Here is a 284,167-nt window from a genome sequence, read left to right on the forward strand (position 1 = left end):
ACCCCACCTTACCCTGCCTGCCCCACACAGCCTCTCCCAAACCCTCTGCACAGACATCCCATGGTCTCCTCCCTGCTCTCCATACCAGGTAAGGGAGCTCTCCTGCCTGCCCACAGGAGCAGTGTAGGAAGCTCTTGGTCACCTTCCCGGTGCCACCCAAGGTTCAGTGAGATGAGCTTTACTGCAAGTGTGGGTTCGTGCTGTGAAGAGGAAGAGGCTGCACTTTGCTGTTAATAGGAATGACCAAGAGCACCCAAAGGTATCAGTGTACAGGTGTGAGGGTGACTCACTAGGAAAGGACAGACCTGTTAGTGTCTGCATTACTGATGGAAAAGTAAAACATCTCAACCGCTTCATCAGACAGATGGAGACAGTCCGGTGTGGGGCTTCATCCTGACCACTGAGTGACATTGGATATAAATCCTAATTTTTCTTGGAAGCCTTTAAAGGTAGCTGATGGCTAAACAAACACTCCTTTTGTTCCAAAACAGGAAAACCAGCCCCAAACTGGCACTTTGCCCTCACTCAAAAAGACCAGGGTTAGAGCACTCAAATATCTTGCAATCAGATATCACCTCCAGTGAGCTGAAAGTCCAGAAATGTGTCAGGCATGTTATGTCATTGTGTAGGCACCTCTGCAGGAAATCAGCCCCAGGGCAACGTATCTGCCTGCACACGTACCTCTGGGCATGAGCACACACATGACAGCAGCAAGAATTCACATCGAGTTTATTGCTGTTGCTATAGCCCAGATTAAATACTTGAACATACGAGGTGGTACAAGGTGTGAAATGCAATAACCTACAAAGTCCAGAGGAAATGAGTATAGCAGCATCCATGACTGCCTGTAAGGCAAGGGCTACGTTATTTCTTATGTTTCTCAGGGAACTGAAATTGTTTGAACAAAGGCAGGGAACAGAGTCTGCAGATCATCATTTTCTCCGCCTTCAGCGATGGCCCCTCTACACAACACTGAAGCTGAAGAACCGCACAAAGACTGAGAACCGTGAGAGACAACAAGAGACAAGGGACGCAGGAAGATTTATTTTCTCATCCTCTCTGAGACATGTCCACTTCCATGACTTGGTGTGGGCAAGCAGCAGCAGGACATCACTCTGCAAGAGGATCCAACCTCATACCAGTCATGGTAGGGGAGAACATGACCTTTGGCTGTGCTGGTGTGTTTACCCTTTCCTACATCCCCCAGGATTTACATGCTGTGCAGCCACTGCCATACTCTGCAGCTAGGGTATTCATTGTAACCTAAGAGTTATCTTGCCCTGGCGCTGCATGCTTTTATTTCGGGCTCCGGTTAGGGCTGCGATGACGACACTCTCCTCAACTTGAAGGGGCATTGCAGGAGCCAAGACTCCTCCATCAGCGGTACTTGCCCTGTCTTGTGCTCATGCCTGCCACTGTTCCCGTCGCAGTGACATGGTGTTGGTGTTACTGGCCTGTCCTGCCTTGGCATGGAGTGGGCACAAGAAAGAAGTAGAAAATGCACCTGTGGCTTTGCAGATCGCTTGCAGGCACACCTCTCCTGAATGCAGTGCTCCTGGAGCTAATGCACTTTCCCTTAGCATCCTCCCTCACACACGCCTAAACACAACGGGTACATACGCATACAGACACCCTGCCTCAAACACACGTAAAGATTCCCATACTAAATACACATAAAGTTTCCCACTACTTAAACGCCACACTCACGCACTTGCCTGGAGACTGAGATAGTCACAGACCTGAGTCCAGCTGGGATACACCAGCCTATGGCTTTATACGGCCCCGCTCACAGGAGTAAGATTCATACTTCTATACTTAAGTGCTACAATATCCTTTCTGCTTTTGCAGAAATCTACGGAGCAAATACATAACCACGTTGCTCTCTGCTGTTTTCACACCTCCCCTCTTGTGACCCAGGGAAGACATGGACCCTTCCTTCCCAGACACCACAGGCAAGGCTTGGCATCAGGCTGGTGCCATTCTCTAGCCCATAATCTTTTGGCAAACCGGAATAAGGAATCTCGTTCATGGTAGGTGGGCTCCTGAAGAGCCCTGGAAACCCCCTTGGACTGAAGAAGAGATATTTTCTGAGAGAGATGGGAAATCCTCAGCCCTTTGAAGGTGCCAGTCAATTACCACAACAGTCATCAAACAGTGTAAGTGTTGGAGACTTAAGTGCTTGGCTTTTTTTTTTATGGGATGCAGTCACCATCCAGCCAGCACATTCCCACCTCTTTTTTCTGCAGGCATCCCCAGTTGCTAGCTGGGCTGTGCACTGCCAGGGATCACGTGCCGTTAACATCATTTTAGAAGTGGGATATGACATATTTGTTGGGCAAAAGAGCCGTCTGCCACCGTCTTTCCCTTTTAAATGGCATCCATAAAGCCACACAGACAGGAGAGTCTGGTGAGACACAGATTTGGAGCCACCTCCCAGAAGTGGTCGGATAAGTAGAGGGGACATTTAGCTATAGAATACGGGTTTACGGAGCACACGCACCACGTTGTATGTGTTCAGCCCTGGTGCATCAAACCCAGGAGACAAACCCTGGCGATCGAACGGGTAAAAGTTAAAGAGCTGCCCATTCTGGGTCTCCAGTGAGATGGAGGCAGAGCCTAGGTGCAGGACACAAGGGAACTCCTTATCAAAAACAACTTGGAAAACACGATCTTCCAGGTGGTGGAGCTTGATTGTCCGGTACTTTTCAGGAATCAGCTCTTCCACATGAGGCCCAAACTGCTGCATGACCAGCACCCCACCAGGTCCAACTTTGATCTCATAGAAAGTCAGGTTGGAGTAGGTATAGTAGCCAACATAAGGGCCTGGACTTGGAGGAGGAATCAAGCTTTTCTCTGCCTCTCTGAACGCTGTCTCCATGGCAGGAATCAGATAGTCATATGCCTGAGTCACGATATCTCCACCCTGTGGCCTCGGCCCCGCCATCAGTACAATGAAGCTCAGGCAGAGCTTGGGGATGAGTGAGAAGGTGGCTGAGTAACCGTCAAGGTCTCCATCCTTCCTAATGACATCATATCCCAGTTGCTCATTAATTTCCCAGGGTGTGCCGGTCTTGTTTGCGAAGTATTCAGTGGAGCACTTAAACAGAGGGGTCAGCATTGTCTTCACTGTGTCAGGCTCTAGGAGACGACGGTGGTAGGTGCCTAAGAAGACCATTGCCAGCTTGGCGAGGTCGGCAGCTGTGGAGTACATCTGGCCAGAAGGCCTGTACCAGCCCAGGTCATAGAGAGGGGCTGGCTGCCGGCTGCTGTAGAAGCCCACAGCCATCTGGGAGCGGATCGGGGGTGTAATATCGAAGCCAGTGTCCTCCATGCCCAAGCGGTCCAGGATGTTCTCTGAGACCCAGCGCTGGTATTGCCCCTCAGCCGCATGGTCGGCTAGCACGTGTGCCATCAGCGAGAAGGCCAGATTGCTGTAGTGGCATCTGGAAAGGAAGAGGAATATATCTGGATCAGCCTTACCTCTGTGGTACGGTGTGGGTATGGCTGGGCAAAAACACCAGCCGTGTGTCTCTACTCCAGGGACAAATTCTTGGTTTGTATCATCATTCTCAGATGACACGCTAAAGAGAGAGGAGAGCTGAAGGAGGCATGGAGAACAACCAGATGTTGTGGCCCTGAGTTGTTGTTAAGTCAAGAAAGAAAAGTTCTGACTTATTATGATTCATCACCGAGCCATATATCCATTCCTTTTAAGAGCAGTTGAGAGTTACAGTTGCTTACCTTGAAGGTCTCAAAATCCCAGGTAAGCCTTTTTGGAGATTTAAAACGGTATAACCACTTAAGCACCTCGGCTACTTTAAGATGGTAGAAGCACTTGAAAAGCACTTAAAAGTCTATAAAGCTGCATCCAGCAATGTTGAGTTATTAAAGACACCTGACTGTTTTAGTCTTCAATACCCATAAAGTGATTTTAATATTTATACTGGAATGAAGTTTAATGGCATGAAGACATGAATGGGCAACTTTTTTTTCAAACATATTTTCAAAATTCATCATGTTTTCAGCCTCGGGTTTTGTTGGTTTATTTTTACTTTTTTAATTGCGTGAAGCCACACATCTCACTATCTTCCTGAGGCCTATTTGGATTTATAATTATAATTATGATACCATCATAAATTTGGTACCACTTCAACCATTTCCAGTCCATCTAGCTGAATAAAAGCTTAACGAGCATTTATATTTCCACCTCGAGAATAAATATATTCTAGATCTAAAATTTTATATCTGAATGGAGCTGAATTTCAGCATACCAGGAAAACCATAAAAAGTTAAAATTGCCGTATCAATGAATGGGAATCTCCTTTAGGAAGAAGATCTATTAGCTGTGAAGTACATCCAGGAGCAGGGAGACAGAGTTAAAACGATCAACGTATCAAGTAATAAAGGGTTGAAAGACTCTGAGTGGCTGTCCTTATGCATCTTAATGGTGAGCATAATGTAAATACCAAAGAAGATGATGGTATTAAAGTCTTAAAATCGTTTAAGGAGTATCTATTGTAACGTACATGACATGGGACTACTGCAAGGTTGCTATGACTGAGCCGTTGAATTTTCTAAGCTTGCAGGCTTCAAGCCACGGCGAAGCCTCAGCAATCTTAGCCAAATTATTTCAGAATGCAATCCTATTCCCTAAAAACTGTGCAGATTTGGAAAGTTTTTCCCAGTTACTTTGAATGCTTTCCCCTGCCTGCTGTCTGCTGGATACTGTTCATATTTTTTGAGTGTTTGCAGCTTAGGTAATAGACTATATAAATTGTTACAAACATTAATAGAATTTATAGATAATCTAGAGACATGCAAGTGACTACAGCCATAGCATGATTTTAAGTGAAGTCTATGATGATTTAAACTGATTAAATTAAGATGCCTTTCCAGTTTTGAAAATCTGCATCTTTCACAGCTTAAGGGTTATTGGACCTAACTATAGCAGTTTAATGTGCCTCATCTAGTCTTCTCACTCAGGCTCTATACACATTAAAATAAAATAAAATAAAATAAAATAAAATAAAAATGCTGGCACCTCCAACAGTCAGTCACTCTTCCCAGGCTATGATGGGTGTATGGGCTGATGGTGAAACTCCCCGTCGGAATGGCTGTATCCTGTATCCATTGTGATGGATACAGGAATGTGTAGGAATGGCTGTATCCATTGTGAGCCAGGTGTATCCTTATTAGCCAGGTGAGGCTAATATGAGTGAAGAACGCAAACCCAGACCAAAAGCTCGTGAGCGAGTATACCTGACCTGGTTCCTGGATCAGCAACCAAGACATCGTCTTTCAGGAGAGCTAGAGCATCTTGTGTGTTGCCCTTCCACAGCAAGCTGGTAGATCGCAGCCTCCTGGGCAGACCTGCAGAAAAGAGGAACAAACAATTTGAGACAAATCACAGTCCAAGAAGCTTTGAGGCTGGTGAAGAATAAGCAAAAGGTAAGGTTCTATGGCAAGGTGGAAACAACGATGATGCATGCATGCACTTTTGCATAGCAAATGTGCTGCCAGGATCTCACACCAGACTGCTGGACATGGTATTTAAGTTGCGGACCACTAAATCTGGGTAATGTAAGTCCTACCCCAGCACCATCTCTGGGTTTCTACATTTCAGTAAAAAAACCCCAAACAAACCCTTGATGAATGATTACAAAAGCCCTGCATCCCCAAGAGTATTTTGGAAGAGAAGGGCATATCGAGTGCTGGGGGAAATCCCCATCCGTATTTCCGTGTGACTGTTCCCTTGACTGCAAAGGTGTGTTAACAACAGCCCCTTTAAACAGGGTTTTTTGTTCTTTACACCTCGCTACAAGGGCTTGAACTTCTCTGAATCATTCCAGGCTTGGCCTAAAGCATTTTTAACTTTTTTTGTTTGTTTGTTTGGTTGGTTGGTTTGTTAGCTTTAGCAAAATTTATTCAGGGTTTCAGAACTGAATTGGAAGTTTAAAGAACTGAAGTTCTTTTCACTTTTAATTCCTCAACACTGAGCATGGACCCCCTGGAAACATCTGGCCAGGACTTTTTAAAATGCCACAGTTCTTTGCAGGGGATATATGACTCACTAAGTCCAGCACGTGGATTACATCAGGAATGAAGTCCTCGTTGCAGTTTACAGCTGACTTTGATGTCAAGTTTAGGAGGAAATTGGGAAGGGCACATGGCAGAAAAACGACTTGCAGTTGTCTGCTCGGTGAGCACGTGCTTAATCATGGCAAAGCTGGATGAAGCCCTATTCTTTTGTAGCAGCAGCACCTGTTTGTCTCAGCTGGCCTGTCCTTGGGCTTTGGAGTGGAACAGAAGCATTTTTTTCTGCTTCTGGTCTGTGGGTGGTTATTTGTGCAGCTGAACGCCCAGATAACAGATGCGCTGAACATCTTCCAGTAGATAGTGAGCCATGATGACAGCAAAGAAAACGTGGCACCACTGGCAGAGTTCAACCGGCACCATGACAGCAGTGCTGTGCCTCTCTTGAGGTTCATTAGAAATTATAAACCGGGGAATGAGTGAGCATAGCAGAAAATCCACAGTCATTGATTTATACCTCATGGGCTGCTAATTGATGTGACAAGCGTGTTGTTAATAATTTACAATAGCATCTCAGACTGTCATTTATATTTGAAAATCATAGCGTTAACAAGCCAGAGCTTCCCTCTAGCAACGTGCCTGTGAACTGTTGAGGAGAAAAATCTTTGGAGTTACTTCTGTAATATGCAATGTAGAAAAAACCCGTTTATAACGAGGATATATTATAGATAAGTTTCCACTGGAAGAATTTAGATGAAAAAGACTTTACCGCATGTCATGCAGTGGCTTTGATCTTGACGCTAAGCAGAACGTATTCCTTTTGGGTTTTTGACAGGCAGGAAATGTAACGTGTGACCTCAACATTCATTTGACTTTCAGTTGGGATTTTGAAACTGTTTCTCCTTCTACTGAATTGTCAGGGTCCAAGATGGTTGGTGTGCACTTCTGGTGGGGTCTGGGAAATTTGGGCCACATTATTCAAATAATAATAATAAAAAGACATAGGAATGTAAAAGGAGCTAAGCAGGGGGACAAATCCAGCACAGGGCTGGAAGCAATGGGGTGGCTGCATGTTACAAGGCAGCATGCTATGACCGGGTATCCTTTTGACATATGCTTTCTACAAGTGTTTCTAGGGCATACCTCACACCTCAAGAGGTGGCAGGGAACAGCAGCAGGGCTGGGAGCTGAGCTGAGCCCAAGTAGCTGCAAGGAGCAGCCAGAGCATCTTCAGGTGCTTCTGAGAGTCAGAGGGGACCAGGCAGAGCTGGTGCCCCTACGGCCATCACCAGGCTGGCTAGAGCAACCCCTTACCTGCAGGGGGAGGGGCTGGGCAGGGTTGTACACACATCTTTCTGCCTCCTGCTGCCACTTGAGGTTGTTTGTCTGTTTTTTTCCAGATTTCAGTGAGCTCATTCCTTTTTGGGGAGTTCTTATGTTGATACTGGCTTGCTTCAGGTGATGCTGTAGCCTGAACCGAGGTACTGCAGCTTGCCTCCATGCTCTTTGGATCTGAGGTCCTAATTTTAAGGTATTTATTCTAGTCTGGAATAATGTAGGTGCTACAGAGTTTAATCAAAATGCCACATGAGATTTCATCACAGGCTCTTTGGCTGTTAAATTCTGGAATCTCTGAGTCAAGTATTAGCAGCTTTATTTACAAGAAAGGTTAAAGTTCTCCTGAGTCCTGTGAGCTCCTTGTACCTTAACGTAAGAGTTAACCAATTATCAAGGTAGCAGCAGATTAATAGTCTTCTGCCAGAAAGTACAAAGCTATTAATAGCTCAGGAATCCCAGATCAGGAACTACACTGACAGCTAAATTTAGCTTAGCAATCAAGGTCTATCTGTTCAAAGCAAAGAGGTTTGGTGCCACTTTGACCCTCAACTCTACATCTCAGAAAAATGAGAGCGCCCTGGGCTGGAGTGCAAAAAACTCTTATGCAATTGGAGCCTGATTTCAGGTCATGCTACCGTGTTGAAAGAAATACGTATTGACCTTGCATGGGAAAACCAGTTCCCCAGCCCACAGCACAGCTGGACCCCTTTCCTAGCAAGTGGCCTGGAGAAGAGTTTCCTTTTCTCACTTCACAAAGCTGCTGACAGCTTGCTTCCAAGGGTCCTGCCTGACCTCTCGGAAGTGCGAAGGCGCAGGGTCCATACTGGGAAATAACCTCAACAGCATCCTTGTTATCCCTGGAAGATGCCCTCTTCTCTCTGTGGTCCCTTTCTAGTGGCACAGTGGTGGGTAGGGGTAAGCAAATAGCGGTGCTGTCTCACCTGAGAGCTGGCTGGCCATCCTGCGCAAGGTAACCGGTGATGGCTTCAGTGGCATTGAGCCTTTTTCCAAAAATATCAGCCCATCTGCTGTGTATCTCTGTTCCGATTCTTTGAGCCTCCCCAGAGGGTTCTTAATAACAAAGTTCTGGGCATAACGTTCCAATGGGTCATCAAGAGACAAGACTTTTCCTTCCTCCCACATCTTGTACAACATAATCGTGGGGAAGATCTTGGAGACACTGGCAATTCTATCAAGGAACAAACATTTATAGAAATGAAGAATCAAGAAACCCATGAATCAAGAGGAACGACAGCCAGTACATGAGATTGCCCAACTGACCCACTGCCTGTAGCTTCACTTGCAACATCTTTGCTAATTCAGAGGGGAATGGCTAAAATGCAGGTCAGAAGCTTGAATTAATATCCTTAACTCTGGCCCCTACGACACAACCTTCACTAGTATCTCCCCAATAGTGCACTGGGCCACAGAACTTCTTCTGTGAGCTTAATAATCACATAAAGACATATTTCGTAAATCATTGCTTAGCAGATAGCATAACAAGTTGCAAGCAATTTGTTTTTTCCAAATTTACTGGAATTTTAAGGTTGAAGTGCCATAAAGTTTTACATTTCATAGTCAGAGCTGATATCTGGGTGGCTTCAGAACAGAATTCACAAAAGGGCTCCTGGAATGGGATTCCAGGTCTTTTTTGTTGCTTTTCAGAAATGGAGTCACGCTTCAGAGGGACAGCTGGGGGCATTTGCACTGTGCCACCAGAGGTGACATTCTTGGACTGGCACAAGACAGCCTAGAGAAAAGTAATTTACCAAGGATGTTTTCATTAATCAAGAATGAAAGTCAGAAGTTCAAAGATGATCAGATACTGTTGTAGCTCCGATCATAAATGATGCTGACTGGGGATAGATTTTGGGCTGGGGGGTGGGAGTGTCTGTGGTGCCGTTGATTAGTGCATTTGGCTGCTGACCAAAAGGTTGGTGGTTAAAACCCACCCAGGGGCATGTTCCCCTCTCTCTGCCAGTGGCAGGGGGGTTGGAACTAGATGACCTTCACAGGTCCCTTCCAACCCAAATAATTCTGTGGTTCTATGATTCTGGAAGAAATAGCATGAAGTCACCGATGCAGGCATTTTACCATGAGACAGAGGGGAAAAAAACATAATTGCAGCTGCTGAAAATTTCCAAAATTAATTGTATGTTCTGAGGACAACATTTGGTAGTCAGAGTGCAGCCCATAGGTTTCAGATGTAGCACAGTTATAAATCACTGAAAATAGATCTTTAAAGGAAGCAAACACTTCCTTTTATTTGTTTTTTAAACACACACTAAGATCTTGATGCTATCTAAAAAATAATGACCAATACAGCTTTGACTTCACTGGGAGAATGAAAAAGCATACAGGTCTACTTTATGTTTTCAGAGGATACTCTTCCCAAACCCCATTTTTTGCTAGACTGATTTTTTTTTTTTTCTTATGACACTGTCCCTTGGCTGTTCACAAAATCTGTGCTAGCTCTCCATCTTCAGATTTGTGCCCTAGGCATCCTCAAAGCATGGAGACAGCCCTAGTAAGGAATAGTATGTTTTTCAGGTTCTTCAGGGTGGTCACTGTTATTCCATTTTAAAATGTTGACAATATTTAAAAGTGATATATAATAATATATATGTTATATAATATAATATATATAATTAAATATATAAAATGTATTTTAAAAAAATCCAAAGTAAACAACTCGGTAAGCCACGAGCATATGATAATTCAGGGACTGGCTGAAGCATCATCTCGTGAAGTTTCAGGGTAACCCAGAAGGCGTTTCTGCAGTGGACCTGAGACCATAGAAGATGCAGCGGGTGCCAGCGGCTCTATATCCAGATATCACACCGCTACATGTGCATCTGCTCTTTTTCTAGCTCTCCCATGTGCCATCCATCTGTCTCACCTGTAAATAGTGTACTCGTTGGGCACCACGGAGGAGGGGTCTGAACCATTCTTCTTCCCAAAGTTGCCGGTCCAGAGCACAGTGTCGTTGTAGATAACGATGGCAGACATGGCAGGGATACCAGAGCTGTGAATCTTCTCGCGCAGCATCATATCTACCTGGAGAATGATGGGAAAACATGAATTTCCAAATAGTAACCTCCCCCTGTCCTTACCTTGACTCACAACCTCTTGTTGTATTTTCTCTCCCCTGTCCTGTTGAGGAGGGCAGTGACAGAGCAGGTTTGGTGGGCAGCTGCCCTCCAGTCAGGGTCGAACAGCCACATCTGCATATCCAGTGAAGGACCTTTACCCATTTCTAGGTTTACATGTTCTCTACCTCCTTGTTTCCCCATCTCCTTCCCCAGAGATGCTGAGGGGCAAAATACATATTCTCCCCTTTGCACCTTCAGAAAAGCAGCCATGAGCTCCCTCTCCCTCTGTTCCCATCTCCTCACGGACCTTCTCCAATGAGTCCTTCAGAATGGGGATGGGGTGGTCCAGCGGTACAGGTTCAGGGTAGCGGGGGCACATCTGCACAGCTTCTGATCTCACTTCCAACACAGATGGGACTGGAAAACATTTCAAAGATAGCATACGTGACCTTCAATAGATTAACAAGCTTTACCCTCACACCAGCAGTCAGCTCTCTTGCTTGCCCAACACTGAAGGACACTTCTGCATAGGAAAAGAGTCAATCTTGACTTGTTTCTGTCCCACATAAAACAGGGCTTGAAGAGGGCACTGTGCTCCGTCATGGGATGGACACGGGATGGGCAGGAGCTGCCATAGGCTTTATCTGGCTTTGCAGCCTGGAAGAGTAAGGAATTGGGAGTACAGAAGACTCTGTAGGGTACCTGACAGTGGGTTTAGACACCATGAAAGTGCCCTGCCTGTGTCTGGGGGAAAGCCTGAGCTCAGGTTCAGGAGGATGGAGTTGTCCCATGCATCTTATAGCCTTGGAAAATGGATATGGAAGTAAACTGTGAGTGCCACCTGAAATCTAATGCTGTGACAACAGCTGATGAGCTGTACACCTAGTATATTATCTGTCTTCTGAATTAGCTGTACCCTGCACATGCCAGAGACATATCTTAATTTTTTGTGGCAAGCAAAGATCATTAAACTCAGTGAGAGATAGGAACTCTCCTACTTGGAGGCACTATTTTCCCAGTTGATCCTAAGGTGTTCATAAACACAGCTCCTCTGCTCTGTAAGCTGTAAACAAAACATGTATTTATCTTTTCACTTACCAACTGAGCATGAAGCATTAGAAATACAGATGAGAAGAGACATGGCACTGTGAAAAACCTGAGATGAATGGGGATGGGTACACAAGAAGCCTACAGGCAGCCTCTGATACGCTGTGATAAAAATGTAGGGTCTAAAATCTTTTCAAGATACTGGTCTGTGGAGTACCTCTGGCACCTTCACCGTGGATTTTATGCCACCTTTGGGCTACGTAAAACTCTTATCCTGTTCTACTGTATATATTTCATCCTTGCACATACTGTGCCTTGAGCCTAACCATTGAGTTTGCCATAATCAACACAAGGGAATTCTAGTGTGAACCGAGGCTTGAGCCAATTCAAAGATCTAAGATTAGGGGAGTAGGAAAGGAGGCAAACCCGTAAGCTGGAGAATGTGGTAAGGTGTAAAAAAAACCAACCCCATTCTAAACTGGAGTGACTTTTACAACAGGATGCTAATGGAAAAGATAGAGAAGGTTAAAAAATAAATCTGTCTTTCTGGTGTATCAGTTAACCTAGATTAGTGCCAGAAGTAACGGAGCTCCTCTGAACATCAGCCAAGTTACATGGTACTCCATCAGCCCAGTGCTCATCTCCTCTACATGAGGAACGTGGCCAACAGGTCGAGGGAGGGGATCCTCCCCCTCTGCTCTGCCCTGGTGAGGCCACATTGGGAGTGTTGTGTCCGGTTCTGGGCTCCCAGTTCCAGAGGGACAGGGAACAACTGGAGAGGGTCCAGCGGAGGCTGCAAAGGTGATGAGGGGGCTGGAGCATCTCCCTTGTGAGGAAAGGCTGAGAGACCTGGGGCTGTTCAGCCTGAAGGAGACTGAGAAGGGATCTTACCAACGCCTACAAATATTCTAAGGGCCAGGGTCAAGAGGACCTTCCAACCCCTTTTTTCCAGAGTCCAGGCTCTTCTCAGTGGTGCCCAGCACCAGGACAAGGGGCAACAGGCACAAACTGCAACACAAGAAGTTCCTTCTGAATATGAGGAAGAACTTCTTTACCTTGAGGGTGATGGAGCAGGGGGGCAGGCTGCCCAGGGAGGCTGTGGGGTCTCCTTCTCTGGAGACATCCAAACCCGCCTGGATGGATCCTGTGCAGCCTGCTCGGGGGGAACCTGCTCCAGCAGGGGTTGGACACGGTGATCCCATGATCCCAGAGGTGCCTTCCAGCCCCACCGTGCTGAGATTCTGTGATTCCTAATTGTCCTTACACCAGCTAAGAGGAGGCAAATTTGTATGCTGTCTGGGGAAATGCTCTTTGGGAAAAAATGTCCACATGGGGAGAAAGTCATCCACGGTCTTAAAAATTTCTGAGCCAAACCATCACCAAGCTTAAAGATGACTACTCACCGGGCTCCACCTTGGGAAGGCTGTACTGCCACAGAAAGCAGCCCGTCATTGCAACAGACAACAGGAAGAAGAAGATGACCAACACATGAATCCACTTCATCTCCGTGAGGGTGAGCTTGAGGAGGCTCCGGCTGCTGGATGTCTGCTGTAAGCAGGAAAGTTATGGTATCAGACAGAGAAACCTCGCCTCTCGTGCATACCAGCTAGGTGAAAGAGGCACACGGCAGCACGGAATCAAGCTACGGCAGGAGCATGGACTAATTCCAGTACTATCGCAGCACCAGATCTGGGCATACCAGCCCATATGGAAATGACTGGAAAAAAACAGAGATGACTTCTTGTCTTTCAATGAGTTTTTCAAGACGTTACTCTCCTTACCTTGTTGGTTCTTGCAGAAGGACACCGTGCAGGACATCATCCACTCCTTTAGGCTCTTCCCCTCCCTGCAGGTGAACCTCATCAGCCAGGCTGACAGGATTCTCTGTTACAGCTCTTATTCCCTCCCTTCTCAACCATCACGACTTATTCCTGGATGTATTTCCAACCCCTTTTTTCCAGAGTCCAGCATCTGTTCATGGCAGCCACCAGCCAGATCATCTGAGCAGGTCCAGCTTTTAGAGATGAATGATGAATTTTTTCACCGTGTACGGTCCCTAGCCTTCTATTTTGTGCCTGTAATTCCTGTTATATCATGTACCATCTGCAAACTTGGCATTTACATGTTTTGGAAAACGGGCTAATATTTTGGGTTTGTGCAGCTCTCACAACACTGGAGACAATCCAGGTTGGTGATACTACCACAGAAATGTTGAAGAAAAACAAGGAACAGATGACAAATGATTAGGTGCCTAAGCATGAGCTGTGTGCTCATTCCCTGACGGTAGAAGGTCAATAGGGTGCTTTTGAAAGTTTGGCAATTAATGTTGTAAAACATATGGCCTGCCATTTGCATCCAATATGATCCACATTCCAAAGCTGTTTCAGGTTGTCTGGACTCACTTGTAGGCTAGACAGAATAAAACACTCCCTTTAGATTTCCACATGGCCCTTTTTTTTTTTTCGTTTTTGGAGATACAGGGTAGTTCCTACCAAAGTTTCTGCAGGTCGGTTGAGCCTTGTCGCTCACAACCAGGGCATCTGCAAAGCCCCTTCCAGACTGGCATGTGGCTCTGTAAGGATCTAACTGGGTAATCTAGGCTGCAGCTGCTGCAACTCTAGGTTGCAATTTCACTTTCTGTACAGTAACAGAAATACATCACAATTATTTCTGAAGCCTTTTAGCCTGTTCAGGCATTCCCGCATACATTTCTGAAGGCAGCTTACTTCAGGTTCTTCCATAACACAATTACAACTTCAAGGATGGCTGAAGACCATACAGGTGCCTGCAGATCCACCCAGATCTGACCCCCAGAGCACACAGACAGCCCATATTGCAGCCTAAGTGATGTGCTCCTAAGTAGGGGAATGCCATTTTGACACCAGAACCAGCTTGGTTTGGATATGCCAACCTCTTACAGGGCCTTAGTGGGCAGGAGATCATGCCCACCCAAGGAGAAGCCAGTGTATTGAGACGTCTTAAGCAGTCCTGTGCTGGCAGGCTCCAATTTGTGCTGAAGGCTGTTGCCTAGAGCTGCAATGAAATGCTGTTTTCCTGCAGCAAGGAGTGGGACAGGGCCCTCTTTGCCATGGAGCAGTCATGGGGTGACTTTCTTGGATTTAGTCCCATCATAATAAGGTGACCCCCCCACCAGCCGGCAGTTCCTTTGACCATTTTTCTGCCTTGCTTCACTGAGAAACCCTGATGGTCCCTAAAAGCATGGTGAAAGGAAAAGATTTTCTAGTATATACATCATCTCACGAACTCCAGAGTCCCTAGACCGCTAACTGAGGACCCAAAGATACCAACACCGAACTCCCATCCTTTAGTCCAGTCTCCCCTTTACATCTTGTGGGTGATGAGTGCCCCGAATGTCTCTTTTGTTCTCTGACCCATTATCTAGTGGCAATGCAATAAAACCGTGGCAATGCCATGAAACTAGAAACATGGATCTCTCTTTTATTGACAACGTACCAAAGATGCAAAAGAAGAATATTCATCACCCTGAGTAGCTGCTCTATCCTCTAAGCTACCTTTCAGAAAAAATACTACTCTTTCCCTGTACCTGGGAGGCTGTCAAAACAGATGGGTAGATACCTATAAAATAGGTATCAACAGCTGTATAAACAGCCTCCTCACGCTTCCCACTCCAGGACCTGGCTGGTGTCACCTCCCTTTCAGCTGGTTTCTCCATCGCACGTACGCTGCTCAGTGACCAGCATAAAGACAGCAAGGCAGGGGGAGAGAGGCTACCAAGGTCTCAGGCACGTGCAAATGAATGCAAACACGTGCAGGAGCAGCTTCTGGTGGGTAGGATAGCTGTATGCTGCCTTTATTCCCCTGATTTTTGAAAAATTACTGGAGGGGGGAAAGGAGAAACGGGGGTTTCACATCAACCATCCAGATACACTCTTGCCCCACCATACTCATCTGGGCAGACTGCCATGGACCTCATGAGCCGCTCAGGCACAGGCACAGCTCAGCACTGGTTAGGGAGAACCGAAAAAAACCCACCCCAGTTCCCTGCATGTACCATCACCAGAAACCATCTGGTCCCAGAGGCTGTTGTCAGGCACCCCAGTGTGTGCATACCATAACAAACTGACACCGTCCCAGCTCAGCCCCAGCAAGGGGGGAGCAGAGCACCTTGCCACGCTCCTAAATGCAGCAGGTGCTGCTCAGTCACCCTGGCTGAAGTGGCTGTTTTGAGCTCCCTGACAGCCCTGCTCCGGGTTTCCCTGTCCATTTGACCCATTCAGACCCTCCAGAAAGTGCTGATGGCTTCCCCCAGGCAAGGAGATTGACAGGGGTAGAATGGCATTTGCACTTAGTAAAGTGCCCGAGAGATTGAATGTTAATTCTTCCTAATGCTTCTCTGCTGTGCTGGTGAATCACAGCTGAAACCAAGAGGGCTGCATGATCTATTTATAGCAGCCTTCATCTCCTCCTGACATCTGAGCAGGAGGTGATTAACTCATGAGGTGGACAGTCCCTGTGTACCTCCAGCTGTCCCTCAGCAGGCTTGGGGGAGGGGGCGCAGGCTGGGCTGTTTGTGGGAAGGGGAGGTGAGGGATGTGGGGGACCTTAAGCCAGGAGCTCAGGCACTGTCTGGGCTTAATCCTGAACAGCCTCCTGGAGTTTCCCCACAGTGATAGACAAGGGAGTCGTTCCCAGCTAACGAGCTCCCTAGATGCAGATGGAGCTGGTGTTTTCTTTCCCCTTAGCTGCTGGGCACTCTGAAGGATGGTGGGAGGTCGTGATTTGCAGGAGATGAGCCTTACCTGGAGCTGTAACCCATCCATGGCTGCTCAGAAGTCTCTTCTCATGCCCTGTGCTGCCTGCCTCCACAAACAAAAGGCTCATAAAACCCTGTGATGAAGAGAAAGAAGTTACTGCAGGGAAAAAAAGGAGTCAAAGCAATGAAAGAAGCCCAGAGTAACAAAGCCCAGCTCGGGTAAGCAGACCAACAGGGGAGGACTAGTTTTGGACAGGGAGGTAGACCACAGCAACCACATGAGGAAAGTCCTCAGTAACACCTTCCCTCTGGTTTGGCAGCACCTTCTTGGTTGCAAGGGGCTGGACCTGAGCTCTGGGACTGCCATCCTCACCCCCCCTCCCAAACTGGAGCTTTGAGACCTTCAGGGCTGACACATTTCCATTGTGCCTGCTCTGCAGGGTCCTTCAAGTCCTCTCCTCAGTCTTGGCAATCACAGGCAGCCAAAAAATGGTGTGACAGTTTTGGAAGTGCCAAGATAATGGCACAGCTGCCATTCTTTGCATAAAATTTCCCTCTTGTCTTGCTACCTGGCAGCAGCAATTCAATAGGCAAACCCCACCGTAAGAGCTCTTACCAGCCTTGCTGCTACCCTCCGGCTTCCAGCGCTGACGAATGTGGGACTGCCCTGGTGCTGCAGATGTTAAGAGCATCTGAAGCACTAATCCCAACAGTCAGCTTCTCTGAGCACAGATTAATCGGCCATGCCTCACCCCTCCTAAGCAATGCAGCATCTGCCCAGGGATGTGGCCAAAAGGCAGTATTGCTGGGGATTTCATGGCTCGACCAACACAGCAGAGTGGAAAATGGGCAGGGGGGTTATCCTTAACACACTGTGAGCTGGAAATGGTAATAACGAACGGCCATTGTAATGTAAAGTACATCATAAATGCTCTTCAAAAGGGATCATATGGTCATGGCCCTGGTTATGCACCATACCCAGGGGGATTATACACCTCAGGGGTCCTGTCATCCTATTGCCTTCTTCAGATGCCCACAGGTAAGGGTGTTTTCTTCATTTCAGTATCTCTAGTAGTGGCCCAGGCTCTGACAAGCGCTTGGAATACTCCTAGTGGAGCCTATGCAGTCACGTCCCTGTGTCCCAGAGTCGTGACCAAATCTTGCTGAATGGGGCTGCAGATGACCTCCTTGCTAATTAGAGTAGATCAAGCTCCTCACAGTTTTGTTGCACCTTGTTGCTGGGAACTCCTATTTCTTTCTGTCCCTGCTACCAACGTCCCCAGGCTTTCCTTCACAGTCTGTGCAGTGATCTTCTCAAAGCCAAAGAGAAGAAATGCCCATGTAGGTAACTTATGCTTTTTATATATTGCACACTTTCATCCCATTTCTCCTTCATTTTCACTCCATTTTTGCAGAGTTCATTAAAAAAATCAGTTTTCCTGGCCTCAACTCGGTGTGATTTGCAGTAATTCATTTGTTATTCCCATATTTTTTGACCAAAGCCCCTCCTGATCTGCTCTCTCGGAGAATCCCTCTGACCCAGAGAGCCACCACCAGGGAAGGAGGAGCAGTTTTACTCCCTGCTGCCAGGTTGAACATATACTGCACGTAAGTAAGTGCGTGGAGACGTGCCACACGGTGCAGCCCATGGAGGATTCGCACCAGAGCAGATGTTCCCTGCAGCCTGTGGAAGGGACCATGCTGGAGTAGAAGTCCACACAGCGGATGGGGGAGCTGCTCCAGGGCAAATGGATATTTCTGAAGAAAATGCAGCCCCCCAAGGACCCCCACTGGAGGGGGCGTTTCCCAAAGGACGCAGCCTGTGGGGATCCCATGCTGGAGCACTGGGAAGGTGAGGAGGAAGGGGCAGCTAAGGGAAACCACTTTGTACTGCCCTTGGCCCCCTGTACCACTCTTGGGCAGGGGTGGGGGCGTGGGTCTGGAGTGAAAGAGTGAAATTGAGTCTGGGAAAGGTGTTGGCTTAATATCTATCTTTTTGTTTCCCACTACCCACATTTGTTTAAATTGGCAATAAGTGAAGTTAGTTTTCCCCAAATAGTGTCTGTTTTTCCCACAAAAGTAATTTGTATGGGACTTTATTGTCTTTATCTCAGCCCAAGAGCTTTCTCACTCCTGTTTTTTTCCTATTTTCTTCCCCTTCCCTGCTGAGCGAGGAGAATGAGTGTGCAGCTGGCTGGGATCTTTGCCGTTAGCCGAGGCTAACTCCCCACAAGTGCATCAGGAAAAGCTATCCAGTGTAATTTTTTCCTGGTACTGTTCTGCAAGATCTCTGCCTTTGAAAGGTCTTCCTGCCTGTGGCAGGAAAAAAAAAAAAAAGATGCATCTCAAGGTCTCCAGGAAGGTCCCAGCTGTTCCCAGGCCACTGGTTCAGAGCAGATCCCAATGCAGAGAGCTTGTCAGGGGTTTTTTTGCTAGCTAGAAGGAACTGATGGGAAATCTTGTTCTTGAAGGTGTGCTGCTCCTAGATGGGGAGAAAAAACACCTCTGAGCTCTTCCTTCAACCTGCAATGTTTAAGTGGTGAATAATCGTGTCTTCTGTGAAGTCTGGCAGTGAAGCACGCGCAGAAGCTCAGCCTTAAACAGGCTCTATCCCACTGTGGGAATGCCTCTATTCCTGCTCTAGGTATCTGATGATTCAAAACCAACAGAAGTTGTCCAGGTAAAATTTTACCCGCAATACTTGCGCTATCTCAAATGAAACAGCCTGACTGGATGAATCAGGTGTAGGGATGGCTTAAAAGAAGGAATTAGGCAATGAACAGAGGCAGGTTCTGGAATGAATGGTTGAGGCACTTTGCATCTGCTGGGGAGAGCAGTGAGCATGTTTCAGGGACACAGCCCACTATCATCTGGTTACTGGCTGTCAGCCTTCTAGCAGTGACAAAGGGGAAGCTGCAGCAGGAAAAGTAATTGGCGGCTCTAATTGCCCTCCGCTCCCTGCCAGCCTCTGAAGCAGCGTGTGGGTGAAGGGGTTTTGTTTTTTTTTTTCCCCCCTTCCAGCCCCACATTGCAGGGCTCAGCCAGGGACTCTGTTGTCCCACTGGGTGTCTTTTGTGTCCTCCTGGGCACCATTGTCAGCCTTTGTGTCCCGTTACCAGCTGGTTCATTTTCTTGGTGGTTTTGTATGGCTGAAGTGAGCTTTGAAAGTCAAAAGATAGAGCAGAGTGCCAAATGGGCTCCAGCTGCACATTCCTGTATCCAGGCATGCTAGCAATGGTGCGGACTCAGGTGGCGATGGAGGAGGTGGCCAGCATTGCCCATCTCAGGCATTCAGAAAGCAAGAGTCAGAAGCCTCAGAAGAAATATTCAATATTGGAGACAGCTGGCACATGTTTTTGAAGGTTTTGCCAAAATCAGTCATAGAGATTTTTATTCTTCCCCCCCACACCCCTTTTGTTTAACATGTCATCATCCCCTGACCTCAGGATTTGGGATTTTATTGAAAAACTGTTGATCAGCAGATCTGTGATATAAGTCAAACAAAAGTCTATAGAAAGGGAGAATGCTGCTCCATGCTACAGCATGGGATGTACTACATAATGTTCCATGAGGATTTGTCAGGGCCCGGAGAGAATTAATGGCCCAGACCAGCCTCACCCGAAGCCTCCTGGCAACCTACCTGCCCTGCCTGCTGGCCCAAAGGGCTGCAGTTAAGCTCAAGACCTGAGCCTTTCGTCCTTGCTGGAGTGGTAACACTGCTGGTCCCTAATGCAGCCATATTCCCATGGATTCCACTGATCCTGACCCTGACACGTGGACTTGCCTCATCCACACCAGCTTCCCTGGTGATGGAGACTCTTGATGGAACCTGGCCACAATGCCTGGTGCTGTGCTGCTCACTGCACGTGGCTACTGAGGGCTGGGTCCTGGCTGGTGAGGTCCCTGCCCCATTGCCCGTGCTACTGCCCTCAGCTCCCAGCTCACCATCCCTCAGGAACTGGAAAGCCCTTTTGCTCCCTGACAAAATTTGATCCGTTGGATTTATTTACTGCATTTACCAGAAAACCTTCTTCAACATGCCAATGTGTTGATGCAAAAATATCCTGCTCCTGGAGTTATGCAGACAGCAAACATACATGTGTGAATGCCACAGCCTTACTGGGTAACTGCAGGTCGTTAAACTAGGTGAGGCTGTCCAGTCTTCCTGCCCCTGAAAAACTACAGGCTGCCTGCTCTGCATCACGAGATCTTTTGACAGTTACCTCCATCTGCAGGTCCTGGAGTCCTGTGATTAGTGGCCACCATGTCAATAAAAATCTGTATTTCTAACCCTCTTGGTTACAACATGGAAATGCCAGGCTAGAGGTTGGTTCTAGAGAAAAAAAAAATAAAATGAAAAGCCAGAAATTTACTCCTGGCCCTGACGAACCATCCGTTTATGTTTTAGATCTGCTGATGCTGAAATTAGGTTTTTTAAACGCTGGAAAATTCCCTCCACTTTCTGGAGCATAACTATGGCAATGTGGCACATCCCATTGCCTTCTCTAAAGCTGCACCGAGATACTCTGCACTTAGATTTTGCAATTCCAGCAACATATATTAAAACATTCAGGGTATATATTAAAGAGTGTAGTATCCCAAGCAGGGATATGTAACATGTCTGCTTCAGGGAGAATTTCATGCAACCAGAAGGGCTACTGTCAGCATGTGATCAGTGATGTCTGCACTGTTAACAAGACCCTGCATGAGAGTGAGATGCTTGGGGACATCAGTCACGGTGGCAGTGCCTGTCCCAACCCGGGCATCCCTCCAGCCTCTGCCAGGCAGCAGCAGAGCCCTCGTGTTTCAGGTTCCTTCTGTTTTTTCCTCGGCTGCAAAGCAAGATAAAGACTTTCTCATCTCGGAAAGGGAAAGGTGAATGTTAATTCCCATCAGTGCTCTCCTAACACAAACAAACAGGGAGAAAAACAGTAAAAGTGAAAGTGTGAGCTGCCTTATTTCATCAAACTGCCTTGGGCCGCAGGGAAGCTACCTTTCCCTAAGGATTTGGGATGACCATGTGCCTCTCTGCAAGGATCTTTGCTATATCTACTGCAGATTTAGCTCAGCGGAGAGGAACTGGAGGATGATGGCATGTCCCTGGCTTCCCTTTGGCAGGCTGGTGAGATGCTTTTGTGCCGCTGAGAGATGCTGGGTCGGTGCGGGGGTGTGCAGCTTCTGCATCCAGCTGGATTTGCGGCTCTCCCAGCTCCTCTCTGCTGCTGGGAAGACACAGTCAAGAGACAAAAACCCAGCACAAGCAGAAGAAAGACTCTGATGTAAGAACCCCTTCGCACCCCGTGCCCCGGCTCTCATGCGTACTTATGGCTTAAAGACACCTTTGTGTGTTCTCGGCTGAGCGGGATGCTGATGTTGGCTCGGGCCACGGGGGGGGGTCTGGACGCAGGGCAGAAAGCCCTGCCTCGCCACAGACCAGCAGAGCCCCTAAAGCCTTGCCAAAACCCTCTTGTGCTGGGTCTGAAAAGGGCTTTCCTCAGTCCATGGAGCAATAGCGAAGCCGCCACCACCCCACATCTGTGCAGATCGCAGCTGGATCCAGCTTTTTCTCCCTTTCCCCTTTCACACACGTCTCAGAAGTCTGCAGGGAAGCTGGATTTTTACTGAGCCGTTTCAAAGCTCTCTCATTAACTGCTTGCCAGCAGCCAGTTCTCTGATAATGGGTATCGCCTCTGGAAATTGCAGCCCCATAGCAACAAGGAGTTTAATGGCTATTATTCCTAAATGAAGGACACAGTTCCAGTAATCCACCTCTTGCCTCTAGCAAAGTCCTTTAGTTATTATGATTTCCCTCCACAGGTAAGGCAGAAAAATACACACAATCACAAGTATGTTAAAAAGACACCACCTGGCCTGGCAGGGTAATTTGTAACATTTTGAAATACTGCTTCTTTTTTTTTTTTTTCACAGAGCCAAGTGAAGATACGGGAATCCTTACGAGAAACAACAGGGAATCTGATTTCAAGGGTAGGACTCGTTTCCCCTGATTTCTGACAGAGACTTTTGGGACCCGGTTCCCGTGCTTGTCCACTTTCAAGTCGAAGAAATTTTCCTGCATGTCCCATCATATGGCAACACGTGCTCATTGCTGCTGTACTTTCTCTGTGCACCTCAGCCAGGCTCTGCCCTTTCTCCAGCCCCTTCAGGCAGTGGAAGATGCTATCAGAGCCACCTCAGCCTCCTCTCCTTCTTCAGACCAACCCCAGCTCTCAGCTCCCCTGGTGTCCTGTGCTCCAGCTCCAGCTCCAACCATCCAACCCTTCTCTGGACCCGTTACAGTTCATCAGCATCTCTCCCACACCAGGGTGTCCCAAAAGTAGGCATGGTACTCCAGGTGTGCCCTTATCTGTGCGGAGTAAATGGGAAGAATCACTTTGACTCACCAGCTATGTTTGCGTTAATACAGCCCGGTGCAAAGCCAGCATTCAAGACGAGGACAGAAAAAGCTGGAAAGATCACGTACAGCTCTTTTGCACCATCCTCATCCAGGCAGGCAGCACGCATGGCAGCGACAAAGATGCTTCAAGGCATCCTGAGGGGCTCTGGGCCCCGGAAGGCACTCAGGCTGTTTTTCTGTCCCCAGTAAGTCCAAGCCAACAACTTCCCTCTCCACAAGACAGACACACTGACCACCCTCCCCTACTGCAGGGATCCGTGGTGCAAGTCTGCTCATCCCTGTCCCCATGAGCTCCATGCCACTGGCTCTCCCAGGTAAATTCCCTTCCCCATGGATTTCTACCCACGTGGTAGCTCCATCACCCCTGACATGGCCAGCGGGGTTTTTTTTATCTTCCTTGGACACGGTAAGATGAATATCCTGACCTGCTTCAGCCAGAATGAGTTAAAACTATAGGTGGTCCCAGCTGTCCCTATGGCAGGTAGTGGCCTCATCCTGCACATGCCCAGGACCAGCCCATTATTCTCCTTTCCTGCCTCCCCTGTGCCACCTTCCCCCACCCTGTCACCAAGGGGGAGACAAATCAGAATCGTTTGGAGCTGTGGAGAGGGCTGGTAAAATTGGAATGGCAGCTGGCTGGGGTGGAGAGACAGGGTTTAGAGAGGCTACAGGGTGGGGTAGAGCTGGCAGCCTGAACTGGAGGTGTGCATGGATAAGCAGCAACCCCAGAGAGGGCTGAGAGCAACCAGCAGAGAAGATACTGGCTGGATGCAGCATCCAGTGCACATTCTCCAGCCAGCCTTCTTCATCGCCAGGGAAATCACAACACCCCAGGGTCATCCTTTGTCCCAAGTGCAACTCCCCCCAGCAAAAGCACCATCATCCTGCAGGCTGGGCAGGGCAGAGGGGAACTTGCACGTGGGAGTGGTTGTGTGTCTGTGACGTTCGGTGCACAGTGTGGACAGGGGAGCTTCTGGAAGCAGCTTGGTGAAACACTTGTCCTGGGGTGCACCAGCTCTGGTGGAGAGGACAGGGCACACAGCCACAGCACCCGACCCCTGTGGCCACCTGTGTTCACCAGGCTCGATGGCACTGCACGTCCTAAGAAATACACAGCTTGGAGGAACGTGAGTGGCTTAGAAATATGAAGTTTCTAAGAGTGTTTGTCTCTGCAGATGGCTTTTGGAACTCTCGAGGTTGCATCACCTGCCTTTCTTCTGTGCCAATGGGGCTACAAAAGCTTTCAACATCTTTTAATGGAAGCAGCGTTTCTCCCACAGTCATCATGGGACTCCAAGAGCTGGGAAACACTGACTATTATAAGTCATAATAACCTTTTTATTGTATATCCTCTGTAGAGTGGACTGAAGGCTTGAGCTCTGTATCTCCCTGAAGAGCCACCTAACCCAGCCAGGCAATGCTGGCTGGGTACCAGTGTGACCACAAGGAAGGGTTTTGTAGCAGCTGTGCACCTCTTCTCAGCAGAGCAGTATCCCATCATGTTACAGGACGCTGGAGCTGGTGCCTGAATGCCTCCCAGACTGACTTTCAAGCCAGCTAGATACCAGTGCACAGTTAACCCCTACAGCCCATTTCCATGGTTGTGCAAACCCAGTCACCGCAATTTTTTTAAGTCTTAAAAACACAGGTGGAAAAGCTGCAGACCCAGTGGTGGCTAATGCAGGGAGGCTTCCCCTTCTACAGCCCACATGACCCGGGTGGGGGGGAGGGATTTGGGCAGATGCTGAAGAAGGATGCGCAGGGCTCCCCAAAGAATGGGTGCAGAGGCTGGGCTCTCTGTGGTGGGGAATGACCTTCCTGAGTCCTGGTACAGCTGGTGGTGGCAAGGCTCATGCAGCCCCATCACTCGCCAGGCACCCCAGCCTCTGCCAAGCCACACACCCACAGCACAGAGCCTGCTGGGGGCAGAGGCAGAGCGATGCTGCCAGCAGCACCTGCCTGCTCTGACCAGGCTAAGAAGGTGTGGGCACCCCATTCCCCAAGGAGGTGACACCAGGATGCCTCCCCTGCAGCCTGACCCTAGCTGCTGGGGGCTGAAGCAGCGGCGCCCTGCTCTGCCCTGCCTCCGGGTACTTTAAATAGGTCAGCAGCAGGTGACTGGATGAAATTACCCTTCATTTTATTGTAAGGGAGCTGCAGACGAGGTCCTTCCCTGTGGCTAACAGCAGGGGTTTTCAGTGGCAATGTAATGATTTTAATCCAGCAGTTTTTATTAACTCCTCACGCGCCGTGTGCCTGCACTCGTTCAGCCTTGCCCGCCAGCTGGGTCAGAAGGATGCTGTCACTGCTCGTAAACGTGCACAGGGACATGTCCCAGACATCACTGTGGGCCACAGTGGTACAAACCCATCACTGGGGAGCCTTCTGTAAAGCTCTGTTACAGCCATCACTGTAAACCCTTCTCCTGTGCTCCCCTGACTCACAGAGACCAGTAGTCAGTGGGGAGGTCTATAGGTGAAGTGCCAGCTTAGCCTGGAGATCAAAATCTCTCCATTTTTGGAGGTAAACAGAGAACAATGCTGGTCTTCATATGTCACTGGGTGCCAGCAGACTTGTGCGGTGGCAGAGAGCAAGTGGGGTTACACTAAAGGTCATAGCTTGAACATCAGGATACGGACATTGTGGGTGCAGCAGGACACCATGGGAAGCAGGGGTTGGGGTGGAATGGTGGACAAAATCAGGTCTGTGGTGGGTGAACATGAGGGCGGGGATGCTTCTGGGGAAAAAGAGCAGGATGAGGGCTGAGAATTAGCCCAGAGCTGGAGCAGGCTTGTGGTGTCAGGTGCTCAGTGAGCTGCATGGGGCCGAAGGACAGTAAATCATGATAGTGTGAATCAAAGAGGACTGATTTGTCTTGTCAGAGGTGAGAGAGCCCTGAACAACGCTGGGGAGAACCATCTCCGTTGGGCTGTGGTCTTGGCTGTGGTCCCTTCTGCTCCTACAGGAGCCAACACTCCCATGGTTATCCCTTCTCTGCCTTCCCAACAGATAAGGTGATGGTGATGGCTGAGAAGAATGGGGTCAATGAACATCAGTATCTTGGTCTTTGAGTGTGTGCATGGACCTTTCTGCAAGGGAGTTCTAACTCACAAACCTACTCTAGGAGAGCACAGCACCACCGAGGTGTCCGCTGGTCACCTCTGGAAGAGTGGAAGGTAAAGCAAGACCTCCCCCTTGTGCTGAGCTGTCACATCACTGCTTCTTTTAAAACAAATGCTGCAGATGTGGAATTATTAAAGGAATAGCCTTGTGGAATCCGGAGAAGAAAATTCCTTTTGCTTCCACAGGTAGGACAAACTTACTCAGGTCCTGCAACAGCACAGTGGAGACACTGTGCCTCTTCTGAGCTGGGTTTGGGTTTTCCCTGGCTTTTCTCATGATGCCCTTCAAGCTGGAAGGGACCTTCAGAAGTGATTTAGTCCAACCTCCAGCTCAAACCAGGGTCAGCTCTGATGTCACGCCAAGTTACTCATGGCTGTCTCCTGTAAGATCTTGGAAACCCCCAAAGTATTCTGGTCTTCTGACAAGTGCTTTTGTATCAATATGGCTCTTTTGAATTCTCCTTAAGGAAGAATTAATTGCTGAAAGAGATAGCCAATGACTATCTTGGCTTGGGTTTTAGGGATATGACTCAAAATCTTACTAGTTTGCCCAGGTGAGAGCCTGAATGTGCTACTTGGACACTGTAGAGTGGCATCTCCTGGCTCTCAGCTTGGGATGAGAGTGAAACTGAGAGTGCAGTGGTGGCACAGAGGACAGGAGGCCACCCTGCTTCCACTGTGGCATGGATGCACTGAGACACCGTGCTCTTTTTTACCGATGCAGGAGGATTTCCTCCTTCTATTGCCATGGGAGGAGTGCAGGCATGAGCAGGCTGCATGCCCAGGAATCCCTGCGAGGTGTGATGTGGGTGATCCATGCACTTAGGGAAAATGGGGAAAGCCACCGTGCAGCTGCTCTACTCCAGGATGGCCAAGCAGCATGAGTGCAACCCTAAGATATCTCCTACAGCTTCCACAAAAACTCAGGCAAGGAATAACTGCCACTTCTGAGCCAGTCTTGGCTACATTTGAGCCAGCCCCTAAGCTTCAGAGTAACCTCTGTTAATGAGATTATCCTAATTTATGTAAGTATGGTCCTTTCCATTTTGTTTATCATTTCCCCTGCCTTTAGGCATTTGCTCGGCCGGTGGGATGTGGCAAGGGAACAAGCCATGAACTCAGGAGAGCTGGAGATGAGAAGGTTTTTAGGGAAGGAGAGCTTGGAATACCTTTGGAGTTTAAGCAGTAAAAACCTGCCATTCCCGTTAGAGGGGCTAGGCTTGTTTGCAGTATGCCTACGGACTAGGTTCACAACCACAAAGTCCCTTCCTGATCTATGCTCCTTTTCCACAGCTACAGGGTTTGTTCCCAGGAGCAACTAGCTCCACGTGATGCCTTTTGTGCTGCTGTAGCGGCAATCCCACCTCATGGCAGCATCTCCTGTGGTTCTGACATACGCAGGCTGGCTGCAGCTGTGGGCTTGGTCTGGGTGGATGGTTCTGCTCCATTGCACGTGCCACCCTGGAGGCCCAGGTGACCTCTCTCTGTTCCACCCTGCAAGCTGCCACATCTGCCTTGGGGGAAGAGAAGACCTTCAGGCTGTTGCCCAGGGGAGATGGGTGGCACATTCTGCAAGAGCAGACACACCGTGGCCATGCGATCTAGCTGCGCTCTGTGTTTATTTGGTCTTCACTGCCCTATTTGCTTCAAGTTCATGAGTTCCCATTGCCACCCTACAGTCTGTCTTCAGATACCTACGTAGGAGAAGAAAGACACCTTCAGATACCTACTCAGGAGAAGAGGTAGCCAGCAGCAGTCTCTGATGTGCTGTTGCAGGATCTAGGTGAGTTTGTCCTACATGTTGAAGCCAAAGAGCATTTTCTTCCTTGGGTAATGCAAGACTATTTCTCTAGTACTTAACACAGCCTCTGCCAGAGGCTTTACGTCGGGAGGTGGAAGTGTGAGACATTTGTTAAAATTTTCTAGGGTCACAGAGCAGTGCTGCGCTCTCTGCAGCCTGTCAGAAGATGCCACCAACTAGGCTGGGCTGTCCTTGCACCCACTACCTTAGCAGGGCTCTCTTCCCTCTACAAAGGCAGTCGGGGTGTTGAGCCCACAGCCAATCCTACAGGAACAGCCTACGGAGCATTAGGTTTAGCCTTCGTGAGACTCCTGTTAATTTCTTGTGCTTCACCTGTCCAACAGGGAAAGTGTGTTAGCTTAAAGCTGACAACACTAAGCTGTTTATCATTTGCACGTGATAAAAATACTAAGCACCAAGCAAACTGGGTAGAGGGGAAAGAGGAGCCCAGTGGTGGGCTTGATGTGTGTTGCAAAATGGCTTTAGCTCTTCTTCAGCCACGGTGGGCAGGTCTTGACAAGTTTTCTGGCAGCCCTCTACAGAGCTCAGAGCTTATTACAGGGTCTGGCTTGGTCCATTGAATCATGGAATGGGTTGGGAGGTACCTTTAAAGCTCACCTAGTCCAACACCCCTGCTGTGGACAGGGACATCTTTTGCTAGATCAGGTTGCTCAAAGACCCATCCAGCCTGATGGGGCTTCTCAGGGCATTTTCCAGTCAGGTCTCAAAAACCTCCGAGAACAGAGACTGCACAACTTCTCTGGACAACCTCCTCCAACACTTGATTGTACTCATAAAAACAGATGCACATTATTTCTTTTTCTGTGGAAATTTTAGATGCATGCCAACCTATTTCATAGCAGAATAGCCCTAAAAATGTACTTGCTATTTTGTAGGCAACTATAAATACTCGTTTCTGCCCTCTGCTACTTCCAGTCACCTCTTCTAACAGGCTAAAATCTACAGGTGAGCATCACAACAGGTAAGGGGTAGGATGGTGAAAGGTATCAGGGAGATGTTCACAGGGTTGCTCAGTCTTCAGAGCTGGGTGTTGGTACTTACACTTCCCAAGCAGATGTGTCCTGGTGGAGTTACTGGCGTGCTCAGGTGAGTAGCTTTTTTATTTCAATACTTTGGTTTCCCAGAAAAATTCATACAAAGCTGTTGCAACAAATCACAAGGAAGGAAAAAAGAACCCCAAACCCACCCAAACCCCCAAACCCCACAATAAACTGCTAAACTCCATGACAAGAAAGGGAGAAAATTGAGTCCTATTGTTTGGATGTCACATGCAGGGACCACTGGTCTCAGGAGATAAGGATGAAGCCCATAGTGATGAACAGTCATAAATGCTTCATTCTGAGAGAATATTTAAAGATAGGTGATCTGGAAAGAAAAACAAAGAATAAGCAACTATTATTGGGTTTTTTGTGGGGGTGGAAGGAATTATATTGACAAACAGAAGAGTTGAACCCTTAAATACAGAGAGTCGAAGATACAGGATAAATGTGCATGTGAGGGTAAAAACACAGATATTTCTGAACTGGTCTTGGAGAAACCGAAATATAGAATATGTCTGTTTACACAGTGGTAAAATTATTGGAGGCAGAAGTTGTGATGACCAGCAAATTCAACTGTACATGTTAGTCCCCTGACTAACTGTGCCCTCTGTAGCTGTCTTTCCCATGCTGTCAGTGGGGAATGTGAGGCTATGCTGTTAATTTTGGAGTGAGAAAAGGGCAGCAGAAATATAACCCCGGCCTTTTCTGGGTAAATGCAGTCTATCAGCTCCTGTCCCAGGGCTGGGGCTACTTGCTGTAATGTACTGCAAGATTTACATTGTCGCTCGCTTTCAACCTCCCACTCAGTCATATGCAGTCACCAAGGCAGAGACACTGGGTAACTTGCCAAGTGACTGATGGTATGTGCTGATTTTCATATAAATTTATACGAATTTGCATACATCTCCCTCTCAGTTTGCATTCATTCCCTGTGATGCCTTTAAGAACAAGTAAAATATTGTCTGGTCTGAATGAGTCAAAATTTTCTGCTTCTCTTATGTTTTCTCTTTTGCTGATACTCATTTTTCAGCTACTAGTTGATTTTCTTCCTTTTCTATTGCATTTTTCACCTCCCTTCCACCCTTAGCTTAGAGCCCTTTTCTTTTTTTACACTGTATGAGTATTTATATCAAAACTTATTCTATCAGTTGGTCACAAAGTAGGGAATAGTATCCCAGACTGTGTCCCTGACCATCCAATTTACACAGCACTGCTCGGTCACAGGCTGATTTTAATACGCTGCTACATTTTTCATTTCCTTCCCTGTATAAACAGGTCCCAAGTACGTGTCCAAAATTCGCTTGGCGCAAAGTTTTGGGTAAGTATAACTCTACACAAACAAATATTGAAGACAAATGAACCTAACAGGTATTTGCTGTGTGGCTGAGGGAGCTGGATGCAAGGTTGTAGGCTGGGACTGCCTGTTCTGCACAGAGCAGCGTGGGTCTGGGTAAAAGCAGATGCTTCGGGAAATGTCTTAGAGGTCATAGTGGGACCCAACTGAGCAAGAGCTAATGCTGTATTGACGTTTTTTCCTAATATCCTACCTGAAGCTTTGTTGTCTCTGTGGCCCTTGTGTTGTTTGGTATCACCGAGAAGTGGTTGCTTTGCTGTAGCTGCCCTTCAAGTATGTGTGGGCTGTGATTTACCAGCCCCCCCAGCAACCTCTTTGTCTGACAACACAAAACAGCTCCTGTCCTCAGGCCATGTGTCCGAGACCCCTGACACCTCAGCCACCCCCTGACAGACCTCCCCTGTTCTTTTTTTCATATCCTTCTTGTGCCGGGTGGAGGGAGGGGACTCGGCGGATGGGCAGACACAGATGATTCAAGACGCAACATCAGGAGCCCTGAGCAGATAGAGGGATGTGATAACTCCTCCCTTCTGGTCCCAGTTCTAATGTAGTCCAGTTTGTGGTTTCCTTTATTTGCCATGAGAGTGCACTGTTGACTCATGTTCAATTTGTCCTCCTCCTGCTCCCGAGCAGGGCTCATGGATTGCTTCCCGGGCTGCACTGATGCCTGGGATTATCCTGCCCTGGATGCAGAGCTCTGCTGTCCTGGCAGCTGAACTTTGTGAGGTTCCTGTTGGCCCAAGCCTGAGTTAGTCGAGGTCCCTCTGGCCTGAAGCTCTGCCATTCATGCACCACCTGCTTCCCCATATTTACAGTTGTCTACCAATTTGGTGAGGGTGCATCTGTATTATTGCCCAGAAAGCATATGAAGATATCAAACTGTATCGGTCCGCTGCTTGATCCTGGGATACTGACTGTTACTTGACATCAGGCATACTTCAGCCTGATTGCACCCACTGATGGGTGGTCCATTCACTACTGCAGCCTTTAACTCAAGATTTGTCATTGTATTAGCTCAATGGCGTCCTCTCTTGAAACTAGTCTTCTCTTCCACCACCTTTGTGCTGCCTCCGGTGCCTCCCGTCCCACTTTCTCCGCTTACTACCTCAGCTAACACCTCGCTTGTGGGATGCTCTTCTTGGTTTGAGCCTGATCTCCCCATCCTGAGATCACTGCCACGTTATCTGCGGCTCCTGGATCACTGTCTCTTCCCATGATTTGTGATTGTTTGTCCTGGCAGGAGATGGGCTTAATAAGCATCCCCCATAGCCTTCCCTCCTGGAACCCCCAGGTACAGTCAGGCTTGGTGAGATGTGCACTGTCCCGCCAGGTTCAGGGATCCATAGCTGAGGTTAGGGAAGCCTGGATGCATTCCCACATGGCTCTGTTACCTCTGGCCAGGTGTTATCCCAGTTACCTGCCACCGAATTGCAGAGTAGCACGTGCCCTACGCGGTGCCTGCACGCTGCTCCACATGCTGCAGGGGAAAGGCAGGAGCCTTTACAAAGGCTGTACATGGCTTGCTTAGCTAATCATGAAAACCAATTAGAGGGAAAATCTACTTCAGTGACCAGGAGGGGACTATTTCCAGTCAGTGGGAGAGAGGGAAAGCGATGGTGATATTCTCAGACTTTCCCTTTTCAATAAGATTGTTGCCATGCTGAGGCAGTCTTTCCCTGGTTTTAAGTCCCAGGTGAAATACAGACTTATTTGTACTGATGCTCACTCTTAACCATAAAGCACAAACCTAATTAAGTACCTAAACTGTATCATCAAAGCCCTGGGAAAAAACTAAATATTATTGCAAGCTTGGGATGTAGACAGACACCAACAGGAACAGGTGAGGTCCTCCAAGGCAGGGCTTCCTTCTGAGCAGGGCACTTTGCACAGCGAGCTCTGCAAAAGGCGTCGTTTGAAGAGCTCACACCCAAACAGAAGTCAAGGTATTCCATTGCCAGAGAAGGAAGATGGTTTGGGGATGAGCCTGAAGGATATAAATTTGGAAGAGGACCTCTTAAGTCTAATCCCAAGGGAACGAGCAAGTGCATTTCATCTGTGATTAAGGAATGAGGAGGCTACTCCTCAAGTTAACATTAGTTACTCCCACCCGCTCTCTTCCAGGGTAAGATCCAAACAAGGGGAACAGTGAGCTTTTACTGACAGTATTAGCAAATACAAAAATACAGCCCGGACATGATGCTCAGGAAACCCAGCATCAGCCACCTATATGATGAAAAAATACCTTTGACTTTAAATCGACTGAATTGAGGAAGAAAAACAGAGAAATATTTCTGTTGGCAGGTAAATGCAGCTACACTTACCTATGCAAGCTTTAGCTACAAACAACATTTAACAGATGCTTAGAGTTAGTCTTCTGAGCTATGTACCTTTTAATTAGCAATTTCCTTTGCTGTTTTTAAAACTCTAGGAGGGCTAACTGTAGATGTGATCTCTATCTAAGAAAAAAAACATTATTTATAGCCCTACTCACCCCTCAAAATCCATTCCTCCTCCTTGTTTGGAACCAGACTTTTTTGTTTCAGGTCACATCAGTGCCCCTTTGCCTGTTTTGCCCACCGAATTGCTCAGGTTATTAACAATTTGGTGTCTTCCCTTGTGCATCCCACAGCGGACAGCGGATCAAGAAGGGTTAAACCATCCTTGAAGTGTGCAGGGAACGTGCTTGACTTTCATTACTGGTTATGGCATGTAAGACAGAGAACCCAGCATGTCTTCTTTAAAGGAAAATTGTGTTCCTCTGCCTGCTTTAAGTGTGTCAGCAAACCAGCTGTGAAGGATGCAATTTACTTAGTCTTTCAAAAGCCTTTGTCAAAGTTCCTTGCTAAAGTCACAGGGAACCAAAAGCATCTCATGGACTCAGCCACAGGACAAACTCCAGCCAGCCAGGGGCTACAATCAGCGACTCCCCCAATGTGGTGCTGCAGACCCCCGTAGGAACCCAGAAAATGAGACCCTGCTCTTCACATGAAATGCTTTCTTCCAAATACCACAATCCATGGTATCCATCCTGCCTTTCCTCATGGCAGAACTGCACAAGTTGTCTTCAGGAAGGCACAAGCTGATTAAAAAGACATGACTGACAGCAGTAAAAACTGTTGCTTGCACAAAGACCAGTGGCTCAGGTGGCCTGACAGCAGAAAGCCTGGCAGCTCTGGCAGCCACACACCACCATGTATGTGCCATTCCTCCTCCTGTTGCCCCAACAAAGAGACCAGACCCACAAAATGGCCCAAAATGAGAAAACAGGCAGCAGAAAGTATCCTCACCTAGGTACAGAGGGTGAAGCAAGTGAATTTCTAAAGCAAAAGGTCACACTGCAATAAATATGGACTCCTGGGTCAAAGCTACTGTCCAAAAAACCCTTCTCCTGCCAGCCAAGAGCATCCAGGAGGGCACTATGAGGACACAGTGGCTGATGCTCCTTGTCCTCCACACTGCACACAAGTGATCTTGTGGAGACCACCGGGGCACGTGCATCCTGGTGTTTGTAAGTGTGCGTGGGTGAATGCAGGTGGGCAGAATCAGTTTCCTTAGACACTTAAATTAAAATCAAATCCTTTTCTGCTTCCTTACCATCTCTGGAGTTCTGGTGAGCTCACGACATACAGTCAGTGCCAAGCTCCTTCCCAGGCTCTGCATTAGCTTGCAGGACAGAGCCTTTCTTTTGCATTCCTGCAAAGGTATGACTCTCCTTGGGGCTAGTTTGCATGGCTGAATGGAGATATTTTCTCCACAAAGGGCTCTGTCCTTCTTCCCTGAACCACAGGGTGCTTGTTCCAGCTTGCATGCAAATCTCAAGGAAGATGTATTTCTGCAGATGTTTTCTGCAAAAAGCCAAGAGGTGAGCAGGCCCAGTGCCTCCCAAGGGGTTAGACAAAGGCCAGGCTGTCTCGTCTGAGGATACCTGACAGCACAGGGTGAAGTAATAGGTCTCTAGGGAAAAAATAAAGCCTCCCGCTTCCAAACTCCTATTTGCCTTTCCCTGCCTCCAGACAGCAAGCATCTGATGGGAAAGATGAGAGGCAAGGACCTGGAGAGCAGGGAGTGAGACTGAGGGCTTGGGCAGGGTTGGAGGTGCTGCCAAAAATCTGTTTCTCCAGGCAGCGAGAAGGGAGCAGTTTAGGGCTGAGCAGGACACACATTTTTCCATGATAAGATGGAAGATCATGGGAGGCCAAACACCGTAAGTCACAGACCGAGCAGTATTTGAATGCATTGCCCAAAGCCCGTGCAGTGCTCACCTCCTCGGAGAGCTGGAGCTGCTCACCCCAAGTCACATGGCACGAGGGGCTGACGTGTGTCCTTTACACACAGTGTCCATCGCTGGAGAAAAACTGCACTTGGCGTTCTGTGACAATTAACTGGGGCTGCGGGGACCCACAGCACCACTCTGTCTGCACCCTCTGTGTCTTTGGACATTTGGAGTCTCCTTCCTGCAAGATCCTGCTTGTTCTGCCTTTGTTTTACTGATACAGAAAGGGGGTAGGACCTACTGCACAGTAGGAAAAGTCAGCAGCAGTGACGTGGCCAATGACTGGTCAGATCCAGGTTGGATTCCTGCTCTTCTCTACATTTCTTCAGACCATCCCATGCTTCAGGGCCAGAGGGAACCAATGGGTCCATGTAGTTCAGCTTTGTACTAGTACAGGCTATTGCATTTCACTCCAATGTCACACCCAGAGGCTCCAACTACGCCTTGTCTTCTCCAGGGAGCAAACCTCTGTGCACCACAGATGGTGAGGGGCAAAGACCGATGTGCAACCAAAAGCAGAGCAAAAGAGAGACATTCTGGTTGAGCCCAGTGGCTGCGTGGCAAGAGGTAACCCATGAGGACCGGGCAGGGAAAATACCTTTATCAGATCAGCACTGATACAAGGAAACCCTTCCCTCCCTCCCGCTGTGGTAGTACTGGCTTATGGAGTCAGCCCAGAAGGCAGAGCAAGGTACACCGTGCTCTGTGAAGGAGAAAAAGCTGCTGTCCAAAGCCCCAGACACACCCCTCGTAGGGGATGATGGTAATTAAAACAGCTGAGCCTCAGTTATCCCTTCAGACCTTCTGCCGCTGAATTGTCCCACCGCTGTGCAAAGGATGCAGAGCACGGAGGAGGCTGGAGGACATAATCGGAGGCTGCCACTCATTTTAGTCCTGTCTGCACCCCTGTGCGGTGAATGTCACCTTGAATGTCCCTCGTCACTCTTCAGCACAAAAATGTGTATTTTCTCCTTGCTGGGTAATGTCTTTGGCGTACCGTGCTGGTTGACCATAGCTGGTCACCGGTTGGTACCCCAGTTTACTGGGGAGCTATTTCTTCCAACATTTTTCTTCATGCCGAGCTTCACCCTGATACAGGAGAGCACCAGTGTTACCCTGTCACGTGGAGATCGGTGCTTTCATCCTGGCCTGAGGGATGCGTTTTCAGGACAGGTCAGAATACCCTGATAAAGGCCACCTCAGCCTTTCCCACTGACACAGATGCTCTTTACTGTGAAACACTGAACTCTTGTCCAGCATTGTAGACCTAGCCAAGATGACCCTGCAAGAGTCAGGGAAAGACAAAGAAAAAAGAAAAAAAAAAAAAAAAAAAAGTGATTTAGAAAAAGTATCTTTTCTAAACAAGTTCCCAACACAAAATCCTGATCCTCCAATTCAGCACCACTGGAAAATGCAAAGATACAATTCTCTCCAGAGTAAAAACTGGGGGAACAAAAATCCCTTTTGGGTGGAAGGAGAATGATCAACAGATTAAAATCCAGCAGTTACCAAAGGCAAGGGGACTGGGAACGCTGACCTGCCGTTCCGAGCAGAGGTGTACCTTACCACCCTGCCACCACTACTGCCGTAGAGAGCTCGGAAGCAGAGAACAGAAGAGAAAACGGATTCCTGCGTAGAGCAATAAAGAGCTCTGTGCCGAGTAGGAGCCGCATTCATCCACACTCAGGCTTACCCCCGGTGCTCCGCTCGGGCCAGCTGATTGCTCAGGTCCAGGCTATTTGCTTCCCAGCCAGCTCGGGGAAGCAGCTTGGAAACATTTTGCCGTGTTCTCAATTACTTTTCAAGTAAGTCATTGAAGACCCTAGGTCAGCTCGAAACCTGGGCGAATTTTAACAGCGCCGCTAATGACAGCAGTGGGGCTGCACTGATGTGCACCTGCAGACACTCCACCGTTTGCTAGTGCTTCTGCTCCTCCTGACCCCTTTCTGCTTCATTGTAAGGCTGTATTGTCTTTGCACGGGAAGAGACATCCTTCCTCCTGTACAGGCCATTTTTAACCTTCATTTAATCCTAAATACTCTTCCAGGCCTGACTGCTTCTTAGAGTCCATCTCACCCCGGTTGTATACCTGTCCTGCATGAATACTAATATTCATTACAGAGCTTAGAAGCACCTTATGGCTTAATAAATATCTTTCTCAGTCAAGGGAAAAGATTTAGACAGGAGTCAGCTCACACAGCAGAGGAAGCTGTTCTTCTAAAGCGCCTAACAAACTCATCAAGCCAGTTCCCATAGGAAACCAGTTCCACATGCATGTTGGCAAGCAGTAGGCTAAGGTAAAACATCGGTTTGTTGGATAAATTGCACACTGCGGACAGTAGGATGACATAATTTTGGGGTTTCTTCTTGTGAAAGGCTGAGGTTAGCTTAGGTCATATATATAAAATTATTTGTTAAGGAAATAAAGTTTTATCCTTGCTTACTGATTCCTAAACAGCACGGAAAAGGGGAGGGATCCAGTGTCATGTCTCAGAGCTGTAAGGAGTTAATATATTTATAAGCACACTCTCTAAAAGGTACTCGGTAAGGATGTGTAAGGTACCTCACAAATAATTCAACGTGTATACAAAGCCTGAAGCTGCCCAGCACATCCATGTCCCCTGGGAAGCATGAAGACAGTGAGGATGGAGGAGGTGGGGGAAGCAACGGGCTTGCGGGCAGCGCAGCGGGGCTGTGATAGCAGAGAAGCAAGAGGTTTTGCCAGCACTGGACTTCAGCCCGTATCCTTTTGTAGTTTGTAAACTGGTAATCCAAATCAATGCTTACTGAAGCACCACTGCTTTCTGTGAAAGGAGAGGCTGCTGAGCCATCAGACCACCCTGTGGTCCTTCTCGTGGCGCAGCACAAAGGTCTTGACTCTGCTCAGTTGGTGCAGAGACCAGAACTTCTTGTAAGCGATTTACTTTACTTTGGTGGAGATCAGGCCACCGCCGCATTTGGCACAGTTTATTTCTTTGGCTTTACTTTTACAAAGAGTAAAAGGAATAGATTCACCTTGCTCCCTCACAAAGAAACGCTGATGAGTGAGGCTGGCGCCTGAAATAAACAGTTAACAGCACAAAATGGACAAAAACGCAATAAATCTGTGGAAGGCAAGTTTCATAAAAAGGATTCCTTTTAATTGGGTCATGCAACTAAGGCTTGATGTGATGAACCCACTGTTAACTCCTCAGTGTGACTGGGGCTGGTTGTGTTAACTCCTTGAGGGGGGGGGACAATTCACCTTGTGGGTGCAATAGGTCTCAGGTCTGGCTCCCAAGTCACGTGCAAGAAATAAAGTCACACTTCATAATACCTTGATTCCAGCCTTGCTGGCCCTTGACATAATCAAACTGTAAGTTAAAGTCACTGCTAGAGGCATCATGGAACGTCTGCAGAAGGACCTGCAAATCCAGCACTTATCTCCACAAATTTCCCCTGTGGATTTCTGCTCTGCCAGCAAACTCTCCCACGTCTGCGTTTCTCTGAGGTGCTTGCATGCACAGCCCTTGCTACACGCTCTTTCTCTAGAGATGTACCTGCAGGCTTGGGGAATTTTCAGCCTAAAATGATGGCACAGGGTTCTTTTTTCCTGGAGGGATGTACCGTACAGCCTCAGCTGCCAGCGCTCCCGCTTGCTGCCCTGCCACCACGCCGGCTCTCTCCGTCACCACCACCAGCCTCTGCTCAACGCGGCATTTTAGCAACCGAGTCACTAACAATGGTGGGGTCAGAAATGGTCACTGTAATTAAGGTCTTTATTTTCCGACACGTTTCACTGTCAGGCATGCTCCTGAACTTTTGAACTTCCCTGTCACTGGGCTGGGACTCCTGGGGATGCCTTTCTGCTACGTTTTTTATCCTGCTGTTATTTCCACTTATCCCCATCACCTTGGTGCTAATGGATATTCCAAACCCACAGCTTGCAGCTTGGGGTGGTGAAATGGAAGCTCCGACCCTGATGCCACACGCAGATTCCTGGAGCTGATGGTGACCCTATTGCTGTGCCCGTGACTTTGTATCACGGGGGCTACCCTCAGCCCTACGAACCTGGACGATGCACGTTCAGTCCAAAACTTCATTGGTTTAAATGCCACCATCACAGAGATCGTAGAGCTATCCCTGTGTACGCCTGACATTTCTAAACACAATTTTTCCACTGGCAGTGACAAAGACTTTGCACTTTTGACAGAACACTGGCATGGGTTGCCTAGAAAGTTTGTGGAGCCTCCATCCTTGGTGATACCCAAAAGTCACCTGGACGTGGTCCTGGGCAACCAGCTCTAGGTGGCCCTGCTTTAGCAAGGGGGGTTGGACCAAATGACCTCCAGAAATCCCTGCCAGGTTCAACCAGTCTGTGATTCTGTGAATTTCTTTTAGGTTCACTGAAGATTTGTCAGCCCAGCCCAGTGCACAGATGTACCGGTTGAGACTCACATCATTAAGCATGAATGGCCAAGTGCAACATGTAATTAAGCCGCAGAGCTCATCACCATAGGGTGCCTTTGTTGCTGAAAGTCGTCATGGGTTCAAAAAGCCATTAAGTGGATTAATAAAAGAGAAAATACCACCTGTTTTTAAAAAATCCATAAGCTACAGATGCTGAGATAACACACTGAGGAGGGCTGAAGAATAGTTTTGTTCTGTTCTTGCATCCACCCTAGGGTATCCACTGCTTGTCTGGGTGGGAGTTGTGGGGCCAGCTGGAGTGTTCCTGTAGGACAGCACGGTTGGAAGTCAAGCTCAAGGTCACTGTCCTCCAACCACTCCTGCCCTAGGGAGGCTTCCCCTACCTCCACTCCTGGAAAGCCCACGCTGCCACCCAAACTAGTCCTAAGGCTCTCCTATCCCTCACCTGCTGGAATAAGCTGCCTCTTAAGATTGCCATGAGATTAATCTGTGACTGCCACGAGGCTTTCAACTGTTTTTTTTATGGGGCTTGTGGAGACTGTCTTTTCTAACTGGTACCTTCTCTCCGAGCGCTGATTTCCTGCACCATTAGCCACTAGCAGAGTATGTGGTTGGTTTGGTCTTCAAAGATTCATGAGTGAGGACTCAAGCCAAGAAAAATGCTTTCCCAAATGGTCTTTGAGACATTTTGTCATGAAGCCCTTGCTGCAAGGATTACATTTACTTTCTGGAAATGTTCCCACCACTCATGTCAAAACCTCCTGCTGTGATGTGTTAGAGCAAAGACTTCAGAGACTGTGCATCTTCTCTGACTCTGTGCCCAGAGCTTATTAGAATAGTATGACCTAAAGGTGATATATCATAATCACAAAATCACAGAATCACAGACAAGTTGAGCCTGGCAGGGATCTCTGGAGATCATCGCATCCAACGCCTCTGCACAAGCAGGGCCAGTTAGGACTGGTGGCCCAAGACCATGTCCAGGTGACTTGGATAGCACCAAGGATGGAGGCTCCACAACTTCTCTGGGCAACCTGTTGCACTGCTTGGTAGCCCTGACAGTTAAAAAGTGTTTCCTGATGTTCAGGATATTCAGGTGAAGCCTCTTTGTGTCAGTTTTTGCCCATTGCCTCTTGTTCTGGTACTGGGCAGCACTGGGAAGAGCCTGGCTGCGTCCTCTTTGCACCCCCACTTCAGGGATCGATACACGCTGATAAGGTCCACCCTGAGCCTTCTTGTCTTCAAGCTGAACAGTCCCAGCTCTCTCAGCCCTGCTTCACATGAGAGATGCTCTGGTCCCTTCATCCTCTTCATGGCCCTTTATTGGATTCTCTCCAGCATGTCCATGTCTTTTTGGGGTTTGCCAGAGAGCAGGGGGGCTGGGCTGATGTGAAGAAGGGACAGTGCTCACCAGGGGATACAACAGTGACCTCTGTCATTCCTCCCTCCCACCACAGACCCCAGCCATGGGTTTTATACCACAGCCAGCACTGGTTTCAAGGGACCTGGCCACCACCTTTCAGGGCCCTGGTGTTCACCCACAGTGGGTTTCTGCCCTCTTGCTGTGTGCAATGCATCCTATGAGCAATGCATCTCGCTGCATTCAATGCATTCTATGAGCAATGCATCTCGCTGCGTGCGATGCATCCTGCAAGCCTGCAGGGCTCTTCAGATGAAAGAGGAGCATTCTCAGCTGCTCCGTTGTTAGTGGAGGCTGCCTTGCAAAGTTGAGCAGCTCTTCTCTGCCTCTCCTGCACACCAGTAATCCCATCCTGGGCAGAGATGTGCAGTATGAAGAGGGGAGGTGACTCCTGCAGCTCTCTGATCCTCACACAGCTGGGCGTGCAGAGCAGCGGCTGCCATGCAGCAGCCTCTCCTCCAGCCCATCCTTCCCGCTTGCTCCAGGCCGCTGGCTGGCTGGAGGCAGCTGGATCGCATGCGTCCAGGCTGACGCTGAGTGTCAGCAAAACCGTGTGTGGACTGGCACCTTCATGTGATTTCAAGAGAAAGAGACCTGGCTTCGGCGTGACAAGTCCTGCTCTTCCCTTTCATCAGGGCGCGCTGGGTCAGGGCTGTTTCTCACTGCTCAGGTTTTTCAAAGGCTCTACATCAAAGCCAGCCCTTGGTTTCCTCTGTTTCTTTAAAATTATGACAATGGCCTTGTTAAATCACAGAAACCTTTTCAGCTTTTGTTTCTTTCTTTTCTTTCTCTCTCTGTGTTGGGATTTTTTAAAAATAATCTTTTCATTTGATAAGGGAAAGTGGTTGTTGGGGAAAAGGAATTTCTTCTATAATATTTCTTTAGTGTTTTGCTTATCAAAGCAATGGAAAAGAAGCACGAAGGAAAATGCAAGCAGATGGATGAATTGCTTTCCTATTTTATTTTTTTTATTATTATTTTTAATGTAGCTTTGGAGATGTGCCTTTGATTTTCTCACTCTCCTGCTATTTGCCCCCACCTTCAATCTTCAGTGCTGTAGCTGGGGAACTGGCCAGAATTACCCCAGTTGCCCATGGAGTATCCCTTTCATTTTTCTTGCCTCAAACTCCCAGCTTACAGGCTCCGAGAAAATTGCTAAAATCAAGAATTTCCAATATTTGCTCCAGGTTCCCTTGAACCCACAGGGACCTGCTGCACCTCTAAGGTGGCCAGACTCTCCTTGGGCTCACATTTCTGGTGTGAAATGTATGAGTAATTTGACCCAGACTGGGCATGTTGGGTGATGTTAAGTCATCTGGGTGCCTATTGATGAATCCTGTCAGCTCCCAGCCACCCACGGCATCCCAGCCCAGGGTACCACCTGCTTCCAGGCAGCTCTCTTCGGAATTTGCCATCTTTTTTCCTTTGGCTTACCTCCTTTGAAGTTTCCTCCCTCCTGACATGAAACTGGGAGTTTTCTCCTGACTGCTACCACCACCGCACCTTACACCACCTTAAGTTTCCAGCCAAAAGCTGGATGCTCTGTGAATTCACCCCTACCTTTCCTTGAGCCACCGTTATCCAACTGCTTAAAACATCTCCCGCCCAGGTAGTCTGAATCCCCCAACATAGCTACAGACAGTGGCCCTATCTCCTCCAGACCATCATTTTGTTTCTGGGTGAAGCATATCTTCTGGCCTGCTCTCCTAACCGTCAGCCCTTCTCCTGGAGCCCCCTGAGGGGTGTACCTGGGGTGGGAGATGTGCTGATGCACCACACTGGTCTCCTCACCACGCACCAACGTAGATCGAAAGAACCAAAGCTGACCCTGCCCCCGTTCCCCAAACGGCAGCATGTCCACAGAGCTTTTGGGGGATTATTAGCAGCATTTGGGGAATTATTAGCAAGTATCAGCCAGAGAACAAGCTGGAGGGATGGGGAATGTGGGCTAGTCCCATCTACTCAGCACTGCTGGGGCTGCATGTGGGGAACTGCGGATGGTTTGGGGGCATTCTGCTACAAAGGGGGTGCCAAGAAAGCCTGCAGAGTCCAGTGGAGGGTCACTAAAATACCCCAGGGTATCAAATGGATGGGGTGTGAGGGAACTGGGTCTGTTTGGGCTGGCTGGGCATCCAGTTCGCTCATACAGGGTATCCTTCTTGGAGCACAGCGTGGGGCTTGAAGGGTTTGAGATAACAACAGGTTTGATTGGAATGTTCTAGATCGAATTTATAGCTGTTATTCCTGTTTAGCTATTAATTGGCAGGTTCCTGTGCTTGCCATGGGGCTTGCTTGCCTTACTGTATATTAATAGAGTCTAGTGCTCGTTAGTGGCTGATTTTTGCTTTTGCTGCTTGCTGTACCGCTGCACTGCTTGTCATTGTACAGTGCTGTGCCTGGGCACATTCTGATAACAGCCGTGGCGCTGTGCCTGGGCTGGCAGCTGGCCAGGGCATCGCTGCTGTTCCTGTACTGCAAAGGATCTATCGCAAAGGTGTAGTCAAAAATCTCCAGAGATTTTTCAAAACTTGACCGGACAAGGCCATGAGCAATCTGATTTGACTTTGAAGTTAGCCTTGGGGAGGGAGAAGGATAGCTTATAGGCTCCCAGAGGGCTTTTCTACCTTTCTTTGACTCCACAAAAGTAAAAGCCGAGGTGCAGGGCAGGCTGCACTCATTAGCCCATGTAGATGACACCTTCACAGCTCTTCTTCAGAGCTGTTTCAGCTTCATTCGTCACCCAGAGCTGGATGACATCACACCACACCAAACGGGAGGTGCTTCCTATTACACGTAAGGATTACACCAGTCTTCCATGGTCATTTCTCATACGAGTTCAGCCAAACAAAAGCGCCAGGTAATCAGCCTCTAGGAGTGTGATTCCCATATCTCCTGCAAGATGTGCTGTTTGTATTCCTCTCCTGAATGGTTCCTGCCCAGGATGCCAATGCTGTGCCAGCAGAAACTGCCATATTGTGCAGACACCATCCCCAGCTCCTACACACCTTGTCTCTGCCAGGGGCTCTGCCTGACCCTGCTTTCCCACCTGACAGAGGGGGCTGTACTGGGAAGAGCATCCATTTCTCCCTCTGGTTCCTACAGCCATGCCTTTATAGAAACATAGTCCTAGAGAAGGAGCAGATGGAGTGATGAGCAAAAGCTGGAAGGTGAGTTGACAGGCACCTCAGCATTAGAGAACTTGTCCTTTGATGGCACCTCAGCATTAGAGAACTATCTGTCCGATCAGTTTTGGGGTCTGTGTGAACAAAGACAGCTGCTGGGAGTGTATGGCCGTGGAGTTATCAGGGGGGGTGGGATGAAAAGGATCCTCAGCAGAGCTTGTGTGAAGGGTCTGTGTTTAAAACCAGGAGTATCTCAAAGCAGTGAGACATTGCTGGGTGCAGCAGGGATGAGAGCAGAATAGTGTCCAGAAGCTTGCAGAGGGTGGGGAGGGTGTTAGTGCCTTTTCTGATCATTCTACCATCACAAACTGCCTCCAGCGTACTGGTGTTCTCATCGGCAGGTACACAGCCTCGCCAGCTCTCCGAGGCCAGCCCCAGAGACTGGCCCAAATCCAGAATGGCTCTGTTTGCTCAAACATGCCCTTGAGCAATTGCTCAAAACTTGTCTTGGACTGGGATCAAGCAGTGTGACAGTACATCCTAACCTCACATCTTATCACACGTTTAAACCGGTCTAGGCAGGAAAGATCTGAGCGTTAACAATCTGCTTCCCTTCCCCGTTCAACCCCTACCGTAAAAGCTGACAGCTTCTCTTGATAATGCTTTGGTATGAGAGAAGATCAAATCTTCTCAGGTGCACACGAAGTATTTCAGAAGTAACAAGCCATGTGGCAAGAATTCCCCAGCCCGCCCAGACCTTCCCTTCTCCGGGAGGAAGCGGAGCCCTGGTTCCCTACTCCTGCCTTGGGCTGTCATGGTCCCACGGTTGTTGACTGACACTTCAAGGTGCTTTTACCCGATGGGTGCAGCTCACCGTGTCGGTGCAATTGTCAGCAAAGTGTTTCCTTTGCCTTGGCCTGAGCCCTGCAGGTGCTGAGTGCTGAGGACCAGCTCCAGGCTGCAATTCCCAGCGTGGAGCAAGGACGGACACTTTCCCGTCCGACACCTCCAAGAAAGTGAGTCATGTGGGGTGGGATTCATAGTAGTGACCATGAGTAGAGGTGGCCCAGGCAGCCAGTAGTAAGCACAAACACGTCTTTAAATCCTTGCTTATGAGTTTTGGTTATGATATTATGGATTTATGACACCTCTCTGAAGGCAGAGCTCACGAGTGCCAGGCTTTTCTGGGTCCGGCTCTGTGGCTCATTGAAGGTGGGGACAGCATCAGTGTCTTGTAGAAAAGCCTAATGAGCAGAAACATGCTCCTGTGAAAAGCCACCAAAAAGGCTGCTTGTGATCCCCAAATCCAGAGCTACCCTTCTGCAGGAGGCTGCCCCAGCTCCTGGGAGGGTGCTCTCATGGGTGAGTGGGATGCAGCCACCCGCTCTGCTCTGAAGGTGGCCACAGCATTCCCAGGAATATCAACGACATAAGCACAAAAGAAGAGGCAAGATGGGTCCAGACCGTGTAACCTTGACTTCAGGGATTTCAGCGAGGAACTGGGGGAAACTGAGGTTCCTTTGCTGCCCACTGGTTGGCAGGTGTCAATACTGAGCTGAGTTGGAGACAGCAGGGCCAGGAGGCAGAACTCATCACGGGTCTGGCCAGCAGCGGTCCCTTGTAACTGCTTTGCTGGCAGGCTGAGGAATTTGCAGCCCCACTGTGCAGGATGAGCCATCACTGATACGGGAACACGCTCCTGGGATCGCTGAAATACAGGTAAAAGCCAGCGTGGCTTGAAACCTTTCAGAAGCAGAAAGAAGAGGAAATAGCAGTGGGCTGGCAGCAGGATGGGAGGGTGGAGGGGGATGCCTGTGAGTGGAGCTCATGCATAATTCCCTTCTCCAATGCTGGAAAACAGGCTTCAGCCTAGTGTCTCCCCTGCTGGTTAAGCAGACATGACTGCAGAGCAGAGGAGGCTCTCCTGCCCTGAGACATCTTCCTGGGGAGAGCGCTACCAAAAGCAGGAGATTTTTGTAGGGTTCAAATAGCCTTTCCTGTCAAAAAGATCCCCTTGATTATTTCCCAGCTAACTGAAAAACCTTTGCACTAGCCCAGACATCACAGGAGGAGACAGAGGGAATGGCTGTGAGGACAGCACAGGGCAGCACCATCTCCTAGATGCTCAGCTCAAATTGTTCCTCTCCCAGCAGCAGTCCTCTTGCTAGCTGAAGCTACCGCTGCGGCTGAGCGTGGACGGGAGCACGTGTGCTCTGCAGCAGCCGTATCAAGCACTTGCAAATTACCAAACATCCTCTGCGCTCTGCCCATGGTCCCCCATCAGACCCAGCTCCACCTGCTGCCACAGGCAGTGTAGGCAACACATGCAGCATGGGCAACACATGCAGCGTGGGCAACACATGCAGCGTGGGCAACACATGCAGCATGGGCAACATATGCAGTGTGGGCGACACATGCAGCATGGGTGACACATGCAGCGTGGGTAACACATGCAGCGTGGGTGACACATGCAGCGTGGGCAACACGTGCAGCGTGGGCAACACAGTGATACTTTATGCTATTGTTATGGTGGCGGTACCTCAGTTTCCCATGTTCTTGAATCCTGAAAAACACGTGGAGTAACATCCTTATGCTCCAGAAGTGGTTGCTTGGCGCACATGACTCAAGGTCTCCAAACAAGGCATAATCAAAAAGTGGTACTCTGCTCCGAATCAGGGAACATCAGTTCTCGCCTGCTGTTCTGTCACCTGCCATAGATTCTGTGCAGCTACACCCTTTCTATGGAAGCCTCCCACCTAACCAAGTATCGCATGAAGAGAAAACAGGAGATCAGATGAGATCTTTCCAGGCATGTTGGAGAAAAGAAGACATTTCTAACAGCACAGACGCTTCCTCCTTCCAGAATGTTGCTGCCTTCCAGTGTGACTGGGTAAATCCCTGCCACTCACTCACTCTGTGCCTGGCTTTTGAAACAGACCTCTGGAAATCTCCAGTGGGGACAGATCATTAGGGAAACCAAGATTACCCATGGGTAGGAGTGCTGGAGAGACATCTGACATGCCGAGATAGAGCAGAAGAACCCATGGTGCTGTCATTAATAGCTATTGTGAAAGGCTGAGGAATGGCTGGAAATGAATTCATTCCCTGTTCTCACTGTACCTCCTGAAAATTTACCTGATTAGGCATCTTGCCTGCTATTAAACCTCATTCTTTTCCCTTGTGATGCTTCTCTAGCGGGTGTAAGGAGCCAGGAACAGAGCCTGGTAGCTGTGTAGGTAAATGTCAGTCCCATAACCTGGCAGGAATTAGGGAAGCGGGACAGTGCGGGCAATGGATCAACCCGTAGTGAAACAGGCACATAGGAGCAGAGCGAACGAATGCATAAGGCAAAGTCCCTAGGAAGAAATCCCTGGGAAGGCAGGCGAATCAGGAAAACTTAATGCCTGGCCCACAAAATGAGTTAAAACAAGGAATAATTGGACGTGAAGGAAGGAAGGCTCAAAGGAAGGAAAGCTAGCTGTGTGCAGGGGATCAGCAATACAGAGAAATTATGTTAGCTGGTGTCGGTATTTCACATCCTCTCCCAGTGACATCTGCCAGGCTCTTTCAGCAGGAGCCTGCACCAGGGCACTGAGAATCCAGCGTTTCTGAGTGGGGGGGACATGGGACAAAGCCCAGGTTTGGCTTCACAGCTCCTCAGCCACGCGGTGGGAGAGGGAAGTGGTGATGGTGGGGAGTCGGGGGGCGAGAGCCTCTCTCTGGGAGATGAGGTGATGTGCGTGTCCATGTGGGGAGGAATTACCTTGGCCCAGCAAGTGAAAGGTGTTTTCACACCTCATGCATTTCCTCAGGGTCTCCGGCAAAGGTGTCAAGGTGAATATCAAGCACACTCGAGGAGCCCCAGGAACCGGGCTAAGGAGGCAGTTGCCATGGTAACAGAATGGCTTATGGTAGACGATATTGAATGATATGTCGCATTCCTAAAGTCACAGCACTGAGGCAGTGTCTCGGGGGAGCTGTTAAAGAAAACTCCAGACAGAGCAGAGAGCAAGCTGCCCTGCAGTGCCAGGGTGGGCACAGATGCACGTCGGACCATCAAGGCACTCCAGGCATCATGCACGGATTCCCTACGGGTGGGCATCCAGGAGGGACACGCAGGGCTGGGCTGCTCCTGTTTCTGGGTCCCTCTGGAAGCACGTGCGCTGTTTTTTTGTGCTTTGGCAGGGGAGCGTGATTCTCACGCATAAACACAAGTGATGCCCTGAGCTGCAACCAGAGCTGTGCCACCAAATCTCACCGTGCCTGGGGCAGCAGCAGCTAGCCTTGCCCGTTTGATGCGTTCAAAACAGTGCAAAAACTGATGAAATCACCAAAGCATAGTGATCTGATTTTAAGGGGCAGCGATTTCCTTCGTATTGGGGCAGACGCAGACCCCTTATGCTCATTTTGTGAATGGTGCCCAAATCTCAAGGATCAGAGTGATGGAGGACGTGGGCTTCTAATGATTCCGGCAGACTTCGCTCTTCCACTGTGGGGGAGATAGTCTTTGTATGAGGCAAGGTCCCACCAAAGGACCCTGCAGATGGCAAGGACCTAGTCCATTTGACCTGGCCCCAGATATCGTGGATAGGCGACATTCCAGCCAGAGCCTGGACACAGCTGGAGCAGAGCAGCATGCATGGATGCACCAGGTTGGGTAAGGGTGCTGGTTTCAAGACGATAGAAGTATTGCACAAGGGGAGCTCGTATAGGAATGACAAGGTCCTCTGTGCTTCTGGCTCTCTGATCCTTCTGCAAGTACAGAGAGGGCTCAGGGCTGGCCTTCGTTTCCAAAGGGAAACACCTCCAGCCACAAAGGACCAGATCTGCTTGCAGGATCCAAGCATCTCGGCTCAGCCTCAGTTATCTCCCTCCCAGGCACTCGGTGGAAGCAAGTTTGAGCAAAACACGTCTTTTAAAAAAATCTATTTATTAATGACAAATGGAAGACATGGTAATTTGCCCCTAACCCTCTGTATATCCAAGGCAAAAATTGTGGAATTATTTTGCCTCAGCACTATTTTCTGACCAGATGTTTTAAGCAAGCTAGCAGAGGGGTTTACTCTTGTTCATTCATTAGTTCTGTAGAGCACCAGCTTGCAGTGGTGATGGAGCAAATCCCTCATCTGTCTGAAGGGACTTGATTTGCAAAGCTTTAACCCTGTGGGCTCCTCCTGATTTTGTGGTGAGGGATCTCTCCAGCTGAAGTGTTCCCCTTAGGGCATGGTGCCAATGTGAGAAGAACCCTGTGTCTCACCGATATCTCAGTGATAGCGATAGCTATACAGCACCGTATGCCAACAGTAAATGGAAAGAGCAAGGTAAACATTCTCCCTCCTCCTGGTAGCAGGCATCCTGTGACGGGATATAGGTTCAGAAGCTCAGGCAGAAGAGGGATATGAACCCAAGCTTACCACAGTCCTCACCGCTGCTGCCTGACCAGGGCTTTGGATGGCTTCTTTTTCCTGGTTTTGTAGACAGTGTCTAAGTCTGATGGGAAAGAACCAACTGAGGGAGCAGGGGGTGGTGCTGCTGGCTGTGATGGTGTTTATTTCTGGGCAGAGGTGGCAACAGAGCTTCTGCAGAGAAGAGAAAATAGCCTCCTTACACCTGAAAGTTGGCATTCTCCCTTGCTATGCCATGTGGTACAGGGAGAGGTAGGGAAGTTCAAAAGCCAACAGATGGATCAAACCCACAAAGTTACATTTTAAATTCATGTCATGACCTACCTCAAGATTAACCTTTAGGATAAGCCTTAGCAATGCTAGCCGAGCAGTGGCATTTCTTCCTGTTAGCAGAAGGTGATATATTAATGTACTTACAAGGTTTATGTTTCTCCTCTCTTGGAGGGATCAGATGTTGAGCTCCCTGAAACCCACACCCTGGTAGTGCTCCCACCATTTGCTGGACACAGTAATCCAGGGTCACTCTGGACTTCAGCAGCATCCCAGCACTGACCAAGTGAGCAGCCACACGCTGCAGACATCGAGATCATATGGCATATGCTCCAATCCCAGCTTCCCTGGACCTGTGCTGGGAAGTTGGTACTGTTGGACACAAGTCTGGACTGTGGCAGAATGTGTCTTGCCATCACTCTACAGCACAAAACTGAGCCAAGAACATCCCAGAGATTTGCTGTCTAGTCCCTGCTCTTAGGACATTTTTTTTTTTTTTTTTCTCATCCAATAAATGTCAAATGTAAAATGCCTAAGCAGTCAGAGCAGAACTTCAAGGCACAGTTTTTCTGGCTGGTGCCACACAGGAGACATTCTACCTGCTTTTTTCTGTGGGTTTTATGTTCCTTCTCCAGTTTCAAAATAGTGTGGTGGGGGCAGGCACTTTTGTTCTACCCTCCCCAGAAAATTGCAGTTATACCCACAGATTTCAGCTGGGATGTAGGATGTAGCCCTTTGGTTCCCGGGCAGGTGCTCTGGTTGCAGGATAAGACACAGCTGTAAGAGCTTTATAAGAAGGCAGAGGTCTAAGTGTCCAAACATAGGAATAAGTTTCATGCTCCAAATCCCAATTCACAGGTTGCCTAAGTGCTGCTCTTGGATAGACGCATGAACTCATGTGGAAGAAACCCCACACAACCTGTGTCGCTGCCATCTCCAGCGCAGGGCTATGGACATCCCTGTGCTCAGCGTCAGCATTGTCACAATTCCTAGTCTCTGCTCCTATTTTTTCAATATTCACTCTAGTGCATGAAGATCCCCCAAATTCAGCATTACAAATTCCATTCCTGGAAGTGGGTGGGTTTTTTTGGTCTTTTTCCCAAATATGCAACAAAACTTACGCACATACACACTTCCTTCTTATCATATCATTATTTCTCAGTGAAGTGACACCCATCTCATATACTGGAACTGTCATTACTAGAATTTTGGTTTCTAATGTGCTTGAAAAACTTCTCTCTACTGATGGCAACGGTGGATTTTTCTCTGCTGATCTTAACTCCCTTTATCAATTTTCTGTTATCTTAAATGTTTGCTTTTCAGGGATTGTTAGGTATCCCCCGTCTCCTACCATTGTTTACAGCTTTTTGTTTTTCACCAGTTCAGCCCCAGTGAACTGGGAGGTGGGGAGTTGAGCTGCAGGAGCCACTGTTGCTGGAAAGAAAAGACGGACCCTGAGGAAAATGTGGGACAAACAGATGGGGCAGGATGAAGCGGGTTCGTTTGAGTAGGATACCTTGAGGGTCCAAGAAGAGGAGAAATGAATGGGCACCCAAGAGGTGAGATTCCTCTTGGCAGCATCACAGTCTACAGGCTGAAGGACTGTGACAGTTTAGAGATGTGAATGACTGTGTCCTCCCGTTGGTCTGCAGCTGTGCTCCGTAGCTCTTCTGGCCAAAAATCTCAGTGGTTTACAGTGTAAGTGACATGTTGCCACTTCACTGATCAAGGCAACACTGTTCGGCCGCAGGGAGAAGAGGCAAGATGCAGGGGAGAAGCAGAGGGAATGGAGAAAGATGCTCAATCCTGGATATGCACAAGGAGTGATAAAATTAGTGCTGGACACAGAGAGAGAAGATAGGGGGAAAACACTCATAAAACCAAGAAATATCTAAAGGCTACATAATATGAAACAGGACGAGTGTTGTGATGTAGTATGACAGGGTCTAGGAGAAAGCAGAGCCCCAGCAATGGCCACCTTCTCACTCCCCAAAACTAATTCAAATCGAGAATAATGAATGCTTCCAGCCGATGAAAGAATGACGCTGGGGACTGTTGTACAAACCCCTTGTCCCTGCTGAGTTTCTGGGGACATCTCCTTTCTCTGCCTGACACAGCAATCTTCTTTGGAACCCACTGCAGAACGTGCAAAGCCACGGCTCAAAGCCAGAGGAGCCACCTGCATAACTTTATACAAAATGCAGAAGATATCCCTGTAGTTCCTAGACCTCCAACGCACCACGTTCCTCTAGTGAAAGGTGGTTTTATGCTCCTAGGCCACCGGCTCTCTTGTCCCCTCATGTCCTGCATTCTCCTCCTTGTCCTGCTCCTCTCCTGCATAATTCCCCTTCCTCGGTGGACCTGGCTGAGCTCCTGGGTGATGCTGCACCCACAATCTGCTCTATAAAGGCAACATGCCCCTTACCCTGTTCCACCACCTAGTGCTATTACATATCCCTCTGTGATTTTCCTTACAAGAGGGGATGAGAAGAAGACCACCACCCCTGCCTGGCAGCAGGAGCCACTGACCTAGCCAAACAGCCTGGGGTGGACAGACACCTCTGGCCAGGAACTCCTGCTTGGAAAGTGGCATAGGTGAACTTGCAATCAAAACTGGCAAAATCAAAACTGAACTTGCAGAAATGGGAACCTGCAATCAAAAGCTGCGCGTTAGAAGCTGCTTCAGTTGACCATACTGCCCATTGCGCTAGGTCCTGCCCAGCTCAACACAGAGCAGGTTATGCAAGTAATACCTTAAGCTACTTTTTTTTTTTCATGGTTGCAGATGGTTGGTTCAGAGCTGTAAGTATCTGAATGCAAAGGGAAAAGTAAAATTTGGTTCACATTGAGGTCACCTATTACTCCAGTCTCATTTCTTAAGTAGAAGAGGCACCATAAATTGCAGAAGCCAGCAAAGGCACAGGGTAGCAAGCCTTCTGGGTGGGCAAACTGCACCAGAAAGGCCCATCCCACCCTCCAGCTAGTCGGCTGTGCACTGGGTTTGCTCTACTTTTGGTTTTGATTTAATTTAGACCCACGAGCCTTGTGCATTCTGGAAAGCGTGGCTAGGGAGAGACATCTGCTAACAGAAGCGGCAGCTGGAGATGGGAAGGGGAGGGAGAACATATAAAAGACTGTTACCCATTCTATGGGAAGAATAATACAAAAAGAAATTGTACTTTGCAGGCAGAAGTCTGAGGTTTTTAGGTGGTGTGTGGGGTGGCAGCTCTGTGTTGCTTGGTTTTGGTTCTGGTTTTTTTGTTGGTTTTTTTTTTTTTTTTTCCCAAGGAAATAAGTTTATGGCCTTGAAAGAAATTACAAACATTAAAACCAGAGCTACGGTGTTGTTCCAGGAGTTAGCTAACCAGGGCCAAAAGACATTTCTGCACAGGTTTTAAAGGTGTTCCTAAGGCTGTTTTTCCAACGTCTTCAGTGGACTTTGCATCGCTCCATATATCCATACTAACAGCAATTACCAAGAAGATTAGAAAGTTGCCCATTGGTATCAGGAACGCTAGTCCCAGAGAAACAGTCTAATTAAGAATCAAGTAATACAGCATTTAGATAAACGTAGGGTAGCTTGATTGGGTCAAACCATCACAGCTTCTGAAGGGAAAAGTATGCCTTGTTAACCTGAAAAAGTTAATAAAATCAGAGAGCAAGGTGACCTAAGTGCATGTAATTTACTTGGGTTTTTGAAACACTTCTTATAAGGTTCCTCAGAAAAGACTGTTAAGGAAAATAAATAGGTATAGGATAAAAGAAAATGATTCATTGGTTTAATAACTAATTTCATTAAACGATGCAAAGCAATGTAGTGGAAGTTTTTTCCTTAGAGTAGCAGAGGTAAGAAAAGGGTTTTCTCAGGGAGCCAGTGTTGGTTTTTGTAGTCTTTAATTATTAAAAGCTATGTTAATTATATTGTCAATGCAGAATATACATTTAAAATATAGGAAATACCAGATGCTTGGCTGTCTCTTGTGACAGAACTCTGAACTGTCCATAACTTTCAGATGGATTTTCTTGGTCCCAAAACACCCAAAGAAACTGCTCTTAAAACCAAAAAAACCACCAGATTTTATCTGAAAAATGTATAAGAATAAGGAAGACTCTTCCAGACTGCTTTCCAGATCCAACAACCTGCTGATAATTCTGGGCTGGGATATCTCTGTTCAGGAGAAGTCACAGCACATCATCATTTCTGATGTCCCCTTCTGTCTTCAGGAGCACACGCCTGCCACAGTGACCATGCTCTCCTGTGGTTCAAGCCAGTACCAATGCTGCCATGTCCCTCCTCCTCAAAGCTCCTGGAGGACTTCACCAATATACCAGCCTCTGACATGTCCAGAACCCCTCTGGGAGGCAAGATAACTTGGAGGAGAAACACTCCTTGGAGTCTGACATCTCAGTTCCCCATCATATTACTTGGGGACTCGTTCAGTGAAGCTTGGAACAGTCCCAGGGATGGAGATCCCACCACCTCACTGAGCTGCTGTCCTGGTGCCTGGTCAGGGTTTGTTTCCCAGCTGTTCCTGGCAGGCTGAAATAACACAGCTTTTGAGAAATCAGAAGCTTACACGGCTGCATGAAGTACCTCTTGTTCCTGCCCCTTTGCAATCCTTTTTTTATTTCAAGACTTTTGCCTGAAATCAATCAGCAGCCTGGCACGCAACGTAACTGATACCAGCTACATCACGATATTAGATGATAAAAAGGACAGACCAGCAACTGGCTTAGGTGCCCTCAGGAGAAGTAATACAGTTGTAGAACCAAAGACATTCCAAACTAGGCTTAAACTGAGAGGAAACCCAAAGAGCAGAGCAATCTGGAAACTGATGATCAGTGAATGCAGCCTCCTGCAGGTGGTAGATTTTGATCTTCCCTTCATTTCAGGCAGGTTGTGGTCTGACCTTACTGTTGATCCAGCCACGGCTTTGGCACTGGGTGTCTTGCTTTGCAACTGCATTAGCCACTGCTTTTCTCATGTATAGGGATGTTCTGCTGTCGTGGGATGGACATGGGAGACACACGCGCTGTGTCTTGTGATGCTCGGCCAGCAGCTAGCTATGCAGCGTGATGGGGCTATGTCCTGTGAAAAGATGAAATGTCTCAGTACTTTCTGTGCAGGGCCATGGGTGCCTGCCATCATCCTTCTAATCAAGAAACATGAAGGATGGATTTTTCTAGATTGACAGTGACAGTGAAGGAAGGCACAGTTGACAGATCAGACTGATTAAAAGGTTATTTTTCTCAGGGCATGGCTAATGATGCAGAGCTGGAGTAGTTTGACTATTGTAATTACACTCACTATCATTGTTATTTGTAGGATGGTGGTACCTTGGGGGTCCTGCTGGAGCCTGGAACCACGTTGTGCTGGATGCTGCAAGGACACGTATCAGAAGCAATTTGAGAGAGAGAAATGTGAGCAGACGAGACAGGGAGTGGGAGGAGGAACAGAGGCACAGAGATAGGAAGAGCTTCCTTAGATCATTCAGAGCATCAGCCATGAGTTGAAGTCATCCAGGTCTCCAGTGCTCTGCCCACCCAGCTGGGTGAATGGAGAACATCTCAGCTTTGAAAAAAATGACATTTCTCCTAATTCTTTGGCCATCATTCTGACATTTTAGGGCTTAGATCTTTTCTCCTAGTTGTGGCTGGAAAAGGTGAACATTCTTTATATCCGTTCTACATCAAAATATCATTTTCACTGTCATGTTTCTGGGGTTTTTACACTATTCATAATGACTACACTGGAAGCAAAAATGTAGCATACCATGAAACTGCAAAGCCTTCAGAAGCTTTTGTAGAAAGCTGGGGAAAATCCTTTCCTGTTGCAAGCAAGAAGAATCAGAAAAGACAAAAACTCCTCTATATTGTATTATGTTATAAAGCCAGACAATTGCCGTTTAGGATATGCAAGCTGTCTTGCAGAGAGGATGGATGATTTCTAGCAAGGGCAGGACACGGTCTCATCACTTCAGATGATGCCCAGCTGCATGGACTAGAAGGTACTGGACTACCAGCACAAAAGACAATGCCAAGAAACAAACCCAATACCCAACATCTGGTAAAGGTGACAGGGACCTGACACTCCGTGAGAGTGTGAGAGAGACCGAACTGTCAGGCAAACTTTGAGATGCTCATATATAGGACCCGAAATGGTTCTGGTGCATGGAAGGGCAAAACAGAGGCATGGAAGTCACACGGGTACTGAGAAACCTCCGGGATGCTGGAACCGGTGGGGATGGAAGGAATGAGGTGGTAGCAAGAAGCAGAGGGTGGAGGATGGAAATGTTATGGCAGGGTCAAAAGAGTGTTTTGATGCAAACCACTGCCAGGAGGGATGGCTGGAGAGGGAGAAAAATCTCACTGCCCTCCTCTGTGTCCCCAGCCTCAGCCTAATCATGATTAGTCTCTATATAGTTATCAAATGCAAAAGTATTAATGGCAATTATAGGAGACTTTTAACATCTTGAAAATTAATTGAAAGATAACTGATGCTTGTTGCTCAGGTGTTTTAGGTGATGCGATTCTTCACAAAAGTAAGTTTAGCAGTGGTTTTGACCTAGCTCCTGTATGATTTTAAATGCAGTAAAATTTGAATAAAGTGTGACTGTGAGCTGCCTTTTCTCACTTTAAATTTCAAAATGGGCAAAAGTAGGTCTAGAATGAAGGTCTGGACACTTAGGAAGGCAAACTTTGAAATCTAAGGAAATGAATTATTGAGTCTAGCTAAGCAGCTCTGGGATCTGTGTGCAGAAAAGGCATAGGTACTTAAAATTCAAAATTCAAAAGGGAGAGAGAGCCGTGAGAAGAGGTATGTTTGAGAGGTTACAAACTGCAGAAAGAAAGTAAGGATGACCGAAAATCTACCTCACATAGGAAATTAAAAATAATAATAGTACGTGGTACTTAAGCCGCAGAAACCAAGGGGAACAAAGAGAAAATTAGGACAGTTACCTATCGCTAAGACTGAAAACCTTACTTACTGCAGTTAACAGCAGCAAGGGCATCAACGGACTCCCAGTGTGGACAAGGGTAGGGCACGACAGCGTCTGCGGCGAAGCCCATAACTAGCCTGATTCAAGTGAAAAATGAAAAGCTGATGTCTGCCTCGACCATTACCAGCATTGGCAGGCAGAGCAACAGCTGAAGGAGGGACGATGTGTAACAGTTACACAAAGCAGGGATAGTCCCCGTAATGGGAGGGTAACAAATACAACACCTCCATAAAGAAGAGGGTGGAGAATGATTCAGACAAGTGTAGGCCTGTTAGTTTGATGTCAGAGTTTTGGAAGAAGTATAGATAAAGCCCAGGAAGTAGGGAGAAATGTAAATATTACAAGATAATTTACCCAAGCGAAATTGTTTCAGGATAATTTAGCAGTGTTTCTTGGTAGGACCAGTGCTCCCTTACACAAGAGACGTACATGAACTAAATCCATCTTACTTTCTGGGAGCTTCTGATAAATTATCCATGGATTTGGGCTCCGGAGCTGAAAGTGAATGAAGGGAGCCTGCAACTGTTCACACTGAAGTGGTAAGTACCAGAAAAGGACAGATTACCTGTGGTGATGCTCAGAGGCGGTTCTGAAACCCTGCTGCAACAGAAGCACGGACTCACGGAGAAATGTGGGCTGGAAGGGACCTCTGGAGGTTCAACCTCCTGCTTAGAGCAGAGCTGGCTTCCAAGCGGGATCTGTTTGGTACGGGTGTGGTGGCCAAAGGCTGGAAATCAGGTATGAGCTTCATGGTTTGAGGGTGACACAAAACTGGGAAGTACTATGAAGCCTGCCAGAGCAATTGGGTAACGCTGTTGATTGCGATGGTTCAGATGAGGAGACATTTGATAAAACAAAGCAGAGTCGTGTCCTTAGATGTTCCCAACAAAAGCTGCTTGCTATTAAACAGGGCTTCAGGAGTTAAGAAATAAAAATGCATGAAAAATAAAAATGCATGAAGACTGCTAGCATAAGGACGGTGAAAAAACTTTAAAGTGTTTATAGGATGCGTATGGCTATTCATTTTTTCCGCTACAAATACATTGGATGGGCCAGCCCTGACACTCATTTGAGGCATGTTGCACAGGGTAAGCTGGGAGGTTAAGTCTGTAATAACAGCTGAAGGTGGATTATGACCAGGTTTGGACTGGAAATCACTAGAAACCTTCCATTTTGAGTGTAAAGTGCACCACGGGTATCAAGCCAGCATTTATCTAAAAACCATTGGCCAACTCAACGTATCCCACACAGGCAAGCAGAGGACAAGGCACAACAGTGGCAAACATGTTGGGGTGACTCAGTTTCCCAGCACCTGCAGGTGGTCTGGCAGAAAAAACAGAATAATAACATCCCATCAGTTGAGTACATGGATATTCTTGCACCATTGGCTTCATTACCATGGCTAAACCATCTTTGTAAGTTCCTCTTTTAGGGAACTTGGCAGTAAACTTGAAATCACCGTGTCTTGTGGAGTATGGGTGGTTTGGTTCCCCCACCCACCTGCATCCTTCTGCCCCATTTGCATTGTGTGGAACAATTAGTGGCTTTTTTATGTAGAAGAGTCTTGTGGCTAAGTAGTCATCTACGGTACACATGATGCAGGGTTTCTGCCAGGGAAAGAGCTATTAGTGAAGCTGCTGACAGAGATGGTATAAAACCCATCTGTATTGACACTGGAGCATTTTCTGAAGCTTTGAAAATCCACCGCCCAAATAAAACTGCTATTGGACCTTTTATGGTCAACCTATAGATCTGGAGAAAATGTGTTCCCATTTCCAGTTACATTTGGTGTCACGGAGCAGGAGCAGATGTTTGACTGAAAAAGCTCACAATAATAAGAGAAGCATTTTAGAGGGACAATAATAGGGAGGGACAATGTCGTTAAGTCATTAGCAAATCTTTAATGCAAAAAATGCTTAGATAAACTGGTAAAAATGGGAAAACTATTTTTTTTTTGAGTAGCAAGATTATGAAATGCTTTCCGTTAACTGGATCCAACATATGTCCCTTGTTCTACACAATACATGAGATTCTAAGGAAGATTTCTTCTAAAGCTAATAAAACCATTTTTGAAATATTCACTGTTTGCTCATTTGCATTTGCTTACAGCAAATTGTGTCTACTGTAAAGACAGCAAAGCAGTAATTATTTAAATTAGTTTGATAGATGTTTAGTAATGCTTTGATTAAAATATCAATTTTAGATACCAGTAAGTTTGTGAAAAGCAGAGCGTTTAAATTATAATGTATTTTTTTGGCAAGAAAAAGTTTCATTTTGCACAAATGATTTTGAATGAAAAGCCCTTTTGATATAAAAATTTCAGATCCTCACTCAAACAATGGAGCTGGTGCAGAGCTGAGGTCAATACAATGACCCAAACGCATCATCATGAGATAGACAAGGGGCACGTCTCTGTCGGATGAAATATGGATGAACCCACCTCCACAAGAGAATAGTTTTATTATGTGGGTGATGCCCAAGTAGCTCCAACTCACCTGGAAAATTGTCCTGTAGGACTGACAAAACTTTGGTGGGGAACAAAGCTGAAGGTGATCGGCAAAAGGCAATGCCAACCTAACAAATCCGTATGAGCAGCCAAGCTTAAAGCCAGCCCCAAGGTTCCTCAGTTCAGCCTGCAAGGCAGCAATCAGTCCCAGAATCATCGGAAAGGAATTTGTGGGGTTCCCTAGTCCGCTGCTCCACCTTCACACGGGAGGAATTGCATATTTATCACTCCTGATAAAGATTTGTCTAATCTGCACTTTAAAATATTCCACAATGCCCCTGGTGATTCTGACCTAAATCTTGTCATGCAAATTAAACCCAGTAGTTTCTAGGCTGGTCGGAACGGGTATGGAAGTAAGGCTGTTCCTTCACTCTTTGCATATGTCCCCTAAATCGGCTTTTCCTTCAGACAAACGTCTCCAATCCATTTTTTCCTTTAGATGTCTTTATCCATTTGCATAATGGGTTTGCATGCCAAGGTTGTGGTGGCTTCTGAGAATATGCCAGAAGCATCCCCCATGCCCAATGGAGCCAATGCCAGCTGGCTCCGGGATGGACCTGCCTCTGGCCCAGGCTGAGCTGATCAGCAATGGTGGTAGTGCCTCTGGGACAGCATATTAAGAAGGAAAAAAAAAATGCTGGATGATCTATCTGTCCTTATCTCGACCCGTAAGTCTTTTGTTATATTTTCTCTCCCCTGTCTGGTCGAGGAGGGCAGTGACAGAGCGGCTTTGGTGGACACATTGCCTTCAGCCAAGGTCATCCCACCACAAGTTGGTCCTCCAAATGTAGTTCTCCAAACTGGCAATGGGTCTCCCACTGTGAGCCTGCCCATTCCGAATACAACAAAATGAGGACTGCACTTGCTTAAAGAATGGCAAATATATATATAAATATGCAAAAAAAAAAAATTTTTTTTCTCTTTCAACAGCGATGTGTTATGCCTGACTCATGCTCACCTTGTGATTCATTGTGGCTTCCCAGGTCCTGTTCTATGGTGCTCTTGCCAAGCTAGACTCTTCCTGCCCAATACTTGCTGGAATATTTACTCTTACATGCAAGGAGCAGCGTGTTGTGTTGGTGTCTATCAAAGTGTGCTGGATTTCTTCAGTGCATTTCTCCACATTGTCAGCATTCTGCTGAATTTTAAGCTTGTATCCTTACGACTGTCCATCCTCAGACAGAGTGGACAGAGGAAGATACGGTGAAATGGGTTAGATGAAAATAGATGAGGAGTTTTGAACTGCAATCATTAAAATGGGCACCCAGAGGTCGATTTGGTCATCAGGTCAAAATGTTAAGTTTTGTAGTTCAGAAACATGAATGACTAACCATGACTAACAACATAACTAATGCCATGAGATGCATTACTTATTTCAACATGAGCAGTCAGCTTGGAAGAAATATATTAGATGTGGAGCTGGCCAGAAAAACAGGATTTCTATCTTTTCTCAATAAAACTGCACTTCTGAGAATAAACTTCTGATAGAACAGCAACAGTAAAGGTGACGTAGGTGTCTGCTTCAGTAATGAGCAACATGCCAGGCTCTGTGCCACCACTGTGAACCCAAGCAGGAGTGCACATCTTCACTGTAGCTTTAGCGTATGCATCAAGCCTCAGATCCTTAGAGAAAAAAAAACAAAAAAAACCAAAAACAAAAACCCCAAATGAGAATATTTTTAGCTCAGTAAAAGTGTTTTTGCTAACAAGATTTCATCTAATTAGCAAATCTGTGAGCAGGGCTGATCTGTTCTAAGAAAATCCTGTTCGGCTCTTGCTGTGCTGGTACTTGCTGGTGGGTAGGAGCACAGGGGATGTGAATCAAACCCACAGCCAAGGCGCAAACATTACTGGGAACTGCCTGAAAAATATCCTCTGCCAAATGTCATTTCCTCATCATTTTCTCAGGCAATCACCCACACCAATTTTTGAGTGAGGGCTGAGTAACGTTCTGCTGTTTGATCCTCAACAACCAGCATGTTCAGTATTTCTTTCATTGCACAACTAAAAGCAAACTTGTTGCGTGCAGTTTGCACCAAATAATAATAATAATAATATAACTGAAGGAACCGAGGGGAACAGATGGATGCCAACATGAAAATAAATCATCAAATGCAGCAACAACAGAGGCACGTCTTCTCAGTGAAGCCATTCGTGTTGTCACCAGCTCATCTCTTAGCTACTAGAAATTTCTCAGCCAAAGGGACCTGTCCCAGCAGCTCTTACCTCCACAGCAGCGTTAAGCACCAGTGCTGTACTGTCATTGCAAATGGCATCATGGCGAGCAGTGAGAGAATAATCACTAGTGGGTGTCTTAGATAAAAACCGCCTCTGAGGTGTTTTTAGTGAGCACTGCACACCCCAAAATGATCCGTGTGGATGCTTGTCTGACAAAACCCAGTCCTTCTTATTGCAGTTGTTTGAAAGCAGCAAACAGGTTTTAATGGGCTCGTTATCACACCTAAGGAAAGGACAGAAGGCACAGCTGCTAACATTGGAACAGACAACATATCTCATCTTGACCTTCATCCCCCTTCATCCCTCCACCCTCTGTCCCTGGAAAAATCCCCACCCCATCATGCCATGGTGTGAATCAGCACCTTTTTTCTGCAGCTCTCCAATTAAGATTCAGCAGTGCTTGGAAAGCAGCAGTCAGCCCACACTGGACTAATTAATTTTTCCTGCCTGAGTAATTACAGTCCAGAGGTGACCATGAAAGCCAAGCAAATCAATTTGTGTTTTACTGAGATCCTCATCAGTCACAGAGCACTAGCCAAGAAGAAAAAAAATATGACCAGAGACAGAACTGCCCCCTGAACAACAAGCAACAAAGGTTGCTCTAAAACTGCTGAACTTCTCTGCTGCAGATAGCAAAGTTCACCAAATATTTGGGTTTTTTGCCCAATCAGTTGGTTGCCACAGTCACCCTCCTGAAAAATCTACACTTTATCTCCTTCACTGGCACTCACATCCCTTGCAACTGATTCATATCCTAGCCAAAACCATGTCAACGCTCAGTTTATGAAGATGAGCACTATCGTTTTGCAAATGTCTCAGCAAGTGTTGGATGTGGCTTTCCCACTTTCCAAACAGAAGCAATCTGCTGCTTTGCTGAACCAGTGCACTGCCATCAGCAGCTCAACCGATTTTCCAGGGAGAACTTTTCCAAATGTGCCAGAGATCCAAGCAGAAAACTATCTCCATGTACCACTTGTTGATACACCCATGAGATGCCTCTCTAGCCTTAACAGAGAGTGTCCCAGAGAAGTAGTGTCTCCTGACATCCATCGTTTTCTTCCTTGTCCACCTAATATTTCCAAGAAGTCCATGCAATCTTAGATGAAGAAGCAAATGTTTTAGGCAGGTCATATGATGGAGAAGATCCAGTTATTCCTACGTGGCAAAGAAATGGGGCACATGGTTCTCCCAGAAGTGGGGGTGAGGATTTGCGGACAGCAGCTGTCTCCCTTGGAAGGGTGCAGGTGGGATGGACCTCACTGGAGAAGCGCCGTGGCATTGTGCCCAGCTAGAAGTGATTCTTCTGCCCAAGTCAAACCCCGTGGAGCAGCCCAAAGGGGTATGTGCATCCCGGAGCCACCAAGAAGCATGCATTCTATCTGAGTTTTGGTGGCTAAATGTGGTGAGGACAATCCTGCTAGCATCATCTGCTTGAGCTTTCCCAAAGCCTGCCTCAGCATGACTCATCTCTTAAGGGGGGCAAGGAGGGAATGCCACCAACAGGTAGGGAGAGTCATGGTAGAAGTTGGATGTTCCAGCTCTTCTCCAAGAGGTGCTGCACCAGAAAACACAGAAGCAACATCCTGCATACCACATTTTTTATCCTGAAACACCTGGATACCAGCAGCTACAGACTGTCCACTGGACATTCTTGCAAAAAGATTAATATTAGGGGGAGCCAGAAAACCCGCTGAGGAGCACAGAAGCTGATTGGGTACACATGTGCTTGTCCTTCAGCCTACAGCCTGTGCCAGAGCCAAGTCCACCCTAGAGCACAGAGAAGGTTGTGAGGGCAGCTTGAGGAACGTCACCAAGAGTACAAACACAGAGAAAGGTGCAGGGAGCCACTCCACACTGGAGAAGATGTGAGTCCACCTGCCTGAAGAGATGTTCTTTGTCTTTCCAGGCAGGACTGTGAGCTAAGAGGAACAGAGATGGAGCCCACACAACATTCATGTTGCTGAGATGTTGGTTGAATGACTGTTACCATCACCGAATGAGGGTTTGTTTGCACATATTGTGACCTGGAAGTTCTTGTGGATATTTAGAAATGTGCTGTCCCTGAGCTGTGCAGACAAGGATACTCCTAGTAGGGAGAATGAGTTGGACTACTACAGGGAAGCTGTTGACTTTCCAAGTGAAACACCTGTGCCAGAAAGATGTGGATGACATTGCAGGCAGCTGAACAGAAATCACTATTTGGAGTGCGGGGACTAAGGTGTATTTACCTGGGTCTGGATGGATTCATGGGGGAAATGCCCTTCTCTGTTGGAATCTGCTGAGGTCTGGTTGACTTATCTGAACCTGAGGTCCTCTAACAGTGCTGTGGAAGGCTGTGTGACGGTCAAGGTGGCCATCAATGGTTCTCTGCCCAGTATTTCAGGGACATGGTGCTCCGTTTAAGTCCATGGGATCCCATCATCCAAAGAAACCATTTACTATAAAAAGCTGTTCTTATTATGTACAGTGAGGCTGGTGTTTGGGGATTTTTGGTTTGTTGGTTGTTTTTTTCCCCCCCATACACGGAAGTCGCTTAGATTTTTCTTGACTGCCCAAGATGATGGCCTTTCCCAGAATGGAATTTTCTTGCCAATGGATTTATTTTAAGACTTTATTGTCTTTCAGTTCCTCCAGATGAGCATGCTTTGAGGAAACATTGCATTTGGAAAGGCCCGACCCCTGAGTTCAGAGAGGATTTGTGGAAAGGGATGAAATTATTGGGATTTTTTGCTTTGCTCTTGCTCCATGTTTTCTCCCCATCATTCCCCCAGCTGTCAAGTGAAAGACCTTGGTTTCTTGACTCTACCAACCTCAGCGAAGCGGAGACTGAAGGGACCCTGAGGCGCTATTACCGCAATGAATGGCGCGCCAAGAGCTTTTTGTCCTTCAACATAAACAGCTCGCAGCATGGCAAACCCACTTCATTGGGTCATCGAGGTTAATAAAAACACAACAAATAATTTATCAACATGGTGGTTTGAAAGCCAATGTTGGTGACAATTACCAAATTTGCATCCCAGAGTAATTATCCTTTGCTATAAGATAAAAACATCCCCAAAATCCTCCCACCTCTTGCGCAATGGCGCCAAGAAGATGATTCCTCTTGACGCGCTGAACTTTTGAACCCGATGAAAAAATCTTTTTTTTTAGTTATACAAGAGAGTCATCGAAAGTTCATTGCCCTTTCTCACATTTGCACCACCAAAGGGACATAAGGAAAAACATCAAGTGTAATATCCGTCAATGTTAGTGAGGCATTCAGAATACATCACCGATGCATAAATAACCCAAATGAAACTCCAGTGGCAGGAGGAGGTTCTGGAAGAACTGAGATACACAACAATATTTAATTATAAATTGCATCAAAATTATTGTCTTTACTCATCAAAGGACTTCTCACAATCATTCCTTTGGTTCAGATGTGAGCCTGAAATCCTGGGTGCCCCCATCCAAAAGCTCTGGATTTTTCTTGGTTCACTGGCTACTTTTTCCTGCCAAAGCTCATAAAAATCCAGACACCAATTTACTTAACACGAGGGGTGTGAAATCCCCACTTAGGGAAGGTGAAGTTAATTGGAAAAGAAAAAAAATCATAAATCCAGGCCACTGAGCAGTTTGAATTGGCGAGCTTTTCTGTGACCTTGATTTGTTGTGTTTTTATTTTCCTGGAATGTTTTTCTCCCCCAACACAAGTTGGATGGAGGAATCTCTCCACTGGAAACCCCAAACACAGGCTTTTCCTACCCTTGAAGGAGAGCAGCGGGTGCGTACACCTTGTGTAAGGCAAATGCTGATAAAAAAACCCCTTCTGCTAGGGCTAGCAGAAGCAAGGGGGCATCCAGCTTCCACAGGTGGTCTGTCTGATGGGACCCCAAGGCTGCTGAGCAGTTGCTGCTACCAATGCGTACGCAAATAACACTCTCTGGAGCATCTTCATGTCTTTAAGCAGAAATTCAGCCAGGGATGACTCACAACATGCTCCATGAGGAAGGCCAGGCTACAGGGTCAAAAAGTTGTCTGCTGCTGGGTGACTCTCTGAAGACTCCCAGATGGAAATGCTGCAGCGATATGGCCCGCAGGGACATAGACCCCAGCCTGGCAGAGATCCCAGTTACCAGATGCAACACCAGTAGTGAGGCTGAAGAAAGCATGGGAGGATAGTGGTCAGTAGACCACTGACTAGTCTTGCACTGAGGAAGAGATGATCTTGACAGCCTCAAGTCAGAAATAGCCTGCGGAAGATGGTAAATTGAAGAAAACAGAAGCTTTCCTAGTCTGTAATACCTAGAGAGGCTTTTATATTCCCTTCTAATGTATGTCCCTTAATTAACAAGAGTAAGGCACTGCCACATGAAACTCAAAGAAAGCTAAAATTACTGCATTACCCCCTTTTTGCACCACTACTTTGACGATTCCCTACTTCTATTTAGTCACTGCATGATATTCAGACCAGTAGCTTCTACTCTTCCTGGGCAAGATACACGTTTCCTCTTTGTGCATCCACCTTCCTCACTCTAACCTGTGTGGAAACACAAGTGGAGAGGATAAAGACTGTCAGAGCCTGTGAAAGCACCCATGGGTGCCAACATTCGCCTTGTTGTCAGACCCAACTCTAACTGGACAGTAGTGGAATAGAAAATACAACGTGACTGTGGAAATCTTACCTAGCAGGTATGAGTATTCCCCTCTCGGTGAGCCAACAAGCATTGCTACAGCATCTCTAAGAGGAGGCAGGGAATAGCTACCAGCAGTATTGTCTTCAGGAGCATCAATGTGTTGGTTTGGGCATGTAATCAGAAGTAATGGTGAGTCATTAAGACACTCCCTTTAGCCGGAGCATCGTGTCAGTAGCGCTGGACCAGGCAGCTATTACAATAATCTGCCATGGAAGAAGGTAAATAGCGTGTTCGTGAAATCAGCCTGTGGTACACAGCTGAAATTCAGAGAACCATTATAATGATAGATAATGAAAAAGATGGAATTATAAGAAAGAAAGAAAAGAAAGAAGAAAAAAGAAAAGAAAGAAGAAAGAAAACTGAGGGTCAGTATGGAAAACTGTAAATTATTTGAGAATTATTTTGCAGATATTCAACAAGCAAGGTAACTAAAAAGAGATGCTGTATTTGAAGAGTCCGAGCCAGGGATATGTAGCATGTGACACAGGAGAGGGCAGGGACAGAGATCACTGAAGAAGTTTAATAATCGTGTACAGTATAAAAAGCAAGGGTGACAAAGATACCTTAAAGCATTACGCCTGACTGAAAGTGGCAAAGCAATCGAGCAGGACATTTGCAAGAGAGGGAAACCAGTTCTCTTCTGAGTGATACAGAACAAGACACCTTTTTCTTTTGGTGTTGCAAAGTTAAAGTCGGGGAGGAAATCAAGTCAGAGCAGCACCTCCTCCAGCCACAGAGTCAGCAGGGAAGAACAGGAGAATAGGTATACAAATAATTATTTTCTATGTTCAGGTATTTTAGACATCTTTCTTATTGAAAACCAAGTGCAAATGCAAACTTTCTTTCCATGTACCGGTGTAATGAATGAAGTTTACATCTTTCCAGTGAAATAAATTAATTATTGATTAACCTTCCTTCTCTTTTCCCCTCTGATAAATATTGAAAAAAGAGATTTCAACCTGTACAAAAGGCTTTTACAGTCTCAGTTCATCCTCCCATTTTGACTCCACTAGGCTGTGCTGTCCATATGTGCTCGGTCACGGTTCAGCTCACCAGGACTCGCTGGTTGTTAAGGGGGTTCTGAGCGTGTTTTTTCTGTAACGATCCATTGCAATTTCCTAACACATACCTGGATTTATGCTGTTATTTATTCTGTCCAAATTCACATGGCTTTTTTTTTTCTACTCGCGATTTTCTCCTTTGGCTTCCTACAGCAGCCGCTCACGGTTGCTGTTGGGTGTACGTTCACCCAGGGCTAATTGCCAGCGGAACGGAACAATTACATACACACACACACAGAGCAGCGTATGCGTGGACGTGTGTATTTCTTGCTCATAACAAATTTGCAAAGAAGGAAGAGCTCAGGGAGGATGGAAATGAATCAAAAATCATCATGTGCTTGGCAAATGGGATTTTTTTGGAAGACCAAACATTTCTCCTCAGACCCTTGCATAGAGAATCATCTGCCTGAGCAGTCAGGCTGTTAGCTGGCGACACTTGCAAAACGAAACACTCCTACCTTCGGTTCAGTATAACATCTGTAAACATTTACATTTGTAAAACAAAGAGAAGAAATTACGTTTGGAGAGTTTGTGGAACCAAAGAGGAAGCAAAAAAGTGTCATTTCCAGTCTCATATTCCTCAGGGACTTCGAGGGGATGTTTGTGTGCTTCGTTTTATTTAATGAAAACAACCAAACACCACAAAAATGATTTCATTGTGATTTGAGCGTACTGCCCTCTTCCCTTGGTTTGGTAAATTAACAATTGATTATTCAGCTTCTGCTGTAAGACTACTGACACTGCATTTATTTACCTCTCTGCAAATCTTCCCATTCGGAGCATCCACAGCTCCATAACTTCTCATGAATAATGTACTGATGAGCATAAATGTGACACTTTCATATATGTGGCCTGATCTGATTAATTAAGACCCACAACATCCTATGATCTATGTTCTCTCATCCTGGCAGTTTATATATATTTGATTGACCTGAAATACACTTTTAATTGATTTTTATCAGCAACTCCCAAGGACTGCAGTTTGATTTTTTTTTTTTACTGTGCTTGTAGCCAGCCTGCGTCTTCACTTAAGTTGCACTGCATTTCGTACTTTGACGAATTTCTCCATGGAGATCACAACAAAGTACCTTATTTCTATATTAAAATGTTAAGCAAAATATGACATAAAAAATAAGACTGCGAAATGCAAACCCACACTGCTTAAAGTCTTATTAAAATAGATATGCATTATTAATGAGAGAAGGAAGTTTGAAACATCAGAAAAGAATTAATAATCCAGTACTCAGAACTGCAAAACAGCTTGGCTATGAATTAAAAAAAAAGAAAAAGTCCAAATTCAGTGCTAATTATCAGTGAAAGTTCAGAAGGAAGAGGGTTAATATTACACTGTAATTCTTCACTTGAGCCCCTCTGAAGAAAGGTATGTATCTTCTTGTGGAGGTCTGTGGCAAAGGATGGTGGAGCCTCAGAGGCTCCAGCTGGACATTAGGAGAAGCTCCTTCCTCAGGAGGGTGGCACAGGCCACCAGGGAGGTGGGGGACATCTGCCATTTGAGGTTTCCAAGACTCATCCAGACAAAGCCATGGGTGCCCTGATCCAGCGTTGGGGACCGTTCTGGGGACCAGTGGGAGGCTGGACCAGAGACACCAGAGGTTCCTTCCACCACCCCCACTGAGATCCCTAAATAACAGGGTGACTTGGAAGATGAGGGCAGCAAAGCTCCACCTCATTTTCTGGGTGCCTTTCCACTGAAGGTTTCTTCTGCTTATCTGTCACCCCAGGCAGCCCAAGAACTGGTGCATGGCAAGACGTGTTTTCTGGCGCAGTCTCATCATTGCCATATGCGCAGCAAGCACCGCTTCCAGGCTCCTTTTTGTATTCCCCCAGAAACACACTCAGGCAACCTTGGGCTGCCTAATAGCATCCCTGAGGCATCCTTAAAGCTATCGCAGGGCATAAAATAGGGAATTCAAGTGGGCACTAGAGCCTGCCCCTGAGCAGATGAATGCAAAAACATCGTGAAAAAGGGTGAGCTCTCAGCAGAACTGGCTCAACAACGAGCTGGGATGCTCGTTGTGTTTGGTTTGGCTGCTAAACACCCTGACAACAATTATGTACAAGACAAAGGATTTAAAAAGCCTTTAGGATAACAACCAAGGTCCTGACTTATCTCTTTTGGTGGCAGAGGTATGAAGAAAGCCGGTAAGCACAAGATAAACAAAGTGGAGCAGACCCAGAAGTAAACGGAGAAAACATGAAACTATGAGGCAAAATTGTGTCCAAACTGTGAAAAGCAAATAAAGAAATATAGATGAGGGGAGATAAATATGTAAAGGAGGAACAGTGCAGACAATGGATAAAATGCCCTAAGAAAAATGCCTCATAATGGGCTTGTACCTAATAATTGTAGGAAGATCAAACATTATGCAAGAGTCTGCAGAGCAGAAAAAGCTCAGGAAAGAAAACATGATACCTAGGATACAAACAGTGTCTGAAAATCTCAGCTTTTATACATTTATGACACTAGCACATTCCAAAATGGCAGGGGGAAAAAAAATAAATTTAAAGCTCTGACTAGGAACAGATAAGGGGAAAACCTGGCAGAGGCACACAAACAAGCAGGAGATTGAATGGGAAGTAGACATCAATGCTCCTGCGAATGAGCGAACCTACAAAGACTTCCCTGCATTGTGCCAAGGGAGAAAGCAAACCCAGAGCCGAGCAAAGAGAAATTAAAATTTCATGCAGGCTCAAGGCAGTGTAAGATACAAACATACCAGAAAGGATATTCATCGGCCAAACAACACAGGAATCATTGCTTTCAGCAGTAAATTAAAGGACTCCTGACATGAAATCAGAGAGAAATAATCCTCACAAAACCACAGAAGTGAAACGGGTAAGCAAACAGCACACGTTCAGAGCTGACAGTATGCTGCATCTGCTAGCAAGAGAGAAATCCCTCCCGAGAACCCAGCGCTGCAGATCCCGGTGCAGCCTCAGAGCTGGCAGCTCACCGTGTGCCAAGCTTCAGACACCACCAGCCTCCTACGCGCTTTCCTTTGCACGGAGAAGTGACCCCAAATAGGGCTGTGAAGACCTTGACCTGGCAGGAATTGCTGTTGCAGAAAGCATCAACCACGCCAGCTGCGGCATGGCTGGAGGGAGCTCCTGGGAAGCCCACCAAGGACCACGCTGTGGTCTTTTCAGGGAACCGTGTCTCAGACTATCACAAATATCACAAATAATGCTGAGGGTTCGTTGCTGGCGTTGCAGATGAAAGCAGACTCTACAGATGGGTCCCTGGCCATCGTGCTTTGTACCTGGTGGAGAAGCTGAAGTCAATCCTTCCTTCCAGGCGAGATGGGAGGGAATTCAGTGCCGTGCATCCTGTGACTCTGGCTTGAAGTCATTTAGATATGAGTAGGTGGTGCTGTCATACAGCCCCCAGAAAGGTCACTCCCAAGGGGGTGGGAGGTAAGTAGAGGGTTTTGAGCTGTGCTGCAGGTCCTGTGCATCTCTTAGGGCAAAAACGTAGGTGCTTAAACCATGACATACAGTTTTAGAGCCCACGATTTAGCCCTTTGGGGTCTGATCTCTCTCACGTGTGGATCTCAAACAGATGGCACATGCAGGGAGAGCCGAGACACAGAGACAGATCTCCCTCTAACGTCACTCTTTAGACCTCCACAGCAGTTTCCCATCGGTGTTTTTCCACTGATGGCCACTGATTTATGCCTGACTTGCATCAGTGTGAGAGGAATCTAAACCACCAGTGTGTCTCCATGGAGTGTAGCAGAGAAGCTTCCAGGGAGACTTCTGGGCTGCTGTTTGCTTACTGACTGGCTTTCAAAGCAGCAAGCAGAGCAGTGACTTGGGGAATGGATGAGAGAGGACAGAAATGGCATTATGCTGAAGGCTACCCTTCCCGGGTCAGGAAAAGCTTATAGCCTGGGAAGATCAAGCTTTTACGTGAGACCTATCCAGCCAGGAGTCCTTTTCAATGCTCTGAAAGCAAGAAAGCAGGTTGGAAGCAGCACAGGTAGGACCAGTTTCATATCTGTAGGGCAGCATCATTCCTCTCCCCACTGTTCCCCTACGGCACCAGATATTTCGCCTGTTGCTCTATGAAAGATACATTGCTCATTTATTACCAGTTTGGACTACCAGTGCTCCACCCCCCAGTACATTCTGCAAAATGGTGCCTCTATCAAGTTTGTCAAGTGGTTATGGGCTCAGGAGCTTCCCTTAAGTGTTTACAGATGCTGAGCAGAAGGAAGGACCCAAGTGACCGCGGCCTTGCAGCATTGGTCGTTACAAAGGTACTTTGGGAGAGTGGGTGATGCAGAAAGTAGGGCTGGGAGGAGAAATGGGGTGCTAAGAGGGCTCATGGTACAATCCTTGATCATGGGAGAGCCACTAGGAGACTGTCTGACCCAGACGAACGTACCAGCCTGGCAGCAATATTGCTGGCCACGTGGCTTACTGGGGAAGAATTTCAGGTGTGCCCAGAGAAGTTCTTGGGAGATGATGCTGGCCCCATCACTTGTTCAATATTGATTAGGTCTTGCCCCAGGTGGAGACAAACACTCTTCCCTAGTAAACTGAAGTGGCCACAGAGGGTGGGAGGTGAGCCTTCCAGGCTGCTCATGCCTTTGCTGCCTTGCCAAGACTCTCCTCTGTGCTTGTTCTGCACGTGGGCTCGGGGTCGGTGTCTGGGTGGGCGAGCATCGGCTGCACCCCCTTCCATATGGCTCGGGAGTACTCGGTCTCTCTCAGGGATCCCATTCTTTACAGTCTTCCTTCCCCTGCGGCTTGTGCCCCTGGCTGCTCCCCAGTGCTGGGTTCTCACTGCATTTTGCTCTACACAAGCAGCTTTTAGGGGCCTTCCAGCACCCCACGAAAAAGGGTCAAACTTACACCCTGTTTGGCTACTGCCAGATTTGTAGTGCCAGAAGGAAGGATGCTGATTAACAGCCAAAGAAAAGATTTTTTATTAAAAGAAATGCACTTTCTAGGTGCATTGGTTTCACTTTGATGCTTGCCATCAGTATTTCTCTTTGACATTTCAGAACTGGGGTGCGTAGGTCACGTGCAAAGATTGGAGTTGGCAGGTTCAGGTCTCCACCCAAAGATTCAGGTGCACCTCCAGCTCCTGCTTCGTAAATGGAGCTGTACAGAAGCATCTGACAACTACAGAAACATTTATCTTAGCTACAAACACACAAACCTCAGCTTCTCCTGACAAATGCATTTGGGAAGGAAGCAGGAGGGTGACAGAACCAGACAACCTAGATCTCTGATTATGAACTAAATTATTGATGCTCTTATTAGGAGTCAAAGTCTTTATTGTGGCTGAATGCTAGATTATCACAGCTAATGGTCTGTACAGTCTATTTGCTATATTACTTATATCAATCACCTAAACTACACCTAGTTCTCTCAATGTGCATTACTTTCAGGGTTGAAAGATTACTGCACAGAAGAATTGGTGGACAGCAAGTAAAATAAAAGCATTGAGTTCATTTCCATAGAACTTGATCCTTTCAGTGATTTACAATGATCATTTACATATGTGATTTTCTCTTTTTTTTTTTTTTTTTTTTTGTATGCAGAGCTGTCAAGGGAGCAAGATGCTCATGAAAACTGCTGGTTTACTTTCCACATGGGGTTCAAGCTGGGAGGTAGTTGCTCAGACACTGAATTGCCTTGAGTTTCCTCCTCCTGTTTACAATTGTCTGTCAATGCATTGGGCAGCTGAAATGTCACAGGACCAAGATTTCCCCTCTTGCTCTGTGAATAAGGAAGGCCAAGCAAAATCATCGCTGAAGTCAAAAGTTCAAATACTCAAACCCGTGCACATATGAATCTGTAGCATCTTTTTAACTAAAGAACAAGTTAATGACAAACAAAATGTTCTTCTGGATAATTTACAAGTGGAGCAAATGGCTACATTTGTCAATTAATTATTCAGGCTAAATGGTTTAAGCAGGGTAACAGTGGTATCTGTTTATCTTGAAGTCATTTCCCAGGCACTAAACAAGTTCTGGGCCTGTTTTCCTCTCTCTAAGAGATCGATATCCCTCATGTTTGTCTACCATAACATTTACACCCCAGCAGAATTATGGGGAAGGGCAAAGTCGAACAGAACACCCAGAAAAGAAAGCCACAAGCAAATGCTTCAAACTTTACAATTCACATTTATTTTGAAAAAATGTTTTGTTAAAAATACTCCTACAAAGGCATTGGAGCAGCGGGTTTCTGTTTCCTTTATAAATACATCTGATTTATTTCTTTCTTTATTTTTCTCAGTAACATCGAAAGATATCTGACAAAGCCAGGGGAAGCCCTGGTCTGAATGGAAGACACATCCCTGTGTAACAAGGACCTGCACACTTATCTCCCCATTCACAATTAAAAAAATACAAATACTGTCATGAAAAGTGTTACATTGTCCACAGGGCCACGGCCAACATACAGGACGACGAAGAGTAGGAAACCAGAGTTAGGGACACCCCTGGAGCCCAGCTGATGTCTCCTTGGACCGATGTGAGGGGGATGACGGGATGGTGCATTGACTACAGACACTTGTCTTTGGGCAGTCGAAGGATACACGTCATTCCCCTCCCCCCTCCACCGCCAGCTCCTTCCAACGCCGTGACAAGGAGGTCAGAGCCCAGCAAAATCTGCTCTCTGCAAACCTTGCCTACAACACAGGCAGCTCCTCCAGGACCTTCCAGCCAAGGCTGATGGCTTCGCACCTTGGAGGAGCCACATCAGCAAACCACAGTAACCCAGCACCATGACAGGCAAGAGGATTTGTGGCCACGGTGCCCAACCACACTCTTCCATGCCACCTTTCTGCCACCTCACCTTTCAGACCTCAGCATAAGGTTTCCCTCCCTTCAGGACCTTCTTGCTTTCTCCCTTGTGCTGCTGACCTGGCTTTAGCCTCTGAGCTAGGAAAAGATCTTCGCTGCAGGGACTCTTAAAAAATGGAGACGTGGACGGCTATGTTGGCTCTGCAGTTTCTCAGAAGCTCACCGAGACATGGCACCTGGGGCTGCAGAGGGAAGTGTATCTCTGCTCCAGCTGACCGGAGGTCTTTGAGCTCCTAGTTGTAACTCACTTGCGTGCTGCACCCCACCACCTCTCAGCCCAGAGCTCGGCTAAGCGAGGGGGGATCACAGCTCTTCGAAACACCTGGCTCATTTCTCCAGCAGGAACTGCTGCTGCTTGGCTCTGGCTTCAACCACTTGAACGCTCCCACAAAACTTAAAATTTGGCCTCACAGCCCATCCAAAACCGAGGGCATGGCAGGGAGCGACACCAGGCTGGTAAAGCCTTTCCGAAGCAGACCTGGGAACAGAATTTACATCCTCAGGTGGACAGGCACGCTCATTTAGCTGCGGGTAAGAGGCAGGGTTGGACCCTTTTCCCTGAACTATTCCATGAGAAAATTGCCCAAGGATCCTGACACACCTGCCCTGCTTTTGTACAACCTTCTACTTCTTTATCCAGGAAGATCTGGGATGGGAAGTGGCTGATGCTTCCAGGGAGGAAAAAAGGAGGAAGACAGGTAGGCAGAGGGGGGATATTTTTTTCATGGGAAGAAAAGTAGCTAACAGCTTCCCTGCAGAGATGTGCTGAGCCAGCTCCAATGATGGGAATCCCTGGCAATGGCTCAAACCTGAACAAACCATCCAGCCCTTCAATACTGGCAAAGGGACAGAGGGCAAAGGAACAATGCAGAGAACAAACAGCTGATGACAGAGGGCAAGCAATAAAAAATAAAAAGGTGCAAGGATGACAGGCTGAAAAGCGGATGGAGAAGTCACTGGAGGAGGGCATCCGACAGAATGCCCACTGATGCAGGGGTCTACGCTTGGATCCACGAGTGAAGGAACAGATGCAACCCCCCAGTCCCTGATTTCTCCCCCTCCAGCTCCAGCAGGATGGCAAGGGGTAAGCTACAGTGTGTGGTCTTGCTTCAGGAGGGCCATTACGAAGAGGGAGGAAGTGAAGCCAGCACCTCAGCAGGAGAATCTGGATGATCTAGGACAAGGACCACAGCCTGGCACATTGGAGATGTGTGTGGCAGGGCTTGCTCTCCTTGCAGAAGGTGTGCATGTCACGGCACCCACAAACTGCAGCTGTCTGAGAGCCCAAGATCACGCCTGGTCTTTCCAACTCCACTCTCCAGGGAGTCTTTCCTTCCACCCCTGCTCAAGCCAGCTTTTTCACTGTGCAGATCTTCTGTTTGATGGGACAGGGGTGACCAGACTTGTCTGTCCACTCTGCACACAGCTGACCCTGGGCAGGGTGAACTGGGGGGGGGTCTCACTTCTTTCCACTGTTCAACAGCTTGAAGGAAAACTCTGGAGCTTAAAGGCAAGATGGGCAGTGCTTCTACTGGCCTGAGGGACCCAACCACAACCTGACTGCATGACCCTGAGGAAGTTCTTACTCCAGAAGCACCGCAGCACCTTGGGAACTCCTCCAATTTGAACTCAGCTGTTTAAACAGGAATTGTACCCTGACTTCTTTGTGGCTCCCAGTCTTTATTTCTCTGTACCTCAGTCCTGTGGAAAGCCTTGGCTTGTCTCCAGGACATGTGCTTTGCAGACTGCTAGGGGCTCGGGTATGGTGGGAACAGGTACAATGGTCACTAGAGGCTGGGCTGGCCAGCATGAAACCCATAGCCCTGCCACTTCAGTTCCCTCACATGAGGGTTGGGCTGTCCTACAGGAAAACTGGGTTCTCCTATGACCCCTGTGCTCCTGGGACCATAACCACAGGAGCTGGGATTTTCTGGGGGAAAAAAGAACCATCTGAGAGCTTATAAAATCATCAGCTAGGAATACACCGGTCCTCTCCCTTCCAGCCCCTACTGGAGATCAGAGCCCAGAGGGGGCCAAGCAAGAAGCACGAGCACACCAAAGGTTGTGCTCTTCATGGATCTCCTGTGGCTTACAAGGGTCTGCAGGGGGCCAGGACTGCTCCAGACAGGCCCTTCCCCCATGTTCCTGGGCTGCTCTGCAGAGGGAAGTGAATCACTGCCCGTCTCAAACAGCTTTTCACTTCTGCCAGCTGGGTAGCCTCAGCGAAAGAGGGCTTTCTTTGTCTGGATCTAAGCTGTCCTCAGGAGGTAAAAAACAAAGCCAGCTTCAGAGCTGGGCCAGCACTCACAGCTGGACCTTGCACTCAGTACCTGTCTGTACCTTGTCCTGGAGCCCCCATCACTCAATGCTCGCCCTGGGGTGCCTCTGGGATGTCACTGCATGCACCCAGCCCAGCCCTGAGTCACTCCATCGCACTGAGACCTCTTGGCCCATCTTGGAAGCCTGTCCCAAGCTCCTTTCTTGCATTTTCACCCTTGAGGCAGCTCTCATGGGTCCATTTGGACTAACGATCAGATATCCAAGCAAAACCAGCAGCGACTGCTCACACAGGCTGAGCCAACCCCCAACGCAGAGGGGCCACGGTCTCGCTGTCCGAGACCAAAGCATGGCAGAGCAAGGGAAGAAGGAAAGGGACCTCTCCTCACCCCAGCAGCCCCTTCTGTGCACAGGGTTCCTCTGGCACCACACAGAAATCCTTCACCAGGAAGAGTGAAGAATGGAAAATCAATGATGCTCAATAAAGACTGCTTGGGCTTGTAAGAGATTTAAAATGTGTCAGTCCCAAGAATACATCGGTGTGAAAGAAGCGCTGTAGGAATGCTGTTATACACCCCATACCCTCAGGCATCCCTGACCCAGAAAAACTGGAAGAGGTATTTTTCTGTTGAGGAGATTATTCTTTCTCAAATTTGTCCAGTCATCTTTTGAATCCATCTAATGCTTGGCATTAACATGCACCAGCATGATATCACCCTTCAAGCGCTGTGTTTCGTGCCAAAGGATATTCTGCTTCACCTGCCTTAGGACTTTTATTGTGAGAAATAGCAGCGGCTGCTTTTTCACCTTACTCACATCTTCCCTGATCTAACAGCGTGAAATCTTTTACCATCATAGCTTACCTCTGCCAGACCAAGAATCAAAAGCTGTTTATCTTATCTACTTCCCAAAGACTTCTGTCTGTTCCTGAGGCCTGTTTCTGTATTTTCCTTAGTTTCCGTGCATCCCTTTTGAGCCAAGGAGAACAAAAGCATCGCCAGCATTTGAGAAGCCAGCACATCAGAGATTTACTGGCTCAGCACAACATTCCCGTGTGAAGGCTACTGAATACTAATATTTGTTAGCAATCAGGCTCTGCACCTTTATTCTCCACTAGCAAAGGCCAGGGAAGGGTGTGGATTTGCTACACCATCCATCTCAGGCTCGTGCCCACCATGCCTGCCAGGCACTGGTTCCATCTCTTGGGCTCAGGAACCAGCTCGCTCCTCACAAACTGGAGCCAGGGAGCTGGAAGTGCAGGAGAAAGGCAATGTGAGGAGAAGGGCGATAGGACTGTCAGCTCCAACCTCAGGTTAGAGCCACACGCTTCCCCCTAGCCCTCCTCGAATCCCTTCCATCAGTTCTTGCTAACACAGCTGTTAAGGATGCAGCACGACATCTGCACAGAAACCAAAGGCTGACCTTAGAGGTAGAAGTAGAAAGTACAATTGGAGCAACTGAAACATTCCTGAAATTTACTGGAACGAAAGAAAACTGGAAAAGGACCAACCGAATATTTGTTGTTCTTTTTCTTCATGAAGGCAAAACGGAGTTCCTGCAAGAAAATGAGGCACAAATGAGGTCAAGTCTGGTGGCGTGTTTGCAGGAACAGCCATCGGGCACTATGAATATCGCACAGCCTGTGCCTGGAGCGAAGCAAGGCAGCGGTCAGGCAGTGCTACAGAAGCGGCACGCCGACAAAGCACATGGCTGCAGAGAAATTTCTTGCAGAATTGAAACTGCTGACTCAACTGCAAGACAGCAGAGAATGCAGATTAAGACAAACAAAGATTTGTGGGGAGAGAGGACTTCTTGCTTCCAGTCCCAAATTTCTGCAAATTTGTCAGTGGAGCTGGCAGGAATTAAAGAGAGAGAGCAATAAGGTAAATTGCAGGAAATATTTGCGGAGCGCAGGGATGGGAGATTGCAACACATATTGAAGCAAGCACAGACCAAAGTTGTGTCCTGCATCTGGGACGCGCTTAAGAGTTACAAGAAGCAAAGGCATGGTGGAGAAATCTAAAGATACGTCCAAAATGTGACTGAAGATAAAAAAATCATGTACATTCTGCATAGTAGGAGGATTCTAGCAGCTCTCAGCAATGACAAGATGAAATCAGTAATACAGAAGAGATTTTTTTTTTGGTAGGAATTGCTTGTGAGACAGTCAGTGGCAGAACCAACAAGATGAGCAGCTGGGACCAGTGCTCCAGCCTCGAACGAGTTCCAGGACAGAGCAGGGTTGTGCCGACCGCAAGCAGGTACAGCTTAGGTCATGCAACCCCGAGGACACGTCATTTGGCTTCACTGATCGATGAAAAGGACTATCGGTCCCAGAGTTGAAACCAGTTCACTAAGAGGTTGCAGTGTAAAAGGAGGGGAACGCAGCAAAGAAGATAATTTTTAGGCTGCCTTTAATGGCATCAGATAACTGCCAGCAGAATATCAAAATGCATTTGGTGCTACTTTACTTGTTCATCTAACTTTGAAGGAGGAAATGCTGAACGCTGTAAGTGAACAACTTGTAAATATGTAAAATTTTCCAAGATGGAGAAAGACCTACATTAAATCAGCCTCAAGTTAGACACACAGGAAGGAAGATGAAATACATTAAAAAAATAGACTCCACTAAAACAAACCAGACAACAGGGATACTTCCAGAGACTCTGGATTCATACATCCAAGGCAGCCACAGATTTATTACATCATCAGAGGATACAACTGTTAACGATGCAGCAGAGTTCAAGCCCTGACTCCAGATTTCGTATAAATCAGCCTGGAAAATATAACGAGTTTTCTCAACTGCTCAAACCCACGAAGAGGTTTTTCTCTACAAGCCTCTGCTAATCTACAGCCTGTGTGATGGTTACTGGAAAAGAACCTTTCCTTTAACACCAACTCCAAGAACAACTTCAAGGCCTGCAGGAGAAGCGTTATTAGGATGCCAGCACCTCACACGGGTAGCGCATCCTCTCTCCTTAGCTCACGACATGCCAGCCCAGGGGGCAACTCTGCACCGGGGGGTGCTTAAGCACCCCATGTAGGAAGCAGGATCTTGCTGTCGCTGCTGGCCAGCAGTCCCTTCATGGCAAACTTTCCAAAGCAGAGCTACACGCAGACGTAGCATTACTTGCTCCCCAGCCTTGCACGGGGTACTATCTTACACACTTCCCTGCACATGGCTCTCTTCTTGCTAACACCGGTACCTACCGGTCCAGCGATGCTAACAGATGACTCCGCTATAAAATGACTGGCATGCAGTTGTGGGATGAAACTCTACATTTGAATTAGAATACTACATTAACACTGCATAACTGGTAAACCCTGTGACAGCCACATTGACCCGGATCGATGGAAGCCCTGTGCATGGATTACTGCCATTGAAAGCTTGCTTGATGGTGAGGATGCTATGGAGAGAAGCCAGACTGCAGCCAGCAGCTCCTCAGCTGCTGAAAACCACAAATCTCCATTAAGTTAATGGAAGGGAGTTCTGAGATTTGGCTGGGGAGGGCACAAGATAACTTGGGGAAGGGACGCACAGCTCATAGTGCCATGTTTCTGTTTTCTGTTTCCCCACAGCCAGCAAGGGCAAGCGGTTGCTCGTGGCAGTGCTGTGTATTACAAATTTGCTTTCCCTTTCGCCTGGCACATCCCTGTGCTGTTAATTCCAGGTAAAGGGCTGGTGGCAAAGGTAGAAAATGACCCACTAAATATATTTTACCTTTCTACTATCCACATATGTTTTGCTTTCTCCACTCTGTCTCCATGATTTGAAGTTAGCACTGGCCCACCAACTTAGTATTTTCAACCTCGGATCCTGCTCAGCTCTCCTACCAGCTGCCACAGGTGACCCTCAGCAGCAGATGGCAGTGGGAAACAGAGGAGAAGGGTAGGTCTGGGAGGTAGCTCGAAAGGTGGAGGGGAAATGTGAAAATTGCAACAAGCTGCCTGAAAAAACTCATTGTGGTAATTTTTGTTAAGTATTCACACATGCACACATGCACATGCACAACAGTATTTCACAGTGTCAGTGTTAGCAAGTGCCTTTTACCCTTGTTACATGTTCTCCCTGTGAAGCTGAATTTTGCCATTAGACTCGTATTTCATAGCAGTACACTTGATACCCATGAAATAAATATGTTAAAGTCACTTCAGTGACTGCCCTCCACTGGAGCATGCTCCAGAGGCATTTACAACCCAAGTACTTTGCAGGAACTCGGTTCCTCGTGCTCCCAGGAGAGCCTGAGGGATGCAGAACATCGCAGTATTTTATGGATCACTTCTATTTTAGGTCCAGTTCTCCATTAGTCTTACACAGACAAATACAGACAGATGTCCCAGCCATGCCTGGTATAAACAGACGGGAACGTGTTATTTTTAGAGCCAACACCTTGTGATTTTTGGTCAGGAGACAAGGATATGCCTTCTCTATCCTGCAAGCAGCTGCCTCGGCTTTGGCGAGTCGTGGCACCGAGCTTGGTATGGTCCCATCCTTCACAGTGGGTTGGGTCTGGTACGTAGATTAATGGTACCAGTGAGGCCATTCAGTGCATTAAGACAAAATGCTGCCAAATGAAGACCTGAAGTGCCCTTCCAAGCCCTGTCTAATAACGACTGGTGCTAAAGGGGATGCTGCCTGGCCACTGCTCCTCCCTAGTGTCTGCAGGAACGTGAGGGATGGCAGACAACACTCAAGAATTGTCTGGGCAGGACAACTGAAGGGCATCATGTGCTCCTTCCACATGGCTGCCCCATAGGAATTTGCTGGTGAGTTTTCTGGACAGACAGCTCTCCTTGCAAAGCTCTCTTGTACATAAAGGAGCCGCTTGGCTGTGGCTACACAAGTTGGCACAGCACCACACTTCCCTCACCCTGGACGGCCACCAAACAGCTTCAGACACGCCTTTGGGAAAGACTGTCAACTGTTCCTTGCTCAAATGCAGCAGCTCCGATGTGAGACAGCGGCGCACCGCATGAGCAGTCCTCACCGCTGCTCCATGCTTCTTGCAGGTCAGGGACCACGGAGAAGCTTCTTGTTTCTCTGTGTGCCCTCTGCAAGCACTTCGTGTGGTTTAGTTGCTGCCATCGATTTTTGCATGCTGTTCTTTCAAAGCTGAGCCCATTTCCTGATCAGGAGCAGTGCTTTTAAAGTGCAAAGGCATGAAAAGCATCCCTTCACTAGAAACAGAGGCTAAAGCAGGCTGGATATAGGACAGATGGACGATGATGTCCAGGCACCACCTGCATACAATATGCCTCGGTCTCCTCACCTACGTCTCTACACCCTTCCTCACTTGACATCATATTCTGCCATTTGAAAGAGATGCAGGGCAACGGCACTGCTGTCGGAGGGGATGCGCTGTGGACGCCGAGCACAGAACACGTCCCCGTGGTCCCAGCACACACCTGCTACGTGACTACGGATGCACTTTCAGATGCAAGGACAAGGCAATGCTGTAAACAAACGAAAATACAATACCACACTAGAGATTTCAGATGAATAGGGGCGGGAGGGAAAATTCCTCTGGGTAAGGCCCCTGCTGCTTAAGCTGTGCACCGAACACTGGGACGATGCGAGAGCAAAGTAACTCTCGCTTGGAGGGAACGGTCTGCTGCTTTCATTGTCGGGTCTGGAAGTGGCAAATGCTAAGTATTTTATAAATGGCCTCATATTTTACAAGCAGTCTAGGGAGATGGTGTCTGGCCACAGAGGTCTAGACAGCTTGGGAGCTTCATCCACAGCAGACACGCCTCCTCTTGGATTCAGCTTCTGGAAAATACAGCAAACCAGCTCCCCATGAACATGCCTTCCACACCTCGTGCTGCTGCAAATTAGTGGAGAACCCTATGAACGACATGGCAATGGCAGCCAAGGGCTGGTAAATGCCGGTTCTGCTGGCCAGAGCCACGCACGTGGAAATATGCCACGGGTGGCCCGAGGACGGTGGGCAGTGGTAGGCATGTTTCAAAGGATGCCAGATGGTGCTGAACAGGGAGAACAAGCCCGATCCTCATTCATACCCCGCTGTGCTTGCTTGGTGGTATTTACATGTACCAAAGACCTGGTCAGTAACTAAGGTATTTATTTCAGTTATTTATAAATCCATCGATTGACCATTCAGCTCCAACCACAGCATTTTGCCTCTGGAGACCTGAGCGATCAGCGGTTTTGCCTTTGCCATCTCAGGCTCTCCTTGAGGCGACCGGCTGAGGCTGAAGCTGCCTCAGAGCCCCCAGTGCATCGTCTAACGAAGGCACCGGGTCCCCGAAGGGCACAGAGCACATCCACAGAGTTGAGTTACTACAGTGAACCACCCACAACCTGGCAGCGAGCACAAGTCAGACTCAAGCAACCACATGCCGCAAGCTCCTCTTAAGGGGACCAGGCTTACCCTGCCTTCCTATGGTCCATGCACCAACCATGCACCTTTCTCAGCAGTCAGACACATCCAAAGGACTCTGACAGCCAGCTGCAGGGCCACCATCCCCTCCCACCATCCAGCTGCCCTCCCCATCTCTCCCTTCCCCCCCTGCAAACCGCCACCCCCCACTTCCAAACCCTCGGTGGTGCTGCTCACCCCTGCACCAGCCACCCTGAATCGAGAAGGTGGTCATTTCATCTTGGTCATTTCACATTTTGAAACACATCTGTCGGGTGATGACCAATTGCAAAATAAGAAACAAGCAAATGGGAGGAAATGTGCACATAAAAAAATTTTTTCTCCCAGCATATTGTCAATAAGCTGCAATTTTATCCTTCCACAGGGAAGGGATTTAAGTTCTTGAATGATATGATGCTTGGCGATGTCATTTCTTTTTTTCATTAAAAAAAACCAAACCAACCCAACCAAAAATTTCCAACCCCAAACTCACAAACTGGTGTTAACAAAACAAGGTAAAAGGACAAATCTCCCCAACAATGACAACTGAAAAATAAAGGTACATGTCAGCATTTGTAATAAAAACTACTACATACTGTACTTGGGAAGTCTTCTGGGAAAAGATCATTGGCATCTAGTGAGGACATCACTAAAAGTCTTGTGCATGTGATATGTATGAGACAATGATGCCACTGGAGGGTGGATGGACAGACCCTTAGGAAACTGTCACTCACAAAACTGTTCCATGACAAGAGAAAATAAGAGATGTAAAAAGGATTGGTTTTCCCCATCCCCACCCACCCCCCCAAGCGTTACAGATTCCTTCTCATTTGTCGGAAACAGCCTCTTCTAGTCTCAGTTTATTTGTGGTTTTTTTTTTTAAAAAAAAAAGTCTTCAGCTTTTGAAGAAGTCCATCAATTTCTGAGATGCACTTGGTTCCACAGCACCAAAGAGCTTCAGCTCTCTCTCCCCTTTCATTTCCTAACAGTGGCTGTTGGGAAGGACTGCTGGCTGCAGGCCATTCCCAGAGCTGCCATCCCACGTGAGAAAGAGAAGTGCTTCTCGTGACCTTTCGTTGCATTCATCTTCTTGAAAAAGTCTCATTGCTCCAGAGGTGCCTGCGCCCAGCTGCAGCAGCCTTGTGCAAGAGGAAACAGATGAAGCTGCTCTTCTCTTCCTTTGGAGACTCCCATTGGTCTTGGAGCCCTTTTCAAGAATGCAATTGCTTTATTATTATTTAAAAATATTTCATAGGTTTTTTGTTTTTGTGTTTGTTTTTGTTTTTTTTTTCAAAATAGTTGTCTTTTTTTTGTTCCCTTTTTCCATTGCTTAAATTCTAGAAGCTCTTGGTGACTTCTTGTTGCTGATGACAGGGCGTTTCTTCCTGTTGCCATGATCCTCAGAGCAGCTGTCTGTCTCTGGTCCACGCAGAACACTCAAGAACTGGAGCTTGAACATACAGGGGCAAAGGGGAGCAGGGCCTCGAGGAAGAGGAGGACACGTAGCTATCAAACCTCCACAGACTGAATTTGGTTCATCTGTGCTCTCATCACCTGGATACTGTTCAGAATTTTCTTCTGGTGTCCTGCTAAAGTGACCCCAACTCGCAGAATGTCCCTTTGGGAGGAAAAGAAACAACACATAAGCATCAAAAGACATTTTTCTCACAGCAGAACAAGATCACAGGTAAGCGTGTGGTGTACCAGGAGCTGAAGTTTCTGCAGATTTATTCTGCAGCAAATGCCTGCAAACCTGGTGAAACCTCTACTCCTCCTCTTTGACTCTTCCCAGCTCATCCTCCTCATCTTTGCACTTGCTGCCTACCACAGCACCCCCAGAGCACCTGAACCCCAACAGAGAGCGTGAAACCAACCACCACAGGCTCTGCTCACTGCTTGTGGGTGAGTTAGCCTTAGGTATTCTACCCTTGTACCATTTTCATTCTCTCTTGGCACGTTTGGATCCTCTCTCTTATTTCGTGACACAGTAACCCATTTTTTCCGTCCCTGGAGACGTACGAACGGGATGTGCTATACCCTCACCAGTGTGCACCTCGCTCCCCCTATGCAGATGTTGGCTGTCCTTGCTACTTTTCCTTTGATCTGATGAGGCCACGAAGTGATTAACTTTTGCTCTTTATCCTCTTTGCAAGGATATGTATGAGGGCGATGTAATTTTTGCACTGCTTCTATTTTTTTATAGCTAGTAGGCATCTGGGAAAAACAAAGGTCATGCCAAGAGCATGAGGGTGACCCTGCGCTGGTCCTATCTGTGATCACTCCAGCTGAGTTTGCTACTCATCTCGCTCTTGGATAAATCTCAGTCATGAATTCTCCTGGTCAGGGAACGGATGGCATTCATGGGACACGACCCATACCTCCCTCTAAGGATTTTCAGTTGCCTTTTCTCCTTCCTAGAGGGTTAGGAACAGACTTACGAGGAAGTGTGGCAAAAACCTTTTCTTTTTAGAGTGGAAGTCACTGGGCAAAGAAGGGCAAATAGGAGCTCCATGGAAAGGTGGAAAAAGTCATCTAGCACGAGTGGCACATGAGCCTGTATGTTTGCTTCAGAGTTTGCTTTAGACCTTGCTTCTTTGGTCAAACAACAGGAGTATGAAGAAGGAAAGCTGGGCACGGGGCTATGCCACAGATGTACGCATTCTGCTTGGTGGTAGCCAACTGGAGACCACCACTGGGGTCTCCCATGCCCTGGGAGACTGGTGTGAGGGTGAACGTCCCAGACACACCTCTGCTGCTGCTCAGCCAAACTGGAACCCTGCTAGCACAGCACGCGGCTGGCAACCAGGACAGCATCCTTCACAGGGACAGCTCTTCTTCCAAAGGGTTTCCATTCCCTCCTCCGCCGCAGCCAAACGTGCTGAGCTAGGGAATTTTCCTCCTTGGATGAGTTTGGCACTTTGACTTTGGCTTTTGTTCTGATTGGAAATAAAGCCCGAAGTCTTCACCGATGTCTGTAACCCAGAGTAAGGCAGTGGCCGTGCACAGCCCAGTGCTTCCCAAGCTTTCTGCCCTGCACACAGACCATTTGGTGGGCCAGGTGGTCCAGCCTGCAGACACACCAGTGAGAGACCTTTCCAGAAGGTCAGTGTTGAAACCATGTGGATTTGATGAACTGAATCAGTTTTCAGCAAACATTTACATTTTGCTGGCTAGCCAAATTTGAAGAAAACAGCAACTCCACTTACATGACCATCTACTTCTACAGAGACTACTGACCATTAGAACGTGGTTTCAAGATGTTCATGTTTTCATGTTGCAGCATGACTTCCCAAGGAAAAGGACTTGAGTGTCCTTTTCTCCATTATTATGGCCAGCCAAGCATGGAGGAATGTGGGAGGGAGGTTGGCCAAAACTGGTGGAGACATGAGCTGAGGATACCCTTGTGTCTGATGAAGGCACCTGGCAAGGACTTGGAAGACATTGTGAGGGCTGGGCTAAGGAACTGGGAGAGGTGGCACTTAAGGGACACTGAGCATGTCCATGAAAAAACAGATTTCACTAGCTGGACCACCTGCAGGGGTTGGGTTGTGGTGCGGGTGTGATGTCCCAATTTGGTCCAAGTTCTTCCTTGCTAACCTTCAGAATTTATGAACCCTCTTCTGTTGTATGAACACAGCCTTTAGTGTGCCAAAATCATCCCCAGGGCCCTGGGGTTCTAAAACAGATGTACTGAAATAACCAGAATTGCCAGCTGAATTTCAGCAAAATGGAAGCAAATAAGAACAAAAAAAGCCAAAAAAAAATTAAAAAATGTAGTTGGGCTGTTGCGTGAACGGGTTCTGTTTCATCGGTACACTGAAACTCTGGAATTAGGCACCAAATAGAAAAAAACCTTCCTGGTTACCAGGCAGAGAGCACCACAGCACTTACAGATGGCTTTAATGCTTGCCACTTTCTTAGGCAGGGTTTCTAAAACTAACTGCAACCAACCACAAATCTTTCACCAGAGGCATCAAAGCTCCAGCTAGCCCCAAGGGATTTCAAAAACCACCACAAATGGATTTCAGCTGCCTGCTTTCTCTGCAGAGCTTGCTAAAACTCTGCCACCGAGGGATGTTTTTAGTGGATGCAAGGCAATTCAGAACAAACTTGAAACCATCTGGACTTTCAGAGGCCTTTCTTAGGCAGAAATTTGTTTGCAGTGTGCTTGTCTCCATCACCAATACACCATACGTCCAAGAGGAACGTGGAGCCTGAAAGTGCTCTTGAGTGGCTGGAGAACTGTCTGATGCCAGCCTGAAATCTCCATTTGTTCCATGTTGGGGTTTCAGAGACCCTGGTGGGGGTCTTGGTTCTCACAGCATGTTCTCACACACATGCAGTGTGATGGTGTGGAAATGAATTCTGCAGATCCAGAGCGACAGACAGTCTGGAGACAAGACAGAGCCTGCAGAACAGAGCAGTTCTGCAGAAACAGCACAGACTACAAGTGGGTCCACAAAGCAACAAACTCTATAAAAAGCAACATCATCTGAAAATAAGATCTAGTTCAATAGCAACTAATTGTTGTTGAACTACTGAGACTTTTCCTTGTGCTTTGGGACTAGAAGCCTGGGCACTTACTCTACAGTCATCTGAGATACTACGTCAAAGGTGGTGAAGCCAGCACTGGCAAAGCTCTCCTTGTACTGGCTCATCTTGATGGCATCCAGCCATTCATCCACAGTGTTGAAGCTGGTATAATCTGGGATTGTGCGGTCGAGGAGGGGGAGGTTCATCCTGAAACACAGAAAGGGGAAATGAGCAGAGCAAACAGCAGCAAGCACGTGTATTTCTGCACCCTCCATCAGCCAGAGGGACCTGGACCAGCATCATTCACAGTGCCCGCACCGCACCGCGTTAAGAAGTGCCCCCCAGAAAGCACTCTGTTCGACTGAGGAAGGATTATGTATAGAGCATCACAGAAGTCTTTCTGGATCGGTTTGTAGGAGCCATCAAAGGCGATGGGACACAGCTCTCAAATCCTGGCTGCATAAGGGGAGAAAATGCATTCTCATCATGGGACCAGTGCTTCCCCCAAGCTGGTGTGTTCCCACCCCGTCCAGGAAACATCGTACTGCCTGATAAGGCTTCATCTGCCTCCACTGCCTGCCAGATTGGGCTACCAAAGCAACACGCCCACCCAGCAATCATGTGCACGTGAAACCACGATGCTCCTCTAACTGCACAGAGTACACTGTCCAGCTCAGTGAGCCGTCTGGATTCACCAGATCTAACCTGCCCAAGGACAGGGACAGGGTGACCTTGACATCCCGTAATGCCTTTCCTATAAAGGACCAAACAACACAGGCCAAACTGCCTCTCTAGCTAGCCTAGAGAGATGCCAGGATGGTGCCCAGCAGGACACGAAGGACAGCCGATCTGCAAACAGAAGCGAAAGGACAAGAGGAAGACAGAGATACATACCCAGAGGAGAGAGGTGCCATGGCTTTCAGGCTGTTAGGATTTCGGATCATTTTATCTAAGGTGTTGACAATTTGCCCAAATTTGGGTCTATGGTTTCGGTCCTTCTGCCAACAGTCAAGCATGAGCTGGTGCAGGGCATTTGGACAATCCATAGGGGGTGGCAGCCGATAGTCCTGTTCAATAGCATTTATCACCTGCAAGAGGAGTCAAAGAGATCAATACAGTTGCAATAAAACCTATTGAATCCATAACGTTCCTTTCCTTGGATCCTGAGGGTGGGCGGGCCAGCCATTCTGCACTGGGGCTGCTCTGCCTACCCTTAGTGCTGCCCACCACCTCGGCCACCACCACACGCTCCTCTTGAACTCCCAACCCTCTGCCTGTCACCTTGTCCTGTGATGAGCCATGCCCATCCGTCTCCTGACCTAGGGAAAGAGAGCACGTGTGAGCCTGCAGCTCCAGGCACCAGAAAGGTGACTCAGAGATAAGGGTTCATGTTTTCAGACAGGGACACAGCACAACAACACAGCTTACTGGGAGGAGAACATCCTCATCTGGTGAAGGATCTGCTTGTGATTTCCAGCCCGGGGAAGTTGCCCTCGTGTTTTCCTTCCTCCAGTTCTACTCCTGCCAACCACCCAGCCCTTCCAGGAGCCAGAGCTGTGCCACAGGACAGGGCTGGGTGTGCTGAGCCAGCAGTAAGGGCTGCATCTCCCCATGATCTTCTACATATGCAGACCAAAGGACACAGCAGTGGGGACCAAGACCTTGGTCAGCAGAGCCCGGCACAGGAGAGCTTTGCTACGGCATGTGGAGCAGGGTTGAAGCTCACCTTGCCTAAGCCATGCTGCAGCTCTGTGGGCCCACACAAGATGGCTTTGGCTGCTGCCCATTTGGACTTAGGGCACGACACAACCTGGGACAACGTCTGGTCTTGCAACATTCAGTGGAAACAGCACGTGCACCAGGGCTAGAGGGTCTTCTTCAAGGGGAACCCCATTTCCCTGTCACTCTGCACATGGAGCCCTCCATCCCCATCTGGGTGATCAAGGAGGACGAAGCTGCACAGCTTCGTCCAGGGGCATATGTTTCTCTGACAGAGGTATGGGACAGGCAGTCTTCTCCTACCTTCTTGGCCTTGTACGTCCTACGGTCATACACATAGCAAGGGCACTGAAAGGCGAGCAGAAGGAGCCTTGGATACTACAAACAGGCTTGTGCATGGCCACAAAACCCAGAAGCGAGTATAAAAACCAGAACTGAGGGATACTGCAGGAACTGAAAACCAGGGTGGCATTTGGAAATGACCAACTCTCCAGAGAGATGATGAAGAAGGGGAGGAAGATTGACAGAACCTCCCTCAGGGATCCAGAGGAAGGACCTCGATGTCCCTGGCTCTTCTCCATGTGATCCATGTGATAATCCACGTGATCAAGTCTACCATAGCTTTGGCCAGCCACGTCTTGCGTACTTCCAATGACAGAAACGTGTCTGCTGGGCTACCCCAGGGCTGCGCCACTCTCCTGGGGAAGGAGTAGCGATCCCCACACAGCGGCGTGATGTTGAGCAGGAAGGCTACATGGTGAAAATTGAGGACACTGCAGCTGGGACTGGGAAAGCAGCAGGGAAGGGTTGGTAGAGAGAAGGCACTGGAGGTGCTGTGGCAGCAGAAGGCTGCTGCTGCAAGGAAGGGTAGGGACAGATCCCTGCCAAGCAATCCAGGGCATGAGGTGGGGCATCTGGCAGGGCTGAAGACAGACTGTGGCTTCAGGCGGAGAATGGATTTGGAGGGTGCTCCAGACACCGATGTGCATGGCCAAGGTGCTGGAGATGCTGACCTGAGACAGATGGGGGCTCGCACCGCTGATGTCAAAACGTGCCAGAGGGAAGTTCTCCCTCCCTTCTGCCCCCCCTGGCTGGATATGACGGTGCCCCACTGGGCTTGTGAAGGTCCGACCTGAAGCATTGTCGGTGTGCTTTGTGCAGCTCTTGGCTCCTGTTCAGGGATTCCCCCAAGAGGTGCAAGCTGTCCCCTCTCCCAGCGCTCTGGATGGCAGATGTATCCGAGGCAGAGGGGAGGGGAAGCATGGCGGGGAGCAGGGCTGGGGAGGGTCATCACTCAAGCATCAAACACTCGCCTCCGGCATGGACCAAACGGTTTCCCAACAAGCCACCCGCCTCGCTGCCATCAGACACATCCCTTGAGGGGGCACATGCTGCGCCCCCCGCCTCCTCTCCCGCCCCAGCCTCCCCAGGCGCTCACACCCCGGGGTCAGGAGGCTAATCTGCAGGGAATATCAGCCACGCGCTCACCCGCAGGGAGGACCAGCTGCAGTTAAGTGGCGACAGCTTCAGGGGCACCATGGCCTGCAGCAGCAGAAGGGGAAGAAGAGGCTGGGGACAGGCGCCACGCAGCAGGCTGTGCCAAGGAGACGGGCATGGGCTCTGCCATCCCCACCGGCTGAAGCAGTGCTGCTGCAGAGCAGGGGTCGCAGCAAGAGGAACCATTGAGAGAAGGAAGCCAGGGGGAGGAGGAGAAGGGAGAGGGATGGCAGAGCGCTACGCGTGCAGAGGGATGCTGAGGCAGGGAGAAGGGCGGTGACACCTGGCTGCAGGAAATCCTTGAAACTGTGGGCGATAAAAGCCTTAACAGGAGGGGAATTGTCCTTTCTGAGAACGGCATACCCCTAACTCCTTCCCCTTTGGCTCAAAGATTTGATGCAAAGATTTTTCTGGTATGCCAGGGCCTGAGGCAAGGCTGTGAACAGCCGAAGGTGCAAAGATATCATCTATCCATTCCAGGTGTGAGGAACTACCTTGAGTAACTCTCCCACCAAGCACGAGTGAGGAAATTGTCCCACTCTGAAGAAACCTGACGTGGTTTCTTCAGATGGGGTTATACTGACTTGAAAACAGTTGTCTGACTTGCCATCGGGGTGGGCGGAGTGGTACAAGTCAGGTGGGAGCTGGCGCTCACTCTCTCCCTGTGAGGCAGGGTTTTTTCAGGAGACCACAGGATGATGGAGATGGAGGTGACAGTCTGAAGGCTTCCAGCGGACTGCCCAGAGGCAGCTCTGAAACAAGCTGGAAGCCAGGCAGATGCTGTAGCATGCAGGTTTGCAAGAGTCAGGCTTGCAGCAGGGGGGAAGACAAGCCTTCTGCAAACCAAGGGACCTCCCGGGAAATCCTGAGGGTTCACAAGGTGGAGACCGCATGAAGAAGGGCAGCTCTTCAGAGAGACAACGTCACAAGAGACCTACGACCCTCACAGCAAAGGGGTCTTCTGGACACCCGTAGCATGCTGCACAGCACTCATTGCTGCTGGATGGGTGGGCTTTGACCACCCAGGTATCAGGAGGTAGAGGGAGCATGGCATTGCTGTGGTGGAGTGGACTGCAGCCACGGGTCCCCCTTGCACGGGGGCAAGGGCTCACGGAAACTTGCCTGGGTCCCAGGGAGCAAGGAGTGCACATAACAGTTCCACCTGAATTAGAGAAGAGTCATCAAGTATTTAAAATTAAGCATGTCCTGAAATACTTTGTGGGTTTGGATTCTAGCTGCGTACAAGATGCTTGACTTCTTACACATCACAGGGCAAGCTTGCCAGGGCAGGTTTAACGACTATCTAGTGGCGGATGTCCTTGACCATGACAGGGGGGTTGGACTCGGTGATCTTTAAAGGTTCCCTCAAACTCAAACCATTTTACGACTCGATGTGTCTAGAACAGACTTCCACCAAATGCCTGTGGTCTCCTGCAGATGAAGATCTGCTTGCTGCTCCAGGAGCTCTCAGGTCCGTGGCAGCATTTTATTTTCCACGTGCCTGCTCCCTTTGCTCCTGGACATGCCTACCACCCTCAAGATGCTCACGTTAACCCTGTCCTACCCGCAGTGGGTGCTGTACAGTCCCAAACTTCTGCCACAACTGCACAATGGGACCAAAAGCCAAAGTTATCCCCATTACTTCTTCCAAAGGTGTTGACCTTGGACACATCTCCCATGACAGGGAAGCTCTGGACATGCCACAGGCTGGGTCTAGCTGTAGCCATGCTTTGGCTTTGCAATGCTCCCAGTTTCAGTGTTTCTTCTCCTTGTTTCTTAACAACTCACATCTTGATTGGTCATGTCCCAGTAAGGCCGCTCGCCATACGACATCACCTCCCACATGACTATTCCGTAGCTCCACACATCGCTGGCCGATGTGAATTTTCGGTACTGAATTGCCTCAGGTGCTGTCCACCGTATCGGGATCTTCCCACCCTGCAGGAAAAAACAGAGAGGCCAGTAAGAGGAAAAGAAAGAATGACTGAAACCAGTGACGGAGCAGGGGGGGCAGGCTGCCCAGGGAGGCTGTGGGGTCTCCTTCTCTGGAGACATCCAAACGCGCCTGGATGGATCCTGTGCAGCCTGCTCGGGGGGAACCTGCTCCAGCAGGGGCTGGACACGGTGATCCCATGATCCCAGAGGTGCCTTCCAGCCCCACCGTGCCGAGATTCTGTGATCTTCTTTAGTATGGCATGCATGGACACTGGTGAGAAATGGGATGGACTGGGTGGGCGCTGGGGTCTCCATCATCCTGCTGGGCAAGAGCAGCTCTGGAGAAATCAGAATGACTTTCTACCCCCGTAGAGGAGTTCTGCACCGAAGGGGACAGGAATGGTGCACCCAGCACGGGGCCACCGGGACTGCCACACTCTGCTTAAGCCCTTGCAGCCTCCTGATTTTCCACCAGGCTCTTTGGACTCGAAGCATTCACAACTCAGGGGACCTTCTGAAGGGAAAATCTTCCCCTGTGCTGAAAAATAAGCAAAAGTGCCTGCATTTTGTGGCTGTGAGAAGATTACGGAACATTATACTTTGTCAATGAATAATTACCGTGTCTTATTAAGGGTCTCCTAGGACTTATTAGGACTCAGGCCCTACACATGCTAGAATAATGAAAACAAGATAATGTTCCTTAATCTTCTCACAGCCACAAACCTCAGACAAAATATTTTGTTTTCCACAGGAGGGGGAGACCAAGTACTCCACACCAAACATGACAGCCTCTCCATCAGGCATACTCTTAACAGAGCTCCTGACAAGCAATGGATTGAAAAAGTGGATAAAAAAGAAGTCCTGAAGTAGAAATTACAGACTGGGTATGTTTGGAGGACCCTTGTGGGAACTCACTTCTGCCAGACCTTCCACCTCTCTGGTGATCTGAGCCAGAGCTTCATCACCCTGTTGGAGAAGGAGATCTTCCTTCGGTCCAGCATGAACCTCCCAAGCCATATCTTGTGGCTGTTCCCATCCATGAACACAAGGTTTCTGGGGTAATTAGAATAAAAAACACTCCTGCATCTTGGGACATTTGAGGATGGTGCATTTTGAAGAGGAAGACATCATTACTCCAGGTACTTTGTTATAGTGGGTGCACATATTCTATCATTATAGATTATATGTGTCCTGCTACAGTGCCCACAGTTTAAGAAGAATAAATGAGAGATGAAAGAGAGAAAAGCTACAGGCACAGTAACAGGAATAGAAAACAGCAGCAAACACTAGAAGCTCCCATGTATTTAGCTTAACAAAGGGAGAGTTAATTGCATGTAAGTATCATGTCATGAAAAATGAATGTTGCTAGTGTTTCTAAAAGCTATAGGATGACTATATAAGACTGAAAGGTTGATGTTTGAAGCTACACAAGTTCAGATGAGAATGAAAGTGCACATTTTTAGGTGTTTGTTAGGTAATTCACTAAGAGCTATGCCAGACATCTCTTCACTGGCAGCTTGGAAAGATCTGGGAGAGATGGTTTCCTACAGCTCATGCCCCAGCTCTATCAACACTTATTTCCAAGATGTCCTGTCACAGCCATTGTATGCAGGCATCGATCCTCTAGCATCACTGCAGAGGGTTTCTGTATGCCTTTGCGAACAGTGGTATTTACGAGAAGTCCTGGCTGCAATCTCACTGAACAAGAACAACAACAAAATCTTCAAATTATCCTTTGGTCCTGGCGCACGTTCTGTAGCCTGAGCCAGGCCCCGAGTCCTCGGTGGGACTTGTGTCACTGGCACCATGGGGATCCTGTCAAGCTGTTCTGTGATCAGGAAAACATTTCTGGGAATGTTTCTCTAATTCCGACAGACTATCTAGATCAGTATCTGGAACTGCAGGGTTTCACCCAGCACGCATCCACTCTTCACTCCATCGTCGCTGGGGCTGAGCCTGTGACGTGACATGAAAAAGGATCACAGCCTCCCAGACAGCAGGGCAGATTGGACAGGGATGGTGAAAAAATGAAACCCCAGACCTGCTGCCCTGGCAACGAATCTGCAAGGGCAGCATCTCAGAGGACCCCCAGCTGGTCCATGCTGGGGGGGTATAATGCAGCATTCCAACTAAAGGCTTTATCAGGGACATGTATGTGTTTGCAGACGTGGTTGGAAGAAGGTTCGGTTATCCACAGGGATGTCCATAGGGTCCATCAACAGCCACTGGCCCACTGGACAGGACCTTGCAAAAAAAATCTCCCTTGGTTCATTTAATTGGTCTTTCCCATCCAGCAGCACCTCATTTCCATCGTTAGCACCCTGAAAAAGTGTTCCCCATTTCCAGGGGGGATCTCTGATCCTTCACCACCCATCCCTCCCCCTCTGGATGAGCAGCTTTACCAGTGCACTGGTGTAGGTGGGATCAGAGGTGTCGTCCTCCAGAAAACGGGAGAGGCCGAAGTCAGACACTTTGCAGACCAGGTTGCTGTTCACCAGGATGTTGCGGGCAGCCAGGTCCCGGTGCACGTAGTTCATATCGGCCAGATACTTCATGCCTGCCGCGATGCCCCGCAACATGCCCACCAGCTGGATCACCGTGAACTGCCCGTCATTTTGCTGAGGGGAAGAGAAGGGAAAGAGTCCACATGAGAGGAGCAAATTCACGGCCCGCCATGGTCAGGCAAAGGGCTAGTAGACTCCTTTGACATCGTGTGCCAAGACACAGCCACGCCACAAGTTCCCTCTCAGAGCAAGAGGGTGGGCAGTGGGGAGCTCGCAGGGGCTGGCAGTCACCGTCACACAGCCTGTGGACCTCACCACGATGGCTGCTGTCATCCCAACAATCCCCAACCTGGCACAGGAGGGGTCGGAAGGGGCAATCTATTCCTATTTAAGCAGGTTCTCTCCCTTCAACACAGTGAAGGACCCATTTCAACCTCCGACCTGTAAATATTTAGACAAGAGCAGCTGGAGGTGAAGTCCTGCTGTGGGAAAGCTATGCCAGACTGTCCCTCCACATCCAGAGAGGCAGAGCGGGGACAGGCACACGTGGGGATGCCTACAGGTAGGCACAGCCCAACACACATCACAGCTGACAGCCTTGGTGCCACCTCTGTTCCCAAGACACAGACCTCCAGGACGTGCAGCAGCTGCCCCAGTGGCAGGCGATGCCGGGCAGTGAAGGGCACTGTTACACTGGCATGAGAAGGCAACCTTCCCCTCCAGTCCTTCCCTGGCCCAACACAATCTCCAGAGCTGCATGATCCTGGGATCTCATACCCGCAAGAAGGAGTCCAGTGAGCCATTCTCCATGAACTCCGTAATGATCATGACTGGGGAACTCTTGGTCACCACCCCCTCCAGGTGGATGACGTTGGGGTGGTCGAACTGCCCCATGATGCTGGCTTCGCTCAGGAAGTCCCGTCTCTGCTTCTCCGTGTAACCAGACTTCAGGGTCTTGATGGCCACAAAGATCTCTCTTTTGCCAGGAAGCTTGAGATGCCCACTGCACACCTCACCGAACTCCCCTGTGAACAAAGGGAAACAGGGATAGGGCTCGTCAGTTCTCCCCGTGAGACTCTGCTCCCAGGGGCTCCAGCCATGCCCACCCTGCGCGCCCCCGAGCTGACCACCCCCCATCTGATCTGTGCTCCCTCCCTCTGCACCAAAGACCTCCCTTCAGGTGCACTCATCATCGGTAGGAAGCACTGGACATGGGACTATAAGCAGAGGGGAACTTCAGGTCTCCAGCACTGGATGCACTTGCTCCTCCAGCACTGGACCATCTTGCTCCTCCTAGCCCAATCTGGAGCTGGTGACACTGGTCTTCCCAGTACACGTAAGGCTAGATCTTCACCAGAGCCTGAGACCACAAAGAAGCACAAAGCACTGCCGAGGGCCAGCCAGACATTCACAGTTCACCTACCTGCCCCGATCACCTGCTCGATTTTGACACAAGAGATATCGATTTCTTTCGCAAATTCCCGGACAGCTTCATTGGGATCTTCGTAGGTGAAGGGATCAATATAGATCTTCATCCCTGGAGTCACTGCATAAATGTGAAGGAGAGAGTCAGACAGAGAGATGCAAATGGAATGACCGATGGCTGGCATCAAGGAAAAGAGAAACTTATTTGTGTGAGGGTCTTCTTTACCTCAGCAGGTCGCGTAATCAAGGGCACGAAGCAGACATAGCAAAGCAGTCTGAGAAAGAACATGCAGAGCCATGTTTGCACAGGACTGTTATAGCTGGGTTATAACGAATATTGGCCCACAAGCCATTGCTGGGGCAGTGGAGGGCTACATCGTTAGCCAGGATTGCGAACTGTGACCACAGAGACCCACCCACCCTCTGCCGCGGGATTCAGCTTCAGCAGATCCAGAGGAAAAGCAAGCGAAGCGTTTGCTCTTGGGAGACGGCGCGATGCCACCCCACGCTCACCATGCTGTGACACCGTGAAGGACCGTTTGTTGAGCCCCGCACACCATCCCACCAGAGGCATGGGGAAGTGGAGGAGGGAACCTGGGCTCAGCTCTCAGGAGATGGTCAGGGGATGCCTTGGGATGTAAACTGAGGCACACGCTACGTTGGTTCTCCACACGGAGCTCTGTCAGGGAGGCAGCTCCAGGCACTTGGTATTACTGACACAGCCACCCAGGCAGACTGACTCCTTCACAGGGGCATCTGTGACCTTCCCTGGGACAGTGCAAGCAGGAGAGACTGTTCAGTCTGCCCCCTGTTCTCCTGACAGGTAACCCTGCCTGAGGCTGGGTTCCCTCTTGGCAGCCTCAACACAGGCCAAGAAAACTGTAGGGGACACCGGGGAAATCACAGGAGCCAAGCTGTTCCTGCGAGGAAGACCAGAAGGCACAGCGATACGCTCACGTGAAAGGCAACGGCCATGGGACCTGGTGAGGTTGGACTGCTGCGACAGGCAGTGGGACCTGGTGAGGCTGGACTGCTATGACAGGCCATGGCCATGGGACCTGGTGGGGTTGGACTGCTGCGACAGGCAGTGGGACCTGGTGAGGTTGGACTGCTGTGACAGGCAATGGGACCTGGTGAGGTTGGACTGCTGTGACAGGCCATGGCCATGGGACCTGGTGAGGTTGGACTGCTGCGACAGGCAATGGGACCTGGTGAGGCTGGACTGCTGTGACAGGCCATGGCCATGGGACCTGGTGAGGTTGGACTGCTGCGACAGGCAATGGGACCTGGTGAGGTTGGACTGCTGTGACAGGCCATGGCCATGGGACCTGGTGAGGTTGGACTGCTGTGACAGGTCATGGGACCTGGTGAGGTTGGATAGCTGTGACAGGCCATGGCCATGGGACCTGGTGAGGCTGGACTGCTGTGACAGGTCATGGCCATGGGACCTGGTGAGGTTGGACTGCTGTGACAGGCAATGGGACCTGGTGAGGTTGGACTGCTGCGACAGGCAATGGGACCTGGTGAGGCTGGACTGCTGTGGAAGGCCATGGGACCTGGTGAGGTTGGACTGCTATGACAGGTCATGGCCATGGGACCTGGTGAGTTTGGACTGCTGCGACAGGCAATGGGACCTGGTGAGGTTGGACAGCCGCAAAAGGCCATGGCCATGGGACCTGGTGAGGTTGGACGGCTGTGAAAGACCATGGCCATGGGACCTGGTGAGGCTGGATAGCTGTGACAGGCCATGGCCATGGGACCTGGTGAGGCTGGACTGATGATGCCACGTCACGTGCTACCTACACCATGGGTCAGCTCTTACCTGCTGCCCATGCAGTTCTCCCCTTTTTATACTCGTTTTTCTGGCCTCTGGCTTGCTCCAGCTTTGGGGGTATTTGGAGAGCAGATCTCACAGCTCACTAAATAAGGAGCCTGACAGACCCAGAGACACAACTCCCATCTCTACATCTAGGATGCTGGTAGGAGTCGGGGGAGTTGCTGCGATGCTCACCAGCTCCCTACACCTCGGCAAGTTGCTAACCATGAGCTGTAGCCTCTCCACAGCAATCACTGCTGGGGAACCACGCAGGGGCTGTGCCTTGGACTGGCACAGTGACAACGTGGCTACAAAGCACCCGGGGCCCGTGATCACTTCATCTGCATCTGGCGGCATCAAGCCTGTGAAGACACAGCTATTAATGCCAGCCCAGCCTGAAGTTGTCATGTTACGCACCACACCCCAGGAGAAAGCGTGAACGTATGTTTACACACGCGGCACAGACTGACAAACAACTGAGAGCTGCATTTACATAATCTTTCTTGAAGAGTGTCGTTTTTCTGGGTAATTTCTAGCTATGCAGCCAGCACGCTGCTGCTCTGGCACAGAGCTGCTGTTCAGGGCTCTGCCTGTTGGGAAATGCTTCCCAGGGAAATACAGAAGCAACAGTGAGTCCCTGTGCTGAAACACTACGAGGTTTTTCCAGGTCTGTACGGGAACAAGGTTATAAAAAGGATAGAAATCCTGAAGCTGCAAGTATAACAGGGGGTAAGTAACAACGGAGGTTTGAACAAAGCAGGATTACAGCGACAGGTCTCCAGTGAAGGAGGAGAAGGGCATTTCAGAGGGCATGCAGCCCGGGGTTAATGAGGGGAAGGAGGATGCACCAGGGTGAGGCAGGGTGAGCAGCGAGGGTGCGAGCAGGAATGCTGGGTGTGAGGGAGCACCCTGCAGTACACAGGGATGTTGGAACGAGGGTGACTGCAAGACAGGGCATGTCACGTATTGTATTATATACCTAGATAGATAGATAGATAATATCTACCAGGATTGTGGGAGCACTGGGATGGGCTCTAGCAAAGGCATCATGAGGTATGTGAACTCCTGCCGAAGGACAGTGCTCTGCAGGAGGTTGGGAAAGGGATCTCACTGCTGCCCAAAGCTGGGCAAAGCTTACGAGTCAGAGTAGCAAGACAAATGTGGTGGCAGGGGGTGCACTGCAGGAGGTGGTGAGGCTTCGGGGGCCGGGGGGGTGGGTGTTGGACATCACAGGGGTTTGTAGAGCATGCACAGGTGTTCACTGCATCCCACAGTTGGCACCCGACAGCACGCAGGTCTGGAGAGCATGGACTCTACAAGGCAGGGCAGGGATCTAGATGATGGGGGACTGGTGGGGGACCTAGACAGCACGGAGGTTTTCTTGTCTACCCATGCACATGCCTGCCCAGCTAGGTGGCCTGAGCCCTCCCCACACGCCGCAAGGAATGAGTGAACAGGAACACAAACCGAAGAGAGAGCGGACCCCCAGGCCTGGCGGGGGGCCGCGGTACGTACTGTGGCCACTGGTATAGTGCTGCAGCTTGTCAGTGTACTCAGAGTCAGCACGCTCAAAGCCCCGTCTTCTGGAAAGAAAGGGAGTCCTGAGCACTGTCACGGGTCCACTGGGGCCAAGAGATGCACTGCACAGGCATCTGTTTCCCCCTTCACCGCCCTGTGTCCTCCCCTCCTGTATCCCTGCCACCCTCTGCCTCCAGTCACCACCCCCAGCCCCGGGGTGAGCTACACACAGACCTACCTGTTGCACACAATAATGATGACAACTACAGCAATGAGGAACACCAGTCCTGCTGCGGAGGAGCCGATGATGAGTGGCAGTTTCTCCTGGACACTGGTCTGGTACTCGGCTGGCATGCAAGGAAGAGGGCACGAGTTAGTGTGGCACAGGACAGGTCTACATGACCAAGTTCACCAAGGTCAGAGCATGGTCATGAGCGGTGCCCATGTTGGCAGGGCTATGCCAATGAGCTTCCTGGTGTGGTTTTGGTCTGGGGCAGCCAGTGCATGGCTCAGGCTGGCTGTGACATGGGATGTGCCCAGTAGGACGGCTGGATGGAGTTACTGCTTTTGGGTGGGAAGTTTAGTCCCAGGGATGCATGCTGTGCCTTGCTTCTTGGCCTCAGGGCCAAAAAACTTGCTTGGCCTGTTTTATTTAGCAGCACAAATTTAGAAAATAAAGACCCAGGTCTGCATTTGTCATCGACAGCTGTGCACATGAACATCATAAACTTCCTTTCCTCAAAATCCAACCGAGTGGACATGTTCCCATGCCAGAAAAGCTTGGTAGAAACTGACCAAGATTATGTGATTCCCTGCATGGACCACCAAGTGCCCACACCTCTCTCCAGGTCTTCCCAGGTCCAATAAATGCCTGTGCCTTGTCAACATGCCCTTGAAGGGTCTATCAGCAAGGCGACCAGCACTGCTGCCAGTGCATCTCCATCTTGTTCAAGTCTTTCTAGTCCCTGTGTCACCTTTATGCAGAGTCAGCTGAAGACTCACCTTCAGTCATGGTCTGGAAATACATCTTGCCACTATACCGGCCATACCCGGCCACAGTACGTGCCCGCACCTGGAAGACGTAGATGGTGCCAGCTTTGAGGTTTTGCACTGCCACGGTGTTGGTGGGGCTCTTCACTGTCGTTGAATTTAACTCACTGAGATCCTGCCAAGAAAATACAAATCTGTCATCAGAAAAATACATCCTGAATCAGGCACGGCATTTCGAGAAGGAGGAAGCGCAGGAGACCAGGGTACCAAGGGTGGAGAGACCACCATGGGCCTGAACAAACGGGGAGGGAGACACAGAAGCAAGAATATGAGTATGGATATCCCTGGGCTACCCACCACCTCACAGAAAGGCTCTGATGAAGGTTAGCTAGAAAACTCGGGTTGCTTCTCCAAGCCTTGGGCTCCATGGAGATGGGAACTGCTTCCCTCTTCTGTTCCCACTTCCTCTCAGCACTGTCCTCCTTCCTCACCCCTTCCTCCTGTGCCTGACCCAGCCTCAGCACCCTCTCCATTTGCTCTCTCTTGCCTCCCTTTACCTGTGCTGGAGATAAAGCCACCTTGAACACAGGGTTTTGGACCTCAGGAGAAGTAACGCTACCATCTGCCCCCACAGGGCCTGCTTCACCAGGGACCATGGCTAGGTTTTCAAACACGGGAAACCAAAAGCATATTTAAAAGTGACAATAAGACTACTGCCAAATTTTTGTCCTGCCCCTTGTCTGCAGTTTTTCTAGCTGAAGATTCGAGCAATCGTATCATCATGGTCTATAGATGGTACTACACTTGTGTAGGTGATGGACCCATCACTGCCCTGAGGAATTATGCCCTTAGCTGAGCATCCAGAAGCACTAGTGGGTGGGCAGGACCTCCTTGTCCTAGCCACTGCACAGGAGGACAGACAGTCCCTGTCCCTGCCAGGGACATGGAGAAACAGGTCAACAGGGAGGCTGGCATAGGGGACTGAGTGTGGTCAGGGCGAGGTGGCCAGCTGCCTGGCAGCCACGAAGTCCTGAAAGCCAGTGCAAAGCAGCAATACATGCAAACAGCTCCATGATTCTGGAACCCAGAGAAATCTTAGGAAAGCCAAACTGTGAGTACGACCCCTCTAAAAGGAGGCGCAGGCACCGATATCTGAATCAACTATTTGTAGCGACGCTGCAAGCGCTCACCCTTTCTGGTAACGCCTCTGCTGCGGCAGGTCGGGCTGACTTGGCAGGATCACCGGTTAGAAGAGATCAGCAGCTGACAGCTCAGAATCTGAACTGGCCAGTTTACCAGCCAGTCGCTGAGATCTGCTACCTTCAAGTCACTGCAAAGGGCTCAGCAAACCCCAGAACTCCTACCCCACATGAAGTCACCAGCCAGGGGAGAGAACCTCGTAAGAAGCAGGCAGGGACTGCCAGGAAGATGTCAGGCACATCGTCTGTGCCATCCCATTAAGAGGGACTGAGGGTGTGATCAAGGGACTGGCTGTGAAACTCCACTGGGGGTGGGGGGGGGACGACACGGAGGGATTTCTTGTCCCATGCTAACAGGAGGTCAGAGCGAAACTCCCAGTGAGGAGCACAGCATCCGCTCCTGCCCACCGACTTGTTCTGCAGGGGAGCGCTGGAGGACAGAGGGTATCGAAGGGGTGGTCAGGCAGAAGGTCCCAACTCACGATGAACCCAGGTTTCCCCACGCGATGGTGCAAGTCACCCAGGCTGTTGCTCTCTTGGGCTGCTTTGGCTACCTGCAGGCAACAGCGACGCAGGAGTCAACGGAGGGTCCGCACTCGGCTTTGTACACCCTTTGCCTCAGCTGCTGGGGCACAGGATGAGTCCAGAGGTTAGCCTGCCCACCCATAAATGATGCGGTTTGCTTCTGGGGACCGCTGGTCTCCTCTCTTCCACTGTCCACATCGCCAGCCATCTGGTGACTTTGCTTTCATGTTCATTCACTTCCAAGAGCAGCACTGGTGCCTTCACTCAGAGGAGATCCTGCAGAGCCAGAAACTGTGGTTCCAGCAAGGTTACGAGGTCCACAAAGACCAGTCATTCACTACGGTGCTCCAGACAGCAGCCCACACTGAACCAACGTTCTCCTCATGTCCCCGAGACAGCCCGGTGCTTTCCCAATTATTCATCACACCGAAGCAGAATTGCAAGTGCACTGGCATTTGCGAGCTGGATTATATTCATGACCCGGGTTTCTGTAGACTATTTGCCTCACAGCTGCGAAGCAGCTGAAAAACAACATTAACGGAGTTAATTTCTTCTTGTGTTCAGCTTTTGATTGAGCAGTGGGGTGGGGTGGACGGCTGGTAAGAGAGCGGTCTGGCAGGAGTGTGTTTCTCCAAGTGTGCAGTCAAACTTGGAGGCTTGGAAATGCTGATGGCACATGGCTCTGCAGGGTAATGCAGAGCAGCTCTGCAACCCCCTGGGAGACCTCCCCTATTAACAGCCTTCGGGAACAGTCTCCTAAAAAAAATGCAGCAACAGTTTTATCCATCTGGACCTGGCGCTGAAGGTGCCTGGGTATTGCTGGGTTGTTTGGGAATTAAGGCTGATGACAAGGAAAAGCTCAAGTGCAGATACACAAACAAGAAAGATCAAGGGAAGAGGAGCACACAGAAAATGGATTGCCTCATCTGTCTGATCAGACCTGAGCACTCCCTTTCCCAGGCAGGCTAGGAGAGAAACAGGTCAGGAAATATTTAGTTTTAGTGCTCAAGGGCTTGGATGAATCCTCCCAGGCCCTCGGATGGCACTAACAACACAGCTGGTTTAAAATAATTTGTCCAACTGTTTGAGGGAACTTCAGACCTGCTCCTGGAGGACTTAATTGAATGCAAGGGGCATGCTTACAGGATGGTGGATAGCCGGGGAAATCGATGTCTGTCTCTGTGAGGAAGGTGTGCTCATGGCTGTGCTCTCCGTTAATCCCAGGCAGCAAGGAAAGAGCATTTACACCTCTCCACCCCCCCCTTATCAAACCTCCTCTTTCCCCTTGGCACCTTGCTCAGCCAGCAGCTCTCCAGGAACCTGTGCAATCCCTTCAAACACTTCTCCCCTTTCACCCCTCTGGGCTTCTCCAGGAGGTCCAGGGCATCCCAGGTGATTTAAAGTCCAAGTCCAAGCTGTTGTTTTTCACAGAGGTTTGTGTTTGTTTTTTTGGTTTGTTTTTTTTTCCTGCTGATTATGGTTTGAGTTTAAAAATCCTAAATCAAAATAACAAGCTTCTTATTTCCTCATAGGTATGATTTGGAGTCCTCATCTGGTTCCCCATCCCGTGAGTCAAATCTAAGCAGAAACCAAAGTCTGATCAACAGAGTTTCTGGAAACACAGATAGTCTGTGAAAAGCCTGAAGGATTTGCAAAAATTGTTTCTAAAAAGTCATGTTTTCTCAGCCAAAAGAAAAAAAAAAAAGCCAAAGAAAAATGTCAACTGACTTAATTTGGCAGACAGCTCCTCTGTGCGTCTGCACAGCGGCAATCTGCTGTGGTTCCTGAAGCAAACAGAGCCACACGTACGAAGCTAGTCCAAGGCTGAGTGCCAAACCATCACACACATCTGAATTTTGCTCCCCATGGGATCAAGTGCATTAGGAGAGCTGCTCAGAGGTGATAACAGGGTCCGTGGCGGATCCATGGGGCCCACAGCTCCCAGACTCTCATGGGGGACACCACTTTGGGGAGATCTCAACAGCGTTTGCCCTCCCAGCACCCCCAGACTCTCATGGGGAACACCACTTTGGGGAGATCTCAATAGCATTTGCTCTCCCAGCATCAAGTGTGTTGTGGTAAGAGTGGCTGGATGCCTCTCACAAGAAAACTGAGCCCCAGACAGAACCAGTGCGGCCCCTGGGCACGACTGGGAGCACAGGGAAACTCTCAGGGCTTCCAGACAAGGTTTCCTCTTCATCTTCTTGATCTCACAGTTTTCCCCAGAGAGAGCCCCCTCCAAGGGTGTGGGCAGCACAGGGCCAAGGGGCACCCCAGCTCTTGCTCCATCCTGGGGACAAGTGGGAAACACGGGGCAGCAGCTTTGGCTGCAGGCTGGGGGGATGCTGGTGTCCAACACTGAAGCTGGAGACCAGAAAAGTCCTCTGAGCCAGCCAGGGAGCCTTCCAGCCACCCTGGCCATGAGCCCTGGTGACACCCAGCCCTGGGAATGCTGGGCTCCTGCCAGAAGCTCCTGGGCACCATGAAGGCTACAAACAGCTCTGCTCCCACTCCCACCTCCACTAGCAGCTGCCACAGGTGCCTCCCCCCCATCCTTCAGCCCTCCAGCCCACCCATGCCCCTTCCCCAGCATCCTTGGAGACATCAAAGGGCTCCCGTGCCTCCTAAAATATTTGCATCGCTGACCAAACCGGGCACAAGGGATGGGCTGAATGTCTTCAAACAATTACCAAATGGCTAACCTAATGCATACCCTAAGCCCAATCACTTTGCATAACAAGGAGAGCTAATTATTCTTTGCAGTGTTTGACACTGCAGTGGGTCTCCAGTTCCCACACTCCAGGATGAGTTTGGCAACATTGGACAAAAACTACTACGCCCTTTCTAAATGAAGACAACACGCACTTTTTTTAATAAGACAAACATTGGCAGGTGCCTCTTGGAGGTTAAAAAAAAATAAATATATACTTTAAGGAGAGGACCACAGAGAGCAGACACCTCATTCGGTGTTTGTGTAACAATCCACACTGATTTGCTCTAACTACATGTGAAAGAAAATCATAATGTTGCCTCTGTAGAGGCATTTTTAATAGCATCTAATAATGGCAATTAATCTGTGAAATGGAAACAAAAATACCCCTTTGTTTCAGGTATTGTGAACAGCTCTTTTCTGTTAACGCTAAAACACTTACCCCAATTTTTTTTTACTTAATTTATGTCTTTACGTAGAAAAGAATCAAGTCAAAATGAGGAGCCAAAACACTTTTTATACAAGATGCATATGCTGCTATTCTTACATTTGACCTGTTTTCATGCTAATAAAATATAATTTTCTACTGGGGAAAAAAAAAAATCCACTGGAAACAACTTAACTAGCTGGAGCGAGATTTTCTGAGCATTCAGAAGCACATGGGACAGTTTGCAATGAAACCTTTTGGAAGGAAAACACCTCTGTAGAGCCTGGCAGCTGAGCGAAAACACACCTGGGATGCGTCTCACACCCCATCCAAATTGCAGTATTGATGGGAAGCAGGGGAAGAGCATGGCATATCCCAAGCTGTGCATTTTGGGACTGTTCCCAGGGATCAAGGAAACAGCTTTCCGTTGCAAAACTCGGCACTGGACTAACGTGAGCCTCAGCTCTGCCAAGCAGCCAGAGGATACAGTGTCATTGCATCACTGAAAACGCAGAAGGCTCTTTACTGACCAAATCCAGCATATAAAGACCTTGGCTCGTGATAACTAGGGATGGATCAGACCTTGAGTGAGCTTATTCCCCTTCTTTTTTAACCTGTTTTCAGATCTTCTGAGGTTTGCTTGCTGTGGGACCGAGCTGTGACCCAGTGAGCCCTTTCTGGGAACGATGTACACGTTGGGTTGGGGGGAGATAAAGACATGCCTTTCTCCTTCAGCCAGAGCACCAGCAAAAAAGTATCCCGAGAGGTTCAAAGGATTCTGCCCCTCTGCTCCGCTCTCGTGAGAACCCCCCTGAACTACTGCATCCAGCTCTGGAGTCCTAGCACCTCAGGGAAGGGAAGACACGGACCTGTTGGAGCGGGTCCAGAGGAGGCCACAGAAATGATCCGAGGGCCAGAGCCCCTCTCCTACGAGGACAGGCTGAGAGCTGGGATTCTTCAGCCTGGAGAAGAGCAGGCTCAGGGAGACCTTATCACTCTTTTCAATACTTAAAGGGGGCTTATAAGAAAGATGGGGACAGACTTCTAGTAGGACCTGTAGCAATAGGACAAGGGGTAATGGTTTTCAACTAAAGGAGAGTAGATTCAGACTAGATATAAGGAAGAAATTCTTAAAGGCAAGGGCGGTGGAACACTGGCACAGGTTGCCTGGAGAGGTGGTGGATGCCCCACCCCTGAGAACACTCACGGCCAGGCTGGACAGGGCTCTGAGTGACCTGCCTGAGTAGAAGATGTCCCTGCTGATGGCAGGGGGTGGACCAGATGGCCTTTAGGGGTCCTACCCAACCCATTCTGTGATTCCATGAAATACCAGGAGAGAACAGCCTCAGCACGAGCACGTGGGGCTGCTTGCGCTGCGCTCCCCGTCAGGGCTGGTACCGCACCATTCCCTGAGCGTGCTGTGGACCACCTGTCCCCATCACCAGGGACGGGCTGTGTCCTACGCTCTGACAACGAACGGGGCAAGCAGACGCTCACCTCCAGGTCGACTGCAAAGAGCAGCCATGAAGAGCAGCTTCCCCTTTAGACAAAAATTCCCATTTTATTTGCAGCCCCCCGCTGAAAACAGAGGGGAGGGGAACAAAAGAAAGAGGGGGAGAGATTATGAGAAAGAAAGAGGAGAATCCTCTGAGCTCCCCGAGATCTTCTCCCTCTATGCTGAGGGCACCCAGGGAAAGGACCCCTCTTTGCTTTCCAGATCTGCCTTGTCCTACTCATCCATCTTGCCACGTATTCTGGGATCATTTCCAAGGGTCAAATAAATGGCTGTGATTTATGCAATATAGGTCAGGACCTATTTAACAGCTTACAAAGAAGCTCCCCCCCTTCCCTGTTCTCCCTCAGGCTCTTGGTGATGAGAAAATAGGTCACAGGCAGGCAGTGGTGGGGGGATTAATAATTTCTTCCGGCAACTGCTGGGAAAAATATTTTCAGTCCCATTTAATCGTAAAGCTTTTTAATTAGTTAGTTTGCAATTTTTAATGTATAGTTTATAAGCTCTTGTGTTAAGGGGGCAGATTTCTGCAAGAAGAAATCTCCTGCTCCCCACCTCCCCCAGGTAGCACGGATGAAGTTCACCAGGCAGCCAGAGCTTGGCAAGTCCTGGTTGACATCAACGTGGTCTTCAGGTTCCTCAGCAGCCACACAATTCCAGCCCCATGGGATGGACACCCTGGCCCAGCCCTGGCCTGCACTCCCTCTGCTTGCCGGGGCAGGGGGGAGGTGGAAGGGGCATGTTCCTCATGTCCCCCGAGTTGTGGGACCCCTCCGTGTCAGCCTCCCCTGACTCCGTGGGGCAGTAGGTACCCTCCATGGGAGTATGGGACAGCTTCTCCCTGGTATACAACACCCGGCTACAGGCTGCTGCACAGAGATGCCCAACTCCTCTTTGGTGTAAAAGCACTGATGGAGAGCATTATATCAAACTTCCAAGACCAGACACTCAGCTGGTGTGGTCCAGCCTGGGATGCTGGATGGGATCCAGACGCTCCCTACCATCCCCATTCCCCACTAATGCCTCAGTGGCAGAAAGGGACAAATTAGACCCTGGGCCCTGGCTACCCAGCTCTCCCTGCAATGGGTCCACCTGCCACAGGGGCTGGAGAGGTGAAGGGAGAAGCTCCTCCTGAAAGACCAGTAGATCTTCCACACTTGCAGCACGGTCACTGGAACCACTGCTGGACTCCAAAGGGTTCCAGTCACTGCCACCCGCAGCAAGAGACATAACCTATGGATCAACCAACTGCCGTAGCCCGGTGTTACGCCCTCAGGCGATGCCTTACACCACCTCCTCTCCCAGACACCTAGGGGTGAACCCTGCCAAGGTCCTGCGGTACCTTCTCATAATATTGCAGCTCATAATCCAGGATGACTCCGTTGGGTTGGTCAGGCTGAGACCATGAGAGGGTAATGCTGTCCACAGTGCGGCTGACCTGGTGCATGATGGACACAGCTGAAGGAGCTGGAAGAGAGAGCAAGAGAGAGGCCTCAGTCAGATGCCTGCATGGGCAGGACCTGCATCCCCTGGTTTTTATAGTGTATTATTGCTGTTTGGAGCTACTGAATTTGCTTCCAGCAGTGGCAGGGCTGTCCAGGGGTCAGGAGATCCCAGCTTTTGCTGTTTGTAGGGAGCAGTTAAAGGAGAACAAAATGTTTCCACTGCTCATTAAGAGTTTGTAATTATAAAACACGTAGGACAGCATCTCGGGCAGGAAAACAGATCGTTCCCAGGCAAAACGAGCTCAGGGCTGGAGCAAACACAGCCTTGCTCCCCTGGAAAAAGTACTACTAGCCCAGCAACATGCAATCCTCCCTGCTTGCCACCGGGAAATAGGGGGGGTTTAGATTTTTACATTTGCCTAGAGAAGCTTTACAAGGCACAGGCAGTTGCAGGAAGCGAGCAGCTCCTCTCCGTCTCAGTGTGCTGGGTCTGCAAGTTGCACATGCCAATCAAGGGAGGTGCATACAGCAGCCTGAGCATGCAAGGCAAACCTGACCTGACACGCTGACAATGGTGAGTCGCCCGCCTCGTCGCAGTGCCCTGGAAATAGCACACCCACAGACGCCACTTGTCCCACTGAGCACAATGGGACCTTCCAGCAGCTCCTCAGCCATCCGAGCCAGCTGTCCACCCCCTGCACAGCCCTGCATCGCCTACGCGGCTTGACGCATGGCCAGGTAGGATCAGGGCAGTCTTGGCTGGTGCCACGCTGTGGGAAAACTGTCCTCCAGGGACCTGTGCTAACAAGCCCGTGCGGCAGGGAGCACAGCGTGGAGCTGCCACCTCCGTGGGAACCCCTGACCAGCCCTGGTCCTGCTGGCTGTGCACCAGGGCAGGTGAACAAGCAGCCTGGACTGCTTTTAATGGCTCAGGTACTGCTGGCAGAGATGCCACAGCATGGCAGCTATCAGCCTGCAGCTGCCCACCCTTGCTGGAGGAGCTGATGCACACCCATGTCCCTGTTGCCTCCTCTTCAGGGCATCCGAGATGGGGTGAGCACGTGTCCCTGCCCAGCCTGCTGCCGGCACAGCCTCCACGGACGGGCGGCACTCCGGCCGTCATCCCAGACCTCACCCAGCACCAAGCCGGCCTTGGAGAGCGCTAACCCCAGCACAGCGTGCGCCCTGGCACGCCTGCCAGCGCAGAGGCACCGCTTCAGCAGCTCCAGGGCAGAGGGGAAGCCTCAGGGGTGGGAGAGGACTGCAAAGTGGTAGCGAGAAAGCTTCCCCATCACCTGCATGCCAGGCCTGGTTACAAATGGATGCAGAAAGGCTTGCGCTCAGAAGGGCTTTTACCAGGTCCAACCCTTTCAATATTTCATAGAAGAACAACTCATTTGACAGCTCTGAGAAACAGCTCGGAGGAGCGGCGCACAAAGCAAAGCTCCCCTCGCCCATCTCCAGTCTGGTTTCCCTTGGCATCACGAGCAGCGACAGAAACCACGCCAGCCGAGGACTGCAGACAGGGCAGGGGGAGGACTGCGCTACTTGGACCAGCGTGGCTGCAGCATGCCCTGGCACATAACTGTAATGACTTACAGCTGAGCCACCCCTCCCAAAACATACCAACAAAAGCTATTTTTTCTGATGCAGCGTCCCTGCACTTCACCACTGGGTTCCTGGATTCAGAGTGCTGCAGCTCCCAGGACGTTCAACACGCGTGCCAACAGGAGCAGGGGGCTGGGTATGGGTAAAGCAAAACCTGCCACCCCACTGGTGCACCCTTCATCTCCTTGGGTCCTCCCTCTCTTGAAGGAAGGTGCAATGTGGGTCCAGGCTCAGCAAGCGTTGGCCATCTCTAGGATGGTCCAGCACTTCCGAAAATCTGAACGAGGGCAGAGAATTTCCAGCATCAGAAGTGTTCAAGGTCAGGCTGGACGGGGCTTTGAGCAACCAGATCTAGTGACAGATGTCCCTGTCCACAACATACGGTTGGACTAGATAATCTTTAACGGTCCCTGCTGACCCAAACCATCCCATGAGTCTAGATCTTGAGACCAAAGCCTCACCTCCTCCCAAATGCCAATCCCTCTGCCCACTTCTGGCTAAGCCAAGCCCCATCACCCACAGGTCTGAAACTCTCTGTATCATCTCAGACCTTCCCTTGCTCTGTGCCATACAGCACTGCCTCTCTCCCACCTTAGTGTCCCAGTCCCACCACTTCAGGGCCCATATTCACAGACTCCTGGGATTTCTCACGCTGGTGTTAAGATAAAACACAGGTAACATTACTGGAGCCTGTCAGCTCTTGCCAGAGCTTGCCGTTTCCTCGTTGATACAGATTTCATAGGACATCTGCAATCTCCAAGACAAACATGTCTCTCTCTGCGGAGAAAGCGCTTGGAAGGAACATGTCACCAAGCTCCAGGTCACCCTGCAACAGGGATTAGGACTGGACGGAGTCGAGTACACAACCCTGACACACCTGAGCTGCACACACGCTGGGAACCGATCCCAGCTATTCCAGGACACAGGCCACATTCACCCACAGCTGTCTCCCCCCAGATCTGGGACATGGCACCGTCCCAGGCTTTAGACACAGGTTCAATGGTTGGTCTTGCAGCTGGAGAAGCTCCTCAGATTCAGCTCCCTCCAGGTAGGGCTGAGGTTCTCTGAGATGCTCTTCTTCCACTTCTGCACGCCAGCCTGGGAGCTCATGGCTTCCACAGGGCATCTCCTGCTTCTCCAGACCATGCCCAGGAAACTACAAAAGATAACAGCTAGGGCACCTCACTGGCGTATAAATCAATTGTGCCCAGCCACAGCCCAGGCAGCTGTGGACTTGGTGAACCTGCTCTGTCTGGCTCAGAAAAAAACAGCAAATGGATGAGGTGGGGCTCCTCTAACGAGCCTTAACGAGCCTAATGGGGAGGAGGCAGGTGAGATGAACGACTACAGCAATTTCAGCACTTTTCCTACACCTGGGGCAAAGGAGTGGCTCTGGATAGGCAGGAACCTCCACCATCGCATCTCCTCAGTAACCACTCTTGTTATCACAGATGTCAGGGAAATGCACAATAATAAAATCACAGGAAGATTTAGGTCAGAAGTGACCTCTGGAGGTTTCCAGTCCAACTGGCTTGCAAAGTAATTTCCAAGTCAGATCATTTTGCTCAGGACTGCGTCGAGTTGAGATCTGAGTATGCCCAAGGATGGGGATCCCACGGGCTCTCCGGGTACCAGTCCTCAGCTGCCTCGCTCTCCTGAGGAAGCAGCTTTTCCTTACATCCCATTGGAACCTCCCTCATTATCCCTTGTGGCCGTTACTACTGTCCCCTCACTGTGCACCTTTCCAGCTCTGTCTTCTCTCCCAACTCCCCTTTGAAGTGGAAGACTGTAGCGAGGTGCCCCTCAGCCTCCTCCTCTCCAGGCTGGCCAAACCCAGCTCTGTTAACCCTCACGCCTCGTGCTACACCCCCCAGCCCATCCCAGTGATCCCCCTCCTGGACCTGCTCCAGTTTGTTGATGCCTCTGGAGTACTGGGGAGCCCCACAGTGGACACACTACCCCAGGTGTGGCCTCATGAGTTTTTTGCCTGCACTCGTGCCAAAGGAGCACAATACCCAGCAATGCTACGAAACATGGTCCTGGTCACACATCTTCACCACAGGTGAGAGGCTCCCAGTTCCATCCATCAGGAATGGGCTGGGACTGGGTGTCTTGAGTTTGAAACTGGTTTAGTGGAATCAGCCAAACCTCAGAGTGACTTTCTCAAGCCCAGTCAGAGGGAAAAGCTTCTAGCCAGCCAGTGACACAAACACTCCGGCAGCTGGGATCTGGCAGCTCTTATCCTGGAGCAAATGGTTCCTTCCTGGTCAGCGTCAAAGCTAGTGAAGACCTATAAGCTTCTGACTCTTCACCGCTTCCAAGGCTGGAAGGTCCTGGTTTCAGTTTGCTCTGGCCCCACATCCACATGGGAGACCTAGTACAAATCCACATTATCCCTCTGCACTGCCATGTTCTACCTGGAAAATGAGGATAGCCATCCTGTCTCAATTTCACTCCCTGCCTGTTTTCCCAAATTTCACTGAGCACTTTCAGTGGCAGAGACTGTGCTAAGGAGTTCAGCCCCCCAGCAGTATTTAATGCAGGTAATGTAATAAAAAGGAAGGAGATGAAAACAGTTGAAGTGAACAAAGAGCATCCCATTTGGGATAGCACTGCCTGGTGCTACTCTCATCACAAGGTGTGCTCCGGCTCTGACAGAAGCATCAAGCACTTTGTGACCAGCCTGAACTATGATGCAGAAAGAGCTTTTTCTGCCACAGGACATGGTGAAGTGACAAATACAACAGAAAAGACCGTGAGAGAGATACACTTTCTGACACGTGATGAACTCAGCTGAGCAAAGACGGTTAAGAGTCTCAAAATATCTAAGCTGACTTGCCTGAACTGTTGTTTCTGAACAAACTATACATAGGTTCCCTCTGTTGGGTTTCTGAGTAGTTCAAAGAGAAGATTTAAAAAACTGCAAAAAGGACCAAAATAATAGAAAAGCCTTTGTTTTTTCCAGCCTGCTTTGTGCCAAGCCCTTCCTAGGACCGGCTAGAGCACAGCTGGGCTGCAGACGCCAAGATTCATCAGCAGCATTTAACCTGGCCCTGTCGAATCAGTCACCTTCTTCCACAAACCCTGACTCCTCTTTGTTCCCGTAGGACAAAAGAAACAGAGCTTTAGAGGCCGTTTCCAACGGTGGAAACGGTCTTTAGCACCAGGTGATTTGTGCCATCGGGCAATTCTCACGGATTTAGTGACCGTTTCCAGGAGGGAGGTTTATCCTGATGGTGTCTCCAGGTGTACAGGTGCAGCGACAATGCGATAATTAAAACAGAGCTTCATTTCCACAGCAGATGGGAACTTACTTTTCATGACTGAAACCCTTGAGCCTCACATCACTTGGAGGCAAAATGAATCATCTGAGGCCTTGAAAGGCACTTTTCTAGATCCTCTTTATCTGGGACGGCCTCAAATTCTTCGGATTCCTCTCAGCGGAGCCCTGTGGCTTCTCCAAATTGCTGGAGAAATAAACCAAGCCAAAACCACCACTGGAGTGTAAAACAAGCTTAATGAAAATCCACTAAGGTAAAAAGGCAGATGACCTGTCCCCTGCTGCAGCAAAACCTGTAGCGCACGGGGAGGGGAGGCAGCCGCCGTATCCCACGTGATGACCCCTCCGGAGCAGAAGCACTGGTGGGATGCGAGGGATGCTTCCTCCATCATCACCCCAAGCCTCCGCACGGCCACCCAGCGCTGATCACAGCCAGACCCGTGGCTTGGCCCTTCGGCAGTTTACCTTAATCCACCAGGAGCTGAGCAGGCTTCCCTGGCACAGGGGCAGCTCTGCAGGATAAATCCCTGGGGATGTCAGCAGCTCTTCTCTGGCTTTTCTGTGGCCCACACAGGGTGCAAGAGGCTGCCTGAGCTCAGCTAGTGGAAACACTAGGGAAGGATGGGGCTGAAGACATACGCCACCCTCAGGTCTGGCCAGCAGAACTGCATACCCATAATATCCCTGAAGGACACACAGGTATAACCACTGAGTTTTGCCAAGGCTCTAATGACAGCTAAACCAGCAGTGTTCTCACAAACCATGCTGGCTTGATGCCACAAGGTGGACATGTCCAGCCTAGAAGGTCTCAACTCCCACCGCACAGCATATTCAGGTGCTTTCCATTGGAAGTTTGGGATCTTACGTCCCACTTGACTGACTGCCTCCCAGGAAAACCCAGACACCTACTGGGATGGAAACGTAGAGTCACAACAAGAGTTTGGCAAGAGAGGGTCCAGAGCCACAAGGCTGCTCAGCCTGTTGAGCAGTTGACCTTCCCCAGCACCGAGGACAATACTTCAGCCTCCCCCAAGGTTGGTCTTTCCGATGTCAAGGTGGAGACCGTCAACAGACAACCTCAACGAATGGTCTGATCCAGCAAAAAGGTAACAGGCAAGGACAGGCATCCTGTCCTCTTCTGGCCGTGCTTTGTAACAGAGCCATGGTGTGGACTAAGTCTACTGGCCAGACAGGCATAACCCAGGCACCATGGTGCTCCAGCACCTCCCAGGTCAGTGTTTCTGGGCTGGGTAATCAGCTTGGGTGCATTATCCATGTCTAGCTGAAGCAGTTGGACTAGTTGATCATTGCAGGTCCCTCCCAACTGAAATTTCTATTCTATTCTATTCTATTCTATTCTATTCTATTCTATTCTGTTCTGTTCTGTTCTGTTCTGTTCTGTTCTATTCTATTCTTACTCTATTCTCTTCTTACTCTATTCTCTATTCCTTTTCTATTCTATTCTTACTCTATTCTCTATTCCTTTCTATTCTATTCTATTCTATTCTATTCTATTCCATTCCATTCCATTCCATTCCATTCTATTCTATTCTGTTCTTCCATTCTATTCTATTCTATTCTTACTTTATCCTCTATACCATTCTATTCTTACTTTATTCTCTATTCTATTCTATTCTGTTCTATTCTATTCTTACTTTATCCTCTATTCCATTCTATTCTTACTTTATTCTCTATTCTATTCTATTCTATTCTACTCTATCCTATCCTATCCCATCCTATCCTACCCTATCTTATCCTATTCTGGACTGTGCTGGGGAATGGGATGAACCGAGAGGCTCAGGTGCCTCCACACTGAGCACAGAGTGGAGCCATGAAGGCTGATGGGGGAGGCATTCACCTGTGGATTGTCCCCCCCTTCTCCCACTGTACCCTTCAGTTCCCAGGAGCACCAGATCCCAGAAGTACTGGTGGGATGGGACCCCTGCAGTCTCTGGTCCAACCCTCTGCTACACAATGGTCCTGACGCTACATCAGGGAAGGTGGAGGTTTATTAGCAGAGTCTTTAAGCTTCCAAGGATGGGGCTTCCCTAGTTAGCAGCCTCTCTGTACTAGTATCTTTTAGTCTTTGTTTATTAGCTCAAAAAATATATTTTTTGGTCACAAAGCACAATCTTTCCCTGCCACAGCACTGTAAACGAGCCCCACCATGTCCTGCCTCCTGGCCACTCTAGCTGAGGTGCATTCAGGATTACAAAAGGCATGTGTTCTAAAGAAAAAAAAGGGGAAAATAAAAAGGAAAAAAACCAACCAAAAAAACACAAGAAGAAAAAAACCCCAAACTTTTGCTAACAATCCCCAACAGGGATCAGCAGATGTGAACCTGGACAAAGCGTCCGTGCCAGCCCCTGTGGAGGGTCAGCGGGGCAGAGCCCCTAGCAACTCTGCACCAGGCATGCAGCTGCTCCTGAGGCCAAGAGGCAGTAGCTCCTCAGTGCTCAGCATGTACTTCCAGATAATTAAGAAATGACCATTTGTTCAGGAAAGGGATCCTATTTTAACCTGCTTACATCCTTGCCTGAAAGCACGTCCAGTTTTCCCTCCTCCGAGGGAGCTGCTCTGTGAGGATGCTGTGACATGCAGGCTAATTAATACCTCTGTGGGCAAGGAACCGGGGAGCTCTGTGCCCACCACCCTCAGGGTTAAGCAACCTCTGCTAAGAAAAACTGAAACCCCAGGTGGCATAAATCCATCGCAGCAGAGGCAGCTTAACTGTTGCTGATCCCTCCACGAGAGGCTTTGGATTCTTTTAACTGAAGATTTGTTCGATCTCAGGTACGGACTAAGGGGCATGTTGGTAACATTGCTAAGCCTAAGGCTTGTTATAGCCAGTATTTTATTTCCACACCAAATAGTTCCTTCTTTTTGGCTTGCCTGCTGAAAATGACAAAAAAAAAAAGATTACGGGAAGAAGACAAGAAGGAAAGAAATCTGAGTTTTCCAGCAGAAACAGGTGCTTTCTAATTGCAGCAATACCTGAAAGAAGGTCACGCTGACTGCAAAATCCAGGGTGGCTTGACAAGACAGCACAAGAACATGTCAACTTTGCCGAAAATTGGGAAAAGCTACAGCAACACCCAGGCCTGAACATCTGCACTGGCAACAGAACCCAGGCAGCAAGTTAAATACAGCTGAAACGCTTGTGGTTGACCCTCCTGCATATGTTATAGAAAGACATCCCATCTTCTTCAAGGACTTCAAATTATGATGAGCCCACCATGCCTCTGGGGAGGTTTTCCTCGTAGTTACCTGCTCTGTTCTAAAATGCACATATTATTTTCAGGTTGAAATTTATGGACTTCAGCTTCCAACTGCTGGAACCTTTCTGGTTTTGCTAGCTAAATGAAGGACGAGTCTAGAAACAGAATCCTGTCCTCATGGAAGAACTGAAAGATCACGAAAATCCTTTTGTCTTCTTTTTCTATTAACTAAGTTGACCGAGCTTCTTGAGTGCTTCACAGACTCATCAGCCCACATTTCAACCTGATGACTTCTGAACCTTTTGCAATTTTTTGTTAACCTCTTTTTCAAACAGAAACCTCCCAACTGCTCTCAGTAGCCCGTACCCATCCCTCGTAATTGCAGAGACAGCATCCTCCTCCTCGCTCAGGTTTGATATTCCTCCGAGTGTGTCCCCCACAACACCCCTCTGACTCAGCCCAGTCCTCAGAGCTGCTGTTCCCTCTCCATTCTGCACCTTCACCATCTGTTTTTAACTGTTTCCCCCCCCAGCTCAGGGAAGGGAGGAGAGAACTGCTGCTTCCTTCACTCCTGGCTGATGCAGGGTCAGAACAAACGCCTCCAGACCCAGTCTGTGTCTGTGTTCCCTATAACCCCCCTGTGTCCTGCTGGAAGCGGGGTGAGAGATCCGAGACGCATCCCAAATTAGTGTAATTGGTGAAACTGTTATGTGAAGCTTAGGGCAATTCATTATGAAAAAAACTGACAAAACACAGTAGGGGGGCATCACACAATGAAGAATTGTATTAGGTGAATGAGAAATAAATAGGCCCATCTTCCTCGGTGGTTTTACACCTCTGAGTTGTGCTGTTCAGAGGCTTCCTCAGGAAGCTCATGTGCTTCTTTCTCCAACCCATCCCCATGACACCAGGTTTTCTCAGCCTGGCCCAAGATGGCCAGGAGTCCTCAGGACATCTGCTGGGGCAGCTGCTGCTTTTATTCAGACAGCAAAAGCGTCTATCTGGGGGCTGTCACCTTTCTCCCAGCCCTGCTTTTTCAATATTACCAAGAGTCGCCTCCCTCCTATCCCACCCCTACCTTTTCAGCACACAAAGACCACAAATAAAGACATGAGTGTGTGGGGACACACTTAAGAGGAGAACAAGGAAGCATCTTCCTTGTAGATGCTGAGCAACATAACCCCATGACAGTCTGGTCCCTCATGCGTGCTGCTTCATCCCATCCCAAAGGACCCATCAGGGCTACAAGCATCCTATTTCTACCAGACTTTGATAGCACCAGCCTATTTTCTGCGTCAGGTCCTGACTCTTGGGCCACCACAACTGCCAGTGGCTGCTGCCACCGGTTTTTCGTAGGTCTGACTCAGTGACATGATGCTGTGGAACAAGCCCATCTCCAGCTACACCAGATGATGTCCACAGCACTTCAGGGCCACTTCAGAGCCTCTAGAGCCCTGGTGCTGCTGTGAAGCCGTGGAAGGTCACACTGCACAGGCTGGGAAGCTGGATTGCTGCTGTAAAGGGAATAAAATCGAACGAGACACCACCAGCAGCCAGAGCAACACTACAGGGGGAGCCCAGGGTCTCAGACTCCCCAGGCAGCATCTCCTGTCCTGCTCCCTGGTCATCTGATGGGAATGTTCAGTAGGACTGTGTGGCTCCAGCCTCTGGACCGCCTGCTGGGGGACACCAGGATCTCTCCACAGCTTCTCTTTCATGGTCTTTATACTCATTTGAAACGCTCCCCGATTGCAATCTGCCCCGTTTTGCAGTTAGCCCCCCACCTCCTTCACCTGCCAGCCCCACCAGGCTCAGCTTTTCCCTCCCTGCCTGCCAGCGGGTCAGGGCTATTGAGATCCCAGTATAATCAAAGTGTCTCCATTCCTCTGCTGGCTTAGCTGGAAGAGTCAGGTTACGGGCAGCAAAACCTCTATCTCTGATCACTTTAATACCACTAACCCATGTCATGTCAGACAAAGTCAACATTTGCTCTGGAAAACACTCTTGACAGAGAGAGAGCAAAGCCAACCCGGCCCATGGCGTCTCCCCAGCAACACTGAAATTACCCAGGGGGAAAAAAAAAAAAAAAGAAAAAAAAGAAAAAAAAAAGAAAAGAAAAAAAAAAAAGAACAGCTGGGAGTTTTCCAGCATCTCCTCAGAGCCCTCCTGACAGATCCTGGTCCCCGGAGCATCAGGTTACCGGACGGCGGGAACTGCTTTTATTACAGGAGAGTCAGCAGGGAATTCTGGCATTTTCAATTACCCACATGCAGAAGCGGCTGTGATCCGGGGTCAGGATTAACTGCATGACCCTGCCTGAAGACGGAGTGGCAGGGAAATGCACCGTGATGCTGCAAGGCATCAGCTAGTCCAGAGGCCACGGGACGGGGCAGTAAACGGGGAGATGTGGGGGAGAAAGTTGCTGACAGAGCATCTGGCAGGGGATGCCTGCAACTGCCCTGCAAACGGGGAGAGAGATCTGGAAAACCGAGGGTTAAGTGGGCAAGTTTCTCTCCCACTACCTTCACCCGGGAACTCAGCCTCACTGCGTGACCCAAGGAGCTCCAACACATGAGAACTACGCGGGGAACAGGATCCCCTGTGGGACCAGAGCATCCCCCGTGGGACCAGAGCAGGACACCCCTCAGTACAGGGCTCCCCAGAGGTCCCAGAGCTCCTCCTGCGCTTCAAGCCCTGCATAACACCAGCAGCTCGCTCCAGCCAGACGAAAGGGTGATGCTGTGCAGCGGCAAAGATGGTGCTGTCACAGAGCAAGGGATTCCTTGACCTTGAAGCCAGCCACAGGGCCTGGAGGCATCTAGGCTGGGATCCAGGCTCCAGCAGCACCCAAAACCCAGTGTGCCTGAAATGGCAGGAGCACGCAAGGCATGCAGGGCTTAGATGACCTCTGCTTCTCAAGCATGGGCAGGGTGGAAAGCCAGGACAACTCACTGCATTTCCCCACGGACCTGGATGTCTTGCGCCAGTACCTCACCCAAGGGACACCCAGCCCCAGTCAGCCCTCCCTGCTTGCCCCAGGGCATCCCAGTCCCACACGGTCCCCAGCAGGTGGCTGTCACTGTGCAACGGTCCCGCTGTCCCCAAGCCAGGTCCCATCACTGACCTCAAAGCCCCAGTTCTTCATGCTCTTACCCAGCCCAGAGTCCAAATGCATGTGGGTATCGGACAGAAAACTGACTTCTTTGGTTAAAACCTTGCCCACTTTTTGCTTCTCCAGGTGAAGCTCCCACCTGCCATTTAAGCATCCAGGCTTTCAGGCCCCCCTGCAGAACGGGTCTGAATTTGGGATGCCCTCCTCCAATGTAAGCACTGAGAACACCATAGCAAGGAATATCCAGATGAGAAAGGGAAGCTGTTCCCGATATGCCCTCAACATTGCCACCACCCTGGTGACCTCCCTCTGCACAGAAGGTCAGGCTGGAGACCCCCAGAAGCGCCTCCAGCAGCAGTGACCCTCTCTTGCTAAAAGGGTTCACTATTGCTTGGACTGTTAAAAAGTTTGACCACTCAGATTCTTCCCCAGTGTCCCCCCCTGTGAAGCCACACAGTTTTCAAACCAATTACCTCCAGCAGAAGCCCAGGAAAGCAATGCAGCATCACAGGGACAACAGCACGAGGGCTCTTTCACAAACATTCACCCTCAAAGCACCAAAAGCCTCAGGTCCGGGATGTTCAGCAGACTTGCTAGAGCTCTAAAAAACTGGTGGTTTACAGCCTGTGAGATCTTTGTTTCCCAGGTTCCTGGCAAGGCAGGCCCACCAGGCTGGTACCCACACTCTGTGTGTGTGTGTGTGTGTTGAGCATCTGGAAAATTTCCCTGTGGGCCCAGCCTCCAGCCCCTTGAGTGTGTAACTACAAACGCTGGAAAATCTTAAAAACACGGCAAAGCATCCAAAGCTGGTCCTGGCTCTGGCCCCATTTGAATCAACGAAGGCTTTGGTGTAGATTACAGCCTTTAAAGCAGTTCCTAAAAGCAGCCCAGTGACTTGGCCCGGGCAGACGAAGGCGTTTGGCTGTCTTTATGCTTTGTTTAATTGAGTCTGCAGCCTTCATTCGCGTGATGCCATCCTGCCTGTGGAGGAGGGCAGGACTTTGTTCTCGGCGCTGAGAGGAGGTGCTCTGGAGGATCCCAGCATCCCAGCACGAAGCCTGCTGGAGTGGGTTGGAGGCTGTTCAGTGCCAAGGTCATGCTCACCTCCTGACCCCCTCTCTACATGGAAACCTCGTCCGCTCCCGATCAAAACGATGTTATCAGGAAAAAGCTGGTGGGAAGCAGGAGCGCTGGCAGGAGCCAGCCCCCATCCCTCCAGCTTGCCCCTCAGATTTGCAATGAAATATTACTCTCCCAGAAATTGCCAATTAGTGGCAACCAAAACGGTTCTTAGGAACACACTGATTCTGAAATTTCAAAACCAGAAAACTTAGATCAGATAAATATTTCCTGAAAGAATGATGACGCCTGCTGCAGAGCATCCCCTTGGACCCACTGAGTCTTGCTGATTTGAGACTGAACTTGTTCCCTTGCTCTCTTTCACGGTTGATTCCACCAGGCTGGCCTCCCTTTGTGTGTGTGTGTGTGTGTGGAATTTTGGAAATATCAGGGCTTTTTCTTGGGAAGAGCATTTCCTACCCAGCCCTACCAATGCAGCAGCCTCCTGCACACTTGCCAGTGGCAGTGATGAACATGGCCCGGGCTGCAGTGAGACAGGCACAGCGAGGATCTTGCTGCTTGAACCAAGCCAGACAGAGACTCATCATTTGACACACAGAGGGGACTCCTAAATCACAGAGATGGACCCAGGGACAACCGACCAGCCGGCTGCATTAACCCAATTTGCTACAACCATCTATTACCGTCCACATAAACACACCACTAAGCAGCATCACCACCCCCCCAAGTGTATGTTCAGCTGTTCAAGCACTGCGACCCTGAAACTGGCCTCCCGTGTGCCTGCAGCCTTGCCTACCTGCCTCCAGCATCTCCACCTGCCCAAGCGCTGGCGCTGGGCGCTTTGTGAGCAAGCGAGGCAATTAGCACTGTGGGCTGTGTTTGCCAAGTGCAGCAGTAAAGATAAATCACCCCGCCTGAACGCAGAAGCAAAAGGTGAGCTCCTGAGCAGCTCCCAGCACTCGCACACAGCAGGGATGGAGGCACGGAGTTCACCAGAAGGGACTTTCCACCCCATCTATCACGGATGGGCTTTTGTTTTCTGCCCAAAGTCAGCTCCAGATGCATCGGAACAGGTTTGTGAAGCCCCAGGCAGGTGTGGGAAAAAAATGATCCTCAAACTCACGTAGTAATTTATGCAAGAGGGATGCCGGGGTGTCAGCAGGCGGAGGAGCCCGCAGAGCTGGTAGCGGGCAGAGAAGGGCATCTGCTAGGAAAGCTCTGCAGCCTGCGCTGCCAACATCCCCCCAACTGCCCACCGCAGGGGTGGGAAGAGGAGCCCTGAAGAGCCAGCAGCTGACAAAGCTCCTACCATCTGGGAGCCCTGGCTGCAGATGGTCTCCAGTGGGCAGAGAAGGGGCTTGGGCATGGGGGGGTTTCTCCTAGGCACCCACCGCTGGTGGCTGCAAGCTGGGGGGGCGCAGCGAAGGCAACAGGCTGGACCAGCAAGTGAGAGGAGGAGGGGGGCAAATGTCAAGCTGCATCAGCTTTTGGTGGCCACCATGTGTAGGAGACAGGTAAGGTGAAGGTGGGAGCTGGGGGTGGAGGAAAGAGAAGAAGGACAGAAGGCAGCCTGCGGGGGCAGGATGGTTACCAGGGTCTGTGTGGGGTCTGGCTGTTAATGCTAGGTAAGAGAAACAGCCTTGGAGATGTCAAGGTTTCAGGAGGCTCTGGAGCCTGGGAGCAGGCTGAATGGTCACAGAAACACAGCCAGTGAAGTCCCCAAAAGAAGAAACCTGGGATTTACGGGACCTCAGGAACAGTCTACAGCTGACACACTCCTTGCTCTGTCACACAGGCAAAGGGGCTTTGCCCTGGCTCCTCCAGGTGGGAGACGGCTCCACAGCTCAGGAAATTTCTGCTTCTCCACCGAAATGCTATCACCGGCCACTCTGTACCATCTGCTCTTGTCCTTCTGCTTTAATAACTCTCCTCCCTTTCTAGTGTCCCTCCAGCCCAGCACATCATCACGGGCAGCAAATAAATCCCCTTTACACACAGTGCCTCTTTGGTCTCCTCTCTAACGTGGGCTCTCCCACGTTCTGCTCACCCTGCCAGCCTTTCTCTGCCTGCTACCATCAGCCCAGCTCTCTCCAATGGGGACAATCAGGTGTGCACACGATGACTGGACCAAAGTCCACCCAAGCTTTGTGTAATGGCAGTGAGACCTTGCTACAGCTGGCGAACTTGCTTGAGGCAACAATCTGGCACATCTTGTTTTTCCACCAGCTTTTCATACTGGAGAGTTGTCCTCTTCCCATGGTCTGCCACCAGGTCCTCCTCAGCTGCCTTCCCTTGTGGAATTTCACCCTGATACTGTTATTCCACCTCTCAGTGTCTTTGTGGAGGTAGCACAGTTTCCTGCACAAGAAATACCCTACCAGATTTTGAATCAGCGCACCACCTCAGTTCAGCCTCAGGCTTCCCCGTTTGGGTGGGAATGGTCTCCTAAATGGCAGTTCCTGGACAGACTTCCAGCTTTATTAGTAGTTTTCCAAATCAAATGTTTTACTTGTGTCCAGACAGGCAACGTCTACTGCATTTCCTTAGAAAATCAGTGAACTCATTGGAAAAAAAAAGCAAGAACAAGCTACACAGACTTGTGCACAAGGACCTGATGTTTCTTGATATCTCACGTCAAGACTGGTTGCCTTTCTGAAAGATGCTCTAGCCAAAGACAGGACTAAATGAGAGGATAATTGATGTGTAGGCTGATCCAAACCATCTCTTGGCTTGAACCTTTGAAACTTAATATAGCAAAGACCAATGGCCATAAATCACAGCTTGGGAGGTTCAAGTTGGAGATTGGGAAAAGTTCCCTCATGGAGGGGAGTGGGTGCAGCTCTGGGACACATCACTGGGAATGCAGGGAGACCTCTGCCTTTGGAGATTACCCATAATTGTCTATGCAAAGCCACGGATGCCCTGAGGTAGTGCTGGCAGCAGCTGTGCCATGGGTGGGTGGGTGGGTGAGAGGTCTGAGATGCTGAAATGCTACAGTCTCCTGCCTTTTACGCTTGAAGGCAACAAGGAACAGATACCCACAGCTTTTAAGGTCTGGAAGGCTTATTCCAGCTCCTCAAGGGGATTTCTGCAAAGGCTTTCCCAGGTGGTTGTTTCATAGACAAGGAGTTCCTGACCGCAGCCAGCTCAGGCACGGCTGAGAGCAGCACAGGGGGACAGAGGAGATGCCACGACTCGCTACCTGCGCCCGGCGGAGCACAGCCCACTGCCACACATCCTTCCGAAGCAGGACGCCAGCCACATCTTCTGACGCAAAATTAAAGTGAGAAGACAAAAGCAAGAGTCCGTGTGCCCCGGGCGATACAGCTCTCCCCTCTCTGTCTAGCCTGAGCATAACTGATGTGACAAGCAAATGGCAGCCTCGATGGCTGGTGAGAAGCACCGTCCCTACCAGCGTCACACCTTCACCTTGGTGTGATGCTACCTCCACTCCTGCCTCCTCACCCTTCTCCCCCTGATCCCTCCATACTCCCTGTTGCATCCGACAGTAAAGCACATGGATAACGGCTGCAAGGGATGGATTTTTTTGGCTGAAGGTGAGGGAAAAATCATCCCCTTCTGGTGCTTTGCACTTCCCAGGATCTGTCCCACCTGTGCTTCACCACTGAACTCCCCAGCCTTTGTGTAAGGACCAGACTGGTCTCAGCCCAGTCACAGGACATCCACAGCAGAGCAGAGCCATGGCCCACATGTTTGCTTCGGGCCACTGAAACATTCAGCTGTCCCTGGGCTCGCAGGAACCCTCTGAGTCTTGTCCGGACAGCCCTGTCCAAAAACACCTGCCTGGGTGGGATGCCAGTGCCTGGGCTGCGATAGCCACCACCAAGCAGAAACTTCCACCCTCCAGATGTCTGGCACGACCCTGGTGCACAGGCATGAAGCTGCACATCTCCCCGGCCAAAGGACCCATGTCGCGACATACTGCTGTAAAACGCCACCCAGAATAATAATGCAAATAATCACAACAAGTTATCTGGATCCATAGAGAGGGAGAAATTGTGCCAGTAAACTCTGCCGCTGCGGATGCTGCTCCTGATGGGTTTATCAGGACAGTGCATTGGTTTCCTCTGTCGCACCCGAGCTGGTACTCACGCTGTATCAGCCGTATGGCTCTTTTTGGCTCTGCTTGCAGCCAAGAGCCTCTGACATCAGAGTTAATCCTCCCTCCTTATCCTGTGCGACACCAGAGTCACTCACAAACAGGGCTATGTTCCCCCAAACCAGGATGGTCTCTTTCCCCCATCACTGGGAGGTCCACGAATTTGTCTCCGGATAACGCAGAGCCCGGGGCTTATTTCCTCCCTGCTCAGATCACAGAAGCCACAGCCTGTTACCAAAAGATGCCCTTCCCATGCGCTGCCTGTCAGCCCTGCCCAAGCAGCCCTCTCCCTTCTTTCCCAGGGCACTCAGCCTACCCAGGGCGCAGATGGAGCCTACAAATCCTCGCAGCACCGAGACTCCCTCCCCTCCCAGCTCCTCCCCAAAGAATGGCCGCAAATTTGGAATCAGGGGCTGCGCGTTGTCACCAGCAAGAGGGTTGATGCCTGACATGGCTTTCAATTAGTCAAGTGTCATTATCCCAAGCGTGGGGCCGTGCTCAGCTCCTTGACCCCTGGCTTCTCTCCTGCTCCTTCCCTCTTGAGATGCTGGCATGGCTCTCAACCACCCTCTTGGCATGAATCTTTTGCTCTGGCACGGCTGAGAAAAGGCTTTTGGTGGCACCCGGTCTCTGTGCGATGTTTTCTTTGGCCGCATCATGGTCCCTGAAGGCAGGACTGCCTGTGTACGATGGCAAATCCTGGATCTCCCTCCTGGGATTGCTGCTGAGCTTTGGGGGAGAGATGCCACTCAGCAGCAGGGTGCAATAAGCAGGCAAGTGGAGGGTGCATCGGGAGATGCACAAGATGGAGCTGGAGGTCAAGAAGAAGCCTGCTGAGAAGAGCAGAGAGAAAACACAACCTGGCCTCGGAGGTGACAGAAGGTATTTCCTAGGAAGGCAGTGGGAATCACGCAGTTTGCTGGAAGGGGTAAATTCCAGTTGGCTGAAGACAGACTGGGGAGCAAGGAGGTGGTGTTAAGGGGATGTTTATTCCAAGCTCTCTTTATTTCTGTTCTGCTGGTCTTGGTCCTTTCTCATTCTCTGCACTTTGAAAAGGGAAGCATCACACCTCCGGTTCTAACAAAACCTGCCCTTCTGGAGGTTAAACACCTTTGGTCTTTTTAGGGCACTCACTGCAAGAGAAAAATCCAGGAAACTGTGTCCAAGCACAGGCTGGCCACCCTCTTTTGACCAGCCTTCTCCCAAGAAGAGCGGTGGCATGTCCCTTGGGACGCCCCTCGGCACCACGCTGCCTGGGCCACCCATTGCTTTGGTGGTGGGACGGAAAAGATGACACCGTTACAGAGACATGCGAAGGGTAAACCTGGGGAGTCGGAAGGTCACAGGCTGAGCATGAGCCAGCGGTGTGCCCAGGTGGCCAAGGAGGCCAGCAGCACCCTGGCTTGTGTCTGAAACAGTGTGGCCAGCAGGACCAGGGCAGTGATTGTCCCCCTGTACTGGGCAGTGGTGAGGCTGCACCTTGAATCCTGGGTTCAGTTTTGGGCCCCTCAGTTCAAGAGGGATGCTGAGGGGCTGGAGCATGTCCAGAGACAGGCAATGGGGCTGGGGAAGGGGCTGGGGCACCAGGCTGATGGGGAGCATCTGAAGGAGCTGGGGGGGGCTCAGCCTGGAGAGGAGGGGGCTCGGGGGGGACCTGATCGCTCCCTACAGCTGCCTGACAGGGGCTGTAGGCAGGGGGGGTCGGTCCCTTTTCCCCAATAACAAGTCACAGGACAAGAGGGAGCGGGCTCGAGTGCACCAGGGCGGGTTTATACGGGATATGAGGGAAAATGTCTTCACCAAACGGGTGGTGAAGCCCCGGCACAGGCTGCCCAGGGAGGCGGTGGAGTCACCATCCCTGGAGGTGTCTAAAAACCACATGGATGCGGCGCTCAGGGACATGGCTTAGAGGTGGGCTTGGCAGTGCTGGGGTAACGGGTGGACTTGGTGAGCTTAAAGGTCTTTTCCAACCTGAATGGTTCTGTGATTCAGCACCAACCTGGCTGGTCTAAGGCCAACATCAACTTGGTCAATGGAGAACCCAGGGCCATGGGTCCAGGAGGAACTGCAGAGGATCCAGCCAAGGGTGACCAAGGCAGCCTGTGGCACAGAGCTTAGGAGACATGGAGAGAGCTGGGCTGGCTGAGCCTGCTGGTGAAGACATTAGGGGTGAATTTAATCACAGCTACAACGTGAAAAGTGATTATAAGGTTGTGCTGGGGTCTAGAACCCAAAATGCAGGTATTGCTTGCAGAACGGGAGAGTGATTTGAGGAAAGCAGCATCTGACCAAGACAACAGCTGCCAGGGAGGGTCAAAGCTGCCTGCGTGGCTGAGTGAGGTAGCACCTTACACTTGGATGTGTAAGGGAACAGCGAAAACAGCAAGGAAAGTAGTTTATCTGCAGTAGAGCTGCTACTGAGTACAATATCCAGTTCCAAAAAGTCTGATGAAGAATGTAGAGGTTTCCACAAAGAGCTGAGGGAAGATCCACATTCTGGAAAGCCACCTTATAGCAAGAAAGGGATCACCTTGGTCTAATTACCTCATATTTTCCCTTGACAGAAGCTACCAGCCACCTGTGCATCCACGAGGAGAAATGTCCTGCTACCACAACACCAAAACCAGTTATGTTGATGTAAAGGCCATTGCAGTGAAACCCAGACCTCAGTGGAGAGGGGTACAGCAGCGACAACTGCAGCATCTTTGGGAGAACAAGGTGAACGTTGTGTCACCTTCTTCGATCTCATATTTGCACTGTGGGATGGTGGTCACCCCACCATCGCACCCCCCAGTGCCATTCCTCCGGCCACACTCAGCACCTGCCCGCTGGCTGTTCTGTGGGGATTGTTGTCCGACTCCTTCTCACAACAGCTTTTTCCAAAAGATGCTGCTGGTGATGTGGCATCTCTCCTCAGCCCCCAAAGCACCAAGCACAGGTGGTCCCCCAGCAGCTCCATTTATCCGTGGGTGAAGCAGGGTAATTTTGCTTTGCTTTCTTCGGGGCTGGGAGGTCCCTGAAGGCCAGCGTAGCGGATGCTTTGCAGGGACACCATGGGCTTGCTGTGGCAGGAGCACAACCGATCACGTATTTGGTCTTCTGCTCTGGCTGAGATGGAGCCCCAGCTGGCTGCTCAGCCCAGAGCAAAGGCAGAGGAGACTGTAATGTCGCTTCCCCAGGCTCATCCCTCCCCTCCCTCCCCACAACACCCTCCATTCTCCTGTCCCAGCTCTGCCTTTGTGTCTGCAGCTTCTGTTACCAACTGCTAATGATCTACATCAAGGCTGCCAGGCGGTGCCAAGTGTAAGCAGAAGAATTCAGAGCCTCTAATTACAGAGGAATTAGCAAGCAGACAGTTACTGTTTAGTGCTAATGAATAGATACATTAAGAGAGACATCACACAGGCTGAGAAGTGTGAGCCCTGATAATAAAGGAGTGTCAAACAAGGAAAACACAAAGAGGTGGATCCAGGGGACTGAAAAGGATTCACCTGAAACTCAGCTCTCCGGTTTTGCTAAGGTGGAAGTAGCCGCAGGCAGTATAGGAAGGTAAGAAGCACGCCGCATAACTGCAAAGTGCAAAATCTGAGCAGTAAGTAGCTGGTTTATAGTGTGGGACCACGCTGCAGGGTGCAGAGCCCCTTCCCAGCCCCAGGCAGAGCACTGCACCCACCTCATCTCCATCAGCCACCTCTAAAGGAAGCTGCGACCGGTCACAGTCCCAGACCAGCTCCTCTCCCCTCCTCACGTGCAGCAGTCAAACCACAGCCCACCGCCACGCTGAACCTGCCTTGGGAGGCTGTGGCACGGCACCGAGAACACCGTGACCCTGCCGCTCCCGCGCTAACTGGAGATCGGAGGCCATTCTGCTGGTTGACGTGCACCCACGACATTTTGGCAGGTCACCTCTGCTGCGCTGCTCTGCCTGCCCCACCAAGTGATGCCCACCTGCACCACCGCTGCTTTCCCCCAGAGCAAACGCCTCCTGCCCCCCGCAGCCAGCCCCCCCCCATGGCTCCCTGGCAATTCACTGCCAACGCAACCATCCACGACTGCCAAATTCGCTCTTGAAGGTCACGCAGCGTCCAGGGCAGCCCGGGGCACGTTTGCACAACCCCACACACTCGCGGCAGCGCTCAGAGGGACCACAGAAACTTGTTTGCTCCCACGCATGCTTGTACCTCGCTGGCACGCTTCCAGCGCGCCATCAGCTGCAGCAAAGCCCCAGCCCCAGCTCCAGATGGCTTCCAGGTGGGGGGGGAGCTGCCCCTGACCAGCAGTTCTGTGGGGCATCCTGCCACCGGCACAGCTGCTGCTGGGGGGCTGCTGGGGACCCTTGGAGGAGCAGCCCTACCTGACGCAGCCCTTCCCCCCAGCAAAGCCACCCTGCACAGGGGGAGCGACGCAACCCCCCAGGCCAGCACAGGCTTGGTTGGCTTCACTAAGGTGACTCTGCAGTGGCACAGGAACTGGAGCAGATTTCCAGATGGCCATCCTGTGTAACCAGCCCCCAGCCCCTCTTCTGCGCAGCTTTCATTTGCTTCTACAGCCCGTCCTGGCTTTCTCTGCAGTTGGAGCAGAGATGGCAGCTTGTGTCAAAATGCTGGAGCTGATCCTGCTTTACCTCCTCCGTTGCTACATCTGCAACACCCCGACAGTGCATGCAACTGATGCTCCAAGGCAACAACCTCAGGAACAGCCACGCACCCATCACCAGACAGGGATACTGCCACATCTGGGGGTGCGACATGAGCTGCTCTGCTGTGGTGACAGGGAGGGCAGCTCTGCCTTGGGGCACGGGCCAGCTTTTCATGGAAATAAGGGACTTTTTTCACACCCAAGGTTTGGGATTCATCCAGGAATTGCCAGGCCCATGCACTTTAGTCATCCCCAGCGTGACAGAGCAAGCAGCACCACCATCTCAGCCCACCTCTTCTCCCCTTCAAGCCCTGTTCAGCCCATGGGGTTTCACCCAGCACCTCTTGAGCAGGAGCTCTCCGTCCACCACCACCACCACCCTTCAGGAAAGGTCTGCTGGGAGACACTTACCAGCCTGGTTGGTGGTGATGTTCACTGACGCAAACTGTGGGGAGAAGGGACTCTGGTCGGTGACGCCGTTCACCGCCTGGATCTCAAAGGTGTACTGGGTATGGGCCAGCAGGTCGCTGATGTAGATGCGGGGCTCCGTCAGGCCCAGCTGGCGGGGGGCGAATTGCACGTTGTCCCCACAGCGCGTGCACGCCCCACGGCCGGAGCCACAGCTCTTGCAGATGATGTTGTACACCAGGTCCTCCCGGCCCCCCGAGTCCCGCGGCGGGGTCCACTCCAGCATCAGCGAGGTCTCGTTCACGCTGGAGATGACGGCCTGGGGGGCAGACGGGATGGCTGTAAAGGGAACAGACAGAAAGGTGTAAGAGCTGGAGCCCTGCTCATTGCTATGGGACCAGCTGCACCCCCTCCTGTTCCCCATCCCCGACAGGACTCTGCAGCAGGCACATGCCGAGCTGGGTGCTTCTCTTGCTGTTGGGGACGTGTGGAGCAAGCTGGGCAGCCAAAGGCAAGAGCAGCAACAAAACCTGTCCTCTTAACCCAAGCTAATTTGATTACGTGGCATCCCTGGCAAAATTTACCAATTATACTTTGTAGTGTTTCTGATTCCTGGCCTTTGCACTGATCTCCTGCATGCCAACAGGCAGATCTTCTCATCTGGGTACAGCCCCAGAGTGCAGTCCTCCCGCTGCCTAGAACAGCACAAAACAACCCAAATTTATGTCCTTTTTATATGCACAGTGTTTGTAAGGTAAGACAGACCCACGCCTGCACGGCTCCTCTGGACAAGGTGCTCCGAGCCCCCCGGCCTCCTCCAAAATCCCACTGAGACAGATGCCTTTGTTAAGCATCCCTCAGTGCTTTGACTAATGAGCATCTCCTTTCCCAGCCACGTGCAGCCCCTCCCCAGTTGCCTGGAGCCCACATACTGGTGCACGGCATGTCAACAGGATCGGCATCTGCCCGGTAATATCCGTTTCGGCACACGCAGTTAGTGGCCCCTTCTGAAGTCGTCCGGCTGTTAATCGGGCAGTGGACGCATCCTTCATCCCCTTGGCTGGCCTTAAATGTCCCTGACGGGCAGCCTGGAAGAGAACCAAGAGCAGCGGTAAGCAGTGAGGACAGGGGCTGGCGGGGATGCCCAGAGCCTGGCAGAGCTGCCAGAAAACACCCTTCGGGGTTTTGCAGAGTCTAAAGCCAAAACCTGACAATTTGAAATAAACAAAGTGGAGAAGGAGCAGCTGGTTCGAAGGCTCCGAGGAGGCAGGCACTGCTGCTCGCGCTGCCTGCAGCGACGGCGACACAGCTCCCCAGCCCCGTCCCTGACCGCGAGTGCCGACCAGGGTCCACTCGAGGAGTCTTACGAATGCAAAGGGGGTTTTTAGCCACTGGCACCTCAGGAGATGCAAGTGGCTCGACTAAGTCAGACCAAAGGTCCGCAGTCACCAGGATGCTCCCCCCAACAGCGGCCACCCAAGGAGCATGTCACGAGCCAGAAGCACACTGGCCACATACCTTCAAGCCACCCTCCAACAACTTATAGCTCAGGGACTTTCTAAGGGGCAGGCTCTCTGCATTTAATATCCCCGGTGGGATAATTCTTCCACTAAGTTACCCATCATCATCATCATCATCATCATCATCATCATCATCATCATCATCATCATCATCATCATCATCATCATTATTGCTATTTTATTATTATTATTATTTATTTTTATTATTATTATTATTATTCCATGCAAATGTTTTGCACCCGTTTTATCCTGCAGCAGAGAGCCCTGTGGTATAATTCTGCGCTGCATGAAGAATCCACTGCTGGCTGCTTTGAAGCTGCCGGCTGCTGCTTCATTTGATGCAATCGCACACTTGCACTGGCAGCGAACACTCCATCGCCACCCACCTTCCCTGTGACCCCTAGGGTCGCACAAACAGACAAGCTGCATGATGCAAGTTTGTGCGACAACATATAACAATAATAAATTGGTTTTATAAATTGCATATACGTTGTTTGTATAAATTGTAAATAACAACATGCACTATTTTGTTCTCTGCTCTTTCCGCATAATTAGCAATGTCTGGATTATTAGTTAACCACCAGTGTATCAACTGGATTATTAGAGCCCCGAGGCTTTGTTCCTGAGAGACAACAAGCCAACTCACAGCCCAGCATCTCTGTGCAGGTGTACGTGAAATTGGGTTGTTTTCTCCCATTTCCATCACCTCACGTCTATAGAATCCCAATTGCCTCCTCATTTCCCGGCCACGCCGTCTCATAAGGACCTTTTGCAACCCTCCACAGCCAGTCTGTCTCCATCACTCCGTATCACAAGCAAATTGTCACTTCTGCCACGACTTCTGCGTGCTGGCGTCCACCTCCACCGGGGCTCGGCCACCTAAGCCACTCACAGATGAAGAAGATGCTCCATCAGCAACAGCTGCTCAAAAAGGCGCGTCTTCAGCCCGGCAGGGTGGGCGAGGGTGGCACGGGGGTGCCTGGTGCCTGCAGCAGATGGGTGCTGAAGGCTGGACCGGAGCGTGAAACACAGTATTAACAGATACGGCACAGGTGGCTGAAAATACCCCTGCAGAGCTTTAAACACCAGAAAGTCCTTCCAAGTCAGGGGATCACCGATGCCGAAGGAAAAGCTCAGCTCTAAGCGTTTCTCGGCGAGGTTCTTGGGGATTGCTCTTGGTTGCGACTTTCCGCCGCTGCTAATTCTTGTGCAGCGTGAAAAGCCTGGGGGGTGGCAGGTGGTTTCTGCACTGAAACGAGTTAAACAAACTTCTACTTTAGTTGGCTGCCAAGGCTTTCAGGAATGAGGCAGATCAGAAAAACAGCCTGGGAAAAACATACACTCGGGGTTGCTGTAATAAAGAGCTATTGCTGAGAAGTATCTTTTTTTTTTTCTTTTTTTTTTAATTCCAGTTTTCATCTCCCTTCCTTCAAAATTACCTTGAGTTTCCAATGGGAAAAGCTCTACGGAAAAATACCGTCAGCCTCCCCGCTTGCAAAGCCCCTCCTGCCTCCTACAGTCAAAGGACCTGTTGAAAAACTGCTTTCTCTACGCGTTCCCAGATCTTCCCACCCTTGCTGTCCCCTCCCCCCCACGTGTTTGACTCCATTTCTGACCCTATTCCCAGCATGTCCCTCAGTACAAACCCCTCTCCGAGGGTGTTAGGCTGTTGGGAGAGGTGATGGCTGCGTTCTCCATTACAGAGGAGTGATGGTGGCTCTGAAGCTGAAACGATAACAGGGTCCCCAAACTAATACCAATTTTTGAAATATGATAACATCAACAGACAAAATTGCTCTAGTCTGACACCCAGGGTGAAATACAGGGTCATTTGATCAAAGACGTTTTAAGACGTGAGCCTCTTTCACCTTCTTGAGGGCTTCTTTTAAAAATAACAACTTTCCTAAACACTTTCCGCATCAAGATAAAGATACATCCAAAAAAAAAAAAAAAAAAAAAAAAAAGCCTATGCTGTGGAGATTTAGTCACTGGTCCTGAGAGATAAAAAAATTCCCCAGGTTTGGCCCGGCACAAGCTGACGGCTGCAATTAAGATACTTCTGCATGTGCTGCTCCTAAAGCAGGGCAAAAATTGGGGGTTGAACGACTGTTCACCAAAAATAACAAGCTGGGATGCTAAAACTCTTTGCATGTGCCACCAAAATGCGGCCAGAAGTTTTGGCAACTTTCTTCCTCCCCAGGAGGTCCTGCACACTGACATGGGATAAAATAATCCTGGAAAAGCAGAACTTCTCCAAAGATAGATGTTCTGAAAGCATGTTGAAAGACAGGAAAAAAACACTGACATTTGATGCAAAGTTGTTTGTGTGGGTGTTGGTTTTTTTTTTTTTCCTCGAGTAATGACAACCTCCAGAAGTAAAATAAATGAACATTGTGTTCAAAAATGTTTTGTTCCCTCCAGGTCTTCCTCTGGGTGAGAAAACAGCTTTTAATTTGGAATCCACCCAATTTCTTGTTTCCAGAGTAAACAGCAAATCAAAACTCAATCTTCACACAGGGGCGAGCCCTCCTCCTGTTTGAACAGCACGGATGTTCTCGCCGCTGGCTGGAAGACACGAGGACACCCCAGTTTTCTGGTGACAGCAGCTTCGGGACATGCTGCTTCCCCTTAGGCTTGCAACGAGGGCAGGGGAAGAGCATCCCTAGAAACTCCTGCTTGGAATTGAAACGGCGAAAGCACACAAATTTCTACTTGATCAGAGCATCCTTCATCCCAGGAGGGCGATTACTGTGACAGCGGCTCTGCCCCACCACTGAAGCAGGAGCTGTTCGCAGCTTCCCATGTGGTGGGTTCCCACATCTCCAGCACCAGTCAGAGGATGCTAATAGGGGTTCACGGGAAACATATGGACCTTTAATTGCCTCACTGCTGCAGGTAGGCATGGATGGCTGCCTCGCGAGGGTACAGCTCAGAGCCAGCAGCGGGTTTGCTATGAGTACCGGTTGCAGGGCTCTCCAACAAGGCTGGAAACACCTGAGCACCACCACGTGTCCTCGTGTCCCATCAACCCGTTCCCAGGGCACAGAAAGATGGTCATGCCCAGGAAGGCATGTGCTTTGGGAAGGGAATGCCATGGAGAAGGACCCCTGAGGGGTCCCTGCCCTCCCCTGCAGGAGGACCGTGCCAGGGATCTAGGAGGGGAGGACAATTCTGCAGCATCTGCTGCTGGAGGCAGCACCCAGGCTCCCAGCCCCCCTGCCCTGGGGCAGCTCGGTGGAGAAGGGCATCCTGCAGCTCATCCTGAAGGAAAAGTCCCCAGCCAAACGTGCAGGAGGGGCCGCAGAGGGGTTCCCTGTTTGTTGGCCCTGTGTCCTACTGCTGCTCTCTAACCAACTTTTTAATTAATGCAGTGTGAGCTGAGCAGGCTCCAGCCAGGCTCCTCTACCTCAAAAACTGCCCTGGCCTCCCCAGCCCACCCTGGACCATTCTGCAAACATCCCTCTCGTGCAATAAAAATTTCCAAAATGGCACTTTCAGCCCGTGCTAATGGCTCTGAGGAAGGGTCCTCCTTGGCTCCCTTTGCCTGGCTTTGTTTCTCCTGGCAGCAAAGGCTCCTTCCACTCGAGTGAGGCGTTTTTAACAGCTGATGGAAAACAGGCAGCGCTGGCTCTGTCAGGATCTGCCAGGAGTCTGAAATCCCCAGCCTTATCGCCCAGCTGCCTCCCGTCTCCCCGCGGGGCCGGAGGCAGGGGGCAGGCAGGCTGGCTCCACACCCCCATACCGGCAGCATCCCCATCCCCGGTGCTGCAGGACCCCGGAGCTGGTCGCTTTGGCCACCTCCTGCCTCTCACCCTTCCCAGTGCTTTTGGGAGCCCTCTCCCACAGCCCCCCCTTCCTCCTGCTGGCATCCCCATGACCCTGCAAACCCCAAGCAAGCTTCTAGCATCCTTGGCCATGCACCACGGGATGGCTTCGCTGGACCCCACGCCAAAGAGGTGTCAGCAATTTGTTATGGTGACCAGAGAAAACAATGTCCTGGGCCATGTCAGGAGTGTGGCCAACACACTGAGGGAGGTGTCTTCCCCCGCCAGGCCCTGGGGATGCTGCTGGAGCTAGTTTGGGGTTGTCCAGTTCAAGGACAATATGGAAGAACAGGGGAAGGTCACCGAGATGGCCAGCCCTGGGGCACAGGCCATACGGGGAGAGGTGGGAAGAGCTGGGATGGCTTAACTGGGTGTATCTGGCTGAGCCCCACAGCACCCTCAAAGTGCTGTGCCTGTGCTGGCAGCAGGAAGGGGGTGACAAGGCGCCGGCGTGTGCTTGCACAGCACCCAGGCTGCCCCTCCAACCTCCCCCCTGCAGTAGGCTGGGGGTGGGGGGGGCAAGGTCTTGGGAGGGGACACAGCCAGGACAGCTGACCTAAAGTGACCAGCGGGATATCCCACGCCATATGACGCCTGCTCAGATAGAAAAGCTAAGAGAAAGGAGGAGGAAGGGGGGGCATTTGTTATTTATGGCGTTTGTCTCACAGAGCAAGTGCTATGCACGCTGAAGCCCTGCTTCCCGGGAAGGGGCTGAACATCACCACTAATGGGAAGTAGAGAAGAGCATCTTCTGTTTTCCTTCGCTTCTGCGCATGTGACTTTTGCTATTGCTTCATTAAACTCCCTGTATCTTGACCCGCAAGGGGTTTTTTTTTCCATCTTATTTTCTTGCTCCCTTGTTCTGCTGAGGTGGGGAGTGATAGAGCGGCTTGGTGGGCACCTGGTGTCCAGCCAAGGTCAACCCACCACACCAAGGCATGGTGGTGGGGGGTGGATCTAACTGCAGCTATCTGGGGGCAGAAGACAGACCCAAACATTCTCAGGGTGCCAGACTCTGTACAAGGGACAAGGCCCACAAGTTCAGAGTGGACATTAGGAAAAGCTCCTTCTCCAAAGGATGGTGCAGCCCTGGGACAGGTGACAGAGGGGTGGCGGATCTCCTTCCTTGGGGCAGATGCAGAGAAATGCCATGGCTGCAAGGGGGAGGTCGGACCCCAGAGCCTCCTCCACCATCACTTCCAGCTCTCTGCTGTTCGTGGTCTGTGTGGGTATTTATGATGTTGCCCTGTGCAGAAGACTATTATCTCCAACCAGCTCTGAATTTAGCCCTTTATCAACCATGCAACGAGGCGGGCATCGTGTCGACATTGTCACTTTTCCCGTATTCTTCCCCATTCCGCCCCTCGTGCCTTGAGCTTTTGTTTTGCATTCTGCACCCAAGGGGATGTCGCTTTGACTCACCTGCAAAAGTCACCCATTCTCTGGTTCTCCCTGTCCCCAGGCCCTCACACGGTGGTGTCTGTCACCTTACCCAAAGGCTGGCCTCCGGACAACCCCAAGGAGCCATGCTGCCCACTGCCTTTGGACCTGTTTATGCTTCTACCACGGCCCCTCCCCAGCCTGGATGTTTTGGTGCTGGTGGGATGAGCACTCAATCCTGCTTTGCCGGGCTGCAGCGCGGGAGGCAGGTGGGAACACCCCAGCCCCTTCAACTTGGCGCTGGAATTGCCTGCTGGCTCTGAAAGAGGGAATATCTTGGACCTCTCTAGGTGTCAGCTCTCTGCACTCATCCTTCCTGGGGCCGCACAGGTCCTCCACTCTCCTTCCTGATAAATTTAATTAGCAGGCTACGCTGCTACCTCATACTTGAGATAAGCAATTAATCCCACTGCCAGGTGCTGTCACCGCCAGCAACTCTGACAGCATTTGGAGAGCAGAGGATGGAAATACAAAAAGGAAAACAGGGTTAAGTGACATTAACTGAAGGGGAACGTGGTGCTCAGCCGACTCCTGTGATATGGGTTAAAGAGTTGTCAATAAGGGAAGAAGTCACAACGCAAATGTTCCTGTTTAACCACGTCATTCTCCCTCCACAGGACAGAAACAGAAGCAGATGGCACAGGCCTGCAAAAGCATCCTCCCATTGCTAGCGGCTTTCAGACAGGTCCCCGTGCCACCGACGGCACCAGCAACTCAAGGAGATCCGCTGGGTCACACCACCCCCAGGCACTGCCACTCCGGCCTCACAGCTGGAGGTGCCAGGACTTCAAAACCCACATCTCCCACCACAGCGCTCCCCAGGCCACCTCATCGGCCTCCCAGCTTCAGCCCAGGGCTCCTCCAGACACCATCCCCTTGGAAATGTTCCTGGCAAGGACTTCCAGACGGCACCTGCCTGCCTGCAGCTCACCACCACCTGCCTGATGGAAGAGGTTACATCTTCTCATCATCATCCTCACCCACCCCTTCAGCTGGTCCACGGGCAGGCGCAGCCGGGCAGCACTGGGGCAGCACGGGGCTGTGACAGGACCTCAGTACCGGAGTGTCACAGAGGTTTGGAGAGGACTAGGCAGGGAAGGTGATGCCCTGTTTTCGGAGCTGCCTGAAAAAAGCACGTTGGAAAGTCCTGCAAGGTAACCTTCTAGCTGGGCTGTCCTCAGCCCAGCCACCCAAACAGCTCCAAAGACCAGGAAAACCGCATGGCTCAGAGGTTCAGCTTTTTGGACACCACGAGACAAACCGATAGCCATCACAACACACCGACTGCTGCACACGCCGGGCAGTTACAGACCCCTGCTCTCCTGCAAGAGCATCACCACCCTGCTAAGCACCACCTTAGGCAGGGAACAGCCTCATCCAAAGCCTTGCAGCCCCCTCTCGGTGCCCACGCAGCAGCAGCAGGGCTGAGCCCTCACCTGGGAGAGGCTTTCATGCCGGGGGCTTGCCGGCAAATCCCTCCTGCGGCTTCCACAGGGTTCGCAAGGTCATCTCCCCACCAGCACCGCTCAGAAGTTCAAGCATCTGGTGAGACCCCCGCACCTGTGGGCATGCACACCTGCAAGCCCCCCCACCCCCCACCCCCCGCCGACCTGCTCTGGGCGGCACATCCATCAGCGGTGATGGGATTCAGCTGTCAGGGAGAAACGTCCGGAATTTCTTACCTGCCTGGTCAGCCTGGTTCAGCCTCCCCAACCTGCTCTTAAAGAGAAATGGGAAGCTTTACGTCCCTGCCTGAGCACGGATGCTGTCAGCATCCTCACAGTACGGATGCTGAGGAGCATAACCCAGTATTTCTCCTGCTAGAGCCAGTGGACAGCCAAGGGGAGAGGACTTCCCCATCCAAAGGAGCCATGGAGCTGTATGCTCATCCCACTGCTGCAGACCACAGGTGACTGCAGCCCCAAAGGGACAGTTTGCAGCTCACTTCCAGAGGCCAGCATCCCTGGGTGAAGCTGAATATGACCACAGATCAGGAGCACAGCTCTGATGCCAGCAGATGCTTTGGACCTCCTCATTCCTGCAGGCACCCAAAGAGCACTCTAGGATATACCTCCAAGCCCAAGCTCAGCAGCCTGCAGTGCTCTCCTGAAGCCTGACATCCACCATTCTGGGATGCTGGAGCAATCCCAGCCCCAGCACTCAGGGTGATCAGGATGCTGCCAGCTCCTGCACAATTTCAACCCCTAAACCTTGTCTCAGCAGCTTGGCACGCACGGAAGGACCTAGAACTTCAGGTGCTGGGAAAATGCCTTGCCCCAGGAGCCCCGGGGTGACTCACAGGGAGCAATGCCCGCCTGTGCCAGGCGAGGTGCCGAGCCATGAGGTTAGTTCTGTGGAGTGACATGCCAGCAGATCCACCAAATGTCACCGTCATCTTACTCAGCCTCTTGTTTTCTTCTGGTGCAGAGGGCGGACTGATGCGTTTTCCAGCCTCTGACTGCAAGACTGCAGGGGTGGATTTTTTTTTTTTTTTTGGTTGTTTTGATTTAGAATCCTTACAACACAATCATATATTTTATTCTGATATTTTAAAAAATGCTTTTCAGGCAAGCAGCCTGCCCTTTTTCTATAAATGCAAACACTGCAGCGCTACATACTGAAAGAGCGGTTGTTTAAAAGGTAAGGCAGCTTTCTCCAAGTGGTGTCCAGAAGAATTTAGGACTTTCACATCTTGTTACTTTGTTTGGTCTTGTTTAAATGTTTCCCAAAGCTTCTGCCTGGGAGAGCTGTGCCTCGGGAGCATGGTATGTTAACCATTACGGGAACCGCTCCCAACCTTTTAACGCAGGGAAAGGAGCAAACCAAGCAAGCAAGTGGTGACATCAAAGTTGCTCTGATGGAAAATCCCTAATCCTATAAACCCTTCCTGCTTTAATTGGTGTTAAAACAAAGATAATCTTATCTCAGCCCTATAAAAGAAGGGATAGGATGTACTCTCTAAAAGCCTCTCTAAAAGCCCTCATAAACCTGGCAAACGTTCTCTGTTTTGAGCCCGAGGAGAATGAATGGCTTTAATCCTAAAGGAAACAGGGAAGTAAAAAGGGAGCTTTTCCTGGACAAGGGCCCTTCAAGTGGTCTCCCCAGCCCCCTTGTCCTGGTGCAAATCCCGAGTTGCAACCCCAGTACCACGGATCTGCTGGAGATGGCATGCACATCCACCTGGACCCAGCAGAGAGGGTCAGGGGTCCAGAGCCGTCAGGGACCCTCCAACGCCTGCACGGCTCCAGGAGGACCAGAGCCAGTGTCAGGCCCCCGAGCGCCTTGTGCCTCCACCTCCAGTGGCTCCAAGTGCGTCTGTGGCTGCTCCGTGCTCTGGTCTGTGAGCTGCCTGTCTCTGCCCAGCTCCCTTATCTCAGGTGGCAGAGGAGCAGGGTCAGGGGCGCAGAGTCGGAGATGGGGTCTCTGAAGGACACCCCGACCTGACCCAGCAGCCCACCCCGACAGCCAGAGTGCAGAAGTGCTGATGGCGTTATTCCCAAATTGCTCTGCCCTCACTTCCCAGAGCAGGGGGACCAGCTCCCTCCCAGCCCACGCTCTCCTCCCCATCCCCAGCGGGCCAGCAGGCACCCCACGGACCCCCTTCCTTCCCAAAGCAGCTTTCCCAGGGCACAGGCAGCTTTCCCAGGTGGAGGTGGAGGTGGCCAGGAAAACTTGGAGTGGGCATGTTTAATCATTACGTTTTAATGCTGCTTAGCACCCAGTTTAGACAAGTTTAAAACATGCCAGCTGGGGAAGTGCCAGCAGCCGCTTTCCAGATGACAACATTGTTCTTTGTCAGGACTAGGTGCTGAGTGGAGCTGGCATAAGGGCTGATTAAATATGGTTAGTTATGGTGGTTTAAATCACTGGGGGTGTAGTTGCACAGTAACTTTCCTTCACAGCCTGCAGCCAGCAGAGAAGCTGTAGGCAGGCAGCACCGCATGGAAGGTCACACACTGCCCAGGGCGGTTGCACGCTGTCCACCTCCACTTTGCAAAACACCCTGAAGGCTGCTTATGTACTCATGGAGGGCAGAACTGAAGGAGAACCAGCCTTCCTCCAAAACAAGCTCCCAAGTGCTCTACTGCCTGGGAGATCTACATGGAGCGCTGCTCCAGTTTGGGGCTCCCCAGTGCAAGGAAGATACTGGAGCAGCTCCAGGGGAGGCCACCAGGATGGCTCAGGGCTGGAGCATATGGTGGGTAAGGAGAGGCTGAGGGTTGGACATGAGCCTGCAGAAGAGAGGGCAAAGGACAGAGCTTACTGCTGCCTTCAGCGACCCAGCGAGAGTAAGGACAATGGAGCCAGACCCTCAGAGGCAAGACAAGGCTCAAGGTGGGAAATTCCAGCTTGACACACAGAGAATCCACCATGAGGGAGGTCAAGAACTCAGAGAGCTACAGGGATCTACATCCTTGGAGACAGTCAAAGCCTCTCCCAAGAGACTGACATGCTTTCTTGTCATTCTAGCTGCCTATCACCAACAGAGCTTCACTTCCCAAGCTTCTGGATGCCCAGCTTGCCCCCTGCTCAATGGGCCACCCCCTCCTGGCTGCACAGTGGAGGTTACGCACACATGCTGCTGGCCTGAAGGCAAAAAAGAGCCACTTACACCAGGAGAGCAAAGGTCAATAGGAGCAGCTGGGGGGGGGGGGGGGATAAAAATCACTTTTTCACTTCGCTTAAAATTCACAGACTTTGCTACATCCATCAATAGTTGGAAGCAACAGTCCCCTTCTGCGGAGTCCCTTGGTGCTGTCAGCATACACGCCTCACGGACCACAGAGCCAGCCGATGAATCCAGCTCTGTTTCCCAAGCCCATCTGTCCCTGCCACCTCTGATTCTGTCACAACGCAGCAGGCACACGCTCCCAGCCCTCCAACAACATCCAGGCTTCTGCAAGGGCTGAGCTGAAGCCGCTTCACCTGGCAATGAGCGACCACAGCAACGCGGTGCGATGGACTCTGGACCGCTGGGTTTGGAGCCTGGGGAGGGAATTGCAAGAAGAAACCACAATTGCCGAAAAGCTGGGGGTCTGCTGAACCCCCCTGCTCCAGAGGAGAGGAGGGAATTACCGAAGTTTCTAAGATGTCCAGCCCCGCGGAGGCAACGCCAGCTTTAAGCCAGGTTGGAGAAAGAGTGTGAGGACAGCAAGGCTGACCATGAGCCACCTCCTAGAAAGGGGCACGGCTGGAGCATTGCTGCCACTGCGTCCCGGCTCAGGTATACAGTCTGGCTCTCTGCAGCATCACTTATGAGTAGCCAGCGTGCTAGCTGAGCACTGCTGATGAAATAAAACACACAAAACATTGCAATCATAAAGGTTCACAATGGGGAGAGAAGGGTTTTTGTAAACACAACCACCTGAATGCTAGACATTTGGGAAACAGCAGGAAGAAAGCCATCTGAGCAGCCCCCTCCCCACCCTCCCCAGCCCCCAAGCTCTCATGTGTGTATGCGTGAACCTGGCATTTGCAGCACACAACCACGTGCCACTTTCCCCCCATACACACAGGACAGCCAGGACCAGGCAGCGCTGGCTCCTGCAGTGACAGGTAGCTGTGCATGCCAGGCTGTCGCTGTGTGACCCATCAGCAGGACAGCAGGAAGCGGGAAGAAAGATACAAGCAGAGCAAACAAAACCTCTCTAGAAGAGCTCGTCTTTCCCCTTTTTTGATAGTGGTTTTTTTTTTTTTTTTTTTTCGAAAACTTGGATGGCTGCGCGGTATCATGCCCTGCTGGCATTTCCACTGTGTTCCTGGATGCCCAGGACCTGATGTGACCATCCAGGGTGCTGCCTGTTCACAGCCTTGTTTGCAGGCCAACCTGTCCCATGGCATCACCAACCCAGGGCACAGTAAGATCTGAACCTGACTCTGCTACAGCTTCTCCCCAGACATGTTCAACCTTTTTTTCTGCTGACATGAGCCAGGCACTCAGCAGCTGGGCAGAGAGCGCAGACGCCCAAGGAAGGAAGCCACGGCTCTGTAATCAACACATGCATTTTTGACAGAGAGCAGTGAATATGGCGCGGGGCTGTACAATGAAGTACGAGTACAGAAAACTACCAAACCCCCAACTCCTTCCAAAGAGCAGGTCTGACCATCCTGCACGCTGAGAAACAGCAGCAGGGCCATGCCAAGGTCACCACGTGCCAGGGATGTGCACATAAGGTGAGTTAAAGTAGAGATTTTATACATTATTTTCTAGGAAATCTTTTATAAAGCCTCCTCATTTTGCACAGCTGTAATGACCTCTGCAGTTCATGACTGAATAAATACCTGGGAGCAATTTCAACCTCGGGTGTTCCCTCTACACTCAAGGCATCGATCTGGTAGCGGTGTTTGTGCAGTACCGAGGGTTGCGGGGGATCAACATCAGAAAGAGAAGGCTGAACCCTGGGTCCCTTGGCTCTCATTTTACTGATAACTTTCTCCGAAAGGATTCTCTGATGAGGGAAAAGCAGCAGCAAACAATTATCTGTCTATATCCACCAGGAACAGTGTTGTATGGCAGGACCGGAGAGCCAAGCGTGTGCTGTCGGAAAGCACGGGTGAGACAAAGCGGTTTTCAGCAGCTCACAATCCCCTTTATTTGGCTGGGGTTTGCCTGCATCCATCAAAACGCACCTTCCACACCTGAACAAGCTTTCTTCCACCAGATTTCAGACTTCCATACTCCCAGATTTTCATACTCCCACTGGAAAGTAGAGAGGCCTCGGGAAGGCATCGCAAGCAACTTGAGACGGAAAAACCATGACGTTGCTCAAGCGCAAGGTTGGGAGCACGCTGGCTGGTTTCAGCTGCGTGAAAGCTGAACTCAGTTCCTGCCTTGGTGCATTTAAAAGCAACTCTCAATAAATCAGGGGTCTTCCCCAGCTTCCCAGGCTGCCAGGGCTCTCCCACCACGCTCCAGGGCTTCTTACCAGCACCGGGCATGTGGCACAAGCGCTGAACAGGTTCCCAGAGATGGCACCAAGGACAGAAAGTACAAATAAAGCACTGGGAATAACAACCAAAATTGCCTCAAAAGAAGTTCTTGTTGCCCCCAGGAAAATGCAATTCGTATTTTTCAGTAAAAATTAATTCTGGCCAAGAAATTACAATGAAGGAGTAAAAATGCATCTTAAAAAGTCACAAACTATCAGCAGTGGCTTTACAGCACAAAACACAAGCAGTTGATAAGAGCGGATAAATTGAGCGGTGGAAAAAACAGAAGATTAACAGCAACAAGACAGAAATCAAGAATCCAAGAGAAATGAGGCCATAGTAAAGATATGTTCCTGCCCCCAAAATATGGCAAAGACATATGTAACAACGCAGTGTAGGCATAGAGAAGGATTGCTTCATAACCAACACTTGCTTAAAATTTTCCATTCCCCCTGAAAGTAAGAAGCAGATCAGCAACTGGCTCCCAACAGAATTAGATAACTTGTACCCAAGAGCTTTAAGAGTCAAGACAAGGAAAATTCTGTGATGCAAGTGCTGGTGTTTATGGAATCAGCCTCCGTGAGACCATTGCAGGGGACCAGCCACGCTGATAACGCTGCGGCATATGATTATCAAGGGTAAGAAACGCTTAGCTCTCTTGGCCAAGATTTTGGCACCACTACCAGGGGTAGAGAGTGGAAGAAATCGCATCAAATAAAGTCCCCTGATATATTTTCTTTGCATTGTGGGGTTTCATTGGTTTACTGGCCACTTTGCAGAGTGGGATCAGAGATGCTCAGTGTGCCAGTGAGGCTGAGCATCCTCTCAGCCCCATTCTGCAAAAAGTGGTCCTTGGCACCACATGCCACATAGAAGAGAAAAAAAAAGCTGAAAAGCAGAGAAGTTGCTGCAGAGGATGGGCTGAGTGCAGCAGCCCAGCACGAAGCTGTGGCAACAGATCAGTGAGATCCTCAGGCAGAGGAGGCAGAAAGCGCCCAACACATCGGGTCAGACTTGGACATGATGCGAGATGCTCGGGCAGCGTGGTACACCTACCAGTGTCCTGGTCCCTCAGCAGCTGTATAAAAATATAGATAAATCTGGGCTTCTTAATCCACAGACTGCCCAACCACTGAGCTCGTGTGGCTGTGAGGAGTCCCAAAAGCCCTCCTCCAGGGACCTGCGCTGCATGTCCCCAAGGTGACCACTCCTGAAGCTCACAGCGTGGCCACGGCTGACACAAGGATTTCCTCAGCCTGCAGAGCAGACAGGGAAAGCAACCACCCTTGCCTAGGTGGAAAGCAGCTGGGTTCTGGGGAGCAGGGGATGGTGGTTGGAGAAGGGTTTTCGTCAAAGCATGAGGCACCTGGAGCAGTTCCAGCCAGGGCTGGGAGCAGGGCAGATGGCAGAGCCCTCACTAATCCAGGCGTACAAGCCAAGCCCAGGACCGTGTAGCTCCCTGGGACTCTACCAAGCACCAACTCCCGCTTTAACATGGCCCCCTGAGAAGGTCCTGTGGGGAGACGTTCGTGTCTGAGAAGATTTTTGCCCTGCCTGGAGCAGAGAGGGGAAAGCAGAGCTGGGCTGGAGCACGGGCTGCACATCCCAGCCCATTCCTGCTGCAGCCCTCACTAATGGGGTGCAAAACCCTAAACTGCCCCCCGCTGACACGTCTGCGTCCTTCATCCTAGCAGGGCATCTGCTGCACCGCTGGGATGTTAACAAGGAATTGCCTTTAGGGCTGCATGAGGAAAACTTGAGCTGCCATGCTCCTCGAGGGGAGGTCTGTGTCTTCTCCTGCTCCTTTTGGCTCCATCGCAATCCAGAGACTGGTTTTCCGTGGAAAGGCAATGTTGGGCACAAGGGCACGCAGACCAACCGTGGTCAGCTTCCAGGGCAGAGCTCTGCTTGGCAGGGCAAGGACCAACAGACCCTCTGGTGCAAGCAGCAGCTCTGTCAGGACTAAATACAAGCTCCTCACAGCATCTCCAGGATGCTAAGGCTCTTGCTGCCTGGTGACTCCTCCTCCTCTCTCTGTGTGGTACCTCTCCCTGCTGCTTTTGTTCCTGTGATTCCATCTGCTCCCATGGGAAACCATTATTAAGTGTCTCCCCAGCTTGTTGTCTGCCCATCCTCTCACACACAGATCTCAGCATCCCTCACACTCATCACAGCAGGCCGTGGAGCTTGCTCATCTCCCATGCTGGGGACCAGCACCCTCCTGCTGGCCCAACTGCCCAGCTCTGGGGGCTCTGCCTCGTCTAGCGCAGGGGATGTCCCCTGTCGGAAGGACCTACCAAGGAGGAAAGACCTCAGTGGCTGCTCTGAACTGGAAGCTCCTGGTACGGAAATGCCTGAAGCCAAATGAAGAGGCACCAGTAGCAGGAGGGCCATGGGCTCTCCAAACCTGGTGGCCAAGCAAGGACCAGTGCATCCCTGGGTATGGACTATTCCCAAGGAGACCTCACACAACGGAAGAGCATCCCTCGTTATGGAAACTCCCAAGGAGACCTCACACAACAGGAGTGTATCCCTGGTTATGGACAATTCCCAAGGAGACCTCACACAACGGAAGAGCATCCTTGGTTATGGACAATTCCCAAGGAGACCTCACACAACGGGAGCGCGTCCCTGGTTATGGACAATTCCAGGCAATGAACAATAAACCCGAGCAGGCACAGACATCACAGGTAACCCCACGCTCTCCCCCTGCACCAAAAGAGGGAAGGGATGGCACCTTGAGATGCCATAAAACACGCTTGATGCAGGAAAAGCAGCAGCATGAAAGAGCACGAGGGAAGCGAACGGCGCAACCCGCAGCTTGCCTGCAGTCCCCGTCCAGCCAGCGCAGCCAGTCTGGGAGGTGGCAACACGCCGGGGGACCCTTGGGCTGGGGTCCTGCAGCAGCGGTTACGCATCCCTGGGAAAGCACAAGCAGGTGCTGCACAGCAGCCTTGCTTCTCCCCTGTGCTAGGGTGCCCAGCTGGCCACTAATGCCCTCCCAGTCCACCCCAGTACAGACAGTACCATGGTACTGGAACCCAGATGTTCACAGGACTGCTCTCTCTGATCTAAAGCTGAAAATTAAATTAAAACCGCGACAGGGACAGTTAATTAAAGCAGATTAGTGCGAGACTAATTAGGGACGCTGACACTGCAACCATCAAGCCCTGCGATGTTAATTAGCTGTTCATTAATGTCAGCTCCCTGTTCAGTACAGCAATATGAACTGCCTATCTCCTGGGCTTCATGCATAGCAGAGCACACAGCACCACTCGGTCGCCTCCTCTGAGGACACACCCAGCCTGCCGTCACCTCCCAGCAGAGCCACCGTCACCACCAGCAGCGAGAGCCTCGCCACCACCACCAGTGAGACCGTCACCACCAACAATAACAACAGCCAGACCCTCAACGCAGCACAAAGGCACAGCCACCACCAACAGCCAGACCCTCACCACCACCATCAGCCAGACCGTCACCACCACCAACAGCCAGACCCTCATCACCACCACCAGTGAGATCTTCACCACCACCACCAGTGAGATCTTCACCTCTACTCAGCACAAAGGCACGGCCACCACCAACAGCCAGACCCTCACCACCACCATCACCAGCCAGACCCTCACCACCACCACCAGTGAGATCTTCACCACCACCACCACCAGTGAGATCTTCACCTCCACCCAGTACAAAGGCACGGCCACCACCAACAGCCAGACCCTCACCACCACCGTCACTAGCCAGATCCTCACCACCGTCACCAGCCAGACCCTCACCACCAGCACCAGTGAGATCTTCACCTCCACCCAGTACAAAGGCACGGCCACCACCAACAGCCAGACCCTCGCCACCACCAAGAGCCAGACAGATGGTGCTCTAGGAAGCACACACGGGGCTGTAGGTAGCTCACATGGGTTGTAGGCAGCACACATGGGTTGTAGGGAGCACACATGGGTTGTAGGGAGCACACATGGGTTGTAGGGAGCACACACAGGCATCCAGGGAGCACAGAGGGGGCTGCAGGGAGCCCACCAGTGGCTCTGGGGCTGGCCCCATTCAGTAGCATGGTGTGAGCCGCAGGTACCGTGCACAGACCCCCACCTTGATCCTTAGACAATGCTCCCCCGTTCCCTACAGATGCCTGGCTTCAGCCCAGCCACGGGACCTGCCTGCCCCACACATCCCCCAGTGGGGTCTTGGGGACAGGCGAGTCCTCCTGCATTTGGGGATGGCCACAGCGGTGAGCGCAGAGCCGTCACCCCGAGGAAATGCTTCTGCAAGGGAGCAGCTCCCCAGTGCATCGCAGCTGCTAGGCTGAACCAGCCCGAAAAACTATGCCTGCTCCTCAAACATGGCCACATTTCCCACCACACGAGCCTGCACCGACTCCCTCCAGAACCAAGCTGCATTCTCACATCCTGCCCTGGAAAACAAGCAAGGATGCTCCAGCCTTCTCCTTTAAGCTGTATCTTGCCCCAGCTCTGCGAGGGCCTCTTTGTACGATGCATCCATCACCTTTAGCCAGCTCTGGAGAAAAAAACCGTTTCGCGTCTCTGGTGCAAGCTGGTGATGGGGTGGAAGCTAAGTGAGGATGTCCTAATGGGAAGCAATCAGACTCCACTGCTCCTCCTCCCCCAGAGCATATTTAGAGCTTTCAGAAGGAAACAAAACTTGTTTATCTTAACGCTAATCAATTTATAGCAATCAAAATAAAACCCATTAGGAGCCATTCCCCATTTGAATTTCAAAGACGCTTCTGACCCCAGGAGGCTCTGAGCTGATTGATTAGAAATTTCTGACACTAATGTATGTCTTCGAAGGGTCCAGTGTGGCTTTAATTCCTCTCTCCTGAGACACTGATCATATGTTAACATCTGTCAGCCCCTTCCTGCACTTAGGGGAGGGGAAATTCATGAGCATACTGAGTTGCATGGCACAGCTGGGGAGAAGGCAGCATTTGCTGGCTTAAACAGCTTCCAGAAATCCCTTGGGGTAAATCATTTGCATGATCCTTTTCTCCTTGGGAAAAAAAAAAAAAAAGCTGGAGTGCACCAAGAAATAAAAGGCACTGAGGCAGAGCGGAGGCAGCAGGTGGAGGAGTTGGAGCTTAGGGCTGGGATTTGGGCTTTCGCATCCCAACTTTGCCCCCAACTCTTTGTGTCCCTGGGCAAGCCCACTCCCTGCTCCGTGGGGACACAAACAGCAAAGAAAGATTATTTTTATTTGCAGTTGGAGACACGTAGGGAGGAGACTTCATCTGTCAAGACGGAGCATGCTTGGTCCATCAGCGTTTTGTATCATGGTGAAGACTACATCTGTCACCAGTTGAGGACAGAGTGAAGGCACAGAAACCACCGGTCGTGTCATGGGGTCCTGCACGGCTGGGGGACACGAGCTGCATGTGCAGGTCCAGATGATGCCCTACGAGACGTGCTGCCTTGAGGGCATCACCCCTGGTGACCAACAGATCCAGTTGCTGGAGCTGGACAACCACGGCTGGGCAAGAAAGTGCATTTTTTGGCAGGAAGGCTGAAATAATTGACCCAGAGATGGAGGGATTCTCCCCATTTGTTGCCACATATTATTTTTTTTTTGTCCCATGCGAGAAAGCTGAGGGTGGCCAAAGGCGTTTAGGCTGAGCGTATATGCATGGTCACCTGCCACCTGCATGGGGGCAATCGATGAGGGCACAGCACGGGAACAGCGTAATCCCTTGCATGATCTTCCATCTGTACAAAGAGAAGGGGTGGAGAAGGGGCGGGAGGAGAGGGGGTAAAGCTGTCCATGCAAAGGGGATGCAGTGAACCCAGCGGGCAGCGGGCTCCCTGCTGCCTCTGCCTCCCCCCTGCATCATGCCCTCCCCAGTGTGGCGTTCCCTCTGTGGTGTTCCCAAGCGAGATCAACTGCCCCTCACTCTCAGCAGATTAAAGCAATTAATCTAGTTAAGGAAAGCAAAGCAGCCCGGCCAAGCTGCTCTCCCCTGCAGCAGGGTGGTGGGTCACCGGCAGCAAAGCTCTGCACCACTGCCCAGCACCCGGACCTCCTGCTGAGGATGCTGAGCTCCTGCTGCAGCAACCCGGCGTGCAAGGCTGGGGCTTTCACCCCCACAATGGGTGTGCAAGGCGAGCAGGCGTGCGAGGATGCCCCTGGGACCTGGCAGGAGCCTTCGGCCTCTGCCCCCACCTCCTCTGGGAGGCAATCAGCCGGGTTCGTCATGCCAGCCCCAAGCGAAGGCTGCTGAATCTGCAGGACATGGAAAATGGGTCAGCCGGTGTGAAGCTCCCCGGGAGGGAGAGGGATGCAGTGGGAGGGTTTGGTGGGGGTGTCTCAGGATGCTCCGGTGGATGCTGCGGTCTTGTCTCAGGGCGAGGCATTACAGAGCGCACATGCAGAGGATGCCGCGCTGGAGACTTGCCGTCCTTCAGGCCCTTCTGCAACACAGGTGGCAGGGGAAGGGGAGTCTCCGCCGCTGACACCGGCGAGAGGAACTGCTGCCTGCCAGGCTCATGCACGCAGCCATTGCAAAAGTTTCACACCCCTTTGAACACCTTCCTCCTTCCCTACCAGTACCTCCAGTTGGTGTCCAATGGTGTCCAATGCCCACGATGCTGGCAAGGGACAGGAGGCACGGGAAGGGCTGCTGGCAGCACCTGCACAACCGTCCCCTCAGTGGGTGCTGCCTGCAGGGACCAGGGACACTGCTCACCCCTCACAGGCACTGTGGGGGCTTCTCAGCCCCCCTGGGCTGGCTGCTCCCTCCACAGCCTTGCATGGATCTGGGGGCTCTGGGCTGAGGGTCCCCCGCATCATCCAAGTGCCCTTTGATGAACCTGATGGTTGCTCCTCAGCCCAGCAACCAACCATCTTCTTTTACACGCTCCAAAACGTGGAGAAGTCCCTCTTATCTCATTAGCCTGCTCTAGTGGTTAATCACTTAGAACACAGGCCTAATTTTTTTAATTTGTCTAGCTCAGTTTAACCCCACCAGTTCTTGTTATCCCTTTCTTTGCCAGCCTAAAAAGCCCTTTAGAGGTTGGTGCTTCCTCTTGGTAATCATCTCAACTTTTGATATTCTTTTTGAGAAACTACTGAGTTCTTTCAGTCCCTTGTGGAGGGGCATTTCCCATGGCTCTTGGGACCACGTTTGTGTTTCTCTGCAGCACCCTCCAGGTTTCTTTTCCATATCCCTCTTGAGCCGTGGACTGCAGGGTGGTCTGCTCACGTGAAGGCATTTTTCTGACCTCGGCCTACAGGACAGTAACATTTCACATTTAACTTCATATGAGATGCAGCTTAGCACAACTTCCCTGAACTCCTCACTTACTGCTCAGGGCTTCACAGGTTTTATCAGTAGAGATTTTCAAATCCCTGCTGGATGCAGTTACAGCAGGTCTAGGTCTGGGTGCTGCTGACTCGTGGTGGGGTCTCCTGTCCCCCCATGCTATCCTGAGGAACATATTTGGATCCCAAACTGGCTTCAGCACTGTACCATGTTTCTCTATCCATCTCCAGTGCAGCGGTGGTGCTCAAGTCAAGCTGGCTCCACGGTCCTGGCACATGATTTTTCAAGGCAAGCCAGCAGGGCTGGTGGGAAGGGACCTCTGGGGTCTCCAGGCCAGTCCCCAGCTCATGGAGCCCTAAACCAGGGCAGCTGTGGCTGCATGCCACGAAATCCCTGAAGATGGTGATGCTCACCTTCTCTGGGAAAACGTTTTCAACAAAGCCCATCCTGAGCCTCTCAAGCTGCAGCTCATGGCTGCTGTCCCTTCCTGTACGATCTGGCACCACCGATGGGGGCTTGGCTCCATCCTCTTTGAATTGCCTTGCACAGAGTCGTAGCTGTGCTTAGATCCCTTCTCAGGTTTTTCTTCCTCAGCTTCCCTCCACCTCACTGAAATTTCCTTGTGCGAAGCTCCAGCCAAGGGCTGAACATCCCAGCTAGTCATAGCTGCATCCCTCTACCGCCCTGCACAGCCTGTGATGCTATCCTCCTCTGCCGGCTGCCCAGCCATTGGGAAAGAGCCTCCTGAGAGAAGAGATAAAAGTGCCTCTGCTAGCCTAACAGTGGTTGAAGAAACCACAGAAACCACGCTGAGATCTGGAACAGAGCTTGACATGTCCAAACAACCACCAGCCAGACAGAAAATCCCAGCGACGTGATGGATTCCTTCGTGGCATCCAGAGTTCAGGCCCACCGAGGTTGCCCAGCCGCTGTGTAACGTGTGAGTAACATCCCCGCAAACGCTCGCATCATGCAGATGCTGAGGACATCGATCATAGTGGTGCTGGAACAATGAGCCACCCTTAGCACCCACCTGCAGGCTGAAGCAGGGGGTGACAAGTGACACGGCGTAGCCTCCCGATGCCCCCAAATTAGCTGGGTTTACCGGGGCTAAAGCCACACGCAAAGAGTGACAGCAAGATCTCAGGGTGCTGAGTGACAAGGCAATAACGTGGCAAATGAAATTCAGTGGTGACAAAAGGAAACTAATGCACTTGGGGGAAAAGAGCCCTAATTATACAAACACAACGATGGGCACTAAATTAGCTATTAACATGCAGGGAGGAGATCTCAGCAGCACTAGAGATAATTCTCTGAAAACATCAGTTCAAAGCTCATCCATCATCAAAAAAAATGAGAAAATGTAAGGAATTACCAAGAAAGGGACCCAGTGTAAACCAGGAATGTTATTAAGCCACATTTTAAACAGTGTCTGTGACGGTGGTCACCCTTAGACAAGGTCACGAGGTAGATGATAAAAATGATTAGGGATATGGAGCAGCTTCCATATGGAGAGTCAATCAACTCCGGCCCTTCCTTTTGAAAAGAGACCACTCAGGGAGGTATATAAAGCCATCAGGAATACAGGAGACATGAATGGGAATATATTGCTTGCAATTTCTTACAGTGTGGAAGGACATTTTATTTTTTAACGTAGTGCATAATTAAATCACATAACTTACTGCCGCAAGACACCGTGGGCACTGAAAATACAAACAGCACGCCAGAAGACAGGAGGAATCATCACCCCATCCACCTCTTATTTCTCCTACTGTCTGGCCAGGACAGACCTTTGCAAACCAATAAACACCCAGATGCTTCTGGAAAGGTGATTTTTTTTTTTCCCGTCACACACGCAGTCACGCTCAACACATGGGAAACTCTCTCTCAGACACCTCCTGGATGTGCTTCTGGGTCTGCCTGGACCAACCGGTCAGCACCCATGGGACCTCCAGCTATCAAGAGCTGCAGCCAACAGCTTCCCAGAGGACATAACCTGGAGGATGTCCATTTCTAGAGCACACTCCAGCCTCAAATATGTACCTTCTGGTGAGCCAAGTCAACAGCACCAGCACCTGGAACAGAAACTGGAGGGGCTGGCAAACCTTGTTCCACCGAGCTGTCTGTGCTCAGAGTTCCCCAGCTGATGGGCTAAGGACAGTCACCTCCTCCCATGAAAGCAGCAGGACACCCAGCATTATGTCACACTAAAGACGGTGGACTGTGGCCCCAGAGCCCCAGCATCCCATGATATTGGACTAAGGACCACAGACTGTGACCCCAGAGCCCCAGCATCCCATGATGTTGCACTAAGAACCGTGGACAGTGTCCCCAGAAGCCCAGCATCCTCCAGACATGAACACTGCAGCTACAAGGCCTCCAAAGCCCTGGTCTTTGCCCTTGCAACGGGTGTCTGACCCTGCCCATCCACTGCCCACACTAAATCCCCAGCATGGTGCCTGCACCTGCATTTAAACCAGTTCCAGGAGGTTGCTCCAACTCTTCTGCCGGCCTCCAGGAGCCTTCTGTGGAATAAGAAACCACCCCAAAGCAGATCAAAGATGTCCAGAGAGAGGCTGTTTAAGGGGAAAAAGCTTCTGGGCTTCCCATTTGAGGGCTATGTTTCCCTTCATGCTCAGCCCAGTGATTAGTGCTCGCCAGGGAATCGGAGCTGCAAAATGAATTTGAGAAGACACAGCAGTGTCAGGCTGTTTGTAGCTAAAAAAAAAAAGGATCTTGGCTCCCCTGAGCCTGAAGGCTGAGCACTTACCAGGCAGATTTAACAACTCAAAGCTTCCAAGGCAGGCGGTGGCCTGCCTGTTAGGCTCTCCCACCCCGGCTCCTCCCGGAGGAAACCATTAGGCACCTGAAAACGGAGAAGCCATGGCCTTGGCCGCAGCATCTGGGGTTGGACGCGGCGCTGCAGAACAAGGCTGGATCCGTACAAGAGCCAGGGCTACGAGACAGTTTCACGCACCGCCGCTGCGCTGGGGCTCATATTTTTGGAAACAGCATCCCAGAGGGCTGCAGTGGATGCTGCTTGTTCTCGCGCCAGCCCTGACTGTTTTGGAAAGTTTGGTTAAGCTCCATTTGGCTGCCTCTGAGTTATTCAAGTACAGAAAGGGGGGTTATTGGTTACAGGAGGTTTCAGATATTTTTTTTCTGAGCACAGTTTGGTCGAGAAAGCCCAGATTTGGCCTGCCTGGTGCAGCTCCTGCAGCGAAGCGAAGCAGCGTCTTTACACGAGCATGCAAAGTCACGGCTAACTCAGCAGAGGGTTATTGAAAAGGACGTATCCAGAGCTCACATCCCGGGTCTGCTCAGCCCTGTCTCTGCAGCCAGGGCCAAGAGCCACCTTCTCTGCAGCCCCAACGCCTCCATTACCATTCACCCCGCTTCATTTCTCTTCACGCCCCCAGCGAAAGCCACTCTCCCCGCACCGAGTGCTGCTTGGCTTTGCCACACAGAAGGTTTTGCAGGAAAAGCTGGACACGAGCAGGCAGGGCTGCTCCAGGCTGCCCTGCAGAGTTAGTGCTGCACTTCAAAACCCCCCAGGAGCCCGGGACACCCCCTCCTCCTTGTCAGCGGCTCGCTAGCCATAATGCTGATAATAAAGAAACCTCTGTGCGTCTCTGTGCGTCTCCAGGGAAGCGGGACTCGGAGTGGGGCACAAAGACTCCCGCAGCTGTGTGTTTGCAAACAACCCAGCTGAGCTGTGAAGAGGGGCTGAAAGCAGTAATTGTCTTTAATTAAAGGAGGTTGGAGGCATCTCAAGCTTTGACAAAAGACATTTCCAGTCTGCTAGCAGCTCCAGCACTCATCACTGCTGCAGCCGCAACCCGGCCCACAGGTTCGAAGGTGGCATGTGACAGCGGGGACCCGGGCATGTCAACCCAAGGGTAGGGATGCAGCAGTGCCAGGGCAATGCCACACACCCACAGGGCACGCGAGAGGCAGACGCCAGCACTCCAAGGAGGATCCTGCAAGTCAACTCACAGCAGGATAAAATATCTGGGACCCCCTACAAGCCTCACACTTTGCACCAATTCTGATCCAGATGTGCCTGTGGCAGGATCCAGCAGCTGCCTGAGGGTCCCACCCTCCTGCCTGACCTGGCTGCACATGTCTCTATGCAGGGGTGTCACCTCCACCTTGGCTGGTGTCTCACCCCTGTCCCGATCTGCCCCTGTCACCCTCCCACAGTGGTACCCGCACGGCGGGATGCTCCCCCGGGCACTGCAGTGCACACAGGCAGAGGCTACAGACCAAATGCCAACAGCGCTATTGCGCAGTTCCCCCCAGGCTAATTAATTAATTCTGCTCGTTAGTGAGCTACCTGGGCTGGCATGGAGCTCTGTCATGATGCTGCATCCTTGCAAGCGCATGTTGGACTAGGCAGCCCTTGCCACAGCAGGAGTACACGCCGTGCCAGACACCCATAGGTATGGATGCTGCCCCCCCCTCCAAGCCCTCTGCCAGGGCTGCCCTTGCTCCCAGCCGTGCTCTGAGCTTCGGGGAGGTGGCAAGTGAGCTCAGGGCACCGAAATGTCCTCCTTCCCTCCTCTCTGCGCTTCAGGGATGCAGCCTCCCAGGGAGGGCATATTGCCCACCATACGCTGCTTCCTCCCTCCCACCTGCATTTGCTTTTGGCCTCCCAGCACAGCATGCAGGAAATCACAGCTCTGGTTGCCATGGAAACCCCATCCCAGGGTCCGTGTCCCCCCAGACATATGCAACACGATTGGGCTGGTGCAGCAGCAGTGGTCCCATGCATCCTGCATCCCCAGCTTGGCAACCTCCTCCTGGTTCCCACCGAAGCCTTTGTGACCCCTCCTCACGGTAGCCCTGGTGTCAGGCAACCCAGCCGGGAGCCAGGACTTCTGCTGCCAGAGAAATGCATCGCACCAGCCCTCTCTTCTTTAGGCAGGACAGCACAGCAAAACCGCACTTGGGTCCACCCCGACCCCCCTGCTCAGCTTTGCACTGACGGCTTTGCCACCCGAAAACCAGCCCTGGCACACGGCAAATCTCTGTGCCACAGCTCCTGCAAAGGCAGAGAGAGCCAAACGCTCACCAAATCGTTAAAGCTGTCGAGCGTTCACAGGCCGCATGTGAAGCGCACGTGCATCGGGCTCAAGATGTCCTGGAGGAACGTCCTGGAGGAACCACCGTGCATGTCGGGCAGGTCCCCGTGCGCATATTTTTGCCTGGGAAATCCTGGAAAGAGCAGCTGTGCTCTAATTCAAGAGAAAGAAAAACAAACTGGGATCGCTTCCATCTGAGCCAGACAGCAAAAAAACTTTCCAGAAGAAAAAAAAAAAAAAAAAAAGAAAAAGAGACCAGTTCTAATTATAGGGTATCCTGAAGATACACACACTTAGATTTGTCACTCTATTTGCAAATTAACCGTACTCATGGTGGTGATGCAAGGAAGCAGTGGGCATGATAAAAGTGCCTCTTCTGGCTTCCTAATCCTCTTTAGAAAGCAGAACACCCAGTGTCAGCAGCACCCAAGGGCAAACTGGTGCACCCTGCCATTTCCAGCGCCGCAGACCTTTTACAGGTCCTAAGGCTAGGATGTGCACGGCTGCAGCTGGAAGGCTGAGCTGGAGAAAGCCTGGAGACTTATTTTTCCTCCAACAGCTCCCTCATACCTCATTCTCCAGTTGGTGCCACCAGGTCCACTCCTAGGGTATAAATTGAGAGTAAAATACCAGCATTATTGCTTGGATCAATGTCCAAGCTGACGTAGGTGACGGGAATGGCATAACCACTGTACTTGTGAAGGTGACTGAAAATTACAGTGCGAGCATCGCTCGCCGTACCACGCACCGGGAAGCGTGCTGTGGGCTGTAAGTACCGCCACAACGGCGAACGGAGGCAATTTTTAATCCATCACTGGAGTGCACAGCAGGGAAAGGTGAACGAGAAGCTTCTCCGGGTGTGAGTCATTCCCCGAACGCTTCTCCTAATCCTGTTTTCCCCGCTTTTACTCTCAGTTTTATTAATGATAGCTGCACGTATACACCGAAAGGCTCAGAATTAATTTTGCTCGCCGTGTGACCTGCAGCAGTAGTGTTTCCACTGTGGTAAACCCTCCTAAGCTTCATGCCTTCAGCTACGGGAATCCTCTGGGTGATGGTTGGCATGAGAGAGCAGCTCCAGCATCTGCTGCCTGGGCAGCCCCAGGCATCATCTCCTGCTCCTCCTCCTCCCTCAGCACAGCTCCCTGCAAGCCAAAGATGGTGCTGTAGGACCCCGAGCCATCCAGGTGGGGATGAATGGGGAGGTTATCTGACAAAATAATGCTCTTGATCATGCTGACAGCAATATGGGCGCCTAGACAGTTGTCACCAGCACACAAGACAGGAGGGATAAGGAAAAAGGGAAGGGAGGGAAAGGGGCAGAGGAAGGCTCGTGAAAAAAAGTTGGTTTCCACTGAAATGCCTCAAAAGAGAGACCAGCACCTTAGAAATCCCCAGTTAAGGATCTGATGCCCAGCAATGTCCCACATCTTGCCCGCCCCTGGATGCTCAACACACGTGGGCGCTTCGGACCGCTGGACGGGCGGCACCAGCCCACATCCCCTGGCTCTGCACACCCTGGGAGGGTGTAGACCCCGTGTTCGGGAACAGCCTTCCCGAAGGGCAGGGAGCAAGGTGGACCAGCGTGATGGAAACCACCCGCTGGTGTCTGAGAGCCCCTGACGCTGCGCAGACCCTTCCCGCATCTCCGCAGAAAGCCTCCTGGAGAGCCGATGCCGTAAAAAGGCAGATATCGTGCATTTAATGGAGTGTGCTGTTTGCTGTTTGACAAATATTATCTTTTACTACAGACGCTTCAGAAGTCGCTACGATCTTTTCAAAAGCCATCCAGGCTGGGAGAAATGCCATTTGGAGCAAAGCATCCCCGTTACTCTACTTTATGGGCTCCACTTCAGGCTGCACTTTAATTCTGACTAATCTTGATGGTTTGGGCATTTTGATGGTTCAAACTGAATAAAGCCTTTATCATGTGTCCATTTATTGTTCACTCTGCTCCTGTCTCCTGTCACAGCTGCAGGTGTAACAACCTGGTACTCCTGGGATCATAATGTTTTGAAAGAAAATTGCTAGCTTTGGTTTCAGACTTAAAAATTGTCTTCTTGAACACAGGGTCTCCATGAGCTCTGAATGTGACAATACTCCAAAAGTGCAAAAATACTTTCCAAAGTAGGAGCTTGGCATTGAAAACTGTCAGCAACCAAATACGGAACAACCAGTTATTCCCTCAAAACCTATTTTGAATCTGCCCCATTAGTCATAGGAGTTATTTTTAGCCATCTCCCACCAAACCTCCGGATTTCTGATGGTACCCTCACCTCGTGGTTCAGGTGTGCCCATCACCTCCCCAGGTGCTGCCGCAGCATCGCTGCGGTACCCACAGCCCACGCTTGGGATGCGCTTCAGCACAGAATTGTAAACTCAAGCATCGAGAGCCCCGTTGGCCAACTGAAACCACAAAACGGATTTTTCCAAGGGTGTCTAGTTTCTGACACAAGGAGCAAAGCCAGTATCCCCAGTTTATCTCCAAGGACTCCAGAAAGGTGCTAGCACCTTGGCAAGCATCATTTCAACCTGCTGAAGGGAAGAAGAACTCTCTCTGTCTTTGAAGCTCTTGCTTCAGCACTCTGGAAAGGCTTCACAGGAGGCACTTACCTGCAGAACACATTGTGTTCACACAGGTCCCTCCTCTCAGGTGCCATTCAAAGAAAAGGATGCAGGAGAAGCAAGGCACTGAGTTGGTAGCTCCGGGTCTCAGTAGGACTTTCCAAGATCCAGTGAATTACAGTTTCCTGCTCACACTACACCTTGTTGCTCATTTTCCAGCCTGTAAGACCTGCCAATCTGCAAATTACTAGTTTCTCATGTTCTATAACCAGTTTCCCCACTTCTTGGGCAGATGCTGGACTCCCGCAAAGGCACCTGAGTTAGGTGGGCACGGGGCTGCCACTCACTCAGAGGAGGATGTGTGCTGAAGCTTGCTGGCAGGGAGGCAGTCAAAGATGCTGGTTCAGAGCCTGTTTGGCTTGTAAATGTATTTCCAGCATGGCCACAGCCCACCCAGCCTTCAACCAGCTGCTGCCCACACCCCACCATCTGCTGGGCTGTGCCCCTTCTTTCCTGTCCCTCTCTTTTTTTTTTTTTTTTTTTAATTTTAATTTCTGCCCGGTTTTGCTCCGCATCCTTCATGCACCTCCTTCCTTTACAATGTTTAAGTTCTAACACCCACCCACGCGAGGACGGGGTATCACGGCTCGGTGTCACTGAACTTAAGGTCTCCTCCAAAATGTGAAAATTGCGTATTTTGCTTGGCCAAACCTAATTTAATGTTGTTTGAAGTCTGGTCTGTGTAAACACAGCCATCGTGTGAGCTATGAATACTTTGATTCCATCTCTTAACCTTTATGGGGACTTTTATGTATACTTTCAAGTGATATACTATGTTTCTAAGGCATATGGGGAACAATAAAGAGTTTCCCTGGAGCTAATTAAGCTAATCATGGCTTCTAGATTAAATTTGCTGTAAGATTTTTACCTTGTATTGCTAAACTAAAACAACTGTGCTCTTACAAAGTGATCATCTGACATCCGAATAACTTTAAATCAGTGCAGAACGTCTGAGGGCATTTCTCAGTATCTCTCAGCTTTGGCCCGACTCGCAGAAAAATTCCAAATGAAAAAGAAATCCTCAAAAGTAGCATTTTCTCCGATTTTCCTCAGGTTTCACACAATGAAGAACATTCTCCTCTTGCCCCATAACGATGCAGCACTGATGAATTCAGGGGAAAACCCTCCTTGCCCTCCAGATCTCCGAGCACTTTGATTCAAAGGAAAAGCGAACAGTAAAAACCACATTCCCTTCATTTTATGGCAATAATGAGTTAAAATCCTGGAAGCCTGGGCCTGGATCGCAGCTATTCATTCCAGTTCCTATTAATGTTTACCACTTTTCTCAGAATTAAAAAAAAAAATAGGGGGGAGGGGGAGGCTTATGAAGGAGAGTGAGGAAAAGCAGGAATAAACGCTGCTCTCCCCCGGTGTTGGCACGGGATGCTGCTGGTCCCCGCTCACACGGGCGTAGCAAGACCAGGAATGTGGTATTTGATCCAAAATGCTGTTGTAAAAATAAGTCAGTGGGAGATTTTCTTATCAGGACAGGTGTGAGCTCCAGGAAAGCACCCGTGTTACAATGGGGCTCGGCCCCTGCAGCCAGGACATCACCCCGCGGTGGAGATCCTCTGGGTCTGCTCTCACCCAGCTCCTCGCTGATCCCAGCACAACAGAATGCCTGGGGAGTAAGGATGGGGGGAATGACCTGTCCCAAAGCAGGGAGGGGAGCAGAGACCTTCCCCACAGCCCTGGGGGGTTAGATCTTGAGCAGAGAGAAGAAAGGGTTCGTGCAAAAGGACTGGGAAGCACCGACCAGGGCAGATAGCAGCAATGCAAAAGGAAATCCCAGGGATGGCCACCGTTCCCATCAGTGAATTCCCAGTGGGTTTTGCTGGACCTGAGATCTCCATCCCTCCCTCCAACCCAAGGGACTCATGGCCTGCCCATGCTACGGAAGGAGAACATGCTGTTCCCCTCTGCGCTCCTAGTGGGCTGCTCTGGGGGGATCTCCTGCATCCTGCGGGGGTCTCTCCTACACCTTCACAACAGGGCTGGGAGGGCTCTGCAATGCTCCTGCTGTTCAAAAATCACACTCCTCTTTTCTGGCAGACCTCATCTCCTCCCTTTCTCTACAGACAAAAGACTTCTGTGGAAGGTCTCAGACCCATCCCTTGTCTTGAAAGAAAACGAGGAAGCAGTTCTCATTTCCTTTGCCTGCTTTTGGCCACCAAGGTCTACTCCCTCAGAAGCAGCATTTCTCCTTCTGAGGAGACTCGTCCATCTCCTTCCTTCGTGTCCTGCCCCACTCCTGGACCACCTGTGACCCTCCTGGTGAAGTCAGCATCTCGTAGGACTTGGGACCACCAGGAAATAAATGCTTCAAGTCTCCTGTCCGATGCCCCCTGGCTCTGCTTGGCTCCCCCAGTCCTGCTCCCAGCTCCAGAAGCCCAAACACTAGCCAGCCACGTGCAGAGGACAAGCTGGCACCTCCTCCGACTCCTGGGTGCACCAAGCAGTTGCAATCCCCACCACAGCCCTCACTGGATTCACGATATGGAGAGATCAGCAAAAAAGCGGGAGGGAAAAGAATTAAAGCAATGGAAAGACAGACGCCGTATTCTTGCTTCCCAGGCAGAGAGGGAGCAGAAGGAGAAGCCCAGAACGCAGTATCCACCATGACATCGAGCCACGGCCGGCTGGGAGCATTCAAATTGTCAACAATCCTGTAGAAAAGGCAGACAAATTCCTGTTTTGTACTTGGGAAGAAGCCAGGTGATGTAATCATCTTATAGGATGATGGTGAAATACTTTCCATTCCAGCAGTAACTCAAGATGTTAAATAGCAGCTACTAAAGTTAAACATTGTTAAATCAGTATGTCAGGAGAGCATCTACCTAAGAGTTTTAAAGAGATGGCTGATGAACCAGCGGACAGTTAACGTTCATTTTCCACACGCCGTGAAGTAGTAGGATGTTTCAGAGATGTAGGAAAAAGCCATTTGTTAAATGAGGCAGTCTTGGCTATTTTAGGACTGCCACTGCAACGTCAGTACCAGTCAAATAAGGATGTGCCAGCTACGGGATTCGGTCAGCAAAGGATTAAAGGCAGGCAGTAATAGCAGTGCCAACCTACGTACATTTATGGAAAACAGATTAAGGCAAATTAGCCTTGCATGTTTTTTTGATGCAATTACAAGATTGGCTGGAGAGGTAACAGCGTTAATGCAATGCACCCAAACTTCTGCAGAGCATTTCCCTTGGTAACACATGATATTTTGATTCTGAAATTAGAGGGTCCACTGACACTGTGGGACATATTCAATGCATTAAAACTTGGCAAGCTGATACTGCTACGGTCTGAGATCTAAGCAGGGAATGCGCAGAAAGCAGGTCTGTTTCTACTAGAGCCAACAAATTTGGTTCGTGCCTCTGGGCTATTTAACATTTTTATCAATGACCCAGGAGAAAGCCCAAAGCATTCCCAATAAAGTTAGCTGATGACATGGAAGTTGTAGTGTGGTAAATACTGAAGATGATGGGTTCCTGATACACAGCAATCCGGATGCCTCGGTGAGCGGGGCACAAGCAAGGAATGTGCGTTTCAGTACAAATACACGTCAAATCACACCTCCAGGGATAAGGATGTGGGCCACAGCAGCTGTCTGCTCCCAGTCCCACTGGGAAGAACAAGGACCTTTCAAAAGCACCCAGAGAAACATCATTGCCCAAATGGGTAAAGCAAAGGGGGGATGTAGGAAGAGGGAAATTGGAGCAGCCACTCGGCCGATCACTGTGAGCATCCTGGATGTGGATGCTGGATCTGCCAATGGAAAGGCTAAAGCAGCACCAAGGGACGGGAAGAGCTAGAACAAAAAAAAAAAACAAAAAAAAGCCAAAAACCTTACCAGAGGACCAGGGGGCCAAGGATTACTCTTAAACAGGCACACGGAAAGCAGAGGTGTGTTCACCAAGGTCCGAATGCCAGGGGTAAGAAGGCAGGAGTGACCGCTGGAAGCATTTAACGGGCAATTCTCCATCTCTGGAAACATTTACATCACTATTGGCTGCATCTGCTCCAGCTCAACCAGGAATGCTTCCTGTAAGAGCTTAATTACCCCTAGGGCCTTACAATTTATTGGCTGGGTCCAGCATTATCAGTGGAGGCTCAGACCCGAAACAGGCATGGAGCCATAAACAGCCTCTTATCTTCAAAACATCACGTACTTAGGACATACCCTTCTCCAGCACATCAGAAAGCTGCACACCCCTCCGAGCCCTTAGCAGATACTTGTCCCCCTCCAAAACCCAAGCACAGCTGGGACAGACCCCCACTGCTCCCCACACCTCTGTGGTGAGGGAACAGCTCGGGGTTCTTCACACACATGTAGGTGCGCATCACTGCTTCTGCGCCCACATCCCCATCACATGGTGGAGCTGCTTGGACTTCAAAGTAACATGCAAGTACAGGCAGGGAAGCCCACCACGAAGCCCACCTGTAGGACACACATCTGCAAGGGCACAGCCCTACCAAAACCTACCAGCCAGCCCCATACAGCCCCAGACTGGGACACCCCGGGTACCAGCCCACTAGAGCAATAACCCTAGAGGTCACCCTTCCCCTTTCAGAGCTGGACTTGGGCAGAATCAGTGATGGAGCTGACCTGGGAGTATCCAGCCGGGTCACTGGTGGAGCTGGACTGTGGTGTAAGTGGGGCTGGACAGGACCAGTACCAGGCTGGGTGCCAGAGCTGGGTCAGGACCCTCACATCCTCTCTCCTGGCTCTGCACCCCAGGGATGGAACAGAATGAAGGCAGGGCAGGCTCCAAAGGGGAGCACTGCTGAGCCCTCAGGCTCCCCACAGGCTCCCTCCTTGAGCTGGAGAAAACAGGTGGCAGCCTGGATCTTCTACAGACCACCTAGGTGACCAGGTTTCTCCTCTTCCCAGCATGTCACTAGCTTCTCCCCTCCTCAGAAACGCTTGTGACCCCAAAGGATGACGCTACATGACAGCAAGAGCATCACCACCAGCTTCTGCAGGGCAAAAGCATCCCACATTACCAGGGTCAAACAAGGACACCCCCCGGTCATTGCCACAGGAGCACCACCAAGCAGCTGCCTGCCCAAGATGGAGCAGAGCTGGAAGCAGGATTCAACAGCCAGGACCAGCAGCCAGCATCTGCCATCCCTGAGCAGGCAGAGACCCTTGCAGGCAGCGTTCGTCAACTGTCCAGTGCGAAAAGAGCGAGCAGGCAGCACAATAGCTCTGCCTCTGCTCTTGCAGAGGGGAGCCAATGAATACGGGAGGTAGAGAAATGCGCTTAATATGCTGCATGGGAGGGATGGGCGGGGGAGAAGGGGGGAGGCGGCAGACAAAGAACAGGGAGATGGAGAAAAAAAAAAAAAAAAAAGATGCAGGCAGGGAGCAGGAGAAGGTGAAGCAGGGAGGATGGGCCCGGGCGTATTTGGCTGGGGGGGAGGCGCGTGCGGGGAGCCCCTCGCCAGCGCGGAAAGGAGCTGGGAAGCCAGCGGAGGAGTGGAGTGGAGCGGGCAGGCAGCCCCTCGCAGGGCCCTGCGGGATTGGCGAGCAAGGCCCAGCAAAATGAAAATCTCTTAACCACACAGAATTGTTAACTGCCCCCAAATCCTTTTGTGTTGGGGCTGCAAGCTTAGAAGAGCTTAAGCTGTTAGATGCATGAACTTCCTCCATAAATATCCCTTGTGTACACTGCCGTGAGCAGCCTTGCGCCGTATTAGCCAGATGAGAAGTCCAGCGGAGAAAATGAGCAACTCCTTCCAGCGCCTTGCAGCTGCACAGAGGAGTTGGCCATCGCTTGGGATGCCCTTTTCCACCGGGACCCCTCAGCGGGGCAGGACCAGCGAGCCGCGTCCCCCACGCTCCCCGCCACGTCCTGTTTGGGTGACCGAGCTGTGCGAGAGCTCCTTCGCCCCCAGCGCCAGCTCGGATTTGCTTTTGTTTTGCTTCTGGAAAGGGGCCCAGATTCCCTCCCACCCTGCGAAACAGCAGAAAACCTGCCGGCCACATGTACAAGCCAGTCCCCCGAACCAGGCGGCTTGTGCGCTGCCCCTGGGGGGACGGGGGGGCAAGGACACCATGGGGGTGGGCACGGCTGCAGGGCTGCATCCCGCAGGTCCTTCCCGAGATGAGCTGGGGAGGGGAGCCCTGTCCCTGCCCGACTGAGCCGGGGTGAGCAGCCCCCTCCCCAGACCTCTGTGGGGCTCACTGGGGGGGCTGGGAGAGGATGGGGGTGCTAGGGCTGTCCGGACAGCTGTGTGGCTGCCTCTCGTCCCAGTCCCTGCTCTTCTTCTGCTGGGGAAAATGGAAGGTGTGACCCAGTCTGGCGTGACACCGGGGTCCCGTCCAGCCCCAGTCACACAGCCCCACGCAGGGAGGGGAAGGGAGGAGAAGGGAGGGGGAGGGAGGGGAAGGGAGGGGAAGGGAGGGGGAGGGAGGGGAAGGGAGGGGAAGGGAGGGGAAGGGAGGGGAAGGGAGGGGAAGGGAGGGGAAGGCAGCCCTGGAGTCAGCTGCCCCACGGAGACGGTGGGCTGCCGGCCACCGTGTGATTAATGACGGCGGGGAGTGCGGGGCCAGGCGCACGCCAGCACCGGCTGGAGAAACAGATGCTGAGGTACGGACCTCCCAAAATCCTGCTGCTGTGCAGACAAAGAGGAGACCTGGCCTCTCCCTCCTGCTCGCTCCCTCCACCTTGGCCCCCTGCTCCTGCCCACTCCGCCTCTTCCCCGGATCCTGCAGGGACAGGGTCCTGCACCAGGCACCCCAGGAGCCCTGAGGTATGCAAAGGGACTGTCCCTTGGCTGGGCTGGCAGCAGGACCAGGGAGCCCCAAGAAACTGTAGCTGCATCAGAGCAAAGCGCTGTGCAGGGCTGGGTCTGCTCAGGGAAAAAAAAAAACCAAAAAAAACCCTGAGATGGAAAAGCTGACATGAATCATTTTGGCCTTCTGGTGTTGCTACGAATGCTTCACTTGGGTGTCATAAAACACCCATCTTCCCTTTGAGGCTGGGATTAGCCAGGCCCCCTTTCCACCCTGCGCTGCAGCAGTACTGCTGTGCTGCCCCCCTCCCCAGCACCGTCCTTGCCACAGCTGGAGGACACTTGGTCACCCCAAGCTTGGTGGCCAGAGACATTGGGTGCCCTAGGGAGGAGCAGCTCAAAGCACGGATGTGACACGACACCTGCAGCACATCAGGATCTGTAGTTTGACGCGAGCAGCCCAGCCAAGAGCAGGAGACATGGTTCCCTCTCCAAGGGGACCATCCAACCTGCAGACCCAACTAAGCATGGCCAGATACTGTCCATCCCGCTCTCCGGTGTGCCCGTCTCCCCACTACCAGCACACCTTGCTTGGTGCTGCCCAGCCACCCCTTCCTACAGCAAGAACCGAGGAGACAAAGCTCCTTCCTCACACTCTGCAGTGCCCACCCATGTATCTATAATTGATCTCAGAAAAACCCCAGCTTTGCTCGGAGTGCACTGATGCTATCGAAATTGTCATGGGATTTTGATGTTCATCCAGGACAGGGAGGGAGAGGAGTCCATTTGCTAAACGCTATAGTTTGCTCTATGCATTGTACAGCCACAGGTGCCCAATAAACAGGCAAGTCTCAGGTCCCCACCTCTCTCCCAATACCCCCAGCACTCCTTTCTCAACCTCCCCGAGCCCACACGTGACTGGGAGGAGCACGGAGATGGGTTTGGGCACAGTGCTTCCAGGGAGAGCAGTGCGGAGCCTCTCACTTGCCGGGGACCACGCTGGCTCCATGGTGCTCAGCTCATGGAGCAGGAACTCCTGGAGTCTGCTTTGAACATCTGCAAGGGCAGGACAACATCTGCAGGGGCAGGAGACCTCCAGCTACTGCAGGAGCTTGGAGGTTTCCAGGCTGGAGAGGTGAGCCTGGTCCCAAACAGCCCATGACCATCCCGCACCTCAGCAGGAAAACGCTGCAGACAACTTGCTCCTTCCCACCACATCACCCTTGGGTGCCCTCACTGCCATTCCTCTCATCCCAGAAGCATTTCAGCCCACGTCAAGGCACAGGGCACAAACCGAAGTGAGAACGGCCATAGTGCTTTGGGAGGTGACTGCAGATGGGTGGCACGCACCACGGCTACACACATGTGTGTCCCTCCAAGACCTGGAGAACATGGAGGGCACCAGCCCCTGGCCAGCACCCTGGGAACCGGTGGCTCTGAGGACCCAGAGGTAACGCAGAGGCTCTGCAATGGCTGGATGAGCCTGGGGCAGGAATTGAGGAGCTGGGCACGGAGTCAGCATCCCCACACATGCTCCTCTCCCACGTCCCCACGTGCTTCTCTCCCAGCCTTGCTCAAGGAGGTCACTCCCAGGCAGCTCACGCAGCACCCAGCTGCAAACCCCGACTGCCGCCACCAGCACAGCCCGTCGGCAGCGAGGTGAGCGTGCTGAGCGAGACCGAAGGCAAGCGGTTACCTCTGCAGACGGTTCCGTTTTCCACCGACTCGTAGCCTGCCCGGCACATGCAGCGGCCGATGGGCACCAGCCACTCGCCGTCCCCATTGCAGTACAGCTTGATGGGCACGTCTACCTCCTCTGCGTTGGTGATGCACGTCCCCCGGGCTGCCACCAGAGAGGTGCTCTCTGCTCCTGAGAGGGTTTCTTGAAAGACGGCCCCATTCTGGATCACACGGGGACACTTGCGGTAGAAGACGCGGACGGCGATTAAGGACATGCAGCCTCCATAGTCCTGGAAGGCCAGGTAGAAACCATTCTTGGAGACAGGTCCAAAACTGCGCACCTCGGTGTTAATCTTCATCACCCGTCCACCTAGGTCCACCTGCGAGAAGCTCTCGTCGGCAGCGATCGTGTCCACCTTCATCCAAGGATTCTCCATCCAATTAGGAAAAGTCTTGGTGGCCGAGTCAAAGTCTGACTCAAAATAATAGAGGTTAAAAGTCTCCTTACAGGAGCCTGGGACATTAGGGATGCTGCTGCAGTCCCGGACAGAAAATTTCATCTCCACGTGGATGCGGTGTGCTCCTCGCCTCCGGATATACTTGGTCCGGAGCCAGTTGTTTTGGCTGGATTCAAAGACGTTGCACACCTGGTAGGTGCGGATCGTGTTCATGTTCTCATCATACCCGCTCACCTCTTCCCACTGCGGACAGGACACACAAAGTCAAGGGGCTGCACTGAACTGATGCTTCCCACCCACCTCACCTCTCCCAACCCCCCCACGTGCCAAGCAGGCAGGTTCTGCCTGCACCAGCTGCCCCACACCACGTCCACCCCATCACCCAGGCAGCCCCAGAAGCCCAGCACCCTGTACCTATGAGCCTCCATCCTGCTCTGGCAGGATTTGACCCATGCTGCACACCAGGCAGGCTCCGCACCGCGGGGACAAGGTGACCCAAGCCCTCAGCAGAGCTTGGGGCCATCTCGCTGCAGCAGCACCGTGGTCCATGCCCGGATTGATGCTAAAGCATCTCTGCCAGGTGGCAGGGCACGGTGGGGCCACGCACCTCCCCTGCAGGCCGTAATGTCTTTAGCAGGGGCTGCTGCCCGTGGGCTGCGGTACGGCACAGCCTCCCAGCACAGTAACACGATGCCTTTAGCAGATGTATTCCCATCGCACCGCTACAGTTACAGACGTGGCAGACAGGACCTGCTTTCTCAGGAGCGTGTAATGCAGCCGTAAAACCTCCTCACCGGCTGCAGCCCAAGCACCGGTGCAGGCGGCCGGCTGAGCCACGGGCCAGTAGCCAGTGGCCTTTCCCCAGAGGCAGGAGGGAAGGTTTACGGGAGCCCGGCTGACCCCGCAGCTTACCCAGACGAGGAGATGCTGGGCAAGACCCCCTGGCAGCCCTCATCCCTGCCCCTTCAAGGCCAACAATCTTTAGGGTCCCTCCTGCAGCTGTGCACATGTCGCAGTCCCAGCTGTCCTAAACTGGATCTATGGGATGTCCCACGAGCTGTGGCATGGCCGGAACATCCTTCTTGGCAAGAGAGCTCAGAGCTGACATATTCCCCCATGGGAAGCTCAATCCAGCTCCCCCCAGCTGACCAAGAGCTGACTGCCAGCTCTGGAGGAGTATCCACAGAGCTCAGAGCTGCTGAGACACCTCCCGGCCCTGTCCAGCTCCCTGCCCCTTCCCCAGGCTCTTTTTTTCCCCAAAACCTTCCGTGTTTGTTGTCTCCATCCTTTGTAGGATGGGGAGACTTTGGGGTGGGTGATGTAGCAGGGAAGGGCAGAGCTGCAGCTTGCAACCAACCACTCCTCTGTGGCAGGTATAGACGGGAAAGGGTCTCTGTGGGAGGAGAACCATTCACTTGGCTCACCAGAACATCTTCCCCAGCCCAGGACCTTGCTGGAGAGCAAAGCACCTCCCCATGCTGCCCCCTCCCCACCTGCAGCACCCTCGTGATGCTGGCGGCAGGGACCAGGGTCCAGCGAGCGTGTGACACGGCTCCAGCCAGCTGGAATGGCTTCCCATGAACTTGTTCATAAACCTGCTCAAGTGGAAGCTGAGCCGTTTCCCACAGACGTGAAACCCCGAGCACAACCCTGCCTTGGATGCAGGATCGTGACACCCAGGGCACGGCAGCAGCACAGCCCGGATCCAGCACCAGTGCCAGGACCCAGATCCACAGGGAAAACCCTGCAGGAGCAGAGCAGCCCCAGCCCCTTGGCCTGCAAAAGGTCTCACAAAGGCACCCAGGACTGCAGAGGGAGGCTCACGAGATGGGAGACAGATTGCTCCTCGCACGTCAAGGCTAACAGCCCAACAGAAGGCTGTCAGGGAAGATCCCCAAACAGCTCCAACCACTTCTGATTGGCAGTGGCTGCAAATCTGCTGCCATTGCTGGGGGAGGAGGAGAGCATCCCTGCAAAACGCAGGGGAATCATTTGCTTTATTTTGCAGAAATAAATTTGGTGTAATAATGGAAAATTGCAGGATCTCCCCATTTTTTAGGGCACCGGTTGGGAGCGGGGTGAAGGAATAAAGGACAAGGGAAACAATTCCTTCCCCTGCTCTGCCTCTGATGTGGCTCTCCCTCGCCTGGACCACTCCTGACACCCGCTCTGAGACAGCAAGTCACCAGCTCAGGGATGTGCAGTGCTGCCCTGTCCTCACCCACACCAGGGAGGGCTCAGGGCATGAGCATGAAGAGCATGTGGTGGAAGGAGAGCCCCTACAGCCCAGGGCTGAACCATAGACAGTGGAGGCAGGGCATGGGGACACCTACATGTAGTATTGGGGCTCAACAGCCAGAGAAAAAGCAACTGTCTGGGCTTTAGAATCTCTCACCAAAGAAGCAACAAACAGGTGGAGCACCCATCAGCTTTTGTCTTCCAGATGATGCTGGCTGCACCCAACCTGGCCAGCCACCCATGGGTAGGATGCCTTGCCCTGTCCCACCAGTGGGCACGAGGCTGCACTGGGAGAAGCCGTGAAGGCACCACAGCATCAGCACCCGTGACGTGCACATTGCAGAGCATGATGCATGCCATGGCCCCCCAGAGGGACCTGCCTGGAGGTGGGGATGGGAGGAGATCCCACCAGTGATGCCGGGGCTACACTGGACTTCCCAGATGGACATCTCCATCCTGACAGGGCCAGGGGACCTGGGAGCACCACAGGGGCCAGACTCAGGACCCTCAGCATCCTCCTGCACCCTTGCAGCAGCGAGCAAGGGGGCGGGGGGGGGGGGCGGGGGGGAGCTCCCAAGCTCCCTTTTCTCAGCGAGGAGAGAAAGTCACCCCCGTGCACCAGCCCCTGCGCTTCCTCGATGCTTAATTAGAAGCCTCTCCCTTTCTCCTCGCTCTCTAATTAACATGCCGGGAGCTCAAAAGAAGAAGGCAGCACAATAATACAGGGAGACGGCTTCCAGCAGGCCCAGGCCTCATTACCGTGGGGCTGGGGAGCGGGGAGCAAGGCGTGCTTTACATATGGAAACGCCGCAAACAAGAAAGGCTGGGCGAGGAGAGAAAAAGACTTGACCTCTGCTCCCGCCTATTGTGCGCCCGTCATCCCCCTTGGCCGGCGCTGGCAAAGCAGCCGGGCTGGCAGGCAGGCGTGGGGCTTTATCATGGTGATGGGGGACCAGTGCTCAGCGCCCATGCCCCGTCGTAGCAGGGCTGCTGGGGAGCCGGGTTTAATCTCCCCGATGGAGGCCTTGGGCGGCCGGTTCTTTTCTTCTGCCAAGTCGGCTCGGGGAGGGGGCTTTCTGTCAGCCTTGGGGTGAGGTCCACAGAAATGTCTTCATCCAGCCCCTGCGGAGGGTGGATGGAGGGCAGGATGGAGCCTGAGCCACCACCTCCGAGCACGGGGATAGGGAGCATCTCCAGGCTTTGGCCAAGCTGCGTTAGGCCATCTGAGCACGAGGGAGCAGGTCTAGGGGTGGCGGGCACGGGGGCTTCACACTGCTGCCGGCCAGAGCTGGGCAGGATGTTCTGAAGCATCTCGATGCCCCACATAAGCCCCATGAGACACGGAGGTGGCAGAGGCCACTCCGGTTTTGTGCCGTGGGTGCTGCAGACACGCACGGCCTTGTCCAAGCTCTTCTTTAAAGGAGCTTGTTATGGGGGGTCTTGGGATGTGGCTCAGGGGACTCCTGGCACCGGTAAAGCAGAACGACAGTTGTTGCTGAGCCAGCAAATGCCCCTCCATGGGATGCCAGGAATGCTGGACATTCCAGGACTTGATCAAACAGCTGCTGTAGGTGCAGCCTCACAGGCCAGCGCCCTCATCCTTTTCTGCTCCAGGTGACAGGCAATGGGATAACAAGTGAGACACTGGGGACAGACGACAGTGGCCTTGGCATTTTCTCCCTCCCGCCCTCTGATTTTTAAGTGGCTGCAGGCCGGCTTTATGGAGAGCATGATTCCTCCAGCACCCCGCTGGCCTGATGCTGTAGGGTGAGATTTACACCCCTCCAGCCCTGGGGTATTTTTTGGAAGCGTCACCTCCTAGAAAACTATCAGGAACTCTAACTGTCATCCTCTTTGTGCTCTTCCCACTAGACCTTTCCACGTGGCCAAGGCACTTTGCTTCAGTGACTTCTGTGGAGCCAGCCCGCCTACGCTCACGCACAGCAGGAGACCCCAGACCCCTGTAAAACGACAGGATTAACTCACCCCTGACGGAGGATGCACCATCCAGCCCAGCTCTGCCGTGGCTGTTGTAGAGTCCATCAGCGTCTCTGCAGGGGGAAGGTGAAACAAGGAGTCAGTGGCTGGCCGGTGACTGGCCTGAGGCTAGCAAAGGGGAAAGAGGCGGAGAGGAGCCAGCACAGGACCACAGCCTCCAAGCCCAGCCTGCGCTGAGACCCCTGGCCAGCTCTCAGCTGGGGCAGAGCCAGGTATCGTTCCTTCTACCCATCCGCTTCCCCATCCATCACCCACTGCTCCCTGGCTGCCTTGTCTCCTGCAATACATGGGGCACGTCCTCCTCCACCCGCCAGCCCAGCAGGACTTTCCTCCTCAAAATCCAGAATCAGGGTACCACAGCTGCTAGAGATAACGAACCCAGCCTGAGCAGCTTTCCTCCATCACCTTTCAGTTTCTTGTGCAAAAGCAGGGCAGTTTTTTCCCAGCATTTTGCACGGTAGGCAGAATCCTTTGTGATGCAGTAGCACACAGCAACAGCACTTTTAGGACTTCGAAGTACTAAAAAATTAAACCAACGTTAAAGCTGGTTTTCCAGATGATTTGGGTCGAAATAAATCAGGCAATGCTACCACCGACCAGCAGAGGAGAAGCCTCCCTAAGCCACGCAGGCAGCAAAGCTTCCTCATCCTTCATCACGCTTCCAGAATTTATTTTTTTTTTCCATCCCAAATAGCTATAGGCTGGCGTACCTACACTGACAGCATGAGAAGGGATGCTCAGGCTATGGCACCCCAGTACTCGGGCTGACACGTGTAGGTTGCTCCCCATCCAGCACAGAAACTGGCCAGACAGCCCCATCAGAAATAGACTGGACCAGGACTGGTTTCCACCATCTGCGTAACTGTCCATCCTCGAGGTCGGCATGCAACATGCTTGTTGCAACACCGAGATTTTTCTGCACTGTGCCCAGTGCTGATGTTTGAAGAGAACAGGACGATATTCCAGTGTTTAGGAAATGCAGTTTAGAAATCACACCCAAAGGTTTCAGCACAGCGAGGCTGGGCATGGGAAAAAGTGTGATGCTTGTGGGACAGACTACACAGGCTGGTGATTCTGTGGCTGAGACCAATGTGATGCCCACAGAAGGAATTATACCGAAGGAATTATACCCCTCTGCTCCGTAGGGAGAGTGTGAGCCTGCCCCTGATCTCAGTACATGCACACGGGATACCAACCGCATTTGCAGGGGTGCTGGAAAGCATCCATTGCGCACACACACAAGTTTCAAACATGAAATCTGGCTTGCAGCCTCACTTTCCCTGCCCTCCTAGTTAACGTAGGACAAGCAGAGGAACAGTCCAGCTTTAAGGCACTGATGTTCTCAAGAAAAAGCACCTTATCCATGAGACGTAAGGTCAGCTCACTGAGAGCAACCAGCCAGGAGAACCGCAATATAGTGGAGATCTCCAGTCACCATCCTATAATACATCAAATGGTGCCAGTTCCCGTGGCCACAACAGAGATGGGGAACTACTGGCTGTAACTGTGTCCTGTTGCTGCTCCTTACCACCAAAAAGCCAAGCGTCCTGCCATCAACCCCCAAAAGCATCTCCATCTTCCCTGCTTTCACTCCATTGACCAAAAACAAAGGAAGAGAAGCTCAGCCTGGAGCAGACCCATCCTTTAAGAGACAAGCCTGGATGCAGACATGACTGCTCTTCACACTGCCCAACAGCACACGTGGGTTCCTCTTCTCCCATCGGCAAGCCAGAAAGTGCCTTGGCACAGATACGCCACTTGCACCTACTTCTGGTAGTAAATAATTTTCAGACTGTGGGTTGTTCGTTACTCCTGGTTAGAGCCAGCGGTTTCCAGTTCACAGGAAACCAGGATTTCAAAATTTGGTTTTATTCCAAAAGTCAAAAGCAAAAATAGTTCTTTTCAAATTTTCCCACTAGGAAGAGTTCTGGAAAACAGCTAGTCCAGAAATGCTGTCATTCAGATTTATGAAATTTCTTTTTAAACCGAATATTTGTTTACATAGTTCAATAATAGTGTTTATTTTATCAGAGGACCTGGTTTTTTCATTAAAACACCAGTGGCACTTTGATCTGAAAGGAAAACACCATTTTTCACCCAGTGCTAGCTGGAAGCTGCAGTACTTAACAGATTTAAGTTGTTGTATTTTTGTTTGGGTTTTTGTTTGTTTGTTTGTTTTTACTTTATCTTCACTGTCAATGACAGCGGTGCATAGTAAGTATATTAATAGCAGTGAAAATAATGTAAAAGATGATACACTCTAAAAGAGTATAAATAATTCCCCAAATAAAAATCGTATTTTGAAGCATTCTGCATTTCTAAGAGTCTCTTATTTAACAAAAATTCCATGCAATGGGAACGCTGTGCTCAGTGCACTACTGCGGAGCACGCTGCCCACAGCCCTCGCCACTGCTCCTTATCCTCAGTATCCCTTCTCCTTATCCTCATCTCCTCGGAGCTATGCATCTACCCCAGCCAGCCCAAGGACATCCCGTTTTGACAGGAGACAAGGAGAAATTCACAGGTTTTCAGCAGGTTTTTCCAATTTTAGCCTGAATTTACACCATCCGGCTGCCAGCTATTAGATTTTCTCATACAAAGACTCTTGCTATCCAAAATCCTCTTTCCCTCTCACGGTGCTTAAGGCTGGCAAATGAATCCATCTCCAAGACAACTAAATTAGCCAAGCTTCCGTCTTCTTCCACCCTAAAATAGGTCCCTGTCTTTGAAGCTCCTGTTTATCGACCTCCTTTGTACAGGGTGGACCCCCAGACTGCAGCCCCCCGTTGCACACAGCTTTAGCATCCCGATGCTCCCCGTTTTGCACAGCTTTTCTATCAAACCGCTGCCCGAACTACTGGCCATCTGGAGATGGGCTGGCACCTTAACACTCAGTAATAGTTGCCTGAATTACAGAAAATTATGACTAACTGGTCCCCATGGATGGGAGTGAACTCAGTTAGGCGCACCGACTGCAAAACTGGATGCGAAGCCAAGATGGGCTTCAACGGTGGGTTTGCTGCATCCTCCATCGATGGCAGACTTCAAAAGATTTTATTGCCCAAATAACAGCCTGCCACAGAGTTATCTTGCCCATATACCCAGCCAGGACAAGCCCTCACGCTCCACCTGATGTCAAGGATGCCACATGGTCCTCCAGGGAAGGTCACCGTCTCATTCCTGAGAAGTTTCTTATATTCCAGACAAAGAAAGTATATTAATCCCTGTCTCCAGCCAACAAAATCAGGAGTGATGTCCAATGAACCGACATACCCCTCATCTGCAGGGGCTTCTCTCTGCCTCTCCCCCAGGCTGAGACCTGCTCAGATCTCCACAGCCAGAGGCAGCGGTGGGCAGGCTGCAGCAGAAGGAAAGCCCCCTGAAGACATAGCCAAGCCCTGCTCTGACATCCCATCCTGAAAGCACTGGCACAGAGTCCAAACTAGCAACCCATAAACCAGGAGGGTTTAAAAGAGCAGGACATGGCCCTACCACCCACCTCAGCCAGGCAAGAGAAAGGCTGAGGCTCCCCTGGGATCTATTCCTCCTCCAGCTGGAGGGGGTTTTATTGCTGCAGTGGGACTGCAGAAGCTCATCTAAGAGGAGTTTGCAAGGATGATTGCAAAGATCTACACCTGCAGAAAGTAGCAGCAAACAGCTCCTTAGCGTGTAAAGCAGCTACAGCTTTGCCTGGGAGCTGAACCCAGTAAGAAACGTGGAAAACAACATTGCCCTGAAGAGTAATTGCCTAGAGGAGCAGATCTTGGACAGTTTGCATCTTTCCCCATCCCAGCTGAGCTGGAGAAGCGTGTGTTACAGGAGCACACACTGGGTGGGAGGTTGCCTCGGTTCCTTCCGGCCATGAAGGAGACACTCACAGACATCTCTGAAGGGATGGGTAACTCCAGGGACCAAGGCGTCAGTCATAGAGTTCTGCTACAGGCACAAGCCCCACAGGAGGCACGGCAAGCCCCAAGGAATGGGAGCCCACCATCCTCCAGAGCAGCTCCTCTACCCGCAGCAGTCCCAACGGGGCTGTCTGCAGCGCGCTCAGCCCCTTGCAGCACATGGGTGATGCGTGGTAGGGTGCCATGGCCACCTCTCCCCCAGCAGATCTCCTGATCCCACCCGCAGGCTGCTCTGTGCTCCATGCACCCAACAGAGCCAGCTGGGGACAACAAAGATGGACCAACTCCTGGATGGGCAGCCCCAAGCCCTGTCCTGCCAGCCATGGAGAGGACAAGGTGCCTGTTTCAACCAGCAAATCTGGCAGCTTCACTCGCTGTCACAGCTGATCCTTTGCCATAAAGACCTGCCTGGCATCCAGGACAGAGCAACCCCCCAGCAATGACGGGATGACACGGAGCAAAGCTCCACAGGAGCGGCAGGGGTGGGTGTCTGGCCCCTGGCCCATCTCTGGTGGCTGGTGATAGCTGCAGCTCAGTGAAATGCTCTCTCCAGAGCAGCATTTTCTCAATATTGTTGTTTGTGTTCTTCCCTCCCGCGTGTTTATCTGCAGATTCACATGCTACCCATGGCATTATAAATAAATCTGCAGCTGCTCGAAACCAGCAGACGCAACTCTGGCCCGCTTCCCACCAGGAACCGCACTGCTCCCCACGGGACGGTTAGGAGATAAGTGCCTGTCCTTTTCACTTTGAAGATGCTTTCAATAAGCAACTTTCTGCCAGTGCTGGGGCCCGCTGCCGGCACTGCTGCCTGCTACGAGCACTTTGCATCTAAAGATGCATCGTCGCCACCTCCAGATGCTCAACAGCTACGCTAAGAGACCACCAAGCCGATGATCTGCTATGGCAATGACCTGGGTGGGGGGCTCCAACGTTTCTGCCGGTCTTCTTGCTGCTCAGCCACTATGAGATGAGTGCGGGGATCTCAGCGGCACCGGCTTTTCCCATCTGGCCACATCAGGACCCATGTGAGCAGATCTGGGATGGGAGTACAAGACTGGGATCACCCTGGATGCTGGTGGTGACTGGGGACACCAGCATGGGATGGCCAGAACTGGGGATGGAGAGTGACAGGACCAAGCGACGGAGGCAGAGAGGTTGGAGGGGCAAGGGATTAACAGAGGAGCTGTGCACGTTGCAGACACACTTCTCTGTGTCCGGAAAAATAACTTCCATGGAGTTTTGCCAATTTAGACCAATTTAGAGCATCTGGCTCCAAGTTTCTCAGAAGTTCTGGCAAATCCTTCATATTCACAGGCTCCAAACTCATCCAGATAAAGAAACAGCTGGACAAATAAATAGCCCCACAGATAGCTGGAGCCTCCACCCTCATTTTTCCACCCACAACTTTTTCCCTTCCCCTCTCACTTCTCACACCAGCTCCTCCCTCCGGGCAGGAGACCTGCCAGCACTTTACTCCTGGTACAATATTCTTAAGACAAGGAGCGAACTTCTCAGTTGACCCAGGATCGCATCAGTACAGCCAGCGCTGGGCATGCAGAGCAGACAAGAAGCACCCAGACCTCTCCCATGGGCTGGGAGTAAAACCAGGGACTGTGCCTCACCACCACCTCCCAGACGTGAGCTGGGAGCCCACCTAAGGCGCCTCCTCAGCAAGTCCTGGAGGGATGCTGAGGGCAGGCTCAGTGCTGGAGCCCAGCTGGGTGGAGCGAGACCGGGATCTGCAACGGAGACGCCACAGCTTGGGACAAACTCCTCCGCGCAGGCACACGTGCTCCTGAAACCACGTTTCCAGCCTGGCTCCGGCACAGCCACCACATCCCCACATGTGGGGGGGGCTAATGAGAAACCCGTCTGTCCCCCACCCCGAAGAGCCCTCACTGCAGATCTATTTACCCTTCTAGAAGTTGAAAGGCCCCCTCTCTGCCTCCTGTGCTTTCCTGGAGCCTTATTATAATATTTTTGCCAGCGAGAGCTGAGAGGGGCTGAGCAAACCCAGTGGCCCTTCTCTGCAGCCCCAAGCTTTGCTTTGCCTGGCCGATGGCCAGCGGAACAAACTGAAACCCAATCCCCCCCCTGGCCGAGCCGCTGGCGCAGGAACAGCACGCTGCATTGTGAGCCAGTGGCTACAGGATATTTTGGATACTTCACTCAGGGATCCACTTAAACTCCAAGAGGGAGAGTGATTGATAGGGAGCGAGAAGAGGCAGTTGACTGAGCTGGGATGGGGACCACCAGCATCCTGCCCCCATGTCCACAGCCCCAAAGGGCACCCCAAGGGCAGCCGTACTGGGTTGCACTGGTGGTTCTGGTGCTGTGGACCCAACGGTCAGGTGCCTGGTCATTCAATGCTCTTCTCTGAAACATTAGGTCCAGCCAGACCTAGGAAAAAGGGTGATGTCCAGCATCTCCAGCACCCAGAGCACCAGCCAGCACCCCAGGCTGATAGTCCTGGGGGCTAGCAAAGCATGGAGCGGGGAGGCCTGACCCCAGAAACACCACGCAGCACAGGCAAGGGAAAGATGTCACCACTTTTGGGGAGCCATGGAGCCTTCCTGGCCCCTCAGCTCACCAGGATATCAGCCAAGCCTGCCTGCAAGCCCTGTGGAACAGGAGCCAGCCCCAGAGCCAGCGGGGAAGCAGGGGATGGTGCTGGAAGCTGGTAGGGCTCAGCACCCATCTACTGGGTGATGCTCAGCTGCTAATGACACTCGGAGGCAGGACTGGTGTCAAACGAAGGGATGTCCCCAAGATGCCCTGCCCTCAGCACAGCCATTCAGCAGCCCCACTGGAAATTCCCAAGTTTTCCCGCACCACGCTGAGGGGCTGCCATCAGCTGGGCTATGCTTTCCCCATTCCCACCTAGATCACTCCCTTCTTCTCATCCCCCAGCCCTCATCGGACCACAGGCATCGCCGGACCTGTCCCCAGGGGGCCAAACCCAGGGCTGATGCTGTGGTGCAGCGTGTCCCTCGGCTCCCAGCCCTTCCAGGTGGGGAAGGAAGGAAAGCCGGGCTCAGAGCAGCGCTGCGCCCGCGCGTTGGGCACATCACACGTCGTGATGATCACACTGGGTGAGCCAGGAGCTGGGGCCGACAGTGGCTGCAACCCAGAGGCTGCACGCTGGGAGCAGCGGCTGCACAGCTCCTCTCCCCAGCCGCTCTTCTCCCTCCTCTGAAGCCATCAGCTGTCGCAGGCGTTGCCCCGCATGGTGCTCGCTGCTCCACTGCTGGAAAGCTCAAAACCAAGGGGAAAGCCCAACTGAACAGCCCCAGGGGTCCTGCAAGTCATCCAAGCACACATCCTGCTTTTGACGCCCCCAGCTGACCAGCCCATCCAGACTAGCACTAAGGATCTCCCCTCTCATCTGCTGGGCCACGAGGGGTATGGCGCAGCTCTGGCTCTCAGCTGAGAGGGGCTGGGGCTGGGAATTCAGATTTTGTGATCTTTCAGCCTGGGGCCTCTGCTGAAGATGCAGGTTAGGCTGGCTGCAAGGGAGGACCACGCTCCAGCCTGCTGCCACAGCCCCCCAGCATCGCTGCAGGTGCATCCTCTCCGGCCCCGCTTTCCCAACATCGCCTGCCCCAGGGGTCAGCCGAAACACGATAACACTACCAGAGACCCCCAGAAAGCTGGTCCAGCAGCACCAGGGACCCACGGTCCTTGCTGGCAGCATCTGTCCCAAAAGGACCTGGGACTTGTAGGTGGTCCGAGTTCAGCCAAGGGCAGGCTGCCGGGAAGAGACAATGCAGATGCTAAATGCCAGCAAGCAGGAGCCCTCCTGCTGCTGCCGGGAATGCAGTAGCCACACAGAGAAGACACAGATGCAGACATTTAACAGCCATTGCTGTCAGTGCTAATGACTTGGTCCCTGCAGCGGCACCAACCCCATCTCTGCGAGACACCTTGCAGGAAGGAATCCCAGGGTTAAGCAGGTGGTGTCCTCACCCACATCCAGCCTCATCCACCCCAGCAGAATCAGCCCAGCAAAGACTAAATTCCCCATCAAGCCACCTCCCAGGAGGATGGAGCAGGACCGCATCTCTCCCTACAGCCCCCAGATCCCTCTTCCTCTCTGGGGGGCCCACAGGGGTGCTCCAGGAGGTTAAAGACCCCATGCCCACAAGCTCCTTCTGCAGATGCTCCAGCCTCAGAAGAGCTGGCAGCTTCTACCACATGCTGCCCCAGTCCGGCCATTAGCATGGCACAGCCACCACACAGAGCTGACCCCACGGCATGGATGGACACACGGCTGTCACTGCTGGAGCCCAAACACGCAGCTGCTACCATTGGTGTGCATCAGCGGCTGCCACATGCAGCCCCTGGCTGCAGCACTCCCAAGGGAATGAGTTCCTTTCTAACACAATAACGTGCTCCCATCCCCCTGGGGCCAGCTGGTACAAGGTGTAATGTCCAGGGTGCCAGGCTGCACCGCCTAGTCCTCTTCGATACCCTAGACCCATTCTCAATACCAGACACAGCATCCTATATCCCTGGGCACAGGGGTGAGGCGACCTCAGGAGATCTGGGATGCAGCAGGAAGCCTGGAGGCTGCAGAGCATCACTGGGTGAGCAGCACGTGCTTGGCTCTTGCAAAACACCCATCCCTCTTCCCCGCTAACCCCTGCCCATCATCCAACGCAACGAGCGCTGAGGGGACCAGGACGAGTGACGTGAGCCCAGCGCACGGGGTTTTGGCCAGCTCTGCCTCTCCTTCCCCCTGGGGCCAGCACCACCGGCCACCCCCACCCAGAGCAGCAATCATGCTGGCAGCAAGCACCCATCCCACCTCCCAGCACTGCTGGCACTAAATGAGGTTTTGTCACCCTGCATGGTGGCACGGGCCGCAAGCAACTTGTTCCCAGCAGGCTCTGGAGCCCCGCTCAGCATCCCAATTGAGCTATCTTTAATGGGCTTCAATTTTAATTTGCTTTTATTGGAAAACACAGATGGTGACCCCCCTCTCCTCCCCCCCCTCCCCCCCCTCCCCGAACATATACAGGGTAATAACATTTACAGGGGAAAGATATTATCTCCAAACACAGCCAAAGCTCCAGCAAAAGCCCCACCACCATGCAGCGACAGGCAGCTGTGCCATACAGCCCTGTGCCTGGCTTGTAAAGGCAGGGCCACACAGAGCCACGGCGGGGCTGAAGGGAGGCAGCACCAGGGCCCAGCCAAGAAGAACCAAAGCCCAGGACCAGCCCTTGGTGCAGCCAAGCAAACTTGGCAGATTAGCCTGGTTAACTTCTTCCACGCCCAGGGCTTTGCAAAGCAATGCAGGGAGCTGCCCAGAGCACAGGGGTGCCCAAAGAAAGCTGCTGCCCAGGGCTGGAGGGGCTGTACTGGTGTACCACCCCCCACCAGCACCAGCCCCTGCCTGCAGCCGGGGTGGCTGTTCTAAGCATCCCTGGCTCCAGCCAGTCCCCTGCACCAAGTTCGTGTCAGAGCTCAGGGTGGCTGCAGGGAAGCGACAGCAGCACAGGGACAGGCAGCGACAGGCAGGGAACGCTGCACAGGCAGCCAGGCTGCACCAGCCCTGGCGAGCTGGGGTGGGAAGTCGTGTGCCCCCCCCACCAGATGAGCATCGAGCAGCGCTTGACTTGTGCCACACAAGCACCAGTGCCTGCAGATGCTCCCACTCCTCCAGCCCACTCCTCCAGCACTGCTGGTGCTGCCCACAAAGCCCCAGACCCCTTTTCACATCCCCCCCCCAAGTGCCCAGAGCACCTGGCTGAACGCGGATGCCCTCCACCGCACGCGTCTGGCTCTGTGCATCTACCTGATGTTCCTGCTTTTCACTGTTTTTACTGACAGCCTGTAAATTTGTTCCTGGTTGGCAGCTCCAAGCGGGAATGGCTTGGGAGGAACTGCAGGGCCAGCTGCAGGCTTGTTTTTGCCAAGCCACAGAGGGATGCCCCATGCCCCAGGCTGGCTGTGGCAGGGGGGGGGTTGGGGGGGGGAGGCTTCGGATCAGGCTCCTGGCCACGGGGACCCTCTCCCCAGGACAGATGCAGGAAATCCCAAAACTCCACCAAGGAGCTTGGCTTCATTCTAGCCCCTTCCGAGGCCAGAGCACCTCTCTGGCCCCATCCCTTTGGTATCTCTGGGGGTTCACTTGCAGCCACGCCAGGAACACAAACCCTATGTCCCCTCCAGGCCCCCCTGCTGCAGATAAAGCCACCGCAGTGCTGGCAGCTGCAGGCAGTGGGTATCTTTAGTGAACTACAAATGTTTCCTTCCTTGGGAAAACTCCATCTGCAACACCTCACCACAGAGGGGCCTTTCTTTTTCACACTGGGGTAATACACACTAACACAACCCCACCCCCCCCACCCCAGGCAGCAGGTTGAACCAAGGGGATGCTCCACCAGGGGATGCCGCAAGGCTCCTGCTCACTGGTGGCCCTGCCCGGGCGAGGGATGCGTTCCATCAATCCATCACAGCGCTGCCCATCAAACAGGAGCTGGCCGGCTGCCCTCCATTGGGCAAGAGCATCCCTGAAGCAGGCAGGAGACGGGCTGTGGGATCACAAGGACAGAGAAGCCCCTGCAGGGCTGAAATCACAGATGTGACTTGCATCTGCACCGCAGCAGAGCTGCCGTCACCTGCAAGGGCTGCATCAAGGAGCTGGGGGTCCAGGGACCCGTGCAGGAGCCCGTGCCGGGCTGTATCTGCACGTCTGTGCCTGGAGAAGGTGACAGCAGTTTATGAGCCAGCTCTGCTGCTCATAACGGGATGAGTACTGCCACTGGGATGGGGTCCTGGAGACCCCAGCGCTTGTAGAGACCCATTTCTATCACCAAATTAATACAACCGATGTGGGTAATTGCAGAGCAAACCTTGTTTTGTCAGCTGAAGCGGAGGGCACCGATGAAGCGAGGATGAGCACTCGCCGAGGTACAGACAACCATAATCTGGTTACACATATGTGGGAAGAGAGTTTTGCACTGACCAAAAAGAAACACCCAGAGGTGGAAAAGGGGCAATTTCCAAAAGTTAAAAGGGATTATTAGCAAAAATTGATTAGGGGGGAAATGTAAACAAAAACAATGAAGAGCAATTACAGTTAGCTTAAGAAGGCTTTGCCAAAATCTCATAAATCTGTGATCATAAAAGAAGGCGTCTTTAGCTAAAAATTATCTTGGCTTTGAATAAAAGAAAAAAATTGCAGTAAAAATAAACATATTGTATAAATTAAACCGGGGGAAGTTGGCAGCAGTAAATTAGCAGTTATAAGATGCAGACAGTTACGAAAGGATGTATCAATGAAAAAATCAACTGCCAGCAAATATAAAGGAGAGAAAAAGAGGGACTTTTAAATACACCAAAAGCAAATACAACCAAAGCTGTGGAAAGGCGAGTCCCTGAGGATGCTCAAGTGTGAAGTCAGGCAGCAAAGGAGACACCCCAACGCAGCGGGCCAAAACAAGGGCAGAGCCAGGAGGAACAAGCAGGCAAGGCGCCTCCAGGCTGGGGACCAGCAGTGACCAGGGAATGCTGAGAGCCACGGACACGCCTCGCTGGCAGCATCCCAGCGCCCTGGGCAGCTGCTCGCCCCATCCAGGGGTGAGGGATGAGTGGTGTCATGACCATGTTAGCAACTTTGGAGCTGTTTCCTGAGAGCAGCAGCATCCCCAAGACAACTGGTAGCTCTCAAGCAACTCCTTTGTGTGGTCAGCAGAGCCCCTGAAGACCTGTGGGGTGAGGACAGGCCCAGGACCCACAGCCTTCCTCTCCCTTTCCAACACTTTTTGCTACGCACCAAGCAGGGACGGTGTGGTCCAAGGATGGGGAATGATTTCATAGCATCCCACAGGGCTGGCAGAAAGGAGCTCGGGGATCTTGGTCCAGCTGCATCCCCACCACGAGACTGGGGCAGCCAGGGCTTTGCCCAGCTGAGCCTGGGAGAGCTCCAGGGATGGAGATGCCCCAGTGCCCCAGGAACCTGCTGCAAAGCAAGGCAGACATTTCCAGCCGCTCAGCAAAGCCTTCACAGACCAAGAGGACGCCTAAAGCACATGGTCTAGGTGCTGCCTGCAGGGAGGTCACGGTGGCTGCAGAATCCACTCCAGTCCCCTGGGCATGATCACCAAACCCCAAGAGAAGAAACAACCCATCGGCTCTGCAAAAACCGCAGCAGTCGCCCAGACAACTCTGCCAGCATCTTGGCAGGAGTCAAACCAGAGGGACGCCTGGGGCATTAGCTGTAGGACAACACAACGAGCACCGGGGAGGGCAGATCCAGAGCTGAGAGATCCCCAGGCCAAAAATCCAGCGGTTCAGCCCTGTGCTCCCCATGCCTCGCTGTTACTTCCTTGCTCTGCATCTCAGATGTTTTGTCAAGGAGGTGACACCTCCCAAGCAAGCTTGGAGGATAAAGCAGCAGAGGTATCAGCATGGATGTCAGCCAGACGTAGCTTTGAGCTTCTGGCTCCTCTGCATCCCGCTGCACGGCCAGCCATCGGGAATGCCCTACAGGTGGGAAGAGCAGACTGCCACCCTGCTTCTGGGAAGGTCCCTGTTTCACTGCCTTTTCCCACTGTAGGTTAAAGCCTCTTGCACATCTGGCAGAACTGCCCAGCTCCTCCAGAGCCTGTCTCTACAAAGAGGAGGCATCACTCTTCTCCAGGGGCTGGCAGGGAAATGGAGGCAGAGGAAGCTGGGGAAATCAGTGAGCATGGAGCGTCTTGTCCCCTTGCAACACGCGGTTTTGGCTTGGCACCGATCAGCAACCCCAGACCCTTCCAGCACATGACACTGAAATGATGCTACGGTGGTTGGCACTGCCTGTGGAAACCCCGAGACACGCACCTGGCAGCAAACTCGCCCACAGGCACCAGCAGACCCCGTGGGGAAAGGATGCCCTTGAGATCCGCTGCGTCTGCACCTTCTCCCTGGCACCCCAGACCTCCAGTGCTCTTTGCATGGGTGTGCACTGGGGAGTGTGGAAGGATCCACTGGCTGCATCCCTGCTCTCTTCCCACGTGCAAAACCACCCTGCCAAGAGAAGAGCAGCCCTGCATCCTCTGAGCACCAAAAAACGCGCAAACACCGACAGCTCAGCAGGGTTTAGGGTTTGCTACCTGAGCCTCATAAAAGTACCACACTTCCAGAATTTAGTGTACAGGGTGACCAAGGCATTACCTGACAACTTCCTTGGCCTTGACACGGGAAATCAGGCGAGAAGTCTTGTGCAGGGAATGCACCATCCCCCAAACTCCCTACTCAGCATGAAGCAGCCTTTATAAATCAATGTCTACAGGAGGAAAACACGTGAGGGAGCAGCAAGTTCATCCTCCCCTTGCTGCTGCACTCCCAATGATCCTTGGATCCCACAAGTTTGATGGGAAGAGATCTCTGGAGGGCTCCAGTCCCATCCTCTGCTCAGGGAGGGGCTCTGATCTGTGGGACGTGCTTGAGTGCTTGAGTCCCCAGGGATGCTCCCAAATCCCTGGGAGCACTAGAAGAAGGGGACGCTGCTCTTCTCCCATTTCCCAACACCGCACTCGGTCCTCTGCCATCACAGCACCCCGCTCCTCACCCACGCTTGCAGGAGATGGAGCCCCCTGAGAGCATCCCGGCAGGTCTTGCTTCCACCCTACCAGAGCCTCGGCTGGCCAGCAGCCAAGATGCACAAGCCACGGGAAGCCACCAGCACCCTGCACCGCTGTCAGTCACGCTGCAGCAGATGGCCTGCTGGCTCTGGGATGCACAAGGAATTTATGGCAGGCAACACGTGCAGCCTGGGCCGTGGGTGGCCCCATCGATGTCCACAAGACCAGACTTGCCCAGCAGGCAGAGCATGAGCTTGCATGCACAGCTTTGTGCGTGGTCACCACGTCCCCTCCAGAGCACCTGGGACCACAGCACACCTCGGAAAGCTCAATGAGCTACCAGTGCCATGGAGAGCCCAGAGGCCATGATGCCACCACAGCCCAGACATGACTCTCCAGCTACCTGTCCCCGAGGCGGGCTGCTTTCAACCAGGGGGTGAGCACAGCCCAGGGCTCAGCAGCAGTACCGCTCCTCCAAATTGGGAAGCTGGAGTTCAAAAGTTCAAAACCAGCTGATTTGATCACAGTGGGTGCAGTCTGCCCACACGAGAGGTGTCTGACACCCTGGGTGATGCAGCAAGAGCAACAGTCCCACGGGAGATGGGCTTCCACCATGGGCAACCTCACAGGGCACCAGGGCTCTCCCCACCCCACTGCAAATCCTCCCCTGCAAAAAAAAAAACCCTCCCCCCGAAAAAAGCCACCAGGCTCTGCTCGCTTCACTAAGTCCCTCCTGCCATAACACACACCTGGCTGCTCACCAAGCACACCTGAAGCACAAATGCTGCCCTCCAAGCCGTTCACCCCAAATGCACAAGGCAAAGCTCCCCAAAACCCACATCCCTGGGGCAGCAAAGTGGGGGACCAGCAGGTCCCAGCCCTGCCGGGAGCACCTCTACACCTCATTGCACCTCAGCAGCTCAGGCAGCAGAAAACATGTCCTTGGAGTGAAAAATCCTGCCTTGATGTGCAGCAGGTACCTCTCCCACCTGCGGAGGATGCAGCACTCCTTCTTGTCTCCTGATTTATCCTGCCCAGAGAGCAGAGGCACCGGGGCTGGCTGCCCCTGGCAGAGATGCCGGCGGGATGCACCGGGCTGCTGGCCCCATCTTTCTGCTCACGCTGCCGAGGATTTATAGATGAATGAATAAAAACCCATTAGCTGAGCCTTTATTTACTCCTCTTGGAGAAAATAATTATCTCTTTACGCAGTTCTGACTCATGGGACATGGATTTAAAGAACTTGGTGAAAACTTACAAGCTGCCCCACTCCAAGCACAGGCAAAAGCAAATTATAATATTCCCCCGTACCATGCCAGGCCAGCGCTGAGCACAGCCTCGCCGGCTCCACACTTGTCCCTGGGCCACGATGTCCCCTGGCTGGGACTGAGCCTCAGGGAGCAAAGCCCTGCACCAGGGAGCCTGGGAAAGAAGCCACAGAAGGATGGGAGAGGGGGGACAGAAGGGAGCATCCTGCAGGGACCCCCTGTGCCAGGCAGGGGGGTGATGGCTGCTGATAGCCACCTGGTTTCCACTGCAGAGGAGCTGGGCCAGTATGAAACACCACAACTGGACGGACCTTCAGCGCCTTTTAGCTCTGGTTACTTTTTTTCCTTCAGATGCTGCCGATTCACCCGCCGGGGTCACTCATGTCCCAAAGCCCCCAAAAGGAAGAGGCTGCATGGCAGAGGCACAGGTGACAGGAGGGGGCACCCAAATAGCTCAGCCACCACCAAACACGTGGGACCTCTGAGGTGGCACCTGGAATGGGGCAGAGCACACGGGGACCGGGAGCAGAGTCCTCACCAGCATTCGCTGCAGGGGGGGCACACAGCTTGCAAAGCTCATTCAGCACTTGGGGGCAGCGCTTGCTTTGGCCACCCCCTCTCAAAAAGCAACCCGACCGTTTTCCAGTTCCCCACAGAGCGAAGAAACATCAGACCCTGGAAAACCCAACACTGAGCATCCACAAACCGAACACCAGCCCCTGGAAAACCCAACACCCACAAACTGAACGCATGAACAAAATGGCTTGAACCGCTTCCTGCTGCTGCGGGGCTGGGGGGCAGTGAAGTACCTGGGGGGTGAGACCTCCACCAGCCTGGGGGCAGAGGGGACCCCCAGCCCAGCCCCACGGCTGGTGGCTGTCGGCAGCAAGGCGGGTTGTCACAGACGTGGCAGCGGGTGTCCGACTGCAAGGACGGGGAACAAAAGACGGTTCACGGCTCCATCGATCGGGAGGTCAGACGGGTGAAGCGCGAACATCTGGTCCGACACTGCCCAGCGCCGGCCAAAGGACTTCCCTGGGTTTATTTAGACAAGGGCGAGCCTTTCAGAAGGAAGCATCCAACACTGCTGTTAAATTTCCCAGGATGGCAAACCCTTCCTAGTCCTGCTTTGTGCCCATGGGCAGGGACAGGATAAGCACCAGCCGATGCCGCAGTGGCCGCGATGCACACAGCTGGGAGATGCATGTGCGCAGCAGGGTAACCCTGACCAGCACCTCGTGTCCAGGCATCTTTGCACTTTTTAACACATCCCTTGAAACTGAAACTCCTGCAGGATAAGTTCTACTGGGTAGATGTTTGCTCCGGGGTAGCCACAAAGGTTGGGGTCGAGCAGAGCCAGCCCAGCGCACTCCTGCAGCAGGCGGGGGGAGCAGGGCTTTAGCACTGGCGTTGGCACCCGCTGATGCTGAAGGCAGGCTTGCAGCTTTCTAAGCCAGCAAAGAGCCTGGCCATCCCTCCCGGCCACCCCTCCCGGCCATCCCTCCCGGCCATCCCTCCCGGCCATCCCTCCCGTCCATCCCTCCCGGCCATCCCTCCCGGCCATCCCTCCCGGCCATCCCTCCTGGCCATCCCTCCTGGCCATCCCTCCCGGCCATCTCTCCCGGCCATCCCTCCCGGCCATCCCTCCTGTCCATCCCTCCCGGCCATCCCTCCCGGCCATCCCTCCTGGCCATCCCTCCCGGCCATCCCTCCCGGCCATCCCTCCCAGCCATCCCTCCCGGCCATCCCTCCCGGCCATCCCTCCCGTCCATCCCTCCCGGCCATCCCTCCCGGCCATCCCTCCCGGCCATCCCTCCTGGCCATCCCTCCCACCCAGCATGTGCCCCAGGATGGCTGGAGGCAGAGGGGGAGTCACTGGAGGGAAGAGCCTCAGGGGTCAAAACCAGTTTATGAGAAATCAGTCACCCTTGCTCTACAGATTACGAGCAATAGCGAATCAACTACATCTCTGGGTGAGCTGCTGCACAGTTAATTAGACACATTATTAAAAACATGCTCCTCTACCAATCTGAATTAGTCCACTTTCCAAGCCACAGAGTCCTGCCCTGCTAAATTAAACAGACCTTCGTGATTAGCAACCCTTCGTCCAGGCTGGTACCAGCAGACAAGGCAAAAGACACTCCTTAATCTGCTGGATAAAGCAAACAACAAGCAGGTTTTCCACACCTTGAGTCATGACCGTAGCTGATTTATTTTGATTTTGATTTTCCTTCAGCTGTGGACACCAGAAATGGATACAGAGGCATCCAGGTCTGGCCTCTATATCACAAGGAACAGCCTCACAGGGATGAGCTGGCTCACCAAGCAAGGACTCTTTCACTGCAGAAAAACGCATTTCAAAGGTGTTTTCAGGGCCTGAGATTTCCTAGTTAGCATCTCATGTCCCATAGCTGCAGACCACACTTTCTGCTCCCAGACACACCGTGGCCATACTCAGGTCCACTTTTGTTCCCCTGATGCATCAAACTGTTTCAGGTGTAATTAAGCCACCCCACCCCCCATTTATTACTCTCCCAACACCGGTACTGGCTGAAGATGGGGATCTCACCAGCAACGCTGCCCAAAAAGTGGTGATGACTCACTTAAGAGTATTTTCCTATGACCAGCCAATTTTAAGCCCCTTCAGTACACACCTGTAACTCCTCGCTGGAGCACCATGGGAATATCCCATACTCCCAATGCCACTGAATGGCACGTAAAAGGCTTGAAACCCTTTCTTACCACTGCAGCAGCTCTTAGGGTGACTCATCCGTCCCCCAGTTTGAAAGCACCAAGCGCTGCCCACGTGTTTTTCTCCACACTACAGCACTGTGTAGCACACATCTCCCTACCTCTACAGCCAGCCTGAGCAAAAACAGGTATGTCCTCAGGGTAGCTTTGTGTTCCACGATAATGCAAAGCAAGTCTTCCTGCTGCCCTGGTCCCCTAAACCCCACATATTCACCCCACATCTCCATCGGTAGAGCAGAGAATGGACAATTCCCCTTGAAGACCATCACTGTGAGCTTGGGGGTTTTTCCTTGGTACGCATCCTCTGTGGGGTTTCATGGCTGGCTGTGTCACCTTACAAGAGCCATCCTGGTTGCCCCTGTGACCACGCACACCAGCTGTGGGACCCAGTGTTCCCACCACCCCAAGCCCCAGGCAGAGAGCCTCCGCCCTGCTCCTGGAGGCTTTTATTAGAAACACACAGTCATGAAATGTTGCAAGTGGAATCCATTACACAGCATTTAGTACGTATCATTTGTATTTCACAGCCAGCAATCTTTGTGATTTCACAGGGAAATGGCTATTAAAAACCCCACTGTGGCCGACGGGAAGGGGGCAGTGTGCCAGGTGGGAGCAGGGATGGAGGGAGCATTTCCAGGTCTGGGATGGACTTGGTCCCATGTCTGGACATCCTTCACTGCCACAGCCTCTCCCACCACATACTTGTGAGATGCTGCCGGCGTGCAGGATACGGCAGTTGTGCTGTCTGCAAATAATTCACTCCCATCTGACTCAGGTGCTTTTTGAAACTGGGATGTGATTGCAAATTATTACTCCAAGGAAAGAGACACGCCAAAGCACTCCAGTGTTCAGTTTAGCACCCGCTCTGCGAGGTATTCTGGATGCGTGCAGACATTTCTAGTTTGTGCACAGCAGAAATGTTGTAAGCCAGGCTCATGGATTAGCTCCTTTCCCACCTCCTCCTAGGTGCTTTGTTCCCCAGACCTCCGGGACAGGATCTCTGGGGCATCCACAGTGGTCATCACCACTGGGGCGATGCTTTCCATGTATCATCACAATTTGGGGCAGAGTAAGAAGAGAACAAAAAACAAAGACATGGTTTAAACCCTCAACCTGGCTGTTCCCAGCAAGATGCAACCTCCTAAAGAAAAGGCTGAAAGTAATGAAGGGAAAACACAGCTTTCATCCTTGCCCAGCCGAGTAGAAGGCATCTCACCCCATGAAACAAGAGCAGTGACTCAGCTCATCCCATAAAACAGGGACAACAGGTGACTCCAGGATGGACATTTTGAGCCAGGAGGGACCTTTTCAAACTATGAATTGTGACTTGGGACGTTCAAGTTGGATATTGAAAGATTACTTAGGATATCGCTTCCTCAGGGAGCCCTAAGGCAGGGCACCAGAGAGGTGGGGGATCTCCAGGACTTGACTGGGAAAATCCACAGCCACCCTGATCACCGCTACAGCTGGGGCAGGGGGACCTTAGGGACAGGGGCACCAGAGCTGGACATCTACTCTGGTCAAAGATGGAGAAGCCTTGTTTTACTGATGGAGTTGAAAACCCTTGTTCTTCTAGAATGTGAGCAGACATAGCAGGACCCCCAATCACTTCCCCAGCATGTCTCCTATAATGACGCAAGCCACTGTCTCATCCAGACCCTCTTTGCCACCCCGACGTTCCCTCCTCCTGGCAAGCAGAGCTACAACACGCAGCTCTAAATTTTACCCCCAGGAAGGTTGGCTGGAAACAGAGGCTGGGAAACACATCATCCAGCTCCAGCTCCACGTTCAGCATCCGAGGAAGGAGGAGCCACCCTGTCCCACTGAGAACACAACCCTTTCTGCCTACTCTAGGATGCCCACCTGGTTAGTGTTGTAACTTCCTGGGGGTGGGGGGAAGCACTGCTTTCTCTTGGTTGTGTTCTGGAGCAAAAATCCAGCAGATGCACAAAGACAGCAAGGCAGGATCTCCCTGGTCTAACACCAGGCTCGTTGGCAGGAGTGAACCTGCACCTTGGCATCCATCCTGCAAATTCAGAGGCTCAGCCACCCTTCGGTGGATGCCAAAAGGACTCTTCTTCCCTCACCAGCAGCAATGCATCAACTCAGCTCAAATCACAAAGCCCAAAACCAACAGAGATACCAGCAAATGTCCAGCAGGAGCCACCTTCTCACATGAAAGCTGGTTTTGCCAGGGCAGCAGGTCCTTCTCTATGAGCCAAGCAGGGCACGACTCCTGCTCACAAAGGCTGTTACTGCATGTCCTCCCAAATCCAGATATAGGTGGTCTTTCTTCAGCCCTAAAATATCCTGTTCAACCCACCTGGCACCATGCCTAACCTGAGGCTGAGGCAGTCTTGGACTCCCCTCTCCATTTCAGCAAGAAATCTGGCCAGGGCTGCCAAGGGGACAGTGACAGCCAGGGAGAGCTGAGTGCAGGGTGACCAGCATGCCTGGACCGAGCTGCCACAGCAGACTCCGCTGTCACCTCCCCAAACCATGGCTCCTCCAGCTCCTGGCTTGTCTACAGAGGAGGAGGTCCAACCAAACCATCACTGGCATGTCAATCCGTCAGAGCCAGGAGTAGGACTAATCTACACTGTAAACTCATCACAGGGCAATTAAGCCGAAGAGGATGCTGGAGAAGACATCTCAGTTTGCATCGGTTCAGCTCCGCCACCAGTGCGCCAATAATAAATCAGAAACACGCTCAGGCTATGAAATGGTGCAATGACACGTGTGATGGAAAACCAACGCGTGACAGGCACAAAGCCAACGACCCAGCTTTCACTACCAGACTTCTGCTTCTCGCACTGCCTAGAAACACTGGTGCCTTGTACCTGTCAATATCTGTCATCGTTACGCTATATCCTACCCTGTGATCGGTGAGGACAGGCTCGTTACATAATTTTAATGCACAAAGTGCATTAAAGACCCCGAGGTCTACAATTTTGGACCTCATAATGACACAGAAAGAGGGCTGAAACACTGGACTGGAAGCGTGTAATTGCCCCAGCACTGATGATCACAGCCTGTGTTGGCCAAAGGGAGGGCGGCCCAATTCTGAAATGCTTTGCTCGTTGCTCCAAACACATTGATTTCCCAAAACTCAGAAAATTCGCAAGCAGGGTCAAGCAGGAAACAGGAGCGAAAAGTCCAAATGAAAATCAGAGGGGTTTTGGACTTGACAGTCTTTGGAGATCTCTTCCAGACCCAGCAGTCCTATGATTCGATGACTCAAAGAAAAGTTTAAAGAACTTTTTTTTTTTTTTTTTTTTTCTTTAAAGGCTACAATTTGACAACATAGGAAGACAGTAACTTCCACCAAAGGCAACCCTGGAGCAACAAAGTGCTCCTGTGATAACTGCACATACAAAGGCAATGCAGGATGAATAGAAGGAGAATAAGCAGGCAACCCATAGCTTGTTGTGACTGGCATGAAGTGAAGCAAGTTAGTAAGAGTAACCTATGAAAAAGCCATGTCTGGTATGGCTGCAGACAAGAAAAACTATGGTGGTCGTGTTTTTTTAAGCACGTAGACAAAATGCTAAGTAAAAATGTTTAAAAATGTAGAAACATTGGGAAAAAAAAGCATTGACAATGCCCAGGGATGGAGATGCTGTCACCTTCCTGAGCCCTGCTTCACCACGACACCACTTTCAGGGTGATGAATTCTTTTGGGGCTTTTTTTCTCTACGTGCAATCAGAGCTTCCCTCGCTGCGGTTCTTTCTAACCATCCATGAAAAATGGCCATGGCCAGCCAGCCTGCGTCTTTATTAGGGAAGCGGGATGTTATTTCCACAGCCCTCAAGAGGACAGGGCTGCTTCCTCCTGTTAGTAACGTGGGATTCCTCAGCTCATACATAACTAATGACCCAGGGACCGTCTGGCTGTAATTCTCTTAAACATCACACACACTGTTTGCAAGCATCTAGCAAATAACTAAGACTTTGGCCACAGCTGGAACAGCTGTGTCAAGACCAAAAGACCAAAGATGTGTCTTTCCTACACGGACAACAGCCCCGTGGAGGCGGGAGAAGCCATAGCCATTGTTTATCTTCATTTTGGGGCATTTCACTTCCATAAATGAGTCCAAGGAAACACGGCCACACAAAATTCCTGTACGACACCTCCACAACAGGTTGAAAAATCAAATTCTGGGACTAACCATTAACATCAAATGAGAAGAAAACCCCAGAAAAAGCTCCACAGCCTGGTTGCAGCGCTGGTCAACATCTGCACGAATAACTGGGCAAACCTACGTAGCTCTTTCCAGCACTGTGTTCCCAGAGAGTATCCCGATCTCTTTTGCCAAGGTGGGGAGAGATGATGCCAGAAGCACTTTGCAAGGCAGGAAGAGACTTCAAAAAGATTTTTATCGCTTGCAACAGCAGCCTGAGATAAAAAGGGTGCAGATGCATGAGCCCCACCAGCTAGTAGAGAGCACAAGGCAGGGACAGCTGCTGACTGGGAAGGATGCTGGCTTCCAATGCTCCACAGGCTGGGATGGCTCTGCTGGGTTTGCCTGGGGTGGAGGTCATCTTCTTCGTAGTAGCTGGTCCGGGGCTGTGGTTGGATTTGTGCTGGAAGCGGCCTTGATAACACCGAGATGGTTTTGTTACGGCTGAGTGGCCTTTACACAGAGCCAAGGGCTCTGCTGCTCCTCACCTCACCCCACAGCGAGCAGGCTGGGGGGCACAGCCAGCGCAGCAGCTGACCCCAACTGACCCAAGGGATGTCCCAGACCACAGGACATCATGCTCAGCACTATAAAGCTGGGGGAAGAAGAAGGAAGGGGGGGACATTCGGAGCGGTGGCATTTGTCTTCCCAAGTCCCCGCCACGTGTGATGCAGCCCTGCCTTCCCGGGGATGGCTGCGCACCCCCTGCCCGTGGGAAGCGGTGAACGAATTCCTTCTTTTGCTTTGCTTGTGTGCGCAGCTTTTGCTTTGCTTATTAAACCATCTTCCTCTCAACCCACGAGTTTTCTCACTTTTACTGTCCCGATTCTCTCCCCCATCCCACCAGTGAGCGGCTGCGTGGGGCTGAGCTGCTGGATGGGGTTAAACCCCAACAGTCCTTTCTGGCGTCCAGCGTGGGGCTCAAAGGGTTGGAGATAATGACAGATTTGACTGGAATGTGCTAGATCGAATGTATAGCTGTTATTCCTGTTCAGCTATTAATCAGCAGGTTTCTGTGCTTGCCACAGGGCTGGCTTGCCTTACGGTTTATTAGCGTCTAGTGCTCGTTAGTGGCTGATTTTTTGCTTTCGCTACTCGCTGTACTGCTGTACTGCTTATCATCTGCTGTGCCTGGGAACATTCTGATAACAGCCATGGCGATGCGCCGGGCTGGCGGGGGGCCAGGGCACGGCTGCTGTTTCTGCGCTGCCGTACGGGGCAGGCTGGAACTCCAGTATGAACTGGAGTCCAAGGGACTGTGACCTGCCGGTGAGTCCTCGTGGGAGCAGGACACCCCAAAGCGCCTGTGGCTGCGGTTATGTCCGTGCCACAGCAGGTACCTCTGAAGGGACTGTGGCCCAAGGACAAGCCCAAGCTGGAGCAGGTATACCTCGAAGCATCGGCGGCCATGCATGAGGTGACGCTGGGGCACCTCAAAGCCTGTAGTGATGGGTAAGCCCAGGACAGAGCAGGAACACCCCTGAACAGACTGCAGCCATGGGTAAGGCCATGCTGCAGCTGGTCTGTCTCTGAAGGCATTCTGGTCCATGGAGAAGGCCACGTTGGAAGAGGTGCACCTTGAAGTGACTGTGCCTGTGGGTACATCTATGCCGCAGCAGGCATCCCCCTGAAGACACTGTGGCTCAGAGACCAGGCTCCATGTGGAGCAGGTACACCCCAAAGGGACTGCAGTCTGCAGAGAAGTCCAAGCCGGACCAGCAACAGCAGGAGGAGTTCACTGCAATGTCAAACCCTATAGTCTTGTCCAAAAGGACCAGGGGTGAAGACAATGGAACTACCTTAAAACTGACATAACCTGGGATTTGAGTTGCATGCTATGGGGAATTACTACAGCAGGAACCACCTGAACCAGTGGAGGAGAAGCCTTACAAGAAGCAGCAGAGACCCAGCCTGAGCTGGCTTTGGTGCCCAGTAACTCCGTGCAGTGTATCACCTCTCCCGTCCTGGGTGGCCACCATAACAGATGGAGCCCACCAGCATGGACTAAATGAACTCCGTGGACATTTTATAGGGGTGGTCCATAGACTAAGGGAATCACATTATTATACCAAAGGATGGGAAGGGTAGTGAGGGTTAACGAGGACGCACTGGAAGGTGCAAGACCTGAGCATCACATAAACGGTTTGGAATAAGGGGTGGAGAATGTGCCGGTTTTGGCTGGGATAGAGTTAATCTTCTTCATAGCAGCTGGTATGGGGCTGTGGTTTGGATTTGTGCTGGAAGCCGCGTTGATAGCACAGGGATGTTTTCCTTATTGCTGAGCAGCGCTTAGGCAGCATCAAGTGAGCAGGCTGGAGGTGCACAAGGAGTTGGGAGGGGACACAGCCAGGACAGCTGGGGATACAGCTAACTGACCCAAGGGATGTCCCAGACCACAGGACATCATGCTCAGCACTATAAAGCTGGGGGAAGAAGAAGGAAGAGGGGGACATTCGGAGCGGTGGCATTTGTCTTCCCAAGTCCCCGCCACAGGTGATGCAGCCCTGCCTTCCCGGGGATGGCTGCACACCCCCTGCCCATGGGAAGCGGTGAATGAATTCCTTCTTTTGCTTTGTTTGTGTGTGCAGCTTTTGCCTTATTTATTAAACTGTCTTTAACTCAACCCACGAGTTTTCTCACTTTTACTCCCCCGATTCTCTCCCCCACCCTGCTGGGGGGGAGCGAGTGAGCGGCTGCGTGGGGCTGAGCTGCCGGCTGGGGTTATAACGTGACCATGGGGACAGGGAGAACTCAGAAAACCAAACATTTTTCACAGCGACAGACTCCACAGACTTCAAAAATTAGCAAGCAGGAGCCCGTAAGGGGACACCTGGGGAAAAAGAAAGCTGGGAAGTCCTTGAAAACACTAATGCAGAAGCATCTCGGTGCAGAAGGATCACGTTTAGGAGATGCACTAGGATTATAATGCGATGCAATGGCAGCATTCAAGGTCTCGCTCAGCCTGAAATCACTTCTGGGAAAATAATGAAAATGCTGATGTAATTCAAATCATAAAGAATTAAAGACCAGGAGTATAATTAGCACCAGTCAACATACTTCTACAGGAAACCGGTCTTGTCAAACAAATCTGATTTCATTCTTCACTGAGATTACAAGTTTGATTGGTGAGAGTAACCGTGTACAAGGCAGGAGGCTTTCTGAGTACCAAACCCAGGAGGCGTGACGGCAGCACGGGGGAGCAGAGCCAGCCGTGCCAGCAACAGCCAAGCCGTTGCCTGGGCGTATGGCTCCATATCGCCGAAAACATGCTAAAGGGATTAAAAGCTGATTAGCTGGCAGGTTCCAAGTAATCGTTCCCAGCACTGGACCTCAGTGGCCTCTGCAGGAACCAGACCCTGGTTTGGTTTTGTCTTGCAGTCAGCATGATGGAGAGGGATGAAGGAAACCGATGCTGAGGTGTCTAACGCTCTTGCAGGCTCACTGAGCATCCTCAGGTAAAGGATACAGGATTCGCCTCCCTTGGCATTCACCATATGAAAAAATAACACTTCCACTTCAATGCAGTTGTTAATTTTCTACAGATAGTAATGATAGAAAGAAAAGGGCCTCCAAGGACAAGCCAGATGATCTAAACCAGCCATCCCAGGCAGGTGGACTGAATTGCCCTCTGCAGGATACTAAGGGAGGGGGTCTTGCTAACAGCTAACCACTTCTGTACCGGTGATTACAGTGACCAAATCATCTTCAAAGGCAAGTTCAGAGGGGGGCAACAATTGCTGCAAAGGTTGCTCTGGAAATAAAAACCTGAAAATAAATTAAACTCTGTTGGGAAAAGCACTGGAAAGCCTGGTGTCCTCCAGCAAACGCCCCTCAAGCTCTCCATTGCTAGGAGAGCAGGAGCATAACCACAGCTTTAAGGTTTCCAGGAGAGAGAAGGTAACTGTCCTGGGCAGGAGCATCTCTGAGGTGCCATAGATGAGCTGCCCCGAGACACAATAGAGGTGAGCACATCCTCAAGGATGCAGCAGCGAGGACAAGGACCGTTCTCAGCACCTCCTGCATCTACCCATTCCCTGCCCCATGGTGGCTCCCCGAAGGACAAACAACAAAACTCCAAGCACCCCAGGGAAGTCCCATGGGTGGTATTAACCCGGGAGCTCTTCCATGGCAGGCATCGCACGGGATGGCGAAGGTGGCTAGAAAGAGACCACTTGGTGCCCAGCCCAAACTTTAGGATTTTCAACAGTTTTGGGGAACTTGCTCAAGCTGCAGCAGAGACAAGACAGATTTGAGATGTGCTGGGAGATGGGAAAGGAAGAGTCCCAGTTCCTTGCCCGCCCCAAGGTTAGGGAAAACTCTCCAGCACTCCAGCAAACAGCAAATCCACATGGAAAAAAGCCCTCAGCCACGGGGAGGGAGCAGCTGCTGCTGTCAGTGCCCCCTGGGCTTGTCACGGCTGCTTCTTACCCCCTGCATCCCCAGCCAGATCCTCTTGACATCCAACACCGCCTCCGCCAAGCCAGCCCGGTTGGGTTCCCCCACTAATGCAAGCAGAAAAGCCATCCTTCGGGGGCTCCTTTACAGAGGTGCCTCCTCCCCCCAAAAAAAGACTTAGTCAAAGCAAATGCCAGACCCATTAAGAGCAAAGGACCTCACAGCCAAGAGAGGAATGCTTGGGCTTGATGGACTGTTTATAGAGTCTTTTATAGGAAGGATGGGTAACCTAATCCCAACTACAACATTTTTTATGCTGCTCTATGAGGGTTCAGCTGTGATTAAACTGTTGGCACAGTCCCATGGCACATAAAACCATGGAGACCAGCAAGTCTTATCCCCGCCAGAGCCCTGCAAACGCAAGCGGCAAAACTATTTCAAGCATTAAAGGCCGGCGAGCCCCGCCACAGGCCATCCCTGCTCGCACCTCCGACAGCCCTCGCTATCTTAAGAGACCAAAATAAAAGCGACTCAGCAGTGGCTGCACTGGCTCTAGTGAATATTTACCCCTGTGCACTCCAGAGCAGGGCAAAACCCTTCCAGGACTTGTCTGGGTCCCAGGAGCTGGGTGCAGGAGATGCAACTGCTCTTGCAAAAGTATGCTCTCAGCAGCAGGCTTCAATGTCCTTCTTTCCTAGAAGAAATCCCAGGACCAGTACAGTGCCCTCCACCAGCCTCCTAAGACACTGGATAAATCCCATTGCAAGGTTTTCCGAGTGGTTAAAACACCGGATTTTGAGCCAGCCCCACTAAACTGAGATGACCCAAGTTGTGCGTCCCTGCTCTCCACCACAGCACTCCATGGCCGGAGTCTCTGCGTGGTCCCAGGCACTGGCAAAGTCCTCCCAGCTCCTGGGGAGAGGGCATCCAAACATCTCCCCTTGGCTCAAGCAGACGTTGGCCCGGGAAACCATGCCCACCTGGGAAAAACCACCCCCAGGGTGCTCTAATTTGAGCGACTTGAGAAGGAAATAAAGATTTGGAGGGGAAGAGATGGGAAGAGTGGGTACCTCCAAGCCCAGGTGTGGCACAGTGTCACACCGAACCCACGCTGGAGACAGGCTTGTGTAGCAAAACGTCCCCTCCAGACTGCCAGCTTAGTGGGAAAGGGAAAATAAGCAGGGGGGCTGGGGCAGGACCCCCTCCCCCTCTGCCACAGTGCATCAATAGGGTCTGTACATGGGATGCGCGTCCTTGGAGCAGGACAGCTCAACGTCAGACTGGCAGGGTCTCCCTCAGCGCCACTGGTGGGTGGGATTCCTTCAGCCAATTTGAACATGATGTTTGTTTCATTTTATTGTTACAGAACTGGAACAGAACCAAGGCTTTTAGGATTATTTTTTTTTTTTTTTTGGCTTTGTTGACTCATCCATCAGTTTGGTTGCCCTCATGATACTCCCTGGCATGACACATCATCTCTTTCACGGCCACCACACACTGATTCCAGGTGGGCTCCCAGTGCTCACATTAGACCACAGCCATGTGAGGTGACCTCTCAGAGTTAAAGCTTTGAAGCACGTTGAGCACGAGAGCCTACATCAATTCCAAGCCCTTCTTCTGCATCAAATAAAAGACAGCACCACCTCAGAACCCCTGCGCTGAGCAACCCCAGCCACGGCAGCCGGGAGAGGGACGTGTCCCTAGTGCACAGTTGGGCTCTTTATGTGGAATGGGACCTTGCCAGCAGTTTTATTTTAGCCTTGTGCAAGTGTACAGCACATTCCTGCCACCAAAGGGAAGGAGACCCCCGCAGTGCTTTTGGATGCTACCGCCTCAGCCCCTGCATCCGTGAGGTTTCTCCTTCCAGCACACGTAGCACAGACCCCGAAGCACCACACGCAGGGTTGATGGGCACCTTGATGGAAACCCAACGGGGTGGGCATGCTGCCATGGCTCGATGAGCTGCCGGCACCCCCGTGAGAGCCACAGCAGGGGCCAAGCCCTTCTCCACCCTTCTGGCCACCGAGCAATTCCAGCCTGATGGATGACACACCCAGGGCTGACCTTGCAAATCCCATTTCTTTTTTTTTCCCCCCTTTCCCTCTGTAGCCCACACACCAAGGACCTCCCAAACGCACGGTAGAACACCAGGTCAGCTTTCCAAGGCCTCAGCACCCACAGGCAGGAGCTCAGGTCATATTTAGGCCACCCAAATTACAGGGCAAGGCTTCTCCTTGAGGGTGACCTGCTTTGCTTCCCCCAGCACGAAGCCATATAGGCAGCCCCTGCCACCCTGGCTGGCACCACCCCAGGGACACCACAGGCTCCACCAGTCCCTCGTGTTGGTCCCTAAACCTACCACAGCCCCAGCAGTGTCCCCCACACATCCCTCACTCTCCAGTCCAAAATTCCAGCCCTGCCCTGCAGCCCCACTTTTTTTTTTTTTTTGCACAGACACATGGAAAGCGGTAGCAGCACTGAGGGACACAGACTGGAGAGGTTCTTCACTCTCGGACCCACAGATAAGCAAGGATGGGCTTCTGCAATGCCAAAGGATGAAAGCAAACGCTGGGGATGGGTTGGCTCACTCAGCTTTTGGCACATGCCCACCTGCTCCCCCACTAGCTGTGTTCCACTGGGATGAGGATGGCCCCAGTGCTTGGCCCAGAGGGACAGGCTGGATGCACTCCCCAGCAAAGCCATACTGGCACTTGCCTGCACCTCCTGCCTGTCCCATGGCTCCCCATAACCCAGTGGAGCCCAGGAGACCTCCCCATAAACCAGTGGAGTCCAGGAGGCATCCCCGCAAACCAGTGGAGCCCAGGAGACCTCCCCGTAAACCAGTGGAGCCCAGGAGGCATCCCCGCAAATCAGTGGAGCCCAGGAGACCTCCCCGTAAACCAGTGGAGTCCAGGAGACCTTCCCATAAACCAGTGGAGCCCAGCAGACCTCCCCATAACCCAGTGGAGCCCAGCAGACCTCCCCAGCCACCGCTCAACCCCAGGAGGAGCATCAACAACTTCCCAGAGCGGCGCAAGGTTTAGCCAAATCCAGGAACAGAGACCAGACGACAAATGGGAGCAGCTGCCAGTAAATTCAGTGTTTCCAGAGGATCTGTGTTTATCAAAAGCTGTCGCTCTCCAGCCAGAACAGGTGTCAGTCACAGCAAAATCTCGTGGCAGCTATTCAATCTGAAGGCACACGAGTTTGACATCAGACCAAAAAAAGAAGAAGACAAAAAAAAAAAAAAAGGAAAAGAAGCACCGAGCATCGTTAGCAACTTCTCTGCTCTCCATCTCGCCTACAGACTTGGAAAAATAAAAATGAAGAACCAAAAGGAGAAAACCAGGTGTATCAGGCACTGGCTCTGTGCACCACACCAAGCATCTCCCCATCACCGAGCGATACCCAGAGCAGATCTGGTACCCCTGTGCCACAACCACATCACCCACTGTCACCCAGCTGCCACGGGTGGACCCAGAGCAGCACCCACCTACCCCAGGACATCTCCATCACACAACTGAGCTGGCCTCATCTCACCCGCAGACTCACTAGCTGCCTGCTGCCTGGAGATTTACACCGAGCGCGACACAGAGCAGAACCTGTGCTGCCCGTTCAACACTTCCCACCAGCCAGACACCAACCCCTACTAATGCTGCCAACATCCTAATTAGCACCTTTCCGGCGCCTGCCCCTGCTCCCGACCGCTCTGCACCTGTCCGAGGACTCTCTTTGAGGTTTCCCGAAGGTAGAGCAGACGAACAGGGACAAGTCCTGGAGCCACTCAGCACCCCTTCCCCCTGCGGAGCAGCTGGCACAGCCTGCTCCTCCAGCCCACACCAGCGTCCCGCTGCTCTGCTATGTGTCTGCTGTCAAGGGATTTCCACACAGCATCACGCACACTTCTGTGTTTATCCATCCCAAACCTCCAGAGCGGTGCTAACACGTGGTGAGAAAGGGAGAAGCCCAGGAGGGTCCTTGTCAGGCAGGGACTACCCACCCCTCCGCAAGGCTGGTAAAAGGAGCAGGGCTTTGTCCCGGTTTTGGCACAGCCAGGGTGGCTCCAAGCTCTGCCTGGGGAATGCATTTGCCCAACCTGGCTGGAAACTGTCCCTGGTGGGGCTGCTCTGCTCTGCCTGCCTCCATCCACCCCCTGACTCCCACAGCATCGCACCCCATGCCAGGTGGGAGCAAGCTCAGGGGGGTAAATACCTCCATACCACCGCCCAGCACGCTCCAGCACCAGGCAGTTAGTACCCTGCCACCAGCCGTTCCCCACGTCAAGGCACTGGCCGCTCTCTGCTCCCCAGGGAGAGAAAAATAATAACATCACCGACTTGCTTTCCCTCTCGGTGCCTGTTTCTATGCCGGAGCAGCAAGGATGCCGCATGCCTGCTCGCATTGAACACACAGGTGCTCTCTCGGCATGCACCGTGCACGCAGTACAAAGGCTGGCGACCAGCAGCAAAAGCAGCGCTCAGCCACCTGCAAGGGCACTCCACAAACAGCCTTGGAGGTGCTGGGGATCCTGCAGGATTGATCCTAAGGAAATGCTTTCCCCAAAGCTGGCACACTGCAATTAACTCCCTGCAGCCCTGCCAGCCCCCCTCCCTGCAGGCAACGCACTCCAGCCAGCTCATCCACCTTGTTTTACTTCATCTGCACTGCCCCCAGTTCACGTATTTCTTCTGCTTGCTTTGTCCCCTGATACCAGACAGGCTTAAAAGTAAAACAAGGCAAAGATTTATTAAGTGAGGCTCACCGTAAAGGTTTCTGAGTTGCAGTTGTGGAGCCTGGAAACAGGATTACAAGCAAAGCAAATCATGAAACGCCACCGTAACCTTGGCATGGCGAGACGTGACCCCTCACGTGCTCCAGCCCATCTCACACCCAAGCATGTGGCGTGCACCGGCTGGGGCGGTTGCCCAGCCAGCTCATAGCCACTGGCCACCACTGAACCTCTCCTAGATGGCCAAAGGCTTCCTCGACCTCCCCTCTGCCGCCCCCCACTCATGAAGCTGGCCCAATCCTGATCTTCCACAGACTTTCTACCATACCTTGCCTCAAACCAGCTGCATGTGTATTTGTCAGCCCAGAGCACCCCTAGCTCTTATTCAAGACCACAAACAGCTTCTTTGGATGCATCCTTAGAAGAGGTGGTAGATACAGGATAAAGGCATTGTCCCCAGGGATGTCCCAGGACCAAGCCCTCCTCCTGGGTCAGACTGCTGAGTCCCACCACCCCAACAGCTCCAACACTGGCTGTACAAAGAGCTGAGCTCGCAAGAAAGAGGCATCTCACGAGGGAAAGGCTTGAAACCAAACTCAGAGGCAGCACCTTGTCCGTAACCGGGGAGAATGAGCTGCAGAGTCACGGGAGCCAGCGGGAGGGAAGGATGCTGCCAGCTCCCTCCAGGAGCACCAGCCACGGCCACCAGCCTTTGCCTGGAGGTCGTGGAGAACAGTGGATGCAGGCAGACACGGGTCCTGGTAGGGGACACACACCAGTCTCTTGGGTGAAGGCAACCACACATCTGGAGGCATCGGAACAGCCTATTCCTGTCCAGTTTGCCCTCAGACACGTCATGCCCAACCCTCTAGTCTCAGTGAGCAACCCAAACCAAAGCACTTGGGTTCAGCAGCCACCCCACATGAACAAGTGGCCTCCTGGGGGGCTCAGAAAAGCAGGATCTCCTCCAGACTGAAAATCACCCAGGGACTTCTGTCCCTTGCTCCAAGACAGAGTGCTCCGAGCGGTCCTCCCTTGTCCTGAGAGACTCTGGGATGGGAAGAACCCGCACTGCCACACCACAGCGCGTGATGCTCCTCATCCGCAGCCTCCCACAACCCCTGTGCACCAGGGCTGGGAGGACAGCAACACCTCCCTCCTGAATCCCTCTGCTGAAGTTATTCAGGCTCACAAAGGGTCCGGACAGGGGGTCCAGAGGCTCCAGAGGGTCCAGCCCCTGTTCGACCCTCCTCACCCTCCCTGGCTCTCCCAGCCCTCTGCTCACAGCAGCTGAGCAGTGCTGCACCAGCCCCAACAAGGGTCCCTGCAAACCACGGTGAGGATGCGCAACAAGAGCCCACCAGGCTCCAGCACGGTCCCACACCCCTCGGGGACATGTTTTTGGAGCTGGGTGATACCTTCCACGGCGCAGGACTCGCTCCAGCCCGCTGCCAGGCGGACAGACCCCAAACAAGCCTGGCCCAGCTGGGTGCAGGCAGCGAGCTGCTTGGCATGCGATAACCATCACCCAGGGGACAGCCTGTCCTTCAGCCCACCGCAGACCGGCTGTCCCCATGGCCCCCAAAGCCTGGGTGGGAGTAGAGGGGAACCAAGCCCTCCGTGGCCAGCCCCCCGCCGCCCCCTCCTCTCCCATGGCAGGGGCTCAGCAGCCAGCCGCAGGCTGCCCAGGAGCCTGGCCGCGGAGCCCATTGTTCCCTTTGTCTGGCCTTTTGAGCATCAGCCCGCGTGGCTCAAGGCGTCCCCTCTACCGCAGGGACGTTCACACGCTCGGCCGCCCCCACCACCCCCCAACCCGCTCAGCCGGTGGGCGAGGGGCTGAGCATCCCCTCTAAACCCAGCTTTGCCTCCCCCCCCCAACTCCAGGCAGATAAACCCAGAGATGAGGGTAGCTCCTCTCCTCCCCCAGCTCCAACCAGATGCTCCCACCCTCCCCAAAACACCCAAGGTGAGCACCAATGAGCATTTTCCAGGGGACCCTACCCCTGCCTGGCCACCCTGCCAAAATCAAGAGGCTAGAAAGCGCTCCTGCACCCAGAGGGTCCATCATCCCAAGGTGATGAGCTCCCTGAGCGACGTGGACCCCCCTGGTGCTTTGCCTCAGAAGCTACAGATGGTCTCAAAAGCCAAGCAAGGAGCTGGGGGGTGGCAGGGCCCCCACTGTGCGTGGGCATCCAGCATCAGAGCCTTTCCCTGTGGGACAGACCTCAAATCCACATCCACCACCACCACCATGGGAGGCTGAGCCAAAGGGATTCCTGGTTTCCCTGCTCCCGAAGCAGCAGACTGGGGGATGCTCAGGCAGCAGACTGGAGGGATGCTCGGGGAGGAGGTGTAGAAAGCACCCTACTGGCCGCAGCCCGAGGGCTTCCCAGTGCTCCCAGTACCCAGGACTGGCAGGGGTGGGCTTCACCCTGCCCAATACACTCCTGCCTCCGCCCTCCATCACTCCTGGTTTTACACCAGAACCCAAGAGCAAGTGAAAAGAATATAAAATAACAAATCATCACCCCTTCATCACCCTCTTCTTCACTCCTCCCACAGTCCAACACACCTCTGTGCACCCCCCCCAGCGGCATTTTTCCTGAAGCCCCCCCACCCCTGCACCTCTCCTGCACAAGCATCTTTACCCTCCTTTCCCAGCCTTTCCCAGTTCTGAGTTGACGCTTTCAAAAAGCCATCCACAATGACTTTAAGATCTCTTTCTTAAAATGCTAATAAGTAATTTAAAGACCGCCACTGTGCATGCATGGGTTTAGGGTAATTTTTTCCATGTGAATCCCTTCTCATTCATCACTGACTACATTTAATCTGCCACTTTATAGCCTGGTTATCTGGTGTCATGAGATCCTTTTACAATATTTTAAAGACAACTGTTGTTTTTATCGTCCTGAGTAATTTTGTATGATCTGCAAACTTTCTGGCCTTCCAGTTCCCACCCCTTTCTAGCGCATTTATAAATACGTTGCACAGCGCGAGCCTCACGGTGACCCTCATCCAGTGGGAAAACTGGCTGTTTCCCCCTCTTTAAGCAGATTTTAATCCATAAGAGAGCCCTTCCTCTAAAATGACTGCTCTGGAGTCTCCTCAGTCACCCAGGGAGCCCTTCTTAAAGGATGCTCATCCCATTTGCTCTGGTCTAAATATTTGTTTTACCCATTTATATTAAAATATAAGCTCTTCTGCCGTCACTTCAGGGCAGCCTCTCAGCCTGGCCCTGCGAAGGAAAGCTCCTTGGCCGGAGTCCCCTTGGCCATGGCCATTTGGGGGGACACTGAAGTCGCTCCCCACCTCCCCACGTGCTCCATCCTGATTCTCATTTTTTGAGAGGGAACTTGGGGGGGTAATTCATTTCTTCTCACAAGTTATTTTTCAAACTCCTCTCAGGCTGCCATATATGGTTTTACGTTCACCACACCATGGTTTCTGATTTTTTTTCTATTTTCCCCTTTTAGATACCACTTTCACTCGCTGAAGAACATCTTTTTACCTCCAATGACCTCCCTCAATTTGCCATTCAATCAAGATATTAAAAAAAAAAAAAACTCATACCTTAAATGGCCACACACATTTATTCTGAGCTTCAAATATAATTTCCTATATCATGTGCAAGTGTTTCACTATTTTAGCTGCTCCCTTCGCCCAGCTCCTTCGTTTTGCCTTACTTATAAGATGTTACTGCATCATATTTTTAAGTGCTGGTCATTTTACAGACACGATGGCCTGCCTCTAAGAGAGGTAATGTGGAAAGAATATTACTTATTAGACCAACAGATAAAGTTTCACCAATGTTGGGAGCTCACCACCTCTTTCTCGTGCTCCCATGGAGTCAGGCCAATGCCTTGCACCGCATCGCGCACGATGCTTGGGTCTAAATCAAGAGATCCTCCTCTTGTGGGCTTTCTGAAGAGCGGCGATTATTCACAGTCATTAAAACTATAATTTCCGAATAATGCCACTATGTGACACTTACGGAGGCACGGACCATCCACAACTGTAGTTGTGTTTTCTGCCTTTGTGGCCCATTTCATTTCCCTTAATGTTTGGCAATTGGTGTCACAAGCTGGGTCCAAGGGGTAGCAGAGACCCAACGGTGTTCCCTTCATCCCCGAGCAGGGAAGTTCAGAGGGGCGGATGGCACGGCATGATCCTCACTTACTCCTTTGCCTCCATCCTGCTTTGTCCAGGGGCGAGGGGGCGACACACCTCACACAGCCAACCCCATGCCTGCACCCTGGCACAAATCCCCATCCATCCAGTACATTCCTGAAACCCGATATAAAGTCAGTATTGATATATCCCTGCACACACCCCTGGGGCACCTCTTCTTCCACAACCCCTCCTACCTGCTGCCTGCCGGCGCTCGAGGGGTCCCTGCCTGCTTCCAGCATCCCCAGTCATACCTCCCCCGTGCTCCCTGCATCCCTGGGTACCAGCCAGGGCAGAGCCCCCTCCTGACCCCCCCCAGGGCTCTGCCTCTCCCTCCCTCTGCACCACACATCAGTGCCTTATCGCGGGAGGCCCCGTCCTTACCCCCTTATCTAAGGCTGAACTTTTGCCTCTGTGCATCTCCCCGCTACCCCCCTCCTGACACATCCCACAGGCAGCCGCTTCGATCTGGCCTCTCTGCAAACCAGAAGCCAGATTTGGGAGGGATGGCAAACCAGGATGGGAGCCAACAGGGGTCTTTCTCAGTAAAAAATGGCTTTTTGCAGGATGGGAACCCCGCACCCACTCCCGGACGGACCCCACATGAGTATCCGTGTCGTTCTGTCGGGAGCGGGTGCGTGTTGGGACAGGAGCAGCGGGCTCAGTCTCTCGTTTATCACTGCTCGGGCTGCGCTCACACAAAAGCACTCAGGCCTCGGGAGGTATCTCGGCATCCAGTATTTACCCAGCTCCTCAGGCAGGTTTCGCAGCCCCACTGGTGCCCACCCCTCTTTACAGCCAGCTCAGGTATGTGTACACAAAGGGCTGCGACTAGTGCAGGCAGATCCTCAGCCCGGCTACAAAGGGGACCACTGCCCCCATCCTTGGGGGACAGCCCCAAACCCCCCCTTCGCAGCATCCCCCAGGCATAGCCACGTGCCCTTCGCACCCCCACATCCCTCTGTAGGGTGTTCCAAGGAGCTGGGGGACATCAGTGGCCACGCCAGCCCCAAGCCCTCATCCCCTGCAGCCCTGTCCCCCCTTAGCATCTCCCTCCAGCAACTGCTCCCTCTGCTTTCATCACCCAGAGAAGCTGGAAATACAGCACAGTTCGGGAACAACTGCTGCTCCTGCCCAGGAAAAGTGGAGAGGCAGAGCGACAATGGCAGCTCCACGGACATTTATATCTGGCACCAATTTATTTGATCTCCAAATGGAGTTTTCCCTGCTGCTGCCCAGGTAATGCAAAGGGCAGGCGGGCGCAAGGAATGCACCTCGTCAAAAATTAACCCAGGGAGCAGGGCCGGGGAGGGGAGGCAGCGGCAGGGAGACAGGCAGCACAGGTCCAACCCGAAACCACCGCCTCTGCTGCACGCCTCATTCCCGTTTGTTCAAAAATTTGTTTCCAGCCTGGATTCAGGAGACTGTTTGCAGATCTGGAGTTCGAACACGCAGGAAGCATCAGCTCCTTAACAGATCCTGTGCTCTTCCCCGGACCTGCTGCTCTGCCGCATCCCTCCGGAGCGTGCTGTGCTAGCCGGGATGCTCCTGCAGCTGGATGCCGGCACACCCCGGGTACATGGCACCTCCCTGGAGCACCGAGGTCAAAGCAACTGCCCAGGTGTAACCCGTACCAGAAGAAACGGGTAGCTGCAACCACGCAGCTGGGCACCACGGGGAACAAGCCAAACCCTGTGTTCACTGGCATCCCCCCGCCCCACACCTGGGCCTGGAGGAGGCTGCAGAGGTGCTCAGCAGCAGGTCATGACTGTGTGTGCAAGAGAGGTGACCATATTTTAACACTGCAATATGTTATAGCACACATAAAATACAAAATCTCGTGTATTACGTACACATATGCAATATAATAAATGTGTAACGTCTATTGCATGCACTATAACACGTAAATATACAGAAACACAAAAGTCCTGTCTCCGGCTGGCTGGGAGGACAGACACGGGCGCTCGTGTCCAGCACCTCAGCTCCAGCGTTACCCACCCCAGAAAGGATACGGCCCTCCCTCCCCAGCATCCCTCTCCAAGGCCAAGGTCAGGCTCAGGATCCCAACCGCCCGGCACAGAAGGATGCTCAAGAGCAAGTCCCCTCACCCGTGCTGCTGCTTCCCAGCAAAACTGCCGGGTGATCCTGCCTCGCCCACCAGAGCCTGCCGACCCCCGTGCTGCCCGCACCCTCGCAGATATTAGGGCCATCTTGTTTCTCCTTTCACATTTTTTGGCACACGGCTGGCTTCCCTCCAGCCCTTGGGAAACTTGCCAGCGCTGCAAGGTTTATGAAAAGTTAACTCCAACGGGGTTAAGAGCGCCTTCAGGGTTTTTTTTTCACCCGCCTTGCACGCGAGTTTGCCAGGCTGTTGATTTTAAAATACCTAAGTGCCCTTCCCAGCTCCCCCCCAAAAATACGTCGGAAGTATCAGTACTCCAGATATGCGCACAGCATACGCCAGCAGGAATACAAAGAGGAGCCGTTAGTGATAGCGGCACTGTTACCAACCGGTGTGGGATCCAGACCCTTCCAGGACTCCTTTGTTCTTGACTTTCTGGTTGTTGGGGTGTTTTTTTTGTTTAAAAAAAAAAAAAAAAAAAAACCACACACAAAAAAACTTTCCTTTTATAAGCCTGAACTTTCTCAGCTGCTGATACGTTACCTTGCAACTGCCTTAACAACTGTACGCAATTCCTTAACCTCTGCTTTATGTACGTTGTCATCCACCTCCCTGTTTTCCATATTGATTTATGTTTTACGTTCTTTTCACATTTCCTTTTAACAGAGCTGGTTTTAACCAAACAGCCTTTCCTCCCGAGCCCGAGACACACATTCTGCTGGCCAGTGAGTAATCAACTTCCAATTTTCATGCACACTCCTGTTTATATTTCCTTCCCTATCGGCTTTGTTTCTAATTAAGGTTTGTTAAATGCAAGTGAATATATAGTGTACAGAGAAATATAAAGCATGTAGATAAATAAACACCCCACACACAGGCGCACTGACTAAGGCTGCGCTTTCAACCACGGATCCCAAAGCACTTTGTCATGTTCATTAACAAAACCTCGCGGCTCCCTTGGGAAAGACGCTTGTATTATTTTACGCCTTGTAATTAGGAAAACTGAGGCACAGAGGAGACAAGTGAAATTACCAGCATTACAGAAAAGCTCCGTAGCAGAGCTGAAAACAGGGCTCAAGAGGCAGGATCCCCGGGCAAATAACCAGAATGCTTTTTCCCCCCTGAATGAGCCTTTTTTGCCCTCGTTTTGGTCCTGGGAATCGGCCGGAGCTGGTGATGGCCGCACGGAGGGCATCGCCACCACAGAGGTGTCTTGTGGCTGAGGGATGCGGTGGGGTCCACTCACCGCTTCCTTGGCCAGCGACTGCAGTGGGGTGGGTCTGCCCACACCGACGGGCCCAGAGCAGCCGGAGATGCAGGTGAACCCCACATCCAAGCATCCCAAGGAGCCCCGGGAAGAGGCAGCTCCCAATGGGGAGGAAGGAGCAGAAGTGCACCAGGGGAGCTGCGTCCCACACGCTTTCGCCTCACCAGCTCTCCAGAAGCCTTTGGAAAGGAGGGAAAGGCTGGGATACAGGAGCTGGTTGTCCACACTAGCACTGTGAGCAACCATCACAACCCAACACACGCACGAGGCAGAAGGCAAGAGCGGGGGCGCGGGGGGGACCCTGCCGAGCCCGAATCACCGCGTTCAGCCTCAGACAGGGACAGCCGCTGGAGGGATGGTGCAGGGCCCCCGCCGAGCATCCCCAGCCACGGGACAGCATGCTTCACAGCGATCATCTCAGGTGGGTGAACCCCCCTCATCCCCAGAGGTATATCCCCCGTGCCACAGGATGAGCCCAAGTGCTCACGCATCCAGTCCCTGCTGCTCCTGCCATGATGGCGGAAAGGTCACCACACCTTCAAGAAAGCATGGATGAGCTCCGGGAGCTGGTCACCGACCCCCCTGGCAGCTCCTCTCCACACAGAGGAAGGGCAAGGTGGGGCGGAGGCGTCACCCTGTCCCTGCACAAGGTGCCCAGCTCCATCCCCTGCCATCGCCAGCAGCATCGGCCCCGCCAAGCCCAAACCCCACCGTAAGTGTCAGCACTGCCCGCTGACGAGGCCAGACACCCCACGTGGACACGTATGCTCCCACAAACACGCTCATCACCCCCACCCTCCCCCCCAATAATTAAAACCATACTGGGCTCATTTGAATAGCATAGCTGGCTAGAACTCTCCACTGCAATGTAAATAGTCCTATTTATGCCAAGCTCCCATATTGTAAATATCACGATGTATAGCTGGCCAACCCATGAGTCATCTCCCAAAACTCCAACTTAATAAATGGTGCCTCATCCATGTTCCAGACAAACACCGTCCGTGCGGCTCCCACCGCCCGGCACCTCCACGCCCAAGGCCAGCACGGCCACCCAGCCTGCCCACTAGCCCAGTCAAGCCAGGGGGCCAGCAGGGCCACCCAGCCCCTTGCCGGCTCGGCCACAGCCCTCCCGCAACGGGAACGCACCCGTGGACTGGGATGGGCACCCGTGGACCGGGATGGGCACCCGTGGACCGGGATGGGCACGCTCCCGCGGACCGGGATGGGCACGCTCCCGCGGACCGGGATGCGCAGCTTGATGGCCTGACACGTTGCTCCCACCCCTGCCCGGCCCAGCTCGGGGGTCCCTCAGCAGCGGGTGGGCTGAGGGCCCGCAGGCACGGCTGAGGTGGGCTTGTGAGCAGGAAGACAAGGCCCCCCTTGCCTAGACCCTCCCCAGCGGGCTCCCCCCCAGCCCGCAGGAGCCCCCCACCTGCCGCCTGCCTCCGCTTTGTCTGAGCACCGGGGGGACTCGGCGGGGAGCCCGGGGCCGCCGGGAAAGCCACGCCGCCAGCGGGGAGCCATGAGATCCAGGATGGCGAGGCCTTGCCGGGGTGAACCCCGCAGCCTCCCGCAGCCCAGCGGCAGCGGGCACAGCCCGGGCATCCCCCGGCGGCGGTACCCGGCCGGCACCCAGCGACCTGCGCCCGCCGGGGGACGCCCACCTTGCCGGCGGGATGGCGGCTGGGAGGGGACGGGGACGGGGCGGGGGGGACGGGGACAGGGACAGACGACACGCGAGCGGCCCCCGGCTCCGCACCGAGGGAGCACCTCCAGCCGGGGCAGCACTTCCCCAAAACTTCGCCTCCCCTCCAGCGCTGCGGAGGTGTGCGGCGGGCGGGGGGGGGTGGGGGGGTACACAAAGTGCCGCCACCCTCCCCCGAAAGAAAGGGCTGCGAGCCCCGACCGGGGGGGCTCGCCCCGCCGCGCAAGGCCGCCGCCCCCCGCCGCCCCCCCTTACCTTCCACGGCGGCGAGCAGGGGCAGGAGGGCGAGGGGCAGGCAGCAGAGCCACAGCGGCCCCATGGTGCGCGCCGGGCCGGGCATCAGAGGCGGCGCGGCCGGCGCTCCATGGAGGCGGCGGGGGGAGCGGCGGAGCGCAGAGCCGAGCCCCCTCGCTGGGGCCGCCGCCGGCGCGGGCACGGCCGCGGGCACGGAGCGCACCGCCGGCCCCGCCGCCGCGGCCGGGCCGAGCCACCGCCGCCGCCGCGCGGGGGAGCGCCCCGCGCCGCCCGCCCCGCCCCGGGGCGCCGCGCTGCCGGCGGGGGCGGCGGGCGGCGGGCGGCGGCGGCGGGCGGGCGGCGGCGGGGCGGGGGGCGGCGGGGGGCCGGCGGCGCGGCGGGGGGCGGCGGGCGGGCGGCGGGCGGCGGCTCCCCCCGCCCGCCGATGGTTTCTCCCGGAGCTGTCGATCATCCGGAGAAAGCCGTGATTTCAGCCCAAATCTTCCTCGCCCGGGGTTGACTGCGCGCCGCAAAAAACGGGGAGGGGGCGGCGGAGGAGGGGAGGAGGAGGAGGAGGAGGGGGGGGGGGGTCCCGGAGGGATGCCCCCGCCCCCGCCCTTCCCACCGCCCCGCAGCCCAGTCCCGCCCGGCGGCCCCGGGCTGAGCATCCCTCCATCCGGGGGTGCGGCCCCCCCCGCCCGCCGCTGCCCACCGGGGTTGGCGGGGGGGGGGGGGGGGGGGGGGGGCCGGGGGCGGTGGAGGGCAACGTGCTGGCTGCGGCCGGGGCCCGGCGGAGAAAGGGCCAGCGGGACAGAAATTAAAAAAAAAACAAACACACACACACAAAAAACCCCAAAACAAAACCCAAGGAATAGGCAAAATCCGCGGCTGGCAGGCCCCGGGCAGCCCTGACCCCCCCAGACCCCCCCTCCCCGGTCCCCTCGTTTCCCATGTGGGGTGGCTGCGAGCTGGTGACAAGCTCCCCTGGCACCAGGGCGGTCAAGCAGGACTTTACCGGAAGCTGTAAGCAGAGACCCAGCTCCACCTGTGCCCCCCACACACACACCACCCAATGCCCCCAAAACCTGCCCTCTGGGCACCTTGTCACCCAAACCCTCTTCAGGACCGTTACCGGGACTGTTTGCCCCAGGAGGTCCCCTCTGCCACCACCCTGACCCCTCCTCCTGGCCCCATCCAGCCACCTTGCAGCCAGCAGTGTGCCTCTGCTCACCTCCCGTAGCGGTGCCCCGTTCCTTCTGGCTGGGAAGGAGGGTCAGATGCATCCCACAGAAAGCACACGCGTGTCCTGGAGGATCTTCTCCCAACTCTCCATGCCAGCTGTGCAAGGCTTGTAGCCCAAGAGCCACTGGACTGCCACCATGGACCCCAGCCCCTCGGCTCAACAAAGCATCCAAGACTGAGATAACAGGCTTGGCTCACTGCACGCCGCCTTATCCCTCTTCTGTACCACCAGCTTGAGCATCCTGGGTTCCCTGCCCTGACCCACCACAAGTGACTCATGTCTTGCCAGCTACAGGTGCTTCTGGGGGAGGTCGAGGCTCGCTGGTGGTGTTGGCCACGTGCACGAGCCAAATGGCCTTCCCCAGCCCAGTGTGGCTAGCTGCAGGCTCGGATCCCCTTCGGCAGCTCCGGTCCCCAGGGCGTGTAGGCTTGGCCAGCCATGCAGTGCCGCAGCCTCTGAGGAATCCTGTGCCCCGGCTTCGTACCCTGTGGAGAAGCTCTCGTCTTCGGTGCCTCGTTAGGGTTCACTGGTGCTCAGTTCATCACAGAAGAAGGCAGAAGAGCCAGCAACATCCAGTGGTCTTGCTGCTCCTGCCTCCACATGTGTTCCTCTGCAGTGCAAGGAGCCCCAGCAGCGCCAGCAGTTACCCACCACCCCAGGGGTCCCCAACTTTCCAAGCTCTGTAACGGTCCCTTCGCACCCCGCTGCTGTGGGGCACCCAGCATTTCCCATCAGGTGTCAGAAAGCACTCACCATTCCCAAACTCCTCCAACTCTCATTCCAAAACTTCTGGGTGCCAGGGCTGCTGTTGTGTCCTGCAGTGCCCCAGACAGGGGTGTCCCAGAGGATCCACACTGTTCCCCAAAGTGGGAGCCTAGAACCCAAGAGCAAGCAGCAGCCCCGTCTCTTTGCCGTTGTCCACCCAGACCCTCAGGATTTTCTTGCAGCTCCCCAGGGCTGCACTGCCAGACGCAGTGGGAACTTTGTGGTAGGATCAGAGGGTCATAGAATCGTAGAATTGTCTGGGTTGGAAAGGACCTTAAAGAACATCTAGTTCCAACCCCCTGCCATGAGCAGGGACACTTTCCACTAGATGAGGTTGCTCCAAGCCCCATCCAGCCTGGCCTTGAACACTTCCAGGGATGGGGCACCCACAGCTGCTCTGGGCAGCCAATGCCTTGCTACCCTCATGGTGAAAAATTTCTTCTAATCTAATCTAAATCTACCTTCTTTTATTTTAAAACCATTACCCCTTGCCCTATCACTGCAGGCCCTTGGAAAGTCTGTCCCCCTCTTTCTCAGAAGCCCCCTCCAGGCTCTGGCAGGTCTCTGGGGTCTCCCCGGAACCAGCTCTTCTCCAGGCTGACCAGCCCCAGCTCCCAGCCTGTCCTCACGGGAGAGGGGCTCCAGCCCTCGGAGCAGCTCCGTGGCCTCCTCTGGACTCGCTCCAGCAGGTCCGTGTCCTCCTTACGCTGGGGGTCCCGGAGCCAGAGGCAGCGCTGCAGGGGGGTCTCACCAGAGCAGAGCAGAGGGGGAGAACCCCCTCCCTGGCCCTGCAGCTGGGGGTGCAGCCCAGGGTAGGGGTGGCTGGCTGGGCTGCGGGCGCGCATTGCCAGGACACATGGAGCTTCTCACCCACCAACACCCCCCAGTCCCTCTCCATCTGCTCCCAGCCTGGATTTGTGCTTGGGATCACCCTCACCCACGTGCAGGACCTTGCACCTGCTTGTTGAACTCCATGAGGGTCACTCAGGACCACCCCTCAAGCCTGTTGAGGCCCCTCTGGATAGCACCCCTTCCCTCCAGCATGTTGACCGCTCTGCACAGCCTGGTGTCGTCGGCACACTTGCTAAGGGTGCCCTCAATCCCACCATCCGTGTCACCAACAGAGGTGTCAAACAGTGCAGGTGCCGGTACGGACTGAGGAGGAACAGCACTCGTCCCTGGTCTCCACCTGGACACAGCGGTTGACAGCAGCTCTTGGAGTGCGCCCATCCAATCAATTCCTTCTCCACCAAGTGGTCCAGCTATCAAATCCACATCTCTCCAATGCAGAGACGAGGATGTTGTGCAGGACAGTGTCGAATGTTTTGCACAAGTCCAAATAAGTGGAACTCTTCTGGAGGGAACAGTCGCTAGTGATCTCTCTCCAGCTCCTTTGAGCATCCCGTTAGACTGTTGCTGCTGGAGATGGGACCTTGCACTATGCAGACTTATTGTCTGACCAGAAACATTACCCAGCAAAACCATCAGTTTGTTATCAAGGTTGTTCTCACATCAGAGCCAAAACACAGCACTGTCCCAGCTACTAAGAAGAAAGTTAACTCCATCCCAGCCGAAACCAGGATGCTGTCTGATTGCTGCTGCAGTGACCTTGAAGCTTTTACTTGGAGCACTTACTCCTTGGAGTTTGGTTTGTCCCCTGAAGATGCTCTCCAGAGTCAGTCATGAACCGTGAGCCCTGGTCCCACCTCAGGCCTTCACTCTGCCCCCAGGAAGGGCTTACTATGGCTCTTGCATCCCTTCAGCACCCACGGGAAGGCCTGCCAAGGCCCCACAGCTGCCCTCCCAAACTTGCTGTTGCAGTGCAGGGGGTGCCACCAGCCTCCACCTTCTGTCCTGAAGCCCTTGAGCTTCTCTGGTCGCCAGGCTAGCAGCTCAAGTGCCACAAAGCATTGCGCCGTGATAGGCAATGGCAGGTCTCCTCCGATGTCCTTTGCTCCACCTTCTACTCATTCTGTACCAGAAGTAGTGGCCTCGGTGGAGGATGGTCATGGACATCCTCACTGCTATCCTCAGCCAGCCACGACAATGTGAGCAGATGCTCTCCTTGCTGCCATCTGGTGACAAGTGGCCACAGCACTGTGTCACAGGGACCACCATCAGGCAGCTGGTCCCACCTTGGGAGGCAAGATGTGTTGGTTTTACTGGCAGTTGCTGCCCACACCTGAGCCATGGGCAGCACTGTGGTAGGGAGCTCAAATCCTGTTGGGAAAAGCATTAGATAAAGCCTTGTCTGGGAAAAGTAGCAGCACCGGGGGTGCAAAATTAAGAGAGCCACCACTTCAGTTGCACCTATGTGTTAGTTGACATCAAAAGATTGTTCCCAAGCAGACAGAGCTAAGAGAGATGACATCTAGGGGACACTAAAACGGGTTTGATGGTGACGCATTTAATGTAGCATTTTCAGTTCCTGGTGCAGGAAGAACAGGTTTAATTTGCACATGAAGCCCTTGGCTCATCACACCTGGAGGACTTGGCTTCTTCTCACTCTCTGCAAGGTTAAAAAGGTGCAGCGGGCGACAGCCAGGAGTCAAGGGAGACACAAAGGGAAGCAGCGTGAAGGAAGCAGCATCTGTGCAATGGGTGATATGGAGCTGTGGTGCACAGACTCAAGGCTCAGTGCAGCCATCCCAGGGCCAGGAGCGAGGGGGAGCATCACCCAAGGCACCCCAGGCACCCGTAGGAGCCGGGAGATGCTCCTTGTTCTTGCGGTCCAAAGAAGCTTCTTCCCCCAGAGCTACTTGACCAAGCTCAATCCGACAATCAAGGGAGAGGGCAATTAATCTGGATGGGAGGGACAGGGAGTGAGTCCCTTGGTGGCACCTAAAGCGGTAAATCTGCCTGTCCAGAGCCACTGAGAGCAGGCAGCTGCTCAGGGACCACAGGGAGACACCCTGTGGGAAATCATCACCCTCGCTCATGCCCCTGCATGTGAAAGGAAAGCTTTTCAGCTCCTGGCCGAATCCCTGGGGCTCCAAGGAGCCTCGAGCTTCCAAGGGCAGGTTGGGAGGAGGAAAACATGAGCATATTTTTACAGAAACTGGAGTCTCCCTGCAGCAGCAAATCCCATAAAAGCAGAACCCAAGTGAAAAGCAGCTTCAGCTGTTCTGGCTCTGGCTGTGACGGGCTTGGCCCCAGGCCAGTGAGTTAATTCTGCCTATTAACTAATAGAATAGTATTGTCGGCAAAGATTCATTGCTAAACTTATGTTTTTAAGATATCACTTATCATTTAAACACTTAACTCTTGATCCCCGAACATGTACCGGCACCGTGTAGCCCCGCAGCCATGCTGCAGATAACCAAAGCCACTGCTGGCTGGGGAGGCCAGGCAGTGTTTAACCCTTTTCCCCCTCTTTGTCTGCATGATAAATTGTCTGGAGTAGCACTTTCCAAAGGAGAGCAGACCCTCCTGCTCAGGGACCGCTTATTATCACCTACTTAATGTTCCCGAGCTCAGCAGGGATGGAGGAACTGTTCCCAACAGTGAGTTTTTCTAACCTCTGTGAAGGGTGTATGAACAGCAAGGAACCCCGTGGATAGATGTGATTGTGGCCTGTCACGGAGAACAGACTCCCTCTGTCCCTCCTCGCCTCACCCCGTCACCCCCGGCGTGGTGGAGGAGCAGGTCTGGTCCTTCAGGAGGAAGGGTGGGAGCAGCAGGGGCTCCCCACCCCCAGGGCTGAGCCCTGGCTGCTGCCAGTGCCTTGCAGCGCAAGATCCCCCATCCCTGACCTGTATGTTAAATAGACATTCTGGGGGGACCACAGACCTCTCCCCCCTTCCCAGAGCAGACCAGCATCTTTACCAGTGGTACTGGCCTCCAGCCACCATCCAAGCAGGTGTGGACTGCAGCCCCTGCCCTCCCTGCCCCACGGGGGGCACAGTGGCGAGCTTTCTCCGGGCAGAGTTAGATCAAGAGAAGGTTTTTACATCCCTTTGTGCTTTGTGAGGGTACCTGGCCCTGGATGGCTTGTGCTGAAACGTGACACGGGACAGCCACCCTCACTCAACCTGTTTAGCGTGTGTCGCAGGGTCCTGCGCAGGGAGAGCTAACGGGGAACCAGCAGCTCACTCCACCCTTCAGCTCTTTCCTCCAGCATTTCTGATCTCATCTATGGCCAAGTGAAAGATTGGTGCATGTCACAAACTTTGACGCTGCCTGGTACCAGAAGCGGGGAGAAAGGAGGAAGGAAAGAGGATGGCACAGGTCAACCAAGCATCATCCTCTGCTGGACCCCCAGGAACACAGCAAAGCCCCAGAAAAGTTTCAGGTGAGGATTTAATCTCTTAGAGGAGACAAAGGGGGTTGCAGAGAGGAGCAAGGAGTGGTAGGTAGTTATATTTGCATTGCTGTTGCAATGTCTGAGGTCTTAGGGTTTAAAGCCTTCGGCTAAATCAGGATGCAAAAGCCACCTGGTAGATTGCCTCCAAGATTTGAAGAGCATTGAACTCCTAAAATGAATGGAACTTTTGAATGGTATTCATGGGAAGAAAGTAAAGAGAAGAGGTACTTTTGAAGCATTCAAAACAGATTTAGAACCATAGAATTGGGCAGGAAATTGTTCACAGCTAATTTGAACCCAGCTTACGATGACAGAGCCAAATGCAGGCAGAAAAACCTTAGAGGAGGCAGGTAAACCTTAGATTAGGCACTGCAGAAATTATCCAACCATGGCTGTGTGTTAACTGGCTGTAGAGTTAAAAGAAAATTTTGGAAAAGCAAAGTTTATAAAAGTATCTCCTTCAGGACTGCAAACGTGTCAGATCTTGAACAATTGATACTGTAAATAAGCAGGACCTTACAGAGATAGAAAGAAAAAAAATTAAATAAAGAGAAGGCAAATTTATATAAAAGCATATACAAGGAACTCCCAATTTCCCAGAATGCAGAGAACTGCAACAATCAAGAGTACAAGTTATTATTCTATGTTTTAAAAAATACGTAAAATAAAAAAAAGGGATTTAGATATACAGCAAAGAATAGGCGGAACGATCACCAGGATATCATGTTATGTACGTAAATCTAATCCAGAAGACTTCACAACCACGAGGCATGATTGGCAGAAGGTGGTATTTCTATTCTGGAAAATATTTTCATTTTAATCCTTGATTATTTTATGGTTGGCCAGAAATAGTGATGTTAGAGAATAAATCTGCCCAGTAGGTAACCTCTGATGAAAAACTGCCAGGCATTACATACTGACAGAGGTAATGACAAAAGGATGCACAATTTAATTGCTGTCATTTTAAAAGATTTGTAAAAGAAAAGCTGTTTTGTAGCAAGGCATCCACAGTCCAGAATTCTTCTGGAAAATAGTTTAAAAGTTGTTCAAAGGAAGCCAGAAAACCTGAAAAGTCAAACTCAGGTCTCTGTTTAATACTACAAAATTACAGGGTGGCATCCTTGAAATTGAGAATGCTGAAATGGCATTTAATAGGAAACTGGGGAGAAAACTACCTGGTTTTTCTCAGCGCTGGTGTTAAAAATAGGAGTTTTGCAAATGCTTATGAACACAGTGAAAAAATGCAACATTATGTGTTATATTCAAGGCACTCATGAGTAAAATCCTCCAGTGCTCTGAGATGGCATAAGTTTACAAGAAGGCAAATATAAGATCAAAGGCAATGGCATGTTGTGAAATTGCTCTTTTCTCCTAAGAGGCGATTACTACAAAAAGGCAGACCTGAAGGAGGCAACCACATCTCCTTCCACAGCACAAGGATGGAAAAGACAGGTTGTCCGGGTCCTTGGAAAAAGAAGCAAGCTAAGGGAGACACAGCAGCATGGAGAAGGCGGAGTGGTGCACAGACAAAAACCCTCCGAGGTCTGGAGATTAAAGGTCAGGAGTCAGTGGGAACGGTGCTGCACGCTGTATGATAGGCATTTCACATTTTCTCTTTGGGTGTGGGAATATCCACTCCGTTACGGTTCTGGCTAAAATGTGACTGAGCTGGAACAAGTCCCACAAAGCCAGAGAGCTGCTGGATGCTAGCAAGTGCCTGCAGAAGCTCTTCATGCTAATATTTACTTACCTTTTCTTTTATTGAAGGCTCATCGGAGTAATAAGCTCTAGCACCAAGTTACCCTCTCCCGCTGGGGCCAGCTGCGGGATGAAACTGGGGTGTGCAGAGGCAGGAGAGCAGCGGGATGGGGCAGGGCGGCATTAATGATGCCCAAGCGCCGTGGGCAGAGGGGGCACATCTTCAAGGGAGGAAAAGCAGGGGCCAGCGCTGCAAATGTGAGTGGGAATGGGCTGTTTGGGGCTGGGCAGAGGAAGAGGAGGCAGCCCTGCAGGGCCTGAGGAGTGCTGGGCATGGCGCAGTAGCAGAGACCTGCTCCATGTTTGTCCGCTGGCAGGAGGCAGGTCTGGCAGGGAGCGGAGGGAAATGCTGCCCGATTAACCGAGGTGGCTGGAGCGCAGCTGCCCCTGCAACAGCCTGGCCATCTGCTTTTTGGGTTGCTGCCTGGTGACATAAGGGACCTGCCAGCAAAAACGGTGCTCTGGTGACTCCTGTCCCCCCGACATGCTGCCACGGCACCGTCGGGATGAAGCAGAGCTGGTAGAGATGCTGTTGCACAGGTCCTGGCCATGCACCCAGCGCAGGGGGCTGCAATGGTCAGAAAGATCATGGTTTCATCCTTTCTTGTAGCCCTCCAGTGCTGCTGATGGAGGAGGCTTTTTGCATATTTCCACCCAAGACTCGGTCCTTGCAGCTACTGGGACACCCTCAGCCCATCGGCATCAGCTGGTCTCTGAGAAATGTCCCCTTCTCCAGTGCTCCTTCAAGGGATTCTCACAAGCACCTGGGGCTGCTGGAAGGTGTCCATGCTCCTGCACTGCACAGCATGAGGGATAAGCCCCTCACCACTCTTTCCTGGCATCGGGGTGGGAGACTGGGGGTTGCTGCGGTGGCCAGCATGGCACCAGCCTGTGTGAAAAGTCCCAGGAAGATACAGACAACTACAGGGCTGCAACTTCAAGCTGCTTCTACAAGGTGGAGGGTGGGTGTTGTTAGTGAACAAAGAGATCTGGGTGAGTGCTCTCTGCCCACGGGGAGTCCATGGGGCTTCTGCAAGAGGGAGTCCTGCTCCACGACCCCTCGGAGACCTTCAGAGTGGCCAAACACGTGTGGCTCAGTTCAATCTGTTCATGTCATTTGCTGGGGTTCCCAAAGGCTCTCCATGAAGCCCCTTGCCAAAAGCTTCTTAAGGAAACTTTTGAAAAAGCAGCATAGGGGGTACAAGAGAAGTTCCTTGTCTTTTGCATTGCTCAAGAAATGGTAGCAGAGAGGAGCAAGCAGCAGTACTGCAAGCAGAGGGAGGTCACCAGGCAATCATCCTGCAGGGTCTGAGCTGGGACCTGTCCTCTTCAACAGACCCAGAATTGACAGGAACAGGGATGAGCAAGGAGGTGACAGAGGATAAGTAATGCACATGAGGAAAACAACCACAACCTTGCACAGTGACAAACTGGCCACTCTCTGTCTCTTCCCATAGAAAAGCCAAGGCCTCCAAATGAAACTTGTGTGAGGTTCAGGGTCAGGTTCAGAAAGCTTGGGGTTCAGGAGTGAAGCAGGTGATTCTTCACATGGATGGGAGATGAATTGTGGAGCTCCTTGGCAGAGCTGTGGATGCACAAAACTCACAGGGATTTAAGTGGAGGCTGGACAACTTGGAAGAGAGATCCAGGACCACGTAACACACAGGGAAACCCACGGAAATGAAAATAGCTGGGAAGTTTTCAACACGGCTCTCTCTGGGTTCGTGCTGCCCCCCAGTCTGTCTCCTTTCTGCCATTAAATCCCCTCCTGGGGCCACGGGAGCTGCTGTGAATGCTGGAGGTTTGCCCCACGGGCTACACCATCCTCAGGACTGAGCCACTGCAGATGCTCCCTGGTGTCAACATGGGATGGACACATGGATGGGGACCTCCTGCACATCCTTGCTGACCCGCCGCTAGCCCCGTTCCTGCCCACCTCAGCTGCCATATGCCCTTTACTCGTCTCCAGGCTGCTATCAGAGACGTCTTTAATTTAAACTACAATTTGCTTTTTCCTTTCTTGAGACGGTTTTTGTTCTGCCTGGAGAGCTGGGATTGCCAAGAGCCAGAGCTGCTGCATCACTGCTGGGCTGGGGACTTTAGCAGGACAGTGAGTGCAGGGCGCTGGAGAAAGGGAGCAGAAGGAGGGGAGCAGGAGGCAGCTCTAAGGGGACCAGGGATGCTCCTGGAGGCACAGCAATCACAGAGGCCTCCAGCCTTGGAATATGGAGGCAGGGATGTGTTAGGCTGGCTCTGTGCTGAATGCATTGCTCAGCAGGCATGCTAGGGAGGAAATAAATCAGTCCCTGATTTACCTGGGAGGACAGATACTTCTTCTCAACTGGTTTTTAATTTGGAGTCAATTTCCAGGACTGGCTGCTCTTGAGTCAATCAGGATTTTCCTTCTTTTCAGACCTGCAAAACTGTGCTCTGTAAGTGGGTGTTCCAGCTAATGAGGTGTTAAGTGTAGAGATAATCACAAGTACTTGAGGGCAGATTCGGCTGCTAGTAAAACCAATAACCAGCACCAAGATTGTCCTTAACTTCCAGGAACAACTTCAGAGAAAGAAACTGTCCTAAGGGCAGGATCAAGGAAAAACTTGGGAAATACAACTGCAAAACTATGGCTGTAAGTCATGCTACAGCCGCATTAACGTGGCCACATATGTTCCCTTTCCTCGGGCCAAGGAAGGAGTCTGATGACAAGGGGCATGCTTGGAGCAGATACAACAGCTCGCAACAGGGACCAAGTGGGAACAGCCTCCAGAGTCCTAAAATACCCCAGGTTTGCTGAAGAAATGGCCACACAAGATGTAGTGGATTATGTCAGGGAGGTTTAGCCCGGGTAGGTGCTCCCCAGGGAGAAAAGATGCTGTTTGGGCTTGAGCTTGGTCATCAGCCGGGTCTCCTTAGCAGCATCTGCAGCACTGCAGAGGAACAGGGCTAGACTTGAAGCCAAGTTTGTCCTTTGTTTGCCTTTGGAGCCACCCAAAAGCCCAGCTGCAGCCATGCTCAGGAGCACTGTCCTCCGTCCCTCACCAGTGGAGGGCTCAGCCATCTCCACCTGTCCTCCCGTGCCGCAGCAGCGCTGCCTGTGTGCCTCTGTGCAAAGAGGCAGCCCGGGAACAGCAGGACCTGGCACAAGGGCAGAGGGGATGCACAGGCAAGGGGAATGCAAATGCGACACGTGGGGCTTTGCGGCGACCTGGTCTTCAGGATGCTTCCATGTCAGGGAAGCAAAAAGTCACAGTGGTATTTTCTGAAAGGGACCTCCTTAGTCTTACACCATGGTCACAGGCTCAGCTGGCACATCACATGGACATCAGGGTTAGGGAGAAAGCCCACGAGGAGGCTGAAGAAGACCAGATGGGGCAGAGCAGTGTTGATATCCTTCAAATGCCGTGTCAGGACACGTAGGTGTCTTAGCATGGAACCTGAGCATGATGGACGGAGGATCAGAAACACATGGGAGAAACACAGCATGGGAACATCAAGCTTCGGCAGATACCCTGCTAGCTGGACATCACCGAGTGAGGCTGAGATGTCCACAGTACCCTCGGGGCAGATGGTAGGACACCATCAGCTCTAGGACTCATGCAAGGGCTGCAGCAATGTAAGGAAACCTGGGGTTGCAGGAAATCCCCTGGAGGATTTCCAGGACTTGGCCAGCCACAGCCACCTCCACCCTGGTCTAGTGTTGATGACAGCCCTGCTGCAAGTGGGGGGCTGGACCAGAACCCCCACATGGGTTCCCACCACCACTATACTACCGACTATTCTTGTGGCACCTGAAGCTATTGCTCCCCCACCGCTGCAGGTGGATAAGGACATTTCCTAAGCAGCAGGGGTGCGAGAGCTGGGAGAAAGGCTCCAGCCATGGGACCCTCGCTGCTGTCACAGCACGGGAATGCTCTTGGCATCAGCTGAGGGAGGTCACCAGTGGATGGAGCCCTGGAAATAACACCAAAACTGGCAGAAAGCCAGCGTCTCTTGCAGCACTGGGGTTTATCTTGAAAAATAACAATGACGGCAACCCTGCTTCACTGGAAAACACCTGCCCAGCGCTGGCATCCTGCATCCTTAGGTGCCTAACTGACGGAACAGGGTGTCCTTTGGGAGCCGAGCTGCGTTATCTGACCATGGGGGATTATGCTGTGAGAACTGCTCGTTGGGGATTGTATATTAACAGGATATGCTCAGCTAGTTGACAGGAAGCAATAAAGTAATTTGAAGGAGACTGGGAGAGAGTGTGTGAGTTCCTGCATCTGTGTTAAATCATGGCACTAGATAAGCAAACAGCTCAGCCCCGGAGCGGGGAGGGACTTGGCCAGTGCCAGAAACCTCCAGGACCTGCCGCAAGTCCAGCTCCAATGCAGCGTGGAAACCAGTAGGTTTGCAATTGCAGCTCTCCCAGCCCCTGCTCGGGGCTCTGGTCTGGCAGTGGGCAGGTTGGCGGGTCCCATCGCTTGTCACCCCAGCTCTGCACGCATGCATGGGTGGGAAGTGAGCATCACTCAAGCAGCCCGGAGACCTCGGTGCTTGCTCAGGAGCCCAGCCCACCGGCTTTTCAGGGGCTCTGGGATGGAGCTGCTCCTCCCAGCAGATCCAGACCTGCAGAAGGAAGGGGAGGAGAGCCAGGACGAGAAATGCGTGCAACTGCAAGAAATGAAGCTGTGAGAGCTGCCGAGTGAAGGGCGAGCCAGGGGCTGCCTGCAACAGTGAGGGGAGCAAAGGGGGCTGTCAAAAAACATCAGGCACTTCATGTTGGTGGGTTGAAGCACCCTGCTCAGATCCCGCCTGGGGGAAGCGGTGCCTGCTGCCTGTGTGTCAGCAAGCACAGCACCTGGCGCACCGTCCCTTGCTCAGCCTCCCACGTCCTGCCGGAATCCAATATAGCAAAAACTCAGCAGCAGGTTTTTTTTGCTTTTGTAGAGGCTTTGTTGGCTTCCAGGAGGGGACATTTGCAGGCCTTCTGATGAAATCTCTGATCCTTTTCGTTACAGATAGACTTTCACATGCTGTGTGATTGCCTGGAGAGCTTGCTGCTGCGGGAGGTGAGCTCCACAGGATCTACAAAAGTTTGTCTGCATTTGGTGGAGGTTGAAGACACTCAAAGTGCTCTCTTCAGAATAATAGAAGTAAAAAACCTATATATGCCACCTTCCACCATAGGCAAAAAAGGCCAAATCCTGACTTTCGATGAGTGTTAAACCCTTTTTCCCATGTGTTAAGGGTTTCTACCTGGGCTCCCTTGGCAACTGGTTATGCCAAAACTGTATCTCACTCTGAATCACCTAACATTGTCCTTCTCATGGGGGTGTGTGTGCGTGTGTGTGTGGTCCTGATGCACAGAGCACCGGTCTGGTCTGCATTAGACACTCCTACATCTGACCAGTGTGTTCTCCAGGCGATGAGCACCAGCGAAGTACTCTCAGTCCTGCAGCTCTGCTATGAGGAGGCTTCCCTGGAAGCTGAGGGCATGTTGCAGGTAGACACCTACATGCATTGCAAAATAAGTCCCTGGCAGCACTTTTCATGAGCATGTTGGTTGCTTTTGACAAGGCATCACGAGTCCTCCCTGCTGAGGAGGCAGTGGTGAAAGGGACAAGATCACTGGAGGCAAAAATGGTCACAGTCAGGTAGAGCCACATCCACACGTTCCTCTTCTCCTTTTCCAACAGTCCTTCCCTGATCCCTGCACTGATGCTGGATCCCCAGCTGAAAGAGTCACCAACCATGTTCATGCAACCTTCCTTCCTCCCACGCACCTCAGGCAATTTTTGGAATAGCCAGGTGGGACAAACACAACTTGTTCTCCCGCCTGTGGAAGAACTGCCCCAGCTGGCTCTTCCAAACGCATCCAAGCCAGCCACAGCTCAAAGTCATCTGATGGTCATGTTCAGCAGCTAAATGGAGCCTCCTCATGAGTCCTTCTGACAGACCTTTCCTTCTGCAATTTGAATGGTCCAGGCTGTGCTGGGAAGCAGCTGGCTAGCTGCATGGACACATAGGTAGTCCCCAGAGCCTGAGTGATGTCACTATGAGCTCAGGTTATGTGTTGTGCAGCCTTTGGCATCGGCATCCCTTCAGCAGACTCGTGTGGGTGGCCTGTGGTGCCCTCCAGAGAGGCGGTGCCCTCCACCGTCCTGATCTCCTTCGGTCTGTCGCTGTTTGTGTCTCACGCTGTCTCACCCTGGAGAGCCACGCACAGACTGTCTGACCTTCATCACCAGCTTGGCACCAGGAGTTACCCAACCTGCTCATGAGTCATTTCTGCAGGCAGTAAAGAACAGCATCCTCCAGATAATGGACATACCTGTTGCTATCCACCTCTGAACACAAGGCTTTGGAGCTCCCCAGATGGGGAATAGCTGCCACCACCTCACTCTTGCACGCCTTCCTCAGACACAGGCTTGAAAACTTCAGGAACCCTGATGGGACTGCCCAAAGCAGCCACATCCCCACCTCAGCCCCACTCCAGTTCACGTCTCTCAGCTCCATGCCTCCTGAAGAGACCTAACGCTGCCTGGGGCACCCTGATCCTCTTTGCTTCTCCAACACTTTGTTCTCCTTCCCTGACATCCACAGCCAGCTGCAGGAAAGAGATGTTCTCCCAGTGCATGACCCAACCACATCATAGCAGAATTGGAAGGGCTCCTGGAGCACTGGCTGCAGGCCACCAGAGAGGAAGGACCGCTCCCTGGACTGGATTGGCGCCAGGCTGGAAAGAGACACAAGCTGCCTTAGCTGCAGTAATTAAATCCTCAGCCCATACAAGAGAGAACATCACATCTTCCCCACTCTCTCCACGCTGCTGCAGCAAGTCACTGGCATCACTAGACAAGCACATCAGTTGTCCCCAAGAGAGGTGGAAGACTTAGGCTGGGCTTTGGTTGCTTGGGCTCCGTTTCTTGCTGTGTCCAAGCCTGGGCAGGGCTCCCAGCTCCCCTGGCTCAGCTTCCCAAAAGCGCCACCCCCCCCCCAAATTGGCCTAACCCTTCTGATCTGCTCACCCACGTGCACATCAAAGTGGCTGCCCTGAGCCTAGGGAAGCAGAGAGCAAATCCCTGGTGTAGACCGACCCAGTGTAGACATATTCTTGTCCTCACCAATGCACCATGCAGAAAGACTTGAGGCTGCAGGATGGGCAGGAAGAAGAAGAGGCCCAACAAGTGCAAACCTGTGGGAGACAGAACTTTTGCTGTCCTGCAGCACCTAGAAATGGGTATTAATGTGTGTTATTTACTCAGTCACCTTCATCATCTGCTTCTAGGGAGGGACAGATGGTTTCTCCAGACCAAACTAAAAAGAGTATCCCTGGCTTTCCTCTGTCTTGGGAAGAAATTCAAGTCCTATTAGCTTTGCTTGGTCTCTGTAGGAGCTGAAAGCCCCAGTGAACTAAAGTCCTGCCAGGATAGACACGAGGATTCCCTTCCCCTGCCTGGGTGCCTGGCTCCAGGCTCTGGAAGCTGCTGCCCACTGACTGCTGTGGCCCCACATCTGGTTCCTCTGGTCCTGACAACTTCAAAGAAGCATCAGACATCTGTCCACACTCTGACAGTAGGACCACAGGTAGGATGCCATCCTTCTAACTCCTCTGCATGCCATTACTCTGGCTTCTGAGGGCTGTGAGATGCTGGGTGCCCGTGCTCCTGCCCGGAGCCCCACGAGACTCCCTAATCCCCCAGGAGCTGTGCAGCAGGGCTATGATGCCCCAGCCCGGCTCAGCTCACATGGGACCAAGCATCGTCACCAGCACATTGGCTTCCCAGAGGGCCAGGTCACCCCCACCCTCCTGTGGTCCCACCAGGTCCCCAGCAGTCAAGGAACCCTTAAACCCATGGAGGGTGCTCCTCTGTGCCCAGGGTGCCCGCACAGCTCTTCTGCCCACAGGCACCAGGCTTGCACACCTTGCCCCCCTCAGAAGGCTCCCCCCACTCCCGTCTCACCCCCGGGGGCCAAGGGGGGGTGTCAGCATTTGCACAGCCCCCACCCAAGCTGCCTCCCTCTCCCCTGTAAGCAAGACCCCCTCCCCACGGCGTCGGCAGAGCCGCATTTACCACCCAGCTCTGCACCGGCGTGGCATGGCCTTTCTTCCTTTTCATCCCTTTCTCACTCCCTGAATGCGTTTTGCTTGCTTTGGCGGCGCGGAGCAGGGAGAGCCCCTCTCCCCCCCCTCACTCCCGGGGATCCCCCCGGCAGATGGGGCTGGAATATGAATGTGCACACAGTGAAGCCCCTAAGAGGATTTGCTGGCGCCCCTTTCATTGCGAGCCTTTGTGTGCTGCTCCGCTGCGGTGGGACGCCCCCGAGTTCTCCCCCGGCTTCTCTGTCTTCCACTCCAGAAGAAAAGAAAGTGCCTATAAAGGCCTTGTTTGTCCGACTTGTTTGAGGGGACCATATTGCTGTAGGTGCCGCGGGTCCCGGCGTGACAGCGTCGCCCCTTTGAGAAAGGGTGACGCGCGGCTCCCTCCTGGGAGGGTCTGAGCGGGCAGCTTAGCCAGGCGCTGGGAAAAAAGGTTTCAGTTGCATTTCAATGTCCATTGAACCCTGAATCCCTGGCGATGGTTTCTCCAGGGGCTCTGCAGACAGACAAAGCCACCGAGGCGGAGGCTGGGAAGATGCTTCATGGCTGGCGGTGGGAGGAAGACCTGCTAGCCCCCCAAAATCCCATCCGGGAGAGCCGAACTGGGATGGAAATGTTGCTTTTCCTATGACATCTAGTGGCAAAGCCAGGGAAGGAAGAAAATGTCGGCTGGGTTTTCCTGGTTCCAGCATTGCCGTCTCCTGCTGCGGCATTTTGCCCTTTGTATCGCAACAGACGGTCCCCAGGTACGAGGGGAGCAAACCCAAACTGCACGATAGCCTCAGCAGCTCAGAGATGCCAAACAGTCCATCACAAAACGTACGCTTGCCCCTGTGCCTTGTCTTGGATTTTCTGAGCGTACACCAGGGCCCTGAAGCATCTGCCTGGGCTGGAAATGGAAGGAGGCACAAGCATACCTATGGCCCTTCTCACTCTGGTCTGTGCTCCAACACGTCCCCCCGTTTGCTTGCCAGCTGCTCAGAGGCAGGTATAGGACAGAGATGTCAGGCTCAGGAAAATTTCCAGCCCAATATAGCGCACACACCGTGTCTTGCAGAGCAGCAAAACCTTTGCAGCAGCCAGAGGCGAAGCATCGTGAAACGTGGCTCCAAGGATGCTTGCAGGGCATCTTGCCCCAGTTAAGGCAGCCTCCGAGCTTGCATGGTCCTGGCAGGGGGGTGATGGGCTGGCTGAGACTGAGTAACAGCCTGGGCTGCTCACTGTTGAACCAAACTGTGTTAAGGTGTTGGCAAGAGCTTCAATACCTTACCAGACACTGGAAAATCCACTCCGGAGAGCTCATGCTAAAGAGGTTAATCATTAATGTCTCCACCACAAGGTTTCAGTGCAATTTCTGACTACTTACTTAATACACACCAGAACATTCACATTGCTGGGCTGGGAGCTGCTGATAGCCAAAGGATGTTGTCCCAGGCCAAAATAGACCACTGAGACTAAATCCTCTTTTTGCACACCCTATCTCCTGCAGCAGATCACCTCGACTTGGTGAATGGTACGCAGGAAGGATGCGCCTGCAGATGCATCAAGGTGTGAGGACTTCAGGATGACACTGACAGTGGGAAAAAGAGACCAGAAGGAAGGATGAAGTGGGGTGCTTTGGTGGTCCTGCACCGAGGCAGAGCAGCTGTAACCTCCCCTGAATCTCACAGGCTGTGCCAAGTAGTTGTGCCACATCATGAGCAGCCAGACATGCAGCTGAATCCAGCTCGGTAGGCTGGAGGTTGATCTTTCGTGGCTAAAAATTGCAAGAGGAAACTTGTGGGGGCACTGCCTGTCTCCCGTGACATTCACTTCAGGGCCTCTGAGCACTCCCAGACACAAGCGATGTTGCAGCAAAACCAGGGTCAAGGAAAAATGCAACTTGGGGAAATAAAGGTTATTTGACAGTACAACACGAGCTGCCTTTAAAAATTAAATACATTGAATCCAGAATCCCAAACACCAAAATGCATGACTAATAAATGGGTGATGTTTCTGTCCACAGAACTGTCCACCCACTCACCCTGGGCTCAGGGTGCTTCAGATGGTCTGGTGGAGGTCCTTGGGGTCATGAATGCACAATATTCAGACACAACCAATGTTCCTGGAATGCATTTTACTAGGGGAAAACGAAAACCAAGGGAAAAGGCGGAAAATAGAGACACAACCACACAAACCCCTGATGGGAGGCACAGGACGATGGAGAAGCCTGCCTGAAGGAGGAGGACAAGGCTCCTGGGTAACCCTCAGCCCACCTTTCCCTTCTAGAACACTCATGCTCTGCATCCTCCCCTGAGGTCCCAGCTGGGTAAATGACAGGAGCATCTGTCTCCATTGCCTTTTGGGACAATTGGTGGTGGCGGTATGTTGGGGCTGTGAAGGCAAAAAGGTGCTCCAGCATTTCACAGACTCCGCTGGCATTTGTTTCTCCTTCAGAAAGGCTTTTCCTTCTCTTTCTCGGCTCAGCGAGGGTGCAGGTCCTCCTCTGAATCAACACAAAGCAGGTACGAAATGCTGCTAGCAAAACCCTGGTGAATGGCTTTAGCTCCTTGCTCTACATCAAGCCTGAGGGACAAGTGTGATGGTGGTGGAGACCAAAGGACCAAGGCAGAACTACCAGGACTCACCCAGAGCCTAGGGACAGAGTTGGAGCAGTTGTGGCAGATGCACATGGACGTTAGAAAGAGAGACCACCTCCCCCGCTCACCCAGCCTGCCCCAGGAGACCATGTGGGGCTGGGAAGGGCCAGCTGACCCTTGCCTTTCTCCAGGGAGCTCTTCTACATGCAGGGCCAGCACCCAGCATAGGGGGGAGGCACCCAGCACAGCACCCAGTGACCCACACTCTCTCCCCAGCATCCCAAGGGACCATACTCCACTGCAGGTAGCTGGTGGTAGCCTTAGTGGACCCTGGGGGCTTCCCATTGCTGGCGCCTGGTGCTGTGTACAGCCGAGGGGTCTCCAGGAGCCAAAACTCTGCGCAAACCCCTGATGTTCCCACAGCCTGACACTTCCCAGCCCTCGTGGCATCCCCAAGCTGCAGGGTCGGATCCATGACACAGGGTCACCCCACAGAGCAGAGGACTCCAGGCCATGCAGTGCGTGGCAGATGTGCATCCCCAGCCCAGCACCGCTGGCCGAAGCCTCTCGCTCGGGGATGTACTGGGCTGTCTAACTCCCTCCCAGCTTGTCTGGAAGCGTCGCTGATGACCCGCTGCTGTTCCCGTCTCCTTGGTGACTCCACATGCCAGCATCCCCAGACAAAAGCTCTCCTGGCACATAATGGGAACAGAAGGGAGCACTGGGCAGCGGCATTCAGCCCATGGGGAGCTGCTTTCCGAGTGCTCACCCTAGGGCTCCAGCCCCTGCTCTTTCCGAGTCAGCCAAGACTGCAGACTCACAGATAATCCCCATTCAAAAACCAGACGGGTATTTCAGGTATGTGTCCGTGCGTGTTGCACACATTTCCCCAGGGACCCTTCTGCGGTGTAGCAGCCCTCACGAGGCTGCACATGGCAGTGTCTCGCTGCGCTCTGGGCTCCTAGCTGTCTACTTGATTCTTTTTTTTTTTTCCTTCTGCATGTAAATGCAAGATTTAGGGCAGCGGGAAGCTGTTGAGAGCAATCCTGGACTTTTCCATCCCGGCACTGCCTGCCCAGCTTGCGTGTGCATTGCTCTCATGCTGCATGTTGAAAACGTGTTGTGCTTCGCATGATGTTTGTGTGGTTTGCATTTGGGGCGTATGCCTGCTACGTGCCCTGCATATTAATTCACACAAGCCTCTGACGAGCCTCATGCGAGGCACATGGCTACATATGTGACAAGGATGGGGCTGGGGGCTGCTCTCACCACCTCACACAGGCTGAGAACACAGCTCGTCTTCCCAGCGGGTACTGCAAAACCAGGGCTGAAACTCACGCAGCTCGCCAGCGAGGCTGGTAGGACAGGGTATGGAACACAGCAGGGTCTGTTCCTCCCTGCAGGGAAACTGAGGCATTCGGGGGGTCGCTGATGTGTCCCCAGTCATTCCCAGGAGCCAGCAGTGGAAGAAAAAAAGGGTCTGCCTTTTTTCTTGCAAAAAAACGCTGGAGAGGAAAGCAGGGCTATGTGGGGCTCTCCCAGACCCACGCTGTCACATCTCCAGTGCAGGTTTTGGGGTTTCACTGGCAACCTGGTCCCATGTCATGGCGGAGTGGGTCCCCAGCATGGCACCCAGTCTCACTGCTCTGGGACCACGGGGCAGCCTGCATGCACGGGGTGTGGGGGGGCAAACCCAAGCTCATCGAGCTGCATCCCTTAAGGAGTTAAGGACATGCAGTGGGACAGGAGGACCACACCGTGCTCCCACCAGGCTCTCCTGCATCCTCTTCTGCTGCTTCAACATGCAGGGGCGGAGGCTGGGGGAGATGCTGCTCGGCTGCCGGCAGGCGCCGCGAGGCGTGAGGGCGGGAGGCAGCGGGAAACGGAGCGGAAGGAGCCGAGCCCGACGTCGAGGCGAGCTGTGCCTGGAGCTGAACGCTGGCCAGGCTTCCCATCCCGCACATCCCCATGGAAACCTCGGCCCTGCTGCCCCGCCTCACGCCCCCGCCGCATTGTAGGTCACCGATGGCCCCGCTGGTCCAAGCGGCCTCCCATGGGGACCAAGTGGCTCTTGCCACCCAGGCCATGGGCCAGGGCTGCAAAAGCTGCAAAGGGGTGAGGGATTGTGCCCTTCCCACCCTGCCTGCCCGCATGCACCCCACACTGCAGGGTAAGGGATGCCCGAGCATCCTCTCCCCTGGCAGCATCCCTGCTCCAGCCCCCCGTCACGATGGCACCATCCCACAACCTGGCTCTGCTGGTCCTTCCCCTCCTGCTCTCCCTTCCCAGCACGAGTCCCCTGAATGCTCCATTTGAAGCTAATTCCAGCTGAAATCTGGTTTGCTTTCCAACGTTGCTGCTTTAAATTGGAGAGATTGACCTTGTAGCAGGAGGTGACATGCAGATGCACATCAGCAGCCCGTCAGAGCGGGCGGTGGGGGCTGGGGGGGTGCGGAGCCGCCTCAGGGATAGGCCAACTATTTTATGAGTAATTTAATATCTGGAACACAGACTTTTCATTCCCAGAGATCTGCTGGGGAAAGAAAGAGCCTTTCTGCAGCCCTGCAAAGGCTGTTCCTCATAAGGAGGCAGAGCAGGAAAAAAAAAAAAAAAAAAAAAAAGGGCTGGGACTTAACTCCTTGGTGGCCAGCTTAGAGCAGAGCCTCACAGCTCCCGGGATTTGCAGAGGGGCCAGGAAAAGCAGGAATTCTCTGTGAAGCTTAAACTGGGAGACAAGCCAGTCTGTGTTGCTGCAGGCAAAAGCAGCAATTGCTCCTTCCCATTCAAATTTAAATCTAAGCCTGAGCGAGGAGGGGGGAAACAAAGGTATCAGAAGCCCCGAGGTTAGGTGTGGAATGGGAGGTGTTGCCTGAACTCCCTTCCCAGTCTCGGGCTGGTTCCTGCTGTGTATGAGTCCATACAAGTCCCACTGAGGTTGCCAGCAGCCCCAGTCTCCAGGCGAGCCAGGGGATCCATGCGGGAAGCTCCTGTGCTGCTGGCACTGCGGCAGCTGCGTGTGGCCTCGGTCCCCACTGAACCCGAGTGGTCCTGCGTGTCCCTTGGGTGTCTGCCACCCTCGCAACAACCACAGGCCACAGTGCACTGCCCCAGCAACGCCTCTGCCCCCAGCACACGGGTAGCATGGCACAGCACTGAACCCGTGCAGGGTGTCCCGTGTAGCTCCTGCTTGGGATTAGGGTTTGAGGAAGGGGAGGGAAGGCAGAACATGGGAAAAACACATCTCGCTGCGCAGCTCAGCCCGAGGGCAGAGGAGAAGGTGGAGAGCAGCTGCCAGCTTGGCAGCAGTGACTGTGCCTTGGTGCTGGGAGGCTGAGGGAGGGAAACGCTCACAGGGTGTCAGAGGGAGCTGCTGGCGAGGGAAAAGCATCCCTGTGTCTAGGAGCAACGTCATGAGCTGTGGGGGCTGTTAGGCAGGGCTGGCATGGGAGGCTGTAGCCTCTAGAAGACCCTGTGGCTGTGTGGTGTTGCCAACAAGGAGCGAGGCCAACCAAGGATGGGTTAGGTAGCGCTCTTCCTTGGGTAGCAGGTACGGGGAACCGGCCAGGCTCAGCGCAAACAGATCAACATCTCTGCAACTGCCACGGTGTTCGCTAGTGATGTTAGACCAGGCTGCAGGACCGACATCCCTGGCTCAGTCTTGCTGACAAGCAGCGTGACCATGCTTTGAGCTCTCCAGTTCAGCATTGCCTTCCATGAATATTGATAGGCAACTAGTATGTTCCGCCACATCAGACCCTGCCAGAGTTCTGCTTACGCCTGGACTGGAGCTTCAGCACAGAGAAAAGCCCAGCTAAATGATGCAGGGGTAACTTCTATGTGATTAGTCTTGCTGATCCCTGTTGCTATGTCTCTTGAAATAGGATGATTTTATTTTAAAATCCTGATAGCTCTCTACCAGTGCCTTTGCACATCAGTGGATTTGCTCCAATTCGGACCAAAGCAGTGCCTGCTTGCAGGGACTCCCCAGAAAATGCCTTTAATACTTGCTGCTTTTTGGTGTCACCGGACACCTTCACGTGGTATGTGATGGGGCAGGGTGAGACAGCTGTGCTCCTGGTTAGCTCCATGTCCCACCCCGCTCACCCAGTCTGTGTAACCTCCAGCATGGAGAGGCCAAAGCACCCCAAATTTGCTTAGCTACAGCTTGGCAAAACACTTCCAGCTGTGAAACTCCTGCTCCCTCTCGAAACACCACCTGCCTCAGCTTCTACCAGAACAGCATGTATTTGCACAAAGTGGAGTGAGTGTGCAGAGTGTGAGCATGCACAGAGCAGCAAGCGTGCACACAGAGCACGGTGAGCATGCATGTGTGCACAGTGCAAGCATGCACAGAGCAGCAGGTGCGCACAGTGCATGGTGAACATGTATGTGTGCACGGTGCAAGCATGCACAGAGCAGCACGTGTGCACAGAGCACAGTGAGTATGCATGTGTGCACAGTGCAAGCATGCACAGAGCAGCAGGTGTGCACAGTGCATGGTGAACATGTATGTGTGCACCATGCAAGCATGCACAGAGCAGCACGTGTGCACAGTGCATGGTGAGCATGCATGTGTGCACAGTGCAAGCATGCACAGACCAGCATTACAGGCACTAAGCAAGGTGAGCGTGCACAAGTCCACAGTGTAAGCATGCCCAGACGGGTGTGAGTGAGCAGAAAGACAGTGCACACAGCATGCACAGAGCACTGGAACAGCTCCGCCAGGTCCTGGGTGAGAAAAAGCCTGCACATCTATTCAGTGAGTGCGTACGCGGCCAGGTTAAAGTTTGGTGGGTGACAGGTGCTCATGGGTAAGATGTAAATAATTAATTAAAGATGCAAATTGGTCGTTTCCCTGAGAGACAGTGAATGTGGAGCTTCCCCTGTCTGACCTCCTTACCACCAGGCTGCACCTGACCCTGCAACAGGTTTCTCTCCAACTCTCCTGGTAATGGTTGTGTTGTTCCCAGATTGCTTTGTTTTGCATGGGATTAATTAATTATGCACACCGTGCAGGGCAGGGGAGGTTTGAGAGCCCAGCTGTAGCAATCCTGCCTTGCCTGGGTAACATCAAGCAGGCAACGTGTGACAGACAGCACAGCACTAGCTGCTCAGATCAGTTTTATTTTTTCTTGCCTTGGCCCCGAGGATCTTGCGGAGGGATTGCTGCCGCAGGGTAGCAATCCAGGCTCCTGCTGTGGATGGTCTCCTGGGAGGGGGCACCTGTATCTTGGCTCTGGCCTCAGGGTGCGCTATAAGAGCTTGAGAGGAGGGGGGTCCTCTCCAGCAGCCCTTGGGGCTGTATGACTCCCTGCAGGGTCAGAAACATGCTGCCCCCACTGAGCAGCCCTGGAGGAACTCAGCGATGATGCTGCATGGACCACCAGCCGCTCACGGCCCTCTGGCCTCCTTTTCTCATCCATTTTGGATACCTGAGGAGTGTGCTGCTCCATGGTCTGTGCACTGGCAGCTTTAAGGGAGCTAATGCCTGAGGTGGCATTGCTGAGCCCCCCCAGGAAGAAGCAATGCCCGTGCACCTCTGTTTTCCAGCTGCATAAGCACAGTGAGCTGCAGCTGGTACCTGCACTGCCCTCCAACTCCCTCCAGGCACAGCCAAGACCCCAGAAATCCTTTGGCTTGTGCTGGTGTTAGGTCAGACATTAGTTTAACAAATAAAAAAAAAGCAGCTCCACTCCAGAGGGGGCCTGCCAAAAACCTTTTCACAAGTCCAAAATGATTATATCAGTTCCTTGGAAAGGCAGAAAGCTTCAGCTTGCTGTGCACCAGCATCTCCTATCCTTTCCTGCGGAGCTTCCCCCTGCCTGTCCCGTTGTGTGGCAGGTTACCCCATGCCAGAGGAAGGACTTTGCATTTGTGCCCGTTAAATGTCAGTGGGTTCCTGCCAGCTCATTTCTCCAGTTTATCGAGGCTGTTTGGATGGCAGCCCTGTCCTCCAGTGCATCAGCTGCTCCTTGGCTTGGTGTCTCCTGCAGACTTGCTGAGCTTTCAGGAGTCTTACCTGGTTTATGCTGCCCAGCCCCTGTTTTGGGGGTCAAAGACTTACTCTTTCCCTCCACCTGCCCTGCTGACCCAATTTTATTTGGGATGCTGCGTTTACAGCTGTGAAATGGCATGAGCCATGCAGCTGCGCGTTAAAAGCAGCCCAGCGCTCCTGCACGGGGGGAGCGTTGGGATGCAACAGGGGACATCTCTGCCCTGACAGGAGGTAGAGGTCTGGGGACATGGGGTGATTGCACCCCTGGGGACAGGAGCCACAGATTTTTCTGGGGGAAGGTCAAAGAGGATGAGGCATTAACCCAGGCCAGCAAGAAGCAGCACTACTCCTGCCCTCTGTCTCCTCCTAACCTCAGGGGTAAGGCAGAGCTGGACCTCCCACTGCCGCCCAGTCCCTGCGAGCTCTGCCCTCCCAGCCCGTGGGACAAGGACGCTGGCGAGGCGAGGGCTGATCCAGTCTCCAGTGCCACCTGCTGGTAAACCATCCCGGCCAGAACTGGGAGCCCTGGGGCAGCCCGTACCTCTGCCCATCACTGCCCTGCGCAGCCCGGAGCTGTGAGACCCTGCACCCAGAGGCAGACCCCACGAGCTCAGTGGCCATGCTCTATAAAAGCCACTCCATGTCCCCCCCAGACCCTTTATTGTCATCCCCTTCATCCAGCCCCTTTCAAATCCCAGACCCCTGCAAAAATTATCCTCCCCTATGTCCTGAGCACCCCATGTACATCCCCACGGGCTTCGCTGTCATGGGTGGGCTGGGGGCTGCAGGCAATGAGCCCACCCAGGTACAAAGCTGGGTTGTCACCTGCCCCAGGGACAGGACATTCCTCAGACTTCTTGTCTGGAGATCCTTGGGTTCGTCAGCTCTACTAGTAATTAATAAAGAAATCTCTGGGCGGGCTTGGTGGTGCTATAGGACTTAGACGTACGGGTCCTCTGCTGGGGTTATGGGGCTCTGCTGGACCCTGCCCAGCTGCACCAGGGGATAGCTGTGTGCTCCACGCCTCTTCCATCATGGCATCAAGCTCTGGCTTCCCCACCTACACCTGGCCCTTCCACAAACTTCTGTGGGTATTATTGTCACCACCACCCCAAAAACCCCCAAGGCTAAGAGAGGTTGGTGTCCCCACATCCTACCAGCTTCAGGACTCTCAGGTACAGCACCATCTTCAGCGTCTCCCCATCTATCACCAGTTCCCAGTGGCCCCAGTTTTCCCGCTATATTCCCAACCCTGGGCTGGGGCTTCCTCTGGGTGGCTCTGGGAGGAGATGCTCAGCGTGGTCTGCAGCAGGAACTGCATGAATTGCCTGGCTCTGCTCAGCACTAATGAGATGCTAATGAACCTGGGCTGAACCCAGGGGTGCAGGAGGCAATGCCCTGGGTATCTGAGCATTATTCATGAGGAAGGAGACAAGTTCTAGGCAGGAAGGAACCAGCAGCACAAAGAGCTGTCATTTAATGTGCAAGACCGGCAGCAACAGGTTTCAGGGCACCAGATGTGGAGCGAAGAGTCATTTCCAGGGGCATCTTCAGCCAGCAGCAGCAGAAGGGCTGCAGAGAGACACCTTCAGCAGGCTAAGCCCCAGGGAAGATGAGGAAGCCGGAGAAGATGCTGTCAGACCCTTCAATCCCCACCAGGGAGTTCTTCTCCGTTGGCTCCAGCCAGACAGACTCGTTCACTGCCATTTTGAGGACCACACCGCCGGTGGTGACCTGGTAGCTGCTGTGCACGTAGTCGCAGAAGGTCACCACCTTCTCACCCCTGCTGCCCCGGCCCTTCTTCACGTTGAGGCACAGGTTGCCCCTGGAGGTGACGTGGTAGGTGAAGTAGTAGATGCCTGGGATCCGGCAGGTGAAGCGGCCGTAGCGGTTCTCATAGTGACCCTTCTCGTTGGTGATGATGCGGTCAAAGCGGATGGGCTGCTCGCGGCGTGGGTAGGAGCTGATGGTCCTGGCAGCGGAGAAGGCAGACTTGAGGGTGGACTTGTAGTCACCAGAGTCCCCCTGAGGGCCAGGGAGTCCCCGTGGACCTGGTAATCCCCTTGAACCTGGAAGGCCCCTGGGGCCGATCTTCCCAGGGTGCCCTGGTACTCCGGGATCTCCTTTCTCCCCCTTGTCTGCTTCGTGCTCCACCTGGCCAGGGGGACCTAGAAAGCAGGAGGAAGAGTCGTTGTGGTCATAGCTAAGCCCCACGGGTCTGCAGAGGTGGCACTGGGAAGGAAACTGCTGTACCTGTGCTGGGGTGTGGGGCAGTGGAGACCCCTGCCCACCTGGCAGGTGTGACACCCCTTGCTCTCATGCACCCTCCCTCCCCAGGATCCTCAGGGTGCTCTGGTCTGTCTAGCCCCTTCTGTTCCTGAACATCACCCCCACCTGATAAGACCCCAAAGGGGCTGGTGGAAAATGGATTGCTTTCCCAGGACCATGCACCCAGCACCACCTTTTCCTGTGCTCGGTACTCACAAGATGATGTTTTCCCCACCTGCAGCCTCCTCCTTACCTTGCTCGCCCTTTGGGCCATTCTCCCCATCTCTGCCGTTGCTGCCAGGCTGTCCTGGTAACCCTGGGATGCCTGGGATGGTGCCATAAGTCTTGCAGAAGGAGGCACTTGCGAGCTGTCCTCCAGCCAGGCAGATGAGCATTGCCCACACGGTCTGCATCTGCTGGAGCACAGAAGGATGTCAAGGGGCTTGCCTTGGGCGGTGGGAGGGATGGGAAAGGCACTCTTTGCTGCTCTAGAGGACAACAACTAGAAGCACATCTGGGTAATATCATCAGGGAGGGAAAATATCCTGCTGCAGAGCCAAATTTGCTCTCCTGATGACTTTGGAGGGACCAGCCCCTTTGGGCATGGTCAGTCTTTTCCTGCTCTTAAATTACCAGATTACCAGTGCCCAGAACTTCAGCCACATGAATATCTGGGGACAGGTTTGCCTGTGCCAGAGGTCTGATGTCCAGCCTGGCCATGCTGCTGCCACAGGCATGTGCTGCAGGTCCCTACTGCTCCCTCAGAGGAGAAATTCTCCATCCTGGTTTAGGACCACACCTGCAGGGTACAATCTTCTCCCCAGGTGAGAGCGGTTTCATCATTGGCAAAGGGATAGATAGCTCTTGCTCTCCACCCACATACCTGAGGCAGAGCTTTAATCCTTGCAGATAGCAATGAAATCCCCAGACCTGCCCTCCCAACCCCTGTGGGTTCCCATTGTATCCTGCCACATGCCTGCTTCATCCCAGGAGCGTTTCTATATCTAACTAGCCTTACTGGGACAGTCACCTGGCTTTCCAGTCCTGGGGTTCCCATCTTCCTTCTGCCCTCCTGGCATCCCACAGACCAGCTCCTTCCCCAGCTCCTGGTGCAGGTGCATGTGTGGTAAGCACTGGGCATGGGGGGGCTGTATTGGGACATCACATCACCCCAGCCATGCTCTCTGGCCTCGGGTGGACTTTCCCAGCACTGAAACTCTGGTGTCAGCAGGAAAAGAAGTGGGTGAGTTGAATTCTCCAACCACAGCTGCTCCGATTTGGATGCAGCAGGTACAAGGACCGGTCTGCAGGCTCCCAGCTGAGGTCCAGGCAGACGACAAGAGCATCTCAGGGCAGGAGAGCACCCTCAGGGCTCCCTTCACGCTGATGCTCAGTCCCTGATCGCTTCTCTTGGCCTTTGCCATCTCCCTTTTCATCTCCCGCTTCCCCCAGGTGAAGCAGGAGGGATCGAGGTCCCATCAGGTATCTCCACCACCCCCAGCTCAGGACCCCCTTTTCTTTTCTACCCCAAGCCACAGTGAAGTGCCACTGGTGCAGGGGGTGACCGTCAACCTGGGGCTGATGGGTTCCCAGCGTGGTCCTACCTGCAGGGAGGAGCTGGAGCTCAGCCTTGCCGACCTCTTGCTCTTACCTTGAGCTTCTTGTTGCACGGGTGGGGAGATGGAGCAGGACACGCCAGTGTCCTGCTTGGAAATGACCACGAGGGAAAGCAGAAGTTTGCTGCAAAGGTTATTATTGTGAAAGGATCTGGGCCACATCCCTTTTTTATCTTTAGCTCTTATCCTTTCTTCAGTGGCACTTTCATATCCGCCACAAATGCTGTCCGTCAACTCAGCAGAACATGCCGCCCCCAAAGAGCACCCTGGGGCCCCTCGGGCGTACAGCTCTGGCCCTGGGGAGCAGAGGGATGTCTGCTCTGCCCTGCAAGCTCTCTGGGTCCTGCTCATGTGTGCTTGCTACGGGCAGCGCATCTGTGAGCTCCCGACAAGTTTGGGATAACCCCTGAGGGCTGCAGGAATGTTGCATGTACTTAGCTAGTAGCCCTCAGGCTCCTTCGCACATCCCCAGCTCTGCTGGGAGGTACCGGCAGGACCCAAAGGATGCTACAGAGGATGGGAAATGATTTCACCCTGCGGTAAAAGCATGTCCAGTCCTGCTTTCTGCTGATGCCCTGTGGAAGTGAAGCTCCGGATGTTCAGGGGAGATGACCTCCTTTTCCACTGTTCCATGCGTGCTGCCAGGAGGAATCTCCATTGGGTTTTGGTGGGCTCTGTAACCTCCACAGCAACAAGCTCCTTTGGTGTGGCTCAGACCCTGCTCTGTCCCTGGTGAGTCTAGGACCCTGAGGGTGTCCCAGCCACCAGAGGCATGGGTGGCTGTGAGGTTTGCTGTGGTCTGTGACCCTCTGCAACTGAATTGCATCCACTTGGAGGGGAAAGGGAGTATTAGGGCTCCTTCTTGGAGAAGTCTCAGTGTGTCTTGCCCCCCCCCCCCCCCCCCCCCCCGGGTGGGGGCTGTGTGCATGGGCGCAGGAACCATCCCCTTCCTGCAGTCAGTGCAGCTGAGGGTCCTACCCCAGCAAGCAAAGTCAGGGTAGTGAATAGTGCATGATGCTCATGGATGCTGAACACGGCTGAGTCAGGGAGGGCTCTGGGATGTTCTGGTACCATGCAGACATCCAGATGTCATGCAGACATCCAGACATGGTGCACACATGCACATGGACTCCACATCCACCTGTCCACATGTGGGCTCCACCTGCAGCAAGGTGAGTCACGGAGGAAAAAACACGCTAAGACAGGCACGCTGGGGAAGGTTTTTTATTGACACTTTCCATAGATGGCTCATGGCAAAGATGCTGCTGCAAGCCTCTTCCAGGACTTGCCCTGGTGTCCTGGCTGTCCCTGGTGCAACCCAGGTGGGAAGGGGAGAGGCACAGAGAGACCTCTTGCTCTGGCAGTGGAAGGTGATTCAGGGTTATCAGGGTGGATGTACATGGCCGGGCCAGCAGGAGCCCCAGGGTTTGGCGTCATCATGCTGCGTGCAGATGCATCCAGATGTGCCTGTCACCCCCATTCAGCAGCTGCCTGTGCTTGATCCCCAGGCCAGGGGGTTGTGTCTGGTGGCTGGGGCTGACCCCCTCACTAGGGCTTCCCACCCAGCAGAGAAATCTGGAGCATCAGCAACAGCCTGGTGGTGAGCAGCAGCATTTACAGGGAAGGCAAAGAGGTTGGTGTGCTGGGGTGGGCTTTGGTGATCCTCTAGTCTGGGAAGAGCAGGAACCCTGAGAAGATGCTGTCACTGTTGTTGATGCCTACCATGCTGTTGTAGTCATTCACCTCCAGCCAGACCTGCTGCCCAGCACTCAGGTGGAGAAGGATCCCACCAGAGCTGACCTGCATGGTGTTGGTCTTGTGGTCGCAGAAGCTGGCCATCTTGCTCTTGTCCTTGTACAGGATGACGCAGAGGTTGGCTGTCAGCGAGGTGTGGAAGATGAAGTAGTAGAGGCCGGGGAGCCTGCAGGTGAACTTGCCAGTGGTGGTGTTGTAGTCGTGGTTGGTGTTGGTAATGACGTGGTTGAACACCACAGGGACGTTCTTCAGGGGGAACTCCATTGTCTGCCTTGTCACTGAAAATGCTGACTGGTGCTTCTGCTTGTAGCTGCCTGGCAGACCCGGGTTTCCAACCACCCCCATAAACCCAGGGTCTCCAGGGGGACCAGGGGGACCGATGGGGCCAGTCTTGCCTGGCAAACCAGCGATGCCTGGTTCCCCTTTCATGCCCTTGGGTCCTTGTGTTTTAGGAGTGGCCGGGATGCCTGTGGTGTGTGGAGTGAAAGGGAGTCAGTGGCAGTGGCAGGATCTAAGGAGAGGCTCCTCCAGCCCCTTCGCTCAGGCAGAAGAGGGTTGTTGCCTCTCTCCAGCATCCCCTCCTCCTGCCCTGTCCACACATGATGCTCTCCATGGCCTGAAAACCAAGGCAGACAGGCCATGGAGGACTCAATGGCCCCCCTTCAACAGCCTGTGTGGTCCCCCTCTTTGCTCACTCACCTGGCTCGCCTTTGGCTCCCTTCAGCCCATCCCGGCCATCCTTGCCTGGCACACCTGGCAGGCCTGGGAGGCCTGGAGCCCCATAGCAGCTGTGAGGGACATCTCCGGTCACAGAAGACCCCAGATTCAGGAGCAGGAGAGCGAGGGGCAGATAGCGTTGCTCCCAGAAGCTCTGCCCCATTTTGGTGCTTTGGTTCCTGGAAAGGGAAAGAAAGGGCTGGAGTGAGTGGCCACGGCAGGGTGGCTTCCAGGGCATGGGGCACAGGAGCTGCTGTGCTATGAGGCCGACTGCACCAGCAGCACCTGACTGTGATGACTGTGCCCTCAGTGTCTCCCCCACACCAATTGCCGGGCGGTGGGGAGGTGGATATGGGGAGGCAGACCCTGGGCTCAGCACCACCCCGAGGGCAGCCCCTGATGGCACAAGGTGGGTTGGACTTTCAGTCTGGATAGAGCCAAGAGGTCTTGTGGTACCCTTGGCCAGCCCCAAGCTCTCCCAGTTCAGCATCCTGACCCCCCTGCAGATGCATATGCTACTGCAGACTGTTGCATCGTGCTGCACGGAGACTGGAGTTCCTTGGATCCAGCTGATCTCACCCCTCCTCCAGCAGCAGCCCGACTTTCCTGGCTCAGCCCTCAGGATCAAGCACCCCATCAGCTGGAGATGTCCCAGGACAGTGCCTGGCCTAGGGGACTAGGTTTTCCCTCAGCAAGGACAAGCTTGCATCCCACCCCATGATATGTGTGCAGCCTGGCAGTGCCTCTGTCTCCTCCTCCTCCTCTCACATAGCCCAGTGCTGTGCCATGCTGCTGGACCCCCAGTCCCCCTGCAGCCACCCCAAAGAGATGGACCTTGCAGCACCTCTTACCTCTTACCTCTCGTGTGGGGAGCAGGGCACAGGATCCTGCACTGCTGAGCCCTCTGGCTGCCCTGGGCACTGCTGGCCAGCACAGCACGGTGTGGGTGACTCTCCGTGACACCCTCCTGGAGGAAGTTGCAGCGTTAGGAAAGGGCCCGTGGGGATCCAGAACCCCCAGCTAAGTTTCACATCCTCCTGCTTGATGGTTTCCTCTAAGCAAACACTTCCCTGGCTGTCGAGCAAGACTCATACTTGTGCCACTGCAGCAGCAGGGGCTGGAAAAACAGAGGCTGGGATAAGCCTCCACCAGGAGATGTGCCACAGACCCTCCAACCACCGTGGGGACTAGCCCTCTGCAAATCATCTGCCTTCCACCCATCCTGAGCTCATTTCTGAGCAGAAGGGCAGCGAGGGGATGGGAGGCAGAGCCTCATGCCAGCTCCAAGGGGCCAGAGATGCCTGTGCAATGAAGGGCTGGTGCAAGCTCATTACCCGTCTCTGCCTGGGAGATGCTGCACCCCTAGGCAACGGGGCTGAAGGATGCTCCTCTTCGAGGGGATGTCCTCTCTGCACCTTACCCTGTGCTCTGCCAGCTCTGCTGGCTGCTGGATTTGCTGGGGCTCCAGCATCCCTGGTCGGGGTGTTGCTCCTCGCAGGTGACCTGCCCTCCTCCTCACTGCTCCAGCAATGAAGACATTTGACTGCTCGACATGTGTGTAGCTGCTCCTCTGAGTAGCAGTCCTAGAGTATGGCACTTGTGTGGCTTTCCCGATGCTTTCTGGCTGCCTGATACCCACCCAGCCTGCTGCACTGCCTGCCAGTCTCACCCCAAGCCACCGAGAGAAGAGCATTGCCTCACAACCACCATTGCCCCACAACTCCATCAGTCACCCTGAAGTCCCTGTGCCTCCTTGCTGAGAGGCTGGAGGATGGCAGCTGCCTTCCCCCTTCCTGGGAGTGTTTGGGTACCAACAGAGGGCCATGTGGGTGAGGTGTGGGGTCTGCTGTCTGTATTTCACCTTATACAGGACGGCCAGCTTCGACTCATCAGAGAAAGGACACACATAAGCTAGTCCCAGAGATTTCCCATTCCTCCCTGTGAGTGCCAGCTCTGCTTGTACGCTCTGTTCCCTCCTGTCTTTCTGCCTTTGTGGTTAGGGTTCTCCAAAGAGAAGCTGGGATTGCTTCTCTCCCTGGGCAGCTCGGGAAGGGACCCGGGACATAAATGGTTTGGGAAAAACGCAAGAATAAGAAAGGCAACCCAAGTGGCTGTTGTGGAAGAAGGGTTTATTTGTACTGATGGGAAGGATGTGAGAGGCAGTAGTGGCTCAGCACCAGAAGGACATTTGCAATGGTTAGTGTAGCAGAAGCAGTGGCATGCAGTGATTTCCCACTCAGGAGCAAAGAGCCACAGCTGATGAAGGGCTCTTTCTGACCCCGTGACAACTGGGTCTCTCCAGTGTGGGGTCTGAATGTCCAGGAGGAGAAAGAGCTGCTGGGACCAGAAGCCCTCTGCCTCCAGGCTGGAGCGGGCAGACTCAGCATGGAGGCAACTGCTAGCAGGGGTCTCACTGATGCAGTGATGACCCACGGCCTGGCCACTTTGTGACATTGGTGGAAGCACAGGACTTGTCTGGTGGCTTGGTTTGCGGCCATCCCTGTTTGTTGTGGTACTAAACCATCCCACACACTCAGAGGGGGAAAACACGTGCAGAGACACCCACTGCAATGTGGTGGTGCTAAGCAGGTCCAAACTGGGAGTCCATCAGCCCATCTGCGGGAAGAGCATGAAGCCATTGAAGACGCTGTCTGCCTCGGAGCCGCTGTAGATCATGTTGCTGCTGCCAGGGTTGGTGCTCACGGAGACCTGGTCGCCCATAGCCAGGCTGAGCACAGTGCTGCCCGAGTTCACCTGCAGGATCGTGCGGCTGTTGTAATCACAGAAGCTGACCACGCGCTCCTTGTTCTTGGTGATGCTCAGGCAGAGGTCCCCGCTGGAGATCACCTGGTAGGCGAAGTAGTAGAGCCCAGGGACACGGCAGGTGAATTCCCCAGTCTGGGGATTGTAGGAGTCCTCCTGGTTGGTGATGATGTTGTCAAACACAACTGTCCCGCTGTTGAACCGTGGGGACCTCAGCGAAGCGGAGAAGGCAGGACGTGGCTGGTCCAAGATGTTGCCAGCTTTCCCCTTGTCCCCCTTCGGCCCCGGCTGTCCTGGGAGCCCAGGGAGGCCAGGCAGGCCGGGGTAGCCCTGTCTCCCTGGCATGCCAGGAGTCCCTGGCTCGCCTGCATCCCCCTTGGGTCCCTGGATGCCTGTCCTCTGTGTTGATTTCCCTAGGGAGAAGTGGTGAGGAGGAACTGTTCATGCACATCCAGCATCTCCCGAGCTGCTCTCACAGACCGTGATGCTCCCACCAGGAGGCTTGAAGCTCCCAAGCCACCTGCACCACCCGCATCCCCAGCTCCCCATTACCTGGCTCTCCCCTGTCACCCTTCTGCCCTGGCCTCCCATCAAGGCCAGGGATTCCAGGGAAGCCATCCTTGCCGTTTGGTGCCTGACACAAGCCGTCCTCCAGCAGGGCCGTGCCCAGCACTGATGCCAGGATGCTGGTCGCCAGCCAAAGCCCAGGTTGCATCCTGCCTGCCTGCAGGCGCTGGGGTGGGGGAACTGCAGATGGAGGCAAGAAGAGAGCAAACACACAGGTGCACCTTCAACACAGACATGCAAGTGTGCAGGTCAGCTGCACATGTCGTCCATGTCACCCATGTGTTGTCCAGTACAGATAGCTGGACACCACATGCAGTAGTGAAAATAACTTCCTGGAAGGATTTTGAGGCTGTTTCCTTGTGTGATCTGAAATCATTGATGTTACTCATGTGCCCATGGTCGGGTGGAATTGGAAAGCCCAGGACATGGAGCGTGGCGTAAACCCTTTGGTGCATGTCCTGGGGATGGGTGGTTGCACATCAAATGCATGCAGAGGATGCTTCTTCCAGTGTTGGGGAGCAAGCACTGATGTATGGGGGCAGTGGTCCCATGGGATAGAAAGCACAAGTGAGGAAGGGATGCAGAAAGACATGACAGAAGAGGGAGAAACAGGCAAAAGGGATCCAGGTCTCCAACACACAGAGCTGGGAGAGAGGAGGAATGTTCTGAGCGCACAGACCTACCCCAAAACTGCAGTACTTAGCCTGGGACAAGCTTGCAGAGCCCAGTGATGTCCACAACCACATGGAGACATGGAGCAAGGACAGATTACTGCAGCCCACCCCCTCCACCCCCCCATCTTCTCTCCCTTTTCCTACTTTAAATCCTGGTGGAGGAGGAAAGTGAAGAAAGGAAGGTGGCAGGGAACAAGGACTGAGAGTGATGACAGAGAAGGCATGTGTCCCCAGCTATTTGGGGTGACTTACCTCCTTGCTGGGGTGAAGACAGACCAGTCTGAACAGTCTGTTTTCTAGAAGCTCTTGCCTGGCAGCAGGGAGGAAAGGGGTGGGGGTGGGCTGGGGTGTAGTTGCATGCACGGTGGTTTGCCTGGTTGGGGAAGAGAAATGCCAGGTTTTGCTTTCTCTGCACAAAAAAGAAACTCGTTTCCCTTTCCACATTTGGTCGTGCTGGTCACAGTCAGGGAACAGCTTGGTCAGCGAAAGTGCAGGACCACAGGGTTCCCAGCAGCACGGTCCCCACGGCAGGGACCAGTGGTGACTGGGCACAAAGCAACACAACAATGGAGGGTGCCCCAAGGCACGCCACAGCTGTCACCGCAGGTGACCCATGGTGTGAGCACTAGGTGGCATGGCCATCCAAGGGATGCTCGTCAGGGATCACGCTTGATGACTCCTGGTCTGGGTGGTGGGCAGAGCACGGCTGTCACTGACCTTGTCATCCCTGCTGCTGGGGGCTGACCCCTCCAGATGCCCACCCTGAGGGAGCAGGGCTCCGGGAAGGATCACCAGTGCCTGTGTGGCTCAGCAGGGCCTCGAGCATCCTTGATGAGACATCTCCTTCCTACTGCCCTCACTTCAGTGGTTTGGGGACCTTGTCTCTGTAGTAGAGCGGGAGAAGATGGGGGTCTATGGCACCTAGGTTGCTCCTGGTCCTGTGCTGCTTTGCACCAGCCAGATCTGGGCAACCCCAGGAGCTGTGGATGGCCTCCCCCTGACCTACAAAATGAAAAAGCCAGTGTCTTACGCCACAGACCCCAGGGAAGGTGCCCAAGGATTCAGCTCTGCCACAAAAAAGTCCAAAAAAGCCACCAGTACCCAAGCCCTACCACGACAGGGAGCAGAGGGATGAGCCATGCCACAATGACCCCAGCAGGTGGCAATCCTGGGGATCCTGGGGACCAGCCCCATCAGATCCAGATCCACCTGGAATCTCCTTTCAGGACCCATGTGGCAGCTGCGCTGACCCTCATGAGAAAGAGACGCTGGGCTTCCCAAAGCAAATGTAGCCACAGCGGGAGCTCGGGGGAGGATGTTCCGAGGACAGAGGGTGGTGTGAAGGCCCAGGACCAGGGTGGTCCCAAAGCCAAGGAGGGCTGACAAACCCTCTGTCCCCCCTGCCTGCCACCTCTAGCAAGGTGTTGCATCACTTCCAAAACAGCTGAAAAAGGGAATCACTAATGTGAAACCAAAAATCAGCCCGGAGGCCCTTACCACACAAAACTTCACTCATCAGTGCATCTCCATTAATAATTACCTTTGGAGATTTGTCACTGAGCTGGTCTTCAATTCATTGAATATATGCCCTCTTAATGCAATAGAATACACATTTTTAATCAAAATGTCACCCCGTAATAAATCAGATGCCCAGAAGAAATGCAATTTTATTTTATCAGCGGAGTTCCTCTATCAACCAGATCTGTAATCGTGTCAAGAAAAGATGACGGGTGAGTTTGAAAAGACCTACCTTCCACAAAATGCTGTTTCTGGACAGTAATTGTATTTCTGCCCTATTGCCCTTTCTTAATATACAGTCAAAATGAGACCACTCCAACATTTCATGCAGGATTGATTGATGGCTCTGTCCTAGTGCTCCTTGGTCTCTGACTGTCCCCTTAACCCCATGTAAATGTTGACTTACAGGGGGCTGGTTGGGGGTTTCCAGCATCTTCTGGAAGATGGTGGTGGTCCAGACAGCACCTCTTCCAGGTCCTTGAGACCCCTGAGCAGCTCTTAGCCCCAGTCACTTGTCTTTTGATGTCGCTGAGTTCCAATCAAACCTTCCTCCACCATCCTCTGAGCATCTCCTCCTCCTCCTGATCTGCAGCTGGGACGGCTGTGGCTCCAGGGGACGGCTGGCTGCAGGGAGCCGTGGGTGAGCATGGCATGGTGCCGCCCCAGAGGCTTCTGCAGAGCACATCTGCCATCGTCACTGAAATCGGGAATCAAACCTCTTAACACCAATGCAGCATTAAGGAGCAGGTGCTCCTTCATTGCAGCGCTGGGTGCTTGGTGGCATCTCCACAAATCAAGCACACCTGTGTAGATTTTACCGTTACATTTATACACAAAATTATAAGGTCGTACACTCCCAATTACAATGACTGGTTAGTAATTTGCATATAATTGTAGTATTTGCTGTGTCACCCTTTTCTGTTACTATGCTTGCACAGGGGAAGGGGCTTCACCTGGGCGAGGGTCTCCTTGACCTGTGGGCGTGATTTTTAGTGTTATAATGAAGGGAGTTCACTTCAGGACACCTTAAAAGTTAGTTTTGTTGCCAAGTTGGGAGGCTGGATGTTGGCCTTGCCAAGCTGTCCAATAACCCGTCCTATACACTATAGAACCTGGGTGCTCTGGTTGCGGTCTGGAGAGTGAGGACAGAGGGTATTATGGTCTATAGCATAGGGACTTCAAGGAACAGTCTGGGATAACAAGCAGCACTGCGATTCATACGTCATTGGTTAATAAGCGTGAACGTAATTCTATCATGAAGGTTAACTCCTTAGAATCAAAATGTTCTTATAAGAACATTATAAGCTTAGAAGAGCTGTTCCATCAACACAAAATACAGGGAGATTCGGTGAAATTTTAAGCTGATCCGCAACACCATCACAAGCATCCCTCCAGCCGGGCACGCTCCTCCTTCCCCCTCCCGTCAGGGCCGCTCTGGGAGCGGGCGCAGGCAGCGGGGTGACACGCCACGAGGTGGCAGCGCTGCCTCAGCCATGCCTGGTGGCACCTGCCGTCGGGGCTCCGCGGCCTCCCCCGAAAGCAGGTGGCTGGCCGCGCCTCCCCGTGTCCCCAACGGCCACGCCGCGGGATGCCCAGCCGCGGAGCGAGCCCACGGGCATCCCTGCCTCGGAGCCCGGAGCCACAGCAAAACCCCCTTCCCTCCTGCAAACGGCCCCAGTGAGGCCACGAACATCCTCCCCCCAAGCTGGGAGCAGTTTGGTACCCTGAGAGCCGGGGAGAAGTGGTGTTGCACCGGTGAGGACCAAGCCGTGGTTGGAGTTGCAAGGGGTTGTGATGCCCTGGCAGGTTACCCCAGCTGCTGCAGGTCCAGCAGCATCCCACCAGCACCACCGCCAGCATGGAGAAAGGGCAAGGACGATGGAGGGCACCCTCAGATGGCGTGAAATGGGGCCAAGGCCAAGGCAGAGGGGAAGGTGGGTGTATGCTGGAATAGCCAGGGCACCGCAGAGCCCTGCAGAGCACCACACAGCACCAAAACCCACCCCGAGGAGGACAGCCCGGGGTCTGGGGGAGCCTGACCACTGTGGTCAGCATCCACATCATTTAGGGTACCTGTCACGGCCTCCTGGCTCTGCTGCAGACCCAGACAGCCTTGCTCCAGATGGATTTTACCCCAAGCAACCCTCCTTTCAGGATGGGCCATGGGGTGCCAGCTCCTTCACCTCCTTGCTGCCCCACCACCTGGTGGTTCCAGGCAGGATCAGTCAGTGCCATCCGAGCCTTGCACCCCTTCATGGAAGAGAAGTGACCCCTGCAAAGCCCCCTCCCTGCATCCCCAATGCCTTCAGGCACACACGAGCTGCCTGACAGCAGACAGCGGGGAGGGATGCTCCTCCACTGCCTTCCCTGCTGGGGATCCCCTGGGGTGCAGAGTGGTGACAGGCAGGAGCTGCCAGAGGAGGATAAACGAGGTAGCCAGCGCCTCCCTGTCACTGCTGAGGAGACAGCGACGAAGGCAGGTGGTGGGAGATCAGCAGTGCTGGCAGGTACTGCACACGCCTCTGCTGCCAGTCACCAGCATCCCAGCCTGCCACCCGCACCCCCAGGAGGTCAGGACAGCTCAGAGCATCCGTGCTTCTGCCCTCGCTGGTGGCTTGAGGATGCCTGAATAACCACTGCAAACTGGTTTTGCAGCGGTTGAGCTGGCCTGTCCCCAAATGCTCACCCTGGGCCGCTGACCACCGGGTAAACTCCCTGCGCAATGCAATGGAGTTGGCATGCATTCTGCAGGCTCCCATGTTTCCATCAACCGAACAAGAAGCTGGGATGGTTCGAGTGCCCTGAAAGGATTTCCTGACGCGTCAGCTGAAAATCAGGCTGCAAGGCCACTTGCCACGCAATGTCTAAAACGTTTTAATTGTTTTCCTAGGGGATGTGGTATTCCTATGACAGATGCTTGCACAGAGCAGGTGGGAGGAACAAAGACAGGTATGGGGTTTAAAAGCCAGGATTTTATGCTCCAGCCCTTTCTCCTGTCTCCTGGTGCTGATACACATCCCTGTTGGCTCATGGGATGAGAAGAGATAGAGAAGTGCTGAGCAGCCCTGGGCAATGCTAGGAAAGCATGTCCCATCCCTCCTCCTCTTGTTCTCTGTTAGGGATGTCAGGGCTTTTTGTTATTCAACATCTATTGGTTAATTTGGCTGATTGTTTCCCATTCTTTAATGTATCCATTATTTATTTATTCATTTGTGTATCGAGCATTTCCGGATTGATCACTTTGGCATGTAAATGAGCTGCTCTAGTGCCTGTCACTGAAATTTGTAGATTGGGAGAGTTTACAATCAAATACAGCCGGAATCTAAATCACAACATTTCAGGCGATAATAGCAGGGAGAAGGCAGGAAGGATGTGCCATAAATAAGATGGGATCAGAGCAGGGTGCCCATAGCTGTGCTGACAACACACCAGCAGCCCCGGGGCATGCAACAGGGTCCCTGCTTTGTGGCATTGCGCTGTGGCTGGTTCCCCCAGCACAGAAGGGCAAGCAGAGGAACCAAAAGGCTTTTGGGGAATGGTAGGATCTAGCCACTACTAGGAGTAGGGCTACTCCTCGAACCAATCTCTGAAGGGGGCTGATTTTAGCATGGTGAAAAGTATGCAGACTATGGGCTGCAAGGGGCATCTGGCCCATTGTATGGGATACTGATTTGTTTGCCACCGTGGCTCACGTTTGGCTTCTTCCTACCACTCAGGGCTCCATCAAAAGCCTGTGGATGCATCCAGGATGCAAGCCTGTCCATCTTAAGGCCAGTAAGGGAGATCACTCAAGATGAGTAGAAGTGATCGCAGTGCTGTAAGCCTTCCTGCAGGCAATGGGCACGGCGGCTGGGCTGAGGAGCAAGGAGCCAGCCAGGACCCCTGCAAGGCCAGGGGAGAGGTGCCTGTACCACTCCATGGCAGGGCATCCCGGGACAGAAATCCAGCCAGGAGAAAAATTATGTTCAGCAGGCACAGTGCTGTGTGAATCCCAGCATTTAAAACTTCGCATTTTTTTTTTTTAATGGCTTAAAAACCACAAGGCAACTGAAAAAAAATACAAGTCATGGTCCTTCCTTCCTCCCCCTCTTGGCTTTATGCTATGGCTCAGGAAACAAGGCTTGGAAAGACACCCTGGACAATAGGAGTTTCCCTTCCTAATCCAAAGTGATGGCCATACTGCGAGGGAGGCACAAGATCCTCTTCTCTGGGCTTTGTGTTTTGATGCCCTAGTTCTGGGTATGCGAGGTTTGCTTTCTTTGGGGCCATCAGGGCATGGCAAGACCATCATGAATCCCTCCACCAGACGGGGATGTGCTATTCCCAGGCAAGCGGAGACCACCATGCACTCCTTTATAGCAATGTCATGCTTTCCACTGGGCTGAGATGACCAGCATGGATCCTTCCTGCATGTCATGCACAGCCAGATCCTGATGGCTGCTAGAGCATCGCATGCTCTTCGCAGGCTAACCTCAATGCCATCATCTGTTTCCCTGATGTAACACCTTGAAAAATGAAGTAGAAGTTTCCTGCAGGTGAGTGTTAGTGTTAACTGGGTCAGCGGCAGCTGGAGGTCCATGCTGGCTGGAGACTATTACAACTTATTTCTATTACAACTCACTTTCCACAGTGGCTTCTCCAGGAGCTCAGCTTCCCTTTGACTGACCTTGGCTGCTGGATCGATCCAAAGTTGCAAACTCACTTCTCACGTCCCCACAATTTGGAGAGCATCTGATTGCTGCTTCAAAGGCTTTGATTGCTTTTGCTTCTGGGCAGCAGGACCCCGACGGGTGGCTCGCAGGCACCATCAGCCAACCTCCAGCTTAGTGGATTTGCTGAGGAATATCCCAGCCCAGCTGCAGCAATGCTGTGCAGAGCCAGACCTGATGTTTTCAAGGTTGGAGATGTATTCAGGTGGCGGTAGGCTGGAGGTCACCATGCCTCCTTGTCCCTCCGGCCCATGCTTGAGCCCTTCAGCAGCAGGAGTGAGGCGTTGACGCCGGTAGCTCCCTGGGGTCTGGTTCCCCAGGTGGGCAGAGGGCAGCAGCACTGGTACCCTCGGCACTCATGTGGTCCACACACCTACAGCATCCTCTCCAGCATTTTCATTAGCTCGGCAGCTCATTACTTTCTGTCAGCAGATCCCAACCTCTCTGCTTCTGCCGTGCTCCCTGTGGGTTCACCCTACTCTTCTCAACCACCTCCATCACTTTGCAAGGAGGAGGTAGCCCCTTCCCAGCTTGGGCAGACACTTTTCCACTTGCAGTGGCATTAACTACTAGAGATGCCGTCCCGCAGGCGCTGCTGGAAGTCGTCTCCCTCCTCTCTGCAGGCAGAGGTCAAACCCGTGTCCTTGCTGCCAACTCAAAAGCAAATCGATCAACATCTAGGAGACAATTGCAGTCCTCATCGAGCCTCTGCGTGGGGGGCAGTCGCGTGGCAGCCCCAGCACTGACTCCCTGGCCTGGAAGTTATTCTTTACTCAGACTCTTAATTTCAGAGCTGCACTGAGGGATGAGAAGACTCCTGGCTTCTAATTAATTACTGAGTTCCCTGTAATTGGTGCAATTTACTGCCAGTCTATCTGTTTTATTGCACTGCGGAAAAGGTCATTTTCTAACACTATTTTTTCAAACACCCTAGTGAGTGGCCATAAGATGTGCCTTGAAATTCATCTCCAAACTCCAAAGCCAGGGGGAAGGTTGCAATGGGGGGCAGAAGGCGACTGCGGTTCCGTGCCCATCACCAGAGGTGTTCACCCAGGAGGTCCCTGGGGGAACCACACGTGGCACTTGGGGAACACAGTGTGGGGGAACTGGCTGCATCTGGGCACTGGGTCCTGGTCCTCTGGATCTGGGTCTGGTACACACATGTCATAGCATGAGGCCAAGCACAAGCTGACACGTGTAGGAGACCCTCAGCTGGGCTTCATGTGGCATTTCGTGTCACACAGTCTGGGCATTTTATGGCGGGTTCAGATCCATCCTGTAATGGGATGGATTTGTTTACATTAGTCTTTATAAGGAGGTTTCAGGAGCCTCAGGATGGGCAGATCAGGCAGTGGGATTTCTAGGGAGCTCTAATCTAATCCCTGAGCTTTTCAAATTAATTTATTTGGGGAAACCAAATGGAGCCTCTCATTTGCCACAAGGGTACAAGAAGATTAGCAGGTTGTCTCTCCCAGTCTGTCCTGAACTGGATGGACCTCCCTAATCCCCTAAAAGCCCATGCTGGTGGGGAGCATGTGTCTGTGTCTCTGCTCAAGTGTCACCTATCCTGCTCTGGTGTAGCATCCCCTAGGTAGAGCCATATCCTTCCACTTAAAGCCATGCTGGTGTGCCTCACTGGGGCTTAAGAGGGGATTTTACTGAGCCCTTTAAATTGTCTCATTCACTAATTAATGACCGGGTTTTGGTTTCGGAACAAGCACTTAGATAAACCGCAAAAGTGCATTTCATTAATCTTAATTAATGATTTAAATACTCAGAAGCCTCTGCTAAAGCCCTGTGATTGATGGCAGCTAGCTGGCTGTATCACCATGCTTTGGTCCCTTGGCATCCTTGACTGTACAGTGGGGATATGGGCACTGACCCTCCTTGCTTTCCCTTTGCCTGCTGCCTTCAGATCTAGGCTGGTCACCTCTCTGGAAGGTTTTAGCTAGGTGCTTGATCAGAAAGTGAATGAGTGACAGCTCATATCTTGTGCTACACACAACATCTTCCCTGAATTTAAACTCTTGCGTGTCTCTGTGCGTGCAGCCGCAGCGTGCCAATAGCTAGGGCTGGTGGAAAACAGGGTTTGCAGACCCTGGAAAGGAAGAGCTGGGCAAACCAGGCAAGAAATTGCACTTCAGGCCACTGCAAAAGCACCTTCCACATCCCTGCAGGGCTTGGAGAGCCCATGGGGCACAAAGCATGTTGCATGCCATCCTACGGGATGTGGCACCAAGAGCACTTCCCAGTGCCGAGACGCTGAGGAAAGACCTTCCATTAGATGCACACACATAGCTGTGCAATTGCTCATGGAGACAGGATTTAAGGGGGAAAAAGGACTCTCCTGCTCTGCCAAAAACCTGCTGCTGAGCCTGAACTTGGAGATGGCACCTGCCCGCACCCTGGACCTGCACGCTGCCTGCACTCTGCGCACTGGAGGGGCTGTGCCCAAGGTGGTCGCTCCCACACTCCTGGCTCCCTGAGGGGTTAAGATAGAGGTATCTGTCACAATTAAAGTTAAGAGCATTTGATAAATGCTCGTTTGCATGCCCACAAAGGAGCACAAAAGGACAATGGCAGGAGAGGGACCCCAAACAATACGCTAGGGCTACTCCCAGGCCCATCACAGGAGAGCCATCAGCCCATCAAAGGCCAATCTCCACAAGCCCAGAGGAGCACAGGGACACAGTGCCAGCTGGGAACCCAGATTGCAGACTCCAGAGGAACAGCCACCTTGTCCAGGGCCCCTTCCAGGGGTCCCAGCGGACCCATCAGCCCCAGTGTCGAGGTGTGAAACCCATCACCATGAGTCACTGGGAGTAGCTCCTCAGGTCACCTTTTGGACCGAGGGGGTTGCTGCCTAGGGGTGTCAGATCCATCATGGGACGCAGGGTAAGAGCATTTTTGGATTTATTATGGACAAGCTGGGTGTCCATATGGACACTGTGGGAACTGGGAAATGTGGACACTGGGAACTGGAGGCATCCACATTGCATATATGTGTGTATATGTATGTGGAGAAAAATAATAATAATTATATATATATATTCTCAGGACCTCCATCCTGCCCAGCCAGAGAGGGGAGCAGAATGTGGCTGTTGGTGTCCTCAATGTTCTTTTGGATGCTCTGACTTTCTGTCTGTGACCTGTGTGGCCAGCCAGGTATATAGGTATATACGTATATATGAAGTACATGTGTGCTTTGTCTGTGTGTGCCTGCTGGGAACACACGCCTTTATGAGGAGCAGTCAACGTGGAGTCACTAAGGGGAAATCATGCTGATGGAAGGGCTGGCTGGGTACACCAGGGGAGAGTGGTGGATGTTGTCTACCTTGACCTCGGCAAGGCTTTGGATGCTGTGTGCCACAACATGCTCACGGGTAAGCTCAGGGAGCGTGGGTTAGAGGAGCGGGCAGTGAGCTGGGCTGAGAACTGGCTGACTGGCAGAGCAGAGGATCTGCCCTGAGGCCATGCCTGGAGAGCTGTGCCCAGTGCTGGGCTCCCAGTTCCAGAGGGACAGGGAACAACTGGAGAGGGTCCAGCGGAGGCTGCAAAGGTGATGAGGGGGCTGGAGCATCTCCCTTGTGAGGAAAGGCTGAGAGACCTGGGGCTGTTCAGTCTGAAGGAGACTGAGAAGGGATCTTACCAACGCCTACAAATATTCTAAGGGCCAGGGTCAAGAGGACCTTCCAACCCCTTTTTTCCAGAGTCCAGGCGCTTCTCAGTGGTGCCCAGCACCAGGACAAGGGGCAACAGGCACAAACTGCAACACAAGAAGTTCCTTCTGAATATGAGGAAGAACTTCTTTACCTTGAGGGTGATGGAGCAGGGGGGCAGGCTGCCCAGGGAGGCTGTGGGGTCTCCTTCTCTGGAGACATCCAAACCCGCCTGGATGGATCCTGTGCAGCCTGCTCGGGGGGAACCTGCTCCAGCAGGGGCTGGACACGGTGATCCCATGATCCCAGAGGTGCCTTCCAGCCCCACCGTGCTGAGATTCTGTGATCTTCAGCCTCACTACTGGTTGGACACAGGGACAGGGAGCTGCAGCAGCCTCACCTCTCTCAGCTCTTGGATCCAGCATAATAGATTTCCCACTAATAATAAATAATAAAAGCAATTTCATGATGAAGAGATCGGGAATCAGCATAGGAACCACCCACACTTGTGTCTGCTGTGGTTACAGGGATCCCGCTGCAGACCCTGAGTGCTACATCCACTGGTTATACAGACAGGGAGAGAAAAAGCCCCTTTCTGGAGAGAACACCAAGAAGCTGTGCCCATAATGTTGTTCTTCCAGGAGATGAGCATCCTCCTGCTCCTCTGGGATCTCACTAGTTCAGTGAGTGACACGCACATCCTTCTCTTTCAGCATCCCAGTTACTTTGTGGTTTGGATCTGGAGGTGAGAGACTGTTGTCTGCAGCTCTGCGGTGATATCTGCTTGACTTTTCACTGAGACCTGGCTCCACTACAGCGAAATCCTTGTTCTCTCCCTAGGCATGCCCTTCTCTCAGAGGAGAATCAGGAAGGGGGACTCCCTTCATTTCATGTCATCTGATAAAGAAGGATGTTTTAAAGCCCCACTTCCTCGAGTCATGAGATTGAGTGCAAAACTCTGTTTCCACCTAAAAGAAGTACATTTATGCCCATCTGGTGAAGGGAGAGCCCCAAAACATTATCAAAAGGCTGCTGTCCGTTTAGACATCAAAAGCTGAGGATGAGAACTCAAAATCAATAATGGTTTTTAAGCCAGGCCTGACTGGAGGTCTGGAATAGGTTTGGGGCAGAGCAGGGGGTCCACCAGCACCCCCAGGGTGACACTGAGGAGCATTCTAAATTCCTGGGAAACCTAGGGGCACAGGTTATAGGTGTCACCTGGGGTGGCAGCATCTCCCCTGTGCCTCTGAGGTCCAGGCATGTGCTGAGCAGCAGCTGGCCTTCCCTACGGCCGGTGTGCCTGAGGTTGTGCCTGGGATGGGGAGCCTTCCCTCGGGTCTCAGGGCTGCAGAGATGTCAGTCTGGTCCTTGCTCTATGCTGTACCTCCTCCTCCTTTATTAAACATCACACTTTGCTTTGGATGCTGCTTAAATTCTAATCAAACCTGCTTGCCAATGGTTACCCCCGAGCCCCCAGGGGTGTACTGCCAAGGGCTCCTGTGTTTCTGGCATCTCCAAGGCAGCATTTCTTCTGTGCCTTTCTGCCTCAGCAGTGCTCTCAGCACAGCCGATCCCGCTGCTTTCTCATCTGACTGTGCAGGGTCTTTGCAGGGGAGGAACAGATGGGAACCACCAGCAGGACATCCACCCCAAGGGAAAGCTGGCAAGCTGGAGAGAAGCACTCTGGGGCATCCATCTTAACCAGACATCTACCTCTTCACGAGTGCTAGTGGTAAATTTGCACTAGTGCACTTCACCGTACCCTCCGATGGCTCAGCCCTGCTGTCCAGACAGCCCCAGAGCCCTGCAGGATTGCTGCGATCTGCAGCTAGTCCTAAATGGTCCTTCATGGGACGACCCCTGTGAGTGCAAACTCACTCGAGTGTCCTCAAACCAGACTCGGGAAGGAGGGGCTGTTGCTGTCTGATTGTCCTTAGGGGGTGTTATTTGGATCAGACTGAGGACAGATAAATAATCTGCATGCAAAGTGCTTTCCTCATGCACAGCTGGCTCGCGTGACACATACAGGAATCAGGGAGCTGGGGAAGGTTCATTATACCTGGGATTATAGAAGTGTCTGACAACTGCTTACTGTAAGCCGGCCAGAAGAAAAGGATGCTCTGCATTTTGATGAGACCCCTGCATGAGTGAGCAGCAGCAGCAGCAGCCGGGGAAAGGCACTGCTGGGACTTGCTTTCCTTGTGGACCCTAGGACCTGACAGCATCAATGGGCCACCCTGCAGCTGTGCTGAGTGGCCAGGGAAGTGGACCAGGAGGTCACTGGAGGATGGGGACAGTGCCTGCACACCGCTCCCACCCTGGATGGGCTGTTCTGGGGATGCCCTTTGGAGACGTGGTTGATATGGCCGTGTCCTCTGTCCGCGCCTGGTGCATGACCTGCGCCTGGCTGCAACCCCTCTTCTGGCTCTCCCAAACCTCAGCGAGCTGCTGCCCGCACTCCTCCCTGTCTCCTTTCTCCGTGCTTTACCCCTCCTGCGACAGATCCAGGTGTGCCCTCTGAGTTGACAACAGACAGGGAGGAGAGCCAGCTCCAGCTGGGTGGAGAGGCTGGAAATAGCCTTTCGTACACCATTTTTAGCAGTTCATTTGGAGTTGTGTTTTGCCAGCAAAAGTTCCGCACACTGTTTATCTCTCTTAGCGGAAGGCTGTGATTATCGCAAAATGAAGCAGCATGTATGCAGTTCCTCGGCAGCACAGAGCCGCTCATGCAGCAGGAGGGATGCAGGCAAGCACAGAGAGTGGCTTCAAAGTGCCATTATTAATTCACACTCACATTCATTGTAATAACACCTTGAATCGTGGCAAATTCGGCTGGTGTTAACCACTCAGTGGAAGCAAGGGGCTTTCCGGGGGAAAAGGTCTGTGTAAAGAAGCGCGCTGGCTTTGCAAGTGCAGCTGCTTGCTCAGCAAATTAAGAGTGGGGTTGTACTGGTTTGACTGGGTCCCTGGCAGTGATGGTGGCTTGGCTTCTCCTCAGCAGTCTTTACATCCCACAGAATTTCCAGTTAGTGGGCACCGAGGTGAAGTTCATTGCGATCCTGTAGACAGGGATAGCCTGTGGACATGGATCTTCACTGAACGTCTCAGATCGCCTCTTCCAGCCTTTGAGCCTCCCCCAGCTCTCACCCCAGGGATGACACCAGAGGCACAGCTTTCTTTTTGGCAGGGAAGGGGTTATAACACACCAGCGAGCTTCAGCCCTGCCTCTCCTGTGTTGATCTGCACTCCTTCCGTGGGACGATTCCTGCTACCCAGTTTGCAGGGCAGCTGCTCAGCCCAGTATTTGCAGGGAAAGAGGGATGGGTCCTGGTCCTGTGCTGACCCCAACCCCCTTGTGCCTTGGCTAAGGGATGAAAAGACACTGACAATTTGAAAAGCAGGGAAAGCAGCATATACACACATGTATGTACGTATATGTAACAAATCTGCTACATAAATACAGGTACAGCAGGGACAGTCACACACACCCATGCATACATCCACCACATGCTTTCCTCTGGATCAGTTTCACTGAGGCTTATAACCCAAAAAATTGTATTTTTTTTAAAAATATATATACTAAGTGTTACACAAGGGGAAAATGCACCCGTGACAGTGTGCGTGTTTGACAGAGGTATTTCTGCAGCTGATCTGCAGCTCGTTCTCCTGCCTGATCTCTGGCTGCTCTGCCAGCAGGACAGGCTGAGGAGAGCAAGTCTGGGTGGCTGCTGACAAATCTTGGAGAGAAAAATGTAACAGCAGTACCAGGAGCCAGGCTTCCTGGTGCTGGGAGGGTTTTTTGCCCACTGCTGGGGCAGGAGTATGGATAGTAGCAGCAGGGTGTCCATGCCCACCCTCTCCAGGCCAGTGGAGGACATCTCCCATTGAATGCTTTGCTCTTTTTGCCTGCAGCAACACTTCAGCAGCACTGGGAATGGCCTGACCTGGTCTCCCACTGTCAGCAGCCACATCAGCATTGCAAATGAAAAGGGAACAGCTGCTGGTAGGAGATTTTTCCAAACTGGAACCAGGATTGGTGATCAGAGCAGAGCTGTCACTGGGGAGGGGCAGGATGACCCAACCAGAAGACTGATGCAGCTTAGGAAGAGTGGAGGAGAAGGAGGAGGTGGGGATCATCCTGCAGTCCCTGAAGCGTTAAACCTCCAGCCCCAAGTGGATTGGGAGCATGCAGGAGCCACATTAAGAGGGGTCTCAAAGGAGGGGTAGAGCTGGACAGAGTCCCCAAGAAAGGCTCAGATGGAAGGCTGCAGCAGAGCTGGGCGCAAGGAGATGCTCTGGACCCAGTACTGCCAGGCAAAGAGCTGCTCTGGATCCAGTACAGCCAGGCAAGGAGATGCTCTGGACCCAGTACAGCCAGGCGGGGATGGCAAGTCCTGCTGAAAGCACTGGCTGGTCCGAATATTTGCATTGTTTTTCTGGCTTTTTCTGATGTATTAATGAAGTGCTTTGAGGCATAGCAGGAGTGAATGCGCCTCCTCAGCACGGCTACTCTGGGCAATGTCTGTTAAAGGAAGCCTGCTCTGCGTGCTTAGTTATTAAAATACATTATTTACAGGGAGACAGAGAAAGCAAGACATGTGATCAGTAATGAGGGTGTAATGCTGCATTCTGGCTACGGTGGGCTCATTTCAGAAACACGCATTTTAACAAGGCCAGAGGCAAGGTCACACATCAAAGGCTGAGTAGGGTAGGTCACGCTTATCGGATGGGGGCTGCATCCCGCAAAGCAGTGCCCTTGGAAGAGGATGGCAGGTTGCAGCAGGCAAAGGCACTGCTGGCTGTGGCTAACAGGGCAAATGCAGTGCTTGTGTGAGCAAGAGGTGCCACGGAGGGTGATGACATCCCTGTCCACATGTCCAAAGCCTTGCAAAGACATGATGTGGCCAACTGGCTTTTGCAGCATCAAGGGGAGGGTTTTTATGGTGTGTCTGGGTGCTGGTGAAGGTCAAGCATGACTGACTTTGTCAAGGGGAGGCAAAGACAAACCTTCCAGACCAGACCCTGGCAGATGCTTTGCATGGTCTGAAGTGTCACTTAGACACCGGGTCCATAGAGGTGTGATCTGAGACCCACTGCCCCGGCACAGTCCTGTCATCACTGTCTCTTGGTCCCACAGCACAACCAGAACTCCCATGGAAGGCAAAGCAGATGCTCCTAGATCAGAGCTGTAGCAAAAAGTGGTCAGGAGTAGGTGTGAGGACCAGGAACTAAAAGGTGCCCAGGGGAGAAAAACATGGAATGCAGGATGGATATACCTATCTTTAGATACATTTACTCATACAAACCACTGTGTGCTCGTCACCCGCTGACACAGGAGGTGGATGTGATCTCCTTCCCCTGATCCCACCACTCCTGCTCCACATGCTGCCACCATAACAGCTCAGCCTCCTGCTCCAGCACCGGGTGGACAGGATGGGTGAGGGGAGGCCACAGAGGCAGGAGTGAGGTCAGGGAATGGAGGTGGGGGGCAGCATCACTTGATCCCCATGGCCGGATGGATGCAGGGGTGCAGGGAAGCTCCTTCCTGACCCTTTATCTTCCCTGTGCATGTGGAGGCCATGTGCTGTGTGGGGTGGAAGGGTAACCCTCTGCCTGGTGATTTGAGCATGGAGCCAGCGTTCAGCACCAGGATGGTCACCTCAAGGAGGTGAGGGTGATGCTGATCAGTGATCATGAAGCTCTGGCTTGGCTTGAGTGTTGGCGCAACCTGGAGCTGCCAGTACCTATTTGTGTAGAGGTGTTTTGCTGTGGCAGAGTCCTTCCTCTGACACCAAGGATGTTCTGCATCTTTTCCCTCATGTGGCATCCATGTGTAGGTCACTCCTCACTCAGACCTCTGTTTCTTTCTGCACAAACTCTGCAGAGGTCCAGGTCTCACTGTACGGTGACACAGCAGAGCTCCGCTGCTGCACAAGTGCTGGCTTTCATGGTGAGCTAATTCCGAAGTCACTAATTTAATGATGATTAATGACAGGTACACCACCCTTTCCTTCCTCCTTTTATCGATTGGGAAAAAAACCCAGAGCGGAGCCGGAGATGAATTAATTCTCTCAAGTGGAGGGGAAACTAATCAGACTGAAATCAGATCGAATTTAGGACTTGCAGGCGAGCAGGAGGATGTGCTGAGTGACATGTAAATGAGAGATGCCCCAGCCAGTGTTGGGTCCGGAGGGACACAGCTGCTGAGCAGGTTCCTCAGGAAGGGCTGGGAAAAGCGGCTGCAAATATAGCAGGCAAGGCTGCATGGGACGTGGCATCTAGGCTGGACCTGCCCAGCCAGGGGACAGAGCCAGGGCCACATACTGGACTGGACTGGGGATGTTGGGAATTTGGGGCGAAGCCTGGCACTAACTTAACCACGGTGCTCAGGGCTTACCCTCTGCCCTGCCCCAACCTTGACTCCGGAGTTGTGTTGCTCTTTGCTACAAACTGCTTTGCAGCGTCACCAGCACTGCTTAAGAGCTGCCACAAGAAGTTGCATTCTGCAAGTCACTGTGACTGCAATTGTTTTCTTTGTGTTTTTCATGTTTGCTTCACCCGGGAATCCCAGCGCAGGGCTAATCGAGGCTGCAGGGGTTAATCTGCCAGGTACCTAACTGTACTAAACCCACATATCCTCCAAGAACATCTATTTCACCTTGAGAAAATATCTCCTCCCCTCTTTTTCTGCAAATCAGTTCACTGGCAGGGCAGAATTGAGCCTTACGGTTCTCTGAGGCTTGGGGCTCCAGCAATCTCCCAAGTATTTAAGCATGACTAATTGGCTTGTGCCTACCATACCAGGGATTTAAAACCTGTATGCTATTCAAGTATGGTCAGGCCCACAGCTGCTCGATCTCTAATAGCATGCACACTCAGCCGTCAGCAAGTGAGGTATTCCAGAGTGCTTTTCTCTTCGCAGTCCAGTGCAATGTCGCCTTGTATTAAGAATGGGACCATGAATCCTAAACTTGTGACCCCAGTGAAGCAGTCAGCGATACCGTGTCAAAATCTTTGGACGTGATGCTTCAAAAAAGGATCTTGATGAAACTGTCTTAACTACATGCACATAAACAGTCATTTTTCATCATGAAGAGAGGTTACATCAGGTCCGTTCTGGGACGTGAGCAATCAAGGTATTCTTACAGGACCAGAGAAAGTTTTCTGGTGACACAGAAAACTTGTTCGGTCAAGGCTGTGTGGGTCAGCTCAGGTCAGACTGAGCCAGCATTGCCCTCTGTGGTCATGAAGGCTGTCCGCAGATGCGCTGCATTAGGAGAAGCACAGCCGACACGTCAAGGAAAGTCATCATTCCCTCTACCCAGTTCTTAAGGAGCCACAGGGCAGCCCCGTGCCTAGTTTTGGCCACCCTACTGCAGAAGAGATACCAAGTCCAACGGAGGCCACCAAGATGGCCAGGAGCTGGGGCACAGGATACAGAAAAGGAGACCAAAGGAACTATCAGCCTCTAGAAGGGAGATGTGGGTGAGATCTAATTGCGTCTTTCACTGCTTTAAGTGGAGGTTTTAAAGGAGGCAGAGCCAGAGGTGTAGAGTGAAAGAGCAAGAGGACACAAGGACAGCATCCAGCTTCATGGGGCATAGTCAAAAAATTCCTCCCTGTGACAGTGGTGCAGCCCCAGTCCAGGTGCTCAGGGAGCTTCTGGGATCTCTTGGAGGTTTTCAAAACTCCCCTGGACAAGACCCTCAGCAACGTGATCTGACTTTGATGCCGGGAGGCAGTAACACCAGCCGTACAGCCCCACGACTCTTGGAGTGAGCTGTTAGTGGGAGACAGTGGGGTCTTATGGACAACTCCTGGACAACTCCAGCTCTGTGGGGGAGCGCAGACACAAGCACCGTCTTGGGAACAGTCGGAAAGAGAGGCAGGAGCAAACCAGAAACCTAATTATGGCTCCTGCACAATCAACAGAGGCTCACTTAGACGCTCACTGCCTGAAATGCCCTGGAGACAAAGATGTGGGAGTTGACTCAGAGACCTTGAGGGAATGACAGGGAAGGGACAGCAGGCAGGTGGGAGCATTTTCAGCAGGCAGGAGACAGGCAAGAAGATGAGGAGAGAGGCGCAGTGTTTTGTAGGCTGGTATGGCTGAAAACAGGTCCAAGCTAGACTCGTTATGTCACACCATTTGGTCTGCCACCCTCAGAGAATTATGCAATATTTAACAAATCATTTTCTCCTGTGTTTTGTGGAAAAGCAGAGAGAGCTCAGCCTCTGAGCCAGATGCTGCTCTCCAGTCCCCAGACTGGCTTGGGGGGATGCTCAGCACTGTGTGCCACAGGGGCAGTGGGGGACAGAGGATTGCCACAGCATCCCTGACCTGCTCACTGCTGGCACGCTGGCTGCTGGCACAGGAGCAGGAGCCAGCTTCGAATTATGGTGCTCTCTGAGAAGTCTCACCAAGGCTGTGCTACCTGCTAGGTGACTTCAGCTGTCACGGTGCAGATGGTCTCTCGAGAGGATGCAGAGGGTCTCTTGAGAGGCTGCAGAGGGTCTCTCGAGAGGCTGCAGACTGGCATTTCCCAAGCTGGGCTCAGGCCAGGATGTGCAGAGGAGGGAGCGGAGGGGAGGGTGGGGCGAAACTGGGCAGGTGGAGAGAAGGAAGGGAGGATGATCCCTGGTCCTTGCCTGACATCCAAGCCTCCTGCCAGGGGAAGGAGGTCCCTGGAGCCATGGTACTAAGAGGCAGAAGTAACAGCCCTCCTGGCTGCCTCCTGCAGCCCTGCCCTGATTAAAGTGATGCATATCTTGGCAAGTCTAGCAGGGCTGATGCATCCCTGAGGCTGCTTGAAACCCAATTCTGGGAGCTAAAGCCAGCCGTGATCAGTGAAACTCTCTGAGCTGGGCTGGTTCCTCCCCAACCAGCCTTCCTCTGCCCACAGCACCCGTTTTAACACGCTGTGCTGTGCCCATACCGTGGGCAGGCAGGGCTGCCTTCCACCCAGGGCTCAGGGCAGGAATGGCAATGAGTTGTCCCCAGCACCTGCAAAGCAGCTCCTGCCTGCAAGAGCTGCCAGCCCGGTGGGGTGCAGGCAGGGCTGAGCAGCAGCTTCCAGGCTCTCGTCAGAGTGAACGTTGCCCATCCAAGCAGCCCAGATGCTCTCCCCCGAGGGCTTGGCTCCCTGGGGCTTGGCACGGGAGCCTTGGCCCTGCTCAGAAGGAGGATGAGTTTATCATTTATTATTGATTGTCAAGAGTGGGGAGTGCCCTGCAGGACACGGGGGATGGGGAGAGGCATACTGGCTCTCCTAGTGCTTCTGCAGCAGTGCTGCTTTGTGATAGAAGTTTAATAAATTGAAAGACACAGTTTCCATTCCATTGGTAATTAACTTCTGCTGTTGTGTTCCCTCCTAATTGTCTCTATTACTCCAGATAAAACTGAGATCAATAGAAACCAAAGTCTGGAGGCAGGGAAAGTTGCAATTAATTAATTATCTCTCTCTTGCGTGCATCCTCCATCTGCTGGTAATCAAACAAGACTGGCTGGTCCTCATGCAGGTCCTGGGCCCTCCATGGCTGCTGGCGTTCCATAGGGATTTTGCAGTGGGCTGAGCGGTGCATCTTGGAGCAGAGAAGGCAAAGGGACAGCCTTTACTGTGCTGCTGCATCCCTCATGGGTGCTTTACCTCTCCAGGTAAATTGGAGAAAAAATTCAGGCTGGATTCCACAAGGTACCACTTCTCCCAGGGTGCTGGCTGCATGGCCATCCCTCAGGCTCGGCAGCTTGTGCTGGGACAGAAGTGCTAGGAAACGCCTGGAAGGCAACACCGCTGATACATCCTCTGTTGAGGCTCATCACTGCCTCTGGGTTGTGACTGTGAACAAGGCTGGGAAGAGCCAGAAAGTGTCTCTGAGTGGAGCTTCTGAGAGCCTCCATCAGCCTTTAGCATGTTCCATGACACATGGACTAAACCACTTTGCTGCCAGTGCCTGGAGTGAGCTGAGCTCTGGTTCCCCTTTAAAGTCTGGAGTATTCCTCCCACTCCTCCTAATCCTGTTGCATGCAGAAAGTGCTTCTCCTGGATGGGCAGCCCCATGCAATTCATGTCCGATCAGCTCCCCCAGCCAAAACTGTGCCTTCTCAGGAATTCCCTGCTGTGACGAGGCCAGCAGCAAGGCAGATCTGCAGCCTGCACAGCACTGACCCGGTGGCCAGCCTTCTCCTGTACCCTCTGTCTGCTGAGGCTCTTGCAGGACACAGCCTTGGACACAGCCTGCTATTGAGAACGGACATTTGGTAAGCATTTATATTAACCTATACCAGTGTGCGGAGAAAATAATACCTTCCCTGTGAAGAGGTGAACACAACAAACTTACAGAAGAACGAAGCCACGGACACTATCCATCAGCACGTGGCCAGCCACAGACAGCTGGTGGGTCTTCATGACCTGGACCCCAGGCAATGAGTCCTGCACTGCTGTGCACTCCTTGAAAGCTGGAATATTTCTTCCCCTCGTGTACTCATGGATACTGTCACATTTGCAGATATTCAAGTGAACCTGAGCATCTTTCTCCATGCTTTGACTCACCTGTGGTTCGGGATGTACGGGCCGGCTTGGCAGGAGGGGTGATGCATGGCTCCTTACCCTGACATTCCATCTATATTCTCCTTGTAGAACTGCTCTCTGCGGTTTTGATATCATTTACTAGGATGTGGGTGCTGCTAAATTGAGAATTTAAAAAGAAACGCTCAGGTGTGCTGTGCTGAATTTCAACACATCCCTCTCCTTCCACCAAGCTCCAAGGACCTGCCTCAGCCCCCTCTCAGGACTTCTCCATCAGAGGCCTTTGCAGGATGTGACCTGTACAAAGCTGGTTTAGACCAGCTCCACGATGCCCTGTGGGACCCTTCCCAGCACGCCAGTTCCCTGCCTGCACCATACCTACGGGTGAGGAGGAAGGTTCAGGAGTTCCCTGGCTTCCAGCAATCTCCATGGGCACAATTTGTGCTCTTATTCTGTGCTCGGTGCAGACCCTTTCAGACAAAGTGAGCCTCTGAGTCACCCTAACCACATCTTTTTCCCTTGGCGAGGCTTCCCCAGCAGCATCAAGGTGATTCTTTCTAGTCTCTTGTGCTTATTTTGGTGTCTAGTGAAGATGGGGGATGCAGAGAGGAGCTGGCAAGAGTTTGTGTGCCCAGCTGAGTCCTGCACTTTTCATGCTTCTTCTACAGCAGCTTTCCTCTCCTTGAGACCTTAAACACCTTCAGCATCTTGGTCTGCAGAACCCATCCCTAAGGACACTGGCTGCAGCTCCACCCTACACCATCTCTGGCTGTGACTTATCCCGTGTTGTCCACCTATTCATCCTGGTCCCCTAAAGTCATCCTTTGCCCTCAGAGGTTCCTACATCAAAAACTACCCTGTTCAGAAAAAAACATTGTGCCTGGACCAGGGGGTCAAGGAGACACTGGACCGCTTGAGTCAAGCCCAGCTTTCCACAATCACGGTAATCACAGATGTTTGCTCCAAAAGCACGGTCACTGCACATTCCCAAGACTTGTAAAACAAACAGGCAAAGGCAGGATATTTTTGCAATGCTAGGCAGGTATTAAGGAAGATAACTGACAGCAGGCAATCTCTGGGGGAAATTCCAGCTAATCCTAGGAGAAAGTGGACAAAACCTATAGTACAAAGGGAAAACAACAGCACCTTTGCCTCCCTGGCTGGGGGAGCTTCCTTTCTGACCTGGGTTATCGTGACAGATGTGTCAGGTCTCGTCCTGTACATTATTCCAGCTGTTTCTCTGCTCCAGCAGGGAAGAGAACCAAGAGACTGAGTTATGGGGGGAGTGGGGGTGGAAATATTAAGGAGAAAAATGGTTTCTGGCCCTGCAGGTGGTCAGCAGGACCTGACAAGGAGATGCTCGCAGGCAGTGATGGACCGTCCTGTCCAGCCTCTCTGGGGAATGCTGTTATTCCGGCTGCTTGAGCACTGGTGATGCAAAGCTGCATTTCCAACGCCAGGCTCGCTCCTGCCTTGACCCTTGGCTACGGTACTAATCCTAAGCCTCTTTGTCCCCTTCTCCCTGCTTGGGAAACCATTCCCCTTTGTGTGTTTATGAATCTCTTAATTTTCCATGTCAACGTGGTCACAGGCAGTTTATGCAGATTTTAGGTGCTAACAGAATTGTCGCTGAAATTGGATAATCCCTTTCCATATTTAAAAGATCGTGATCTCCTTTCTCAACCCTGGTTGTGTCAGGCTGAGGTCTCTGTGCTCCTCCACTCCCCAGATCCTCCCAGCACTGCTGCCAACTGCCATAGCTGCAGATAATAATGTAAGTAAGATCTTAACACCGCCTTGTACGTCCCTGTCTCTGCTGCAAATGCTCTGTCTGGTGCATTGTGCGCCCGCATTAGCCACAGACTATTGGGAATCAAATTAGATTAGAGGAAAAAAGAGATATCAACTACCCTTGATCTCTGAGGTTTGAGACCAATTGTTTGTGACTAAGATCTTCACTAAGCCTGATTTGAGAGGCACATATAATTTGCCTGGAGTGAAACAAATTAATGGAAAAGCCTCTCAAATGAGGTAAATCCATTTTGGGGTCTTGGTCATGCTTGTTAGTCCATAACTGCCTCTGCTATCTTCCAATATGATAAGCCATACTTCTAGGGTAGTACTAGAGTACTTTGCAAAAACCTAAACATGTAAGTAGTGTTTAAAATCTATAAAATTTCTGCATTGCCATCAGCTGTATATTAAGCTGGAGAAATGTTCTTTTAAACACTGTACAACTGTATTGCTAGGTTTTAAAGGTCTGCTATGGTTAAACTGTGAAGTTGCTTAGAAATAAAAAGAAAGTAGTGTCCAAAGGCGGAAAACAGAAATGTGCCCAGGCCCTGGCAAATCAAGTACCAAACCATCATGAATCAGATTAAGTATTTTTTAAGAGCAACTTGCTAACAGCTTGAAAGCTAAGAACGCAACTTTTCCCACACTTGAGGAGGCCAGATCAGGAGGTTGTTATCACTCATAGATGACAACGTATTAAAGGAGGGCAGGACGAGCACATAGGTCCACAGAAAAATAAAATTAAAACACTGCAGTGGTATTTTGCACATCTATGATTAAGGAGATTCCCACACCACAAGGGCTTTTCCAGCGGAATACCTGAGGATTGCCTCAAAGAGAGGTGGTGGAGGAGGTGGTGGAGCAAAGCCAGTGCCTGAAGAGTCACCAGCGACCGGGACTGCACAGGACACAGACAAGACCAGAAGAATCAGATCAGATACAAATTCCCATGTGTAACCTCAAATTGGTGTGGAAGGTGACAGATGTGACACCAATCCATACAAAAACCTCTGTGGCCATTCAGACAGCATACGGCCAGCGGGTCTGAATGCCACACCAAGCAATGGGGGCAAACTTAATAGGCACCTGGATAAACATAATTTATCGAGAAAGTGCCGTGAGATTTTCTGTAAAGGGGAGTCAAGTCTCTCCAACCTTGGAGAGATCTTTGAAGGAGATAGAGAAGGACTATATGGTCAACACCATGTACTTGGATCTCAAAAGGCTGTGGTAAAGGTACCTCAGCCAAGGCTTTTATAGATGCTAAGGTGCCATGGTTCAGTCCTGTGGACTGATAACCAGCTTAAAGGAGAAAAAACACAAGCTGGGAACAGATGTCCCATTTTCATGATGGAAGATCTCACCGTCAGAGGCCCAGGGATTTAGGCAGAGTCCCAGGCTTGTTAGCATGCTTGTAACACCCAGAAGAGGTGGTGGAAGCTGAAGCAGCAATGCAAATCTATTCAGAATGTTCCAATCTAAAAGTGACCATGAAAAACTGAAAAAAAAAAAAAAAAAAAAAAAAAGTGTCAAAATGAAGACTGCCTGGGAGATACAATGGCACCCCGAGTCCATGCCAAAAGGCACAAACTAATTTGGATAGCAAAGAAACGCAAGCTGTACATGATAATGGGCTCCAAATCTGCAACGACCACACAGGAAGGATCTTGCAGCCACATGGAGCTCCCTGATAGTACCTTGAAACTATGCCCAGCAGCAAAGAGAAAAGGAAATTTATTAAGAAACGTATTGCAAAAAACACAGAAACTTTGGTAAAACTCCCATGAATTGAACAACATGCGGAGTTCTGGCCTTGCCACCCCAAAACTGACTAGAAACAGGGCTAAAGGGGAGAGGTGGGATGATGGGAGAGACAGAACAGTTACACGAAGGGAGACTGGATGGATTAGGGCTGTTCAACCTGGGAATAAGAGAGTGAGAGGGATGCAACAGAGATCTGTGCAGTCCTGCTGGCTGTGGGATGATGAAGAGCTGGGAGCTGGAAACGGGAGGGGATGCATTTCTGGAGGACAGCTCCACCAAAGGTGGTGGGCTGGCTCTGGGTGTCCTTGTCTTGTGGATTGCCATGCTGCTGTGAGCTACCCATCAGTCCCCATGCCATGCAGAGCCCAGCTGGCCCAGTGCTGGTCCTGGACTCGATCTGCACTGCTGCTCCGTGTGAGACAGGTTGGGCGGGCAGCTACAACTTCTCAGATGCCCCACCATGAGTTGGAAAGGGACTGGGAAAACACATGCCATGAGCAGGCAACAGTCCAGGCCAAATCCATTTGCTGAGTCTGCCAGAAAATTGTTTCCCTGAACTGCTCATTTACAGCCAATAATGAAAATTAGAGAGGGGGTTGTAAATTGTTAGCAAGCCGGGAGAGAAGGTCTGAGTTCTTCTGCATTTGATTTGATGGAGCTTTCCAAATCCACACAGCCAGGTTCACTCCCCTCTGGGTGACTTTGGGGGTGCGTTGGCATCAGCCTGGATGGGCAGATATGTTTGCAGGACTCCACGTGTGAGCGTTCTCATCCAAGTGGAGTCGCTGCTACAACTCACCGGCTGAAAACAGGTCCCTCCAGTCCCTCCTTTAGTCCATGGATCCCGATCTCCCCTGTGGCCAGGGCTCACCCCACTGAGACCCAAGCCAGGAGGGTGCAGCAGGAGACACATCCCACCACTGCTGTGCCCACAGCCCCCGAGCTGCGCAGGGCAAGGGGCAAGCGTAGCACAGGCGGTGCTCCCAAACGTGGGGAGCTTCAATGGTCTGTACAAACCTGCCCTAATCCTGGCCCCAGCTCTGTCTCTGTGCAGCCATGTGGGCAGCAGCTCCAGCTAAGAAACAGAAATTACACATTTAAGACACAGTTGCTAGCGTTATTTTCTTTCCTAATTTGAAAGCCTGTAGTGTTTGTGCTCCTCATTTCCATCACTTCTGCCAGCTGCATCCCAGCGCCACCCAGCCTCACAGCTCTCCCAAACACAATGCAGGTGACAGGGATGCTCCTGTGGCTGGCTGTGCCCATGGCCCCTGGTTTGCATTGTCTGACACCCCGTGTCATCCCTGCTGACTTTGCCAGAAATTCACTGTCACAGCCATTTGCAAGCTTGCTATACCATACCTGTGTCCTGTTCTCTCCCTGCATTTGCACTAATCCCCTCCTGCCTGTCTGCTGCGAGACTCTGAATTCCTCCTTGTTCTCTGTATCCTCTTCCCCTATGGATGCTCCCCTCCTTTTGTCTCACACCTGAATCACAAACTCTAATTACTCCCACTGTGCTCCCTGCCTCTGATCTTTCTGTAAAATGCCATACCCGTGTCTTCTTCCTTTTCTTCCTAACACTTTCTCCTTCTTCTTCTCATACCCTGCCCCTGACAAATATTCCCTTCAGACCCTGGAGGTTTTGAAGGCTTCGCTCGGCCTTGACTCCCCCATCCTCCCCAGCTCCTGGCTCCATGCATCCCTTTGGGGCCATCCTCCCTCCCGGCTGCCCCATCAGTGATGGGACTGTTGCTCATAAAAGCAGCAGAGCTACAGCCCTGTCAAGAAATAACATGTAAAGAAGAGGCCAAACTCTAGGCAGCTGATCTGCTGGCAAATGCACGGTGGATTTTGGAAACAGCAAAGCCCTTTGTTTTGTTCCAATGCCTTAAATTGATTCCAGCCAGAGGCCTCCTGCACTGTTCTCCCGTCTCCACCACCCAGCCGGCATCTCCCGTGGTGCTCGTGGCACTGGTACCTTCACTTCTGTAGGGTAACACGTGGGGATGCCCCAGCATCCTATGAGGACCCTAGGCTGTGGGGCTTAGTGCTACCTTAAAAAGAAGTGATTCATTTTCACAGCTCAATACCCTTCACATTTCATCCCATTTTGCAAAAAATGCTGATAAAGCCACATACTCTACAAGGAAAAGGGTTATCTTGACAGCCACCTTATTCGCTCCCCTCCCAGGCAAACCCTCCCAGGTCTCAGGAAGGGCTGCATCCACCCACTCACCCCAGCACAAAGGTTTTCAGCCCAGAAGATGCTGGGGAATGTTTTCAGCCCAGAAGATGCTGGGGATGTGTCTGTGGGAAGGGGGTGCCTGGACCCATTGTGACACCACAATGACATTTCCCCTCAGTGCTGCGCAAGGCTGCAGAGCTGCCCCCACACCCAGACGAGCCCTCCTGCCTTCACAGGGAAGATGAAACCTCTGCAGCAAAACCAGGGCTGTTTGTTCACAAATATCCTAACAGCCTCCTGTTTTGCAAAGGAGCCGAGCAGGGGGTGGAGGGTGGGAGTACTTGAAAAGCAAATGAACTTATGTTTTATGCTTTTTAAGATGTCTAACAGAGTACAAAAGTTCATCTTTAATAGGAGGGCAACACAGAGTGCTTAGAGCTGCGGTTTGACACAGATACAGAGCTCAAATGCCTTTGAAGTGTCTTCTGATTCCTCATTCTGCCTGAAGTAACTTTAGATTTATGCAGCAGATGGGAAATAGTCCCTCGTTACGTGGCTCTCTACTTCAGCGCTGACTCTGAGATAAGGCAGCCTCATTGCATCTGCACTCCTTAGAAGAGCTCTTAGTGCTTTAGTCTTCAGGGGCCTGAGTCTGTAGTTTGCATATTTTTTCCCCTGTTTTTCTCTAAAATTAGTCTTGATAAGTCCAACATGTTGTAAGCATCTTCAAAGGAGAACGAGGGGGAGAAAAGTTTGTCTGTGGAGGAGAGGTGATTCATTTCAATTCGTTTGAAAACAGTTTTGTGTGTTTGGGGGAAGAGCTCACGCAGAAACGACAGGGAATGGCCTCACTGTGACCCCAGCCTCCAACACGCTGGCTTTGAAGAAGTCGCTAGAAAAGCTTTCCTACCACTCTCCCAACCGCAACCCACACCCTCAGCAGCACCGAGGTCCCTGCGAGCGCGGGGGATGCTCCCCGAGGGGGCTGCAAAGAGAGGCCAGCATGTGCCACACGTGCTGCTGCTGGGGGTGGCTCGGGCAACCAGAGGAGATGATTTTTCAGCTTCCAGTAGCCATGTGCCGGGCTGGCAGCGGGCAGAGCCGCCCTGCCTGCACGCAGGGGCTGCTCGCACCGTTGCGTGTGCTCAGCAGCACCCAAATCCATCTTTCTCCTCTCCAAGGGCAGGCAGGGAGAAGCTGACATCTATCAACCTTGTGAGCTTGCTTTCTCCACCTGGACCCACCACTAGCCTTCCTTCCAGGGGCTTCAGCCCTCCCAGCCCCGTGTCTCTTCCTTGCAAGACAAGGCAAAGCCCCTTGCTCCCCGGCACACATTGCACCCCCTTCCCTCACCCGTTTGAACCCCGCTCCTACAGTATTTTCATGCACTGAAGCACTCCTTGTTTCATCCAGTGTGGCCAGGACATTTCTGGTGAGTCCTAAGGGCTGGGCCATCCCCTGGAAACTGGTCCCAGCAAAGCGCAAGCCAACCTGACTCAGGCCGCCCCCTCCCCCTAGGGTGCTCGCCGCTCCCAGGAATGGTTTGGGCTACTTCTGTGCTTCCCCAGGGCTTGGATCAGACCGTGGCTGATGGGTGCTGGATGGGGCAGAGCGCCGATGCCATTGCCAGTTGTCACTAGGAAACCTCGTCTATTACATCGCAAATTAATGGAAGTAAGTGAGGTTGTGCAAACACAATTTATCCTAGCAGGATTCACAGCCGTGACTGAGCTGGCATTGTTTTCAGCTTTGAAGTTTTCCCCACTGACCAGATGCTGAGTGTTGTGTTGTTTACTCTCCTTGCAGAAAGGCATCATTTTACAGACAGCTTGGCATCTCTCTCGCAGGTTTTTTTGGAATATGCCATGCTGGAGCATCGCCCTCCTCAGATCCTGCCCAACAGCTTTTGAAGCCTCCTAGCCCCTCACCCCTGCAGGCATCCATCCAGAAATGTGAGTCCCACTCCCTGAGATGGTGCTGCAGGGGCCACTCAGCCTGGCCAGCCGAAGGTGTCTCGCAGCCTCCCGAGGTCCTGAGGCTCGGGTACCGCTGCAGAAGGCAACTGGTGATGTTTGGGAGGAGGCTGCCTGGGGCATCCACTGGCTGACCCCTCTCCTGGGCTGCCCTGCATAAACTCCAGCATACATGGTGTGACACTTGTGCTCAGCTTCATGCCCTGGGTTGCAGGATGGTCACTTTGCATATTCTGTTGCCACCAGACTGTTCCTGCCCTCTGCCTTTGAGCTTCACACTAGCGAGCTGCTCAGAGCAGGTGCCCCATCGGTGTCCCTGAAATTGCTTGTGTGAGCAGGGAGAGGATGAGGGGGGGGCTCACATAATTGAAACAATCCTTCGCTCAATCCATCTTCTGCAATGTTTATGCCTCATGCTTTGTCTCTGATGTTCAGAGCAAGCTGATAGCCACTGTATTTATAAGTTGTTTGTACAATACTTGCTGCTTAAGATAAATGATTCATAAAGTCCTACCATAGGCTTGGAAACGGTGTAAACAGGGAAAGCAGCTGGAGGACAGCAGTGGGATGCTAATGAGGGACCACGATGGGGAAGTAAATGTATGAAGACTGGGGAGGAGGGGGATTAATTCAGCCCCTGGTGCTGGAGAGCATCCTGCTTCCAGCGCTCACCTGCAGCACAGGCTCTGCGCCCTGACAGCTCAGCTGTCCAGCCGAGCAGGGCATCAGTCCTGAAACAAGAGGTCTGTGAGAGTCACTGTAAACCAGGAGGGGCAGGAAGGGTATGAGCACTAGAGCCAGGAGACAACAGGAGCAGCTCTGAGATCTCAGGAATAAGGAAGGAGACAGAGGGGACGGGGCTGGAGAGCCAGCCCTGGGTAGCAGGAGGCAAGCTGGCAGGTGGGACTCACAACATCTGGCGTGGGGGATCGCCGATCCCCCAGCTCAGCTGAGACCCTGGAGCAGGTAAGGAGGTGGCCTGCTGTTGAACAGGAGCATGCAGACCGGGAGCACACAGGCCATCTGCTCCACCAGCTCAGCGTGGCTGTCACACAGCTTTACAGCCCCGAGTCTAACCCTCCACATCAACAGAATGCAACAGATGGAGGTGGAGGGGCGAAGAGTGATGACACTCCTGGTTTCCAGGTGACCAGAAATAAAACTTTGGGAGTGGGAATGGGAAGCTGTTCCTCCACATATCACCATAAATACTCCTAGGATGTCTACTACTAACAGCATGAGCCATGGTGGATGCTGGGTGGGAAGTGCTCTACTCCAGCCGTGGGACCAGTCTGAGGACAGCTTACAGGAACAGCCTGCTGTGGTTGTGGTCCTTTAGGAGAAGGCAAGAGCAGCGTGAGGATGGGCTTCTGCCCTGCCTCAGCTTCCCTGCTCTCCTCTGAGTGCCCAGGGTGTGTGGACACTCCCAGGAGGTCTCCAAGTGCTTTCTTCTGAGCACCACTTGGAAGAGACCAGCCGCAGGGCAGCACCTGAAGGCAGACGCAGAAAACAACCTTGCAGGATGTTTACATGTGCTGAACATCCCCCATCAGCTGTGACACAGATGGCACCCCACGGAAAGGCAAAGGGCTTCCTCTGCCCACTGCTCTCCAGGCACCTGTTTACTAATAAAGCAGAGGCTGCGGGGAAATGCAAACCAAGATGTGGTATTATTCAGCCTTTAATTGAAAATCAAAGAGCTGAAACGGGTCACCCTCTGTCTCCCATAGGAATATTAGCCAAAATACGTTCCTTTACTTGCTACACAATAACCAGGGCTGAAGCAGTTAAGCACAGTCCTCTGCCAGTATCCATCACTTAGCTGCTGGATGTTGATGGAAAAGCAGTGCAATGTTTGTGTCCTAGTAGCTTTTTAAAGCAAATTGCTGTTGAATAGCAGAAGTTATCACTTGAGATCTCCTGGGAAGAGCAGCTTGGAAGTGAGGCAGAAGGATGAAAATGTCAGTATGGAGGGGCGCTGCCATCGTCTCTGACTCAGGCTCTGTGGAGTCCCTGCAGAAGGATCCCTGTAGGGTGTGAGTAGGGTGCTGCACGCAAACACAGCCAAAAAAACCCCCAGTGCTCATCCCCTCCAGGCTAGCCCAGTGGCTGGGTAACTGAGGGTGCAAATCAAACACGGGTAAGAAGTAGATGGACTACAATTAACAAGGTCCCTGGGACACTCAGCTCAGCAGCACAGGGTAGCAAACCCGTCCTGCTGCAGCAGAGAACCTTTCCTGCCTTATGCTTCTGATGTGGTGCTCCAAGAGCACAATTTTGGGCTGCATCCCAACAGGGAGCCACATGCACATCCCTGCAGCACCATCTTCTGATTGCACTACATCCAGAAAGCATTCATCCCCAAAAACCTCACTGCTGTGGCCCTTTGCAGAGCAGCTGGCACCTCCCCAGTCTCCAAAAAAAGCCCTTGCAAGCAGCTGAGACACTGACAGAGCAAACGGTGATGGTGACGCTGTAGGTTTAGCAAGGGACCGTCCTGGGCAGCCTGGGTCGGGATGCAAGCAGAAGTAAGACGCCAAGGCACCTCTTGACTGCAGAGATCTTGCAAACCTGACCAGGGGCTGGAGCCTGTATGCAATGCGAGACCTGAAGTCACTTAAACCCTTTCAGACCGATTCCCATTTTAAGGGCTCATGCTGTCAGGCAGGCATGTGCACATGAGCTCCAAGGCAGAGGGGTGAAGCGTGGGGCTGGACTCTGCTAGGACCCAAAGCTGAGGCAAAGGCTTTTGGTTTTGGGGTGCTCTTCCCTACGCCCAGCTGAATGGGCAGGCATCTAGGAACATGGCTGATCACTGCAGGGTCTATCCCCCTGTCAACACCACCCCTCAGTGCCATCACATGCAGTATTAGGAGAGGACAAGAGGTGGTGGCGACCCTCATCACTGCCAGCATCTCTGTGGGAAGGCCAGGCACCCTGGTCACAGGCTCTCTGAGCACCCTTCAGCCGAGGGTAAAGGTGGGAGCCTGCTGAGAGGGGGCACACTGCTGGGGGATGCCTGATGCAAGCAGCACCGAGGCAGCTTCGCATCCCTGCGCCTAAGGCAGGGTCTCCTTTTGAAGGACTGGAGCTGACGCTGAGCTACAGTAGCATCCATTATCCTAGGCAGCAGCCGTCTGCAAGTCCAGGACCTAGCTGAGCCTCCAGGGATCCGGAAAGCCAGGTGCCCAAACAGCCAGCAGGATTTGGCCTGAGGAGAAGGGACTAAGCATCATGTTTAGCGTTGGCTCTGCTGAACCCCGGGAGCCTTGGGACAAATGAAGAAAATGACAGACTAGAGGGAAATTAATAGAGCAGAAAATTTGAAATGATGTGGAAATAATTTCCCCAGCTTAAGGAGAGCTCCTTGTATGCTTAATTTCAGAATGCAACTGTTTTCGTGTTGCTAAATTACAGTATCAAAGTAAGGGACCCTGACTGGACCTTATGGGACATGGGGACATTTCCATGCATGTGGCAAGCTCTTCCATCTGAGGCAAGGTAAGGGTTGGGGTGACCTTAGTTTGCCACAGGGTTGGGGGCAAGGGGTGGTGGTGTTTTTCTTAGAAAAGCCAGTGTGACGCTTGATGTCTTCACAGAGATTTGTCCTGTTAACCTTTCATCCCTAATCTGGGCTTGCCATAAGCAGCTGGGAAGGAGGACAAGGGGATGGGGGAAATCTGTGAGGTGTCTGCTGCCCCTTCCCTCCCCCCAACCTCTGCTAGCCCCTCTCCATGGGGATTTCTGTCCCCTCTGCTGTGCCAAGCAAAAAGGCTGAGGCACAGCCAGGCCTGGGAGCTGGGTGAGCTAGGAGGGAGCAGCCACAGTGGGAAGGGAGGAGAGGAACACTGCTGTTCCAGGGAAGCCCCCCGAATCCGCCCGCTGCATGGGTCTGGACCCAGCTGCAGGAGTCTGCCCATGCCCTGACAAGGCCACATCTCCTTGGCTGACACCTGGGACAGGTGAGGGCTGAGCTGGCCCTGCAAAGGTCTCCCACCGCTTGCAGCCATCTGCCTGATCCTGTGCAGCTGAGCCAAAGGGGGAGCGAGCACCCAGGACCCAACTCCGCCCCCGTGGCAGGACCTGTAGGACTGGGATGAAACCCTCTCCCCCAGCACATTCTTCATCCAGGGATGTGATGCCTTTTGGGCACAGGCCACAGAGAGAAGAGACCGACATGCCCCTGGGGAAAACATGAATCCATGAAAACGGTGCCCCCTGCATCCCCCACCCCAGCCTGGGTGTCCCTGCTCAGGGCTCGGTGGCAGCCCATGGGCATGCTCTGCCAGCGGGTGTCGGGGAAGTGGGCAAAGGGAAGATGCTCTTTCAGATGCTGGAAATCTGCTGGGAAGTCCCCAGGGAGCCCCAGGGAGCGAGAAATCAGCTTCTTTTCTGACAAAAGAAGTTTTCAAGGTGTCCTTTAGGCTTCACAGCGCACAGTGAGATTGATCTGTGCTCAGCCCCCCAGAGAAAATCACCAGTCTGTATTTTCTCTTTCCTCACACACAAATGGGCAGGAGCTGCCCACACGTCCCTGCCAGCGGAGCCGGGAGCAGGCAGCCCCAGGCAGTCAGGAGAAGGGAGGCAGGCAGGGCCAGCAGCCCCGCACTGGGCATCAGAGCCGCATCCAGCCCTGCCCTGAAGCGAGGGTTTCATTTCCCTCTCTCTCTGCAGCAAACACAGCTGGCACAGACTCCTGATGTGCAGGGTGTGAGGAGCATGGGCAGGGAGAGACACAGCCCTGGGATGTGGGCAGAGGCAGAGGGCTGTCCCACCAGGAGACACAGCCCCAGACTACCCTGGGAAGAAGGAAAGCAGCTTTTTGCTGCTAAAGCACTATGGACCTTTCCTGTGCATGCTCCAGTGCAGCCTCCTCTGTGCGTGCATGACCACACAGACCTACATCCTTGATGGGACAATCCCAGTTAGGAAACTGGGGCGACAGCTCCTCTGTTCCATGGTGCTGGGCATCCAGCAGCACGTCCACACAGGAAAATTTATGTATCAGAGGGATGCTGCAAAAAGCCTCAATTCACGTGAGTGATGCTGGAAGCACCAGCTGGAGTGGCCTCTGTCCTCTTTCTGCTGAGCTAAATCGCTCCTGGAATTCTTGCTAATCAAGCTGAGCGGAGGTTTCAGCCTTCCTGGGAAATAGCCGGGCTTCCCAAGGCAAATTCACAGCCCAGTTCATCCCTGCCTGCCCTAGTTTCCTCCTGCTCACCGCGAACACCAGCAGTGCCGCGCATTCCCCCAGCACAGGCAGCTCGGTACAAGCCAGGGAAATTCCACATTTATTACAGCAGATGGAGTCCGAAGCCTGACATCCTGGAGAAGAGGAGCATGCCCACCATCCTCTGCAGCCACAGCCTGCATTGGGCTCATCAGCCACCCCACTGGGCCACCCCTGGGCACAGAGCATCTCTGGCCAGGGGACTATCCTTCTGGATGCCTGCAGGGTCAATATCCCTGCTCTGACAGCCACGACATGGGCAGCCAAAGGTGCTCCCTCATCATCCTCTTGCACACAACTGCTATTTTCCCTTTGGTACACAAGTCTCAGCAGCATGGGATGGTACATCCCCTTTGGTTAGGACATTCCCAGTTCCAAACCCCCTGAATTTCCCACCTGGACTGGGCCCTCTGGGGTGTATCCTGTGCTCAGGTGGCCACAGCTGGCATTGCCTCACCAGTGTGTCTGCTGTCCTTCCCTCCTAGTTCTTGCAGCATCTACTGATGGTCTGTTGGCAGAGTGACTCCCTCTGCTCCTCAGGACCCTGTCCCTCTTTCCTGGAGTTTTGAGCCCCAGATTAGGCTTATTAGAAAGACCTGTCTGAGTGTGGTGCGTGGCCAACGTGATGGCAAATGCATAGAGAAAAAAACATTGAACCCTCTGCACATATAAAAAGCCCCAAATTGAAGTGCAAGAGCTGGAGAAACAGCTCAGGATTTAGGAATACCTGGAGTTGTTATCAGCACCCCATGATGGTCTGGTCACCCCTCAGGCTGGATAGAGCAGAATGGGTAACGGACCAGGAGGAGCTGCAGGGTAAGTGGAGATCTTCCAGGGCAGGACCACTGTAACCAGGGCATGGAGTGCCAACCCCTGTCAGCTGGAGCTGGGAGAAGACCAAGACACACCCACAAACCCTGGCCACAAGAGCCAAGAATGATAAATTCAATTTGAAAAGTAATCTCTTAACCTTAGTGGACTGGTGGAGTGGCTAATTGCTTGCTATGGATGGGACAGTCATCTCCTACCAGTGACTCCAGCCCAGTGGATGTTGTAGGGGAAAGCCACCTCTGTCCCCATCAAGGCTTCAGTGGTGGCTTGGGGCAGCCAGGCAGTGAGGAGTGGAGAGGTAGAGGAAGGTAGAGCAAGGAGAGCAGAGGCAGAGTGGGGACCCTGCTCTGCCACCAACCCCCTGGGCTTTGACAAGCACAGACCACTCATGCTACCAGAGCAGCACCCGGTTACTCTGGTACCATGGCTGGGAGGAGAAGGAGTCCTGGGAGCTGCAGGGCAGAGCGTGTGTGTCAGAGAAACCCCTGGCCGCTCGCTGTGTTGTGCCAGCAATAGCGTGTAAAGCGCTGTCTGTGCGAGTGGAATGGCGTGTCAAGTGCTCCCCAGGGCTGCGGGATCGCTGCTCGCCGCCGCCTGCCTCCATCCCTGCCCTCCCTGTGCGGGAGGCAAAGGCAGAGCAGCGGGAAGTGTCTGGAAGCAGCATCTCAGCAGGCAGGCAGCCCACCCGCCGGGCAGGGAGGCAGCCAAGGCTGCTGCCAGGGAAGGGCTGCATCCCTGGGAACAGCCCAGGCTCTCCTCAACTGGTGCTGTGCCCCCGAACCAGCCACCCCAGGACAAGGGAGGCAGTGGGATTCAGGGGTAGGAACTGGGTCAGTCCTTCGGAGGCTAAAGCGCTGAGTCCCCCGCATTTAGGCTGCTTTAAGGCGTCTCAGCTCTTGTCCTGGGGCTACTCCATCGATTTCAGCAGACGCCTTATACCTGCCATGTGTTGGAGGTCGTTCCTGCCCCATCACGTTGCCTCTCCTCGGAGTGTGGGCAGAAAGGCACGGAGACCCCTGTGCCCTTGGCTAAGGGGCAGCACAGGGGGAGGCATGGAGAGCTGGCGTATGTGATCCACCCACGTTAACGGTGCTGCTACCATTTCTCAAACTGCAGCCGAGAAATCACACCATGTGTGGGCAGACAGATAAATTAGCTCTGGAGCTAATTGCACTGTCTCCTGAATTGCACCTGTTGAAGGTCAATGAGTCTCTGGGTGGGCACAGAGCTGGCGGTGCACGGCTGCGCTTGAAATCCACATGTAAAAGAGAGGACAGCACTTTCCCCACTGCAAAACAACACTAGAGAGGATGGACTGGATTGTTCCAACAGGGAAAGCACAAAAACACACAGCCCAGAGGGTTCAGCTTCCCAGGGTTGTCATGAAACGAGGCTCAGTCAAAGGTTTAGGTTGGAAGGACTCTCTGGAGGTCCACAGTCCAGCCCCCAGATCCAAGCACGGCTGACTTCAAAGTCAGATCAGGTTGCCCTTGGCCACCTGAGACCTGAAAATCTTCACAGATGGAGATTTTTTTGGACCCCACCAGCACTGCTTGGGGAATTTTATGCTTGCACAGGATTAACGGCACAGGTGTAATTCAGGGCTGCGAAAGGCAGAGGGAAAAGTTTTCAGTTGCAAAATTACTCAGCCCTTTGCAGATACTCGAGCATTTAATTTTGTACAAACTTCTGGTGCCTTTGATGCCTCCTGCAGCTGGTTGTGTGGAAAAGAGGCAACCAAGAACCTGCTGAGCATAAGCCATGTGCTCATGTGTGTGGATGGAGCCGGGAAGGAATGGCTGTTGTTGCACAAAGAAAACCGAGGCAAGTTGGGATGCACAAAGTTTTAAAGCCGATGGTACGTATCAGCTTCAAGGTCACCTTACAAAAACATAGGGACAGAGAAAGAGACAGATGCACTATGATCTTTGCTGTGTCCCCTTCTCCCTGCCCCACAGAGCAGCTCCGGGGAAGCCTGTTAGCACCACGTTGTCCCAGATAACTGAAAAATTTGAACAGTAGGAATGTCCTTGCTAGGTACAATTAGCTGCCTGAAATAACCCAGCTGAATTCTCAGGAGCCAGGCTTATTTTGCAGGCCTGGTCATTAGGAAAATCATCAAGATCTTGCTGAAGAGAGAGCATTTATCAGCCTGTTGAGGAGCCGACCCCGTGTCTCCACAGCAGAAGCAGAAGCTGTGTCCTTCACGCAGGAGGTACCTGGTTGCACACCTTGAACCGGAGCCTCCACACCGGGCAGGGTCCCACCACCTCATCCCTTAGCAGTGCTGCTCCATGTCCAGCCATTGTCCAGCCATACCCAGCCCCAGCCCATCGGGAAAACAACTTTGGCATAGGCAGGACCCGTGCAGAATGCCAGCCTAGGAAGAGGGAGGAAGCCAGATGCTGGCAGCATCAGCGGCGAGAGCAGGCTGCAGACAGCAGGGCTTGCTCCAGAGTGGTAGGAGGTGGCAGGGGACGACCGGCGGGCAGGGACAGGGACAGGAGGGATGGCAGGCAGGCAGGAGCAGCAGGCAGGAGCAGCGGCAGGCAGCGGGTGGTTAATCAGCCGTCTGCTTCCGTGACTGAGCTCGGCGTTTGCAGCAAAGAGCTCCGGAGAGGAGAAAGCCTCTCGCTCATGAAAGAAACATCAGTGCTAATCGAATCAGGGTCCAGCCCAGCAGCACGCGACAGGCCACGGCGGCTCATTCATATTTCATGCTTTGCTCCACTTCAGCAAGAGAAAGGCCAGTGCAAAAGGTGGGGGAGCCCTGCCCGGTGCAGGTGGGACCCCAGAACCATGGAGGGAAGCCAGTGACTGAAAGGGTGAGGCACTGAGCCTGCCAGGTTCTGGGTCTCCTGCAGGGGAGGGGTGTAAGGCAGCATCCTGCACCCTCAGCCTGCACAGCAGTGTGTGGGCAGCAGGTCCTGGGGTGGGACCTGTGCACAAGGAGGGTCTGGACCTGGGGACCAGCATCCCATTAGTGTAGCCTACGGCAGCGAGAGGCTTACCTGAGGGCAAACCCAACCTCCTGGAGGTGACCCAGAGCAGGATGTACCTGTCTGGGTCCCCACAGGCTGCAGGTTTGCATCCCTGCCTCTGCTCATAAGGGAAGATGCTGAAACCTCGACAGAGGAAAGCATGGTTTGGGGAAAACAAGCAAAAATGCTGACAGTCTCCTGCATAGCATCTCCAGATGGAGCTTTGCCTATCTTCTCTTACCATCAAGCCTGTAAACTCATGACATGTCTGCCTGCATCTGCTTTCTTGTCCTACGCTCTAGCTGCCAGCACCTACACAAAAATACAGGCTCAGAGAGAGACAGCCGCTTGGCAGAAGCGAGAGCTATGGGCAGTGATCACAAATGCCTCCCATGGACACTGAGCATTCTTAAAAAACTGGGGAATCTCACCCCAGATATAATGCTGACCCTTGACAACCAGTCCCAGGTGCCAACCCTGCGTACTTCAAGCTGCGTATGCTGTTGAGTCCCTTTCATCAACTGTTCTTAAATTCCCCACCTTGCAATGCACTGGGATTTTAGAGAGGCTTGAAAAGTAAATGTGAATAGAGACATGGTGGTATGCTTAGAAAAGTGAGAGCAAGAGGATGCAGGACACTGGAGAGAGGCAGCGGGCACAGACCCACCTGCCTTCAGACAGTCGTTTCAC

At 52.2% G+C, this 284,167-nt stretch overlaps 5 protein-coding genes across 13 annotated transcripts; all 5 read right to left on the reverse strand.

The window, feature by feature from the left end:
- Positions 1-712: 712 nt before the first annotated feature.
- LACTBL1 (lactamase beta like 1) lies at positions 713-16,956 on the reverse strand. 2 transcript variants are annotated; one of them, XM_037381898.1, is made up of 8 exons: positions 16,862-16,956; positions 16,292-16,379; positions 12,914-13,055; positions 10,771-10,880; positions 10,271-10,428; positions 8,313-8,560; positions 5,265-5,370; positions 713-3,443 (listed from the first exon to the last, which is right to left on the reverse strand). In XM_037381898.1, exons 2-8 carry the CDS (start codon positions 16,310-16,312, stop codon positions 2,465-2,467), a joined length of 1,764 nt encoding a protein of 587 aa, XP_037237795.1. In that variant the 5' UTR covers positions 16,313-16,379; positions 16,862-16,956; the 3' UTR covers positions 713-2,464. The 2 variants fall into 2 exon arrangements, with proteins under 2 accessions (XP_037237795.1, XP_037237794.1); XM_037381897.1 differs by having other exon boundaries at positions 12,914-13,058.
- Positions 16,957-82,197: 65,241 nt separating this feature from the next.
- EPHB2 (EPH receptor B2) lies at positions 82,198-211,458 on the reverse strand. 4 transcript variants are annotated; one of them, XM_037380953.1, is made up of 16 exons: positions 211,237-211,458; positions 170,899-170,963; positions 166,233-166,917; positions 130,029-130,184; positions 129,100-129,435; positions 107,530-107,654; positions 99,826-99,988; positions 99,062-99,170; positions 98,773-98,888; positions 95,488-95,610; positions 94,842-95,089; positions 93,963-94,178; positions 91,414-91,563; positions 87,304-87,497; positions 86,461-86,616; positions 82,198-83,494 (listed from the first exon to the last, which is right to left on the reverse strand). In XM_037380953.1, the coding sequence occupies exons 1-16, from the start codon at positions 211,319-211,321 to the stop codon at positions 83,386-83,388; spliced, it is 3,036 nt and encodes a 1,011-aa protein (XP_037236850.1). In that variant the 5' UTR covers positions 211,322-211,458; the 3' UTR covers positions 82,198-83,385. The 4 variants fall into 4 exon arrangements, with proteins under 4 accessions (XP_037236850.1, XP_037236852.1, XP_037236853.1 ...); XM_037380955.1 differs by having other exon boundaries at positions 82,747-83,494; positions 98,821-98,888; positions 211,237-211,405; XM_037380956.1 differs by having other exon boundaries at positions 83,190-83,494; positions 98,821-98,885.
- Positions 211,459-237,383: 25,925 nt separating this feature from the next.
- On the reverse strand, positions 237,384-240,025 carry C1QB (complement C1q B chain). 4 transcript variants are annotated; one of them, XM_037381702.1, is made up of 3 exons: positions 239,817-240,025; positions 238,466-238,625; positions 237,384-238,112 (listed from the first exon to the last, which is right to left on the reverse strand). In XM_037381702.1, the coding sequence occupies exons 1-3, from the start codon at positions 239,988-239,990 to the stop codon at positions 237,541-237,543; spliced, it is 906 nt and encodes a 301-aa protein (XP_037237599.1). In that variant the 5' UTR covers positions 239,991-240,025; the 3' UTR covers positions 237,384-237,540. The 4 variants fall into 4 exon arrangements, with proteins under 4 accessions (XP_037237599.1, XP_037237598.1, XP_037237603.1 ...); XM_037381701.1 differs by having other exon boundaries at positions 238,466-238,628; XM_037381706.1 differs by having other exon boundaries at positions 239,864-239,971.
- Positions 240,026-241,036: 1,011 nt separating this feature from the next.
- C1QC (complement C1q C chain) lies at positions 241,037-243,281 on the reverse strand. Of its 2 annotated transcripts, none has more exons than XM_037381802.1 (3): positions 243,159-243,281; positions 242,283-242,479; positions 241,037-242,050 (listed from the first exon to the last, which is right to left on the reverse strand). In XM_037381802.1, the coding sequence occupies exons 2-3, from the start codon at positions 242,461-242,463 to the stop codon at positions 241,494-241,496; spliced, it is 738 nt and encodes a 245-aa protein (XP_037237699.1). In that variant the 5' UTR covers positions 242,464-242,479; positions 243,159-243,281; the 3' UTR covers positions 241,037-241,493. The 2 variants fall into 2 exon arrangements, with proteins under 2 accessions (XP_037237699.1, XP_037237700.1); XM_037381803.1 differs by having other exon boundaries at positions 243,152-243,276.
- Positions 243,282-244,408: 1,127 nt separating this feature from the next.
- C1QA (complement C1q A chain) lies at positions 244,409-246,660 on the reverse strand. Its single transcript, XM_037381761.1, has 3 exons — positions 246,557-246,660; positions 245,616-245,810; positions 244,409-245,476 (listed from the first exon to the last, which is right to left on the reverse strand). Exons 2-3 carry the CDS (start codon positions 245,776-245,778, stop codon positions 244,908-244,910), a joined length of 732 nt encoding a protein of 243 aa, XP_037237658.1. The 5' UTR covers positions 245,779-245,810; positions 246,557-246,660; the 3' UTR covers positions 244,409-244,907.
- Between the last annotated feature and the right edge of the window lie 37,507 nt (positions 246,661-284,167).

Source organism: Falco rusticolus, chromosome 3 (assembly GCF_015220075.1).
Source record: "Falco rusticolus isolate bFalRus1 chromosome 3, bFalRus1.pri, whole genome shotgun sequence".
In the NCBI taxonomy this organism is placed as follows: domain Eukaryota; kingdom Metazoa; phylum Chordata; class Aves; order Falconiformes; family Falconidae; genus Falco; species Falco rusticolus.

Excerpts from the sequence above, each read along its gene's own strand:
- LACTBL1 (XM_037381897.1), bottom strand. The coding sequence starts at position 16,312 with ATGGATGGGTTACAGCTCCAG. Across the intron at positions 8,561-10,270 it reads AACGAGTACACTATTTACAG|AATTGCCAGTGTCTCCAAGA; the intron begins GTGAGACAGATG and ends GTTCCTTGATAG. Across the intron at positions 5,371-8,312 it reads GATGGCCAGCCAGCTCTCAG|GTCTGCCCAGGAGGCTGCGA; the intron begins GTGAGACAGCAC and ends TCTTTTCTGCAG.
- EPHB2 (XM_037380953.1), bottom strand. The coding sequence starts at position 211,321 with ATGCCCGGCCCGGCGCGCACCATGGGGCCGCTGTGGCTCTGCTGCCTG. Across the intron at positions 94,179-94,841 it reads CACTGGACTCCTTCTTGCGG|CAAAATGACGGGCAGTTCAC; the intron begins GTATGAGATCCC and ends TCTTCCCCTCAG. Across the intron at positions 91,564-93,962 it reads CCACCTACACCAGTGCACTG|GGTGGGAAGATCCCGATACG; the intron begins GTAAAGCTGCTC and ends TTTTTCCTGCAG.
- C1QB (XM_037381701.1), bottom strand. The coding sequence starts at position 239,990 with ATGTGGCCCAGATCCTTTCACAATAATAACCTTTGCAGCAAACTTCTG. Across the intron at positions 238,629-239,816 it reads GCTCCAGCTCCTCCCTGCAG|CAGATGCAGACCGTGTGGGC; the intron begins GTAGGACCACGC and ends TCTGTGCTCCAG. Across the intron at positions 238,113-238,465 it reads TGGCCCAAAGGGCGAGCAAG|GTCCCCCTGGCCAGGTGGAG; the intron begins GTAAGGAGGAGG and ends CCTGCTTTCTAG.
- C1QC (XM_037381802.1), bottom strand. The coding sequence starts at position 242,463 with ATGGGGCAGAGCTTCTGGGAGCAACGCTATCTGCCCCTCGCTCTCCTG. Across the intron at positions 242,051-242,282 it reads GGGAGCCAAAGGCGAGCCAG|GCATCCCGGCCACTCCTAAA; the intron begins GTGAGTGAGCAA and ends CACACACCACAG.
- C1QA (XM_037381761.1), bottom strand. The coding sequence starts at position 245,778 with ATGCAACCTGGGCTTTGGCTGGCGACCAGCATCCTGGCATCAGTGCTG. Across the intron at positions 245,477-245,615 it reads GGGTGACAGGGGAGAGCCAG|GGAAATCAACACAGAGGACA; the intron begins GTAATGGGGAGC and ends ACTTCTCCCTAG.